Here is a 288,358-nt window from a genome sequence, read left to right on the forward strand (position 1 = left end):
TGGGCACTGAAAACAGAACAGCAATGCTGCATCAAGAGCACAAAGCACCCCCCTTCAGAACAGAGATCAGATTACACTACATCGAATATACATGTAAGTACTACCAATTTCATTCAAACTAACCATGTCAACTCATAACACAGGATGTTACAAAGAGCATGTTCTCCTTACCGACTATCCAGGACCGTAGCCAGCCTTGTTGAAGATGTGGTTCTTTTTCTCAAAAAGTGGACCTCCTGCCACATTTATTATTTAATTATGAGGTTCAAATACTTGTATGTTCCAACTCCACTGTTTATGTTAAAATGATTCTTGGGTATAGAGCGATGTATGGCTTAATACAGTATATGAACAATGACATTGACTTTATAATTTTGAAATAAAAAAAACAGTGTAACTGTCACAGTATATATCAATTTTGTTTGCGTCAAAAGCTGTGATGTCAAATGTTTGCAACCTAAACCTGTTCTCTTTCGCAACAGCGAAGCACACACGTTTTCCACATATAACAGTAAAATACTGTATGACACATAAAACATGAAAAATATATATACACAGGGACAGTAGGTGGCAGTATGTCCACTTGACACAAGCCAGCCTGCCTGCCAGTAAAGAACGCCGCGTTCAGTATCAGTAAGCGTCTGTTCAAGGTCAGCGTGCATTAAATCTTTCAACATTATGAGAATATACTGATAAACACAATAATAAGATTCTTGCGGTTTGGTTATTTATTCTGTATTAGAGCACAAGTGAATTTTAGCCCCCATCAGATAATGACTGAGGGAGAGAAGACAATAACGTGATAAATCAGCAACAAAAATTCAAAATCTGGATAAAATGTGCATCCACCAAAGGTTTGCAGTACATGGAGGTAATGTGAACTCTATGATGAGTAGGCATCTCCTCATTCAGAGTAGGCAGAAGCCATCCCATTTGAACATCAGTTTCAGCCTGAAGAATGTTGAGGGCTTTGGCAAGGGGGCTCATGGTTCTGGCATACTCCTCCAGAAAGGCAACTTCAATTGGACTTAACCTATCACACATTGAAACAACAACAGTTGATCATTTCATGCCACTATTAAATGTGAAAGTGTGTGTGTGTGTGTAAGGGGCAGTATCATTTTACTGTATGTTTTCTACTGTTTTACTGTATCTGATGCTATCATATCCCTACTGAGCACAACGTAGTTAAGCAATTAGTCAAATAACGTTTTTAAAGCAGTTTTAATATTAAGACTATGTGGCAAAGCGGGAATGACAGCTGTCGTCATAAGGGCGTGTCCAATTAGCCACTGTGTCATTGGGTATAAATACCTGCTGGTTGTGTCTCCTGAGATACGTCATGGTCAGGGACCCGCTCCGTTGTATCGGTGTGAATCACACAGGTATGTGTTTGTAGCTTTCCTCGTTAGCCTAGCTATTTGATATCTTAAGTAACTCTCGTTTGTTCAGTATCTTGGGCTGCTGAGATGTGGTGTGCGTAAGACAATCATCAGCTTGCGTTTTATGCGGTTTAAGTGGACAAAAGACGGACTGTGCGTATTAGGTGGCTCATTCCCAGGTAAGCGCTGGATGCATGGAGAAATGTGGGGGAGGGGACTATTTTGGTTTCTATGTGGCTTATTTTAGTATGGTTTGCCCTTAGGGCTACTAGTTTTGTCTCCCGGTCTGCCTGGATGGCGGAGCATAGGCTGGGCTAAAGCTGTAGCGGCTAAAGAACTAGCGTTAGTTTACGGTGGATTTCTGGGCAATAATTCCTTGAATCATTGGGTAGGTAAATCGTACGGGTCGAATTATTTTATGGTTCTTAAATAAAATTATTAATTAGTTTCTTTTTTTTCTTATTAGAGCAAGTTGGGCTGTGCTATTGTGACGCTTTCACGCTGCTGCTTTTTGGAGAAAAAAGCTTTTGCTGTGTTCCTTATTTTTGTTTTCTCTCATTGTTGTATTTTACCACCCCAAGTGTGGTCCTCCTGATCTGTGTGGCCACATTGTCACTTAATCTATTCATTGCAGTTTCTCTCCTGTGTATCTCGGTGTCATCTTATGAGGAGTTACCCTTTATCTTGAGTGTTCTCATATTGTAATAGCGGAGTCGACCCTTTTATAATACTTAGACCTTTTGCCTTCTATACATGATCTTGTATGCTATGTGGGTAGAATTGTAGTTGTAGTTATTTCATTTAATTTCTTTCCTGTTTTGGTTTCCTTGGTTAACATTTAATTGTTTAAAAGGTTATTTTGTTTCGAAGTGTTTTTGTGTGATATTTGCTTGAAATTAATATTTCTTTCATTGCAGGAGCTGAGTGTGTCCTGAGGCGGGCTGACTCTGTCGCACCCTATGGTGTATAAGTTTGCTGTGCCATTATTATGGCTCGAAGTGGTGTATGCAGTGTGTAAACTGGTAACCTTGTTCCAGCCCGCCTCTTACACAGGTCGCCTCAGCCCCCTGCTTTTCATTTGAGTTTGTTTGTTTACCGTATTATATTCATGCTCTGTATTTTGATTTAATTGATTCTTTTTGATTATCTTTTCTTTGACTGTAATACAACAATTTTTGTACCTTTACCCGTGCCTCTTGCCTTGTCCTCTTGAAGGGAGTGGACGTGTGTGCTTTAGTTATTTTCCCTGTTTATTCAGGGTGGCGTAGTCACTTTAGGTTGGCCGCTTGGCTACAACTACATTACTAGATCATGAATTTGAAGGAATAAAAAACAGCACTTACATTGGCAACTTGAGTGAAGCGCAGACAGTTCTGAGCCCCCTCTCCCTGAGCTTTAATGATACGTAGAATTCTCTCAACGGCGAGAAATAAGGAATTCTACCTTGTGTTTGGAGGGATCAGATTAATTTTCTTGTTCTATAATCTCTGCAGCAGCCGATCTGCCACATTTATCCCGAAGTACTTGGCACTTTGAGAATGCTGATAGGGACAGCTTCTTGTAGGTTTCATTTGAACAGGCTTAGGCTGCATCCACTGTGGAAACCAAGTTTAATAAGTGACAGGCACAACGATGATGTAACTATCTTTATTTCTCTCAACTTCAGCTTTTTGGAATTTGAAGGAGCCTCCTCGCCCTCCATTCTTTTCCTTGGTGCTGTTAGGGCAGTTTACCTCTGCATGTGGCTCCCATACTTTCTCTGCAAAACAAAAACATTCAATACAATAACTACATATCTAGAGATCAAATGTTTTTCTGTCAAATTTCATGTGCTTTTAGCGTGTCATATACTGTATGTACAATATTTTCAGCTTTAGCTTAGATCACAGTCTTTGTCCACTTACATCCACATTTACATTTAGTCATTTAGCAGACACTTTTATCCAAAGTGAATTACAAAGATTTTGGGGAGCAATCAGCGATATGTCATACAAAGAGCAATAGTACAACATGTGCTAATAGAAAGTAACTAATTTCAACAAAAGCTAGACCACTACCTGTTGAGAGAAAAGGGTTAGAGTACTTTTTATTTTTCATTTGTCAAGTATTCGCCGAAGAGGTGTGTTTTTAAGTAGTTTTTCGGAGGTTGTCAGAGATGTGGTTTAAGCAGACCGCATTGGGAAGAATGTTCCACCAGGAAGGAGTTGTGAAGGAGAATGAGCGGGAAAGGGTTTTAGTGCCCTTATGAGAAGGCATTACGAGGCGCCGCTCGTTTGCTGAACGCAGGGTACTTGATGGGGTGTAGGAGTGTAGTAGGGTGTGAAAGTATGCCGGCGCAGATCCAGTGATAGTCCTGTATGCAAACATCAGTGACTTGAATCTGATCCGGGCTTCAACCGGTAGCCAGTGGAGAGAGATGAAAAGGGATGTCACATGAGCCCTTTTGGGCTGTTGGAAGATGATGAGTGCTGCTGCGTTTTGAACCAGCTGAAGTGGTTTGATAGCCTTTGCAGGAAGACCAGCAAGGAGAGCATTGGAGTAGTCCAACCTTGAGATTACCAGGGCCTGGACAAGGAGTTGTGCCGCATGCTCAGTGAGGTAGGGTCTAACCTTGCGAATGTTAAATAAGGCATATCGGCATGATCGCATTGTCTTTGCAATGTGAAGGACAGCTGTTCATCAAATATGACTCAGAGGTTCCTGGCTGATTCAGAGGGAGTGATAGGGGAATTGCCAAGCTGGATGGTGATATCGTGCTGGACCGTGGGGGGTGCTGGAAACACGAGTAGTTCTGTCTTAGCCCGGTTCAGCTGCAGGTGATGCTCTGTCATCCACACTGAGATGTAATCTAGGCAGGCTGTTACAGGCTGTTATGCGAGCTGCTACAGTGGTATCGTCTGGGTGAAACGAGATGTAGATCTGGGTGTCATCAGCATAACAGTGAAACGAGAAGCCGTGTGCCTGTATGATATGTCCTAAGGATGTCATATAGATGGAAAAAAGCAGCGGTCCAAGCAGCGATCCCTGAGCGACCCCAGTGATCATATGGTGAACAGTGCACAGCGAGCCCCTCAATGACACCTTGAATGATCTGCCGGAGAGGCAGGATTGAAACCAGTGGAAAGGGGAGCCAGAGATTCCTAAGGATGACACAGTTGCTAGCAGTATCTGGTGATTTACCGTGTCAAATGCTGCAGATAGGTCTAGCAGAATCAGGACCGAGGATTTGGATTCCGCCTTGGCTAGCAGCAGTGCTTCTGGGTCCGATAGCAGTGCAGTCTCAGTGTAGTGGTTTGTTTTGAAGCCAGACTGCTTGTCATCCAGTAGATTGTTCTGGGATAGGTATGAGGAAACTTGGTTAAACTGCCCTTTCAAGAGTTTTCGCAATAAAAGGGAGGAGAGAGACAGGTCTGTAACTGTCGGTAATAGTAGGGTCCAATGTGGGTTTCTTGAGTAGTGCATGCATAAGATGTTTTGTCTTTCTTTCTCCGGGCTTTTTCCATTATTTAAATTTCAGTGTAACATTATAAAATGTATAGTAGACATGTCTAATGCCATAGGAATTTAATTTAATAAGATCTACATTTATGCATTTGGAAGATGTTTTATTAATCCAAAGCAATTTACATTGCTTTATATTATACATCTTTTGTGATTATGCTTCAAACAATGATATAAAGTTATTCAAACATCAATGATCAATGTAATTAATAATCACAATTACAATTACATTTTGCCGTGTTCCTTATACCACCCATAGAAAATGAACTAGGCACTCAAGACCGTGAATGCGTGCCGTGAATGGCCCCTTTATCAATCAGTCTAGCTGCTAGCCTGGTAATGTAACATATTGTATTTTACCAACATAGACAATTAAACCATTTCTGCAAGCTACGGTTAGACTATTCTTAAAAGAGAATGAAAATGGCTTACCTCTACGTGTTTCCTTAGGTTGGAAGGAGAATACTTGTAAGAAGAAATTGTACAGTTATGAGGCAGGTAGAGAAGGCACTTGAAAATGAAGGACTCGCGCAAAGAAAAATTGCGCAAATAAGGTCACAGGTGTTGTGGCAAGTTAGAATCAGAAGTGTCTTCCATCATTTATGCAGGCACTAGCACTTCTTGTGAAATGTTATGCTCTGGTTGTTGCTGGCACTGACATTGAACTGTGTGATCGCGCTAAACAGACACTGCCAAGCTGCATCCGAAAAAGAGCGCATGCTGTTCCCTGATTGGTGGTTTCCACATGCTTCTTAGTTTAACCAGATAAATGTTTTTGTGTACCCACAAAAAAGTAAGGACTGGTTTCGCAAAATGTAGTTGAGTAAAAAGTAAGAAATTATTTTGAAATGTACTAGAGTAAAAGTCTCCACATAGTAAAGTACAGATACGTAAAAAAGCTACTTAAGTACAGTAAAGAATTACATTTTCTTAGTTACTGTCCTCTACTGGGTATACACCACACCTCCTACCACAGGAGGAAGGACCACTTTGCGACGAAAGATGGATGAGGCAGTGCTTGAAATGAAGATAAATATGAAAAAAAGCAATGTCAGAGATAGATTTCTTAGCAACAACAACAGATTGTTGGAGTTCAAAAAGAAGATGTTTCATTGGTGTCACTGCCCACTGGGTTGATCCTAACAGCCTGGAGGGGTGCTCAGTAGCGCTAGCATGCAGGCAACTCAAAATCCATCACACTTGTGATGTTTTGGCTTGTGCACTGAATGATATGCATGCTGAATTTGGCATACAGAACAAAGTTGTTCGAACTACTACAGACAACGGGTCACATTTTTTAAAGGCATTTCGTATATATGGAGAGCAAGATGAAAACAACAATTCCCTTTCTGTTGGTCTCTCGACGTTGTGTCGAACCGACAAATAAGATTTGATCTTGAAAACCTATCAAGTACTTTTTAAAAGGCCAATGAATTGGGCGAAAATTCACCTTTTGTTCTTTGGAACCTACGAAGCATCATCTTTATGCTAAGCAATGTATCGCTCTGTACTTACCCACTGCACATACAACACAGATCCGCGGAATCGCCTCCTGTATACGACTCCCCTAAGGCGTTTCGGTGGAAGACATAGGTGTCTTAAAGAGCACTTTTTTTCTGGGCTGTCTGCAGTGGTGGCTTCCGAGCTGTCTGCAGTGCCGAGCAGTGGTGGTGATGTGACACACACACATACAAACATAGGCCGCATTCGAGGGCGGTCTCCCATCCCCAGATCCATCGCCTCCGTAGCTTTGACCCGCCAGCCTGACAAGCGGGTCTGTTTACGGCGTCACCATGGCAGCAGGATCAGATGGCTGCTTGTCGGAACTGGATTACTTATCCCTGTTGCAAGTCTTGTCTATGGTGTATTGTGTACATGTTTTTCTCCTCACCTTCCCCATGTTATGCTTTATCTTCTTCTAAAAATACATTTCGTTGCACTGTACTTGTATGTGTGTAATGACAATAAATTGAATCCAATCCAATCCAATGTGGGGATTCTAGGAACGTTAATCCACCGCCAAAGTCGTGGACCGCTCATACCCAATGAGCACAGTGGCTTCCATCATCCATACATGGAAGAAGTTTGGAACCATCAGGATTCTTCATACAGCTGGCCGCCCGGCCAAACTGAGAGATCGGGGGAGAAGGGCCTTAGTCAGGGAGGTGACCAAGAACCCGATGTCTCTGTGGAGAGAGGAGAACCTTTCAGAAGAACAACCATCTCTGCAGTACTCCACCAATCAGGCCTATATGGCAAAGTTGCCAGATGGAAGCCACTCCTTAGTAAAAGGCACATGACAGCCCGCATGATGGACTATTAGACCATGAGAAACAAAATTCTCTGGTCTGATGAAACAAAGATTGATCTTTTTGGCCTGAATGGCAAGCGTCATGTCTGCAGGAAACCAAGCACCGCTCATCACCTGGCCAATACCATCCCTACAGTGAAGCAGTGAAGCATCTTCATGCTGTCGCTAAGTTTTTCAGCAGCAGGAAGTGGGAGACTCGTCAGGATCAAGGGAAAGATGAATATAGCAAAGTACAGAAACATCCTTGATGAAAACCTGCTCCAGAGCGCTCTGGACCTCAGCTTGGGGAGACTTGTCATCTTCCAACAGGACAATGACCCTAAGCACACAGCCAGGATAACAAAGGAGTGGCTACAGGACAACTCTGTGAATGTCCTTGAGTGGCCCAGCCAGAGCCCAGACTTGAACACGATTGAACATCTCTGGAGAGATCTGAAAATGGCTGTTCACCAACGCTCCCCATCCAACCTGATGGAGTTTGAGAGATCTTGCAAAGAAGTATGGGAGAAACTGCCCCAAAATAGGTGTGACAAGCTTGTAGCCTCATACTCCAAAAGACTTGAGGCTGTAATTGGTGTCAAAGGTACTTCAACAAAGATTTACCAAAGGCTGTACTTATGTACATGTGCTTTTTTCGTTTTTCTATTTTTAATAAATTTGCAAAGATTTCAAACAAACTATTTTCACATTGTCATGATAGGGTATTGTTTTTAGAATTTTGAGGAAAATAATGAATTGAATCCATTTTGGAATAAGGCTGTAACATGACAAAATGTGGAAAAAGTGAAGCGCTCTGAATACTTTCTGGATTCACTGTATTAGGTCAGGGGCCCCACATTTGTATTTGTTTTATTATTATTAAGCTTGTTCTGTGTTGTGTTAATGTTAATGTTTTTATATCAATTATCCAAAGAAGAAATAGAGAAATTCCATTCTTAAGGCTAAAACTGTATATGTGACACGGCCATACCCTTGATTAAGTTTTATCGATGGGTCTGTCCATTAGGAATGTAATTATACCAGACAACTGTATACTGTTTTGTATGCACCAATTTATCGTCCTTCCAAATATGACAAGGACTTTTCAGACTTTATTTATTTTATTATATCGTCAACTGACAATCTCTTAAATGCTGCCCATCGAAACCACTAGCACTAAGTTTAGTAATAAGAAATTGTTACTCATCCACTTCTTTATATCGACTATGCATTCCACTATTCGATGGAATTGCTGTGTTTCATGAGGCTGTGTTTCAACTCTGTGTCGCTTTATTATATCTACTAGAGGTAGCATGTATAATGCGATCATCATAGGCCCTAAGACTGAGCCCTATGGTACACTGTACTGGACTTGCGATTTGTGTGACACCTCATTGTTTATTGCTACATATTGAAAATGGTTGGATAAATTAGATCTAAGCCATTTCAAAGCTATTCCCTTAATACGACATAATTTTCGAGGATTTTAAATTTGTGAAGCACTTTGGGCAAAAACGTTGCATTTTGAAACGTGCTATATAAAGAAATTAAGTTGAAGTATTAACAATATTATGTTAAATAAAATTGGAATAAATAATGGTCTATTAAATATGGAATAAACAATTGTGGATGCAAATTACTTTTGTCCGTTCGAAGTAATTTGAGCAAGTCGAGTCAGCTTTATTTTTATAGCGCTTTTTACAATTTTCATTGTTACAAAGCAGCTGTACAAGAAAACATTGACAATAAGTAAAACATATAAGGTTATGCATGTCAAAACACAGGTCAAATATCAGACAGACTATACATTCGTATATGCAGTGTTAATTAAATTAAACTATAAAATTCTAGCAGCCCCCCAGGCCAGGCAAAAAGTGCAAAACAGTATGCAAACAAGAGGCGAGGAACCCTAAACTCCATTGGAGGAGAAAGAAACCTCAGAGGGAAACCAGGCCTAACCAGGGGCACAAGCTCGACAGTGCTTGCACAACAAGGCAAAATAAAAAAATTATTAGAGTTAAGATTATCATTCATAATTTTGTAGAGTCGCCACGTCCATTGTCCAGCTCTATCATCACAGCATTTATCAGTTCTGGGCATGGACTGCGTCCTGCCTGCTCTGTCTGTATACAGTATATATATAACCTGCCCCGAATATTTTAACTCCTGCTCAAAATATATGAACTTCTCCAACTTTACCTTGAGTCCCTCTCTCCAAATGACACAAGACCACTTCCAATCTCTCCAAGTGCTGAGTTATATTAGAGAACATAGCATTACCAAGTCATAAAATAATCCTCCTCTACACCATTGGACTGTGCTGAGGCATCTGCTGACTTGACTTAAACGACCCCTGGTTGAAGACTAAGTAGACCTCATTCAGATGACCCATTACTGTGGTAGGGCACCACTGTGCCAACACTTACCTAGCATTCCCTTGCGGGTGGTAGGGAGTCGTTCTGGAACTAAGGACACCACAGTTTTTGATGTTGTAGGGTAAAGTGGTTGACTACCACTATAATATATTTACCCTCCCTTACATTTATATAAATAAATAAAAGTCTACAGGTACAAGTTCGAAGGGCTGTGATGTGATAATATTGGTTAGGGGGGTCCTAGACTCTTTACTAGGCTTATTCTGCTTAAGGCAGGAGCAACCGATGGCACTGGGGACGGTTGGGACATGACCCCCTCAGAATCCGTTCCGTCCCCTTACTCTTCCTACGACAAAAAAAACTGTAAATCTAAGGATTAATCTGGGTTTCCGCTATGTGCTACTAGCGGTGGCGGAATCGGGAATCTTTAGCCACAGATAGGGGCGGGTATTATTAACCCAGTGTAGAATAAGTAAAATTAAAATATCTCTCAAAGCAGGGTCAACAACAAATCTCCACCAACATCTAAGAACCTCCCACCCATCTAAGCTGAGGCATCTAACATTTCTAAATGCCAACCTGCAGTAAGGAAGTTCACACAAAAATGAAAATTCTGTCATCATTTACTCACCCTCAGGTTGTTTCAAACCTATATACATTTATTTGTTCTGTTAAACACAAAAAAATATATTTGTAAGAATGTAAATATATTTATTTGTTCTGTTGAACACAAAGTGAGATATTTTGAAGAATTTAGGAACAGAAACGGATCTGGGGCACACCACAATTACATTTGACCTATGGCAGTCAAGATGTCGCATAATTGAAAATAGCTAACATTCTTCCAAATATCTTTTTCTGTGTTCATCAGAATTTGACATGGGGGTGAGCAAATGATGAAACTTCATTTTTGGGTGAACTATCAGTTAAATGTTAAGACTTTAGCATTTATTAGATTTTTTTACTGGGGTTCTATGTTCATTTGCTCATTTAAAGTTTTATCAAAAAAATTAAACTAGGAATTGTGTATTTTTTGTAACAAAAAACATTATAAAACATTATAAAAATATAATAAAAATGCACAAAGCATTCACAATTGCTAAATTTCCTTAAAAAGAAGGTTATACTAAATAAAGAGCCATCTGGAAGCCGTAAGATCCGGCTCTTCTAAGGGAGCCCAGCCAAAAGAGCTGAATGTTTGAAAAGAGCCGAACTTCCCATCTCTCTGCTAGGACTCCTATGACGAGCTGTTAGCTGCCTCAGTTGTGCCTGTGGTAGCAGTAACCATAGGGATCAAATACTGCATAGATGCCACATAAGGCAATGAAGGCATAAGTTGCCCAAATTTGATATGAAGGATACAGATCTGAAGGGTACAGAGTAGCTTAAGAGACCCATCACAGTTTGCAGACAGTACTTGTTCTCTTTTCTTGCCAAACTCGTACAGCCTCTTTATCAACTGGGTCCATATTGCTTCCTTCAGCAGAAACAATTCTTCCGAGATAGCGGATTTAATTTCTGAACAGTGCACATTTGCCTGGTTTCAATATAACTCCGTAGTGTCAAAGCTGCTACAATACCTCTTGTATATGGTGAACATGGTCTTCGAAGGACTTACTGTAGACTAAGCCATCATCCAAATACGGCACACTAATCTGGTCTCTTAAACCCTCCGAGCATTCCTCCATAGACCTTTGAAATGCAGCAGGAGCTTTCATCAAGCCAAATGGGATTCATATCCACTCATACAACCCCCACGGAATTACAAATGGGGGCTACTCTCTTCGCCATAAACCTTGATTGTATGCTTTGCCCTGATCTAATAGTGAGAACCACAAATTACCGCCTAGGTTGTCGAGGATATCTTGTACTCTGGGAATTGGCTGATGATCAGGATGGGTCTTCTTATTCATCTCCCTATAATCCACACAAAGGCGTAGTCTCCCATCTTTCTTCCTCACACAGACAACAGGTGATGCATAGGATGATGTTGTTTTTATATTCAGCCCAGAGCAAAATCATGAAGAAATCTTTTACTTCACGATATAGTGGCTTCAGCACAGATGCAAATGCATAAGCTACTAATAGACTATATGCTTACCAATACATTAATCAATTAAACGATGTCCACCAAAGTGCTTTTAGCCAGCTAATATAAAAATACCTGGTGCTCTTCTGAAAACGACTAGCTGGTGGCGCCTGAGACCGCTTGAGGCACTGCATTTTATTCCGGAAATGCATTGGTTGCTGTGATTTAGCAAAAGTTTTGATACTATATTATTTTGACTACTTAATATGAAAATGCAATGACCATTACAATTAACGTGTGTATGATAGTTCATTGATATCTATGTGATGGTTGGTCAATGTAGTGTTTGTCCCGCCTCTTCTTTACTGTGATTGGACAGCTGTGTAAAAAAGGACGGAGTGACGAGCTCTGCATTTTTCCCAAAGTTATAATATAGAATATGATAAAAGATGTGGCAAAATAACTCATTAAATATAATTTATGAAACATAGTGCATCAAAGTTCATCAGTTTGTCTAAAATAATACAGAACGTTGTGTGCGGTTTTAAGCACTATTTACACTTGTTATGGAGCAGGTGTACATTTCTTTCTTATCAACTAAAATTTTTAAATTATGAACATTTTCATGAATACGAAAATGTACGTTAAAATGACTTTACTAACAATAGACACAACAATTTTTTCTGCTCATGTTTCATGAATGAGACCCATTTTGTGTACTTCTTTTTCAGGCTGACTTAGATGATTCAAGTCCACTGGGGGATCCCAAACACTGTCAGACTCAATGTCACTTGTTTGGATGTAAGTCACTGATGCAGGTATAGACTGACTTATCACACAAGTCAATGTCATGATCTGCTGGGTTTCGAGCCTCAAGTATAATGTGCGTTGGGGCACCCCTCTTTACCTACACAAGTGGCTCGTGGAACTCCTCTTCTCCTTCTGTCCAAAGTGCCCCCCCCCCTCTTTAAATTACTCTCACTTCCTGTCCCGTGGAAGCAATCCTCACTCATTTAAATTATTATCTCTGCCTAAGTTTTTTGTTCTTGCTCTGAAGCCTGCCTAGAAATGCTCACTGCTTCCACATTTGTAAACGTGTGTACGGTAAGTATCAATTTCACTCTGTTGGCATTTTAAACACCTCCAAGGACAACCACTTGGCTGCATGAAATGATGCTGAGGCGCAAATCCTTGTTGAAATTGAGCTGTTTGTCCCAGTCTGTATTTTGGCCAAAACGCAGGAGATGAATGCTCAAACTGATTTGCCGGTATGCTATTCTGTAAGCAGGACAAAGACAAATTCTGTTCTGCACCAGTGCGAGGCAGTAGAATTGACTTTGATCTGATTTGTGACACTTCAGCACAAAGGTTTTTTAATAGCGCCATTTCTGATTTAATTTATTTAAGTTCATTTAGCAAGTCAGCACTGTGTTTACTACAGCTTTCCCTTACCTTCCTTGCAGGTGCTGAAACATCAGTGTGTTCAACAGAGTGCTCCGTTGGCCGATGTTGGACTGCAGTTTTCTCTATCTCGGTCATGCATGCTATATTCAATTTCTCTAACTGTCTCAAGTCTGTCATGATAACTCTCGAAGGGTTTAGCATGGTTGTGTGCATGACATTTAAATGTATTTGATATTGGCTAGATCTGCTACGCTGCTGCTGCGGTGGAGCAAGTAAGGAGACTTGCTACAGCCCAAACATCCACAACATGCTGCTCTGTGCATATAAGAAATGCTGCTGCTGCACATATAACATAAATAAACCCCCATCAAAGCAGGAGACACAGATTTATCAATGCAATCCAAGGACAGGAACAGCCCCCAACAGATCTATCGCCAAGACATGTGTAGTACTGCTGTCCCGAAGGACTTTGTGACCGCATGTATTACTATCTATGTGTGCCTGAGCTTTCATGCCGACCGGCTAATGCTAATGACCTATGGGTTATGTGTGACTGGGCTATTATCCCGACTGGCTTAACGACAATGGCCTATGACTATGTGAGCCTGTGAGAATTCTAATAGACGCGCACTAAGTGCATTGTTAATTAACAAAGATACATTGTAGTCCAAAAATGAGACCCCAGAATCCACCCGAGCAAATTATCAAGATTTTTTAATATAATGTCATTATACTTATTGTCGAGCCATCAAAAATGTATGAAGCACATGCTTCTGCCGTTGCCCACACTCACCACACCTAATAAAAACAATAAAAACGTTATATAAACATGAGATTACTTGCTGAGTATGGTGACACTAGCAGTAGCGGGGCCAATGTGGACAGGATTAAGGTAAGAGAAGCAGTGATCGAATAGAGATTCTTTGCAAAAAGATGCATTTATAGATGTCTTGGTCGACATCTGCACCACTTATTCTTGACAATGATATCTGTATTAACAATAAAGAGTATGATACCAACCATATGTACAGAGAACCATTTGCACACTGACAGTATACACATATATATACAAAAAACATCAGACAATCAATCTGCATCATTACAGAAATAGCACCTAATCAAATGCAAATAGGCATGGTGTATTTGACAATAACCAGTTATAAATGAATCACTTACATATGTTCGTTGTGGGTATGGCTTGAGGTCACATTGGATGAAGTCTAGAGAAACTAAGTTTATTTTTTGTCCCGGTTTTCCAATTTGGCCAACTATTTTGAAATCTCTCTCCCACACAAATGTAGTGTCTCTTGTGGGACTACTGTTCTGATTTATTTGACTCACTGACCTTACTTCTTAGTTTAATTTTGTGTTGGCTTAAGCGATAATTATAAATCTAACTGAAGTGCTTCAATCTGCTTTTTTAGTCTTTCCTGTTCTGACACCTGAGCTACTGGTTGCGGCTCTACAGAATGATGGATTGCAATACTGGTTGCAGTCTCACATGACGATTTAACTTCAACAATGTCTTTCAGGTTAAGAAGGAAAGACATACATCGGTCCTCAAGTTCCTCTACCTCATCTTTTTCAATATACTTCACAATGTGAGCAATTAGAAATGACAGACTTTTCCTCAAAACAGTCACATGTTCAGTAACAACAATAAATAGAGAGTCACACACTGCAACTAACTGATCCCTATACCCTCTGTTTTTAAAGTGTCCCAAATACTTTGAGATTTACGTCCTTTAGTGTGTCCAGTGTAAAACATAAAGTCTACTTAGCTGGGAAAAACTTGCAGCTTCTCCTGGTCAGAGTAAGGAACCTCAGATTACATGCACTTCTGCCTGACCGGTGGTGAGACTACTGCACACTTCTATCATCGTGGTTGTGGTTGTAAGGTGGGGTATCATCATATGGCGCTACACTGATCGGCTAGGGCTGCAATGATTAGTCGACATTATCGATTAGGTCAACAATAAAAAAAATTGTTGTCGAGTAGTCGTTTCATTTCACATGATGTATTTTAAGGGCCCGCAATTACGTGATTTGACCTGTGGGGAGTTGTAGCGCGACTACACTTCAAGAGGCAATGCAATAGAAGAACATGTCCCTTTCAAATTCAAGCTGAACTAGCAAACATACTGTTTGCCTGGCCGGGGGGGCTGCTAGAATTTTAAGGATTTATTTAATTAACACTGCATATAGGAATTTATAGTCTGTTTGATATTTAACCTGTGTTCCCTCTCCTTATCTTGGGTGTGTGGTTCTAGGTGATGTGTATGTAGAGTCTTGTGTGTGGGTGTGGCTGAATCTGTGTCTGTGTCTGTCTTCTGTGTTTTCACCTTTTTTGTTTTGACTTACACAACCTTATATGTTTTGCTTATAGTCAATATGTTTTCTTGTACAGCTACTTTGTAACAGTGAAAATTGTAAAAAGCGCTATATAAATAAAGTTGACTTGGCTAGACTTGACTATTACAGATGTTATTGTTAGTTACAGACAACAATAATCATAACATTGTAATGTAAATAGTTTTTTATAACAGTTGAAATTTGTATGGATTCTTCCACTTCATGAACTATTCTATGACTTATTTGACACTGAAATCCAATGAAATAACTATTTAAGGGTAGGCCTACCGTTCAAATTGAATGTTATTTCAGTAGTCCATAACCAATTAACAAATTTATCATAAAATACAAAATAAGCATGGATTACATTATACATAACATTTGGTCATAACCATTTCAGTTGATAGGTACGCTTTTACATTACAGTTAGACAGCAACATAAGATACATCTAGCTTATCCACACTTTCCTTGTGGTTAGCATGTTGAAAGCTAAAAACTTCACATTGTCACATTCAGTCCAAAACAACCAGATTTACAGCTGCTATGTAGTCTTAACTCGTGACAGAAATGCATGAATACATATTTCATACCTGAGGAAGGGGGGAAAAGACATCAATAAATGAGCAGACAAGCTCAGCATAGTTCGTGTTGGCTACCCCCTACTGGACACTTTTTGAATTACTCTGTCATTTTCCCAGTTAATCGACAGATCAACAAAAAACTCACATACAATATTGTATGGCATTGCATTAATCAATTTGTTCTGTTTAACCTGAATATTGAAACGTGTATTCAAGAAACGTGACTCGGCACATCCAGATATATTCACATCTCATCAACAGCAATATAATGAACCCATCAATCGTCACTGGAGTAAAATAACAATAGAATCAGCTCAATATCATTCTCTTTCAACTGTTTTTGAACAGTCTTAAGACAAATTTTTAAGTTATACTCAAGTTCTGTATCTCCTATTGGGAGCGAAAGCTGGTGAATCTCTCTAAATCTTCACTCTCCTTTGGTATTCCGCAATCTGCTGAGTCAGCAAGTGGGCGGTCTACACCAGCAGTACTCTGATTGATATTTATATATTTCATATTTATATTAATCTAGTATATAGATATTTAAATATATTAAATGATCAGTTTGGGTAACACAGTGCTTCATTTTGCAGTTACATTTATCTGTTTGGGTAAGATTGCTGTGTAATTGTTTTGACAGCAAATACATTTCTTTGGAGAAAAGTGTCCGATTGCCAGAGAAAACTGTAACATACTGTAATCCAGAGGTTCCCAACCCTGGTCCTTCGATGCCATAGAAGAACCTTTTAAATAATAAACAAATAACCTTTAAGATCTGAAGAATCTTTTTGTTTCACAAAAAAAGGTTCTTCTTAAAAAAGTAAGAAAGAGATGGTTCTTTGTGGAACCAAAAATGGTTCTTCTGTGGCATAGCGGTGAAGAACCTTTATAGCAATTTTATTTATTTATTCATAGACTGTAAGGAGATAAATTATCACACTTACCAACATTTGGAGCGGGTCTGACGAGTAGAATGATGTGTTAGGGAGACATCTAAAACATTCTGGGAGGGGGGCCTGAGAACCAATGCAGTGATCGATAGTGCATGGATAAATACTAAAATCATTTAAATTCATTTTAAATAAATATGCATTTTGTCTTGTATTATAAAAATTGTAATAATACATTTAGTTTTCTGTACAACACAGCTGTAATCCCTCATTCCAATGCAAATCAGAAGTTGTAAAGCTAATGTTTTTTCCCCATGGTAGTCTATATTGTACACATAAAAACATAAATTTCTGTTCCTTAATATAAAACATATTTACTTAAGAGCTAAATAATTAGCGATGTTAGCTTGCTAATCGTAATAAATGCAGCAACTTTAGAAGCATTATGAATCATTTGAAGTGGGTTGATAGTACATAGTACAGTGTTGCAAAAGTCGAGTCTAGAAGTTACAAGGACGGTAACAATTAGATAAGGCAGAATACTCCTGATTTAATATACTCCAAAGTTGCATGACCATGGTATCCTTGCAATGTTATCAGTGAAGGTCATCAAATGTTAAAGTGCTATGTGGAGGGATGAAGTAATGATGTGTGTGAGCAATGGTGGAGTTCATAAGAGATGTAAAGAGATTGAGTTAAGAGGGCAGGTAGGGTGGTAGGAGAAATGTTTGAAGACTTCAGAAAACCAGCCTCATACTAGTGTGAGAACTTCTGCGATATATGGGAGTTTTTGCGAAATTTACGTTTTTCCATTAGGCTTATTTTCAATGCGCATTTCAAGTTGTGCATTTTGAAGGGTAATGGAAACCTGACTAGTGATGAAGAGTTCACACTGATGATTAGATTAGATTAGATTAAACTTGACCTATAGATGACCTATAGAGGGGTTAACAAGAACAAAAAACAACAAAAAATGACATGAACAAGGACTTGAGCTGTGCTCCCTTGCTCGCGAGATCGTGAATCAGTATATCATCAGATCAGGCTCCTTTCTCATTGGGTCGTTCACTTATTTTCCTGTGACGTGACTGCTAAAGCGCGGTTTTATACTTCAAAGCTGGAATTAATCATCAACCGGCAAAACCGACAGCACTTCATTATTATGTTACATATTAGTTACATATTATTGATTGATCAATACATGATTTCCTGTATGGGAACATAGGAAATATCGACGCTCCCTGTTTTTTGCGGTGCATTGTGGGATTTTTTTAGAGATTGAGTTTCAGTGCACTGGAAGGATTTTGCGAATGAGACAGCCCTTAAAATGACTGACTCCTGGTCAGTAACCTGACTACTGAAAACGGAAGCTGATCGAACACAGCCATGGTTCATTTTTGTAAGGGTGCATTGAATTTAGAAGTTGCTCAGAGTCGACTGTCATATGGCATCTGACAGCCGCATTCCTGCTGTCATCCCTTAAATAAAAAAAATCATTACCATTATTAACCTTTTTTTATGTTGCATTTGTTTTGCACAGTATGTATAATTTATGATGTTTAACAAGTTTACTGTAAAAATCTGATGTTCTGATGTAATTGTCAGGCTGGGGGAGGGACTATACCTTGGCATAAATTGCTTCCCCCTTTATTTTGCCACACTAAAAGTGGCAAGTTAAAAGAGCCCATATATCACCCTATGCCATATCATTTTATTTCTGTTCAGTTTTGTTAAATAGACAGGAGAGATAATACAATGCAATGAGGTGCATGCAAAGGGGGAATGTGTATAGTTTAATTCCTAAACACTGCACGATATAACGTGTAACGTGGGACATACGAATAAAGAGAGAGAAAGAGAGAGAGAGAGAAAGAGAGAGAGAGAGAGTGCGCAGTGCTGCAGCAGTATCCCTCTTAATGAAGGGTTCTCAGGTCTGCCTGCCTGACTAGTGCTGCAGCGGAGGGGAGACTGAGACGGGGCAAGACTCCAGTGCTGCAGGACCGCATCGGAAGCACGTTGTTCCAAACGCAATATTTCTACCAGTATCTCTGGAGCTATACAGCCATCTCACCCATCCCGTCACTCGTAGGCTGGTAAAGGCACTATGGCACAAGCCGCCAAACATCTGCGCAAGAATAAGGACCTAGAGGCTCTCGCCGAACAAGAGAGAAAGGAAAAAGAAGAGGAAAAGGCTAAGAAAAGAAGCCGCTCACGGGATAAAAAGCGCAAGGTAGGAACGAGAGATAAATTGACAGCGGGAGTAAGTAACATAAAGGAATGTTGAACATGCAGCAGTATAAAAGGCAGGATGCATTGACAGCAGAATAACACACGGCATGCAGCTGCTGGTGGTGTTAATACGTAAACAAGTGAGATAATTCCACAGAGAAGTACATCATTATAAAGGTGCTATGTGAAGACTGAAAAAAGACAACCGGAGTTTGTAATAATCACATATCTAAAGTACGTTTCAATAGCCTACGTGTATTACAATTATTCGATTTAAATGTTTTGTTAATACACCTTTCTTAAAATAATTATTTTATGTATAATGTGATGTTCATCCTTATGTAACATAGGTTAAAAGGGGAATTTTATCATATTTCAATCTTTATATATTTTTAATTATTACTTTAAGCTCGTATAAATGAACACAGTGTTCTATAAAAACATATAACATATGCAATCATATACAATAAATCAAAAAGCCTTAATTTAAATATATTTACACAAGCTATAACGGCAACGGTAGGTGATACATCTTATGTAGGCCAGGTGCTGCATATGTTCTGTATGTAGGATAGCTTTAACACTTCCAAATGATTTCTGCTGCAGAGTTTCAAATTACAGCAGATCATACTGTGCTCTGATCTGTGGTGGGATGCACAACAGTAACGCTCTCTCCCCCCCCCCCCCTCTCTCTCTCTCTCTCTCTCTCTCTCTCTCTCTCTCTCTCTTTTCTCTCCCATTCTCTCTCTCTCTGTTATGTTCTCCTCAATATGTTCAATCCTTGATTGACAATTTTATTATGAGGCTATGGAAAAAAACCTTGACACATAACATTTAAACACACACAACAATCTGGACTTTGTGTCATATACACTTGTGTGACTGATTTCTTAAAATTATTTTGTAAAACTTGTACAATAGCTTTAAAGCAGCTTTGGCTCTACCACATGCATGATTTGCTATAAAAGGTTATTTTGGGAAACAGCCGTTAAATTACTATTAAGACATAATTGTGTGTTTTCACCACCTAAGTGAAGTTTTCATGGAAGAAAAAATGGAAAGTTCATGATATGGCAAAAGGGTGTGCTGGGGTCTGTGCAAATATTAGAAATGTATGGTTTTAAGGATAAAATTGTAACTAAGATTCATAGAACTGATTGTGGACTGTGTTACATTTAGTATACTTTATGAAGGTTTACCGAATCAGTTCAAATGTTGATTCAATTCAGTTCAATGTTGTTCAACTTTGTTGAGAAGAACAATGGTGTCATCATCCAGCTCAATTCAGTTCAAGTTTTTCTCTCATATATTTTTATTGAATATTAAGACAAAAGTGACAGTGACAAGGAACTCAAACTTTTCTGGTAACCGAAAAAAATTATTCTCTGGTCAAACGAATGTACATGATATGATTTGTGATTCCAGGTTGCATCACATGTCATATTTTGGATTTATATTATATGTTTTTCATCAAGCTCTGTTTGGGGACCAGAATATTTTATGTCGGCATCTGGTGGAAGTAATATTTTTGACCAGCAGAGGTTGGGTTCTGCCAATAGTGAATTTAGGGCTTATTTGTGTCCATTGCAATTACATTATGCATTAGATCTGCGTGGAAATCTACACTTGTACACTCTCTGACAAAAAACACATGTTCATATCCATGTAATCAGTTAGCCTATATCTAAAGCCAACCTGGCTATTGTCCATTTATGTCTTATTTTAAAGGTGCAGATTCAGCTCAATCCCATTTATTTTCATTATTCTTAAGAAAATGTTTTATGTGCTGTGAAGAAGAATTAATGCTTTTTGCTCACCTTGGAAAATATGTCCTGTGTATTTTACAGATTATACCATATATGTCTTGTTCAGGATCATATGTCCCAAAATGTTGATGCAATTGATTACTTTTACATTTTTATATCTATAAGTTTTACCTGAAGTTTGGGGATACAAATTTGCAGGTTTTAAATCATGACATTGGTTGAGCCAAAATGTGAAACTAAGCAAGACAAAGGTGACAGTGGCAAGGAACTCAAAGAAAAGTTGTGATCAACATGATATGATTTATGATTCCAGGCTGCATCACATGTCATATTTTGGATTTATATGATATGCTTTTCATCAAGCTCTGTTTGGGGACCAGGATATTTTATGTCGGCATCTGCTGGAAGGTAGTGGAAGTAATATTTTGACCAGCAGAGGCTGGGTTCTGCCAATAGTGAATTTAGGGCTAATTTGTGTCCATTGCAATTACATAATACTTTAGATCTGTGTGGAAATCTACTCTTGTACACTCTCTGACAAATACACATATCCTGAGCAAGGGAATCAGGGTTTGGATGGTGTATTGTAATTTTTTTTATTCATTTTTGTCAAAGACAGATTGCATTCAGAATGATGATTAAAGCATAGATCAAATCCATCAACACAGTCAAAGCTTGTGCAGTTGTGCAACTCTTTGTGGGTTCAACATTTTATTAGGGCAAAGTTAGACCGTATTGATTAACAGGCTGTTTAATGTTGGATGGTCACATTAGCTTATGCATAAATATCTTCTCTCTGCTTCTTGTTTATGCTGTATATTCGCTTGATATTTTAATCCGATCATTGTACACATAAGATGCCTCAACTCATCAATGTTAGGGAAGTTTGTTGTCATGAATTGCAGAAAATATTGTTAAAGGTAGTTAGGGAGCGTCGATGTTTCCTATGGTCCCATACAGGAAATCACGTATTGCCCACTCAACTACCTTTAGCCACTTCTATTCCCCAACATGATTCTTTTCCCCAACATTACACTGTGAACAAAACGTGTTGTATCAGCCAAGCAATTGTTGTTGAGATAAATGTTACCAAAAAACATACTCTTTGTTCTTTAGAATCACTTGGATCAAAGATACAAAGCAGTTTTGATAGCACAACTGAGCCACATGATTGAACTGTCCATGACATCAATGGTTTTAAATTTTTACCAGTCAGAGAGACAAATTTAAAATAAAAGAACTTAACTTCTGCAATATTTTCTCCTCAGAATAAGTAGTGCAATCTAAATCACTGACCTCAGCAGCACAGACACATTTCAGGAAACCTTCCTGCTGAGCTAAGCACTAAGCTCTTAGAATCCTGCAGCAGAAAATGCTTACTATGGCTGATTGACTTGTCGATAATATGTGTAGCTTAATTAAACATGCAATCTTATATCACATGCTGCGTATTTAGATGGATGCGTGGATGATTGGATGACTGAATCCTCGAAATGATGACAGATTTTGTTTATGTTTGGGTAAAATATCCCTTTAAAAGGGTAAAGATAGCAACTAAATGGAGATAGCCCAGATGAAAATGGTATTGTCCAGTGGTTCATAGCTCAATAGATTTGAGCTCTCTGTTTTGTTGCATTTAAGCATCAACTTATTCTCAGATGCTACTCCTAAAATTGCCTAGGAGAAATGAAGACAGAAATAAAGCCATTCAATAAACAACTTTAATCAAAATAAATTACTTGTAAACTCCATGTAAAGTATCTTGCATTTTTTGTACACTAAAACATGATTAAAAAAAATCACTCTTTTAACAGTTCACCTTAACAGTTCATTGTATTCCTTTCCACCAACAGTGGTTGTTTTTGACCCATGCTGGGTAAATATTGGACAGAACGCACTGCTTTACTGTAAAAAAAAATCACACCCCTCCAACTAAATTTATTTTTCTAGTGACTGGTAACTTCTAAAATTTTCAAATTGCCTGTTAAGTTAATTTTATCAAAGGTGTCAATAGTCTGTTAACATTAGCTCAATGAGAAATAGGTTTAGCAGATGGTAAAATTATTTGGTAAAGCCACCTCACTAAATTGTTTATTCCCCATTATCACAAAGAAAAACATTAAATCACTATACACTAAACACTCAAGCTACACATATTAATATATAGGACATTATTGTGAAAATACTAATCAAAAATAGATCCAAGTTTTGTGCACAGTATAGCTTTTTAGGTAAAGGTATCATTTTTGTTTCATTCTGTGATGTACTAACAACATTTCTGCCAAATTTCAATTAAACAATTTTTATTTTCAGAAAATGGAAAAGCAGTTAAAAAAACTGAAAAGATATTATGAGAACTCAATTACTGCAAAGAAAACAAGCTAATATTCATTTGAAAACAACACAAAACAAAGGTTTTTGAAAAGTTCAAGAATGTATATTTTCTGGAATAATCCATATTTTTATATCACAGTTTTCATGTGTTTTGTCATGCTCTCAAGTCTTTTACATTGGTGTTGGATGACTTTAGATGTCACTTCTGTCCTTGTACTACATGTTCAATGTGTACAGCAAGCCAAAGTGGACAATACATGCAGTCTTTCAGGTTTTCCAGCAGACCTAGATAACTTAATATCATTGCCACGTCGTGTTCACAAGTCCCCCACATGTTAGGACTATTTTGCAGACTCATGGATAATTGATAACTCTGCGCAAGGTACATCATAAGAGCTAACAGTATCACACAAATATGCAATAAATACTTACGAAATACTCACTAGCTGTATGTCTAAAACCGCTCCCTATACACTGCACTATACCGGGTGTCCGCCATTTTGTAGTGGTGTCCTAAACCTGAGTGAACTTCTTCATTCCATACATTCGTTCACCTTTTTTACCCACAAAGCACTCTGATTTTGAGTGTACATCCGATATATAGCATTCACTATATAGGAAATAGTGAACGAGTGAGCAAATTCAGACGCAGCTACTGTAAAAGTCGCAGAGTTCCCTTTACTAAATGATGCCTCATAAGTTCAGACCTAAATATTGTCTGTAACATTGAGAAAAACAGAAAAATATAAACTTTTGCTAACGTGGAAGTTTGGGCTAAACCAGGTTATAAAATGTAAACTTGTCTGTGGTAAAATGACGAACTACATTCTAACTACATTTAACTTACATTACTTAATAAATATAGAGTTAATACTCATATTTTTTTATTTATTTATCCTTTATTTAACCAGGAAAAGCCCATTGAGATTAAAAATCTCTTATGCAAGGGAGACCTGGCCAAGATAGGCAGCAGAATTTACAACACATCATTACATACTTACAAGACACACAAAAAAAAACATGAAAATAAAACAAATAAATTAATAGAACAATTTGAAAGCCAGTTTTGCACTTACAAAAAATCTTAATTAAAACATTTACATGTGAGGGAGTCCAACTCAAAACATCTCATTCTTAACTTAAAAACAATCAAAGAAATCAACTTACTAAGTTTTAAGTTGTTCTGCAGCAAATTCCATGTAATGGGAGCAGAATAAACAAAGGCCTTTTTACCCAGCTCAGTACTGACATGTGCGACAGAAAGCAATACAACAGCCTGAGAACGAAGAGAATAATGACCAGCAATTCTTTTCATAATAAGTGAACATAAATATGATGGAAGCACACCAAGAATAGGCTTATATATAAATGTATACCAATGACAAAGCCTCGGTGTGGCCAGAGCAGACCACCCTACACGAGAGTAAAGCTCACAGTGATGGCTGCGAGCTTTACAATTAGTAATAAATCTCAGTGATGCATGATAGGCTGCGTCAATCATATGAAGGCATTGAGCAGATGAATGCATATATCATCACCATAGTCCAGCACAGATAAAAAAGTGGATGCCACTAACCGTTTTTTAACATTAAAAGAAAAGCACAGCTTATTTCGAAAATAAAAACCCAATTTTAGCCTCAACTTTCTCACTAGACAGTGAACATGAGGCTTAAATGATAGGCAATCATCAATAACGATACCAAGATACTTATAAGTTGTAACAGTCTGTATTTCACGTCCGTCAAGAGTAATCACTGAGGGAACATTCAGTGGTCTATTTCGAGGGCCCGTGAAAAGCATACATTTGGTTTTGTCTGCATTGAGCACAAGTTTCAGCTGTAGCAAGGTGTTTTGGACCACAGTGAAGGCATTCTGTAAATGCGCAATGGCTTGTTTAAGATAGGGTGCACAGCAGTAAATAACTGTGTCATCTGCATAAAAATGAAAGTTTGCATCATACACATGCCGATTAACATTATTTATATAAATAGTAAATAAAAGAGGGCCTAACACAGAGCCTTGTGGAACCCCTTTAAGGATTGGTAAAATACCAGATTGAACACCATCATGCTTAGTGCACTGGGTTCTGTCTCTAAGATAGTTTGAGAACCAAGAGACAGTATTCTCTGAAAACCCCGAATTAAGAAGCCTAATCTTTAAAACATCACGATCAACTGTGTCAAAAGCTTTTGACAAATCAATAAAAACCTGGCTGAACTGGGGATAAAATGTCCTGTACATGCAAGAAGTCTTTCATCTGATCACTCACCAGGGATTCAAGCATTTTGGCCACAACAGACAAATTAGAAATTGGCCTGTAATTATTTAAATTTGACGGGTCACCCCCTTTCAATAATGGACAAACAAATGCAGATTTCCATATTTTGGGAATAGTTTTGCTCTCTATATACTGTGAGGGAATGAGGGAAACACATGCATTGGAATCTATTAAACCATAAAACACATGCATTTGAATCCATTAAACCATTAAATTAAAGTTTTTTTCTCCGGCACATACGTAAAGGCTTCAAGGTTTGTTTAGCCAACATATGTTCTTCACTTCTGCTGATAGATTGGCTAAGCATAATAGAGGGTATGCATTGATGTAACTTTGGCAAGTGAACATGCCGGGAAACGCTCCCTTGAGTGGTAAAACACTCAGCAAAATGGCTGCTTTCAATGGGGGAAACAAGAAACCAGGGACTAAAACACACAATTAGTTGCTAAAATTACAAGCTGCTGGACTCGACGGTGACCTTTACGACTAAAGTCATCCAACCCAAGTTCAGGTCCCAGTTTTAGGCCCTTTTCCGGCTCTTCTCTTTCTCACTTCACTTCCTGTCATCTCTTACAATGCACTGTAAAAAGGCCAAAAAGAAATCTTTAAACCAATGCTATTTCAGCCCAACTGCTGGGTTGTTTCCACTCGTGGTAGTATAAGGACAACCCCAACATTAGGTTAAAAATAGCACAGTAATTAATTCTGGGTAATTTTATCCTAGCAGTGCATCTGCCAATTGAGGATGACTTTTGTATATAAAGCCTTATAATTCTAAAGTGATTTTTCAGAATTAGAAGGTTCTATCTGTGTTTGACCGGTTTCAAAATGTTGATATTGTACATTTAGAATAAATTAAGGGTTTCTGTCTTTTTCACATAGAAATTGATTTGTTCCTCATCCTTTTTTGCTATATGAAACGCAGAACTTGTTTAGTGCGATATCTCAAAACTACTCAGAACACAGAACTCCTAAAAAAAAGAGCAATCTGGATAATATCTTACTATCTAAATACAGACCAATTTCAAATATTCCCTTCATAGGCAAGAGTATTGAAAATGTTGTCTTCAATCTGCTAAACAAATAATAAATGATATTCACGTCTGATTCAGGCAACATATCAGTTCTTGTATTACTCAGTGCTGACACGGTAGATCACACCATACTCCTACACATGCTGTAGAAGTGGGTAGGGCTTTCTTGGTTGGTCCTTAACCCTCTGGGACCCTTCAGTAATTTTTGACAGAAAACATTTTGAAATGTTGAAAATCGTAGCTTCATCAGAATGAAATGAAACTTGGTGACCTTTGTCGCATTAGCTATGTGAAAACTGTCATAAAATAATAACTGTTAATGTTTGTTTTCAATGAGGAGAAAAATGTATAATAATTATTCCTTAAAAATGAATTAGTACCATCAAATTCTACAAGTGGCCCAGTAAAATGAATGAAATAGCAATTAATTGCAAAATGTTAAGTAACAGGACTGAGTAGTATAATGAGTAGTAAAGCGTGAGAGAGCTGACACAATATATACTTCTAAAAAGTGTGATTTATTCATTATTATTTTTTGAAAGGTCATAAAAGTTTTGTAACACAGATCAAACATGTCTGGTTTCATCTTTGAAACACAAGCGCAGGTCATCACATAAATAGACAGCTTTAAAGGGAACCCAGTGTATGGAGAGATGTATGGCTTGATGCGTTGTAATAGCCTTACACTAATTGCATTTGTCATTAGAAACACATAAAATATTTTCAATTCTTTAAGAAAAACCTAAATGTAATACTCATTTTAACCTAAGGAGCCCGCCATGTTCTTGGTGGTTGCACGCACATCTAGGCAGCCAAACTAAAAACAGACACACTAATCAGTTCTTCAGTAAATATAAGGTTCTGTGGGATAATTTATATATATATATATATATATATATATATATATATATATATATAAATTATATATATATATATATATATAATGCTAAAATAAGAAAGAAAGAAAATAAAGAAGCTATTTGGTGTATTTTAATAAATTTTAATATTGTTTGTCAGAAACTATACAAACATGCATATTAATAACCAAAATAATTTCGTATTTATTATATACACCATGTTTATCAGTATATTCTCATAATGTATAAAGTATACCATTATGAAACTTACATAGTAAATTTGAAACTATAGTGTTTACTAGTTTATAAATATTTTTTTTCATCTGGTTGAAATTAACTGGACTTTTATTTTGGCGGGCGTCGTGAAGACGCTTAAGTTTCAGTGTGTGCCCTATTCGGACAGGACTAGTTTTCCAGAGGGTCGTTAGAGAAATTTGTTTTTCTCAGACGTACTTTGCAATTTTAACCCTGTCGAATCAGTCAAGTCACTTTGTCTCACACCATCTCTATAAAAATTCAAGAGCAATTTACCTATTGTTCTCCACCCAACTCTGTGGTCCTCTGAGAAATCTAATCCCATTCAAATGCAAATGTATGTAATTGCTGACAATGTATTTTCAAACCGTGTTTCTTTACGTGACGTTTTACACCAATGTGAACTGCCATAAGCTCTTACTATCGAGCTATTCCTATTGAATAGATATCGAACTATGGCAACTGTAATATCAGTTTACTGATATCAATCAGAAAGTCCACTTTTAGATTTACAAAGATTTTCCACTTAAGATTTATTTGTCCACTTAATAACGTAATGGTAATGTTAATTAATAAACATGAGAAATTATTATATCAAAAATTAATGTTTACTTCATTTCTGTGGGGGTTTATTATAAGCAGGCTGCTGTTGTTGGGTCATATGACTACACGCAATGCACGTATCCAGAGCATGTGATCTTCTGCAGTGCCCAAGCTTACCAAAAAGACACTCCTATCTCTGTAATATCTAGTCCCATTCGAATCGGTACATAAAATCACACACATCATTCTAATTTTTTTTTACTTCAGACGTCGTTTAGAAAACTAGTCCCATCGTAATAGGGTAACTCAAACAGTGAAATGCTGTTATCATCCTAACAGCCTAGTAGTCAAGCCACCTCACCTCCATTCTCCAGCGACGTTTCGCAACATCCCTCCTCCACACCACTAGCCTGTTTTTACCTCGGAACCGGGGCGGGATATGATCCCGGTACGGGCACACACTGTCCCCGGTCAAGGCGCATGTGTTCTGAGTTTGAGGAAGATTACCGGGCTTGGAGCCCTCGCTCCAGGACAGCATACCAAACATGCATACTATCCGTCCCAGTTCATTAGCTGCAAGACGCACTTGTGAACTACTCTTTAGAGGGCTTTACTTGAACTTAATGGTTACTCCATTACACATGCAACTACACATGTTTTTTTTACAACCAGAAGGCTCTAATAAAAAAATTCCGGCTCGAGAGAGATTGACATTGAATTCACGGGTTCTCTTGCGCTGCTTTATCTCAATATGATATTGCAGTGCATGGCGAATCTTTGATATCTGTCACAACTTTTAATTCTAGCCTCTTCAAATTTAGAAAGTTAAGTTTATTCTACATTTAAAACAATGTAGTGTATTTTTTACCACAACGTTTATATCTTCCCCCAATATTATTAAGAATTATTGACACAGAGATGGCAGTGATGACAAAATTCTTTATTCTGTAAAATATTGCATGTGTTTTTTACGTGATCTTGTACATGTGATGTGTTAAAAAGATTTGATGCATTGTAAAAATATTGTATTGTACAGTACTGGCATTGACCTGTTTTTCAATCAGTTTCCACCAACTTAGTTTTTTAAATTTCTATAACTTCATATTCAAAGCATAAGTGAAGAATTATGTATAAATATTTAACTGAAATAATTGTCACTAGGAATGTCACTAGGAAAACAAACACATCGACCCCTATCTTTAGGCCATTCGAGTTGGGTAATGGCTGTTTAGTATAGTAAAGCACTTGTTTTGTTAGGTCTACACCACTGGTCTACACCCTGAATTTATAGGGGCGTGATATGTAAATTACGATTTATTTCATCCACCGCATTCATCAAGGTATGATGAAATTGGCCGCATACGAATGTTTGATGAATCACACCTGAAGACTGTTGTAACATGATTTCTGTGCACGGATCTACGTTCAATTGATAAATGAGGCCCCTGGTGTGTAGGCCTACATATGAGAAGGGAATGAGTCTGGTGGCTTTCTGATATTATTCACCACAGTAAAAGGGTTCTTGTATTGCCTTTATTAGAACTAGTTAATTTTGGCTGAACAGAAAGTGATTTATGGAACAGCCCTCTGATTCAACTAATCAAGATCTTCAGGGTTACCAGAAACTGCTAAACTCTGATGGACACTGGCCCTGAAGAAATTGACTTGATCTAAACCCCCTGTGATCTAGGTCAGCAGTTCTCAATCTTGGTGCTCATTCAACTAAAACCAAATGATCAGAGTTGTATTATTTTAATCATGTCCTCCTACTGTCAAAAAGAATGCCATTTGTTTATATTTATTTGTGTTCAACTTAAATATAAGATAACTATAACTATGAAAATCAAACTCCCATTGGTTTTGTTTGTGCCTTTCTGTGTTCTTTTTTCCATGTTCGTTTTCATTCTCTCATTTTTCTTTTCTATGATCTGACTCATTTACAAGTGAAAGTGTTAAAAAATGGTCTCTTTTCTTCTCTCATTCTCTCTCTCTTACGTGTGCGTAAATTTCATTTAACAGTAGGGGCAATTTTTGAAGGGGACACAAATAATACAGTCAAAATTGTAATTATAAAGATATGTGAACAAAGATGAAAGCCTTGCTACTATAATTATTGTCAGTAACAGTAATCGTTGATGAGTCCCTTGAGTTTCAGTCAACTGAATCTTTAGCTTATCCGCCGCATACACACTGCACAAAATAGATAGTGAGAAAACAACATTTTCCAGAAGAATGAAAGTTGTGCACCTGTTGTGGATAAAAAGGGTCTGAAATTCACTAAATTTAGTTCACTAAATTGTCACTGGTATGTGCGCGACTGTGTGTGATACAGGATCTGAATGGCAAGGACGGTGGCTAATTGTGGCCATTAATGTTAACATTGTGCCAGGTTGCCACAAATAAAACAATGTATGGGAAACGGCTTCGGCATTTCAGTAGCAGTGTGTGACGCACTATGCAACAAGCTATTGTAAACATGCTAACGTTAACTAGATAAGTAAGGTTATAATCGCTAACATACAGACATGCTCAAATGTGTTGGTACCCTTACAGCTCAGTGAAATAATACTTCATTCCTCGTGACTAGTTATGAAATTAAAAGCTATTGTAACATGTATTGGCCTACTTGCATGCCTTTGGTGTGTCATCGAATAAAGCAAAGAAGCCGTGGACAGAGATTAATTATTGCTTATTCTACAAAGATATTCTAATATGGCCTGGGAACATTTGTTGGAACTCCTTAGAAAATATACTACATAATTGGATTATAGGGATATTTCTAACTAATTTGTTTCTTTAATTAGTATCTTAATTAGTAATAGTATATAGACAACCAATCTTGTCATCAGTCATTCAGCCTATTTAAACAGAGAAAAGTAGTCACTGTGCTGTTTGGTATCATTGTGTGCCCCACACTGAACATGAACCAGAGAAAGCAAGTTGTCTGATGAGTAAAGAAAGAAAATAATAGACAAGCATGATAAAGGTAAAGGCTACAATACCATCTCCAAGCAGCTTGATGTTCCTGTGGCAACAGTTGCAAATATTATTAACAAGTTTAAGGTCCATGGAATTGTAGCCAACCTCCCTGGGCGCGGCCGCAAGAGGAAAATCGACCCCAGATTGAACAGAAGGATAATGTGAATGGTTGAAAAAGAATCAAGGATAACTTCCAAACAGATACAAGCTGAACTCTAAGGTGAAGGTACGTCTGTTTCTGATCACACCACCGTCACGTTTTTGAGCAAAAGTGGGTTCCATGGAAGACCCAGGAGGACTACACATTTGAAAGAAAAAACATCAAAAAAGCCAGACTGGAATTTGCTAAAAATCCTATTGACAAGCCACAATCCTTCTGGGAGAATGTACTTTGGACAGATGAGTCAAAACTGGAGCTTTTTGGCAGTGACGAAAAAAACTAACTTTCAAAGTGAACCTACAGTGAAACATGGAGGAGGCTCGGTTATGTTTTGGGGCTGCTTTGCTACATCTGGCACAGGGTGGCTAGAATCTGTGTAGGGCACAATAAAATCTCAAGACTATCAAGGCATTCTGGAGCGACACGTACAGTGTCAGAAAGCTCAGTCGCAGGTCATGGGTCCGCCAACAGGATAATGACCGAAAACACAGCTAATATCAGAATGGCTAAGAACAAAACATTGGACTATGAAGTGGCCTTCTGTGAGTCCTGATCTGAATACTATCGAACATCTATAGGAAGAGCTGAAACTTGCAGCTTGGAGAAGGCACCCATCAAACCTGAGACAGCTGGAGCAGTTTGCTCAGAAAGAGTGGGCCAAACTATCTGTTAACAGGTGCAGAGTTCTCATTGAGAGCTACAGAAAACGTTTGCTTGCAGTAATTGCCTCTAAAGGTTGTACAACAAAATGTAAGGTCCCATCATTTTTGTCCATGACATTTTTATTTGTTATTATGTTAAAGCAAAGTCTGATTTATATTAAATATTAAATAAACAATGGTGCATGCAAATTACATTTGTCAGTTTCAAGTTATTTCACAGAAAATTGTGCATTAGTTTTTTGTGGAGGGGTACCAACAAATTTGAGGATGTCTGTAGCAGTAGACCTAATTTATTATTGAATCCGCATCAACTACATTAAAGGGTATTATTTCATTTGAAGTGAATAAAATAGCCTAACGTTACTTACTGGAGTTCAACAACGGGGTAACTGACATTTTTTTTCTACTTACACAATTATTTTAGGGATACATAAATATATTTTTCACAAAAGACACAAAAGGCGGGACAACCCTTGGATGGGGGGGATGTCTCCTCCGTACCCCCGGGGATTTACGCCCATGCTCTCTCTCTGTCTCCTTATCCCTTTTCTCTTTTTTCCTTCTCTTCTGTATATTTTTATCTCTAAGGTGTGAAGATTTAATGGCCTCTTGTGTTTATGTGGTGTGTCTTTTTAGGCCCACGTCGTTCATCGCTGGCTAATCGATCAGGAAAATAGTGTGAGCTCTGAGCTGCTGGATGGCCAGGGAGTGTGGCACTATGATGATACAGTAAATATCTGCAATATATCTCTAAATTTTTATCATAATTTACATACATATACCTATTGTATATGGACACAGTCTGTCAGTTGACATGCTTGACATAGTTGTTGGTGTGGTTCTAATTTCATCTGCACTTTTTACTGTGCATTTGTGTTTCACCATATACGTATACCATTTAGTTATAGAAAGTTTAAGTTTCATTTTAGTATTTTATAACTGTTTGGTGTTTGGCTTGCTTCTTTAGCACTGGTAGTTGTGGTTGTGGTCAAGGCTGGACAAGTGTTTTGATTTTTATCTATATGGGCGTTGGACAAAATAATATGAATGTTTATTGTTATAGGGATTACTATTATTTGGGTAGTCAAAAAATATTGTGGTTATTTTTTGTTTCTTTATATTGTCCAGGTTACATTCCAAAACATGTCATGTTAGAACAAGTTAAGCAGTGGCTAGAACAAGAAATTGGTTAAATGGAGGACTAAATACAAACACTCTGAAGCAAGTAGATAGACATCATACAACATTCACCTATTCAGAATTTGTATGAATCTACTGCAGTAAGTCCAGTGATGGCCACCAGCACCTTATTAACCTATAGAGGGTATGCACGTGACGTCACCGCACATGAAAGTCAAGCGAGTCACGCCCACAGAGTGGCGGAAAGACTGAATGCAGCATACCATAAGTGTTACCTTCCTAACTGTAACATTCTGTGCTGATTTATTTCATACAAACGTTAAGACACTGTAAACATTCAGAAGGGCAATGTAACTCTTGTAAGATTCAGTTTGTTTAATGTGTTTTGCTTGAGTAGAAAAGGTTTACATAAGGCTTTGGTTTGTGTATTTCCCCCGGTGTTGAAATCAGGTACAAAATAAATACCAGGAAACGCAGTTCTGCGCAATATTTCAGTGTCCAAGGACACCTGGTTCCTATGTGTTCACGTGGGAAAGTGACATCAATGCATAACCTCTATTTCTACCGGAAAGACTCAGGGGTGGGGGCAGGTAAACATTGAAGCAATATTTATTTCACAAGTGTATTGGCAAGATGCCCCCAAGTAGATAGTTAAAAGTTTTAATGATTAACATTTTTAGGTATATAAAGTTTTTTGGCATAGGTCCAGTCCATAGTTAGAATTCAAAGGGAAGCAGATTCTTGCTGCTCTTACCAAGGTTGAAGGCAGGAGCGGAGCCTATGCAATAGATGTATGGTTGTGGTTAGTGGTTGTGGTGGGCAGGATGGGGCATCAGTATATGCAAATGCAATAATAAGTCAGTTCAGGTCTTATCGTCTCAAGTATAATTGGCAATGTTTGTAAGGAATTACATAGCATAAAGTCTTCCTGGTAGAACATGCTTTAAAGCTTCTATTTACTTGGTGTTAACAACATTTTGTCCAACCCCATATTATATATTTATTTGGGTTATTCTGTCAGTCCCACGTGGTCGTTTTGTGAGATTGTTTGGTTGATGTTAGGATTTTATTTCCATTTTTGTGATGTGGATTCCTTTCCTGTGTTTATAAACTCATGCAACACAACCATGGACTAATGTGATATCACAATAGTAATGCTAATATAACAGTCAAATGAACATATTTTACCAGTGGGTATAATTTTCACAATTAAAAAATACATTGTTTTAATGTGTTACAAATGCATCATATGAATACATTTGTATTTATCCACCAATGCATGCACCGATTGATGTCTGAAAAGTATCCACATCTTTTCGTCAAGTGCAGTCAGAGCTGAATCTAAATAGTGAGTTAGGTCAAGTATGTTGTTTCATATCTGTTTTGGTGTTGTATCTATTAATGTTGACATTTCAGAGCATACATGTGTTGTGGATGGGATGTTTGGTGTAATGTTAGTGTTTCTTTGTAAATCATGTTTTAACTAGCAGTGATTCAGGTAAGTTCCTGTTTTTCTTTGTGTGTTTTTTCATTTTTTTCAACATGATATTTATTATTTGGGAAGAGTTGATGCAATACGTTAACTTAAGGCCACAAGCCCAATAATAAATATATAGCCCAAACAATATATACATCAGACTATTAAAGTTTTGACATGCATTTTTAGATCTTTATATAATGTTTCTGAATGTAAGCCAATGAAGTTAGAAATGTTTTATCATCCATGTTTCCAAATTTCACACTGTTTTAAATGCCATTATCCTATCCTATGTTGTCCTTTACCATCAAGCAATTTTGCATCTAATAGCCGTCCAAACATAGCCCTGACGTCTAGGCTAAAAAGAGGCAAAATTTGCTTTTAAACGACTACATCTGAAGAGTTTGGTTCCAAAATGAGAACTCATTTAAAAGTTGTCATGTTTTTTTTACAGTGCATTCCAATCAAACTGCAGTTGGTTGGTTTTGATTTAGGCCATAATAACAACAACTAACTGACACATTAAAACACTACAAAACATACCGTAATACAAAACATGATTTTTTTAAATTCTTCAAAATTGAGTTATCTCATTTTGGAACCAAATGTACACAGTGAAAATGGGTCTAGGCTAAAACTAGGTTGAATTTAAGCTGTCAAAATCGAATAGACGTCTAACCATAGCCCAAGAATAGACCGAATAGTCATCAAACAGTCAAAATATAAAGCTTTTAAAGGAAAAGATCAATTTAACAACGTAGACAATTTGAGATAATAAAAAATTATAAAGTGTAAAAATGTATTAAGAAAATTCAATAAAGAAAATGGAAAATGACATAACATAATACATTTATAAATATAAATAATAAATTCAATAAACAAATATCACCATAAAAAGAAATTTAACAAATAGTGTTTCCTGTAGCTCAGTGGTAAGAGCATTGTTGTGGGTTTGATCCCAGGGGATTGCAGATACCTATGTAAAATGTATAGGATAATGCTATGTAAGTCGCTTTGGATAAAAGCGTCTACCAAATGCCTAAATGTAATGTGAAATATTTTTTCATTTGTTTTCTATATTAAGATATTGGCATTTTGCCTGACCTATTGCGTTTATGAGGTAAAACTCTTTTGCCGTCGGATCATTTGTCTTCACAGCATCTGTCAAATACGAAATAAATTAGAGAAACTTTGACATCATAAGCTATAATTTACAATAAACAATAATTATGACAAAGTCATTGTACACTGTACTTCCTTTGTAGCGAAGTATGCACAATGTGCTGTGACTGTAAGTGTTCTGTGTATCTGTTGTTGTGCTTTGTTAAGAGTATTCTGGTCATTTGCAGTAAACTAAGACCCGGTTTCAAAGACAAGGCTTAGCTTAAATCCAGGACCATGCCTTAGATAAATTAGTATATTTAAGTCGCTTTTATAAAAAATACATTAGAAAAAACATTACTGATGTTCATCATAAGACAAAACAATGGCACTGGGATATCTTAAGATATTTCAGGGCAAGTTATTTTATTTGATGACAGCTCAAACATTCCTTTTAGTCGGTGACTACCCTTAAAGGGATAGTTCCCCCAAAAATGAAAGTTCTGTCATCATCTACTCACCCTCAGGTTGTTCCAAACCTGTATACATTTTGTTCTGTTAAACACAAAGTGAAATATTTAGAAGAATTTAGGAAATCAAACAGTTCTTTAGGGCACCTTTGATCAAAAATTGCTAACATTCTTCCAAATACATAATTTATACATTTGGCGGACAGGTTATCGTGAGATCTGGCAGCGGTGTCGCGTTAACTGAGGATTGACAACCTTGTACAATGTCTCAACAAAATGCATTTAAATAAAAAATTGAATGTTAATTTTGTGAATGACAAAACATGTAAACACTTAAACACATTTAACACATTGGCTACACTAGTCTAAATAGGTCTGAATCAGGATTATAGCCAAGACGTTATTATTAGACCATACAGTGCATCCGGAAAGTATTCACAGCGCCTTATTAAAAAATGGATTCAATTCATAATTTTCCTCGAAATCCTACTAACAATACCCCATAATGACAACTGTTAAGAAGTTTGTTTGAAATCTTTGCAAATTTATTAAAAATAAAAAACAAAAAAGCACCTAAGTATACATAAGTATTCACTGTAAATGGCCTCGAATTCGCTGGGTGGACTAAAAGCAGACTACACATAGCCCATCTGATTTAGGGCTAAATGACTACAGTGACAACAGATCGACCATGATTAAATGACACTTGCAGTACATCTCGCTGATATTTTTTAAATATAAAACATGATGGGATACATCAACAATCTCTACTGCTATTTGGCCAAAGAATGACAATGAACCAGTCTTGACTTTACATGGGCTACAAATAGCCGGCCTGAATTGAAGCTAAATTGTGGCTACGCACAAAACTTGTCAAAGAAATTAAACCAAACACTTGGTTTTGTTTACCAAGTGGAATTTCATACATCATACATTTTTTAGGCAAAAACAACATTCAAGGTTATTTGGGTTAGAAGTGAGTTACTAATAGCCGGACTATTGTCTATACTTAACAGAGATGGTGAAATGACAGCTATTGCTTGCTGGGTTATAGCCACAATGTCTGACACATTGATAAGCTGGAGTGCTTCTACAGAATCCAGTCTGAGAAAATGAAACCAGAGAGGAAAGGGTGATAGATTTGTGCTATCAAATGTGCATCCATCCTCTGAAGGGCGAAAATGGCTACAGACATTTTTGCATAAAGGCTCAAATAAACAATATATTTTGTTTGCAATTTTAATTGCAAAGCATTTTACTTCAGTATAAACCAAAAAAAGATTCACAAAAAAGAACAATTCACATCTACCAAACCAGATTTGTAACTACAATTCATAAATACACAGGTGAAAGTAAAAATATGTCCCCAAATTCTCAAATACGTCTTATCTAAATCAATTAAAAATGTTTTCACTATTGTGAATATGTTTCAAGTTATTTAATCAATTAGAGCATTAGTGAATTTTGTTATTGTATTTCTGAGCTAAATTCACATCTCCAAATGGTCACACGTGTGTTGCTTTGAGTTTGTGTGTGATATTTTTAAGTCAGGTTTCAATTTACAAATGTCTTGTAAATTTGGAGATGTCCTGTTTAGCATATTCATAAAATAAGCATAAAGGTCAAATATGTAGGCTTTTGTTAGTAAAGTGGAGTGTTTTTACAGTGTTACAAAATTGATGTTAGTCTACCCCAGATTAATTTTAATTAAAGGATATAATCTGTACTGATCACTTGAGCATTTGAAAATAGAGTTGCAAACAAAGTCCTATGACTGTTTAAATGTTTCAGGATTTTGTGTGTTCTGTTTTTGGATATAGAATAATAAATGAAACAATAAAAATACTGTAGTTTTACCAGGGGTAAAATTGCGGCAAAACTGATCTGAACAGCTTTCCGGCAAAGTTAGAGGATGGGAAAGAAAACCCATCTATAAAAAATAATATGTAATTTGCCCCCCATCTTTTTTTTCCCCTTGTCCTAACTGTATTTGCTTATACTGTCAACTCAAGAGCCAATTAATGCGAAAGACATTCACAAATGTATTAAGGTAAATTTACCGTGTCCACCTAACCAACCTTTTTATAATACGAATACATTCAAAGCAGTGTGGTGATATCATACACTTTACTCTTATAATGTTCAAATTATACTAGTTATAGATAGCTGGTTGATTTGCATGGTGTAAGATTATTAGGGCCATGATGTGGAATGCTTGGAAATCACAGAATTCAGGCAAATTGCTAAATAGAAGCTGCTAAATTTCTGAATTAGAAAGTAGTGCTATACAGCTTAAAATAAAAAAAGCATTAAATTGTGCTATAAATAAGGAAAGAATATCGCTTATTGTGTGTGTTTCTGAGTGACTGCAGTTTCGGGTACTGCACGCACAATGCTCGTGAAGTTTACATCACCAGCGTGCGTCTCATTATAAGGGGACATGGACACATTCACGAACTGCATCTCCAAAGATGCGCTTGAGAGTTTACTTCACAAGCATATCACTCATTTGAAAAAAGTGACTGTCAAACAATCTAAAAAAGGAAATAAAAAAAATTGGGGGATAGGGACCTACATGCGAGTAACTAGTGAACTAGTGAATTTTAATAATAAAGATGGAAATCCTCTCTTTATCTTGCACACTGTACCATTATATTAACAAACAAATTCAAATTATCAATATATCTTACTGAGATAGACAAAAGCGAAGCTTTGCTGCTGACTGATTATGTATCTGGGGAATTTCATCATGGATTTTCCTATACTACCAATTACCAACTGTGGTGAGGAAGGCGGGACGAGAGCCGTCTTCCTCACCACACCAACCTATTTGACTATATAACCAATTTCATTTATTTACTAAAAATCAAGAATGTCAAGATATGTTCAACAGACATAAGCATGTACTGCAATTTTTAAGCTGTAGTACTGTCTAACGTCTAATATAAACTTTGCATTTGCTTTTAGAATGCACAGATGCTCAAAATCTAAGATTATGGAAGTGTCAGGGCAGTGCCACAATCAAGAACAGCCGCCAAGGCTACAAGTTATTGCTCAGTTATTAGAGCATTTCTTAATATGATTATTTTAAGAAAACCTATCACTGTATGTACAGTATGCATCAAACCAGGGGTTGGGGGGCTCTGTTTGCAATGAGGCATCTTGTCATGGTGCTAAAAGAAAAAGTGTTGGGTGCATCCTTCCACAAGATGAAGCCATTTCTTCATCTAAATGTGTCTTTAAAACAGCTTATTGCATTGCCAAAAACAGACGGCCTTATACTGACCAAACGGATTTACCAAAACGTCAACATTTAATTCACAAACCTGAGTAAACGATCAATTGTAATATACAGTAATCATAAGGGCTTTTAATATCTCAATATGTTGCCATCATTTTTATCATTTTTATAAATATAATGATTTACACTGTTATTATCGCATAATGTTTAATGCACAACGATACTGATGTGCAAAAAGTAACGTTATCTGCCAATATTTATAAGTATCAATAGCATCTAACTAGTTAATCCAAAGAAAATACTGTTATTTTCGGTTAGTGTAAAAAGCATTGCTGCCTTGGGGAGGCTATTTGTACTAAGTGTAAATTGACACGGCGTAAATGAAAATGTTTATCAAAAATAAATTGTAATTCTTAATGTCTTTTCACTAATATCCATTGAAAACATTAATAACGTTACTGTTTTTGTTTTAATAACCTTACTGTTACAATGACAACACAAGTGTCTCATGACGTCACAGCGTTACTGAAGGTCAAGTGTCACATGCAGTATAGTCCAAATGGTTTAAAAACTAATTTCTGACTTTTTAGTACCATACAAGGCTACTTTCTGAGTTTTGCATGCAGGTTGTCGCATTACAAAACTTGGTATGGGTTGTAAGGACAGTACCCTGATAGAGCCTTTGAAGTTTCAGGACAGCGCCACTTAATGGTGAACAAATATGTTTTCAGGCCTATAACTATGTCTGCGGTTGACAGATTTTCATGGTAATCAATTCCTTACATTCGTGAATTGCCCTATGATACCAAACATGCCAGGTTTTGCATTATGGTTTGCCTAGTATCAGGTTTTAGCGCTAAAAATACAATCATGAATATCTTTGCAACCGTTACTCCGATCGAGACAATGGTTTATTATATGTCACAGGCCACATGTCAAAATGTCCATGGGAAGTGGGCAAGAAAATGCAAAAAAAAAGGTTTGGTGACATAAAATGTTTATGCTTTTGTGAGTATATATGCTTAAAACTTCTAAACGAATTAAGATATTTTCATCATATTTGACACGATGGTTTATGGGACCAACACTGCCAAAGTTGTGATTTACACAAAAGTTTGTACGTATCATCATTTGCACATCTTATCCTCGCATTGAAATTTGGTCATACTGTAAATGTCCACATTTTGTCCCTTTGTGCCTTTTAGGGCTTGACCTAGTAATACTGCTTGCTTGCAGTTTAATTATTTAAAGTAACCCAAAGTGTCTGCGGCTTGTATAATATGGTGTAAATGCCTGTTCTCAAAAGGTTAAAGCAATAGTTGGGGGGCTCTGTTTGCAATGAGGCATCTTGTCATAGTGCTAAAAGAAAAAGTGTTGGGTGCATCCTTCCACAAGATGAAGCCATTTCTTCATCTAAATGTGTCTTTAAAACAGCTTATTGCATTGCCAAAAACAGACGGCCTTATACTGACCAAACGGATTTACCAAAACGTCAACATTTAATTCACAAACCTGAGTAAACGATCAATTGTAATATACAGTAATCATAAGGGCTTTTAATATCTCAATATGTTGCCATCATTTTTATCATTTTTATAAATATAATGATTTACACTGTTATTATCGCATAATGTTTAATGCACAACGATACTGATGTGCAAAAAGTAACGTTATCTGCCAATATTTATAAGTATCAATAGCATCTAACTAGTTAATCCAAAGAAAATACTGTTATTTTCGGTTAGTGTAAAAAGCATTGCTGCCTTGGGGAGGCTATTTGTACTAAGTGTAAATTGACACGGCGTAAATGAAAATGTTTATCAAAAATAAATTGTAATTCTTAATGTCTTTTCACTAATATCCATTGAAAACATTAATAACCTTACTGTTTTTGTTTTAATAACCTTACTGTTACAATGACAACACAAGTGTCTCATGACGTCACAGCGTTACTGAAGGTCAAGTGTCACATGCAGTATAGTCCAAATGGTTTAAAAACTAATTTCTGACTTTTTAGGACCATACAAGGCTACTTTCTGAGTTTTGCATGCAGGTTGTCGCCGTGCAGCCAGCAGTTGTGTTTAATCACGTGACTGGTTTGCCCATGGTTTGTTATAGGTTGATGTTTGGGTGTTAAAGCTGCCGCCGCGCAGCTGGATTTTTACAAAAATTGTGCTTTGGCTATAGGAATACCTGGGTTTATGTGTTTTGTTTTAATGCTGTACCATATAATAACACTGGCATCCTTCTTTATTCTTGGCAGAAACAAATTTTTGCCTCCGCTATTTATTTACATCAAACTTAGCGGCTCAACCATGGCCAAGTCATAACTTTTGCACTGGCAAAAAAAATCACAACACCTCCTGCTCAAAATAAGTTCCCGTGGCTATGAAAACAACAATATTATTTGTAAATATTTAAATTACATCTCTTTTAAATTAATTCTTGCACTTTAATTCTGTTTCTATATTATTAGGTGTCAACCCCTGAACAGGTGGAGACCCATATTTAATCTGTTTTCTTATTATTCTTCCTCAATTGTGTCTATGGCAACCCATAGAGCCGTATGGTACTAAGTTGTACAATTTTTACACTGATAAATTACAGTCCCAACATAACCCACGGCAAATTTGGAGTCTTTAACTCAATCCCTCTAGCACCACCAACAGTCCAAAATTTCCTATACATTTTTTGTTATAACTTCTGAACCGTAACTGCTAGAAACCAAAAAATAAATCTTCTGAATCCCTGGCTCATGGATTTGATGCTGTATCTTTAATGTATCGACACAAAACTTGTTATGTTTCATCACAAGGCTGACTTGCGGTAACATGCTGTGTTTCGGCGTAGCACCACATAGTGGTCCGGAGTTATGAAAATGGCTATTTTTGCTTATAACTTCTTAACGGTTAGGCCACAAATCATAAAGTTGGTCTCATTAGATTCAGGGTGGCATGCGGAGTCAAACGATATTCATTTTTCTCACGTCGTCCATTTTGAATAATGTTAAAAAAAAAAGTAGAATAATATTGAATAATGTAGTAAAATGCTGTATTTTATAAATGCATATCATTACAAAACTTGGTATGGGTTGTAAGGACAGTACCCTGATAGAGCCTTTGAAGTTTCAGGACAGCGCCACTTAATGGTGAACAAATATGTTTTCAGGCCTATAACTATGTCTGCGGTTGACAGATTTTCATGGTAATCAATTCCTTACATTCCTGAATTGCCCTATGATACCAAACATGCCAGGTTTTGCATTATGGTTTGCCTAGTATCATGTTTTAGCGCTAAAAATACAATCATGAATATCTTTGCAACCGTTACTCCGATCGAGACAATGGTTTATTATATGTCACAGGCCACATGTCAAAATGTCCATGGGAAGTGGGCAAGAAAATGCAAAAAAAAAGGTTTGGTGACATAAAATGTTTATGCTTTTGTGAGTATATATGCTTAAAACTTCTAAACGAATTAAGATATTTTCATCATATTTGACACGATGGTTTATGGGACCAACACTGCCAAAGTTGTGATTTACACAAAAGTTTGTACGTATCATCATTTGCACATCTTATCCTCGCATTGAAATTTGGTCATACTGTAAATGTCCACATTTTGTCCCTTTGTGCCTTTTAGGGCTTGACCTAGTAATACTGCTTGCTTGCAGTTTAATTATTTAAAGTAACCCAAAGTGTCTGCGGCTTGTATAATATGGTGTAAATGCCTGTTCTCAAAAGGTTAAAGCAATAGTTCATTCAAAAATTAAAATTATCTTATCACTTGTCATTCCAAATCCAAATGGTCTTTCATTAAAGATAGATTGTATCCCAATCTGACAATATTTTATAAAAATATAAATTAACCATGTTTTAATTTTCTTCACTGACAACGGACAAACATAAAAAGGCAGACATGGTTTTAGTTGTTGTTATCTAATTGCACTCCAAACGTCTTGAAATGCAAATATGTAGATCGAAAAAGTGAAATGTTCTTCTATGATCCTGAATACGGCCCTGGATGATATGTGCCTTTTATGTCTTTGAATTGTGGTCATGCTTTGGAGATCACCGAAAGACCAAGCAATAGTGAATCAAGAGATTTATTTAGAGATGCATTTCGAGTGAGAGAAAATTGTCCCTCTTAATCAGTGGTCACCAACCCTGCTCCTGGAGATCGACCGTCCTGCAGACTCCAGCTCCAACCTTGCTTCAGCACACCTGTCTGTAATTATCAAGCATACCTGAAGACCTTGATTAGATAGTTCAGGTGTGTTTATTGAGGTTAGTGCTGAAATCTTCCGACCATTTTTCTCTAAATCGCAAACATTCTGACAAATTTGTTTATCTGTGGGGCACATATGAGTCTTTGGGGAACACTGTGGGGAAGAAAGGAAACACTGATTAGTCATATAAAAAGACAGAAAGAAGACAGCAAATTTTTATTTTAAATCAATCTTAAACATGTTATTTACAATAACATTAGGTCTCTGTACCAGCTAATTTATTCTGTTTGTTTTTATATGTTTCATATATGTGTAGCTTTATTTGAGAAAAGTCGTTATGCAGATTTACTGGTCGTTCTGTATATTTACCAACTCTGCAATAATTATGCACATTCACTGTAATTCGGCAAAATAATGTCATTTCCCCAAACGACGGTAAGTATATTACAGCATTTTATGTTATATGCCGCTGTGCCAATCTAGTAATATTTATTTATTAGGTATGCATATGTGTCACAGTCCCGTCTGTTTCCCTGCCTGTTTCTCCTGAGTCTTCCCCACAGACTCCACTTTCCACCATCCTATACGCTCCCTCACCAGTCTTTCGTCAGTAATCACCCTCACCTGCCAGTCATCACCATAATCATCAGAACTGTATATATTCGGTCCTGTTTTCCCCTGTCTTTTGTCTAGTCTCTGTTGCGCTTTTCTTTTATTGTACCCGCTGATTATAGTGTTTATATTAAAGTTACTCGTGTTGGATTTCTCCCTGTCTGTGGCTACACGCGTTACAGAAGACTAGACCAAAATATGGATGCCGACAGCTACTCTCCAGAGGCACACCTGATGTATCTGATACAAGATGGCCATCCTCCAGAGTGTTACGTGGAGGATTTTGTGGAGTTATATGATCGGGTGAGTTGACGCGATTCCTTGTTAAACCACATGTTCCTGAATGGGCTGGATGATGATCTGCTGGTTATCCTCATACTCCCCGAGCCGGATAGATTCTCATGTGGACTTCATCAACAGTGCTTTAGAAATAATGGGTGCCAGTGTCCGTGTGGGTTTCACCATCATTGAGCACATTCACTGTAATTCAGCATATTACTGTAATCTAACCAAAATAGTATATTACAGCAATTTATTTTGTATCGCACTGTGCCGAATCTAGTAATATTATTTATTATGATATATATATATATATATATATGTGTCACAGTCCCGTCTGTTTCTCCTGAGTTTTCCCCACGGACTCCACTTCACATCATCCTCCACGCTCCCTCACCAGTCTTTCATCAGTAATCACCCTCACCTGACAGTCATCACCATAAACTGTATATATTCGCAGAATATTCCTACACACCAAGCCACTCCGCACCAGAGCCTACGGGCCAATCTGAATCAGAGCTCCTTTTATGATCAGCTTCTCATGGAGTTCGACCGATCTACAGCCACAACTACCCCTCTAAACTCACAATGAACCAACCACAGAATTCGAGCCCTCTCCAGTGTTCCCCTTCAGAGATCCCCTTCCAGCCTTTCCCACTTAACCCTGATCCGCCTTAGAAACTCAAGCTCCCCGAGCATAAGGGGAGCTCAGCCCCGAGACCTTAGGAATCCTTGGGTGCCACAGTGGCCGTGGCAACATTGTTCTTTTAATTCCCTGTGAAAATTTTGCGTAGGGTGGGGGGATTTTGACCAGCTCCTCTGCCCTAGGCACCAACAGCCACACCGTCTCCATGGCTCCTTTCTTCACTGTTAAAGCCACAATGGCCGTCTCTGTTCCAATCGCTCCTGTCTCCAACGTCAAGGCATCGGTCTACATCTCCTGGGCCCCTTCACCTCCATGGACTCCCAGTGCCGGTAGCAAAGTCCTGGACACTTTCCATCCTGTCCTTCATGAGCCTCCAGGACTGCCAACCCTCCCTCCCTGGTTGTTACATCTTAGGCACAAGGTTGTGCCTTCCAGAAGGGGGGAATGCTGTCAGAGTCCCGTCTGTTCCCCTGCCTGTTATTTCTGAGTTTTACTCAAGGACTCCACTTCCCATCATCCTCCAGGCTACCTCACATGTCTCTCGTCACTAATCACCCTCCTCTGTCAGTCATCACCATAATCATAAGAACTGTATATTTTTCCTGTTTTCCGCTGTCTTTTGTCTTTGTTGTGATACTCTGTTCTTTTGTTGTATTGATTCTAGTGTTCCAAAATACAGAGTTACACAGTTTGGTGCGTTACCATGGCAAACACCATTCAACATAACAAAAATCTGTTCACAATTCAATGTTTTGCCATCAATCACATGAACCTTCTAGGAGAAGTATTTAAAAATTAATCACATGCAATTGTAGATAAAACCTTTTGTTAGTGACACACTTCCTTTGCCAATTGGTGATGCTTTGACCAGGAAAGACTATAGCCACATCAATGTGATCAAACATCATGACTTAACATACTGCTGAAGTTTGATCGCAATCACTCGATGTATGCTTTAGCTATGAGATAATTCCTGTTTCTCAGATTTTACCATAAATGTATTGCCTCGCCATGGTAACACAGTTTGCAATTTAGCATCTCCAATATCTTGGCATCATGTTCACCAATTTCGGTGGCAATCGTGTGAATCTCCTAGGAGGAGAATTTTGAAAATTTACCGCATGTAGCCTACTTTTTACAAAATCCAAATTGTCGGACATCCTGTTGGGCGGAGCTAATGGGTGTTGATGCAAAATTCTATGCTCATTCTATGGGGCATTACAGAGCCCCCCTGCCACGCGGTATCCTAATGGCTGACAACACAAATTGTTGATTTTTGTGCCAATTTTCAAGACTTTTTGAGCATGTTAACTCGTTCCCCGCCAGCCTTTTTTTTAAGGTGCCAGCCAGCACGGGCATTTTTGAACATTTTCACTTAACATTGATCTCTCACAGTACATGTTCTGTAATGAATATAAGGACAAACAATATATCAGATGAAAGAACAGAATCTCTGCTATTAAACAAAATAAACCATATTCTTCTATCTTCATTGGTTCTTTTTTATCACCTCTCAAATGTGGATAGGTTCCTTAAAAATTGCATAATTTTTTTATTAAAAAGCTGAGATATTTACCCAAAAACAGATAAAATATAGATTCAGAGATTATGTATTTTTTCCAAAGGTGTGTAACAGCGCCACCAACTGTACAACATTACAAATACTGATTGCCATAATAAATCGTCTTTGGCAGGGAACCATTGCAATTTAAATAACGAGATAAATCGTCGATGGCGCTGAAAGAATTAAGGCCCCCAAAATGCCAAACAATAATGAGTTGCCCCCTGTCCCAGAGGATCAAGATGCCCTCGCACAACCATGCAAGATTAACTGTGCAATAGCAGTGCTATTGCATTGTTATTCTAATTTCTCTTCTTTTAGTATAATTAAATAGTGATTCTATTATTTCTACTTGAGTTGAATAAAAACAAACTATTCAACTACGCTACATTTATTTTTCACCAAAAGTAAAAGTACAACATAGACAAAGTCGCCAACGAAGAAACGGGGATCTTGCGTTTGACAGGCACTTTTCAAACTACTGCATCTGTGGAGCACAGCGCTCGACTGTACAGCACAGCACAGCACAGCACAGCACAGCACAATAACTGACAGGTCTTATTTTGGGGCAAAACCAATCAAAACCTACTGCTGGGGGGTGGGGCACTTTAACCGTGCATTGACATTCAACCACTGGCGCTCTGAATTAGCATTGCTAACGTTTCAATATTTAGTTCATGTATGCAAGCTTTGTTCATATTCGTGTATTGTGATTTAGTCAGCTCCTGAAATGGGTCATACCATTGATATTACCAGAGCACTGAGCAGCTGAGGTAAATAGAAAACTCGGTTCATATAAGCATGCAATTATTGCATTGACAGAGCGAGCGAGGACAATTTAAGAGTCTTACATGCATGCAACATCAACATTAACAACAAAGAGCCCTTGACTTAGCTGTCATTTGGGGTGACAACGACATAACTAGCTGCTTAATCAACCTTTTTGGCGTGCCATTTATATTTTTTCTTGGTAATCACTGTGCCATATCAACAAATGTATCTCAATATTATGATCCAGTGTATGGGATCTGCTTACCGTAACATTAGCATAATTTAAAAGAACAATTCTATGTTTGAAGAAAAAGCATAATAATATTGAATAGGGCCTTTACATGTAGGCTAATAGAAAAGGTGATTGAAGACATTTTTACAAATTTGTTTAAAAACAGTCGTACTATCTTTACTAAGATGAGTCAATGTTGTGAAAGTATTTTTAGTCATGAAAATAAAGACAAATAAATTATTTAACAAATAAAACCTTATTGTTAATACAATGTGTTTTTGGTTGCCACTTGTTTAACTAAAATATTTGTTTATTTTACAAATCTACTTCATTCGCGAAAAAGGAAATGGAAACAGCGTGAATTTCACTATGGTAAGCAGCAGGTGTCCAACTTCATGTCTCCGTTTTCAGCTCCTCCTCGACTGCACATGGCTACTCTCACCGATCGGTTGCATCCAGCCGATGGGAACACACCTTTTATTTTGACATGACGAGCCACACACATGACGTCCAAACACATATTTTGCATTCCTGTGCCCCTGGAAGAAAAGTCATGGACCGCCCCTGATCCTTCAGAGGTTTGTTGAATATGACTGTAAGTGCCCTGCGAAGTGAACATTACTGGATATTTTAATATCCATGATTCCAGTTCGAAAGGAGCAAATGTAAGATTCGAAGGGAATTCAAGTGCACAAGACCTAGTGCACAAGGTGGTAATTATCAATGCGGTAATTCATATTGCCTGATTTAAGGTTTAGATGATCTTTAATAGTTTTTTCATTAATTCATGCCTTCACTAATCAGTAATGTAAAAACCTATTAAACAGTAATTAGCACATTATTTGCACATTATATGTGTTAAGTTTTACCTAAAAGAGTAGAATAATACTTTTCTCCATGGAGTTTGCATGTTCTCCCTGTGTCATGCGTGGGTTGGCTCCGGTTTCCTCCCACAGCCCAAAGACATGCAGGTTAGGTTGATTAAGGATTCTAAATTGTCCCTCCCCTGACTTTTCTATAGATCGCGTATAGAACAGACTTATGTATAGATTGACTAGTTCTCGCCAAGAATATAGCCTTAGATGCTGGTATGGTGTTAAGAATGAAACGATAAGTAAAGAAATTAATCTTTACACATATTTATTGCATTTTTTGGGTGCATACTGTTGGCAGGGGTGTGCTTTTAACAGCATGGATCTAGGAGAGAAAAAGAAAAGGGGCCCTTTTCAGCCTGGGAGTGACAGCTCTTTTATTAAACGAAACTGGGCCCCTTTATATGCACACACACACACACACACACACAGTGATCATGGCCACTGTGTCTGGGCCATTGTCACTAGACTTGGTACTCCTGAAGTACTCCCCAAATATCCAAGGGGCTTTGTTACTGTCCCTTTGCAAACACACACACACACACACACACACACACACACACACACACACACACACACACACACACACACAAAAGCCTCTTTGCGTTGTAGCAGACCTGCTCATATCGAGGTCAAGAGACTTATAGCATTATCTAGTTTTGGTTAAAAGTGTGTGAGTGTCGATATAGCCTGCATTTCTCTGAAGATAAACCATGTGGCCTCTTAGACCAAGTCCCACCCATCCACTCACAGTCTGTGAGTGTGTCGGGGAAAAGAGGCAGTGCCCAGACCCTTACACACAGATAGCATTACACGGAAAACCAGAGAGGCAAAGACAAGAGAAGACAGCGTGGTAGAGAGAGAGAGAGAGAGAGAGAGAGAGAGAGGGAAAGTTGAAAGGTGTGTGCTAGAATGCCAACCAAGAGCAACATTTGTGGAGTAAGTAAAACTAGCCTGAAGACTTTTTTACTTATCTTGCTGATTAATAATAATAGTAATCCATTGTTTCCATTGTTTCCATTTAGTCATGTTTCCTAATAAGCCTAAATCAAAATTGGAGTCATATTGTCATATAATCGTTTCAAATATGTTTTTAAAGATGACAAAGCGTAACCTACTCTGTCAAAAGTATTATTTTACAAAATAATACTTACTAACTAGATGCTGTAGAAAAACATCTTTGAATATGATAAGTGTTAAGGTAAACCATATATAGTAGCCTACTATAGGATGTTGAGAACATCACTAATAGGATGGACAAGATCGGAGGGAAATTCATAAGTGGTAATGGACACGTTTGAATTGTTTATACTGTACATCTTTTTAAATAATATTTAATAGTTGTTTAAAAAGCTGAATAGATGTTTTTGTCTGTGGCATGAGTACCCAACTTGTCTACACTACTTTGTAAGGTGATTTCAGCGTTATGGATGTGGAATTTGTAGTCAATACTGGAAATATAAACCTTTAGTGAATGTATTTATAACCAATATATTGAATCATATGTTGATAGTTTTGAATCTGGTGTGGACCTTATTATAATACTCTGTTTTATTTTTATTATTTTGCTGATAGAGGAATAGGACATCACTGTAGGGAAATTCTAATAGAAAGAAATAAGACATACTAGAAAACAGGAAAAATACTTATAAAAATTTGGAAAAAAAACCCATTTATTCTATGATGTTTATTAGCGATGCTAACTGTAACTGTTTGAACTAACTCAGATATTTGCATAGCATTTGGATCTCAAATGAAACTCCCTGGGCTGCTAATGTTTATATTTTTTACTAATATTACTAATAACATTTCATAAACATGTTAACATTATTGCTAGAGTGTTATTTATAGGAAGTCTGTCCAGTCAGTTGTGCCAACCTGACATTAAACCATACAACATTATATCATACTGACAAGGACACTTAAACTTCAGTTGTCAAATACTCTTTAATGGATTCTATTTGGACTAGATCATTTAGGCCTAAAAGTTCAATATTTTATGTTAGTGTTTAGTAGTACACAGACAGGCTTTTGATTAAGATTAATTTTGAAGCCTGTCTGCAAATAATTAGGTGTGGTCTACATTGCTGCCATTGCTTTATCTCTTGTAACCATACACATACATTGATGTTAAAGGGTTCACGCAGAAAGGAAATTATGAGTGAATTTCTCATAAATTATATTGTTTTGTTGAACGATGTTTAGAAGAATTTTCAACTGACATTTCTTAACAATTATTGACTACCATAGTAGGAAAAATTGGCTTTCTGGTTTGGTTTGCTTTCCTAAATTATTGAAAATATATATTTTTTGTGTTAAATTGAACAACAATAATTATAAATGTTTTTCTACTATTCAATGATGTCCAAGAAATGTCAGTTGCTAACATGCATCCTATATATTTCTATGTAGTATAGGACCTTTTTTCAGTTTAACTGCTTTAGTTTTGTGAATGCTCAACATGTGTTGTTACAATAATGCATATTGTCTCAAATATTTTCTGTTTCCTGATTATAGCTTTTTTATTAGAATACATGATACGTTTTGAGGTGTTTTCCTTAAACTTACTCACAAATGTGTAAAAATGTGTAAAAATTTGTCAGATAAAATGCTCCCAGGATGTCCAGCTTTCTAAAACTACCTGGGCTGGGTTTCCCAAAACCTTCGTATCACTACGTCGTTCTTAAGAATATGTTGCTACCCCTCTTAAGGTAAATCTTAAGAATGACGTAGCGTTAAGAAGGTTTCGGGAGACCCAGCCTTGCGTGAACTTGTTTCTGTAGTAAATTATGTCAGCACAGGAAAGGAAAACTATGTTGATTAAAGCATTTCATATTGGCTTTAATTATGTTGTTTTATTACTGTGCACGTGTTTGTGTAACTGGGTGTGGAAGCAAAGGAATATGTAAAGAAGTATAACAGACATAACAATAATAATACTAAAAAATTTAAATAAAATAGCAAGAGTATAAATAGTAATAAAAAACAGAGGATGGGGAGGGTAATGAATAATGATTATAATAGAGGTAGAAATAATAATAAGAATAATAGTAATGATGATCTCAATTAATCATTAATAAGGGGGAGTGGGAGGAAGGGGAAGGTTTCTTATAGTAACAATAGTAATATTATTAATAATGGTAATAATATTTACAATATAAACAATAAACTGAATTATATGAGGAATCAGGCAGGTTGGATGATTAGGAATAGGGCAGATAGTAATAGTAGTAGTAGCATTAATGATTATAATACCAACAATAAAAATAAAAGTGATAATACAGCTATTAATGATCCGGTTTTATAGGGCTCACTCTAAACCTTTCTTTGGCCATGGCATGTTTTATTGTCCCTAAAATGCCAACAATATGCTACAACTGACCATCAAGCAGATGTGCCACAGGGCCCAGGAATTTGGGCCCCAAAGAGCCGTCCCCGAGACACTCCCTACCTGAGCCACCACATACATGCCACGCTTATCCTAATTTAAAAATGTTTCCCTTTTCTTGTAGCATTCATTGTTAAACATATGACAGACGAGTATGTCACCTAGTGTGTGATGCATTAAAAGAGGGCAGTGTAAAGTGTGGATCTAGCCCAGTGGAAAGCCCAGGCCACAATGCCCACATCGCACTTACCCTATGTGTGTCCGATATGAATATTTTGTGTTTTTCTTGTGATTGGCGTCAAGCCCTGAATCTGTTTTTTGATTTTTCTTCCGTCCTTGCATTGCAGACCAAATTGGGCACACTGTTAGAGGACAGTTTCATGTGTAACTGTAGCAATTTGGAGTATCTAACTTCAACTCTCCAGGGCAACCACTAGTTAAAAAAAATTCTTACATCTTTGCTCATACATTTTGAACAATATGCTTGCAGAAACATTTTTTCCTCTGAATCCTTGGCTAATGACGATGAATAAAAAATATACTATTCTGAACTCGTTCTAGAGCGTTTGTTTGATTTGCATGTAGCATTTAGGGCCAATTCTTGATTCCTCAAACCGTTTTCTTATACCGTCTCCGGAGAGCACGCAAAGAGGCCCGACCTGAGGAAACAGAGCACCCTACAGGTCAGGAGTTACAAAAAAAGGCTATAAACGTCTATAACTTCTAAACAATGTATTGTCACCAAATTTGAAATGTGGATGGCACAGTCCGAGGACACAGAAGAAAGGTGGTCGGACATTGCCACTTTTTAGCCTTATAATTGCACATCTTGTTTGCCTCATAGAAATGTGGACAGTGCTACCTATCAGTAAAATGTTATGAGCAATTTTATGGTGTTTTAAGTGCTAAGTATTAAGTGATCTATTTATAATTATTATTACTTACAGTTTGTTTCTGCTTTTACAAAATATTTAATAGAAAGATGTGTTTTGAAAAAGTTATTTTCAAGAAAAAAATCAAATTCCTAAAAAATCTGTTTTCCTATATTGCTTCCTTTCTCAGACTGATGCAGCCACCAGTTTTCTACGTGCAGCTCGCTCAGGTAATCTGGAAAAGGCTCTAGACCACATCAAGAATGGGATTGACATAAACATAGCCAATCAGGTACAACAACATCCATTTAGCCAAGTCTTAAAACAAATTGCTTGTATGTAGCAGTTCATGTATACAATATGATTGGGTTACAAGAAGAGCATGGTCCTATTTGATTGCCTAGATTTACACAATATCACATGAGCATAATTGGGACTAAATAACAAAACAGGAGGCAAGTACACATTCCAAAGGACGTTGAAAACCCAAAGAACAGGAAATAGTGACTTACATATTTGGACAGAGGCACTTTATTTTTGTTATTTTAGCTGTTTACCAAACTGTAATCAAGTTACAGTTATATAATGAATATTGTCTTAAAGTGCACATTCTCAGCTTTATTCAGAGTGCATTCACATCAATTGGTTGAAGAGTTTAGGAAAGGGTCACCAACCTTTTTTACACCATGTGACGGTTTCGGGTTTAAAAGGTACGACAGGCAGTGCAAGTGGGTCTCATGTCGCGTTTTACTGGATGTAAGCGCTACTAGATGTTTAATTCTGTTTGTTTTCCAGAAGCCTAAAACATCAGTTTCAATCTTTTGCGATGTAATATCAAAATTGATATTCTGCATACAGTGTCACTTTTGATTCATTAGGTACATTAGTAAATAAGAAATGGAGCTATGCCTGCGAAGACGCACTGGAAAAGAGAGAGTCAATGTATAAAAGTGCTAATATGCTTCATGTGGTGGTTACAGCTCTGTGGTGTGTGTGGTTTACACTCTGTTCCTCAGTCTCCCCAGAGTTTGCTGCAGCCCATGAACCTGAACCAAGTTTAGTCCATGAATATTTCCGTAAACCAAGTCCAGTTCCAGACACAAATCTGTTCCTAAGCCCAGTCAAGCCCAAGAGTCCGTTCCTGAGCCCAGTCAAGCCCAAGGGTCCATTCCTGAGCCCATTCTAGCCCAAGAGTCCGTTCCTTAACCCAGTCAAGCTCAAGAGTCTGTTCCTGAACCTAGTCAAGTTCAAGAGACCGTTCCTGAATCAAGTTCGCTCCATGAACTCATTCCTGATCCCAATCCAGACCCAGGCCCACTCTGGCCACCGATCCAGCCAGAACCACCTAAACCTGCCTCTGCTCTGATCGCCACCCTCTGCTTTGCCACTGCCACCATGGGCACCACCTTCAGCTCAGTCAGATCTGCCTATGGCCCTGCTCCAGTCCTCGCCTTCAGCTCTGCTGACTCCATCCTGGCTGCCGCCTCCACTCCTATCAGCTCTGCCTCTGCTCTGGTCCCCGCCTTCAGCTCTGCTGAGTCCTCCTTGTCCGTATTATGTAATATTGCTATTTGTTTCTCCAGTGTCTAAGTTATGCTTTTGTTTCATTGTTGAATGGATTATTTGGATTTGCCCTTTTATTAAAGACTGATTCTAGTTGTGGTGTTTGCCTTTGGAAGCGGTTGCAAGTGAAACAGGCCATAGTTAGGTTAAAAAAACAAAACCATCAGACAGATAGCATAAACATTAGGAGTAGCCAAATCAACAATTGGTACATTCAGAGAGGAAAAACAACAACACAAGGGTGACCTCCACAACAACAAAAATGGATGTCCAAATAAGAAAACTTGTAGATGATGACATTATTCTCTACATGATAAAGAAAAATCTCTTCACAGGTAGTGTCACAACATCAGTCTCCGATCACCAGAGAGCACTTTCACCTAGTTTTGACATTGGGACTTTATCTCCCAGAATACTTTGCACCATGATTACCGCTGCACCTGATCACAATTACCGGGACTATATATTCAGTGACTCTGCAATCATTCCTTGCGAAGTCTTGTTTTGCTACAACTCAATTTCTAAGTGTTTAGCCGTGTACCGTGTAAGAGCTTCTCGGGAACTACCTACAACAGCGTTTGAACAGCGTCTCAGATCTGTATTTGAAAATCCTGAAGGGGGCAAATCTACAGGAGAACAGCTATTGTCTCTACGCCAGGGCAGAGAAACACTTTTGCTGAGTTCGCCTTGACATTTCGTACACTTACTGCACAAACCGTTTGGGGGAGGACACTTTAAAAACCCTGTTCCATCGAGTTCTGAACCACGACATCCAGTCTGAGTTGGCATGTAGAGATGAGGGATTGAATCTGGATAAACTTGTTGAACTCGCCATACGTCTGGATAACCTGATAAGTGCCAGAAGATCCACTCGCTCAGATCACTTCACTTTCCATTCACCTCCTGAGAATACAGAACCCCTGCAGATCGGCTGCACTCATCTAAACATTGAGGAGAGGGATCGCAGATTCAGGGGACATATATGTCTGTACTGCGGTGAGAATGGGGTCACACGAGGATCAATTGCCCAACACGTCCTAACCAATCCTCCTTCGGGAGGGTGAGTACCACTATAACCCCTATGAGATCTACAAGTTGCTTAATTATCCCTATAAAACTGAGCTTTAACGTATGTACCGTGCTAACTGAGGCTTTAATCGATTCGGGGGCAGCAGAAAACTTAATCGACTCTGAAGTAGCTCGCTCTCACAGCATCCTATTAATCCCCAATAAATCTCTCTTGACAGTTTCCGTGCTAGAACAACGACCTCTGGGCACTGGACGCATCACACTGATCACAGAAAGGGTAACTTTGCAGGTTGGCGTACTTCATTCCCAGCGTACTCCATTCTTTGTTATTGAATCACTGTGTAATCAGTTCATCCTGGCACATTCCTGGTTAGAATTTCACCATCCACAAATTTGCTGGCAAGACAATAAGATCTTAAAATGGGGCACATCCTGCGCTACAACATATCTCACAACCAACAATCCTGCTCAGGTCCGTTCAGCAGAGATTACGGAATCTCCTCAGGTACTTGACAACGTTCCTGAAGAATATCTTGATTTAGCCATCGCTTTTCAGTAAAAGGAAGGCTACTCAACTACCACCTCATCGACTCAGTGATTGCACCATTGATCTAACACCCGGATCATCACCACCCAGAAGTATAATTTTTCCTTTGTCAGAACCTGAGATCCGTGCAATGAACCCTTACATATAAGAGGAATTGGCCAAGGGCTTCATCCAACTTTCCACATCTCCTGCATCGGCAGGGTTCTTTGTGGGCAAGAAAGATGGCAGCCTACGTCCTTGCATTGATTACAGGGTAATTAACGAGATGACCGTCAAGTCCCGATATCCTCTACCAATAGTACACTCAGCTCTTGAACAATTAAAGGACGCTAAAGTTTACATCAAACTGGATTTATGCCACACCTATAATCTTATTTGCATCAGAGAGGGCAACGAGTTGGAGACGGCGTTTTCCACCAGTACTGGTCACTTTGTGATGCCATTTGGTCTTGCTAACAGTCCTTCAGTCTTTCATGAACGATGTGTTCAGAGACATGCTCAACATGTTTGTCAATGTCTACATAGATGACATCCTGATCTACTTAAAGACCCATGACATGTACAGGCTGTTCTTGAACTTCTCATCCAAAATCAACTCTTCGTCAAGACTGAAAAATGTGAATTTCACCAGACTACCGTGTCTATTCTTGGATACATGATCAGTCCTAAAGGAAACACCATGGACAACAAAGAAGGGACAAGGAGTTCTCAACTGGCCCAAACTTAAAACGCTTAAGGAACTTCATAGCTTCCTTGGTTTTGCTCATTTTTACAGAAGATTTATTAAGAACTTCAGCATTGTAGCAGCACCAATTACTTCAATGACCAAAAGAACACACTCCAAACTCACCTGGTTACCAGAAGTGGAAAAAGCTTCCAAAAATTTAAAGCAGTGCTTTACCACTGCTCCCATCCTTCATCATCCAGACCCAGAACAACTATTCGTGATTGAAGTGGATGTATCTAATTTGGGCATCAGAGCAAATTCTTTCCCCGAAACAAGGTACACCACCCAAACCTTACCCATGCACTTTCATCTCCAGTAAACTATATGCTGCTGAACGCAACTTTGATGTGGGAAATCGCAAATTACTTTCGATTAAGGTCACACTCGAGGAGTCACTGGCTGGAAGGGGCTTGATATCCTTTTGTGGTTCTCACAGATCACAGAAACCATGAATACCTCTAGGACCACGAATACCTCTAACAGCTAGGAGACTAAATCCAAGACAAGCTAGGTGGGCATTGTTTTTTACCCGATTTAACTCCAAGCTGACACCTTATCAAGACAGTTTAACTCCAATCCCACTAACCACCCACCCGAATTCATCATCTCTCAAGATCTGATTGTAGGTCCCATCCAGTGGGACATCATAAACGAGATCAACCTAATCAATGCCAACCACCCTCCCCCACCAACCTGTCCACCCGATGGTACCTTCATTCCGCTCAATCTCCGTGAGAGGGTCATCCAGTGGGTTCATTCATTTTATTAAGGGATTCCTTATTTAGGGATACGCCCAAATTTATTAAGAACTGTCACCTTTGTGCCACTGCTAAACCTTACAAACAAGCTCATGCAAGTCTTCTTCGGCCTCTACCCATTCCCCAGCGACCCTGGTCACACATCACCCTGGACTTTGTGACCGACCTACCCAAGTCATTAGGCAATACTACAGCCCTCACCGTCGTTGACAGCTTTTCTAAGGTATGCAGATTTGTTTCTTTGCCCAAACTGCCCTCGGCTCTTGAAACTGCCAAACAATTAGGACATCGTTTCCGATAGAGCTCCACAATTTACTTCTAGGGTTTGGGCAGCTTTCTTCAAGATGTTGGACATCACATCATCTTAACTGTCAAACTGAACGCTTAAACCAAGAATTAACCAAATATTTTAGGATATACTTTCAACAGAATCAATCAGACTGGTGTCATTTCTTACCATGGGCCAAATACTCAATTAACTCCATCCATAACTGGATTAACCCCGTTTCAGTATGTGCTTGGATTCCAACCTCCTATGTTCCCATGGGGCAACAATCCTTCAGATGTGCCGCCCATTGATCATTGGTTCCAGAGAAGCAAGGAGGCTCACGTTCACCTCTCCCAAGCACCATGCTCCTACCTACAAGCCCGTTCAATGTGTCTGGTTCTCAACCAGGAACATCCGTCTCAAACTCCCCTGCAAGAAACTGAATCCCAGCTACGTCGGTCCTTTCAAAATTATAAAACAGATAATCCGGTATTTTATCATTTGCAACTCCCCTCTAACTATCGAATTTCTCCTACTTTCCATGTGTCATTGCTCAAACATGCTGGAGTACCAGGTAGGAGGCTTTCTGAGTTCAAGAATTGCTTTACTCCAGAGGTTGGGGTTCTACTCTGCAGTACCTAGTGGACTGGGAGGGGTACGGTCCAGAGGAGATGTCATGGGTTGATGGGGGCATCCTTGACCCGAAATTGGTCGATTACTACCACAGATCTAATCGGGGAAAACCGGCCCTCAGACCACGAGGAAAACCCCGACAGAACAGACATCACTTCAGGAGCTGCTTGGAGGGGGGGGAGGCTCTGTCACGATATCACTCTCCGGTCACCAGAGAGCACGTTCACCTAGTTTTTACATTGGGACTTCATCTCCCAGAATCCTTTGCACCATGATTACTGCTGCACCTGATCACAATTACCGGGACCATATATTCAGTGACTCTACTCTCATTCCTTGCGAAGTCTTCTTGTGCTACGGCTACATTTCTAAGCGCTTATCTGTGTACTCTTGTGCCTCCGTGTATTACCTTTCGATTGTCTTACCGAATCGGATTACTGCCACCTGCCCTGACCTATGCCTGGTATCACGGTTATGATTGTTTGCTGTCATGATTCTGCCGCATCATGTCATGTTTCTCTTGGTTTAGTGGCAGGATCATGACAGAATCTCATCTTTTGTGTGGAGAGAGGTATTTTTGGCCCTTTTGGACTTCCAAACACTCTCCGGTCTCGTCTCTGTTCCCTTCCTCTCGTTTCCTCGTTATTGCTTGTTAATTAGTTCATGCCCACACCTTTCCGTATCTTGATAATTCCCTTATTTAATGCCCTTGTGTCTTCTGTCTTGTGCTGGTTCATTGTGGTTTGTGTGGTGAGTTCACGTGTCTTGTTAGTCTAGTCTAGTCTAGTTTTGATGTTCATGTTTTTAGTTTATTTTAGTCCTGCTTAAGTGTAGGTAGTTTTAGTCCTGTCTTGTTAGAGTACCCATGTTATGTTACCCCACGTGGGTCTTTGTTTTATTATTTATTAAATATATATTAACCCCTTACCCGCTGTCTGCACCTGGGTCCTCTGTCCTTGTCTCACCCCTCGAGAATCATGACAGTTTGCTGCCTGCCTCAACCTCTTGCCATATCTTTGTGTTCTAACATTAAAGAGAGAATTTCGAATGGATCAGACTCGCCCTGAACATTCATTACAGGTAGAATGTACAGTACATATCTAGCTATGAGTGTAGACACGAGTCAAAGGATAAGTAACTACTAGCTGAACATGCACAGTGCTGAGAAGATTATGGATAAATGATTCGCACATTCTCACAGTTAAAGAATCCAGCCTGTTGTGGGGCAAAGGTGGGCCCTACAAAGTATTAAAGAGGTGTGGTTACTCTATATTATTATTATTATTACACATATATACATACTATTGTTATAAAGATTGTAATAGGTTAATGTGTCCAAACCTTTGGATTGTAATAATTCAGCAATAGTAAAATGCTGTAAAATTGCCAGAAACAGTTGTTTACATATAGTGTAGACAATTTTAATCATAGGGTGTTCTTTTAATACAGTTTCATGTATATTCAAAAGTTTCGTTATCGACTCTCTTTCTTATCTGTTCCTACTTACATTGAGATGGGAAGAGTGGTCTCTAAAGTCACAGGGGATAATATCAGCAATGAAAGAAAGGTCCAACCTCACATGTCCTGTAAGGCTGAAGGAAGGCTGTGTAAGGTTAGACCTATCCCACATGGCTTGTATTCTTCCCAGCACATAGACCACCAGACTACCATCTAAATCATCACCATCATCATCACTGGCTGATGTCTTTTGAAAGTGTGCTTTGTGTTTCATTAGCAGTGATCTATAAATTAAACCACCATTTACTGTAGTTATTCTAAAGTCTATTTTTGGTACTCTTTGGGATGTAAGTCTACTATTTCTCTTCCTTCGCAGAATGGGCTTAATGGGCTGCATTTGGCCTCAAAGGAAGGCCATGTTAAAATGGTGCTGGAGCTTCTGCATCACGGTATTGTACTTGAGACAACTACAAAGGTAAGTGATAGTCCTACAGTTTCCCCACATATGTTTTGTATATTCAAGCCATGCTTAAAAAATATAATTGTACTCGATTAAATAACAAAATACTTAACCAGGTGGCAATTTTTGCAGACACTAAGTGTTATGGCAATATTTTCACAATAGTGACAGCCACACAAACACTTTCTTGGCTTAATCTGTTTTAAATTGGGCCCTTCTGGCTTAATCCAGGCAATTTTTTTACAGTCTTGTGTCCAACAGCATAAAGCTTGGTAATGGTGTGAGTCTGGTCAGCCAAAATAAATAAAAAGTCATGCATCAGTCTTGTTAAATCCTGGCTTGAGTTAGGCTTGCAACAAGAAGCACATAGTTTGGTTCAGATCTGGGTGGGTAATGTTGTTGTTATAATGCTGTTACAAAGTCATTTTTAAGATGACAAATAATAAAATACAGTATATAATATAATATAATAAAAAAACTATTGTGGATTATCTTTTTATATAATTTTTATTGGGGTTTAAGGTTTGTGAATGAATGATGTTCTTTGAAAAGCAGATAAAGCAGTGCTCAGGATCAAGCTTGAAAAAATAAAATAGGTTAGGTTAATATAACTCCAAATCGCTGGTTGGAGTATGGTTTTGTTTAAATTAAAGTTTAATTTTCACTTTCGATAACTTTTGATTACATTTCTATCGAAAAAAGCTTTTAAAAAGCTAGTTTTTAGTAGAATTGTAGTTTTTAAATAGAATTGTAGCTTTTAAATACGTGATTGGTTATTGCAAAAACGGTTTAGGACCAAAAACGGGTAATTGGTCTGACAGAACAAAAAACTCTGATGGTGTGCTTGTTGCACAAATTCATGTGTATTTGCTAGTAACTTTGGGGATTGGTTGCCAGCCAAAAGTTGCCAAACATGTGAAGTTACATTAATTTATTTAATAGTCGTATTCATGACCTGTTTTGAATGACAGTGAATGGAGTCGAAGTGTCGATTCCATCGTCTCCAAAAGTGGGAGTTGAGAATCCGAGGCGACTCCCAAAAACCCGGAATCGAACACCCCTACTATGAAACCTGTCTGACTCTGGTTCTCTGAGCTGCCTTCATGTACAAATACTGCCTCTGAAGTCATTGCTGGCTGCTATTTATAACCACAACACCAATGTAAATTTCTCGTGTCAAAAAAAGCCAAGAGAGAACATAGCGTAAAATGCACCCTAGGAAAAGGACTTCGTTTCCCAGAATGCTCCTAGTCCTCAACAGACCTGGAAGTCGCAAGGAATTTAAAAGCTGCCTGAACTCCACCACTCACACGTCCTTTGTTCTGTTTTATGAAACTGAAATACAATAAGGTAAGTAGAAACTTTTATTTAAATCTAAACTAACACATAGATTTAAACTTTTACTCGGTTAGCTTTTTTCTTCATTTGCAATTTGTCTTTATGCTAAAAGTGCTATACTTTTTTAGGTTTAGCGGTGCCGCCATTACAGTCCTGGCAAAAGCACATTATTAACACATACGAGTGAATAACAGAGATGTGCCTTTTCTGGATTAAAAACACAAAGTTTCCTTTCTCATTTATTTAAACACTTTACGATTTCTGTGGAGTAAAGAAACATTTCAGCTCTAGTTATCGATGGTAACACTTTAAAACTTTACATGAGGTATTGTTAAAACTCAAGCTTTTAAAGCATTAATTTTCGCTTAATAATGCTTATTTATTATGCAGAGATTCCTAATATGATATAAGATGAAAAGCACATATAAAATTAAAACACAGCTCATTCACTTTGAAATACAAGGAAATATACATATAATGCATCTGTATGATATTACAATATACTGCTATTTCACACAGTATATAGTATAATACATTCTCTTTCCTGGATATTTCATCGTTAAGAACTGTGTCCAAATGGACCAGGGGAAGATGTTCGCCATCAATAACTGGCCACAACCTACTTTAGTCAGTGCGCTTCATAGTTTTCTAGGTTTTGCTTTTATTGTAGATTTCATATCTAAATTCAGTTCCATTAACTATCCACTCAGCTCCATGCTCAGCAAACAGCCCAAATCTGTCCTGGAATTCCGAAGCCCTCATCTTTGCAGCGAATTTTGCGCTGCACCCGCCTTATGTCTCCCTGATCCAGATCTGCCATTTATTGTAGAAGTGGAAGCCTGTGCTAGGAGCAGTGCCTTACCAGCGGCAGGGGAATCATCCACGCCTTCATCCATGTGCCTACTTCTCACTTAACTTGTAATGCAGAGCAAAATTATGACATTGTAAACCTGGAGTTGTTGGTCATCAAACTGCCCCTAGTAGAGTGGTGTCACTGGAGGAAGCAAACTAGGAACCTAGAGTGTCTGAGGCATACTAAATGTCTAAACTCCAGGTAGGCTAGATGGGCTCTGTTTTTACACATTTCAATTTCTCAGTCACTTACTGCCCAGAAACTCAAAATGTGCAAGCATGCGCACTATCACAAGTTTATACCAACAAGTCTGGCTCTTCCAACCCTGAACCCATGCTCCCTCCAGCCATGATCGTCGAACCCATTCAGTGGGCTATTGAGGAGGAAGAAGTAGAATCCACTCGTCATCAGCCCGCTGCGCCGAGAGGTTCTGAGGGACAAAATATTTGTTCCTCACTTGCTCTGCGTTTCCCTTATGGAGTCGATTGATTCTACAAAGCCTGTAAATTGGTAACCCTATCTTGTCTACCCACTGCCTTCTAAACTGCACAGATTCTCTTCAACCTGGTTTTTCGTCACTTCGGAATCCCAGAAGATCAAATGTCAGACAGGGGTCCACAATTCATTTCTCAAGTGTGGAAGACATTTTTCAATCTTCTGGGAGTTGCAGTCACCTTCGGGTTATCACCCCTAAGCCAACCGCCAGGCTGAGTGCAAGATCCATGACATATGGAGAGACCTTAAATCATACTGCCATAACCATCCACACAGGTAGCACTGGTTCCTTGCCTGGGCCAAGTATGCACACAACTCTCTACGGAACTCCTAGAACATGGTTCCTTCCAGGATGAAATGTGTGGTTATCCATTCGAGTCCCAAATTCATTGGACCATTCACCATGGAACGACTGGTCAACCCAGTCACCTACCCGCTCCAATTAGCCCCACACTTTCACATATCCCCTTCATTGCACGTCACCCACCTCAAACCAAACATTAACCCTGTTTCTCCAACCACAGAAATTGGGTGCAACAGCAGAAGCCCCCACTTCTCCTCCACCCATTGGAAATTCTAGACCTCCTCCGGTGTCTTCCTGTAACAATATCACAATTCTTTGACAAAAAATTATGTCTTAAGTCTAACTATCAAGATATTATGTTTTTGTCTTCCATGTAGACTGAAAACCATTGAAATGTGTTAAGAACGTAAAAATGATTGTGCTTTTAATCCTGAAAAAGCCCTGCTCCCCCATTCACATTTTTGGTTCTGTAGACAAGGCTCCCAGGACTGTAATGAAGTTGACTTATCGCAGCAGAGCAAATCGGCCAATGCGCAGTCTAGGTATTTAGTTAACGCTTTAGATTACCGCATTATTAAACAGAATTTACAGCGTAACTAATTGTAATGTTGTACCTCTAAAGTACATATCTGTAGGTACAGGGGAACAATATGCAAAGTTTAGGGAATAAAGAATATATTTATACTGTATTTTAAAACTAAGGGGTTACTATTTTAATATAACGTGGTATGCATGACCTGCAGTATGCTATACAACAATCATGGAGTGAACATACACCAATGTGAGGGAAAACGCAGGAATCAGATGCAGGGTACAAAAAGAGATTTTATTGCAGCATAACAAAGCACCAAGTGACACAACAGAGTCAAGACAGATTTGGCAACAAGCAACAGGCTTGAGTGCTCAGCCAGGAAGAGGTGGGGGAGTGGCCCAGGGGAAAACCGGGTAGTCCTGACAGTCTTTGAGTTCCTCAGTGAGAGAGAGCGTCTATGAGAGATATATATGTAGCTCCGATTAGAATACCCCGTAGGGAGAGATGACCGTTTCTCCAAACCAGAAAACCCCGTAGGGAGAGATGATAATCCAATTGGAAGGGAGGCTGCCCCAATGAGGGTGGAGAGCCGCTGCCGAATTCCTGAGGTGAGATGATGGCGGAGAGGCTGGGAGTACCAATACGTGGCAATGGAATCCTTCACACTTGAGGCAGGAACGAGAGCCGAGGTAACCGGGGCAGCAATCTACAGGTGCAGCAGAAAACCATGCAGGGTGCGAATAGTTCTGGACAAGACAAGAGTTTAGCCAACCAAATCGTAACAAGACTAGACAAGAATTGCAAGACTGGAAGTCAGGGTGGTTAGAAAAGCTAATGGTCTGACACAGGACAAAAAAACATGGGGAGTTAAAAAGAGAGAAAAGAGCCAGCAGGAGTGAAAACAGGTGTGAAGTGATAGGGCGAGAGTGAAGCCCGGTGTAAGGTGGTGAGAGGGTAACAAGGAGGGCAGGGCACATGGAGTGCTGTCAAAACAACCCCATGTGCTAGAAAAAACCTAAACATAAAGACGAAATGAACAAAACAAGCAGCCCCGGGAACTGACGCACTACATTTTAAGCCAAACTTGTCCTGGCATTAGTTACGCTGTGAATCCTGTGTAATTAGGTGGTATATTGCAGACCGTAATCTAAAGCGTTAAGATAGGTATTATCTCTGGGTGGAGTGAGCTGTTGTTTGCTTTTTACAATTTCATCGATAGGTGCTAAAAGTGGCACACAGCACCTTTGATACCCAGGCGCTTTTGTAAAGTAGTTATAATATATTTACAGTTTCTGCCTCTATTTTACTTTTTGTATTTTACAACATCAATATATATTGACTTTTGTTTGCTGAAAACATTGTCAGCTTTTTCAACACTAAATAAGTTTATGTTGTGCCTGCAATCAGGGTAAAACATTATGTTTGTTAAATACATTTAATTTTGTGGGTATTTGTTTTTATTTTTGAAATGATGTCTTTGACAGATGAGTATGAAAAAATAACAGCAGCTACGTCTTGCGGAACAACAGCCTCATCTCCAGTCAAAGACAGACTCCCTGAGGCCACCAAAATGGAAAATAATCTAGGATTGTATATTATTTAATTCTTTAACATCTATCCAACAGGTCAGTGTGCCTTTGTGTAATTTAAGTTTAACCTTGAACAATTTGAACACAATATGATTTTAATAAGTCATGTATGTAGTATAATTAGCCTCATTTCAATAATAAATACAAAAACATCTTGCAATGTTTTGGCTTAATAGTGACAGCATGTTTTAAAAACATTTCAGGTACTGGAAGTTGGATTAATTGGTGGAGTGGATGTGAGGACACAGTCTGGCGATTAATGAAGCTAGCAATAATAGATTCCTGGCTAAAACTGTGAACTGTAGAGGCCGTAAATGGGAAAGCGGTATTCCAGATCTTGTTATGATGTTAAGCTGTCTTAAATGGAAAACTTGAGGCCTTGGACTGATGGTGTTTTGTATGTGTGTAAATTGTCTTCATTGTTTGTTTATTAAGCATTTTATTTAACCTTCTGGGATTATTCATTAAGGGGTCACACTTGGCTCCTTCATGGTCAAAAGTGGACAAAGCCTTAAAAATGTAAATACTTTATTTCTCGAAAATGTATGTAATACATTTTTGTTCACTAATGTTTCTTCTTCTTTCTTTCAATTTTTTTTAATTTGATGGTACTAATGAATGTTTATGAAATAAAAATAACCCGTTTTTACCCACTGAAAACAATAAACACATTTTTAAATATTGTTTTAAAAGTATTTAATTTTATTTTGAACAAGAGAACAAACATACATTTTTAGAACATTTTTGATAAGAGCTTTCTTGATTGAAAAAAAGCTAAAGCATGTGTAGTGGCATGTGTAATGGAATAATCACTACATCAAATTCAAATCACTTTTATTATCACCAACAGCATGTGGGCCGTGGTGAGTGATTTAACATTTAACAAATAACATACACCTTTACAATACACGTTTAACAAATAACATACTGTAATACACATTAGACATTTTATAAATAACAGTATACTTTCTATACTATACGCAATAATATACAACAGAATACACAATGCACAGAGTACGTGTAGATGTAATGGTTGGTAACTAGATGTTGTCAGAGTATTATTGTCTGCAAGTGCAGTACATGCTACATTGAAGTCCAGTTGGTATAAATTGTGTTGGTGGTGGAGTTAAAGTGCATGGTGAATGGTATAGACAGAGAGGTTTTCTGTGCGATGGTCAGTTAAATTTACATTTAGACATTTTACATTCGGTCTATTAGCAGATGCGTTTATCCAAAGCGGTTTACGGAGTAATAAGTGATATGTCATACAGTAGCAATAATACAATAGGTGCTAATCCAAAGTTACTAGTTTCAACAAAAGCCAGACCAATACCTGTGGAAAAAAATCATTTGTCTGTCAAGTATTCACAGAAGATTCACAGAAGTTCTAAGTGTTCTGCAGCCTGGTATTCTGAGGGAAAATGCTTGTCCCTCAGTCAGCTTGTGCGTGATCGGATACTGCGTAACCGTCTGCCTTAGGGCAGCAGAGAGAACAGTCCATGGCTTGGGTGGCTGCAGTCACTGATGATTCTCGACGGCTTTCCTCATGCACTGCCTGGTGTAGATGTCCTGGATGTTAGGACTCTGTCCTTCCTGTCTCGAGCTTCTAGCTCCCTGGGCAGAGTCATGACATTGCCACGTCTTTCGTGTTTCTGTTGTGTTATGTGTGGAGACATGTGGCTTTATGTTGTTACTTAATGCCACGTGTCTTCCTGTTATGTCTCTCAGCCCCACCCTCCTATCTCCTGTAATTTCATTAGGGTTTCATTCCCATCGTCTGTTTTGTAATTCACCTTGTTAGGGTTTCATTCCCATCAGCTGTCACCACTCTCCCCATGTAATCACTCCTCGTTAGTGTCTCCCTTTATATGGTCTCAGTTTCTCTCTGTTCAGTGTTGGTGCATTGTCTTTATCTTTTGTCTTATGGCTATTGTCTCACGGTAGTATCACAGTTTCTTGTCGTGTTGGACTACCCTGTTTCCTGTTTCGGTTTTGTGAAGTGTTTTGTTTCTAGTGTTTGTTTTCTAGTGTGTTTTTGTTCTTGTTTTTCCCCATTGCGGGTGTTTGATTTAATAAACATTTATATTTAACCCCTCGTCTGCCTGCATCTGGGTTCTGTCAAAACCATTTCGTGACAGAATGCACCAACCCATAAGAACCCAGCAGGCGGTGATTTTCCCTGCAAGGCCTCGCCAGCCTGGTCCCCTCTCCAGCATTCGCCAAGGGAACTTGAACCGGGACGAGTACCTGGACAGGTTCCTGGAAGCCGCAGTGGAGGAGCTCTTCGGGGAGGAAGAGGTGACGGCGGCGTTCAACAGCGGACTGAGGGTCCCCCTATCGCCCGCGGAGATGAGGAGGCTGAGACCGCTTGGCTTCGAGGGTGTGCTCCAGTTCGCCATGAGCCGACCGGAGCCCAGTGTCTCCGTCTGTCCGAGGTTGTCTTCTCCGTTGGGCCCCATCCCCGAGGATCACACCCTGGAGCTTGGGGTGGTGACCACCACCGCACCATCAGCCTCGGACCCTGCAACCTCTTCACCACCTACCAGTCTTCAGGGCAAGCGTGGAAGGAGAGAGTCCTGGGGGTCCTCTTCGGAGGCCTCCAACGCGGAGCCAGCCCCGTCCTTCACCTCATTCCTCCAGCCGACTACCAGGAAATTGGCTCGGCAGAAGAGGAAGAGGCAACGGAGGGGGGCACGTAAACCAGCCCAGCCGGTTCTCCTGCCGGTTCTTCACCCGGTTTCACAGCCGGCCTTCCAGTGGGCGATCCAGCAGGCTTCCAGTCCTGCCCTTCAGCAGGCATCCGGACCTGCCCATCCGCAGGCGGCCGGACCTGTCCTTCAGCAGGCGGCCGGACCTGTCCTTCAGCAGGCTTCCGGACCTGCCTTTCAGCAGGCTTCCGGACCTGCCTCTCCGCAGGCGTCAGGACCTGCCTCTCCGCAGGCGTCAGGACCTGCCTCTCAGCAGGCGTCAGGACCTGCCTCTCAGCAGGCGTCAGGACCTGCCTCTCAGCAGGCGTCAGGACCTGCCTCTCAGCAGGCGTCAGGACCTGCCTCTCAGCAGGCGTCAGGACCTGCCCTTCAGCAGGCGTCAGGACCTGCCCTTCAGCAGGCGGCCGGACCTGCCTTTCAGCAGGCTTCAGGACCTGCCTTCCCGCAGGCGTCAGGACCTGCCCCTCCGCAGGCGGCCTTCCAGCCGGTGCCTCAGCCAGTTCTCCGGCCGGCATCACCTCAAGCTTTTTTCCCCCTTGGACACACACCTCTCCCTAGCCCCTTCAAGTCCCCGCCGGTCTCGTCCGGTTGCTTCAAGTCCCCGCCGGTCTCGTCCGGTTGCTTCAAGTCCCCGCCGGTCTCGTCCGGTTGCTTCAAGTCCCCGCCGGTCTCGTCCGGTTGCTTCAAGTCCCCGCCGGTCTCGTCCGGTTGCTTCAAGTCCCCGCCGGTCTCGTCCGGTTGCTTCAAGTCCCCGCCGGTCTCGTCCGGTTGCTTCAAGTCCCCTCAACCTGTCCCGTCCGGTTGCTTCAAGTCCCCTCAACCTGTCCCGTCCGGTTGTTTCAAGTCTCCTCAACCTGTCCCGTCCGGTTGTTTCAAGTCTCCTCAACCTGTCCCGTCCGGTTGTTTCAAGTCTCCTCAACCTGTCCCACCCTTTTCTGGTGTCCCCAAGGTTTGGCCTCCCATTCCCCCACCCCCCCTCCCATGTTTGTTGTTTTTGTTGACCCACCCGAACCCCTTCATAGCCTCCCTTATGTTCCCCTTAGTTTGTTCTGTGTTGTGCTTGTGGTGTTTGTCTTTGTGTTTTGGTGTTTTGGCCCGCTGAAGTTTCTCCCTTGAGACGCCATGGGGCGTTTCTGGGGGCGGGGGTAATGTTAGGACTCTGTCCTTCCTGTCTCGAGCTTCTAGCTCCCTGGGCAGAGTCATGACATTGCCACGTCTTTCGTGTTTCTGTTGTGTTATGTGTGGAGACATGTGGCTTTATGTTGTTACTTAATGCCACGTGTCTTCCTGTTATGTCTCTCAGCCCCACCCTCCTATCTCCTTTAATTTCATTAGGGTTTCATTCCCATCGTCTGTTTTGTAATTCACCTCGTTAGGGTTTCATTCCCATCAGCTGTCACCACTCTCCCCATGTAATCACTCCTCGTTAGTGTCTCCCTTTATATGGTCTCAGTTTCTCTCTGTTCAGTGTTGGTGCATTGTCTTTATCTTTTGTCTTATGGCTATTGTCTCACGGTAGTATCACAGTTTCTTGTCGTGTTGGACTACCCTGTTTCCTGTTTCGGTTTTGTGAAGTGTTTTGTTTCTAGTGTTTGTTTTCTAGTGTGTTTTTGTTCTTGTTTTTCCCCATTGCGGGTGTTTGATTTAATAAACATCTATATTTAACCCCTCGTCTGCCTGCATCTGGGTTCTGTCAAAACCATTTCGTGACACTGGAGGGAGGGAAGATCATCTCCTACAGTGTGGCAGGCAGTTTGCAATACCCTTTGTAGATCTTTTCTATTTCTACTCTTGCTGTTTCCGTACAAGGCAGTGATGCAGCTCGACAGGATGCTTTCCACAGTGCAGGTGTAGAATGAGTGGAGGATGTGGGGACTCATTCCAAATTTCCTCAGGCGCATGAGGAAAAAGAGGCATTTGTCGTGCCTTCTTCAGCACTGCATCTGTGTGAGGAGACCATGTGAGGTCTTCCTAGAAACTTAAATCTGCTGACCCGCTCCACAGGTGTCCCGTCGATGATGATGGGGGTGTGTTCTGTCTTCTGTCTCATGAAATCCACCACCAACTCCTTGGTTTTGTTGATGTTGATTGAGAGGTTGTTTTCTTGGCACCAGCGTGTCAGAGTATGCACCTCTTCTCTGTAGGCCAGCCCTCTTCTCTGGCAGGAACACGGTTGGTGTGCCCTGGGTAGGAACCAGCGAGCTCGGAGCCTGCTCTCCCAACAGCACGCAAAATACGCATTCCATTCTCTACCCTTGCTCTATTGTTGTTATCTGCATAGGCGAACTCGTAAATTGTTGTTTGGCCGCTTTAATGGTATTCCGGAGGTGGTGGTTGGCTTTTTTTTGTTCTTCCTGATGAAACACGTGACGGTGTCCGAGAACCTTGATGTCATCATCAGAAGCTGCCTGGAACATCTGCCTGTCTTCTCCGTTGGGCCCCATCCCCGAGGATCACACCCTGGAGCTTGGGGTGGTGACCACCACCGCACCATCAGCCTCGGACCCTGCAACCTCTTCACCACCTACCAGTCTTCAGGGCAAGCGTGGAAGGAGAGAGTCCTGGGGGTCCTCTTCGGAGGCCTCCAACGCGGAGCCAGCCCCGTCCTTCACCTCATTCCTCCAGCCGACTACCAGGAAATTGGCTCGGCAGAAGAGGAAGAGGCAACGGAGGGGGGCACGTAAACCAGCCCAGCCGGTTCTCCTGCCGGTTCTTCACCCGGTTTCACAGCCGGCCTTCCAGTGGGCGATCCAGCAGGCTTCCAGTCCTGCCCTTCAGCAGGCATCCGGACCTGCCCATCCGCAGGCGGCCGGACCTGTCCTTCAGCAGGCGGCCGGACCTGTCCTTCAGCAGGCTTCCGGACCTGCCTTTCAGCAGGCTTCCGGACCTGCCTCTCCGCAGGCGTCAGGACCTGCCTCTCCGCAGGCGTCAGGACCTGCCTCTCAGCAGGCGTCAGGACCTGCCTCTCAGCAGGCGTCAGGACCTGCCTCTCAGCAGGCGTCAGGACCTGCCTCTCAGCAGGCGTCAGGACCTGCCTCTCAGCAGGCGTCAGGACCTGCCCTTCAGCAGGCGTCAGGACCTGCCCTTCAGCAGGCGGCCGGACCTGCCTTTCAGCAGGCTTCAGGACCTGCCTTCCCGCAGGCGTCAGGACCTGCCCCTCCGCAGGCGGCCTTCCAGCCGGTGCCTCAGCCAGTTCTCCGGCCGGCATCACCTCAAGCTTTTTTCCCCCTTGGACACACACCTCTCCCTAGCCCCTTCAAGTCCCCGCCGGTCTCGTCCGGTTGCTTCAAGTCCCCGCCGGTCTCGTCCGGTTGCTTCAAGTCCCCGCCGGTCTCGTCCGGTTGCTTCAAGTCCCCGCCGGTCTCGTCCGGTTGCTTCAAGTCCCCGCCGGTCTCGTCCGGTTGCTTCAAGTCCCCGCCGGTCTCGTCCGGTTGCTTCAAGTCCCCGCCGGTCTCGTCCGGTTGCTTCAAGTCCCCTCAACCTGTCCCGTCCGGTTGCTTCAAGTCCCCTCAACCTGTCCCGTCCGGTTGTTTCAAGTCTCCTCAACCTGTCCCGTCCGGTTGTTTCAAGTCTCCTCAACCTGTCCCGTCCGGTTGTTTCAAGTCTCCTCAACCTGTCCCACCCTTTTCTGGTGTCCCCAAGGTTTGGCCTCCCATTCCCCCACCCCCCCTCCCATGTTTGTTGTTTTTGTTGACCCACCCGAACCCCTTCATAGCCTCCCTTATGTTCCCCTTAGTTTGTTCTGTGTTGTGCTTGTGGTGTTTGTCTTTGTGTTTTGGTGTTTTGGCCCGCTGAAGTTTCTCCCTTGAGACGCCATGGGGCGTTTCTGGGGGCGGGGGTAATGTTAGGACTCTGTCCTTCCTGTCTCGAGCTTCTAGCTCCCTGGGCAGAGTCATGACATTGCCACGTCTTTCGTGTTTCTGTTGTGTTATGTGTGGAGACATGTGGCTTTATGTTGTTACTTAATGCCACGTGTCTTCCTGTTATGTCTCTCAGCCCCACCCTCCTATCTCCTTTAATTTCATTAGGGTTTCATTCCCATCGTCTGTTTTGTAATTCACCTCGTTAGGGTTTCATTCCCATCAGCTGTCACCACTCTCCCCATGTAATCACTCCTCGTTAGTGTCTCCCTTTATATGGTCTCAGTTTCTCTCTGTTCAGTGTTGGTGCATTGTCTTTATCTTTTGTCTTATGGCTATTGTCTCACGGTAGTATCACAGTTTCTTGTCGTGTTGGACTACCCTGTTTCCTGTTTCGGTTTTGTGAAGTGTTTTGTTTCTAGTGTTTGTTTTCTAGTGTGTTTTTGTTCTTGTTTTTCCCCATTGCGGGTGTTTGATTTAATAAACATCTATATTTAACCCCTCGTCTGCCTGCATCTGGGTTCTGTCAAAACCATTTCGTGACACTGGAGGGAGGGAAGATCATCTCCTACAGTGTGGCAGGCAGTTTGCAATACCCTTTGTAGATCTTTTCTATTTCTACTCTTGCTGTTTCCGTACAAGACAGTGATGCAGCTCGACAGGATGCTTTCCACAGTGCAGGTGTAGAATGAGTGGAGGATGTGGGGACTCATTCCAAATTTCCTCAGGCGCATGAGGAAAAAGAGGCATTTGTCGTGCCTTCTTCAGCACTGCATCTGTGTGAGGAGACCATGTGAGGTCTTCCTAGAAACTTAAATCTGCTGACCCGCTCCACAGGTGTCCCGTCGATGATGATGGGGGTGTGTTCTGTCTTCTGTCTCATGAAATCCACCACCAACTCCTTGGTTTTGTTGATGTTGATTGAGAGGTTGTTTTCTTGGCACCAGCGTGTCAGAGTATGCACCTCTTCTCTGTAGGCCAGCCCTCTTCTCTGGCAGGAACACGGTTGGTGTGCCCTGGGTAGGAACCAGCGAGCTCGGAGCCTGCTCTCCCAACAGCACGCAAAATACGCATTCCATTCTCTACCCTTGCTCTATTGTTGTTATCTGCATAGGCGAACTCGTAAATTGTTGTTTGGCCGCTTTAATGGTATTCCGGAGGTGGTGGTTGGCTTTTTTTTGTTCTTCCTGATGAAACACGTGACGGTGTCCGAGAACCTTGATGTCATCATCAGAAGCTGCCTGGAACATCTGCCTGGACGGGGATCACAAACGCTCTTTTCTTCCTGATTTTGCAAAGAATCAATCAGAGGCAAAATCTTCACTGGAGGAAAAGCTATACCATGTGGCGCATCGTCAGCGTATTTCCTGGGAGAGGGGCTTGGGATACTGAGAAGAATATCCGGTTGTGTGCGTTCTCGCTCGTGGCGAAAAAGTCCACTTCTGTTTCACCAAAGTGACTCAATATCCATCTGACAGAGCTCTGATATTTTTATCCAATATTTTTAAAGTTGGACTCGAACCTGTACAGTCTCAAGAAATATACTACCTGAACCTGACCTGATTATTATTTAAAAGCTGGACCCGAACAGAACAATTAGCTATTAACGAGTCGAAAAAATAACTTTTTGTCTTACCTTCTGTTAGTAGACTTCTTCCTAGTTCCTGACTGTGATGCATACATTTCTCCTTGCTAATGTTCCATCCTTGCCGATTAAACCAACACGGTCAATCCACTCATTAGTACAGCTTCAAACGTTTGCCTGCTGTCACAACACAACCATATAAAAACTATAACAATTGCTCGTTCAGTGCCATGACTGGAAACATAAGAAGCAGCATTATTTGTTTGCTATCATTTCTGTGCTCTCTGAGCCTTTTCTGACCAAAAATGTAGACATAACAAGACGATTCATTCATATTATCATAAGCATGGGAGCTAGTGCAATGCACGCTGAATCAAACTTAAAAAACGCGCCTCACGAAGTAGCCTACACTTAATGGCGCTAACTTTTCTGTCGTCTTTGTCCACAATTTGCACGAAGGAGGCCCTGACAGAAGAAGTGCCAGTAGTTTCATCTTTTTTCACATCAGCTGCATCTGTTTGTGTTACTACAAGCTGTTGCGACCTCAGTCCAGAGGAATTTGAATTGAGAACCCGGTTATGAAGGCATCTTGCAGTAACACATTGTAACGGAGTTCTGCTTCTGACTGCTTAGATCGCTTGTGTTTTTTTAGCTTATTGTTCCAGGCTTAAATTTTTTCATCCTAATTTCACAAGGTGCAGGCTTCAAAACAAGCAGAGTGCTGACAGGTGTTCTCTGATCTACTCTGGTTTTACACAGACCCGAGGAAACAGGATTGGGATCCTACCCGACCCTGAAATTATTTGATCTAGTGACTTAAAAATCTTTTATTATACATACTGTAACTGAATATGTTGGAATTAAAAAACAAATTCGGCAAGATATTCATTATTATGGCATTAATTAAAAAAATAAAACGTTTAATTTATAAGCTGAGATATAACTCAATTGCTCTAAAGTATTCAAAACATGGGGAAAACAGGCTTTTGGATTTGATCCATATAATTCCACATCGTCAGCATTAAGGGAAATGTTCTGTTCTTTTCAGTTCCAGCCCTAAGAATACCAATTATTTTACGATTATTACGAAAAGAGATTGCAGGAGGCTCAATGGCTATAGCCAACAAAAGTCGGGACAGGGGAAAACCCTGACTGAACATAGTGGGGACGGGGGAAACCCTGTCTTGTCCCACGTTGGAGAGAAAAATATTCACCATTAATACAATTTTTATGCATTTTCTTGCCACTGTTTATGATGTTTAATGTTACAGAAAATTCATGATTGCTGGTAGAAATTTTTGATATACTGTAGACTAAATAAGTGTACAAAATACATAAATGACTGAGAGTGCAGTTAGGGGTTGCTTTTTCAAAGAATGTCATAATTTGCTTGTTGAACCATTGCATGTTTATTCATTTTTGTTGTTGACCAACTACCAATGATGCGAAGATTAATTGTTTTACGCATCAGGAAAGATGCTAGTTTTTTGTTTAAGCTCTTTAAACAAAAAGGTTACCACAAATCAAGTCACATATTGCTTAATACAATTGCTACAAAATTAGTTGAATAGAAAAAAGGTGTGGTTGTAATTGTTTGTCTTGTTATTAAATAAAATGTTATTATATCTATTATAGAAAGGGAATACTGCACTTCACATTGCTGCATTAGCTGGACAGGAACAGGTGGTCACAGAGCTGGTTAACTATGGAGCCAATGTCAATGCTCAGTCCCAGGTTTGCAAATAACAGGAATGCTACAACCTTTTATTTTTGTTAGACGTCTTGATATGGTACATTGTCACAACAATAGCACACTATTTGTAAACAAGCTCACAGTGAAGCTTTATAGCTAAATGATTTTGACTGCATGCAGTGTTGCTCTCCAAACTAAAATGTTTTTTAATTTGTATACTTGTGTTATTTTTGATGTTGTACCGACATATGTTGGATTTTCCAGACTATTTATAAAACGAATTGTAAATTGTATTTGCCATTACATTTTCTAATTTTGAATGTAAACATGTTGACATAATTTCATTATATACACATAAAATGTCTGCCTGATTTCAAATGGAAAAGAAAATCCATTTGCAATTGTATTTCCCATGTCTTACAAGTTATGGCAATGTCATATGTGACCTTGCACAACAAAACCAGTCATAAGTAGCACAAGTATGTAGCAGCAGCCAATCATAAAGTGTATGTATTTTATGACAAAAATCATTAGGATATTAAGTAAAGATTGTGTTCAATGAAGATATTTTGTAGTACATTTCCTACTGTAAATATAGAAACATTCTTTTTGTTGAGTGACAAAAATGGCGAACAAAAATGAGCGGAAACACATCTGCAAACCTGCAACTGGCTCTCAAAGGGAATGATAGACGAGACTCTGATTGGTTTACTGCACATTAAGCCCCAAAAATACCCATTACTCATTTAGAGAATCGGGACAACCCGTTTTGACCAGGGGTGCCGACCATTTTCCCATCGCTAAACTAGCAAAAGTGGATTCGGACACACCCTGAGTGCACCGGCGCAATTCTTAGAATTTTCGCTTTTGGGTTTATATACTCTCCACAACGTCATTATAGCGGTAAGCAAATGGATAGCGTCTCTTTTTAGCAACGATTCCAGATTTTCTAATAGTTGTATCTCGCGCAAATATTGTCCTATCCCAACAATCCATGCATCAATAAAAAGCTTATTTATTCAGATTATGTATAAATCTCAATTTAAAAAATAGACCATTATGACTGGTTTTGTAGTACAGTGTCACTTATATCACATTCATAATTACCCATCCATATTTTAACCTCATCTGCATCACCTATGGATTAAAATTCTAATTAATTGTAATTTCTGTTTCCAAATCATTGCATGTAAATCTGTCATTAGTGTTGGGGTGATATTATACTATGGGGCTCTGTGAGGTCACTCACAATCGATTAGATTTTGTGATAACAGAATTAAAAATTTAGCAGACAATGATTGTACGGTCATGCTGCAACAAAACTGCAAAGTTGCATTTGCATTTAAATTGTCACAATTTTACATCCACAGACAGAAAACTAAATCACAAATACAATTAGCAAAGCAATATTGAATTGTATTAAAAACATAATTCTAAAAATGGTAAAAGTCTGGAAAATCCCTCTATAAATATGGTGTTAATGTCTATATTTAACAGAAGGGGTTTACACCACTCTACATGGCTGCACAAGAGAATCACCTGGAAGTTGTGAAGTTTCTACTGGACAACGGAGCCAATCAGATGATTCCAACCGAGGTAATACATTAAACATGGGGTGTAAAACTAAATTCCCAGAGAGCCGCAGCTCTGCAGAGTTTAGCTTAAACCTTAATCAAACACACTTTTGCTGATCAAGCTTTTCTGTAATATTAGAAAATTCTGAGCTGGTGTGGTTGGAATTAAACTCTGCTGGACACTCGCCCTCCAGTAACTGAGTTTGACACCCGTGCAAATCTGTGCATTAAAAGATATTCACTTGTTCATTGTTTCTAATGCACCTCACTCAGCTGACAGGCTAGAGTTGAGAGATTCAGGTGTAAAAAGATAAACTCTGTTTACAATATCAAAGTTAAAATAATTTAAATCCCCAGGCACACGTAATTAGGGCCCGAGCACCAAGTTGCAGGCCGTAGGTCTCGCACCACTGATACAGTGCCCTATTGTTTTACGTTCGTACGGATTCTTCTAAGGATTATTAGGGCCCAGGTCCCATTTGTTGCCCTCTTGTTCTTTTATGGCTTCATCTTCTTCAATTGTTCAGGGTTTTTGGGTCATTAACATGCTCAAAAACATGGCACAAACATTTGGTTTCCACAGGGTGTCTGATATTTGACCTGTGTTTTGAATTCCATAACCTCTTATGTTTTACTTATAGTCATTTTTTTCTTGTACAGCTGCTTTGTAACAATGAAAATTGTAAAAAGCGCTATATAAATAAAGCTGACTTGACTTGACAGGGGCTGGAGTTCAGGCCAGGCTTATCCCATGTTGTCCTGGGATCCCGGCTTGGCTACGTGCCCAAAGTTCCCACCACTCCCTTCAGGGACCATATGGTGAAATTGCAGCGCTCCCCTCTGGGGAGGAAGACCCAACCCTTACTGTGTTGTGTCCAGTATGAGCCCTGCGCCTCTACTTGGAATGCACGCAGAGTGTCATGGAGCTCTGAGCAATTCTTTGTCTGTTTTGGAGAGCAGCAGAAGAGGAGAGCTGTCTCTAAACAGAGATTGGCGCACTGGGTTGTGGACGCCATCACTTTGGTATACCGATCCCAATCTCAGGGCACCTCTCTGGCAGACATCTGCAGAGCTGTCCAGTACATTCGCAAGATTCTACAACCTCCGTGGAAGAACCGGTGTCTGACCGCGTCTTGAGGTAAGACCGACGGTTGGATGTGTGTATGCCTGCAAAGCACCTTCTCCCCTAATCAGGCGAGTAAGCGCACTATTCCAGCTTCCCTACCCCCTCCACTGGACGAAGTAAAGGCACTCCATCCATCACTAAGCCCTTCGAGTTTATGAGCCCGGCGGAGCGGCTTGTATTCCAAGCCCAGTATAAGTGAGTTTCCCTCACAAGGTGAACCCGGATACCTGAGCACGTGCCCCACACGTAATTACTCCCCCTCCCTGAAGGTCCCGTCTGACATCTCCTCACTCTTGGTTCCCCTGTTGGTGAACCTGTGACCTCCCCTCTGTGAACTCCACCGCTTCTGTGCCCCCCTGGTTGGAGCCCCGCACTACTACTCCCATGAGATCTCCCCACTAGTGAGACCGTGTAGGTATTCCACGTATTCTTTCTCAGGCAAGGGGGTTGCGCTTCTCTGTGTTCCTTACAGTGTTGGGCGGCTATTTCGCCTCTAGAGTAGCAAGGCCACCGCCTGTACGGCTGTTAGTAAGAGCTTCTAATGATCACACATGATTGATTCGCCAAGTTCATTGGCCTTTTAAAAGTCCAATCAGAGATGATAGGTTCTCAAGTCAAAACCCATTCTGTCAGTCTCGACACAACGTCTCGTTGCCTCCATCAGGGAACTGAGGTTACATCCGTAACCAAGACGTTTTCTTTGCTGTAGCGGTCACACGAGGTGTCGCTTTTAAACTGGTACTGTGTACTTTAGTCTGTGTTGGTTTTATGATCAAACTGGGAGGAAGTGTCTGTCATGTATTTGCAATCTGGTCCATTATTAATACTCAGTTAGTTCACCCAAAAGTTAAATTACTCACTCTCTAGTTGTTCCAAACCTGTTAAAATGTATTTGTTTGGTTGAACACAGAGAAAGATATTTGGACGAATGCTTGTAACCAAACAGTTCTTGGACCCCATTGATTTCCATAATAGCATTAGTTTGTTCTGTAAGTTGTCACCTCTAGTGGTGCAGAACCTATTAGTATTTAAACCAGTTAAAATCAAGTTATTTTTGAATACCTTTGTCTATTAATTAAACTTTGTAAAATGTTATTTTGAAGGTCTAAAATTCTGTCACATATGTATTTTATCGTCAGGATGGCTTTACCCCTCTTGCTGTGGCTCTTCAGCAGGGCCATGAGAATGTAGTGGCCCTGCTCATCAACCACGGTACTAAGGGCAAGGTCCGCCTTCCTGCGCTGCATATCGCTGCTCGAAATGATGACACGCGAACTGCCGCCGTACTTTTACAGAATGACCCAAATCCTGATGTCTTAAGCAAGGTTTGTGTATGAGCAAGGTTTGTGCAATTGATGAATAACTTTTTTTTTCTTTTCATTTAAAGGCAATATGGCTGGTTGTTAAATCTATTTCTTACAATCTCCTACAGACAGGCTTCACACCACTTCACATTGCAGCCCACTATGAGAACTTGAATGTTTCCCAATTACTTCTAAACCGAGGAGCTGATGTGAACTTCACGCCCAAGGTCTGTCTTTTCAACATTTGCCACATTGTGCCTCTGTGTGCCTTACAATCAATATGCAAACTAAAGTGGCTTTCTTTCAGAATGGGATCACACCTTTACATATTGCATCCAGAAGAGGAAATGTTATCATGGTTAGACTTTTGCTGGACCGTGGAGCAAAGATTGACGCTAAGACTAAAGTATGTTATAACAAAAAACTGTTTACTTTAACCACATTGAAAATTAAATATACAGCCTACATACATGTGTACACATTTGTCCTTCTTACTTTCTTGCTCCAGGATGAGTTGACTCCTCTTCACTGTGCAGCCAGAAATGGCCATGTAAGAATAATCGAGATCCTTTTGGACCAAGGAGCCCCAATACAGGCCAAGACTAAAGTAGGCATCTGCCATAGTGCATTGGGTTTAAAAATGAACAAATGGTCAGAAATACTTCCAGTGATATGAAGTTAAAAACTTATTGTAATCTAATTTTATTTTCTCAAACAATAAAGTATTTATGATGCGTACCCTATTTACTTCTGTAGAAAAAGGAAGCCAATATAGCCCAGATATGCCTACTGAAATGTGGTTGACTGGACTGAGTTAGGATGAATTGTTAAGTTGTGAAGGAGAACTAACAGGAAAGCGATTTACTGCCCCTTTGAGAAGGCAATACAAGACACCATTCGTTTGCTGAATGCAGGGTTCTTGATGGGGTGTACGAGTGTTTGAGTGTGTGAAAGTATGCCGGTGCAGATCCAGTGATAGTCCTTTAGGCAAGTATTAGTGACTTGAATCTGATAGAGGCTTCAACTGGTAGCCAGTGAAGAGAGATGAAAAGGGCTTAACATGAGCCCTTTGCACTCTTGAGAGACGAGGCATGCTGCTGCATTCTGAACCAGCTGAAGTGGTTTGATAGATTTAGCAGGAAGACCAGCAAGGAGAGAATCTCAGTAGTCCAGCCTTGAGATACCAGTCAGAAGCATAGGGTTTCTCCAGGTGGATGTAGAAGTCCCCAAAGACTACAATAGGGCCGCCATCCTCCGGAAATGATGAGAGCGGCACATCTAACTCTTCAATGAAGTTGTAAAGAGGACCTGGGGGCGGTAAACTACAACAACACTAAGATTTTCAAATGAATAGTTGTTGCATTGTGAAGATAGACAATTATTGTTGATAAGCAAACCTGTGCCTCCTGCTCTTCCAGTTTGTGGAGAGAGCAGCAGGTTTAGCTTCTTTAGGAGTCCTCAGCATGAATCCATGTCTCAGCAAGACCTAAAATGTGAATGTCAGACTCACTAGCTAAAGCATGGATGAAGTCAGTCCTGTTCACAGCTGACTGTCAGTTCCAAAGACCCACAGATAGAGAGAGAGGTGTAGAAGGGGAGGTGTGAATGGGAAGCATGTTAGATTGAATATTAAATATACTAAAGTGCCTTGCCAGTGTTTTTGCTCGGTGGAGTAGCCTTGTCGAGTTGCAGGTCTTTTCCCTCGTCAGTATTCACACAAGCAGGGCTTCACATGAGGGCTAACACTACCGCGGTGAGGCAGCACATAAGGATGTTTTGGGATTAGCGCAAACATAATACAGCTGAAGACGCCTTTTCGATTATCAAAACATAGCATGAACGACTTGAAGGGGCCTCGGATCAAACAGCGATCAACAAGCTCCATGCTTTTAAGTGCAAAACTATAATGTCTAGCAACTACGAGGGGCTAACGGCACTTTAATATGACTTCAGTAACACAGTACCCAACATATGAAAACGCTAACACCTTAGCGCCCAGTCAACAGGTAGATTAATTAAACTAGCAAAAATAAACTTACCTAACAACAGGCAACAGTGTAGGCAACATTAAAACAGGGTAAAGATAAGACTTATGCACTACTGCAGTCTATTGCTGAATAATCGCTTAATGAATAACTGCTGTTTAAAAAATTAATTATAATTTCCTTACAATCCATCTGCTTTTAAATCATCATTTGAAAATCCTGACATTGATGTCAGTCAGAAAATAATGTGCATAATATGTTGTATCGTACAAAATTATTATACAATGTATATTTGTAAATAGAAAGCATTTACGAATTGCAGAGGTCCAGGGAGTACACACGATTCCTGGATTACTTCATTCCTGGATATCTTGATCACTCTTGTTGTCACGATAATATCTTACGATACTCTGCAATATTGTGGTAATTAAAATCAGTCAGAGCCCCAGGCCCCTATGCAAACATTTCATGCCTGTATCCAGCCTAGTGAGGGGATCTTTTTGCCGTTTCTCCCCTCATTTTGATTTGAATCATGAGGTTTATGTCCATCATTTTGGGGCATTTTTATGCACTCATTTTCTGCTTGTCTTTTGGTATCTTAAATCATCAGTGTGTAGTTATTTGGAGGATCTATTTAGAGAAATGCAATATAAACAAATACAACAGTATTTGTATTTAGACAAATACAACAGGATGGCGCCGCGAATGGCTGCCTCGGTGTGGAGCTCTCCAGTAGTCTTGCTGTTTTTGTTAGTTTGTCCTGTTTTATGTCTGTCAAACACTATCAGTTTTACAAGGAACGAACTGCTGAACATTTGGCAGTGGACACCAACTAATCTGCAACCAGTTTTCGATTTTTCTGACGTTTTGCTGGATATTTTAGTCAGTGCAGTGGCGTGGAGAGGACGCCAGAAGAAACGCAAGCACGGGAAGCGAGCCGGCGCGCTCGTCAAGCTCAGACAGCGCGGCCTAAGAACGCCGTTGCCAAGCATTCATCTTGCGAATCTCCGCTCTCTACCTAACAAAATGGACGAACTTCGCCTGCTTTCAAGCAAAAACGAGGTTTTTACAAACTCTGCTGCTCTGTGCTTTACGGAAACCTGGCTGAACGAAACCATTCCGGACAGCGCGTTACATCTGCCGGACTTTCTGTTGTTCAGAGCGGATCGCGATACGGAGACAACGGGGAAAACGCGCGGTGGTGGGACATGCTTTTACATCAACAGAAGGTGGTGTACGGATGTAACTGTGTTAAAGAAGATGTGCTGTCCTGATGTGGAAGCGCTTTTCATTAACTGTAAACCGTTCTACTCGCCGCGGGAGTTTTCATCAGTCATCCTCGTAAGTGTTTACATTCCACCACAAGCACACGTGCGGACTGCGCTGCAACAGCTGGCTGATCTGATCACAGACACAGAACAACAACACCCGGATTCTGTCTTTATCATTCTAGGAGACTTTAATCAGGCAAAACTCACACGTGAGCTGCCTAAATTTAAACAACATATCACATGCCCCACAAGAGACAATAATATTTTAGACCATTGCTACACTACTATAAAAGGTGCATATCGCTCTGTCGCCCGAGCAGCTCTAGGACTCTCTGATCACTGCCTGGTTCATCTGCTACCAACTTACAGACAAAAACTTAAAACTGCTAAGCCAGAAATAAGGATTGTAAAGAGATGGACCAACGACACAGAGCCGGTCTTACAAGCCTGTTTTGAATGCACTGACTGGAGTGTTTTTGAAGCTGCTGCCACCGATCTGGACGAGCTCACAGAAACTGTTACATCATACATCAGTTTCTGTGAGGATTTATGCATCCCTACAAAGACTTATTTATCATTCAACAATGATAAACCATGGTTCACACTAAAACTCAGACAGCTGCGTCAGGCCAAAGAGGATGCCTACAGGAGCGGGGACAGGATCTGGTATAATCAGGCCAGAAACACTCTGACAAAGGAGATTGGGGTGGCTAAAAAGAGCTACGCCAAAAAGCTGGAAAACCAGTTTTCTGCCAACGACCCTGCATCAGTGTGGAAAGGCCTGAAAGACATTACCAACTACAAGACACCATCCCCTAGCATCGAGAGCAATAAACAGCTTGTTGAAGATTTAAATCACTTCTATTGTAGATTTGAGACCCTAGACCAGACACTTTACACCCACCATGACCATCTCTATACACAGCCATCAACACCTCCAGCCATCCCCCTCTCCTCCCACCCTGCACTTCAGATCAGTGAGGATAACGTACGCCAGATCTTTAGAAAACAAAAGAGAAGGAAAGCACCAGGCCCAGACGGTGTTTCACCAGCCTGTCTGAAGACCTGCGCTGACCAGCTGGCCTCCATCTTCTCACTGATCTTCAACAGATCACTGGAGCTGTGCAAAGTCCCTTCGTGCTTTAAACGCTCCATCATCATCCCAATCCCAAAGAAACCAAAGATCACTGGACTCAATGACTACAGACCTGTGGCTTTAACATCTGTTGCCATGAAGTCATTTGAAAGACTGGTGTTGGCTTATTTGAAGGTCATCACTGACCCTTTGCTGGACCCCCTGCAGTTTGCCTAAAGAGCAAACCGGTCTGTGGATGATGCAGTTAACATGGGACTGCATTACACCCTACAACATCTGGACAAACCAGGGACTTATGCGAGGATCTTGTTCGTGGACTTCAGTTCTGCCTTCAATACAATCATCCCATCACTGCTCCAGACCAAACTGACCCAGCTCTCTGTCCCTAGCTCTGTCTGTCAATGGATCACCAGCTTTCTGACAGACAGACAACAGTTAGTCAGAATGGGCAAAATCATGTCAGACAGCCGCGCCATCAGCACTGGTGCCCCACAGGGATGTGTTCTCTCCCCACTGCTCTTCTCCCTGTACACCAACGACTGCACCTCTAAAGACCCCTCCGTCAAGCTCCTGAAGTTTGCAGACGACACTACTGTTATCGGTCTCATCCGGAACGGTGACGAGTCTGCATACAGACAGGAGGTGGAGCAGCTGGCTCTATGGTGCAGGTACAACAACCTGGAGCTGAACACGCTCAAAACAGTGGAGATCATAGTGGACTTTAGGAGAAACCCCCCTGCACTTCCCCCACTCACCATCATGAACAGCACTGTGATTGCAGTAGAGTCATTCAGGTTCGTGGGCACCACCATCTCTCAGGATCTGAAGTGGGACGCTCACATCGACTCTATTGTAAAAAAAGCCCAGCAGAGACTTTACTTCCTCCGGCAGCTGAGGAAGTTCAACCTGCCACAGGAGCTGCTCGTACAGTTCTACTCAGCTGTCATCGAATCCATCATCTGCACCTCCATCACCGTCTGGTTCGGCTCAGCCTCCAAAACTGACCTCGGAAGACTACAGCGGATAGTCCGGACTGCAGAGCGAATCATTTGCACTACTCTTCCTACACTTAAAGAACTGTACTCATCCAGAGTGGGTAAAAGGGCTCACAAAATTACCCTGGACCCCTCACACCCAGCACACTCTCTGTTTGAACTCTTACCATCTGGTCGACGCTACAGAGCACCGAGCACTAAAACATCCAGACACAGGAAGAGCTTCTTTCCTCAAGCCATCTACCTCATGAACAGTTAAATGTTCACCTTTTGCAATAAATGTGTGCAATATTTTTGTGCCAGATTTTTCGTATATAGCACCTTAAAATGTGTATATTTTAAACACCTGTAGATATCTCATAGAATCTGTATATACATGTCATACACCCTACAGTGCAATAAATGTGTGCAATACTTTCCCTCAGACATTTCACAGATAAACTCATAACTTGTATATTTTAATATGTCACACTGCACTTTCACCTTTGTGTGCTTAACTTTTATTTTTATTCTGTACTTTCGTTGCCTTTGTTGATTGTTACTTGTCTTGTAACCTTACTTGTGTACTGGAAGCTTCTGTAACCAAGACAAATTCCTCGTGTGTGTAAGCACACCTGGCAATAAAGCTTGTTCCGAGTTTCCGAGTAATATACATAACTATGTATTCAGAGGTGTATAAAGACCTAACATGCCAAAGCACTGTTTTTCTTACCTTCAAATTTGCCATTTTTATCTACATACAGCGCAGGTTCCCTTGCACGGAATGTTGTTGACATGTTATGTTATCGGAATGTTATCGTGTCACGTTTGGTTAGGATGTGGTCTATTAATTTAGCATAGGCCTCCATCTTCTCTTAACCCTACAAGAGAATAAGCAGGGTTGAAAAAATAGACGGACGCATTAAACTTCATAATATAATTAATATAATGAAATTATACTGAATTGCTTTAATAATGCATACTTTTGGTGGCTCTTATATGGACATTGTCATATTATCTTTGCACAGAATGGCCTGTCACCCATACACATGGCAGCTCAGGGCGATCATTTGGACTGTGTCAAACAGCTATTACAGTACAATGCTGAAATTGATGACATCACCCTAGATCACCTTACACCACTGCATGTGGCAGCACACTGTGGACATCATCGTGTAGCCAAGGTGCTCGTGGATAAAGGAGCCAAACCTAATACCCGTGCTCTGGTTAGTTAACACACAGTTTTTAAAAACTAGAAATAAAATCATGCATCCTCACATATCACATACATTAAGTAATTTACTTTGAAAATATATAGCTATATTTACATATGTATTGTTTGCATTTATTAATATCTATTCATTTTTGTAACATTCTTAGAATGGCTTTACGCCGCTCCATATTGCCTGTAAGAAGAACCACATGCGTGTAATGGACCTACTCTTAAAGCACTCTGCATCACTGGAAGCTGTAACAGAGGTGAGGAACAGGAAGATGGGACCTGATTTTTAAATACAGTTTATTTACAGACACAATTTACAGCTTTGTGCAATCTTATCCTATATAAATAATTACATACCACGTGGTCTCTTTGTGTGTTTGCATTCTATCTAACAGTCAGGGCTGACACCACTGCATGTGTCCTCCTTTATGGGTCATCTGAATATAGTGAAGTTTCTGATGCAAAAAGGAGCTTCACCAGATGCCTCAAATGTGGTAAGAAACTAAACTAAATGTAACAGTTATGAGTGTGGTATTTTATTTTCACAGTAAACAATACCATTATACAATTTCTCTGCATGGCTCCCGCTGATTTCAGTGGGTTGATTCAGGATATAACCAAAGATCTATTTGGGCAGCGATCTTTAACTTGAGGACATCCCATTGATTATAGAGGGGGCACTGAAAAGGTGAAATTCGGAGCAGGAGGAAGGTCCTTTAGTTTTTTTAGTCAGGTTGAGTTTTTAAATGAAATGAAATGAATGAAATGGGGTTACCATAAGAGTGTAAATCTCAGACATCTGGAAGAAAGGGGTCAAGCCACTGTTTCTCTGAATTGAAAGGAAACGGTTGGAAGGGTTTAGCCATCTGGTCAGGATGCCTCCCATGGACAGAGTTCCAAGGGCAGCCCTAGGACACACACAAAGGGCTATATCTAAAGGCAAGTCTGGGTCACGTGGACTGCTCTTCTCTGAATGTTGTCTGCAGGACCCAGTTCCAAATAACCTCAGCGTTGTGTCCCTCTTAAGAAGTTACAGGAGAGAACACAGCGAGAAACAATATAGTCAGCAGAAAGATTATTTTACACAGCAGTTAAACATGTGTGGCGGTTTGCTTCACATAATCTTAAACATATCCTCAACACTTTAACCACATTGTATTGCAAACACAGATTACCGTTTATATAGAACAGATTAAGTTATATTTATATAGTTTTTTTTCTTTTATAAATTCTACCCATGTGGAGCATGTCTGTTTGTTCAGAAAGTCTTTCAGTGACTTCTACTTAAGTAGACGATGATCCTATGTCTCTGAAAAACCTACACGCCGGAGACCCAGACACTTAAGGCAGATGTTGTGTCCGTCCCCCTCCTCGATGAGTGCATTGCACCCTGTGGCAAGCAGAGTAACGACACGTACACGAGAAGTGCTAAACACAACCCTGGAGGGCAATTTTTATTATATTTGCTGAGGGAGCAGGAAAAAGAAGACAGGAAATGGCACTCCCGCTAGCCCCGGCGAACTGGTCCTGGATTCCGGAACTTGGAGTGGGCAGTTTGTTATGCTGCTTGTTTACGTGGCGGCGTCCTGCCGAACGTTCATTCGTCGGAGCACACCACGTGCTATTCTAGAATCCTTTCTATTTCCGGTTGTACAGGGGGAAGAACATTCCATAGTTGCTCCAATCAGACACCTTAACATAACTGTGAACCAATAACATGTTTAAGTCTGATAATTTACATAAATTCCTTGGTTACAATATTATTTTATTCTTGGTGTACGACACCACACTCAGAAAGGATAGATGGGTAGTGTTAATTGTATCCTGTAATAGTATACAGTTCCCATATTGTCAGCTATTGAAATCGTTAAATAGTAGTAGATAGAAATAATACAGTGCACGTTTTTAAGGTGGCTTACAATATTTCACTCTGTTGTTGTAGAAAGTGGAAACACCTCTACACATGGCATCTCGAGCTGGTCACTGTGAAGTTGCCGAGTTTCTACTACAAAATGGAGCCCCAGTGGATGCCAAAGCAAAGGTATTGACACTAACGAGTTAGTACTGGGCACAAATATGTTTGTCAAAGAATCGTAAAAATTAAAAAAAATCTTAACCCATCTGTCGAATAAGTCACTCTTTTGGTCAAACCTTAAACAAGTTTAGGCAGTTAGACACATTTGAAATTCTCACGCTGTCTTTTTTTTCACAATGTAGCAAACACAGTTTAAAATAAACACAGTACAGTCTAAATAACCTTAATACATTAACCCACAAAGAGAGAACGAAAAAGAGAAAGATGGGGGATAATGATAATCAGATAATAAACCGGACATAACCAGAGGTTCTATGCATCCAATTATTACAGAGAAAACAAGAGTACTATATTATTCAGGTTCAAGAAGGTCCAGGAAGGGCTGCAATACTCATGCTGTCGTTTTACAAAACTCTGAGCACAACTCGCTCAGTAAGAAACGTTTCACTCTGTGATCCCCTTGTGTATATGCTTAAGGAAAAAGACAAGCAAACAAATGTTGCTTTCATAACAGTGATACCTTTACCTCCACAGGATGACCAGACACCGCTACACTGTGCAGCCCGAATGGGCAACAACGACATGGTAAAGCTACTCTTGGAGCACAAGGCCAATGCCAACTCCACCACAACAGCTGGGCATACCCCACTGCACATTGCTGTTCGTGAGGGACACACACAAACTGCCAGTATCTTAATTGATATGAAGGCTCAGCTAACCAAAATGACCAAGGTACAATGTGGTCTTCAACCCGATCACAGATCTAATTTTTAAAAAGCTTTTGAAATCTTAGAGATTTATTTTTTTCTATCTTGCAGAAAGGCTTCACTCCCCTTCATGTAGCAGCCAAATATGGAAAGGTAGATGCAGAAGCATTGCTTTTAGAGAGAGGGGCCAACCCAAATGCTGCAGGCAAGGTATGTCTTAACGTTTAGGCTTTTGAAATCAATTTTATGGTTTAGCAAAGTTCATTAGTTTTTTTTTATAAATCTTCAACCAAAAGGGGTTACCAGTAACAAATAACCATGGAATTTTCAAGACCAAGGTTTATGCACACAATGCACAAATTAATGCCAGGCAGAGTTGTGTTTGAGACATAAAAGTATGTTTATAAATATTTTTAATTGCCGAAACCATTTTATTTATGTGTAAATTACATTAATTATTTGGGGAACCTCTTGATACAGTTATTTATTGGTTTATCAGGGAGCAAAAAAAGCTAATATTTAAAGGGTACTGGCGCAGTGAAAGTTGGGGTAACTTCTTTTGACCATTTTTTTTCTGACAGTGTATGCAATCTGGTAACGTAAACACATGGGCAATATTAGTGTGATGGGTGTAAGTTCCCTTTTGTGGGAACTCGCATAGCGTCACCATGTGACGGTTTGAGAAATGTATCTGCTTGACTGTGTCTGAAGCACGTTTGTTAAAAACGTAGAATATAGTGAAACGATACATCATAGGCGGGATGACATATGGACTAGGATCTATATTAAGCATGGTTTGCTCTTGTACCTGAGCAAGCTGCTCTCTGTGTGGGTGTTGTGTGTATGGTGAGCCAGTTTGCTAACATGTCAGGGGAAAGGCAGAAAGTTAAACAGTTCAGATAGTGTGTTGCTGTCATGATTCTGCTCCATCATGTCATGTTTTCTTAGTGTAGTGGCAGGATCATGACAGAACCTCATGTTAAATGTGGAGAGAGATAATTATTGTTCTTATGGCCTTCCATAATCTCTCTCCGGTCTCGTCTTTGTTCCCATCCTCTCGTTACCCTCTTTATTGATTAATGCCTTTCACCTGTTTCCCTCTTGATTTGCTCCCTTATTTAATGCCCTTGTGTCTTCTGTCTTGTGCTGGTTCATTGTGGTTTGTGTGGTGAGTTCCTGTTGTGTTAGTTTAGTTATTTGTAGTTTATGTCAACAGTTTATTCAAGTCTTGTTTATGTGCAGTTAGTTTTAGTCCTGTTCTGTCTTGTCATTATATTCCCATGTTTTGTTATGTTACTCCCAAGTGGGTCTTTGTTTTATTATTTATTAAATATATGTTAACCTTAACCGCTGTCTGCACCTGGGTCCTCTCTCCGTGTCTCACCACCCGAGAACCATGACAGTTGCTCCGTGTCCGCCTTTCATCGTGAACAAGGACAGACATGTTCTTTGTGTTTATTGTCTGGGAACGGAGCTTGCAAGGTTGGCACTCAGGGGTGCTGTGTGCCTTGTGGGACCCGCCACAGTGCATGCTCCACATGCCTGGCTTTCTTCAATGAGAGCGACAAAATTGAATGCACCTTGGGGTGCATTTCCGGGGATGCATGAATGCAAAATATGTTTTTGGCACAACATGTGAAACTATGTGCATTGCACTGGGGACAGGGACATCTGGTCACCTCATTATGATGTCTTGGAGTTGTGACAGGTGTGTTTGATTAGAAAGATATGGAAATGTGCAATGTAAGGGGTTCTCTAGAACAAGGACACTCCAGAACACTGCACATCAGACATCGCTTTAATCTAACATAGCACAGGGAGCTAGAAATACGGGAAATGCCCAAAATAGAGCATACATTAGCGAGCTACTTGTTTCCTCCTTTGGCGGCTGGGCAGGTGAAGTATGGACGTGCTTAAAACCCTGGACGATATAAGCGAGGCTGTTGATCAGATCCTATTCGATTTTTTACGTCTGGCCGTGGATGTTTCTCTCCGTGCCACACGAGGCACGCAGGATCTTGGTCTCTCAATGCATGCAATGTAGAGACATTTGTCGTTAACATAATGGACTCCCCTCTGGCTATTGCAGGCCTCATATTGAAGTTAAATCTTAAAACCAAGCACCTTATGTGAGTAAAATGAGTGCCAAACCAGTTATTCCATGGACTGGGCTATACTCAGCAAGTAATTGATGTATTTAAGCATGCAGATGTCCTGGAGTTGCAAGCAAACCATAGCTGCATCCATGCACTACAATACATGAAAGTGTGAGGTTATCAGGCTAGCCTGAAAGGGAGAACTTGATCCTTTGCATTTTCACCCTTAAATGCAAACTTGAGAAACGTCCTGTGTTTGGGATAAAATCTTTATGTAAAAATGAGGGCTGTGAAGCGATTACAGTGTTTAAACAAATTAGTTTATATAATAATACGTTTAATAACTCTAATAAGATTATTTGTCATATGTACAGATTTCAGTGACACTATACACTGAAATGCTTTTGTGAGGGCATAGGCAGTCTACAGCAATACACTAGTAATATAATTATAATAATATTATATAAAAAAATATACAGAGAGAGGGGAAAAGTGAACACAGTCACAGATAGGAGACAAGAGAAGGATATATATATATACTGTATAATTGTTGCTATTTGTTAATTGTTAACATTTTGGTTCATTCATATCTACTGCATGCTAATCAGTTTTTTTATCTGACACGTTTTTCCTCATTAGGCCGGACTTACACCACTGCATGTAGCTGTCCACCATAACAACCTAGATGTAGTGAATCTTTTGCTCAGGAAAGGAGGATCACCTCACAGCGCAGCTCGGGTATGGCAGAGATGTCTGGAATATTTTTTTTGTCAAAAAATACATCAAATGATTACAGAATCAGATTATTAGAGCTGTATGCTTTTTATTAGGTCTGGATACATCAACACCAAAGGGTGAATAAAGGTTAATTGGGCAGCTTTTGACCTTCACCTCTATGTCAAAATGGTCCAAATGAACCAAAAAGTACCTTTCAAAAGAACAATTCTGAACTTAGTATGTCTAAAATATGCCTTGAATCTTTTTTTAATAGCCCTTTATAATGTGCCACATTCAACTTTATATCTACAGTACTGTATATATATACACACACACACACAGTGCATATGGAAAGTATTCACAGCACTTCACTTTTTCCACATTTTGTCATGTTACAGCATGTCATCTTTTCCTCGAAAATTCTACAAACAATACCCCATAATGACAATGTGAAAGAAATTCTTTGCAAATGTATTAAAAATAAAAAAGCACATGCACATAAGTATTGACAGCCTTTGCTCAATACTTTGCTGAAGCACCTTTGACACCAGTTACAGCCTCAAGTATTTTTGAGTATGATGCTACAAGCTTGTCACACCTATTTTGGGGCAGTGTCTCCCATTCGTCTTTGCAAGATCTCTCAAACTCGCTCAGGTTAGATGGGGATCATCGGTGCACAGCCCTTTCCAGATCTCTCCAGAGATGTTCAATCGGGTTCAAGTCTGGGCACTGGCTGGGCCACTCAAGGACATTCACAGAGTTGTCCTGTAGCCACTCCTTTGTTATCTTGGCTGTGTGCTTGGGGTCATTGTCCTGTTGGAAGATGAACTTTCGCCCCAGTCTAAGGATCAGAGCGCTCTGGAGCAGGTTTTCATCGAGAATGTCTCAGTACATTGCTGCATTAATCTTTCCCTCAATCCTGACTAGTCTCCCAGTTCCTTGCATTTGCTAGATGCTCGCTTTGTCTTATGTGTCATCAGAAATTAGTGTTAAGTGAGTGTCTTAATTGCGAATTTCTGAATGTGAGCGTGCATCTCTTTTATCATGAATGTATTTTGAAATGCATGTATTTTGACATGACGTGCCGAACACAATTTTCCATTCCTGCATCTTTTTAAATGCGACCTCAGGAGGTAGCAAAAATACTGTGCAGGCAGCATTCCTGCTGCTGAAAAACATCCCGACAGCATGAAGTTGCCACCACAATGCTTCACTGTAGGCATGGTGTTGGCCAGGTGATGAGCGGTGCTTGGTTTCCTCCAGACATGATGCTTGCCATTCAGGCCAAAGAGTTCAATGTATGTTTCATCAGACCAGAGAATTTTGTTTCTCATGGTCTGAGAGTCCTTCAGGCGGGCTGTCATTTACCACAGGTGGACTCCAATCAAATTGTAAAAACATCTCAAGGAAAATCAGTGGAAACAGGATGCACCTGAGCTCAATTTAGAGTGTCATGGCAAAGGCTGTGAATTCTTATGTACATGTGCTTTTTTCGTGTTTTATTTGTAATAAATTTGCAAAAATTTAAAACAAACTTCTTTCACGTTGTCATTATGGGGTATTGTTTATAGAATTTTGAGGAAAATAATGAATTGAATCCATTTTGGAATAAGGCTGTAACATGACAAAATGTGGAAAAAGTGAATCGCTGTGAATACTTTCCGGATGGACTATATATATGGATACATATATATTGGCATTTATCTTGGCAGTCCAATGAGCAGTATAGTGTGTTTAGTAGGTTTAAAAGTGAATAGAGCACAACAGTATGCTTATAATAATGACTTATAATTTGTTGGGTCAGATTTTGTGGAAATTATCGGATTGAATTGGTGGTTAAATTACACAAAGGGTCCTCAACTCTGGACCTCAAGATCCACTTTCCTGCAGAGTTTAGCTCCAGCTTTAATTAAACATGCTTGAGCTAATCTCTTCAGGAAAGTGGATCTCGACCCCCATTGTAGGCCACAAGTATGAGAAAATATGCCTTTTGTCATTTTTTTTTACTTCTTGTTAACCACAAATGCTGTAACCTAGTCTGTTGTCTCATCAGAATGGCTATACGCCACTTCATATTGCTTCTAAGCAGAACCAGGTGGAGGTGGCCAGCAGTCTTCTGCAGCATGGAGCCTCTTCCAATGCAGAGTCACTACAAGGGGTCACACCCTTGCACCTTGCCTCCCAGGAGGGTCAGCCAGACATGGTGTTCTTACTCATCTCTAAACAGGCAAATGTAAATTTGGGCAACAAGGCAAGTAAACTGCGTGTCTGTATAAAAGGTGTTTTATTGTATATAAACTGATTTTGAGGACTGCGTACTTGGAATTACTTGCGAGTGCCTGTCTGTAGACAGCGTGACATGGCATTGTCTGGTGTATCTTTGACTTCAGGTGGTAAAGGAAAGGCAGAAAGCATTGCATTGAATTATCCTATACATGTTACATAGGTATCTGCAATCCCCTGGGATCGAACCCACAACCTTGCATTGTTAACGCAATGCTCTCACCACTGAGCTACAGGAAAGCTTCAATTCACATGTTGTGAATTAGGCGAAAATCTATGCAATTTTTAGTGAATGAGACCCAATGACTGGTGTGATTTATACCGGGTATTTTGTGAACATATCAAGTGGAAACATAGTTTTTATAGCAAATTTGCAGTGGTTAAAGTAACATGTATAGTATAAATATGAATTTTAATAACATATTACTTGAACATAACCACTGCTTTTGCCAGAATACTGTAAAAGTGTTTAATATAATATTTCATATTCTGTTCCTGGTCTGTCTGAACTAAAATTATAATAACTCCTCAGAGTGGTCTGACCCCGCTTCATCTTGCGGCTCAGGAGGGCCATGTTGGCATTGCTGACTTACTAGTGAAGCATGGAGCATCTGTCTACGCTGCCACACGGGTAATAACTCAACTCTTTAAACAATACAATATAAAATACTTAGCCGTTGCTAGGATTAATGAAGCTAATTTTCCATTCAATTCCCATATTCAGAAATGATTCATAGAAATTTCATTAATTGTCTTATTGTATTCTTTTAGATGGGGTACACTCCACTTCATGTGGCTTGTCATTATGGCAATATCAAGATGGTTAAGTTTCTCTTACAGCAACAGGCCAATGTGAACAGCAAAACCAGGGTAAACTGTTTCATCCATTTTTGTAAGAACTATTTGTAATGAATATATCAGTTTGCATTTATGTTATGGCGCAGTTCTTTTTGAATTGTTACATTCCAAAATAGAGTTACATTTTTTTTCTTTAGTAGAACAAAATAATTCACACATACTGTATATAAAAAATTCTAAAGCACATTGATTTCAGTCTATTTAAATTAATAGAATAGATGTTTTTTTGTCATTGTTTGAACAATGATAATAACATTTACATTTGTACATTTATTCATTTGGCAGACGCTTTTATCCAAAGCGACTTACAAGTAGTTTTATACAGTGGCACATTACTGCAGAGCAATCAGGGTAAGGTGTCTTGCTCAAGGGCCCTTCAGTCATTGTTTGAACAATGTACATTTATTCATTTGGCAGACGCTTTTATCCAAAGCGACTTACAAGTAGTTTTATACAGTGGCACATTACTGCAGAGCAATCAGGGTAAGGTGCCTTGCTTCAGTCATGACCTGCTGGCACTGAGATTAGAACCGGCGACCTTCTGATCACAAGCCCAACGCTCTAACCATTAGGCCACAGCTGACCCCTAACAGACCAGAAATACAGATACAGAAAAAAATACGGGGACGATTAAAATAAAGGAATAATGTTTACACTCGAAATAAATAGCTTTCTGTCACCTACTAATAGCACAAACAAAACATATCCTCGAGTATACATCTTGTTATATCAGCGCTCATTTTCAGAAGACTGCATCTTCTTGCAGTTCCCTACGGGATTTCATGACAGGGGATTAATAACAGAATTTAAGACTCACAAATGAAAAACTCATGTATTTTGTTAATATAAAAATGTCCTTTCCATCTATAATTTTGTGTATAACACAAATTATCAACCTTTTGAGTTCACCGTTTGTACACATTACAAGTATACAAAATATCTAAAGACTTGAATGAAGACACTTTACCGAAAAGTTTCTGGGTGCAACATTTAAGTGCAGTGGTTCTCAACTCTGGCCCATGAGATCCATCTTCCTGTTTAGACCCAACTCTGATGAAACACACCTCAACAAGCTAATCAGAGTCTTTAGAAATCGATGTGTTCAACCTAATGTGGCACTGCGCAAATCTATCAGTGACACAACAGTTGAGATGTTGTGTGGATTGGTTGGTCTCAACGGAATACTTCACATCAAAGCAAAAATGTTGTCATCATTTACTTACTCTCAAGTTGTTCCAAATCTACAGTATAAAAATGCATATATTCAGTTAAAAATAAGATATTTTGAAGAAGAATATGGGCAAACAAACAAGGCACCACTGATTCCATTGTAGTTTTTTCCGTACTACAGTGTATTAGTCAGTGGTACCCCAGAAAGGTTTGGTTAAAAACATTCTTGAAAATATTGTTCTTTGTGTTCAGCATTACAAAGAAATGAATGCAAGTTTGGAACAGCTTGAGGGTGAGCAAATGATACATTTTAGGTAAACTATTCCTAATATTGCACCCATCTGAAGTTACCAACGACCAATGGTAAACATTTTTTTTACAAAAAAACTTGGTTGGAAACCTGGTTATTGATAGGCAGAAATAACTACATGGATAAAAATACTTATTTGCAAATAACAAACAATTTGTAATGGTGTGGAGTCTGAGGCTGGATCTAAATGCAAGCAGTAAATTTATGAAATCAGCGAAACACAAGGAAATCAAACATAAGACATAACAAACACAGCAACAATACCGGACAACTAACACAAGACACAATGGGGTGTAGAAAAACAAGGAACAGCTGAGGACACAATCAACAAAGGACCCATCAACAAAAGAACTACAAAACACTTGTTAGGGACACACAAGACACGGAGATCAAAATATACAAAATGGAGGATTTATTGACAAGATACTTAAATTGGAGAAACCACTGGAGACGATGGAGACGGAAGATAAACTTGCTTCAGGTAGGGAGATCGTGAGAGTCCTTGATGTCTGTGAAGTATTAACGAGACCGGACAGTGACTGAGTGTTTGCTTGGGGTATAAGTAGAGGTGGTGACGAGGTGATGATGATCTGCAGGTGTGGATGATTAATACTCCGGTGAAGTGGTGCGTGGTGCTTGTGAGTGGGTGGAGACTGGCGTGCTTGTGACATTACCCCCTCCTCCAGGGCCCGCTCGGGGTGTGGGTCGATCCGGATGCACAGCATGGAATTCCTCCAGCAGATTGGGGTCAAATATGTCATCTCTAGGTACCCATGAGCGCTCTTCAGGACCGTAACCCTCCCAATCCACCAAGTACTCTAGTCGGCCACCACGTCGCCGGGAGTCCAAGAGGTCCTTGACCAGATAGGCAGTGCCGTCTTCTTGGATGAGTGGAAGGGGGGGCGCCTGGGTTGTGTCACACTCTGGGGAAACAGAAACAGAATGATGGTGAGGTTTTAATAAAGACAAAAGTTGGGTGAATCCGGTAGTGTGGTGGGAGTTGTAGTTTGTAGGTAACAGGATTGATCTGCTGGACGATGGGAAACGGGCCAATGAACCTGGGACTCAGCTTTTTACAGGGCTGACGCAAGCGGATGTCCCGGGTGGACAGCCAGACCTTCTGTCCTACTTGGAAAGATGGGGATTCTGATCGGCGAAGGTCCGTTGTCGTCTTCCGTCGGCGAAGTGCACGTTGTAGTTGTTGGTGAGCTGAGTCCCAGACCCTCTCACTCTCCCGGAACCAGTAATCGACAGCTGGTACATCAGATGTCTCTCTATACCAGGGGAATAATGGAGGTTGGTACCCGAGTACGAACTGGAATGGAGTAAGCCCAGTGGTAGGTTGACGAAGGGAATTTTGTGCGTACTGGGCCCATCTTAGAAACAGGTTCCAGGACTTCTGGTGGCCATGACAGAATGTGCGAAGGAAACGACTGATTTCTTGGATCTTTCTTTCCGTCTGCCCGTTCGATTGGGGATGATACCCAGATGATAGGCTGACGGTCACACCTAGGAGTTGAAGAAAGGCCTTCCAAACTCTAGAAATGAATTGAGGACCCCGATCCAAGACGATGTCTTTCGGGATCCCGAAGTACCGGAAGACGTGGTTGAACATGATCTCTGCTGATTCCATGGCTGTGGGTAAGCCCTTTAAAGGGATAAGACGGCATGACTTTGAGAATCGATCGACCACTACCAGGGTGTATGTGTGACCATCGGAGATTGGGAGGTTCGTTATGAAGTCTACTCCTAGGTGTGACCAGGGTCGGTTGGGAACGGGCAGAGGATGGAGTTTGCTGGAGGGAAGATGGCAAGGGCTCTTAGATACGGCACATTCCTTTCATCCTTGCACATACCTGCGTACGTCGGATGATATACGTGGCCACCTTTCAGCAGCGAGAGGGTTTCATTGACCCCCTGGGTGGCCAGTGCCCAAGGAGGAATGTGAAGAGTGGATGAGATTCTTGCGATGGGTGCGGGTGACATATTGTAATCCTTCGGGGCAGCCCGGCGGGGTTCTGATGGAGTCATTGGATGATGGTAGGGTCTCTTCTGACCAGACGATGGGGCTTACGGACACTCGGTTGGGAAGGATAGATTCTGCTTCCTCTGTTCTCTCCTCTGGACTGTGGATCCTAGATAAAGCGTCTGCCTTGATGTTTTTAGGCCCTGGACGATAGGAGATTGAGAAGTGAAATCGGTTGAAGAATAGTGCCCATCGAGCCTGGCGTGTATTTAACCGTCTTGCTTCCCGGAGATAGCCCAGATTCTTGTGGTCAGTCAGTACGAGGAAAGGATGTTTGGCACCCTCTAACCAATGTCTCCATTCCTCCAGTGCCAACTTGATAGCCAGAAGTTCTCGGTTTCCGATGTCATAGTTTACCTCCGCCGGGCTGAGTTTGCGAGAGAAGAAGGCGCATGGTTGGAGTCTACTAGGGTTCCCCTGCTGCTGTGAAAGCACTGCTCCCACTCCGGTGGTCGAGGCATCGACCTCCACTATGAAAGGAACCTCTGGGTTGGGGTAAATGAGGAGGGGAGCAGTTGTAAAGGTGGTCTTGAGTGTTTCGAAGGCCTTTGTGGCTTCTGGGGACCAGGACAGAGATTTAGGTTGTTTTTGAAGTAGATGAGTGAGTGAGGATGAACCTACGATAAAAATTTGCGAAACCGAGGAATCTTTGTAGCTGCTTAATGTTTGTGGGAACGGGCCAGGACCTAATGGCTTCCACCTTCCTCTCGTCCATCCGGATGCCACTGTGGTCGATGACGTATCCTAGAAATTGCACCGAGGGTTGATGGAACGAACATTTTTCCGCCTTGAGGAAGAGATGAAAACTCCTTAGGCGTTGGAGAACCTCCGCAACGTGATGCTGATGATCGGCCAGGTTCCGGAAGTAAATGAGGATGTTGTCGATGTACACTAATACAGACTTGTGAAGAAACTCCCGGAGTACCTCATGAATGAAGTCCTGAAATACGGAGGGGGCGTTGGCCAATCCGTATGGCATCACCAGGTATTCGTAGTGGCCAGTAGGTGTCACGAATGCAGTGTTACATTTGTCCCCCTCACGTATCCGGATGAGGTTATACACGCAGCGGAGGTCCAGCTTGGTGAACACAGTGGCACCACGGAGATGTTCCAATGCTGCAGGGATGAGTGGAAGGGGATAACGGAACTTCACTGTGATGTTGTTGAGGGCTCGGTAGTCTATGCAGTGTCTTAAACCTCCGTCCTTTTTGGCCACAAAGAAAAAACTGGATGCAGCAGGAGAAGTAGATGGACGGATGTACCCTTGGTCTAGCGCCTCCTTGATATATTCCACCATGGCCTTCTCCTCTGGACGGGATAGTGGATATATTATTCCCCGGGGCACTGGCTCACCTGGCAGCAGATCAATGGCACAGTCCCATGGCCGGTGTGGAGGCAGCTTGGAGGCACGTGTGGGGCAGAAGACGTCACTGAAGGGGGCGTAGCATGCTGGAATGTCCACTGAGCGTTTCTCAATGGGGCTTTCGATGGACGTGGAGTTGAGGGACAGGTTCGCAGGAGATGGGGTCTTGGGAACAGGAAGTATGGGAAAACAGTCCGGAAAGCAATCGTCGCCCCACTTCAAGATTTCTCCTGTCTTCCAGGAAATGATGGGATTGTGCTGCTCCAACCACGGGCGCCCTAAAACTATGTCAGCGTTGGACTCCTCCAGAACCAACAGATGTTGCTCCTCTTCATGCAGAAGACCCAGTAGTAGTAAGGGACCCACTGATTTGCACACTTGACGGCGACTGAGAGGTTTTCCGGTTATGGAGTGGACCTGGTAGATTGACGGAGTGGCGGTCGCTTTGAGCTTGAGCTGGCGGCAGAGGGTACCCGAGATGAAGTTCCCGGCTGACCCAGAGTCGAGGAGGGTGTTAACTGGAAGAGAAACACCAGCCGCAGTAAGAATGATTGTGGTAGTGAGTGGTTTCATCTGGTTAAGAGATGGGATGATGGTACTCACCAATGTATGAGGAGGACGGATGGGGCATTCTGAAATGACATGCCCTGGTGTTCCACAGTACAAACACAGATGTTGGGTCAGCCTTCTTTGCCGCTCTGCCATGGTTAATCGTGAACTGTCCACTTGCATGGGTTCGTGAGCTGGTTCTGGAGGGCTGACATTCTCTGGTTGGCGGGGAAACGGATAGTTGAAATGGCTGTCCCTGGTGTTCTTCCATACACGACTGCATACGAGTGGCGAAGCGGATGGAAAGTTGGATAAAGCGTTCTAGCCCAATGGAGTCCGAGATGCAACCGCACCCGAGGATCCAAACCCTGTCGGTGATGGACTTGGTACCTTGTTTCAGGTGATACAGTTGCTCTCCGATTGCTGAATCCCATGAAGGTTTTCCGAACACGTCTTTGAAGTGGGTGATGAAGTTAGAGAGAGAGTGAGTAAGCGGGTTATCTTGGGACCAGAGGGGTTCCGCCCACCGGAGAGCCTTGTCAGACAGCTGAGATATAATAAAGGCCACCTTGGATCGCTCTGTGGGATATAGGTGCGGTTGCATCTCCAGGACCAGCGAGCATTGAAGCAAGAATCCATTGCAGTCCTCCGCCGAACCAGAGAAGGGCGCCTGCTTGGCCATGGGACTGGCGTTCACCGGAGGTGACGGAGACGTAGCAGAGTTGCTTGCGGTGCTCGATGGTGCTGGTGCAGGAGGAGTGGTGGTTAGGGTCCGACGGAGGGCATCTACCAACTCCTGGAAAGGATCCGGAGCACTCATGTCGGAACTTCTGTTTTTACGGTCCGGTCTTCTGTTACGGACAGTGAAGTGGTGCGTGGTGCTTGTGAGTGGGTGGAGACTGGCGTGCTTGTGACAACACTACACAGGAAAATTGCACATTAGACCTTTAAATTAAGAAGAACCCCTGGTGCATTTATATGAATAGATCATCATAAAAATTACACATTGGACCTTTAAATTAAGAAGAACTCCTGGTGACCATCCTCCTGCTGTATCCTAACTTTATTGTCTTCTCTCCCTCTGTCATTAGCTGACGGGGGCTAATATTCACATGTGCTCCAATACAGAATAAATAAGCAGAAAGCATCTTATTATTCTGTTTGTCAGCATTATCTCATAATGTATAAAGTATACGATTATGGTGGATGCTTATTTCTTAAATAGTCTTAAATGTCTTAAAGGCGGTAGTTTAAAGCTATGATTTAATGCATGCTTACCTTGAACAGACGCTTACTGATACTGAACGTGTTCTTCTTTTATGGCAAGCAGGCTGGCTTGTGTCAAGAGGACATACCGCCACTTATTGTCCCTGTGTGTTTGTATATCTGATCTTATGTTTTACGTGTCATATAAATGTGTGGCTCCTTGTCAGAGGTTTCTTGATGAGCTGGACAGACATAAATTCTGTTTTGAGTGTTTGGGGGTTGATCATAATACCCTGGGGCTAGAAGGAGAGTGCAAACTCTGCGATGTGTTTGAGATTCGATTTCTCCATGCTCGGTGTTCTTTCTTTAAGAGCGGCCGAGCCGCCTCTCTCCCAACCATGGTTCGATCTAGCCGAGGCACGGGAGACGGAAGCCGTTTCTTCTGTGCACTTGCCAAGCCGCGACGTCCTCGCGTCCGCTTTTTTTAGGATCTCCACGCCGAGGTATCTCGGTCATGGCAAAAACCTCACTCCTCTCATGTTTTCGTGCCGTCAACCTCGATTTATTTGACTGTTGTTACCGAGATTATTTAAAGGCAAAAAAGTTTGCCGTGTTTGACATCCGTGCTTCACAACCGGTCAAACAAAGACGTTCTCCCATAGCATTTGAAACGCAGCATCTAGTTCCCGCTTTTTCAGGGAACAGGGTTATAGCCAAGTAACCCAAGACGTGATATATGGAAAATGTGTGTGCTTCACTGTTGCGAAAGAGAACAGGTTTAGGGTGCAACCATTTGACCATGTCGGCCTCCAAGTAAAAATATTTTTCAAAGTTAATAAATACTGTGACAGTTTACACTATTTTTTTTATTTCACAATTATAAAGTCAATGCCATTGTTCATATATTAAGCCATACATCGCTCTATACCCAAGGATCCTTTTAAATTCCGACATGAAGGGTACTCCAGTTTATCAGATCAGGACACAATTCTTTAAAAATGAAGAAATTAATTTTTATTATTTAATATTTTAACATCGAGCAAGTTCCTAAAGAAAGGAGTCAGGATTCTTGAAAGGGAGACCAAAACGAGACGAATCTTTTTGCAAATTGTTGTACATGCTAACAGCGGTGTCACAGTATCAGGTGTCAATAATTCCCGAACAAATTTTTCTATAGTGCATAATAGAAAAATAACAAAATAATTTCCTGTCCGGTAAGCGCTCCAAAACGAAACTGAAACATTTACGCTCACCCCCTCTTAACACCTCCCACACACACATTAAACTTTTTTTGGAGCTCATTATCAGACCCTACCCTAAAGCTAACCTCTTCTGAACAAAACAAAACACAACACGAAAAATAACATGCAAATAAAAAGTGCAGTCACAGGTATTTGTATTCAGAACGGAGTTTGAACTTGATCATCTCTGATTGTACTTTTTAAAAGCCAATGAACTTGGAATGCCAGTCTTCGCCCCGTGCTTACGGGTATAAAAGGGAGATGGCGTGCCCATTAATTCACCTTTTGGGCTGAGGAACCTGAGAGGCACTCTCGGTCACTGCAGGAAATGGTGAAGATTTGGTAAGGCCTCAGTTTGAGTGTGTCAATGACAAGAGGCTGTACAGGTGGTGGCCTTACTGGTTTAGAGACGAGATAGCCGCCTGCCACCGTAAGGAACACTGTAGACCACATCCTGTCATAGGGAGGTAATACGTGGAATACCTATACGGCCTCACCAGTCAGGTGATCTCATGGGAGTAGTAGTGTGGGGCCGGAACTAGGCACAGAAGCGGTGGAGTCCACTGAGGGTAGTTCACAGGTTCACCAACAGGGGAACCAAGAGTTTAAAAAAAAAATTCGGACAGGACAACCCAAGGGGCGAGTAACTACGTGTGGAGCACTAGCCCAGGTATAGGGGTTCACCTTGTGAGGCATAACTCTACCTATCCTAGGCTTGATATACAGGCCGCTCCGCCCAGCACGTTAAACAAGAAGTACTTAGTGATGGTTTGGATGCTTGTACTGTACGGTGGGGGAAGTAGGGAAGCTGAAATAGCACACTGACTCGCCCGATGAAGGGGATAAGGTGCTTTGCAGTGCTTCAATCTCTGTTTGAAGACAGCTCTCCTCCAAAGCAGCCAAAGAGCTGCTCAGAACTTCAAGCTCAGAAACCTTGGAGGACTTTGTACTTGTATGCTCGACCCTCAGAGTCAAACTGAAGGTATGGTCTGTGGCGAGGGAGAATCGAGACATGAAAGTACGAGGCCATAAGATCGATAGCCACAAACCAATCCTGGTTTCGGACCGACGTCAGGATGCGCTTCCGTGTCAACATTCTGAACGGGAGCCTGTGAAGGGCCTTGTCCAGAATATCTAGATCCAGGATGGGGTGCAGCCCCCCGCTTTTCTTCTGGACGATGAAGTAGGGGCTGTAGAACCCCAAAGACATATTGGCTGAAGGGACGGGTTGGATCGCACCGGTGTTCATTTTTGTTTGTCACAATGGCCAGATTTGACAGACATAGCCAGGTGGTCATTGATTTTTCAATGTGTTCTGTTTTAATGATAATACAGCATGTCGAGTTATGTATAAGGTATCTTTGGTAGGTGGTTGATTTTGACACGTGAACACCAGAAGTGTGATTCTATGCCATATTGTATGAAATACATGCATTTGAAAAAAGACTTTTTGGTTAAACATTTAAGCAGGCTGGGTTGAACAAAAGTGCTAATTTTGGTCATAATCTATTTAATATTGCCAAAATTATTCAATCAAAGACTGAGGTGACTAATCTCATATTAACTAAGACTACAATTAATCAGTTCGAAAAATAAACACAAAACCAGTCCTAAATAAAAGAAAACAAGTAGAAAAAATTATTCAATCCAATATTTGGTGATAATATTGCAAAACGAATGATTTATAAGCTATCTTCTGTAGCCGGGTCATTTTTACCCGGGAACACCACAAGTGTTTTAGGGGTTTGAACACGGCACAAGGGTTAAGTAATGATTTAAAGCACAAATCTTAAGATATAATACAATTTAAACAGTGAATTAAGAATAAGTTTGCACTCACTCAAACGACACGCGGCTTTTAGTAAACAGGAAGTTTGGCATCACTGACGCTTAGCATGCGTTTTCAATAAAACACATTCTATCTGATTTTGTGTGTGTCTTTAATGTACTTGAGGGGCTTTTGTGAACTTGTGCTTTACCTTCACATTGCTTTCTAAGAGTTAATGAACATTGGACAAAAACATTAAGTATGATTTATCCAGAACACTTCATTCCCTACATTAGTTCACTCTTTCATCCACATTGCACATTAATTTTGAGTGTACATCTGATGCAAATTCATCATTTAAAACCATTGCAGAATATTTTTTCTTTACTGCAGTTTACCAAAGACACATTTGTATAATTATAGGGCAGTTGTCTCCACATACTGCAGAGACCTCTTTGAGATCAGCTTTGTCTCATAATTTACTCTGAAACTCAATGTCATCATTGTCTAATAATGATTATGTAATTTTTGTCCTATATCATATTTTGTAAAACTGTTAGATGGAGTATACACCGCTACATCAAGCTGCTCAGCAGGGCCATACAGATATTGTGACACTTCTTCTAAAACATGGTGCAGAACCAAATGAAACCACATCTGTAAGAGATTATGTTTTTTAATTGTTTCTCTCCTTGACATAAAATATGCTGGATATTTACTATATATTTTGACAATACATTTTCTTTCCCCTGCAGAATGGCACATCTGCTCTTGCTATTGCAAAGCGCCTCGGATACATCTCAGTCATTGATGTTCTCAAACTGGTCACCGAAGAAACAGTTACAATGGTAAGATACCTTGCTCACATGTCCAATATACATTGGTGTTTCTGCAATTATGGGCACTTTTGAATCTCCTAAATTAAAACAACAACCCTTATGGATTTTTTTGGGAACACAATTGCCATCATTACAATATGTAATATAAATCTTAGGGATCCATGGAAGGAGTTTTAGCTGAAAATATACCACAGATCATTTTATGCATGCTCAAACTGTCCAATTTAGGATGGGATGAAAACAGGCTCTTTTGGTGTGTGTCTCTTTAAATGCAAATTAGTTACTGGTTTAGCTTTTTTTGTGAAGCAGTCCAGTGTATGAAGTGTGTAAGTGATTTGCACAAATATATCAGACTTTTACTAATTTCTTTGTCACATTCCCTTGATAAATTAAATTAATTCACTGTGATCTCAGGTGGCATGACTCTTTGGCGGCTCTAATGTTTATTTCTGAATTCCAAAACAGTGCAGCAGTAATGTGTATGTTGAGCATTACATTAGATGCCCAAGCCAGGATATAAACATGGTGGACTGTATGTGGCTCAGTCATGCTGCATGTAGATAAGTTAGACTTTCAGAATACAAAATTTCTATATTTCACACTGAGCTCTGTATAAATGAGCAGCAATCAGTTTTTGGTATTATTTACACATGGATTCTGACATATTCCACATTTCAGACACTGGTTCTTATTTACTCACAGCCAAAGCCTTGTCTTTGTAAATAGTGAAACTCTTAAGATTTCAAATTACAACATTGCACTAGAAAGCACAGAGTTGTTTATACACAAAGGTTGACAGAAAGGTAAACCATTCTAACCTTGTATTTAGACCACAGGTGTCAAACACAGTTCCTGTTGGGTCAGGATGCAGCAGAGTTTAGCTCCAGCCACACCTTCCTTAACGTTTTGAAATTCTTAAGACCTTGATTAAATGGATCAGATTTGGTTGATGCTTAACTCTCCAGGAGAGTGGCACTCCAGAAACTTAGTAATGTTGGAGATGTTGTTGGAGGCTTGGTGGTGGTGGTGATGATGATATCGATTAACTGTAGTGTACAGTAGTCTGTTCATAGCCTCATGTTAGCTTTTTACTTCTGCAGATTGTATTTCGGCTTTAAAAGTAAAAATAAATTGTCATGAAAAATCGTGAATCTTTGTTAACTACAGAGCTTATTTTTTGCAATCTTCAAAAAGCCTATGGAAAAAATCCATAGTCGAGAGAAAAAGTGTGGTGCTAACTCCATAAATTGATCTTGAAATGATATTTACCTTAATTTTCTGGATCTTACAAGTGAGGGTGGGGGGTTCTGTAACAAGTATGTTTCTAGCCAATCAGCCCCCAACCAGAGGGAGCCCGCTGCGGAATACTAGCTGGGACTCTCATGCAACACTACACCCAAATTGGCAAGATGCTTTTTTTAAAGCTTTTTCAGAAAGCAGCAGCATCAAAAAAGCACATTTGTTTGTAGCCCTTTAATATTTTTCCCTGATAAGCGTAGGCTGCTTGCAGCTGGGAAACTTAAGCTGGATTCAATGTAGGAAAAGTATTCTGTAAGGGATTTGATGGTAATCCAAATAAACGTAAATCCAAGAAAACAAGCACAATGGTTATAACGGGTAAACAGACATAGGTGAATGATTGGTAAGGTAGTGAGAATACACCTGGCAGTATCTTGCAAAGTACGTTGGGCATGACATGGTTAAATAGGGCTGAAAACTCCTCAGTGGCTAGCAGCCCACTTGTTAAATGAATGCCTTATTTTCCATTAAATCATATTAATCAGTAATTATAGTTTATGATGAGGTTTGTAATGTCACTGTGTTTATATTTGATGTGTATCATATAACGAATTTTAACATACATCCGAAATTTAAATGATGAGATTTAAAAAGGAAAGTAATTGGAGAAACACCCTCATACTCTCAATAATACAAATATTTATGGTAATAATATTTAAAGCTAAATAAATACTATACATATTTATGTTTTAAAATAAATGTTTTTAAGACCACCACAGAAAAACATCGCATGAGTTTTCCAGAGACCGTCGATGAGATCTTAGATGTTTCTGAAGATGAAGGTAAAAGACTGATTCATTTATCATCTATTTTTTAAGTTGCTGTAATTTTGTGTTTTGTATTTAAACGCTTTCAACATGACATGATTATGAAAAACTGAGTGGGCATTCTTAAGTGCACTACTTTTGGTTTTCTAGGAATTGCACAGCTAATGTTAGGTATGAATTTCTCTTTTCTTTCTGCATTTTCAGTGAATATATTTTTTTTCCGCGTGCACGCACAAGCACACACACAATGGATGTGCGTTAAGCATGTGAGCTGATGTTATTAAGCTTGCTCTTATTCCTGACATTTTATTCCTAAACATACTGTACATTCCTAAACATTGACAGTTTATTCTTCTTTGCGTGGTTATGTCATGCCTGTGCCGAACATTCTCCTTCACAACTCCTTCCAGGTGGAACATTCTTCCTAACTCGGTCCGGTCAACCACAAGTTCTCACAAGCTTAAAAAAAAACTATGTAAAACCCATCTCTTCTGTGAATACTTGACAGACAAATAAAACAATTAACTAACCATCTTTCTCTCACCAAGTAGTGGTCTAGCTTTTGTTGAAACTAGTAACTTTGTATGAGCACCTATTGCATTATTGCTCCTGAATGACTTATCGCTTATTTCTCCCTGAACTCTTTCTAAATCGCTTTGGATAAAAGCGTCTGCTAAATGATTAAATGTAAATGTAAAGACGATGAGTCTACCTCTTAGTGTTATTTTCAGTGGCTAGAATTATTGAGTTCACAGTTATAGACCGGACTAATTATAATTTTTTGACTAAATATTAGACTTTAATAATAATATTATGAATAAAGGGTGTGTATACATAATGTGCTGAAAAGTAGGTAACACTTTATAATAACTGCATGCTTCATAAATTATCAATTAGCTTAACTAATGATTCATAGCATGCAGTTATTATAAAGTGTTACCCATTTAGGTAGTAAATGTGCTTCGATCATTTGATTTTGGATGTATTTGCACCTTGAATAGAAACATCAGTTACTATAAGTGTTAATCCAAGAACTTTTTTTATTTTCGTCATGACCAGGAAATTGGGTACTATTTTCTCTAATCCATTAGAAGCTGTTGCACCTACGAAGTCAAAAAAGATTAATGAGAAAAATATTGCACCATGGTACAATAGCACCACTCGCGCCCTTAAAAGAGAAACTCACAAACTAGAGCGCAAATGGATAAAATCGCAATTAGAGGTCTTTAAAATGGTGTGGAAAGAGAGTGCAAATTGTTATAAAAAGGCACTAAAAGCAGCAAAGGCTGAGCACCTTCGTAACCTCATAGAAACCAACAAAAATAATCCAAGGTTTCTATTTAGCACAGTCGCTAAATTAACAAATAAACAGACACCACCTGACCTGGCTATTCCACCGCACCTCGGTAGCAATGAATTCATGAAATTTTGTACAGAGAAAATCGAAAACATTCGTGACAAAATTGTAAAAACTCAACCTCCAAACTGTCCTATGAATTAGCACCAACCATCGCTCCAAAACAAAGGGTCCAGCGTTTTTCACCGATAAAACAGGAAGATTTAATTCAATTTATCGCAACTTCTAAACCAACAACTTGCTTATTAGACCCCATACCAACTAAATTTTTTAAAAGTGTTACTACCTGTTGCAATTGAGCCCATCTATAACATTATCAACTCGTCAATTAATCTAGGCCATGTCCCAGGACCCTTAAAGATGGCCGTCATTAAGCCTCTAATCAAGAAACCAAACTTAGATCCAAATGAACTTGGAAACTATTGACCGATTTCAAATCTCCCATACCTGTCTAAAATACTAGGAAAAGTAGTGTGCACTCAGTTGTGCTCTTTCTTACAAAATAACAACATGCACGAAAAATTTCAGTCAGGCTTTAGACCGCATCATAGCACTGAAACTGCGCTTGTTAAAATTACAAACGACCTGCTTATAGCATCAGATAAAGGTGACATCTCACTCCTAGTCCTGCTGGACCTTAGTGCTGCGTTCGATACCGTAGACCATAACATACTTCTAGATCGCTTACACAATGATACCGGTATTGAGGGACAGGCACTACAGTGGTTTAGATCGTACTTGTCAGACAGACATCAATTTGTCCATTTAAATGGGGAATCATCCAATCTAATGCAAGTAAATTATGGATTACCTCAGGGATCGGTTCTGGGACCCGTGCTGTTCTCCATATACATGCTTCCCCTCGGAAACATTATTAAAAAACATGGAATTAGCTTCCATTGCTATGCAGATGAAACTCAGCTATATATCTCATCAAGACCAGATGATTCCTCCCAGCTATCCAAGTTGGCAGAGTGCATTGAATATATACAACATTGGATGACCTGTAATTTCCTTCTTTTAAATTCTAATAAAACAGAAATATTACTTATCGGACCAAAGACACGCAAACCAAATATTTCTGATTATAAACTGCAAGTTGAAGGATGTACTGTTACTCCAACAAATACAGTAAAAGATCTAGGCATTATATTAGACAGCAACCTGTCATTTCAAAATCACATCTCAAATGTCACAAAAACAGCCTTTTTCCACCTAAGAAATGTTGCCAAGTTACAAAATATTCTGTGTGTTGCTGACGCGGAGAAGCTTATTCATGCATTTATGGCCTCAAGACTTGACTACTGTAATGCGCTACTTAGTGGTTGTCCTGCATCATCAATAAACAAACTACAGTTAGTTCAGAATGCAGCTGCCAGAGTTCTAACCAGATCCAGAAAATACGATCACATCACCCCAATTTTATCAACCCTTCACTGGCTACCCATTAAGTATCGTATTGACTTTAAAGTTCTTTTAATCACTTATAAAGCCTTAAAGGGTTTAGCCCATACCTACCTACCTAACAGAGCTTCTATCACACTACAACCCATCATGCTCTCTAAGATCTCAAAACGCAGGACTTTTGATAATACCTAGAATAACTAAATCCACCAAAGGGGGTCGAGCTTTCTCATACGTAGCACCTAAACTCTGGAATAGCCTTCCTGATACTATTCGAGGATTAGACACACTCGCCCAATTAAAATCTAGATTAAAAACGCATCTTTTCAGCCAAGCATTCACTTAATGCAAATATGCTAAATAAACCACCAGGAGATGCTGACATTAGATATTATTTACTAGAATAATTGGATTTATTATATAAAACACCATGTAGTGTGTTTTACCCTTTCTTGGGTTTTTCCTTTTTCCCCTGTAAAGCTGCTTTGGAACAATGCAAATTGTGAAAAGCGCTATATAAATAAAATTGAATTGAATTGAATTGAACTCATTCTAGTCTTCGTAGTCTTGCACAGCCCTTTTTGAGCCTATACATGAAACCGCACAATTGGCACTAAAATGCCTGTAACTCAAGAATTAATTGGAATACAGACCCATGGTTGTTCTGTCTTAATTTGCAGATTATAGCTAAAAAAGAAAAACTATAGAACTCTACCGAACATAAGATAAAATGGTTAATAGCCCGTAGTCTCATGAATGGTACAGGTATACAAGAACGTCAAAGACTGCAGCTGTCTTGGCCACGCTTTGCTTCCGGAGCCAATGTACGGATCATACTCCCAAAGGTCTGATTAAATCGTTCCATGCTACCATTGCCCATAGGATGGTAGGGAGTTGTATGCGATTTCTGTACACCAGACACGAAAAAGAAACTCACTAATTAGCTGGCCTTTAAAAAAAAGTACTACTTAGCTCTGAATACTGTGTAAGGTTATATGAGACCAGTTTTTGATTGCATTTATGCTTTTTGTTGTCCTGTCAAGCATGCCATCCAGGACCACTTTATCGGCCACCAAGACATGAGCAAAAATAACTGTCACTGCTGCAGACGACCTTTGTGTTTTTAACGTTTTCAGCATTTGCAATATCAACATCATTTTGGGAGTTGTTGTCCAAACCTGTACAGCCTCCCACCATATACAGGTCAGTTAGTTTCCCAACTGAGGCTGTAGAAAACACAATCTGTCTGTAAGGCAGTGTGATGTTGTGGAATTTTCTTATTCCTTAAACTAGGTGAGTCAGCCCAGACAAACGCAACGCACAGACAGGCATGAGGTTTCTTTGCAAATAATTTTGTTGTCGTTTAATCTGCATCATAAGCAATGAGCATGATGCAGAAAAAGGCGCTCCTTCCTCCTGCACACAAGCATTATATAGTATTCATACGTGACACCTCCTCCCTTTGCCCTCCAGCAAGAATCCTGAGCTGGTTTACGAGAAGTGATGCCCGTTATCCCAAACAGAACATATTGGCCTTTGCCCGAGAGTGGTATGACGCGTATAGAGAAAAACATTATAAACACTTCAAAAACATAAAGACCAACACGTCATGAAGCAAGGTTAGACAATTTCCATTACAGTGACATAGTGGAATATGTTGTATTACCGCAAACCCCACAGCCTCTTGCCCTTCTTCGGAACCTGTGGTTTACCTATCCGCCTGTACTTTGTCACCTTGCTGTACTTTTCCACCACCCACTCCAACTAACCAATCTTTCAGTTCAGGGTATTTTCTGATCTCTACCACAACTACTGTGCGACCAGTAAATATTTTAGGAGAATAGAGCTGATTATGTCAGGGTCATTCCTAACATCAAGAGAAGTGTCACTTTTTAGACTAATTCTAACAATGTCCTTCATCCAACGTGACTGTAACAAGGTTCAATTAAAGTAAGGCAGAATGCGGGAACTCGGGAACGTCAAACAAGCTTTTAATAAACAAATAAACAAAATGAAAGTAAAATGCCGGCAGCTCCCTCACAGTCGACTGCCGGCCACACAAAAACACTAAATAATTTTATCTCAATCCATTGATGTACCAGAACTCACAGGTTCTCTGTCAGTAGTGACATGTACAATGCCAAAGCATCTTGCTCAGAAAAAATATCTGAATTTGGCTCCCTGTTGCAATGAGAATCGTGGGTCGCATTCATTGCTTTTTTAACCATTAATTTCATAGCAACAGAATCCCTAATTTGTTCGCCAAGACGGCCAAACATATCTGTTAACTTTGTGTGCTTGAACACAGACAGGTCAGCGGACTCAATATTGGTCGAACTCGCATGAGCATCTTTCATGTTATATGGTTTACTTTGATAGGTAAACTGTCTGTGTAGTGTTAAGAGAGTTATGAGTGAGAAGTTATGAGTGATTTTTTGCAGCTCCGCCCGGCATGTCCTTAAACATCAGCAATAGTCCTTATTAATCGCTATTTTTCAGCAATAAACAAGTACATTTTGCCACGATATTTTCAGAGATGATAGACAATTGGTTATAAAGTAATATTTTATTTAGAATTATATTCACAACACATTGCAACTGCTTTGTTGCGTCATCCGCCATCAGAGGTACCATTTTTGTGGTTGCTCTGCATTCAACGGCTACTCCTGCTCTCCATCCAGGGGAATTCACAATAAAACTATATACAATTCTAACGTTGTTACACAAGCTTAGAAAGAACATGACGTTATTATCCGCTGGTGTTATGATTATGTACAACAAACAATATCACATGCCAATGCATAATCATGATTACAATGACTATAAACATGCATGTTCACATAATTTTGAAGCAATATAATATATATTGGAATTATATACTAAATATATATATATATATATATACTGTATATTGGATATGTATTTGAGTTTGGGGATTTCTTATGCTTTATTAACCCTCTGGTACTCTTCTGTAATTTTTGACCGAAATATTGTAGTTTTATCCGAATGAGATCAATTACTTCATCAGGTTCATCACTTTGTGACATTCGTTGCATTAGCTATGTGAACACACACACAAAATATATGGACATGAAGTATGTTAAACTGTCACAAAAAAGTCACACATGGCTCCTTTGCGGTAGAAACACTTGACATAGGAATTGAATGGGAAACAAATAGGAAAATATAAGAATAATATTTTATTTGTACATAATACAATAATACAAATCATAATACAAATCAGCCACTGTGCAGTAAAAAAAAGTACACAGAAATCAAGGGGTGATAACAAAAGTGCAAACTATTCAGACACACACACACGCAGACAGAAATAAATGAATTGGTTATTGTCATGTGATTAGCTTTTTGAGAATACATTTGAGAAAACGTTAAGTACAGTAAATGATGGAAATAAAACACACACGTACACACCAGACCTGCAAACTCATAAGAGGTGTGACAAGATCGGAGGGAGAACCCAATTGCAGGCAGCGGTGAAGGGATTTAACAATAACTTTAATATAAATACAAATAATACACCCACGATGGGGGAAAACTAAACTAAGGTAAGATACAAAAACAAAGGCTTCCCACGAGGGGGCATAAAACAATAGACAAATACTTAAAGCTATAAATACTAGTACACATCAAAAAATCCAAACAATGGGCAAGGTAATCTACAGCAAGACAGGACACGATTAAACAGCAAGGCATATGAACACACGCAAGCCAGGAAAAAGGTACAACGAACAAGCCCAAGACAATAGACATGAGGGCATTAAATAGGGAAACTAAGAAGGATAATAACAAGGAACAGGTGTGGGTATTGAAACACTCAGTGGAAGCTAACGAGGAAACGAGAGGGGCGGGGCCAGAGACGAGACTGGAGAGAACGCATATTATGTCATGACTGACAATAATATGTTTCTCTCCACACACTTCTCCCAAACTCATTTTCCCGCAAGAACCCCTGGGGATGTGCTCCCGGGCTCAAACCGTTTCCGAGCTCGGTACACTCACCCTGATCAAGGTGTAGAGTGTTTCGGCTTCGGATAGATCTGGCGAGCTCGGAGCAGGCTTCCCTGACAGCACACAAAATATGCATAACCTTCATGCCCTAGCTCTATCTTTATTATCCCTATCAACATCACTGTTATCTGCGCAGGTGAACTCGCAAGTATAAATATATTATGAAGCGAATTGAATAGTCTCTAAAATAATTATTAAATATCATGTGTAAACATGTTATACAAACAATAGCTAGGTAGTAATTGAAAGTGTAGGTGTTATTGCTAACATTAATGAATTACCTGCCATAAACCAATAATAAACACTATTTCTACAGAATTTATAATTCTCAGTTCATGTTAATTTCAGCATTTACTAACTGTCATAAATGGTGCAAGGTAAACACAAGGGCAAGAAACACAAGTTACTGCACAGTAAATTAACATGAACAGTTGTGTTTGTTTTAATTAAGCAGAACATCATGAAAACTGTATTGCTCATTGATAGTTTATGTTAGCAAATGTATTAACTAATGTTAACAATATCACCTTATTGTAAAGTGTTACCAATAATTTGTAATGGAGATACTGGAAATAGAGCATCCTACATTACGTAAGATTAAAAGTCATCTGATTACAGCAATAATTTAATTTTCAAATATTATAGTAATACCATGGTACTTAGGGTAGTACTTTACAGTACTGTTCTACATGTTACTGTGTAATTACTAGGTACTAGCCCTGAAACCATACACTTATACACATTAAGTGCATGCAGCTACCAGTATTTTATTTAATAAGTATGCTGTATGTGTATAATACTGTACAATAATGGGAAACTGTACTTTATTATATACTGTGGTACTAAATGGATGTCATATGTTCTTTATGTTACGTGCTGATTACATAGTACTTCAAAAAGAACCAAGGTAGTACCCGTGTACAGTAGCATATCAAATGCTGATCTCAGTGTCTATATTATAAAAATATCAATACATTTTCTATTTTTCTCCGCCATTTTATTCTTACATTAGGTGAAGAGCTGCTGGGGAATGAGAGGACCAGGTATATGAAGATGGAGGACAGAAAGGACCATGATGAGGATTTTCTCTCCCCCAAAAAAGTTATTGAGTACGATGGAGGGCTCGGGTGATAATGTCAAATATGATTAAAATTAATAGAGAAATTAACAGATTAGAAGATGGCAAAACCTAAAAGATGTGTGGACAACCTCAAGTAGGATTTATAGGGCTTTGTAGGGATACAATTTCCTGTTCTAGGAAGTCAGAGTTGATGATTCTTGCATTTTTACCCTTAGGAATCAATCCCCTGCTATTCCAAGGATCCCATGTGTGTCCCCTGAAACAGTCATGCTGAAAGAACAGGAAATGGATCTGGTAAACACTATGCAAACTTCACAGTTAGAGAGAAAATCATAGCTACAAAATGTTAAACCACATAACCTCATGGCAATACAATGTATTTTGGACATTTACCATGGCATTGAACCTCTCTTTTGGTTGTACATTTAGGCCATGTTTACACGATGAAAAACTGAAAAGTTTTTCTTTTGCGGTTTTGAAAAGTTTTACGTACACACGACAATGTTATTAAAACAATCCGCATTTACACGGATCCGCAAACAATTACTAAAACGCTGTATTACGACATCACTTTGTAAAGAAAAAAAGCCCATGCAATCCGCCATTGATGTATTTATTTCTCCTTCGTTGTGTTTGGATGTACATGCGCACAATGTCGTTTTCTCATTCTTGCGTACTTCGGGATTTACATGGAAATGAGAACACCGTGGTTTTCTAAAACTTGCACTTTGTAACCCGTTTAAAAAGTTTTGCGTTATCAATCCCCTAAAATGCTGTTTGCGTGTAAACGGACAGGCAAATCGCATAAATTGTTTTGCGCTTTCACTTGAAAATGGTCTTGTGTAAACGGCCCCTTAGGGTAAAGTTTTCCTTGCAGAATATGTTAATAATAAAAAAGAGCTGGAGATGGTTGACATAGTCCTCATCTATAAATAATGTTGGAACATGGGCTCCGGAAGCATGAAAAATGTGGGTGGGCCCACAGAAAATATTTTGAGTGTAAAAACGATGACTCTTGCAGTAGCCTCAGTGGTATATTGAGAAGGACATGTGATAAATAGTAAATACCGACGCAGGTTCAAATTCACCATTTGCCGTACAATAATTGATTTTCAACAAAGAAAATATTTGAAAAATAGCTTAGAGGTCAAGTAATGTGTTCAACAGCATTAACGAATATAATAAGTATACTTCTTTAGCCTATAAATTACAACATCATTATATTTGCCTGTATGTAAACATTTAACAATGTATGTAAAAGCACTGTGGATTATCTAATAATAAATATTGGTAATGTAAGGCAATTAGACATGATCATCATTATCTCAATATAAAATACATAATTGGAAAAGAAACGCCACTAAATACATGTAGAATACCTTTTGATATTTGACAACCGTGAGGATATTCTAATAGATAGATTATATTTACAATGATGAGGCCGTTCTCATTGACATATTTTCAATTTCTATTGTCAGTTCTGACTTATAACGCAACGTCATCTAACTAATCACTATAACAGTGGTGATTTTGGCTATATTATTCACACAGCCTCTGTCTTGGTCAGTGGCAGACTGGGAGTAAAAATTTGTCCCGGACTTTTTCAGCAGGAGTGGCCCACAAAACCCATCTAGCAACATAACACAACATCGCACAGATGTAAAAACAATTCTATAGCACTATAATTCATAAATGTAAATGTTTTTAAGACCTTTCATGCCACCTTGCAAAGTCAAAAAAACATTAAACAGTAGAGGCCAGTGCAGTCCAAGCAACAAGTAATCAAAATTACATAAAAGCCTGACTAAACATTTCCATATAATGGAAAGTATTTATTGTAATAAAGGAAATGTATTTAAGATGACCTTGACATGGTATGACTAGACTTTGCTAAAAAAAATTATTTTACAGCTATAAAGTCCAAAATCACAACACTTACAAAGTTAGTATTTAAGATTTATAAATCGAGAAGAGAGAAAACATTCACTCTTTGGGCTTAATAAGTAAGTAGATTACGTATAAGCTTAATTAAAATAGCTTAATAAGCTTTTTTAAACTATACATTGAATACAAAAAAATATATACATGTACACACATATCTTATGCATAATAAGCTATAATTGTATCTGTATAATATTACCTTCAATTTGATTGGCTGTCTTCAGGGTGGTCTCTGTAATTTGATTGGGTGGAATTATGTGAACCTGTTCCTTATTTCATTTGATTAGTCAATGTTTTGACACCGACGAGCACTTGTTCCGCTGCTGCATTAAACCACTGGGACAGAAATCATAACAGCCAGGGAGGGGGAGGGCCGTCGCCTGTTCTCTTGTGTTGGGGAAAGCACTTGGACACTGCCACCCCCCCAAAATGTACTTGGTGAAAGTCCAGGGATGCGGTGGCTGCCCAGGCGCAAGCCAGCGCCAAAGCCACAACAGCCACTACAGTGGAATCCTTCGGGGAACACTCGAGCAGGGGGCTTAGGGAACTCTGGAGCAGCAGGCTTTGGGAACTCTGGATCAGAGGGCAAGGGTAATTCTGGAGCAGCTGGATTGGGGAACTCTGGAGCAGGGGGCTCTGGGAACTCTGGAGCAGTGGGCTCAGTGAATTCTAGAGCAGTGGAGACTTGGCAGTGGGCTCTGGAGACAGAGCAGAGCAATACGCTCGGAGGATTCAATTTATGAAGTCGTCCAGCGGATACCCATCCGCGTCAGGGAGCATTATGAGGAAACAGATTGTTGTCCAGACCAGTCAAAATACATGGTTGAGTATGGGATAATTTCAACTCACCCAGTAACACTCCTCAACAAATTCCTCCATGTAGCTCTCCAGAGGTCGGGCTGGAGAGGATCTGTAGTAATCCATTTCTGGAGTTCTGCTTTGGGGACTCAAGCCACGAATGTTTTTTCCAAAGTCCTGAATCTTTTCAGGTTTCTAAAATGAATTCATACAGTAGCCTATGCTAGGTGGCAGCATTTAGCTTCAAACTCAGAAGTCCTCCATTCTAGAAATGTTAACCTAACCAATGAAGACGTTCAGATTCAGTGTTGTAATGTAACGAAGTACAAATACTTTGTTACTTTACTTAAGTCCAATTTTCACATATCTGTACTTTACTTTGTTATTTATATTTGTGACAACTTTCACTTTTACTCCACATTATTTCGTAAATAAAGCATGTATTTTTACTCCGATATATTTCTCAAACCATCAACGTTACTCTTTACTACACATTAAAATCAGAAAAAAATTGTGTTGGTGACGTAATGCCTGTTTTTCGTCATGTCAACCGCCAAGCACGAAGAAGAAGTCCTGCTTGTCCGGGCGTGTCATGTTATTGATGCCTTGTCATCATGGAAGCACCTGCTGCAGGTTCTGCCTCTAACGTTACCACTCCGGTAGCAGATGACGGGCATCTCGACTACAGTGGCGAACTTGGTGGTGGTGACGAAGATAATGTTACACACCCTTGGCCGTATTTGCCAGAAATATTTTCGTACATTCAAGAGAAAATTTCTTCCTACTGGATTAAGTGCCTGTTATGCGTATCAAGAGTCACTGAAATATTGGCATTCAAAAACTCTCCGTCCAAAATGAAGGACCTTATAGCTTAAATTAGGTAGGTTAAATACATTTTCATTCAATGAAGCCATAATGTCACATTATTTAACATGAATTAGTTATCATATAAGCCTGTTCAGATATCAGTTAAGTTTTCTGATTAGCCAATGTGCAGATATTTAACAACACCTATGATTTCCACTCCAAATTAATTCCACACAAAACTCTTGAAGACATGTCCATAATACTGAAATGGTTAATAGCCGTTTCTGGTATAGTGGCCAAATATTTCGTTACACCGGTGGAGGGATTTTTTTAAGAGCACATTAGGCTAATTAATGCCATGGCAAGAGGAGTGTTCAGGATTACTCGCGTCTTCAAAAGCACCATGCATTTTCTGGTAAGATACTTGTACTTTTACTCAAGTATCGCTTTCAAGTACTTTATACAAGACTGTTCAGATTAAAACAAAGGTAAATTAAATGTGTGCTAATTAAAATGCTGAATATACTGACAGTAAACAAATGCTTTTCAAAACGGTCATTATTACAGTGGCTTCGTTATTACTGTGAAAGGGTCATGTGATGTGAATACTGTCATGATCGCGGGTGGTGAGACAAGGACAGAAGACCCAGGTGCAGACAGTGGGTAAGGGGTTAACATATATTTAATAAATAATAAAACAAAGACCCAGGTGGGGTAACATAACAAAACATGACATGGGTACAATAACAAGGCAGGACTAAAACTACCTACACTTAAACAAGACTAAAATAAACTATAAACATCAACATCGAAACTACACTAGACGAAACTACACTAGACGAAACTACACTAGACGAAACTACACTAGACGAAACAACACTAGACGAAACTACACTAGACGAAACTACACTAGACGAAACTACACTAGACGAAACTACACTAGACGAAACTACACTAGACGAAACTACACTAGACGAAACATGTGAACTCACCACACAAGCACAATGAACCAGCACAAGACAGAAGACACAATGGTGTTAAATAAGGGAATAATCAAGATGGGGACAGGTGTGGGGCATGAACTAATTAACAAGCAATAACGAGGTAACGAGAGGATGGGAACAGAGACGAGACAGGAGAGAGCGTATGGAAGTCCAAAAGGGCCAAAAATACCTCTCTCCACACAAAACATGAGATTGCATTTGTGAGATAACTCGATTTAAAAGTTTTGTTGTGTAGTAGACTAATACAGTCGACCTCAGTTGGCTAAAAGAGGAGTATAGATGGTTTCAAAGCGACAACATAAACAAACGTTACTGCACCGGCACGTGTTTGTGGACTGGCCATCACTTCCAGCACACAGTCGCAAGTAATACAGTGCCTATACAACTATACAACGTCTACACAACGTTTCGGTCCCTCCATCAGGGAACAGAGGTTAAAAACGTAACCAAGACCCAAGACGTTCACTTTCTGTCGGTCTCTCGACGTTGTATCGAACCGAAAGATGGGGTTCCGATGGAAAACGCCACAGCATTGTGCCGTGTCACAATCTCTAGCGAAGTGACGCTGACTGGCCTGGGTGTGTCAGACAAATTTTAACCATCTAGTGGAAAGGCAGGGGGTCCAGAGCTTTGGCAAAGATGAGAAGCCCCTGCCCTCGGCCACCACAGACGGAGGCCTTGTTTCTCTAATGGCGAGAATCATTGATTTTACATGTTAAATCAATGCAAAGATGTGATAGACCTACTTGCGTTGCGAATGAGGCAGCGCAAATGACGCCAGATATGACGCCGAACGAGTCTATGTCTTCAGCCTTCCATAGCACATAATGCGCAGCTACCCTCTCAACAACATCCATGTCCGCCATTTCGCAATTAGACGGGAGCTGCCTGGCAAAAGCCCCTCGCATGCCGCGAATTTCACACGTGAATGAAGCGAGTAAAATCCAAATGTTCAAGCGTCCAACTACTCGCGAACAGCACGTTTTATTCGCAAATGTCGCGCTTGGTGTGAACACACAATAAGTCTTTTACCTTGGGATTCAATGAACTATTCTTTGGGGAACATGAACATCTAACTAGAAAAAACACTATATTAAAAATATATATATATATATATATATATATCTACAAGAGCTTTAGAAACATCGTACAAGTACTTTGGAAAACATTTAATTAAAATATTTGTGAACAATTATTCTTTTTTCTACAATTTTGTTTTGGTGCAGAAAATATGCGTTGCTGATTTATTATCACTTACTATATCTTAATACACTGGGATACAGCACTGAAAAAATATAAATTCAACTGTTTATATTGTATATTATACCTGCAGAATACTCCGCTCTCCTTTCCCAAGGAATATGATGATGATTCACTCATCCCTAGCAGTCCTGCCACAGAAACATCAGACAATGTCAGTCCAGTAGCAAGCCCGATCCACACTGGGTTAGTTTTCTTCACCTTGTGGAAATATGGTTGAAAGCATATGAATTTTGTGTGCATATAACTTGCTTTGTGTGTTTTGCAGTTTTCTGGTAAGTTTCATGGTAGATGCTCGTGGTGGCTCCATGAGAGGTAGCAGACATAACGGCTTGCGTGTCATCATCCCTCCACGCACCTGTGCTGCTCCAACACGCATCACCTGCCGACTGGTGAAGCCTCAAAAACTTTCTACACCTCCTCCTCTGGTGGAGGGTGAGGGTCTCGCCAGCCGTATAATCTCCCTTGGTCCAGCTGGAATGCAATTTTTAGGGTAAGAAACAAATTTAGCTTATTTTAAACAAAATTAACGTTTAACACTATGTATCATGTTTTTCTCTAAGGCCAGTGATTGTAGAGATTCCTCATTTTGCTGCACTTGGCCGAGGAGATCGTGAGCTTGTCGTATTGAGAAGTGAAAATGGATCAGTCTGGAAGGAACATCGGAATCGCTATGGTGATGACGTCCTGGAGACCATCCTTAATGGCATGGATGAAGGTGTTGTACTAACTTTCTGGTGGTCAAAGTACATAGCAGTATCTTTTCCAACACACAATTCACTGTTCTAGTTCACTAGATTTTCTTTTCTTTAAGTTTCAAAACAGTTCACTACAGTAGGGAGTGGATCCAAATTCATAAATGATGCTTTATTAAGATCTAAAGAATAACAAAAAAATCCACGAGAAACACAAAAGGTAACGCTACACAAACAAATGACAATCGTCTACTGAACTCAAGCAGGTGACACAGATGAAACAGATGGTGGCCTGGGTGGATCAGACTGGGCTGGTATTGGCTCAGGATTGAGTTTACTAACTTAACTCAGGAATGGGGTCTTGGACTGAATTTAACTCAGGAACAGAATCATCGACTGGACTGGACTCAGGAAATGGTCTTGGACTTGACGCCCAGAGACATTACAATACTGCAATATCGGGAAACACTGTAGACAGAGGAACCACCTCGATAATTCCACTGCTGACAGCCTTGGGATGCCAGCTGCTCTTACCGACCTCATAGGTGTGCGGCCAAACTTGAGGCCAGAACATGGACCGCGGAACGCATCTGAACAAGGGGGGGCCATAATTTCAAGTCACGCGGAGGGGGTGGGGCGCAAATGCATTGAAACAGACAATATTACTGATATATTAAATAACGTTGCGGAGCACTTTATTTTATTCCGACACCACACAGTCACATCTATAGTACACACATGATGAACACGCACACATGTTTCCTCAGATTAACCCCTCTGATCCCACTTACATTCACACACAACAGGCCAAGCCTATTTACACATAAACGCACAGATGAAACTATAGCAAACACATAAAGTACATCCAGTCCACAACCACAACTCATCTTGCTTCCTTGAATCTAAATCAACATCATAGTCATTATCATCACAAGTCAAGACATTATTATCAGATTGATGTGCAGAGCCGCACAGACACACACTCACACCCACAAAACAAGTAAAGTTTTCCGCTCGTGTCACAAAATGTCAGATCTTTGAACCACTGATATTGAACTGATCTTGCTTGTTGTGAAGACCCAGTCCCCTGTACCTTTTTGGTCTTCATAAGAACAGCAGGGTTTTGTGAGATCCCCCGCAGCACTCACTTGTACAGTGGCTGTCGGTAGCTTGGCTTGAAGCCGGAGGAGAGCAGCTAGCGGGCTCGTCTGAGTCTGTGGTGGAGATGGACGCTCCGGGTCTGTTGTTGAGGCTACAGTGGAAGCTGGAGTAGTTTGCTCATTTTGTTTTGCCAGTTTATTTGTTAAAAATCTGACATTGACTTCTGTCCCTTCATTGTCGCAGCCTGGTAATGCCGCCAGCGGTTAAACAGGTGCCCGCTGTTAGCTCGCGACGATGCTCTCACATGACAGACCTAGTAACTACGTCAACGTAACGTCGTAGTTGATAAACAATGCACACTAATTTCAAATCAAAATGCAGTAGTCAGTGTGAGTTTTTTTTATCGCAGCAGTTGGTGAGAGTGAGTGAAGCTGTGTGGTGACTAGTATTGTTTGGCTCGTAAAAACACGGATACAACTTAGGCTTTTATTCATATCAGATAGTTTGTCAGAGTACAAAAGTTGCCCGGGCCGTGGCCCCCCTGGCCCCCCCCAGTTCCGCAGTCTATGGGCCAGAATAATCCTTTGTCTTGTTACACTCATGACTCATAAGTCTGGTTTGGTGTCCCTGGTGACCGGAAACTTCAAATTCAAATATTTCACAATTTAATTCAAAAACAAATGAAACAAAGGTAAACAATTAAAACAGTTCATACCCATTAAACCATCTTCACGTTTTCTCTGACATCAGTTAAAAAAAATCCAATACCTGTGGAACAGATGTCATGGATGTTAATGTCACAATTTAATTATTTGTAATTAAAAATGTAAATGAACTTATTGACCTTAATTAATTGAACATTAAACAATTTTTTTTAATTTTATTGCAAATTAGTTCAAGATCCGACATTCTGTCTGTTCCAACAATGTCAGTGCAGCACATGGCCAAGATAACATTAGCTAAGGGTAACACTTATATAAAGTACTGCAAATGCATTATTTTATTGGTTATATACAGAGAATAAACTTGGTTTGAGTTGAGGAATATGTATTACATGGTTAAGTCATTTGTCTATCCAACGTTAGACATGCAAACTTTAATACTACACTATGGTTAGTAAACGCTGGCAATGTATCAATAGCTTAACCTAGTAATACATTATGTTATCCATGTGCATAACGCTGCACAATGTTACTATATTAATAAATTAGAATGTAATGTCCGAAGTTTGCATGCACAGCTAATATATGGCTGTGTGAAATATATTTGACTTCCCTTCATCAGTTTTATACATTGATTCATTTAAAGACGAAGTCGTTCAGAACAATGAAACTATTTAAATTTTATAATTTTGTTCATCTTAGCACCTTTAAATTAATGTTAAATTTAATTGCAAAATTACCTAAAAAATTTATATTTATTAAAATTTGGATCTCAATTATAATGATAAATAAATTATATTTCATTATAAATTATATATTTTTTGATTGCTTCATGCTATGATGTTGTATACCTATCTCATGGATTCCAGGGACCCGTTTCAGAAAGCAGGGTAAGTGCAAACTCAGTGTAAGTTAACCCCGGAAAACGGGATACTCTGGGTTTTCAGTTTCAGAACGCGAGGTATATCAAACCCGCGACCGCGGGGTAAGTCAAGCCTGTTTCAGAAATCAAGGTATCTTATACTTAGAGTGAGTAACCATAGTAACCTACTCTGTGAACCTAACCTGGTCAGGAGCAGGTTTTATTCCACTAACCCGAGGTTTGTTACAATCTCCGCCCCTTTTAGAAGCGCGAGCGGTGTTGAACTTGCCTACGCCGTTTGTTTTTTCAATCGTTTTCCTTAATCGCGCACAAGTTTATAACACAGACATTAAATGTCCGTTTATTCAGTACCCGTAGATGAGGAAGCTGCATTCATTCAGAGAGAGTTAAATTTACGTCGGTAGAGAATATATGGTGAAGCCCCGTTTGGATGTTTTATCATATGCGGAGGATTCTTTATTTGAGCGGCACAGTTTTTCTTTACAGTCCATTAAATATATCCACAATCTGCTTCATCCTTACATCACAAACCTCACTCGTCGGGGTCGCGCTCTTACATCTGAGCAGATTCTCTGTATGGCTTTACGTTTCTTTACTAATGGAAGCTTTCTTTATAACACCGGGGATGCAGAACACGTTAGCAAGGCAACTGTATGCAGAGCAGTAAGAAAAGTGTGCATCGCTCTCAAGCACTTTATATACATTTGTGTTAAGTTTCCTGTGAGAACCATCAAAGAGGAGTTTCTTAGGATTGCAGGTGAATTGTGAACGTCTTTCTGAATAAGCTGATCAAATAAATGTGGTCTCGCTGCAAACTCTAATAATTCAAATACCCTTTAGGGTTTCCCATTGTGATTGGGTGCAAATTTAAAAGGTCCAACTCGCCCCGCGCGGGCTTCGAACTGCCGTCGGTCAGAATGAGACGCGGGCGCTCTAACAACGAGCCTAACGATCCGCAGTCCCTATAACGTCCGTCGCCAGAGCATCTCTGTTGGTCGGGGAGTGACTCTAGCTGGCCTCCGTTACACATAGCTGGAGCAGGGGCGAGCATGGCCAGTTTTTTGTCTTCTATAGCCACAGTGCTCGGTTCTCATATCCTCATAACTTTCAAGGCCAGTTTATTAAATATATCAAACATTTCCCAGTCAGGCATCCTACTAGCAAGAGCATTTAAACTCACCGGACTGAATGATGTTTTTATATTTCATTTCCAGCTGCTGCCATGTTCTTTTTATTGCAGAAGGATTGCACCTACATGACAAAAGTCGTAGGTATATATGTTTATATGTGTGTATATATATATATATATATAGATAGATATATAGTGCCTACAATTCGACTGGCGAGAAATAAACGGAGCGCTTTTTGTCACGTGCCGTTGCCATGGTGAATCGTGTTATCTTCGCTCAATTGATGATGGCTTTTTAAAGCCGCGGTGAACACGAGTAACCTCGGGTGAACTTACTCAGAGTGGATTGAACTGATTGAAACCAGCTGTTCTGAAACAGAAAACTCAGAGTAGCGGTTATCTGAGTAAATCAACTCAGAGTTCATATTTTAACTCAGGGTTGCTTGAACCTCCTTATTGAAACGGGTCCCTGGTTAATTGAATTACTGTTTTTTTTCAAATCCTGTAAGGATGAGGCTCTGAGTTTGGTAGAATCCATGTGATGACATTTATTTAGCAGAATGGCAAAAACATAATCAACAAACACAACAGTGAAACTGTTGAGTCAATAACCAAAATAATGCAACAATCCAAAGGGGTAATACAAAAGACAAGGCAGAAAAACAGGCAAGGTCATACACAACAGAATAACAATAGCAATGAATCAAAAGCTCCAAAAGGCACAGTGTTCATGGCAGCCAGGTTTATTTAAGTGTAACCAGTCAGTTTATACTATAACCCGTCAGTACTCAGGCGATGGACCCCTCTGCTGGTGTAGTGTTTGTTTTTTGACCATTGCTTTGCTGTTGATTGGGGTTGGTTGCTTCAATACATTTCTGTAAATTGATTCGAACTCAACATAAAGTCTTATGTCCATTATAGCGATACAATGACACAATTCACTGATGCCAATGTCTCAGAGAAGTTGGTTAGTGATCTTTGCATTAAATTTGCATTTAGTTATTTAGCAGATGCTTTTATTCAAAGCGACTTCCCGAAGCTACAGTATATGAATACATAATTTGAATACCATATATGAATACCAGATGATCAGGTCATGCAAAAGGGTCAATCGAGTCTCTTTCAAGGGGGCACAACACTGACTGACCGCACATCTTTTTGGGTCTTTCCATGGGAAGAAGACCAAGATGAGAAGAGACACCACTTAAATGCATAAACGCGCCTCGTGGCGAGAGGCTGCAATGTGCCCTTTCGCTGAGACAGAAGGTCCTTCAGCAGGGGAATCCGTCAAGGGGAATTGTCATGCTCAACCCTGGGAAACAAGTCTGGTAAGGCCAAGAAGGACAAGACTTGATGATTCTCTTCTCTTCCCTAACCTCACACAGGACCTTCTCACTCAAGCCACATATTGATGTTAGCTCAATTCCAATCTAGCAAACTTTTCTGCACAATGCGCGTTAAAAAGAGGCCCTGAGGTGCCTTTTTTATCTGCGGTTCGCTAAACTTTTAATTCTGTGGGAAAATGTCCAGGATATGTTTTTAACTTAAGTTTTAACCATACTTAAGGTTTTGTAAAATGAATATAAAAATTTGATTTTATTCATTATTTATTTGTTATGTGTTTTGACTAATGTCCTCATTCTTTTCTATGTTTATTTAACATTTAAGATCTTGAGAACCAAGAGGAGCTTGGAAAGAAGAGGATAAGGCGCATTATCTCCACTGACTTCCCTCTTTACTTTGCCGTGGTTTCCCGTATTCAGCAGGATAATGATCTAATTGGTCCAGAAGGAGGTAACCTAACCAGCAAGCTGGTGCCTTTGGTCCAGGCCAGTTTTCCTGAAACTGCTGTCACCAAGCGGGTCCGTCTTGGACTGCAGGTGAGATGGGACGATGAGGAAGATGTGATAGGAGAAAGATGTCCTACATATTTTCCAAATACAGTCAGCATATCTTAGATTTGTGTGATAGTGTCTTATTTAGTGATTGTGTTGACTGAAAGATTAAAATGAGATATTAAATTATCCAATTTACTTTGTTCTTGTGGAATGTGGATGAAAGGAATTTTGCAAGCTTCGGACTTAGTTTGAAGATGGTAATAAAACATGATGTGCATAATGCTATGTTTTACCTCTTACTTTGATCAAAACAGGATAACGTTTATTGGCTGTTTAAATGTAGATATTAACCTTTCAAAAATGTATTCGGATTGTGCAAATTATGTAACCTTAAGTTCCAATGTAATCTTAAAACAGCTACTTTCATAACCTAAAATGTTAGTTCTAAAACCTGAGGTAAGTTTCAGGGTATTCAAGTAACCATTGCAGCTTTATTTATTGAAGATAACTTGCACTGTAGCAGAGTACAGTATGTGCATGCAAAGTGAATACATAATAAGATTCCCCCTTTAAGTAAAATATTATTTAAATAATTGTAAAGTTTTAGTTAGCAACTTGAAGACAATAGAAAAAGTTATGGTTACTCACGCAACACCGGTTCCCTGAGATAAAGGTAACGAGCAATGCGTTTAGCAAATGCTATGGGAAAAACTCCTTTTTTATCCGTTATTGAAGCCTATTGGTTCACATCTGTGAAAATCATAGACCAATGGCATTCGGTCCCGCCATTATAGGCGGCGGCGCTTGCCTATATAAGTCCGGGCTGAACGCCGTTCAGTACCATTATTAAACTGAAGTGCGATGTAAAAACTTGCTGCGAAGCAATGCTTGTACTCATTATTATTGCTCCATTTCGATACGGTTCACTTCGCATTGCGTTTAGAAAATGCTACGAGAGTCATGTCCCAGCACGCCATGCTCTGAAAGACTTGAAGTTGTCAAAATAATCTTATGCGTTCAAATAAACTTCATCATAGAGACTGCAAGACATATTTCTGTTTGGGAATAACAGCATTCTTACAAAAAGCTGTATTTGTTACTCAATTCTACTACATTAATAGCAGACACAAAACAACGATAATGGATGTAACAATGTGATATAGAGGCTATTGATGGAATGACGTTAAGTTGCACTTATCAAAATAACGTAAAAATAAGTTAAAATTGGTCTGTAAGCGGTGTAAAATTACATACTATCATGGGCAAACGAAATACAGTGGATTGCAGTGGTATAGCTGTGTAAGGCAGCTGGCAAAGTAATCAACATTAGGTATAGTTGTGGACTTTCCTTGCTAGATACTGAGGAATGATTTTTCGCCCTATCCCCAGGGGTTGCTGATACCTAGGAACTGAACCCCCTCTTCTTATCACACCTCAGCCCTCCATTCATCTCTTCAAGCCCTGATCACTGGAAATGTGCTTACACATTTAATGCGGTGTATATAATTAATTGTCATTTTGTGAAGACGTGAACATCATGTTTGGTACCGTTTTGAAGGTCATGGAGTGATAGGTAAAAGGGTCTTATATCTTCAAACCTAACAAAGAGTGTTTGAGAGCTTTTTAACTTTAGGACATAAACTGCAGTCCTCTAAGAGGTGTGGCTTTCTCAGGGAATCTTGTTTACAGATAGATTGAGATCCCATTTGATTTCCTCTACAGCCACGAGAAACCAAACAAACCAAATTCCACAATGACCATTGAATTTATGACTATTTAATTAAATGGGTATATAAGGTGCATTGGCAAAAGACTCAGGGAAGCACTCTTTAGCCAGAACTTCCCACACAGTTACTTTGTGTGTATTTATTGCCAGGTATGACTCTGTTTTGTTTTCTAACCCATTGGGATTTTGTCAGAATCCATTTATATTATAATCGGAGTCAGATAAAAATTAACTACAGCGCTGTTTCCGTTAAGAGCACCTTGAAAAGGCAGAACATTCAGGATGCCTTCACCCATGCCATTGGATTCTGTCATTGTGGGATGGGCTCTTTTCACCTGAGACTCACAGGAACACTGTACAGTTGATTTTTTAACTGTAAATTCCTTACCTCATGTCGTGTATATCATATAGTCTTGTCTCCGTCATTTAATTAGCAAGTTTTAGTCACCCTGTTTTCTTGTTTTTTTTCTTGTGGGAAGTCTTTGTTTCAAGTTTATATTTTAGTTATATATTTTTTTTACCCCCATCGTGGGCTTTTGTTTTGAATTAATAAGGTAAAGTTTTTTAGTGTACCGCTGCCTGCAATTGGATTCTTTCTCTTAGACGCTTTCTCAGTCGTGAATTAACTGGCCTTAAACTGAACCCAGCAGGTGATTCAGCAACCAGTCCATTGCAAGTTGTCCTCCAGCTAGCCTTCCAGCCCGGTGCAGCCTGTCCTCCAGGCGGCCTTCCAGCCACCATTGCAGCCAGTATTACAGCCAGCAGTGCCCCCGTTCACCCCTGAACCCTTGACACTCCCACCCCTGGACCTGTCCCATTGTCCTCTGCCAACCTTGCCTCACCCAAGCCAGTTTTCCCTGTCAAGACCCCCCGGACTACACGCCCTCCTCCCTCATGTCCCATTAGTGTGTCGTTTAGCTTCCCCACACCTGCCCAGTGTTAATTTACCACTTGTTTTTCTGTGTTGCCTTGTTGTTACCTTGCCATGTCGGATTACCTTGTCTGGTTGACTTCCTTACCTCTTGTCATGTATATTATATAGTCTTGTCTCCGTCATTTAATTAGTACGTTTACGTTACCCAGTTTTCTTGTTTTTTGCACCCTAGTGGGAAGTCACTAGGAAGTTTATATTTAAGTAATGTTCTTGTTCCCTTTCTGTCAGTCTCTCGACAGAATGGGGTTTCACTTGAGAAACGGCCAATGAGAATTGGCAAATTAAATTTGCATGCCGGTTTCCGCCCCGGACACCGGCATGCAATCGGGGGTCTAGCCTCCATTCCCCAAGTGGTGGAGCGTTGCAAGATAGCATATTGTGTGTAAATTTGTTGACGGCACCTCGGCTGCAGAAACCGCTCGTCCAGATGGCTGTGTTTGGCTCAGAGAGGACCAAACAATGCGAGCTCCACAACTGTTCTGGTGAGGATTCTGACAAGCTCAGAGTCAGATTGAGGACGGGTGTCACTGGATTCATCTGCCGGTGGGCAGCTTATACATCCAAAGCGGCCCAGTCGTCACCCCCCGAAATGGGGGACATTATTTCTTCCAACTCGTCTGAACCACCAAACGGGACCAGGCCACAAGCACTGGGTGGTAAAACCTGGGTGGCAAAACCGCCAGGAAAATGTATGAGGAGAATAGGAGAAACAATGAATCCAGGACTAAAAAAACAATTTTTTTGTGGAAATTACAAGCAGCTGGACTCGTCAGTAATCCTTATGACTTCCCTGAGACTTTCAAAGTGTTTTGCTATCCAAGGGGGCGCTTTCCAGCATGCTCACATGGTGTTCAGGTAGTAAAGTGATGACACGTCCATACCAAGCTTTAGTAACAGATAAAACAGGAGTTTTTCCCATAGCCTTTGCTAAACGCAATGCGAAGTGAACAGTATCGAAAGGGAGTGTATTTTACATTGATGATGGGCCCTTTTTCTGTATTATTAAATAATCAATGGAGTTACGATAACAAACTTTTATAAGGTTGGCTTTTAAAAAAATATACTTTTAAATCTCCACTGGAAGATAAAAAACGTTAAAATGTTATTTCTAACATTTATTTTCTCTGTCATTTTATATTCTTTTTCAGTTATTCATGTTTTTCTACCATCTGTTGAAGATTTGCTGCAGGAAGTTTAAGTGGTGTAATCCACGTTTGGACGTTTTTATTTTAAATATTCTGTTTTAAACGTTCCGAAGCAAAAAAATCTTAGTAAGCATTTTTGTCTTGTTTTCTATTATACATATAAAACAATGTGGTATTACATATCTTGAATAGGTACTTTAGAAAAAGGTAAAAAAAATTGCTTGTTGTCAATATAAATTTACTTAAGTCCTATATTTTCTTTCATAAAACAATAAAACGAATTAGTTTGCGTAACTTTCCTTGTCAAGTAATGTATTTCAATTTACATATTTTTTATTTATGGAAAACAAAACAAAAATGCTCAGTAATTTTTTTGCAGTAAGCATTTAGGCAAGTGATCATTGTGGCAACATGTTTCGGGGGAAAAGGCCCAAATACTGGGAATTATGGATAAGACTATTGTCATATTGCAGTTGAACTAATTGTTCATTCAAAATGTGAGTGGTTAGCAAAACTTGAGAATCAGACCTCACAATTTCATAAACATTTATGGTTTGTAAACAAATAATTTACATGCTTGAATATATGTTATTTTACTGAAGGTAACTTTTTAATCACATTTGGTTAAATAATATCTGTAACACCTTTTTGTCTATTAATAAATACCACTGATTTACAAACTAAAGTGTCACAACTCTTTCTGTTTTTCCTTTCTGCTTTTCTGTCATGAAATTGCTTTGACGCTTTTTATTGCAACTTTTAAATTTCCATACTATCTTATTTATCCATCCATACACGCGCAAATACATTGCCCACACTACTAAATGTATTTCTTCTTTTCCATTGTGTTCTCTATTATGTTTACTCTTCCCCTCCCTTATCTTTTTGTACTACATTGCTTTTTTTTCCCCACATTCATTTCTGGCACTCAGGCCCAACCGGTTCCTGATGAACTGGTGGCGAAGCTCCTAGGAAACCAAGCCACTTTCAGCCCTGTGGTTACAGTAGAGCCACGTCGTCGCAAGTTTCATCGCCCTATTGGCCTAAGGATTCCTTTGCCTCCATCCTGGAGGGAGAGCCCACGGGATGCTGGTGAGGGTGACACCACCAGTCTTCGCCTGCTCTGCAGTGTCACTGGTATGTCAAAATAGTTTTAATACACAGAAGCATATTAATGTGTTTTAATACGTTTTAGCAGAAGGAAATTACAAAGATATTGTATTTTTGAAACATTAAATATACTTTTATTCCTCTCTCTGAAGGCTCCAATGCTTTAAAAATAATTTCCTAAGTGTAACACCATGTCCTAACCAAACGCAATGTGATGCTGTGACACGCGATAAAAGGTATCTTTTCCATGTTAATCAAAGGTTTTGTCCTAACCAGCCACGACAGGGCTGTGCGTCGAGCAACGGCCTTTTCTATTTTAGAAACTGTTTCTATTTCTGCGACATTACGGCTGACAGCTCCACCCACACAACGATCTCATTCGATGTAAATTCAGCAACTCATGAATATGAATCGGCAAACATGGATGATGACAGGCTATATACATTTGATTACATACGTTTAGATTCTGAAATTCTAGCATAGCGTCCGGTGAGGCATAACTGAAGTCATGAGAACAGGATGCATTTCTCTGCATGTGCAATCTTCAGCTGCAGCGTGAGCGGGTGCGTTGACACACAAAAACTGTTCTGATTGGCTGTTTTTTGTGATTGATTGTCGCGTCCAATCCATGTTTTGCATTCGGTATGGACAAACAAATTGCGTATCACTGGAATCTCATCACGTTTGGTTAGGATGCGGTATTATATATTTTTTGGCAGCTAGATGGTTTCAGGGCATTACTTTTGGCCAGGACTGATCAGGGTTTAAGCTAAGCTAAGCTTTGCATGGCAGTGGCTCTTCAGGACCCATTTGAAGAGCCCTGCTTTAGTTAAAAAAATGTAACTGTCAATCAAAATGTGGATTTAATTTGACCTAATTGTTGTTATTGGCAGTTTATAGTTTTTTTGTCTTTCAGTCTTCATTAATTTAAGTGTTCATTGATTTATTATAGTTTAGTAGTTAATTACTAACAGTGATTACTAGTTTAGTAAATTATGTTTTTATCTACTTTTAACTACTATGACAGGGGCCCCCAACTAAGGTTTGCTTATGGCCCCCAGACATCCAAGACCGCAACTGGTTGCACAGTAATTGATATGAAATTGAGTTTGGCATAGCAAAAATAAACAACCTTAAAGTCCGGTCAATCGGTAAAATAAATAAATAGCTAATCACACTTTTTTTATTAATCGCATAAAATCATTTTTTTAATGTACTTTTAGATTCAAATTTTTTTCACATTTAATCTCTAAATTAAGGTAGAAAAAACATACAGACTTTTGATTAACATTAGTCAATCATTAGTGAAATTAGCTGCAGGGCGGGATTTCTGCTCAACTGTTTTGGGCCCCTTGTTTATTTTTTATAGAAATATAAAAAATACGGGAGAAATACGGGAAATTATTTTATCGGGATGATAGCGGGATAGCAAGGTAAAATACGGGACTTTCCCGGCCAAAACTGGATACTTGACAGGTATGAATGGTAGGTATGGTACAGGGTAATTAACAAAGGTACAGGGTAATTATTAACCATATATGCTATTTAGATGTCTTGGGATGAAGTAAACATTGTTTAATTATTTGAAGTGTTTGATTGTGTTTAATTAAAAACCCAACGGCAGCAGGTCCATTAGATCCACCAGCACTAGCTGAGTAATAAAAAATAAGAACACCACACAAGGTTTAAATGATGAGCAGAACCACATGTTTGTCACCTGCAGTTAAACACATAAACAGGCTGCATTTTAAGACTATTTTAACACATTAACATTTGCATATGATATCTTCTCAAGGGTTATACAATTACATTTATGCATTTGGCTGACACTTTTATCCAAAGCGACTTACGGTACATTGAATCATAAAATACATTTGATTCTAAGTATGTGCAATCTCTGGGATCGAACCCATGACCTTGGCACTGCTAATACCATGCTCTAACCACTGAGCCACAGGAAAGCAGTTAATAAAGTTAAATATATTTACATATGCTTTGACAGTTTATTGTAATAATTTTTTTTATTCTAAAACATGTGCATTATAGCTGACACCCACATAAACACTGTACAGCTGGTTTTGTGACATTCCCTTTAAATGTTAATTAATTGAGAAACCTTTTTTTTTAATGTGTATGTAACTTCGGAGACTGTCCATAAATGCACGACTGTCGAACCGCCAACATCAAACCAACTTCATGTGTAGATAAAAACTGAATTTTTATGTCTGTACATTCATAATTTTGCGAACACGGGAAGATATTTGGAAGAATGTCAGATCTAATGCCCCATTTACTGCCTTATTAGGGAAAATAAATACTATGAGAGTCAATAGGGCATGAGATCTGACATTCTTCCAAATATATTCCTTTGTGTTCAGCAGAACAAAGACATTTATATAGATTTGGGAACAATCTGAGGGTGAATAAATGAGGACAGAACTTTCATTTTTGGGTGAAATCCCTTTAAATTTCCTCCCTGGACAATCACGCTTATAGTTTAGGGCAACCGTGCCTATTGTGAGCACATAGTTAGAGTAGGGATATTTTCATGACCCACTGATGTGATTTAACATTTGGCCATATTAAAGCTCTACATTACATTACCAACTTAATGATGTTAAGTTAACAACTTCAGGAGGAGCAAGAGCAGATAATCAGCTCGGCTGACCCGCAATCACAGCATCTACCCTCTCAGCTCAAGCGAGCTCTCCTATACATAGACAAGCTGTCTTACCTTTGTTCTCACTACAGTTTTCAGCATCCCTCCACCACCCCGGTTTATCTCCTTGAGCATGCTTCTTCCGCAGGAAAACAGGAGGTGTGATCTGGTTTCGGGCCACTTCCGGGCTCGGTGCACTTGCCCCGGACATGCCAAATATGCACACCATTTCTACCATCGATCTATTGTTATTATCAGTGGCAGATTTAGCAAATTTGGGGCCCAAGGCAAAGGTGTGTATGGGGTCCCAAAGTCAGTCAAGGCAAGGCAAGTTTATTTATATAGCACATTTCATACACAATGGTAATTCAAAGTGCTTTACATAGAAGACATTAAAAATATCCATTTGATAGAACAGTGAAGAAATAAGAAAAAACAAATTAACCAGTTAAGAATAAAAAATAAAATACAGTTTAGAATATAAAATACATAAAATAAAGTACAGCACAAACAGTCGGACGGTCAGAGGCACAGTGCACATTCATTAAATGCAAAGTTAAACAGATGTGTTTTGAGTCTGGATTTCAATGTGACTACTATGGGAGCACATCTGATCTCTTCTGGAAGCTGGTTCCAGCTGCGACTGGCATAATAGCTAAATGCAGACTCTCCTTGCTTGGAGAGAACCCTTGGTATTTCTAGCTGATGCGATCCTGATGACCTGAGTGTTCTTTTGGGTCTGTATTCAATGAGCATATCTGCAATGTATTGAGGTCCTAGGCCATTGAACGATTTATATACCAGTAATAAAACTTTAAAATCTATCCTATATGTAACTGGTAGCCAGTTTAAAAACCTGAGGACTGGTGTGATATGATCATATTTTCTGGTTCTGCTCGGAGTCCTTGCCCCAGCATTCTGTATAAGCTGCAACTGTTTTATGGTCTTTTTGGGGAGGCTAGTTAGGAGTCCATTACAATAATCCACCCTGCTGGTGATGAAGGCATGCACAAGTCTTGACTGGAAACAAAGCATCTAATTCTTGCAATATTTTCAGATGATAGTATGCGGATTTAGTTATTGCTTTGACATGACTACTGAAGCTAAGGAGAGATTGAAAAATGTTTACTTCAAAATGAAGATTGAAAGCAGAGAACACTCAAAGTGTAACCTTACAAACAAATTGTCACGATGGAACCCAACAGAGAATAAGGTTTCAGATAACACGTCTTTGTCAAAATGCCAGGAAAACTAGAACTGTTTATTATTTTTTAAGATAAAATCAATATAACATTTAGAAAATCTTCAAACAACCCCGTGTACAAGATACAGGATATTCTCAGTGAATTGACATTACATTTGAGATTGAACATTTCAAACATTCTACAAACAAACCTATGTACATGATAGGGAGAAATAAAATGTATCTGATGCTGCACAAAAACTAACAATGCATCAAAGCCAATGTTGTTACAAAAAATGTCCAAGACTGTGATAAAAGGTTTAAAAAATCCAGTCCACCATCTGTCATGAGGTATGGACAGAACCCAAGCACAGGCAGCAGTTTGCTAAATAATAAAACTTTATTTAAACAAAGACCCTCGATGGGGAAAACATGAACAAAACTAGACAAGACTGAAAACTAAAACTTCCCACAAGGGGAACAAAACAAACAAGGTAATAAGAATTATAAATAAACTAAGTCCACAAACTTGAGTCCAGGGAACAGCAACACGGTTACTCCAATAGAAGGCAAGGTATCAGGACAGACTAAGGTGGGTAAACGTGAGGAATGAACCGACAAGGGACAGAGGGAAACTGGGGCTTGATAAAGGGGAACGCTAACTGGACTGCTCACACAGGGAGAGTGGCGGCAGGTGACATGAATGAAACACTAAAGGAAAGCTAACAGGAGGATTGCACGAGGCAGGTGAGGGGAATAAAACACTAAGGGAAAGAGTGACCAGGGCTGGTGACAAGACTAACACTAATGGGCCGCTAACAGGGAAACAAAGGGGCGGGGCTAAAGGACGCGACACCGGAGAGAGAGCATGGCGTGACAAACCAAAACAATGCTCTTTCTCCACACAAAACACATGGGACTGACATGATCCTGCCATAACACTAGAAAACCAAGACAAGGAGAGGCAGGATCATGACACCATCACTTTTTATATTGAAAATAAGTCATTTTGTGTGTGTTTGTTTCAGTTTTTGAAAACAATTCATTGGCAATAAAAAAGTAAAAATCCAGGATTTTTCCTTAAACATTTAGCAGTTCGATCAGGACTGAGGTTGTTTAACAGATTTATGCAAAAAAAAATTATCCAAATATTAATCAGATTTTTACAGAAATTTAATTGAGTGGATGTTTTAATCCCGAACAAAACGAAAGGGTTGTGAATTTGCTCACAGTGTATTGTTGGGTCTTTGAAAATTTTTCAAAGCATTTTCCCAAAATATGTGTCAAAGTAAGATTTGTCACCAAAGATCATAACATTTGCTGTGACACAGAGAAAGTTGCGGCCAAATTAAGACTCAACAGCAACACATAGTGGACGAAAACATCCCCAACATAACATAAGGGTTAAATGAGCTTTTTCTGTAGTAACGTTTTTTACTTCACCACAAAATATTTTTTATCAGTGTAGGGCTGTGGCTATTACCAGCTAAACTAGGCGGTTGACACACCAAAGCCCCATCATCGTCATCATCAGTGTCAAAGTGGCCATCACTGGACAACTATTCCACCTCATCTGTGTCAACGTCTCATCTGTGTCAACGTTAACACTGTCGCCGGTGACAGCGGGCGGCAACAACGTGAAGTCCTCTTCAATTTCTTCTTGGTTAACGTTATTTAGCGCCACTTCACTGCTAGCTGCTGCTGCTGTACAGGCCTTTTCAACACTTTGGACGTCGTTGTTGTTCCTGTCAGTATTGTTCCTGTCAGTTTCCTCAACAACAGTACTAAAAAAATGTGTCATCTTTGGCAGATTTGCCAATAATTTATTACTGTCTTTTCGCTTTTTTTTTTTTTCGCGTTTATATTTGTCTTGATTCGTCTCTGTTTGTGTACATTCCCAGTCCTCCTGTCACTCTGTGTTTATCTTTCGCAAAACGCGCACGGTTACGGACTAGTCCATTTCATTGTGAAAGAAGGGGGTGTATGTGTGTAGTGACAGATAAACATGAACGGGACATTTTAACTACTACTTCAAAGTTTCAACGTATTTCTTAAGAATATTAATACAATTTACCATGCTTTTGAAGTGTTAAGGCTGACAAGGGTTTTAATTAGTTTTATTTTTTTAGGTTGGTTGGGGGCCCCCCTATTATGACCACTGGTAGGGAGCCTCAAGCAGAAGACTACCTATGCCTCTATGTTAAGACCGCCTCTCGTGAGCGAGTGGCAGAAGCCCCTCCCATGACGCGAATTCGCGTCTGTAATGAATCAAATTTCATGCGCAAAGGATGCGAGTAAACTCAAAATGTTCAAGCGTCCAACTACATGCGAATAGCGCGATTTACCGCGTTTGGTGTGAACACTCTGAGACATTTAAAAAAAAAATTAAATATACAGTTTCACTTATATCATGTCTATATTTGATAATACATTTTGGCTTTCAGACTCAAATTTCGCTAAGTTACTCACATAGCCTAATTATTTGTTAAATTCATACAAACCATTGCGATAGAACAGCTGATGCGCGAACCAGCGAAATTTCAAAGAGACGACAAAATGGCCAAGCGGTTTGGAAAGGGAGAGGTTAATTAATATGCATAAGTAAATGTTTTGAATTTGAGTAGCACTCAATATGAAAAAAATTCATTATGAAAGTAATAACAATGCTCTTTAAATAGGCTATATCTCTTGAAAAGTAATAATTTGTCGGTACATTGCATAACAAAATAAACTATTCTACCATTAGGAGGCATGATAAATACATTTCAAATCATAATTAAATCTCCACAATTATTCAAGTAGTACTTCCGGCCTATGTAATTTTCTGTTACAAACCGACCCGGCCCCCCATTAAAGATAGGGAGAATTATGTGGCCCTTGCAGAAAAAAGTTTGGGGACCCCTGGCTTAGGCAAACTCGTGAATCATTGTTTTAAGAATTTAAATTTTCATCAAAATATTTAAATTCTACATGTCATAGGTGGCACAGCTCCTGCTCAATGGGAAGATATAACTGGAACCACCAAACTCCAATATGCCAATGAGTGTTCGAGTTTCACCACGAATGTGTCTGCTCGGTAAGAAGATGATTTTGGTTTGACAATGGCTTATTCTGTAAATGTATGATTGACTCAAAATGTTTTGTTTTTGATATACATTTTTTGTCCTTATTATTTGTCTCTTCACAAATCCTACTTGAAATATGTTGTGCTTTCTCACTTCATAGGTTTTGGTTGACAGATTGCCCTCGGACTGCTGAAGCTGTGACCTTTGCCAACCTTCTTTACCGCGAGTTGTCAGCTGTACCGTACATGGCCAAGTTTGTGGTTTTTGCAAAGATGAATGAATCACGAGATGGTCGACTCCGATGTTACTGCATGACTGATGACAAAATGGACAAAACGCTGGAGCAGCATGAAAACTTCACTGAAGTTGCCCGTAGCAGAGACATTGAGGTTATATGCTATAATTTGTGTGATTTCATATTCTGCAGATGCAATAGCTTATATATCAACATATCTTATAGGATGTTTCATATTGACGTTTACATTTTACGCTACTTATAAATTGTGTTAAATGTTAAAACCATCTGCTGTAACTTCTTGGTTGGCATATGTTCTGTAGGTTATGGAGGGTATGCCGCTGTACCTGGAGTGTTCAGGAAACTTGGTCCCTGTCAGAAAAGCTGCCCAGCAGTCACGCTGTTTTGCTTTCCAAGCCTTCAAAGACAACAGACTACCTGTGTCTGTAAAGGTTGTCACACCCATTTAAGAAAATCCACATACAGTACACTTACTGATGACACACTTATCTCTATATTAACTTTTCCATATAAGATAATTGGTTACACCTTATTTTAAGGTGCCTTTGTTGCAGTGTAATTATACATTTAAGTTCATAAAAATAAGAATTAACTACATGTACTTACTATAGGGTTAGGATTAGGGTGTGGTTTAGGGTTAGTTACATGTCATTTTGCATAGCCATTGACATCAATACACAAAGAAACATTATTTCACCAATTTCCTCACAACTGAGAACAAAGGAAAACATGGCTTATTTAAATTAGATGGGTCTTCTCACCTTTACATTACGTCATTTAGCAGACGCTTTTATCCAAAGCTGTTGAGAGAAAGAGAGAGGGTTAATGTACATAACCTTTTAAATTTTTATTTATTTATTATATTTTGTAAGTCACTTTGGATAAAGGCGTCTGCTAAATGACTAAATGTCAATGTAAATGTAAGAGGAGGCAAAACAAGGCATCGCTTGTTTGCTGAACGCAGGGTTCTTGATGGAGTGTAGGAAGGTGTGAAAATATGCCGGTGCAAGCATCCAGTGACTTGAATCTGAAACGTGCTTCAACCGGTAGCCAGTGGAGAGAGATGAAAAGGGGTGTCACATGAGCCCTTTTGGTAGTTTGATAGTGGTTTGATAGCCTTTGCAGGAAGACCAGCAAGGAGAGCATTTCAGTAGTCCAACCTTGAGTTGTGCCGCATGCTCGGTGAGATAGGGTCTAACCTTTCTAATGTTGAATAAGGCATATCGGCATGATCATGTGGTGAGCAGTGGATATCGCGCCCCTCCATGACACCCTGAATGATCTGCCGGAGAGATAGGATTGGAACCAGCGGAGAGGGGAGCCTGAGATTCCTTAAGATGACAGGGTTTATAGCAGTATCTGGTGATTGGCAGTGTCAAACGCTACAGATAGGTCTAGCAGAATCAGGACTGAGGATTTAGATTCCTCCTTGACTCGCCGCAGTGCTTCTATGACCAATAGCAGTGCAGTCTCAGTGAAGTGGTTTGTTTTGAAGCCAGATTGCTTGTTATCCAGTAGTTTGTTCTGGAATAGGTAGGAAGACACCTGGTTGAAAACTGCCCTTTCAAGAGTTTTTGCAATAGATGGGAGGAGAGAGACAGGTTTCGGGATTAAGAATAGTGCATGATCTATATAAAATGTATTTAGGATATTAGCCTGTTGCTAATCGCTATTTTTAAGCATGTTTACCATACAACAGTATTTTCACAATACTAACCTTTATCTCCATAATGAAATCCTAGATTTTCAGAGAGCTCTTCATTTTTTATATATTATTAAAATATTGATGGTATAGATTCTGTGAGCCTGGAGAGTGTAGTGTACCCTGTGAGTTTATAAATGTTCACCTTAAATGTGTGATATATATATAAAAAGTGCTTTCATACAGCTGTTTATGCTGTAGCTGTACGCGGAAGAAGTGGAGACTGTTGTGGTTATTTCTAGTGCTATGAAGAATAAAAGCACAGTTCCCTGCACAACAACTGACTTCTCTCCCATTCAGCCTAACTTAAGTATACGCCTTCTCACGCACATGCCACTGTTATAACATGAACTAAGGATACTGTCCAGTTTGTATAGATAGCAACGAATACAAGAGTGTTCTTACAACAGGCTAATTTTATGCACAAAAATTACTATTATCTCAAAACAAGGTGCTAAATCTCTTCTAATTCAAATAAAACATTTACTCTGACTTTTTGAAATTAGTGAAATGATAATTTTTGTGTTTTGATTGCATCCCAGTACAAATCAATGCAGTTTAATGCAACGCTCTGGACATTTATACCTAGTGATGTATAATTTACATGGTGGCAAACTGAATATGGGGTATAACCACAAACTTCATAAGTGAAACCTGAAGTGTCAAAGGTCACAAGGTGTCAAAGTGTCAAAGGTCATTTTCTTGAATTGCAGTTTATGAGAAAGTGGTGTGTTTTTAACTGCCCCTCTCTTTGCCAATGGGCAAGAGTAACATTTTAAGCCATGAGAATAAGAAACCCTGCATTAATCCAATATGGGATGTTTAATGCTAAAGCACATAATAGAAAGTAGACTAGTGTGAAGTTTGTTCAAAAAGTTGGCATAACGTAAAAGAAATAAGTAAAGTCCTAGTAACCCAGTTTTAAATTCCATAACTGAATCCCTCACATACGTTTTTATTGAAGTTGAAGCAGGAAAAGGCAGCTGTCAACTGAGTTTCACATTGTGTGCAGTACTGTATATTATTGATAATATGTGCTAATAGGAAGTCTAGTGAGTGCACTATTTAGAGTGCAAACCTTTGTAGAAAACAAAACACTTAACAAAATAAAAATCATGTCACAATATCAGTTTGCATTTTGCACAACGACTGTCTCTTTGCAGCTGACACAGTTGATGACAACAGTACTGTGCACTCTTTTGAAATGTTATCTGTGTGTTCCATCCATTTGTGCTAAATCATGGAAATATTCACTTAAAGTGATACTCCAACCAAAAATAATAAAATCGGCCAATAATTACACACCCTCAAGTTGTTCCAAATCTGCATAAATGTTTTTGTTCTGTTGAACACAAAAGCAGACATTTGGAAGAATGTTAGCAACTGACAGATTGTTTGTTTGTTTGTTGTCTTTATTTATATAGCACATTAGAAAACAACCATAGGCTGACCAAAGTGCTGTACATGGCAGATAAAACTAAACTAAATAACCCCGGATAACAGACTGGTAATTAAGAAAAGGGATTAAAAGACATAAAATATTACCTAAAAATAGTACAAATGGGAAAAGGGGATTAAATAATGTAACAAGGGCAACTTTCACATCACAATTTGATCAAGTAAATGTGATTTGAGCTTGAATTTAAAATCAGACAAAAAGGATGGGCCGGCAAAACACAAAGTTGCTGTGTGGTGGTGTTCTGCATCTCTGATAAGTTAACAGATGTACAGACAAACAAACTAAAGTAATGGAGTGCCCTGCATCAAAATGGGCTCTGAACTCCCCCGCTTGCCTGCGCTAACACTGTATATTATCATCTGCATCCGAGCATGCTATCATCATTATGATGTGACTTCTTTTAACATCTCTCAGCACAGTTGGATCCATAACTTCATACGCCCAGAGCACTTCGCTCATTACAGTCATACGCAATGATATGAGAGTTAGCGGCTTTTAGTATGCTTTAAAATTTCTGTGGCTCAGTGGTTAGATCGTGGCGCTAGCAACACCAAGGTCATGGGTCCAATCCTAGGGGATTGCAGATTGTCGAAAACAAATGTATAATGCAATGCACGTTTTTTTTTTAACAAAATGCGTCTGCCAAATGCACAAATAAATAAATAAATCACCTACGCTTACTTCATTATCATAAAGTAAATTGTTATATGAAGCAATGTACTATGTAATGAAAGCTTGTTTTAAATGATGCGGGTATTTCAAAAATATATAATACGCACAGCACTATAACGTGCAGGCATGTGTCACCGCGCAAAAAATTATTAGTACTAATTTCAGTGTCTGTATTTCAGTTGTTTTAATGAATTGCTTCATTTTTAGCTTTCGACAGTGTGTAAAAAGAAATCTCTGATTTCTTGCCCAGTTTATTTGTCCAATCAACTGCACAACTTATCTCTAACCATTTTAAATAGAACACAGCTTCCAGCAAAGCTGCTGCAATCAGTCTTTCTGCCACACCATCTGCTTGTTAGGTCTGACGTCAAACGCTCTATCAGACCCCATGCAAACAACAAAAAATGCTAATATACACACATGCCGTGCTGTAAAACTATAGAAAATCACAATACTAACCTTTATCTCCATAATGAAATCCTAGATTTTCAGAGAGCTCTTCATTTTTTATATATTATTAAAATATTGATGGTATAGATTCTGTGAGCCTGGAGAGTGTAGTGTACCCTGTGAGTTTATAAATGTTCACCTTAAATGTGTGATATATATATAAAAAGTGCTTTCATACAGCTGTTTATGCTGTAGCTGTACGCGGAAGAAGTGGAGACTGTTGTGGTTATTTCTAGTGCTATGAAGAATAAAAGCACAGTTCCCTGCACAACAACTGACTTCTCTCCCATTCAGCCTAACTTAAGTATACGCCTTCTCACGCACATGCCACTGTTATTAATTATCATAGGAACAAGAAGTCCTATCATAGCCTAATTCGATTATAAACATGTGATTTTAAACATGCAAGCAAGCAGACCCTCTCTCCCATGTGAGTGAGCTGTCCTCTCCGATCCTACATGTGTTGAGTTTTATTAAGTGTGAAGTGTGTTAATGAATGCTTCATTGGCCAGCTGCACAAGAGAATAATATTTACTTATATGGCTCTATCTACCTTAACTATCATATCTGATTATAAATTCAAGCCCTCCATCCTCACATCTTTGAGTCCTTCTCTAGTATCCTAAAGGGGTGGAGCTAAGACGACTTGAGGATGCAGGAATAAGAACTGAGTAGCACCCGGTGGCTTTCTCCCATTCATAGTAGCTAATACAAATGAACCTTTCTTGGTTTTTATAGTCTTTGATGTGATCCAGTGTATCTACCTCATTTTCTTTTAGGTGAGAGATAGCAGTAAAGAGCCCTCTGGCTTTGTGTCTTTCTTCCGCAAATCAACCAAATATGAGGACAATCAACATGTGCTGTGCAACCTTAACGTTACCATGCCGCCATGCATTAAGGTAGTGCATATCCACAAAAAATTAACCATTACACTATAATTACGTACAATTATATTCTCCAATAATGTATTTTCCCCTTTTTTGTAACAGAACATAGGGATTGATGATCGAATCAAGACTTTGACTCCTTTGGCACTAAGAGAAAGATACAGCGTTCTTAATGAGCCAGCTGTAGGTAAGACATCTTCTGCATGTTATGCCCCCAAATATCACACAACCTTTGCCTGACCTGGCTTTGAATATGATGTGAGCTGCAGCGTCAGATTTTTGAAATCTTGAGCCAATGGTGGTCTGGTTTCTGCAGCATTACTGAGTGCCATGGAAAAGACGGATCTAAAGATGGCTTTAGTAGCTGAACAGCTAGGCCTGAGCTGGGCTGGTGAGTGTGTGGGTTTGAATGCTCTTCTTTGACTTAACATGCGTAATGCTCAACTGGCTACGTCTTTTCAACACATCATATCTGTTTGGCTATATCTCTTATGCAGACTATAACATTTTGGAAGAAGTAATTGATGTACATTTAGGCCCACATTTATTTTTCAAATGTACCTTTTAAACAATCCAGAATCTGCTGATTACATTAATGGTGTGCTATGCAGAATAAAAAAGGACCCATACAAAAATAATAATTAACCTATTAGAAATGTGTGGTGGTATTTGTGTCTACAGAAACACTGTCTTATACATGTCATCTTTTAAAATCAAATTACTATAATCTTTCTGTGAGGTGACCTTTGGTTCCCTTTCTGTCTCTCTCGACATTGTGTCGACAGAATGGAGCTTTTAACTTGAGAACCTATCATCTCTGGTCATACTTTTAAAAGGCCAATTAACTTCTCAAATGGCATGTGTTTGCCAATCTCTGCCTCATACCTAGGGGTATAAAGGAAGATAGCGTGCCCATTCATTCAGTGGTGTATTTATGCCCACAGACCACCACCACCTGGAGGGGTCAACCAAGGCATATATTTTGGCAACCAAGGCTTATGCTGCTGCTGGTCAGGCTGCCTCCACTCTCTATGTCAAAGCTATCCTGCAGGTCCACAAAGCCAAGGTGCTGAAACAACTGAACGAGGGAAGACATGACCAAGCTTTGATGTAGGAACTCCGCACTGCCACTGACTTTGCTCTCTGAGTGACCAAGGTGACAATGTGTGCGCTGGGTTGTACGATGTTCACACTCATTGTCCAAAAAAAGACACCTCTGGTTGAACCTTTTGCAGATGAGAGACTGCGAGAAGATCCATTTCTCTGCATTTGGGGATACCGTCGAGGACTTCTCACAGCAGTTCTCGGTGGTGTAGAAGCAGGCAGAGGCCTATTAACACATCTTGCCCCGCCATGATCCTACCGCCTTCGGGCTCCCCAGCAGCTCTGCCCCTCCGTGGCACCTGCCCCTGCGCTCCCTGCTCAGGTGTCCCCCTGAGGACATAGAGCACCGTGGTTTCACCCCTTGTCAGCTACCCGCCAAGAAGACATTGAAGCGACCTAGACAGGGCGGGCGAAGGGAGACATTGGGCATGACCCTAGCCATTACATTGCTGGGGAGTCGCACAGGGACTCTCGAGGCCATGCACTCACTCTGTCATGAAAAAAGCTTCCCTGGATGTTTTTCTCAGTCCACCTGTCTTCCTGGGGTCTTTCTTCAGCCACAAGACCTCCTCCTCAGGGGACGGTGATACAGAATGCTCTGCTAGTCCTTCTGTCGTGGATTTTGGGGGCCTGGTTAGAGCTTCCCAACCCTTCGGGTTAGCTAGTGAGGACGGTGTATTTGCAAGGAATTTGCTGTCCTTCCTTCAGGAGAAACTCAAGAGCAACCTCTCCCCTTCCACCCTCAAGAAGTATGTTGCTGCCATTGCTGCACATCACAAACTTGTGGGGGTAAGCCTCTCAGACAGCATGACCTGGTCATCAGGTTCTTGAGGGGCATTAGGAGGCTTAATCCACCTCAACCTTGCTCTGTACCCTCTTGGGATCTCACAGGGGTCTTCGAGGGCCTAGGATCTACCTCATCGGACTATGAAGGCAGCTCTCCTGGTGTCCAACAAGTGCCTCGAGTTTGGGATGGGTGACTCACACATGATCTCGAGTCCCCGGCATGGCTATGTGCCTAGAGTTCCCACCACTCCTTTCACGGCCCAAGTGGTGAACCTGCAGGTGCTCCTTCCTTGGAAGACCCAATCTCTCCCGTGTTGTGTCCAGTATGCGCCCTGCACCTCTACTTGGACATCACGCAGAGCTTCAGAAGCTCCAAGAAGCTCTTTGTCTGCTTTGGAGGTCAGCAAAAGGGGGGCACTGACTCCAAACAGAGACTGGTGCACTGGATCATGGATGCCATTACTATGGCTCATCGATCGCAAGATTGTGGGTACTGGCAGACAACTGCAGAACTAAAGGCTGGGATATGCTTAACACCTTTGCGAGGGTCTATAATCTTCATGTTCAGCTGGAGTCAGTCCATGCTGAACAGTGTACAAACAGTAAGACCAGCAGCCAGTTGGGCGTACGCCTGCAAAGCGCTTCTCCCCTCTGCCAGATGAGTCAGTGCGCTATTTCAGCTTCACTGCTTCCCTCCACTGGGCATTCCATCAAACTCTAAGCACTCCTTCTGGTTAATGAGCCAGGCGGAGCGAATCGTCCACCAAGCCTGGTACAGGTAGATTTATTCCTCAGGAAGGGGAACCCCTGTAGCTGAGCTAGTGCTCCATACGTAGTTATTCCCCTATGACGTATTTCTTACTTTACAGTCCCCCTGTTGGTAATCCTGTGACCTCTGCCTGTGAAAGCCGATGGTAGGAGCCTCTCATCGTTTGACATACTCAAGGTGACGCCTTACTACACCCACTGGAAGTTTACGCTATCCAAAAAAAGCTCAGCTGTGACACACCTTGTGATGCGGCTAAGTGCTGTGGTGTTTCTTATAAGGACCCCATTCTGTCAACAACACCTTCAGGAGATTGGCAGGATGAGAAAGTCCCATGCCACAACGCTTCGCTGTCTGCTGCAACGACCAGAAAATATCTCCCAGGTTCCCCAGCACAAAGCTGAATGACTGGGCAAGTCATCTTAATTTATACCCATATTTATAGGGTAGAGATTGGCATGCACATGCAGTTCTCCAAGATCATTGGCCTTTTAAAAGTACGATTGGAGATGATAGGTTCCAAGTTCAAACACCATTCCATCAACACAACATCTCGTTCCCTCCATCAGGGGAAAGAGGTTACAGTCGTAACCGAGATGTTATTGGCTGATGGGTGTGTAGAGCCCAGCCAATAGTGAACTGCAGATTGGTGGGCGGCAGCCGTTAAGCAGTACTGAAAAATGCTAATATACAGAAACAAAACATCACGAAAAAGCTTGTTCCCAGTAAAGCGGGGGCTCACATATATCTGCTATATGCATACAGGTATGTCTGCTAGCGGCATGTGTCTTGCAGTGTATGTAGCAGCAGTTTATGTATACACAAAGTCCTACTACTACTACTACTGAGAAAAAAAACCGTTGAGGTCTATAGAACTGACTTATATGTACTGTATATATGTATATATATATATATATATATATATATATATATATATATATATGTATGTATATATATATTTGTCTAAAACAAAAGCTTTGCAAGATAGATTTGTACATCCATGTTTGTAAATTCAGTGCTGAAAGTATACTTTTTTGCAAGCTTGTGCACTTGGCTGCCATTCACAAGCCTGTAAGTATTTAGCTGATGATAGGGGATGTTCACTTTTGGTGGTATTCCGCCGAGAGGAGGGGCTTAGTTCAAATGTTGTGCTCACAAACAGTAGCTGAACAAAATCCTGCATAATGCACCTTAAAATGATAAGTGTTGTAAAGTAATTGGCAGGAATTTCTTAAGTGGAATCTATTAATGCAATAAATCAATCAAATTTAAAATCAATTGAGAAATCAGTAGGCTTAATTAGATAATTAATAAACATACATAAGCTAAACAAATAATCAGTCTGATAAAAAAGCCAATACATACAGTGAAAAAAAAGTCTTAAAACTATGTTCACAAAGTAAAAAAATCATATGTTCAATCTCTGAATATTTTGTGAATACTGTAAAAAAACAGTAGAACTGCAAACGCTGAATAAAAAAACAAAATGACAAGCATGTAACAGTATACACAGTATATACTGTATATGAGCTAAACAAAGTGCAACTGCAAACTTTTAATAATTAGAGAATAGTTCCAGTTTTACAAGGGTCTGACCAGAGGACTGTAAGGTCTTGTTCTTGCTTATACCATTTCCCCTTACAACACATGTACTCTCCTTAGGTAATAGAGCTTCTTGATTATTGATTATAATTTGTTATATTTCACAATTATTTAACACTATTGTCTTTGGAAACAGCATGCACTTGTTCAAGAACTAAATATTACAATTAATGTTAGTGTTATGTTCTCAAGAACTAAAAAACTCCTAAACATTTATTTATATGACTAACATGCCACAGCCTAGGTGGGAGTTTTTAGGACAAAAGAGCATTGCTGCAAAGGGAATAGGTGCACAGTGCTTCTATTTACGTTTATGCATCTGGCAGACTTTTATGCAAAGTGACTTACAGTGCATTCAGCTGAACCTTTTTTTTCATATGTGTGTTTTCCTGGGATCGAATTGGAAACCATCATTTAATTTGAAAAACAATTGCAAATAATTGCACAGCCCTACTAAACATGCAACACACCTCTACCTCCTATACATTCTCAAATGACTAAATTATAAACAACTTTTGAGTTATGTGAAACTGTGTGAAACTTTTGATGTGTATAGCAGCTGCTTCTTTCATAGTTCCCTTCTTATTTTGTTCCAAGGGCATGTTCTCATTATTCAAATGACAGAAGTTTGACTAATTCAAAAAACTAAGAAGTTTGTGGGGCCTGCAGACATTTGTGTTGTCAACACAAGGAAGACACATATGTTTAAATAGAAGACATATGCAAAAGATAGATTGGAAATCAACAACTTAAATGATTAAAGATAGTATGGTTGGAAATTAAAGTACAAAGAATAGAAAATAAAAGTGGTTGATGAATGTTCTCTGTATTTAGGTGGAAACCTTATGTTTAAGTTTAACAAATTATTAACCATCTAGTTGTTGCACATCTCATAACCAAGTACAGGTATGCACTATCAAAGGCAACTAAGATAAAGTTTAACTAAGATAAACTGATCGAACACACTAATGCCAAGGTCTCTGGAAAGAGGTCTGGTAAGTGACAGTCATCATGAGAAGTCTCGTGGTGGCAACGTTTTCCACTGGTCAGGCTGGGCTGCAGTGAGGAAGGAAGCGGATTCCATTTAACAACCTTGAACACAAAGCACTGTGGGATGGTGATCTCCTGAGGCACCATAGGGTCTTACCAATCTGGAACACGCAGATGAGGCCTAGAGGCTGGTGCAGAAAGGTCCCAATAATCTAGAACATGCCAATGAAGGTACCTCAGAGTAAAGGTTTGTGCTCCTGAGCTCAACCTTGTTGCAGACATTTGTTGCTGTCTCACTGGACTATAGACTTGGGACATAGTTGATCTTGCAGTCTCTGGGTGCATTGGCTGGAGACCCAGAACTTTGGTGATCTGTTTCAGTCTCTAGCGGAAACTTAGAGTTTCTGCTGAAAAGGTACCTTTAAGCCCTTTCAGATAAGAAGGAGATTGTATTTGGCGTTTCTCCATTCCAGTGCTGTGATTAGCTGCTGATGTCCAAGGGGGCTCACTCACCATTTCTCATCTGTATGTAACTCATTTACGTAGGATAAAGTAGGACATTAAAATATGGCTTTTGTGGTTTACCTAACCCAATTTGACTTCCCAAACCACTTTCATTTGGCATTGACCTAAAAGTATGAACTACAAACATGACATCTTGCATGCATTTATTCATTCATATTTTAATTATTGAATGATGGTGTAAACAATTAACAAAACACATAGCTGTTATTCAGAATGCATATGTCTCTAACAAGTATCTAACAAGAATATGTGATAGATTATCCATGCTGTGTATAAAAGAATGCAAAGATGTGTTCTTTTGTCTTAGCCAATGCTGCCGCATGGCAAGTTTATTAAATGCCTCCTCTGGCGTTCCTGAGGATAGCACACATACATCTATATGACATCCGCATTTACATTTGCAAGATGTATTTTTTGAATGTTTGCTCATCTGCCGTATGTCTGAGATGCCTCCTGTCAGATGCTATATAGACATCTTGAAGATGTCTGTAAGATGTTTATGCTTTAGAAAAGGCAGTTTTACATACATTCTAAGATGATATTTTTACACGGTAGATGTTTTCCAGATCTCTAGATCTTTAACAGACATCCTACAGACATACCTTTGCTAACTGGGTTATCATTTTCATAAGCATATTGTTGAAACATTTTATGAATGTGTAAAGGTGTGCTAACATCATTCTGCTACTTTAAAATAAACAACATAATAAATGGTGAAGTAAAATATTTACAACATGTTAAAACATGCTAGTTGTATGATGACAAGTATATTAGAAATATGTTTCAACATGTTACCATAATGTTATAACATTGTCATGTTATAACTTTTCAATCATGTTGCTTATAACATGCCAACAATATGTTGACAGTGGCAAGAAACTAAAACTTGTGTATACTGTACATGTGGAGAACAAAAGTTGGGAGAAACCAGACTTGACCAAAAGGGCAAGTTCCCTGATGGAGGGAACGAGACGTTGTGTTGAACTGACAGATGGGGTTCGCCCTTGAGAACCTATCATCTTCTGACTATTTTGAAAAGGCGAATGAAATTTGCATGCCGGGCTCCGGGTATAAAAGGGGAGCCGGCGTGCTCATTCATTCACCTTTTGTTCTTCGGAGCCTTCGCAGCGAATTACTTCCAAAGCTGATAATTTGACGTGGTGCTGCGTATTGTCACTTCCAGTGATCATTCCCCCGGCGTTTCAGCAGTTCCAGAGGTGTTCGAAAAAGAGATAATTTCTAAAAGAGCAAATTTCTTCAGCGTGGCATGTCCTGCTGCTCTCGTGGTTGCGACTCCCTCATCGAGGAGGGGGACGGACACGATGTCTGCGTCAGGTGTTTGGGGATCCAACACGCTGAGGCAGCTTTCGTGGAGTCAACCTGCCCGCACTGCCAGCCACTCTCGAGAGCCAGCCACCACCTCGTCTGCTTGCCGCTTTGCGACCGCAGTGGCCAGGGCCCTGCCGTCAGTGGCGGCGAGCAGCTTGGGTGGCATGGGGATTACCGTGAGTGTAAAACCGTCAGCCGATGGCTCACGGACCGTTCACGCCCCGTCTCGCTCGTCTGGCCGTTCCCGGGAAGGCGGTACCACACAGTCTTACTCCTCCGTCACGCAATCGGACACGATGCGTGACGAAGATGAGATGTCCCTCGCAGCATCGGAGGGCGACTTATTGGCATCCGACCCTGACGATTCCTTCCGGGAGATAGAGTTCAGGTGAAGGCAGACGTCGAGATGTTAGCCATGCTCTCTCGGGCCGCCGCAAGCATCGGGCTGCAGTGCACTGCACTGCCCACGCCCCAGCGCTTGCGGCTGGATAATTGGTACATCGGGTCTGAGCGCGACTCCAAGCCGCGCATGGCCCCTTTACCATTTTTTCCCGAGGTCCATGAGGAGATCAGCAAGACCTGGAGTGTCCCCTTTTCGGCTCGCTCCCGTCAAGCTGACTCTTTCACCCTCTCTTCCCTCGATGGTGGGGCAGCTAGAGGCTATGTCACTGTCCCCCTGGTCGAACGTGCAGTCGCGGTGCACCTGTGCCCGCCTTTCGGCCGTCGAGATCGGGCCCGATCCCAGCCGTTCCATCGTTGGCCGGTCGGAAAGGGATGGTCCCTGCCCCGTCCCAACATCTGCTGGGCCCCTTTCGGGAGGAGTTGGCAACCCTTCTGGCGAAGGGAGTGATCGAGCCCGTCCCCTCAGCTGAGATGTCCAGCGGGTTTTACAGCCCGTACTTCATCGTCCCCAAGAAAGGTGGAGGGTTGCGCCCCATTCTGGATCTGCGTACCCTGAACAAGCACCTTCAAAAGCTGCCGTTCAGGATGCTCACGCAGCGGCGCATCTTGACATCCGTCAGGTGTCAGGATTGGTTCGTGGCTATCGACCTGAAGGACGCGTACTTTCATGTCTCAATTCTCCCTCGTCACCGACCGTACCAACGGTTCGCTTTCGAGGGACGGGCATATCAGTACAGGGTCCTCCCATTCGGTCTGTCCCTGTCCCCATGGGCCTTTACGAAGGTCGTGGAAGCCGCCCTCACTCCCCTCAGGGAGAGAGGTGTGCGGGTACTCAACTATCTCGACGACTGGCTTATCTTGGCTCACTCGCGAGATCTGTTGTGTACGCACAGGGATATGGTGCTCCGGCACCTGGACCGTTTGGGGTTACGGGTAGAGGTCTTCACGGGTCCACTTAGATCCAAAAACCCGAGGCCCGGCCCGAGACCCGAGCGGGTTCGGGTCTAAAAGATTCACGGGAGCTTCGGACATGGGTCGGGTATATTATTAGTGTCTTCGGGTCTCGGGTAATATAAATTAAAAATTTTTTTTTGCTGAATTGACCCGAGGAAGACCCGAACTATCCTATACAATAACAGCGTGTCGCTCGTCTGTGTGCGTGTAGTTACCAACTCTCCTCTTGCGACATCTTGAGGTTGGATGGTAGGCTAATTAACATTGAGCCAGATCTGTCAATCGATTTTGAATGTACACAGTACAAAGCCTCGATTGCCTTGGTCCTAATTGTGTCGTCAGATTAGCATAACATGGAGGCAATATCTGACATCGCTAAAAAGCTGAAAGATGACGAATATACAGAAATAAAACATCCAGGGTCATCATCGGTATGGACAACATTTGTTGTAATTGTTGACAAGGATGGAAAAAAGATCGGTGCAGCTAAATGTGTAGACTGTGATACCTTATTTAGATTTGATTCAGCTAAAACTGGCACATCCCATTTGCTGAAGCACCAGAGATCATGTCAGCAGAAGAAAACAACGCAAATCTCCATTCGTTCTTTTGTAAAAAGAGGAGCACCTGCCAACTGTAAAAAGAAAATTCTCAACAGTTGCGTTCGTGTCTGTGCCAAAGATCTCAGACCATATCGAATGTTTGAATCAAATGCATTTCGCCAACTAGCACAGAACTTGATCGAAATTGGAGCTACGCACGGCCACTGTGACGTGAAAGACCTTCTTCCCTCCGGTGTTACGGTTTCTCTGGCTACTTTGGATAGGTGCGTTAGTTTGAAAGAAGAGCTTTTACCAAAGTCAGACAGTCTATTGATAAAGGCTTTTCTTGCGGAGCATCTACTGATTTGTGGACTGATGATTTTCGAAAGGTCAGCTACATGTGCATCACTTTGCACTTCATAGACGAAGACTGGGTGTTTCAGAGCCGGGTAATATGCACATGTGCTTTCCCGTTCGAATCAAAAATGGCCGCAAACATAAAAATAGAACTGTTGAAACAATTGAATGAATTCGGACTGTCACCCGCTGAAATACAAAAACTAGTGTTTGTGAGGGATCAAGGAGCAAATGTACAGGCTGCTCTAAGCAGCTGGAAACACAGAAGCTGCGACACTCATGTTCTCAACACTGTACTGAAACACACTTTTAAGAAGGGAAATGATGATGAGGAGGAAGATTCACTACAGCCTGTAAGAGCGTGCATCAATCAGTGTAAGTCGCTGACAACATATTTTAAGCATTCTGGTTTGCAGCTCCATCTGACACGCACCTTCAAACAGGAATGCGAGACGCGCTGGAACACTAAACTCGCAATGGTGGAATCCATACTTGATGCTTATGGTGATGTTCAAAGAATTCTCATGACAAGAGGAGAGATACACAAGATAAGCCACATCTCAAAAGAAATCCTCCAAATGCTTGTTCAGTTTTTAACCCCGTTCAAAAAGGCAAGCGACGAACTGATCGCATCGAACTCAATCCATCTTCTGGCTCTATGGAAATCTACACTGCTTCAGCACTGTGTGGTTACACCGACCGACCCTAAAGCACTGGAGATCCTCAAACGCAGAGCCGAAAACTTTCTGAGTGATCGCATTGTACTTGACAATTATGCGAAGCTTGGTGTACTCTTGTGGCCAAAGTTTAAGCAACTCCGTATGTTTACTAACGGGGAGAGAGAAGAAATATACAGAAATGCCAGAAGCGAGCTGCAAAGCTACCCCCATCCCAGTATACTAGAAACAAACTCTGAGTGTGTGACCGTGGCTGGTCCATCGGGGAAATTCAGCCAATGGGAGGATGTTGTGGACGACCAGCACATCACATCGGATGAGTTGGATATTTACTTGAATAAAAAGACTCCCATGCACGATAGTGACAAAAACGTTTTAGGTGTATGAGAACACTTCTATCCAAAGATGGCAACCCTTGCACGGAAGATTCTGTGTGTTCCAGCCTCCAGCATTAGTTGCGAGTGTGCTTTTAGTGTGTCTGGGCGTGCACTTGAAAACCGACGGCCCTCTCTTGGTACATCAAGTGTGATGTACCTAGCGCACAGCTGGCCACAGGACAAATGGAAGTACGCCTTCCCCCCAGTGAGCCTCATTGCACAGGTCCTGTGCAAGATCAGGGAAGAGGAGCATCAAGCGGTACTAGTTGCGCCTTACTGGCCCAACCAGACTTGGTTCTCAGAGCTAATGCTTCTGACGACAACTTCCCCCTGGCCAATTCCCCTGACGAAGGACCTTCTCTCGCAGGGGAAGGGCATGTTGTGGCACCCGAGACCAGACCTCTGGAACCTCCACGTCTGGCTCCTGGATGGGACGATGAGATCCTGAGTGGTCTACCCCCCGCGGCGGTGGAGACCATCACTCAGGCTAGTGCACCTGCCACAAGGCGGCTGTACGCCTTTAGGTGGCGCCTCTTCTCGTCTTGGTGTTCTTCTCGCAGAGAAGACCCACGGAATTGCTCGGTCAGGCACGTACTGTCCTTCCTGCAGGAGATTTTGGAGAGTAATCTCTCCCCTTCCACACTGAAAGTGTGTGCAGCCGCTATCGCCACTCATCACAAGCCAGTTGCTGGAAAACCTCTAGGGCAGCATCATCAGGTTCCTCAGGGGCGCGAGGAGGCTTAACCCACCTCGCCCGCACTCCGTACCCTCTTGGGACCTCAATGTGGTCCTGGCGGGCCTTCAGAGGCCTCCCTTCGAGCCCCTTGGAGAGACTGCTCGTTCTCATCTTACGATGAAGACGGCTCTCCTGGTGGCGCTCGCATCCATCAAGAGGGTGGGGGATCTGTAAGCATTTTCCATGTCCACGGATTGGCTAAATTTCAGGCCCGGTGATTCTCACGTGATCCTGAGACAGGATCCCGGCTACGTGCCCAAAGTTCACACCACTCCCTTCCGGGACCAGGTGGTGTACTTGCACGTGCTCCCCACCGGGGAGGAAGACCCAACCCAATCCGCGTTGTGTCCAGTACGCGCCTTGCGCCTCTACGTGGACCGCACGCAGAGCTTCAGATGCTCTGAGCAGCTCTTTGTTTGTTTCGGAGGTCAGCAGAAGGGGAGGGCTGTCTCCAAACAGAGACTGGCGCACTGGATCGTGGACGCCGTCACGATGGCATACCGATCTCAGGACTGTCCGTGCCCGCTGGCAGTGAGGGCACACTCCACTAGGGGTGTTGCCTCCTCGTGGGCACTGGCTCAGGGCGCCTCTCTGGCAGACATATGCAGAGCTGCGGGTTGGGCTACGCCCAACACCTTTGCGAGGTTCTACAACATCCGCGTGGAACCGGTGTCAGGTCGAGTCTTACATGGTAACACCAGGTGAGACCGGCGGCCGGTAGGGCGTACGCCTGTGAGGAGCGCCATCCCTCTCTTTAGGTGGGTCAGTGCGCAATCATCTACCTCCCTTCTTTCCCCTCGGGCGAAGAATAGGCAGTCCATCCATCACTAAGCACTCAAGGCAGCGGGTTGAGCGGAGCAGCCTGCCACCTTTGGCGGGCCCAAGCTGAGTTATCCACGTGTAGCTCTAACCGACCTCAGTGCTCCAGACGTAGTAACCCCCCAGCAGAGTGGTTCCGTCTGAGATTCCGTCATGAGTTGGTTCCCCTCCTGGAACCCATGACCTTCCCCAGGTGGACAGCCACCTTGCGGCATCCCGCACATACCTCCCATGAGCTCTTCCCTACCGGTAAGACCATGTTGATGTTTCCACTGTATTCCCCCCCGAGGGTGGGAAGTGGTTTCCGTAGCGCACCTCCCCATTGAGGGAATAGCGCTTACCCAGGGGTCCTACGGTACCGGACGGCTCTCGCCAATGGAGCCGTCTGAGATGGCCGAGGGCAGGGGCTACCCATCTTTGCTAAAGCTCTGGGACCCCTGCCTACCTACTGGAAGGTTACAATCTTGCGACAGCGCTTACGTCTGACTCGCCTAGGCCAGTCAACGTCGCTTCGCTATAGATTGTGACGTGGCTAGTACTGTGGCGTTTTCAATAGGAACCCCATCTGTCGGTTCGACACATCGTCGAGAGACCGACAGAAAGGGAACGTCTCGGTTATGTATGTAACCTCTGTTCCCTGATAGAGGGAACGGGACGTTGTGTCTTTCATGCCACAACAATAGCCGTCCGCTGCAGCAGTCTCGAGATGCTCTAAGGCGCCTCAGCACAAAAGGTGAATGAATGAGCACACCGGCTCCCCTTTTATATGCAAATTTAATTCGCCAATTTCATTGGCTTATTCAAAATAGTCAGAAGATGATAGGTTCTCAAGGGCGAACCCCATCTGTCGGTTCGAAACAACTTTTGGCACACTGACAACACTGCTGTGACTAGAAAGAGGATGAATACTGTTTGAGTTGTGAGATTTTGTCCACAGTTTCCATGGTGGCCCCACATGTGTTGGCCCTTAATGGACACCATATAGGCCCCATTTGGGTTAACCAGCTAACTCCCATTTGGTGTCTACAGGAGTCTGCCTAGGTGGGTTAATGATGGGACCCAGCTAGGTCTTATAGTGGTTTCTTATGGGCCACAATAAGTATACATATGGGCTAATTTATTTGTTTATACTGTATACTTTGTATGGGTTACATTATTTTACGCTAAATCCCTAAATTAACATATGTACATTTACAACTTTATAATAGACATGAATCTTTTTCGAAGCTACTGAAAACATTTGGCATAACATGTATATCTGGGCTGTTAAATGATTAATCGCATTCAGAATAACAGTTTGTATTTACATAATATATGTATGTATATGTTATGAGTATCAAAAATTGAGTCACTGGAGTAACAAAAAGATTCCTTTCTTTTTCCAACTGGGGTTTACTACTCTCTTGATGTCAGCCTGGAAGACAGAATCCGTATGTTAGTGAGAGAAAGAGCAAACCGCCATCTTTATTTCCAAATCTCAACGTGAGAGAAGAGGAAGGCGTTCGCCTCTTAGGTGGTGGGGTGCAACAATACCCGCACTTTGGTTCCGCTTTCTTTGGTTCCCCCCTAACTTATATGGTACAACACAATAGCAGTCGCAATTCTAATGAACGTTACATGTTACCAGATTAGCGCATATCCTTTAATCATTAAATTGTACCGTCACTTAAAGGTGTATCACATATACTGTGTATCATTGTATTCTTAAACAGACATGCATGTGTATTTTTAAGAAAAATATGAACATTAATAAATGCTTGTATAATTTCAGTTACTTTTAAATATAAGTACATAAAAACATGCATATATATATATATATATATATTAGGAAATACTAATATACTAATAGCCCACTTAGAAATCCCCTTACTGATAAAAATGCTGATGTGTCAAATACTTTTCCCCGCTGTATATTATGTAGAAACAAACTTATTGTTCTGCATGTGATTAATCACAATTAAACACTTAACAGCCCTGAACCTTTAACTAAAAAACTGTGCAGCTACTTGGTCCTCTCTCTCCCAACAGCCCTGTGAAAAGACAATAATTACACAACCATGATACCACTTTTCACAGTTAAAACAAGAGTTGTCAGGTTAGCATTTTGGTGCCAAACATCAAGATTTAAAAACAAAGAGTACCTTAAGACTTTTACCTATCTTGTTCATCCACGTGCCCTTGCAGCACGGTTTCCTTCCCTGTCCCTGGTATCGATTAGCCACTTTGAGACAGTCTTTTCTGCATGTTTTCATGTAATTTGGTTTGTAAGTGAATATTTTGTCAAGCTTCCTGTAAAACACATCGAACATTAAAATATAAAATTTCAAAATTACGCCTGCAAAGGTTTATTAACCAAACAAACACAGAACCGAGGGCACAGGGCAACATTTAAAGGCATAGTTCACCCAAAAATGAATTTCGTCTCACAAATAATGTTAAAATCTATCCATCTAAAATTGTCATTATTTTCCCGTACCAGTAAAAAACGCTCATATTTGTTTGCCAAAAATCTTTATTTTCACATACAGTGTTATACGAACGGAAATAAGCCTAACCACACTCGCTGATTGGAAATATAATATGGTGGATTTGTGCAACTAGCTCATTAAGGCTACTGGTCAGATTTCTATAAGGGACATGCTAAAACACGTTAACAATGGTCATCTATCTATCTGTCTGGCTTATAGTTTATCTGATTGTCAAACTATTAAAATGTCCAATTTAAATGTTTTAACATTGGTTCACGTCACCATTTGTCTACAAACGTACTTGTCTAGGTAAAGGTCATTGTATTAAGTTTATTAAAAGTCCACTTTTTCCATATAACTAAATAAAAAAAAATATTAAAATAAGCCAACTTTATGGCAACATATTAAAACGAAAAATCATTATGCAAGAGTTAAAAAACAAATAATTAACGACCCATTACCAACAATGCAAAAACTAGTTTAGAGCATGTTTAAATATGCCAAGATCATATTAGAACATATTTAAAACTGAATTAGATAATTAATTACAAAAAATATATCGGAAACATTGAGAATATAATAAGAATGAAGGACTGAATGTCAAACTTCTATGATTTTAAATGATTTGATTTAAAAAAATAATATTTTTGGCTCAAAATTTTGGAGTCAGAGAGAAGTAGCCAGGAAAGCCTTTATTGCACTCAGTCAGTTGTTGATGCTATGTATGCTAATCTGCATGTCCAATTTGTTGTAAAGAATAATAAGAATGGATAAGTGCTACAATAAAAACAAAGAATGCTTAATAGCACTCAGCCCATAATGTTCTATATGTAATTCCTATGCAGAGTTGGGACGTGAACTGCAGTTCAATGTTGATGAAATAAATAAGATCCGTGTGGAGAATCCCAACTCCCTTTTAGAACAGAGCTCAACACTGCTCAACCTGTGGGCCACTCGAGAGGGGAAGAGAGCCAAAAGTGAGTGTCAAAATGTCTATTTATTATTAATTTAATAAAAAATAATTTGTAGAATTTTACCTTTTTAAAGACCTCAATACAATGATTTGATGACCACAATATTCTTTGCTCATGACTAGACGGTAACCCTCATTCTACAAAACTCTACCTTCAGCACCAAATGCACACATACTTTAGGTTTTGTTTTGTCAAAACCAGAGTTACTATAGAAACGTTCCTATTTTCTTTCCTGTTTTTTTCATCATGTTTTTTATTTTCTCATCATGTTTTCTCACTGTCAGATGATTGAGCCTCTCTTTTCTCTAGAGTGGAATCACTTGACTTGTAAGCACTTTTATATTAAGTACAATCATAATTTATGCTTATACAGGTGGTACTAAACAAGAATAACACTTACACAGTTATACAGCAGTGGTGGTTTTTATTTAGCATTTGCTATTTTTTACCACTGCGGTTTCCTTAGATTGTATCAGCTGTGCATAGTTCCGTGTCCAAACCTTACATTGAAATTGAAAAAAAAACCTGGATTGCATTTTAAAAATAGATATTACATTGAGAATGGGGGGGTATGCCAATGTTGGGTATAAAGTGGTTTAATAGTTTCAATATAATATTGCAACTAATAAGTCAGAAGACAGTAATTATAATTTTAAATATTATCAGTGTTTGCTATGACTGTCAGGCGTAGGAGGTGGGTCTAATGGGGAATATTCACCAGATTGTAATTTCATGAGCACATGTCATATTTAAAAAAAATTTAGGCATTCTGGATGAATACCTACTTTTTGTTCACAATGAAAATACTATTTTTTTAAGTTCTTTGAACTTTGAAAATAGATGTCACATATAACATTGCATGCGGTAAAATGTTGTTCCCTTTTGTCGGTCTTTCCACGTTGTGTCAAACCGACAGATGGGTTTGATCTTGAGAACTTGATTGACGGTGATTCAATGTCAATTTCATTGGCCTTTCAAAAAGTACCAAGCGGCCCTGACGGGGACAGCCCAGGGGGACTCAGGCCCCTACATTGCTGTCGAGCCGTACCACGACGGTACTGGCAACGTTCACTCTCAAAAAAAGTTTTCCATCTCGTTGCGTCATGCCGATTCCGTTCCCCTCATCACTGTCCACTCAAGGGTGAGTCGGGCAGCAGAGCCTGCAGGCAGGTGAATTCACGGAGCAGCTCGCCACCCCAGGGCTCTGCCCTCTGCAAATTAGCCATTCTGCCAGCCACAGAACCTCCCCCTACGGGGACGATGTTGCAGATCGCTACCCTAGTTCCTCTGTCACGGTGTCTCGGGGCCTGGTTACAGCTCCCCAGTCCGTCCAGTTGGCTAATGAGGATGATCCGTCTGTCAGACGTCAGGATTGGTTCGTGGCTCTCAACCTGAAGGACGCTTCCTTTCATTGGTCCTATGGGTCAACTGGGACAGGAGCAAGCTCTGCCCCAAGCAGAGCATCTCTTATCTCGTATGGAACTAGATGGTCACCATGTTGGCGTGCCTCACCAGCGTACACGCCCAGTCAGTGCTGCGCTGCCTGTCACTCCTCAGGCAGCGGCCCCCTTGAAAGTTTTTTAGAGGCTCCTGGGCAGTGGTGCCGCTCAGGGTTGATACATATGAGACCGCTTCAGCATTGGCTTCAGAGTCGAGTTCCTTGGTGAGCGTGGCACACCGGCACGAAGCATATTTCCATCACACCTTGCTACCTTCACACCCTAGACCCGTATACAGATGTGTCCTCCCTGTGTGCCGGAATCCAACTCAGGCAGGTCTCAAGGCTCATTGCTTGGCTGGTGTGCCGTGTGTAATACAGGCATGCAGCATCGGGTCCCTGGACGGGCCCCCGCCTGCAGTTGCATATCAACTGTCCGGAGTTACTGGCTGCTTGTCTTGCCCTGAAGAGGTTGTCCCCTCGTTCAGGACAGGCATGTGCTGCTCCGCCTGAACCGCACAGCTCCCGTGGCCTACATCAACCGCCAGGGTGGCGTTCAGTCACGGCAGATGTTGCAACTCACCCGACGCCTCCCCCTTTGGAGTCAGCAGAGAGTACTATCCCTGCGTGTAACTGAAATCCTGGGCGATCTCAACCGGACATCCGACGGGCTTTCTCGGCAGGTTATGCTCCACGGAGAAAGGCTCCACCCTGCGCTGTTCAGCTGATTTGGGCGCAGTTCGGGAAGGCGCAGGTCGACCTATTTGCCTTCCTTGCCGCCCATTACCCGCTTTGGTACTCCCTGACGAGGGCCCCCTCAGCATGGATACCTTACCGCACAGCTGGCCACGGGACAAGCAGAAGTATGCCTTCTCCCCAGTGAGCCTACTTTAGCAGGGAAGGGGAGAATCAGTGCTGCTAGTTGCACCCTATTGGCCCAACAAGACTGACGCTTCTGACGGCAACTTCCCCCTGGACGATTCCCCTGATGAAGGACCTGCTTTCTCAGGGGAAGGGTGTGGTCTGGCACCCGAGGCCAGACCTCTGTAACCTTTATGCGTATAAGTGGCGCCTCTTCTCATCCTGGTGTGCCTCCCACAGGGTTGTGTGGTCAGTGTTGTACTGTCCTTTCTCAAGGAAAGGCTAGAGAGTAGTCTCTCACCTTCCACCCTTAAAATGTATGTTGCCTTACATCAAAAACGGGTTGACCTGATCATCAGATTCCTTAGGGGCGCGAGGAAGATTCAGTGCTCTGAACCCTCTTTGGACCTTAACGTGTTCCTTGTGGGCCTTGCTAGGGCCCGGTTTGAGCCCCTGGGGGAGGCCTCTCTGCCTCATCTGATGATGAAGACAGCTATCCTAGAGGGTAGGGGATCTACATGCACTCTCTGTGTCCAACGAGTGCCTACAGTTTGGGCCAGGTGACTCCCACGTGGTGCCACTCCCATCCACCCAGGGTATAGCCTCATTGTTGGTGCTCTATTCTACCTCCCTACTTCCCACACTGGGTGAAGTACAGGGATTTCATCCATTTCTAAGCATCTCTTCTGGTTACAAGCCGGGCGGAGTGCCCGGGGCGTATACCTAGCTCGGAATAGGGCAGTTTCTCTCTCGAGGTGAACCCCTTTTACTTGAGCTGATGCTCCACAGGTAGTGACTCCCCCATTGGGTTGTCCCATCTGATGTATTTCCTCACTGTGACCTCCCCACGGTTGACTCCACTGCCCTGTGCACCCCTGGTTGGGGCCTTGCACAATTCTCCCATGAGTTCTCCCCATTTGGCGAGACCATGTGTGTAATTTCCTCATTTCACCTCCCGATGGTAGGATGTGGTCTTCGAGACATTGTGTCGGAGTAGCGCATGTTCCTCTATCTAGGTTCCTCTATCTAGTGCATGTTCCTCTATCTAGGATGTTGTAGCGCATGATCCTCTATCTAGGTTTCTGTACTTCCCAGTGTCCCTCACGGTGCCAGGCTGCCATCTCGTATCTAGAGTAGAGAGGCTTCCGCCTGTGATGGCCATTGGTAAAAGCTCTCTTACTTTTTCACTGGAAGATCATGATTCATGGCAGCACTCTCCTGTGACTTGCCCAAGGCCACTTGAAGTTGCAATACGGCGAAGCTTAGTAGCGTTTCGTATAGGAACCCCATCTGTCGGTTCGACACAACGTTGAGAAGGGAGCGTCTTGGTTACGTATGTAACCTCAGTTCCCTGATGGAGGGAACGAGATGTTGTGTCCTTTATGCCGCAACGCGTCGCCCGCTGCAGCAACCGGGATATGCTTCGAAGTTTCCTCTGCCCAAAATGTGAATGAATGGGCATGCCATCTTGCTAAAATACCCGTATGTACGGGGCGGAGACTGGCGCGTCATACCATTCGCCAATTTTATTGGCCTTTTAAAAAGTACAATCAGAGTTGATAGGTTCACAAAATCAAACCCCATCTGTTGGTTGGACACAACGTCGCGTTCCCTCCATCAGGGAACTGGGGTTACATACGTGAATCATTTTAAATATACGCATGTTACTTCCAACATGAGCAATTGAGAGGTTTTGGTAATCAATAAAGTAAATAAAAAACATAAGTTATTTTACATTTTAAAAATGTCTGTTGAATATGTGAATATTTCACAAGAAACATGTTACTGTATTCTTTACTTGAAAGTTTACAATTTAAATTGTTGGTATTTATTTCATTAAATGTCGTTCCTAATAGTGTCTTGATATCCTTTGATTCTGTCAGTGTTGTATCTGTGTTCATGTCCTTTCAGTCCAACAGCCGTGTCTTCCCCTTCTTCATTTCACCATCATGTGTTTGTCTACCACTATAGTGGACAGCCTGTACCTAGCCTTGAAGAGCATTGACCGAGTAGACATTGTGAACATGTTGGAGGGTCATAGAACAGCAACAGGTCAGCAGGGGGGCTGGGAACAAGAGACTTACATGTCTAAACATCATGACCGAGACCATCTATCTTCTGGCATAACAAATGGTAAGAGATATCATTTAAAATTCCCTCTCTGATATTTTTTATACTCATCAAATAATCCCAAAAAGCTGCAATCTGAAAAGAGCTGGGTTAAAAATATCCGAACATTAACCCAACTGCTGGGTCACTATTTAAAAGAACACACTATCTATCGACTTTTGCATAAAAATCTATCAATCGATCGTGTCCTAACCTGACATTGGAAAAAACGTTTCTAATATACAATCCACCATTGCACATCCCCGTCCTGACTGGTTAGGTGAAATGAATACCATGGAAAATATACTATAATGTTATACAGCAGCATTTTCAAATTAAATTTCTCCAGCAGTGTTTAGCTCCAACCACACCTGCTTGGAAATGTATAGTTATCTTGAAGATCTTGATTAGCTGAATCCAGTGAGTTTGATAAGGGTTGGAGTTGTCAAAGGCCAATTAAATGGACCCTTTTTACGCTTCTGCATTTGCCAAGCAAAAGTCGTCATAGTTGGGTAAGATTTGGGTAAGAGTTGGGTCATTGTTGGGTAAACACAAAATAATGTATGTTTTGGGTTTGAATTGCTGTATTTTTATGAGATGATGAACATGTGTAATTACATATAACAAAGCAAAAAAGATTTGTTAAAGTCTTTGATAATTTATATAGTAACTTACAAATTCTATAGGAAGTTCAAAGTTTTTTAATGTCTGTGTGAAATGCCCTGACAAAAACTATAACTCTAAACATTAAACTTGATACTGACAAGATATTAAAAACATTAAACCTCACAAATCTCAAATTTAACTATTGAAAAGGTATTTAATCAACATTTACTCACAACAAAAAGATGATCCTTAGCATTGTTTTAACTCTTAACTTCTCTCTCCAATTTCCCTTCCTGTCCTCTCTTCCACTGTACTATCTAAATAAAGGCAAAACATGGCAAAAAATAAATATACAAAAAACTATTTTAAATACAACAAATCCTTAAGAAATACTATAATTATTAAAAATATTTACAACCCAACCAGCTGTTAATTTGTGACTAATTCATATGATCCAGCATCAGCAACCCAACAGTAACCCAAACATCTTAGAATTTTAACCTAAAATGGTTCCTGTTGTTTCCCTCCCTTCGATTCAATCTGATTGGCTAGCTGCCCCTGTCTCCATTCTCATGAAAACAGCTGGATATTTCTTGCCGTTTCCCACTCTCCAATATGCTCTGATTGGTCAAGCTGTTGTGATTGTCACCCACTTAGAGCGTATGTCAGAAATGTCCCACCCCTTACCATTTTCACGAGTTTCCACTTCTTTTGTGATTGGTGAAATGTTCAGAGCTTCTGTCTATATTTCTTGTCTCCATCAGCTACCTAGCTGACCTAGAGTATGAGGTGCCGTGTAGGGTTTAAATCAAACTTTTCTTATGAATACATATAAAAAATGTGCATACATATATAAATTACTCACAAATATAGGTGTACTTTTGGATGTTCAAGCAGATACATGTGAAATACATGTGTATACTAATATGAAATCCATACCAAAACATCTTGTTATTCAGCATGCATATAAACTTGTCAATAACTTGCATATGCATGTAATGTTCATGCAAACATACAGTATACCCATAGAAACGTGCGTATACATATAAACTTGATTTGAATAAACTTGACATTCTCAGGTTTACATATAAAATTGTTCCATGCATACGCGCATGTAAATTACTTGCATATAGATTCACATTATGCATGTATGTACACATTTAAATCACTCAGCGTCACTTAACAAAAACGCGTCCTTTGTTTATACAAATCTGCAAAGGATTCTTATGTGTACGGTTTATGAATTTGTAGTAAGAAATTCCAAAAATTGGAGTACAGTTTACAAGCACAGGGCACAGATTTGGGTACAGTTTTTTAATCCTTTAGCATGATTTGGAAATGAGGGCACACTTTCAACATCTGTGAGTAATTGATTCACTCAAGAAACGTATTCATTTGCAAACTACACCACGCTGTGTGTTCCTCAGAGATTCGCAACACCTCTCCTCAAGCTTTCTAGGCCTCTGACATATTGTATAAATACTTATTTACAATATTGATGCTCCCTGGTTGTTCCATTGCAATGTGAGAATTTTAAGGGACCGAACTAGGGCTTAATTTGTGCCGGAATTCGATCCCTTGAGCTGTCATTTATAACAGCAGAATCAACTTAAACTCTGTGATGGATTATGGTCAAACAGATATGACTATGCGTACGTCATTGGACGCAAACTGCAAAGTCATGTACACACTTGCCCTAAAAGCAGTATTATGTGCTTTTGCAAAATAAAGAAAACTTACAGGATGCGCTCTGTCATTTCCTTTCTTGAACTTTTTTGTGGAGCACTTCACAAACTGAACTAAACTCATCAGCATATTGTCAAAGTTTTTTCCCTTTCATTTTGTTCATCTGTTAATTGTCAAATATTCCTCGTCGCATGTTTTGCATTATATATTGAAGGGAACTTGTCATGATGGAGACTTCAGAGAGAGATATTTGTTGTTGGACAGATGAAATACCGTTAACGGATGATTAAATGCTTAATATGCCTAAACTAAGGTTATACACGGCAGAATTCACCTGTACCCGCAGGTGTAATTTACGTTTAACGTTAAACTTCTGAATTCTACACAAGTGTTGAGGGCTGTGTTTTATTTGTTTACATGCACAAATATTCACAACATCATCATTATGACAAAAAACGGTTTCCATCACCTTAACATGCATTTGAACTAAAGTAAACTCAAGATAAATTCCCGTTAAATTTCTTTGATAATTCTTAGATTATTTTTGCCTGTCCGTTTACATTTAGGATTTGTATGCGCATTTTCAAATCACAAATTTAACACTGGAACGAACGTTGCAATGGACTGAAAGACTTTTGTGAATGAGCCCTTTAATGGCCGATTTATCACTTATATGCAATGAGAAAACGATAAAAAAGGGGAAAAGCAGATTGCTCTTAAAGGGAACCAAGTGTATAGAGAGATGTATGGCTTAATGGATTGTAATAGCCTTTACACCTAAATGTAAACTCATTAAAACCTAAGGAGGTCGCCATGTTTTTTTTGATGAAGTAAAATGGTTTCACGCACAACTAGGTAGCCAAACTAAACATTCATACATTTTAATATTGTTTGTCAGGAACAATACAAACATGCATATTAATAACCAAAATAATTTCGAATGTATTATATACACAATGTTTTAGCCATTATACAATTCATTGTATCCATATTGTAACTTTTTCAGTAGTCTAACAATATTGTCTTCTCTCCCTCTGTCATTTGCTGACGGGGTTTAGGTTGCAACCATTTGACCTCGATTTTGACACAAAAAAGGCGAACTCCAAGTTAAACATTTTTTCAAAGTTTAAGAATACTGTGACAGTTACACTGTTTTTTTTATTTCACAATTAAAGTCAATGCTATTGTTCATATATTAAGCCAAACATCGCTCTATACCCAAGGATCCTTTTAAATGGGCCACACCTTACACAACTTGTTAGAACTTGTGACACGGATCTTAATACCAGTTATAAACATGGCCTTACACACTCAGCTTTCCTTTATCACATTAGCATATATTGCTTGATCATCTCTTGAGTTCAGGTAGTGAGATTTACAGAGTATTCCCAAAACAATAATGGCAGCCTCCATGCTTTATGTTTGTACTGTGTGAAATGCGTGTTATCATTTCTCCAGAAGATTTCCTGCACCCCTACGACATAGGTATTTACATAGACAAACTATAAACACATAAACACACTGACAATAGCACTTTTGGCTTAAAATGGGGTATGCGTATGTGCGCAGGCACAGTTTTTCTTAACAGGACAACTGGCAACCCAACAAAACCTGCCATGCATAATGCAATTCAAAAACGCAAAGGAAAAACTTTTCCATATTTCATTGTGTAAACGTATTCTTACACACTTCACAGCTTTTCTCTGTTCCAACATCAAGTCTGCCTAGGCCTAAAGGTTGTAGAAGCTTTCAACATGGTGCAGATTTCACAACCTCACCCTCAACGTGGACAAAACAAACATATTGTGATTTGATTTTGTTTGGGTTGGCAATGACCATCACTTACCTCTAATAGCATCCAGTTTCTTGATGTTTATTTGTCTGATGACTTTACCACTACCATTAACACCACAGCAGCCATCATAGAAACACAGCAGAAGTTACACCCCTTTAGGACACTTTGAAAAGCAGGCCTCCCCATTCATTTCCCTAACACCTTTCATGGGTAACTGAAAACTCATGAAAAACAGCAGCTTTACAGGAAAATAAAGACCCTCCCCCTTTCACCAAATTAAGTGAATAAAAACAATCCCACGACGAAGCAGGTATAATACAAATAGAGTTCTTTAATAAATCCACATAAGAAGCAGGAGCAAACACACAAAGTGACCCCAAAAAAAACGCACAATGAACACAGGCAAGCACAGGGCTTGCATACAATATGGAACATAATTAGGTAGAAAAGACCCAGGTGTGGGACTAATTAACTAATGAAGAACGCTTTACATCCTTCTCATAGAATGTTTGGGTATCCAAGAAATGGTACAGGATGATGTGCTGCAGATCTAGTAAGCTGGACATCTTCTTCCCATAAGAATTGCACTTTAAAGGCTTGAAATTAAACGTATATACACATATACATATACACATACATACTTTTCTCTAAACCTCTAAATAGCTTTAAGTCAGGAACCGGATGTTTCAGACAGTTTGCTACAATGAACCGGTTCAAAAGACTTTTTTCTTTTACACCCTTACGTAATGACGTCGACAGCTTTCGGTTCAGAGTGTACTGGTGATCTGAAAGCTCAGTATCAGCTGGTCATGCACATTAGTTCTCTCTTCCCACCATTCTGTTCAGTACTGTTGGAGTAACAGAATAATGAAATGGTTTATTTCAATTGAGAGGCACTGTCAGACACGCCAAAAGTAATTTGCGGTCAAGTGCTTAGTGGAGACGAGAACTGTTTAGAACGATTTCAGTCCAGTTTGGTGAACCGGATCGACCATTATAATCTTAATCAAAACCATGAAATCTTCACTAATACACTGCAAAATGGAAAGGTCAACCATGTATTCTGACAAAGAATTAAACCTGTCCCTTTTTCCCAAGCTTTGTGTTTTTCCCCGATATGTCACATGCAGCCCAGCCTTCTTCTCCTTTTTGTCCTCCTGTGCACCTCCACCTTAACCTTTGGCCTCATAGAGACATCATGTTGACCTCTGGCCCTCATTTTTCTCTCTGTCCACAAATTTTTTTTTCCCTTTCCCCAAGTCTTTCCCTTTCCAAAAGGAAAGCTGTTGCTCATTTCTATGAACAGCCCCTCCATTACCAGCTGTATGCATAGTTCCCCTACAGAAAGGTGGGGTTTTACCCACTTGTGCTCTGTCTCCTACCCTAAAACGTTATCAGCCTTTTTTTTGTCCGAGTTCTGTTTACATGCTAGTACAGTAGTTGTTTTTTATACATACCTCATTCCAAAGTTTTTGCATGCAGGGTCCAAAAGTTATTTTTAGCCACACATGCCAATCGTAGGTGAATTGACCATTCTGGAAATAAATATTTCTAACTGGCCATGAAACTATAAACATAATTTTTTAATCAAAACATTTATTAATAACATAATTATCTATTTACCCTTTGCTCAACAGACAATTGGGGACGAACTACACAAATTATTGGGTCACCATATACAAGATAAATCTGGCTGAATCTGTCGGAGAAAAAACACCTGTCAAAAACTGTTTAAGTTTATTTTTACTCAGTACACTTTCTTTTTGGCGTCTTAGTGCTAGCAAAATTCTACATGTATTTCCCTATGCATTTCTGGAAAAGTAACAGAGAAATTACGTTAATTTTTTTTTATCTAGAAGCAGTCAGAGAATGTGCAAATCACAGTCAGTCTGTCTTTTCCATGTCACTTAATATTATAGTTCTTAACATTTAAACCATGTGAACTGTCTAGCTAGCAACTAGCATCTTGGTTATATTTACTGACCAAAGGCCATTTTTATTTCCATTTGGTGCCTGACAAGTATACATTTTGGACCCTGTCTGCATGTATTAGGAGGGCATAAGGCACGAATGCTATATCCATGGAGTTTTTTACATAGACGTGACTTGAAGGGCTCTGGAATAATATATATTTACATGGTTTATTAAAAAAATATGCTGATTTATTACACTATTCTTTTTCATATTCATTATATATTTAGTGAAAATGAAGATGGTATTTGTTTAAAGGGAACCTTATCTTGTACATTTAACTTCTTAAAAGTATTGGCTATAACCAAATTGTTATTTAGTCTTAATGCTGTGTTATTATCTTCCTTGTGTTATGCCCTTTATAATACACACACACACACAAACATATATATATATATATATATATATATATATATATATATATATATATATATATATATATATATATATATATATATATATATTAGCATGATTTGGCAGTGGAAACTGCATGGCATGTGACAGGAAAACTGCATGTGAAGAGCACAGAAAAACCATTTTTATGTTTTTAACTTTCTTTATATTGATTATTTGGTCACAGAAAAATATATTAAAACTAATAATATTACTATTATTACTGATATTTTTCTCATGTTTGTATATTACATGTGAATTTAACAATTTTGTTTTGTTTAATTATTTCAAATAGATTAGCTCCAAGTATGCATTTTATTTGTTAGTGAATGTATTCTGGTGTGTCTATGTCTGTGTCTCACTCTTCCTCAGTTTCATTAAAAGCCCTTAAACAAACAAAAGATATACAATAGCTTTTCAGTAGTACTTAAAGACTATGTCATCTCATTTTCCATTTCAATATACATTGATTCATTTAGCAAAGTTTTCAAAGTTATCCAAGCATTTAGCATCGTGTCTAAGGTCCCGATAATAATAATAATAATAATAATAAAGCCAAGTCAAGGTTTATTATAGCAGAAATAAATCACATTGTAGGGAAAACAAGAAAAATAAAAACAGTGTAGGTGTGTTGAGGTAAGAGTATGAAGTGTCAGCTTTTGTCCTAAAGGTCGTGTCAGTGACCGATGCAGTGAGAGCAGGAGGGGTGTCACATAGTTTTTTTTGGACTCCGATCTGTGTAGAATGCATTTTATTAATCCATGCATATGCATGCATATTTTCAGCCTGTTCATTGTCAGGTTTGTCTACAATTTCTGAGAGAGAGAAGAAAACAGTTGGTTAAATACAACCCTTTCGAGAGACCTTGATAATTGTAATAGTTAGACTGTTCTTTACTCATTGAGGGATTGAGTGTTGGTTTGCAGGTGCAATCTTTCACTAGTTAAATACTGTTTTCCAGCTAAAGTAGTGGTGTAGTGCAAACAAAAGCTAGATTGAAGAACATGCAATGCATTAAAGCAGCAGTGTCTTCTTTTAGAACACAAACTGAAATTGTACTCAACAACTCTGTTGTAATGTCACACGTCTTGCAGCTTTATGGTTCACTGAGAATAAATTATCTGGGGATTTCATATAGGACATACTGTATACGAGTTGATGTTGTAAGTTTGACATATCTGTCTTATTGGGTACTGCTTGTATCTTTGTATTATTGTTCTGTTTTACATTTTAAACTCCACATTCCTTCACAACATTTACCATTACCACAAATTCAGTTATTTGTAATAGCCAACATGAAATGATTATGGCTCCAATCCTAATAAAACACACCTGAGAAATCTAACCAAAGTCTTCAGGACAACTTAGCCAATCCCTGCTTTAGTGTTTACTAGTAAACGGTTGTACATTTTAGTGTACTGAAAACTATATGGAACTGGTCAACTCTAGTAAATAATGTAGTATACTTGAATATTTAGCCTGGTAATGTTTAAAAACACATTTACTGCAGTTTACTATAGTGAATACAAAAGTCCTATACTACAGTATTTTTTCACGTGGCGCTGATTGCTTATGGCTGCCACTTTGTCAGTGACAAAAATGGCAAAGTTTGCAGAGATCAGAGAAAAATGACAGTTTCATAAGTACTATGGACAGCAGGGTGTTATTACTTGAAATATCGCAAGCCTGTGCCTGGTTTGATGGTCACAAAGAGTCTAAGAAATACAATTGCATGTGTCACTGATGTGCAATGAATTTAAAGATAAAGGGTAATTTTTGTATCACTAAGTATCATTGAACATTACTAAAATAATGACAAAAATAATGCTTCTGACAGATTTTTCCACCTGCCATTAGCTCAATGCATGAGTTTAGGGTTGTCTTCTGTGGGCTGTTGGCTGATTAGGATGTTCATATTAAGACAAGCAATGTTCTTGATAGTGCCATAGAACCAAAGGGTCTAAATGTTTTTTGCCAATTAAAAGAGAATAAAGCTAGGCAAAAATCCTACTCTTTAAAAACAACAAACACTTACATTAGACATGTTATTTATATGTTGAGTAGAATGTGTTTTTTGCACATAATGTATAAGATTTAAAAAAGTATATATATTTAATTATTAACTTTACAATAATGCAATTAGTTAAAGGAGCAGTTTAAAAATTCCACATTTACTTACCCTCATGTTATCACTTTCTTTCTTCAGCTGAACACAAACAAAGACTTTAATTAACAATTAACATTTACAATTTCCTGTTCAATCCTGTTTATGTAAAAAACGTTTGTGATCTGATAAATAAATTAAGTAATATAGATCTGGAACACCATGAGGGCAAGTAAACAATGAGAAATTTTCCTATAAATGCATTTTCTACTGTTGACAATTGTGTATGTACTATAAAAATGGTTTTTGTTATTTTTGATGACAACAGTGTTTTTTGATATTGATGGATGTCTTTGCTAGCTGCATGCATTTTCAGCCTGTTGGAAGCCAACATGCTATAACTCTAAGAATGAGAGCATTGAGGAGAAAGCATGTATATATGTACAGGGTGCTCTGCCCCAAATCATCAGCTCTGTAGAGGTTATTTACCTCCTAGTTGGGGTTAGTGTTTCATCTGATAACCAGTGGGGCAGCAACAGTCCTTTACAACTGCATACTTGCTGCCCGTGCTCTTGCTGCTGGCTTAAAACTACTGTAAACCATTCTGTTAACTTTCTTCAGATTAAGCCAAAAAGACAAACATTTCAACCAATTTTCTCAAAAGAGGGACCTTCAGATAAGCAGCTTGACTTAAAAAAAGGTGCTAAACAATGCCATAGTATAATCTATGTTGTATTACTTGAGAACGGTCTTGGAAAATCTAAGATATGATTGCAAAAAAAGTATGTATCCTGCAGAAAGTTTTATTAGGGGTTAAGTCGAATCGAAATCGATTTAGTGTGTTTTGAGGCAAAATTATTTAAGTAATAATTTCTATAGTCTAAGTGTGAAAAGCATTCACTCAACATTGGTATCATTTTTGACGGCGGTGGCGTTTAGAGGGTTATTATATAACTTTTGACATACTACATAATACTTTTTCTGTTTTACATTTTTGACAGTTTACTTGCACTAACATTGTCATATGTTAAGTAGACGTTTATTATTATTTAATTACTTTATAGAGTTATGTGGGTCTTTTGGATTAATTTAAGGAGTAGTGGTCTTGGTCTTAACTGTTTCTCACCTTGGTCTTTGTTTATGTTGTCTTGACTGCAACACCGATGTCACGTTCACACTGACGATTTTTAGGATTGACAAGTATTGATGCTTCTGCCATCTACTGTTGAACAGTTAAACTGCAACAACTGTGTTGATATGTGATGTGACATACAACTAGTTGTCCAATGTGGTTCTGTTCACACAGCAGAGCTAGTCCATAAATGTGGTTGTGACTACTGAAAATGTACAGGTGATCAGTTATAGAATACTGTTGTCACTCCCATAAATAACACTACCACGTATGAAAACAACCATATTAAAGGCCCTTAAATGAAAATTCTGATATCATTAACTTAGCCTCAGATTGTTCCAAACTTATATAAACTTCTTTGTTTTGCAGAACACACAGGAAGATTTTTGGAAGAATGCCATATCTCATTTCCATTTACTACCATAGTAGTGAAAATAAATACTATGGGAGTCAGTGGGGCATGATATCTGACATTCTTCCAGATATCTTTCTGTGCTTTCGGAAGAACAAATACATTTATACAAGTTTTGAACAATCTGAGGGTGAGTAAATCATGACAGAATTTCCTTTTTGGGTGAAGTATCCCTTTAAGGACTCAAATACAGGACTGACAACTGAATTCTGGTGCTGTGTGAACGTGGCCTAGTAGAACCATTATTGTCTTAATTGTTTTATTAAGAGCATTTATCATCCACATAAACTATATGTTGCACAAAATATTATTTGTCCTGGAAAAGGTTATACAAGGTAACAAAGCATTGGTTCTTTTAAAAACAAAGAAAATGGTTATTTTATGGCATTGCTGGTTAGAACCCTTTTAGAACCTTTATGTTTAAGGGTTTTTACTGAAAAAGCCACACTACAATATGTTTAAAACATCTAAGCTGCTTACTACTGACACTATTGAAAAATATAACAGTTAAGATACTATCTTATTCAGATTCTATGTTGCTGGGACTTATTTTCTTTAGGTCTTTTATTGGCTATATCACAGAGGTAGACCTTTTCAGTTTTGTATGGTATAACAAAGAATGGCTTACATCAGTTTTAGTTGTCTTGCACCTATAATATGTTGTTTTAATTTTTTTATTTACCATTTTCTTTACACTAAGTCAGCTGGGTTTGCTCACCTGTTTCCCTTACTTTATCCCCTCATGGAGTACAACTTCTCGGGGGTCACCTGTGTGCAGGGCTGATTTAGAGGGGCGCAGTGGGGGGCCTGTATCAGTGTGCCTCTCTCTGTGTCCCTTCAGGTTACGGACTGGTGGTTCAGGAGGAACTAGTCTCGCCGGCCTCAATGCAGTACAGTCTGCCTTCACCATTGGGCAATGACCCATACTGGCAGGAGGTATCAAGCATGGATTGTGCACCCATCGCCACCACTGAAGAAGACACTCTAATGGATATGTCAGGAGTACAGATTTGTCCCTCAGGCAATAGTCATTCTGTTGTAGCTGTGGAGGACTCTTCGCTTGAATGCAGCAATGCTGATGACACTTCTGAGGCACTTCTGAACAGAAGCCCAGACCACTCCAGGAGTGAGACACCTTGTGGAAATGGACCTTTGGGGCTTTCTGGTCAGGAAGCATTAAGTGATTCCAATGAGTTTCTTGAGGATCTATCTATTGGGGCAGACTTGAATTACAGTGGTGCAGGACTGAGTGGAGGGGTCAACATCAATGCTATGGAAAGAGGTCAGGGGTTGGAGAGGAAGGAAGGGGCTGTAGGTGACAAAGTCAACAACATTAAAGACAATTCCAGTGGAGGGTTGCAAGAAGGAGCAGAAGTAGTCAGCACAAGCTTAGAAGGTAGCATATCTCTCATTTCAGGTCAACAGCGAATGTTTCCTCGAGTGAGTGACTCCCCTGTGCTAAGAAGACGAGCAGATCTTACTGATGACAGGTGAGTTTCTTATTATGCTCAGACTCGTTGTTTTACCAATAGAGGCTGTTATGTATTTTTTTAAAGGATCTTTGGTTAGTATTTTTTCTATTTGTACAATGTCTGTTAGCTTTGAGACCTATATTCTGGATTATTCCTTTACAAAAAAGAAGTGTGCTATTAGTATTATTCTTTATACTCTCAATCCACTTTTTAAGGACTTCTAAAAAATATATAGTAATTAGGCTACTTACTTAATTCTGTCATCAATTACTCATCCTTAAGTCAGTCCAGAGCCGTAAAACCTCTCAGAGCGTTAGTCTTCGGAACACAAATTAAGATTCCAGAGCTTTCTGACTCCCCCAATGACAGCAGCACAACATACAACCAAAGTGCAGAAAGTAAAGACAAATTAAAATAGTGACTTCTTCATTTTATGAAGCGACAAGTGTACTTTTTGTGCACAACTAAATTAAAAAATGACCTTATTCAACAATTTCAACATGCGTGTGGTGCATATGTAGAATGGTAGATCCTGCGTCTGCTCAAGACATATGTGGTGAATGTGGCTCCTGCTTCAGCTCCACAACACATGCATCATGAATGCTGGCTCTGGTGTAAACGGAGGTGAAAGGGTTGTGGAACGACTTAAAGGGATAGTTCAGAGGAAGATGAAAATTACCCCATGTTTTATCTAGCAAATACGAAACATTTTTACAACAAAGAGGCATTTGCTCTACCGCAAGCTGTTAGTAAATCTGGCCCTTAGTGTCTTGAAACTAGGGCTGTGCAAATATATTGATAGAGCAAACTATTGCAATATTTTTTTCACGATAGTGTATCGATAGTCTAAGCTCTACTATTTATTTTGATTTCACGAATGCACAATGTGGAGCAAAGGCAGAGAGTTTTTTTAATCAACAGAAAATGAGGATGTTGCTGCGGGTAACACAAGACTATGAAGTTGCAAAACTATACCTGTGCTCCACTATCAAACAATTACTGCGAGTAATTAAATGCTGAAAAAACAATACAACCCTGCCCAAAACACAATAGAAAATGTAATGGATTTAATGGTTATAATGAGAATTGTATTGGTTTAAATTTAAACTATAATCGTTCCCACTGGTATGTGATGGATTCTATTGGTGGAAATTAAATAATACCCGAGGTAGTCCACACCAAGTAGTACTTTTTACATTTTTTATTTGAAATAGTATTTCTATATATTGCAAAAAGGTTGTATTGAAATATATTGCTATTATTTTTCGTAGCGCTTGGAAGCTTGGGCTATTGTGCTGTCTGCCATTGTTAAGCAACCATGAGCCGCGCTCAGCGTAAAGATAAGAAGGTTCCGGAAAAAGAAATATAAGGATTTTCAGCACTGACACGTCAGGAAAAAAAGAATGTGTTACTATTGAGTGTGCTTGCCACTTCTCTACATTTAAAATAAAAATGTTTGTGCATGCAAAAGACGCAAAATGTAAACGCCCCCTCGTACAGGACATGGTGATAAAAACATCAGTAGCTTTCTTGAAAACATTCGGGGGCTTCAGCCCCCTTAGGTACTCTGCACGTTGAAAAGAGGCGCCGAGAGGCGCTGTCAAGCGTCGATATGTGACGAGTCGGGAGTGAGAACGTGTAGCATGTTTTTATAGGTCTTGGTCAGAATAATTATGTAGCAATTCTGATGTATAATTCAATCTGTGTTCCAGTGACCCAACAATCGGTTGCAAGCAATTTTACATTGAAAGTGTCATTCTGTCCTTTCCTCCATGATTCTATATGTTATTGGCTATATAAATACAAACATGAGCCATTTTGTATGATCCTCCCTAGATTTTAGTTGGGAACTGTTAACACAGGAAAACATGTATTCATCCAACCATTTTAAGTGGTCTTTTAAGTGAAAAAAAAAAATTGATTTCTACATATTTTTCACTATACCTTTACAATACCTAATAAGGAGGCTTTTTATTAATTTGATCAATTTGACCACTTTTAATTCTTTAAATTGTGTCATATTTCTCAGGTTAGGTGGCGGGTCCCTCTTGTCTTACCTCCAGGATCAAGAGGTTCCTGGTTGGCAAATGGCGCCAGAACCAACTCAGAACAGGATGGGGTCTTCACACTGCAATCCTAGACAAGCCATAGAATCTGTGATATCATCAGTACGAGCTGCAGTGGATTGCGATTCCAAACACCTAGCCAAGAAAGCCTTAATTGAACCGGTGCGGGACACAGGGCATTCTGAGATCATTCACATGCATTATCAGGGAACACAACTGTTTGAAAAAGGACTAGGCTTCCCAAGCAGAACAGTTCGTGGATGGGAGGACATGCATCTAAGAGAACAGGTAAGAACAGGGAATTTGGGAAGACAGTTTAAACTTGTTGTGACATTTTAATCATTTCACATCACACATTCAGCTGTAAAAAAAATTCACAAATCCCCCCAGATTTTACATGAGTCGTTCCAAAAAATACATATTATTGGTATTTAAAAAAAATAACAATAAATTTTTTTTGCATGCAATGTACTACGATATTGCCAAATTCATTCATTCGTTTTTTATAACAGAGGATGGATTTATGATTTTTACTGACTGTTTGAGGATCCAGTGGAGTTTCACAGTTTTGTCAAAAGCTCTTTTAATTTTTCATTAACATTTGCAAAACCCACAGACAGGCGTAGAAACATTCGCAAAATCCACAGACAGGAGTAAAAGGTGACTAAAATTGTGACTTTTGTCCAAAAACAACTCAAATTTTTGTAGAGGGGATGGTTTTTGTCATTTTCTTTGTTCTCCCCTCGCATCCCGATTCAAAACAAAAGCCTGAAAGATGTGAATGACCCTCATATTGAAACAGCGATCTACAAGCTCCGCGCTTTTAGGTGCAAAAACTACAATTTGCAACAATAACGAGCATAAAAAATTTGCTTTATAAAAATTACTCTTAAACAACACAAGGTAATAATCCAGGCAACAGGAAAACAAGGTAAACAAACTATTGAGCAGACTTGCGCACTAGTGCAGTCTTCTGCTGACTAATCACTTCTCCTGTATAAATGCATCTTAGAATGTTAAGTGAAATAGAGAATCTATTTAAGTAGGGCTGTGCAAAAAAACTATCACAATATTTAGTTTAGTCACAATTTTATCTTTTTTTATGTCTGACAACAGATAATATGTAAAAATATCATTCAGTGGTGTTAAAAGACAGTATAATGTGATCAGAGCGTAGAAGAGATACAGATTTGAAGTGCCAAAACTAGACCAAACGCAAACATGGCGTGATGACGTCACAAATATGCTAATTAGTGTGTGACATCATCGGCGCCACAGTCTTTCAAAATGCTGTGGGAAAGACTGATGTTGTATCGTGACCCATCTATTGTGATATGTATAGCATGGTGAGCCACTTGCCAAAACAGTCCTAGGCAGACGTATTTCATATACAACTTTAAGATCAACAGATAGCAAGAAGCTTGAACACAGAAAACACTGTACATTTTTTATTCAATTTAATGTTGAAGCTTTACAGGAAAAAGCACAAAAAGGGGGAAATTAAGTTTATAGAATAGGGAAGATCATAGAGAAGAGAAGACCATCCTAATAAATGTCACAAAATGGCTTGGACAGAACCCAGATGCAGGCAGACGAAGGTTTAACAAAAAATATTTATTAAATAAAACACCCACAATGGGGAAAATCAAGCACAAAAAACACTAGCAAAACAAACACTCCCACGAGGGGGACAGAACAAGGTCTATATAAAAGAGAAATAATAAGTTCACAAACTGTAGCAGGAACCAGGTAATCCAATAACAGGGACATCAGTGTTGGGCATAGAGACAATAGATAATGCACCGACACTGAACAGAGGGAAACTAAGACTATATAAAGGGAGACACTAACGAGGAGTGATTACATGGGGAGAGTGGTGACAGCTGATGGGAATAAAACCCTAACGAGGTGAAACAACTACCCAGGTGATGGGAATTAAACCCTAACGAAAGTGAAACACAAAACAGACGATGGGAATGAAACCCTAATGAAATTACAGGATATAGGAGGCAGGGGCTGAGAGACATAACAGGAAGACACGAGGCGCCAAGTAACAACATAAGGCCACATGTCTCCACACATAACACAACAGAAACCCGAAAAACGTGGCAATGTCATGACTCTGCCCAGGGAGCTAGAAAGAGACAGGAAGGACAGAGTCCTAACATTACCCCCGCCCCCAGAAATGCCCCATGGCGTCTCAAGGGAGAAACTTCAGCGGGCCAAAACACAAAAGCACAAAGACAAACACCACAAGCACAACACAGAACAAACTAAAGGGAACATAAGGGAGGCTATGAAGGGGTTCGGGTGGGTCAACAAAAACAACAAACATGGGAGGGGGGGTGGGGGAATGGGAGGCCAAACCTTGGGGACACCAGAAGGGTGGGACAGGTTGAGGACTTGAAACAACCGGACGAGACCGGCGGGGACTTGAAACAACCGGACGAGACCGGCGGGGACTTGAAAGGGCTAGGGAGAGGTGCGTGTCCAAGGGGGAAAAAAGCTTGAGATGATGCCGGCCGGAGAACTGGCTGAGGCACCGGCTGGAAGGCCGCCTGCAGAAGGGCAGGTCCGGACGCCTGCGGAACGTCTGGTCCGGCCTCCTGCGGAACGTCTGGTCCGGCCTCCTGCGGAACGTCTGGTCCGGCCTCCTGCGGAACGTCTGGTCCGGCCTCCTGCGGAACGTCTGGTCCGGCCGCCTGCGGAACGTCTGGTCCGGCCGCCTGCGGAACGTCTGGTCCGGACGCCTGCGGAACGTCTGGTCCGGACGCCTGCGGAAGGTCTGGTCCGGCCGCCTGCGGAAGGGCTGGTCCGCCCCCTGCGGAAGGGCTGGTCCGGCCGCCTGCGGAAGGGCTGGTCCGGCCGCCTGCGGAACGTCTGGTCCGGCCGCCTGCGGAACGTCTGGTCCGGCCGCCTGCGGAAAGTCTGGTCCGGCCGCCTGCGGAAAGTCTGGTCCGGCCGCCTGCGGAAGGGCTGTTCCGGACGCCTGCTGAAGGGCGGGCCCGGACGCCTGCTGAAGGGCAGGACTGGAAGCCTGCTGAAGGGCAGGACTGGAAGCCTGCTGGATCGCCCACTGGAAGGCCAGCTGTGAAACCCGGCAGGAGAGCCGGCTGGGCTGGTTTACGTGCCCCCCTCCGTTGCCTCTTCCTCTTCTGCCAAGCCATTTGCCTGGTAGTCGGCTGGAGGAAGGAGGTGAAGGACGGGTCTGACTCCGCGTTGGAGGCCTCCAAAGAGGACCCCTAGGACTCTCTCCTTCCACGCTTGCCCTGAAGACTGGTAGGTGGTGCAGCGGTAGCAGGGTCCGAGGCAGATGGTCCGGTGGTGGTCACGACCCCAAGCTCCAGGGTGTGATCATCATGGATGGGGCCCAACGGAGAAGACAACCTCAGACGAACGGAGAACCTGGGCAGCTCATGGCGAACTGGAGTACACCCTCGAAGCCAAGCGGTCTCAGCCTCCTCATCTCCGCAGGCGATAGGGGGACCGTGAGGCCGCTGTTGAACGCTGCCATCATCTCTCTTCACCTTCCCTGAAGAGCTACTCCACTGTGGCTTCCAGGAACCTGTCCAGGTAATCATCCCGGTCCAAGTTCCCCTGGCGAATGCTGCAGAGGGGACCAGGCTAGCGAGACCTTGCAGGAAAATTCGCCGCCTGCTGGGTTCTTACGGTTCGGTGCATTCTGACACAAAATGGCTTGGACAGAACCCAGATGCAGGCAGACGAAGGTTTAACAAGAAATATTTATTAAATAAAACACCCACAATGGGGAAAATCAAGCACAAAAAACACTAGCAAAACAAACACTTCCCAGGAGGGGAACAGAACAAGGTCTATTTAAAAGAGAAATAATAAGTTCACAAACTGTAACAGGAACCAGGTAATCCAATAACAGGGGATAATACCGTGCACGCAAGACATCAGTGTTGGGCATAGAGACAATAGATAATGCACCGACACTGAACAGAGGGAAACTAAGACTATATAAAGGGAGACACTAACGAGGAGTGATTACATGGGGAGAGTGGTGACAGCTGATGGGAATAAAACCCTAACGAGGTGAAACAACTACCCAGGTGATGGGAATAAAACCCTAACGAAAGTGAAACACAAAACAGACGATGGGAATGAAACCCTAATGAAATTACAGGAGATAGGAGGGTGGGGCTGAGAGACATAACAGGAAGACACGAGGCGCCAAGTAACAACATAAGGCCACATGTCTCCACACATAACACAACAGAAACCCGAAGAACGTGGCAATGTCATGACTCTGCCCTGGGAGCTAGAAAGAGACAGGAAGGCCAGAATCCTAACAATAAAAGCAATGTTAATAGAATTTGCAGAACCTTAAGCTAATTAAATAACAGCAGTATACCTGTGAGCAAGCCAACATAGCATAGTGGCAAGGAACCAAAACTCCAATGATGGATTAGAGAAAAAACCTAGAGAGAAACCAGACTCCACTGGGAGTGTCAGTTCTCCTCTTACGTGTCACAACTGCACTAAATAACTTTGATTACGAGTTACTGAGTAAATGTTTTTTATTAATATTTGTAGTGATTACATAAAATATATATAAAATAGCAGAGGTAAAACAGACCATTGAGGCAATCCATATATTACTGGCATTTGATTTGATGATTAACCATTTAAATTAATATATATATATATATATATATATATATATATATATAGTCAGATTGGTAGGATCTGAACATTTGTAATGCATGTCCCTGCATACCGATATAATTATGTAAGCAATCTAAAAGAATGGCATGGTATTGTGCGCAGTGCTATAAGGTCAAGCAAGACTAGGAGTGAGCCTTGGTCTGATGCTGGAAGCAAGTAATTTGTCATTTCAACTAGCGCTGTTTCTGTACTGTGGCCTCAAGCCGGACTGAAATTTCCTGTGTATGTTATTATTTTGTAAAAAATAACACAACTGTGTGGCAGATATGAGTGGTTTGAGTTGGTCTATAATTACCTAGTTCACTGGGATCAGAGTTTGGATTCTTAGGAGGCTTAATGGCGGCCAGCTTGAAGGGTCCTGGGACATGGTCTAGGCTGATTTAATAATGTTATGAATGGGCTGGTAGTAAATTAGTAAATATTTTAGTCATTTGGTGGAGGGGCCAGCTGACCCAGGGCCGATGGACTGACAGGCGGAGACAGAGGAGGAGGGAGTTGGAGGCTGGGCAGGAACATCTTAGGTGCTGGAGATGAGGAGCCGACTGATAAAGAAGAGCTGTGCATGACCAGCAGAGACAAAGGAGAGCTGTGCGGGACCAACATACCAACCTTTTTGAAAGCTCTTGCCAGGGTGAAGATTTTGAAATTTGACTTATTTCGTTGGAATGCGTGCCGCAATCTCCTTTGTTTGACGTAAGATTCCAGGCTTCTGATTGGCCAACACATCTTTATGGTTAGGGTTCATCGCCACCTGTTGGTTTAGCATGCTTTTGACAGCACTACATATCGTGTTTTTTCGTTTTACATTTACATTTACATCTATTCATTTGGAAGATGCTTTTATCCAAAGCGACTTACAAGTAGTTTTTTACAGTGGCACATTAGGCATTATCAAAAGTCCTGCGTTTTGAGATCTTAGAGAGCGTGATGGGTTGTAGTGTGATAGAAGCTCTGTTAGGTAGGTAGGGGCTAAACCCTTTAAGGCTTTATAAGTGATTAAAAGAACTTTAAAGTCAATACGATACTTAATGGGTAGCCAGTGAAGGGTTGATAAAATTGGGGTGATGTGATCGTATTTTCTGGACCTGGTTAGAACTCTGGCAGCTGCATTCTGAACTAACTGTAGTTTGTTTATTGATGATGCAGGACGGCCACTAAGTAGCGCATTACAGTAGTCAAGTCTTGAGGCCATAAATGCATGAATAAGCTTCTCCGCATCAGCAACACACAGAATATTTTGTAACTTGGCAACATTTCTTAGGTGGAAAAAGGCTGTTTTTGTGACATTTGAGATGTGATTTCGAAATGACAGGTTGCTGTCTAATATAACGCCTAGATCTTTTACAGTAGTAGTTGGAGTAACAGTACATCCTTCAACTTCCAGTTTATAATCAGAAATATTCGGTTTACGTGTCTTTGGTCAGATAAGTAATATTTCTGTTTTATTAGAATTTAAAAGAAGGAAATTACATCTATATCTTCAATGCGCTCTGCCAATTTGGATAGCTGGGAGGAATCATCTGGTCTTGATGAGATAATATATTATATTATATTATATTATTTTGTAAGAAAGAGCACAACTGAGTGCACACTACTTTTTCTAGAATTTTAGACAGGTATGGGAGATTTGAAATCGGTCCATAGTTTCCTAGTTCATTTGGATCTAAGTTTGGTTTCTTGATTAGAGGCTTAATGAAGGACATCTTAAAGGGTCCTGGGACATGGCCTAGATTAATTGACGAGTTGATAATGTTATAAATGGGCTCAATTGCAACAGGTAGTAAATCTTTTAATAATTTAGTTGGTATGGGGTCTAATAAGTAAGTTGTTGGTTTAGATGTTGCAATAAGTTTAATTAAATCTTCCTGTTTTATAGGTGAAAAACGCTGTAGCCTTTCTTTTGGAGCGATGGTTGGTGCTAATTCATGGGACAGATTTGGAGGTTGAGTTTTTCTATTTTGTCACGAATGTTTTCGATTTTCTCTGTAAAAAATATTATGAATTCATTGCTACCGAGGTGCGGCGGAATAGCCAGGTCAGGTGGAGTCTGTTTATTTGTTAATTTAGCGACTGTGCTAAATAAAAACCTTGGGTTGTTTTTGTTGGTTTCTATGAGGTTACGAAGGTGCTCAGCCTTTGCTGCTTTTAGTGCCTTTTTATAACAATTTGCACTCTCTTTCCACACCATTTTAAAGACCTCTAATTGCGATTTTATCCATTTGTGCTCTAGTTTGCGAGTTTCTCTTTTAAGGGTGTGGGTGGTGCTATTGTATCATGGTGCAATATTTTTCTCATTAATCTTTTTTGACTTCGTAGGTGCGACAGCTTATAATGTATTAGAGAAAATAGTGCCCAATTTGCTGGTCATGTCATCGAGCGAACCTTCTGATCACAAGCCCAACGCTCTAACCATTAGCTGACCGCAATTTTGTGAAAAGAAATGCTTACCCTTGCATGCTGCAGTTAGTGTCACCAGGGATTCGCTGTGATGTAATTTCCCATCACATGTCTTCTTGCAAAAGATTAACAAATTTGCTACTTAAATGGTGGTTACACCACCTTGACAATTCATAAATGTAGTTCCCCTTCAGTCGGTCTCTCGACGTTGTGTTGAGAGACTGACTGGAGTTTGATCTTGAGAACCTACCTTCTCCGAGATAATTAATTATAAAACGCCAATGGGCTTGGCGAATGGCACACGCATGCCAGTCTCCGCCCGTACATACAGGTATAAAAGAAGATGGCGGCGGTCATTCACTCATCCTTTGTTCTTCGGAACCTGTGTTTGGCACATGCTATCATGTACTATACTCGACTCTTTTTAACTGCTGGATTTACGACGCAGAGCAGCGGAGTTCTCCCTCTCGGTGGACTTCCCCTGGGCATTTTGGCAGAGAGCTACAGGCCTTAAGAGGTAAGTTCCCGCGGCTGCGAGCATGTCTCGTAGCTGTGTCCTTGGATGAGGCAGACTTATCCCGGAGTCTGACGGCCATGATACCTGTGTCACTTGCTTGGGGTTCAAGCATGCTGAGGCAGGTTTCACTGATTCGGCATGTCCCGTGTGTGCGGACATGGCAATCAGGGTGTTGCGGCAGCGGCAGGGGTGATTTGGGGACTCCTATGGATGTCGTTGCGTCAGTTTCACACTTGCGGACCACCCATACCCCTTCACGCTCACCTGGTTCGTCCCCTACGAGCTGCAGACAGCTGTCTCATAGTGTCTTGCCCGAAACGCTCATGGCTGGATGCGTGGTTCCTGGGGTCGGGAAGTGGCCAAAAGCCACGCCCCGCTCCGGTACCATTCTTCCCGGAGGTGCACGACGAGCTTACCAAGTACTGGAATGCGCCCTTTTCAGCGCGTTCCAGGCCGGAGGGCTTGTTGGCTGTAACTTCCTTGGATGGTGGGGCGGCTAGAGGCTATGTTGATGTCCCCCAAGTGGAGCATGCAGTCGCGGGCCACTTGTGCCCGCAGACAGCTGCCACTTGGAGGGATCGACCTAGACTTCCATCCAGGGCATGTAAGCTTTCTTCAACACTCGTGCCGCTTACAGTGCCGCTGGACGAGCCGCCTCCTTTTCAGGGCCCGGCGCCCACTTACTCACAAAGAGACAAATTTTCCCTGGGTTTTCCTCCACTGCACTCTCATCTCGACGGTGTCTTGGATGGATCGAGCCGCCGACCGCAATCTCCGCCGGACGTTGCGTTGAGCAGCCGAAAGCAGGTAAACCAACAGAGCCGTCAACTTCCCGGGGGGTCCCCCCTGTGTGAGGTGAGCACACTGTTAGCCACCGAACCAGCCTCCCCCGGCATGGTAAAGCAGATTGTCCATCTGGTTCCGCTGTCGCGGTTCTTGGGCGCTTGGCAGCGCACCAGCCCGTCACGCTGGCTAGAGAGGACAATCTGTCTCGGTTACGCAATCCAGTTTGCCAGGAGCCCCTCCCAAGTTTCGGGGCATTCTGTACACCTCGGTGCGAGGAGAGCATGCCCCCGTGCTTCGGGAGGAGGTTGCCGCCCTCCTGGCGAAGGGTGCGGTCGAACCCGTCCCTATAACCGAGATGTCGGCTGGGTTTTACAGTCCATACTTCATCGTGCCCAAAAAAGACGGGGGGCTGCGCCCCATTTTGTATCTGTGCCTCCTGAACAAGCTCCTGCACAAGCTGCCGTTCAGGATGTTGACGCAGAGGCGCATCCTGGTCTCAGTACATCACCAGGATCGGTTCGTGGCAATCGACTTGAAGGACGCGTACTTTCACGTCTCTATTCTCACTCGACCCCGGCCGTTCGCGTACGGTTCGCGTTCGAGGGAAGGGCGTATCAGTACAGAGTCCTGCCCTTCGATCTGGCCCTGTCTCCACGGGTTTTTACCAAACTAGTGGAGGCTGCCTTAGCTCCCGTCAGGGAGCAAGGCTTGTGAGTTCTAAACTATCTCTACTACTGGCTTATTTTAGCACACTCGCGAGATGTGTTGTGCACGCACAGGGACCTTGTGCTTCGGCACCTAGACCGTTTGGGCCTTCGGGTCAACCGAGATAAGAGCAAGCTCTCCCCCGTGCAGAGCTCCTCTTACCTCGGTATGGAACTAGACTCTGTCCGTATGTAACAGTCGATGCTGAACTGTCTGAGGTTGATCAGGCGGAATCCCTTGACTCCGCTAAAGAACTTTCAGAGGCTCCTGGGGCACATGGCGTCCTCGACAGGGGTAATCCCTCTCGGGTACTTTACCTAACAATTAAATGGGTCATTTGACATGGCTAAAATGAATATTATCATTTGTTTTAGATGTAATGCAATGTGTATAGACGATTTAAGGTTAAAAACGCTGTATTTTCCACATGCAGTGCATGTTTGTACCTCCTCTTTGCCCCGTCCCTCTGAAATGTGCAGATGTTTTACAAAGCTCATCGATCTGAAAAGCGAGGTGTGGTATGGTTGGCCAGTTAACCAGTGCATAATGATTGGCGAATACTGCAAGTGTGTGACAGAAATGTAACGTCTCTTACCATATTTGGAGCATCATTGAGCTGCTCTCCTTGACAAGAGTATTAATAAAACAGTCATTGCACCGTTTTCTCAAATTTCCCCCTCTTATTGAGGAGCCTGGCCACATGTAAAAAAAGCTGATGCTGGACCTAATTGGTCCTCTTGTGTGCATTATGAGGGGGGGATCCAGAGGCCCCTGGGCACAAGTCAGGGGCCTCTGAATTCTTAATCCGGGCCTGCTTCCTGTCTGCCATATATTGAATTATAAAGATAACATCCTTTTTAAACTTCTACAAAAACTGTCTGGTTTGCACTGAATTTGCTATATGGCTTCTAGTGACATCCCTGAATAAAAGTAATTAAAAGCTTTTTTATTGGTCAAACGATTCTTGTATACGTGTACAGCGTCAAATAATTATAAGGCGAGCGCACCAAAGGATCATGTGGCTGTATCTTCACAAAACTTTTGTGTTTTGACATGAAACTTGGTATGTATAATAAATGGCATATCTTGACTGCCTCATAAAAACTTGGTCACAGCGCCACCAAGTGGTTTGCATTCAAAATTGCCTCTCCCCCTTTTTAAACTTGGTTTTCAAAATTTGATCATCTGACATGGCCAAAATATTTCCCTTCGTTCCATTGCAAGGCTTGACCCCGTAAGCGCCCTTTTTACTTATTTGAACTTGAAAAAGGACAAATTTAGCATATACCTTCTTATAATGTTTCCTGCTTATAATTATAGGCCACCTGGTCACAAAACGTTAAATTGGTTCTGATTGACTTCAAACTGGAAAATACCTAAATTTGTGTTTTGGACGAAAGTCTGTGCATATCATCTTGTTCGCCACATAGAAATGTGGATGCGGCGCCACCTATGGGTCAAAAGTTATAAAAAAGCTTTTAGCTATCGTTTCAAATTGCTTTGAGGTTTCTTATCTACAAAAGTTGGTAAGGGTCATAGTGAATATTCTAGGTTTATAACGTACGAAAATATTACCATATTGGTCTGTTAATTATAAAATTAAAAAATTAAAAAACTGGCTCATGATGAGTCATTTGACATAAAACTTGTCATAGTGCAAGCTACCTCCTGTCCGGCATTTTGAAATATATTTCAAATCGACTTTATCAAACTCCTACTACAGCATTTGTCTGATTTGCACGAAATTAAGAATGTAGCATCTAGAAAAAAATTAATAATTATGGAATTATGGAATTAATTATAAACAATTATGGAATTGGACTTGATTTGTCAAACCATTTTCGTATATCACGTAAACAAATTAGATGCTGTCAAGTATATGTATGTATACTGTATATATAATAAGATGCTGCCAAGTATATGTATATACATACTGTATATATATATAGTCCAGTGAGATTTTTCTATGCACAAGAATCAACAGACTTTGCTCCACATAGAGATCTGAAATCTATCCCTCTCTGCGTTCCATTACGAAGGGCTCAGCCCTATGCGCTAAGCCCTTCAAATGGTTTACCCTCTGGAGTGAGAGCTTCAAAGGGTGTAGAGGACCAAACCACTTAAAGTGCCCTTCTGTGTCATCATCTCCTGCCCATTTAAAATGGCCAGTTATTATAACTTCCAGAGTCGTTTGGAACGCCATTATTGGTTTCATTCCAAAATGTCCTTCGTAGGGCGATTAAATCCCTTTTGGAATGCACTGCCTGGCTATGACTGGCCAGTGGGCTGCATTTTGGAGACCCCTGCCATAGATGGACACAACCTTATGGTTTCCATATATAGATTGAGTCATCTAAACAGCTGCTGCAATAACAACTGTGTGGGAGGGGTGTGTATGGATTGTGAAGAAAGGAATAATAGCAAGTTCATTGTTTATAATTTCTCTATTCAAATTATTGAAAATATTGTTTACATGTTTAAATTAAAATCACTGATTCACTGAAATGCAGTGAGATAAATGAATATTTCACATGACAGTAAATATAGCAACATACTTGTCTTAGTTTGTGACAGGAAATACACTTGGATACATGATACATCCTTAGACATGTTATTATTAATACTGCTATAAAGATTAAAAAAATAGTATGATTTGAGAAATGTAAAACAAAAATACTGCTTGCAGCCCATAGAGGTCCATTGTGCCAATTGCTGATGCAACTTTTCTTCTCAGTAAAAATCTCTAATATTTATCTCATGAAGACACTTGTTTGATAATGTTGTCAAATTTGTCAGCTGCATGTGAGCACTTTCAAGCTCAGAGTCAGAATAATAGTGTAGTCCTCACATTGCTGGTATTTAAAGCATACAGATCACATGTGCAACTTGACACTTGCATAAGATGATAAATTAGGAAGCAGGTCAGAGAAAGAGAGTGTTGTCCAAAACGGAAGCTAAAGCTGACTACATTCGCAACACAGCTGAAAGAGGGAAGAAATGAGAGCAAAGGGATTGTGCTTTGGTTAAAAATCACCTGCTTTCTTAAATTGAAAGCTGTGGAAGAGTGGATTGCAAGCCGGGGAAAATAACATCCTCCCTCAAATTTCTGTACCTGAGGTTTTTTTTGTAGTGCGTGTATCTTTTTGCACTCGTTACACACAATCACCACACTATGTGGGCAGTAGTGACTGAGTTGCTTTTCAGCTTTGTGCTGTTAGCGTTTTTGGTGATCAGCTGCCAAAATGTCCTGCATATAGCCAGCAACTCTGTCCGATCTGTGCTGGCTTGCATTCACACTCAACTGGATCGTGAACTCGGTGAGGATGAAGGTGTAGCTGATGAAGAGGAAAATGTTACTACCCGTGTGGTGCGACGCAGGGTTATTCTGAAGGTACAAAGGGGGGGGGGTGGCAAACAATAGTAAAATCTTTGACCAAAAGTAGAAAGAAAAATCTAATTTGGTAATTACCACTACAACTAAAATATAAAGACATGTCAATAGAGGCAGTAGTGATCTCTGCGTTGTAATATGTGGAGTTTGGAGAATGGTTGAAGTGACATTGTCCTGTTTTGAAAATGCATTTGTTTCTTTATTGCAGTTGGAAATTGTTGGATGTAAATTTTCAGCACATTAGAGAATTTGAAAGTACTTATTACTCATTTATTCATTTGGATTGGGTAGGATTTATACAGTAAATCTGAAGTAGGCCTACTTCTCATGCTTCAGATACACAGGCCTATTTATTTTCTTTTTCATCATTTTCATTCTTCATTTCTAGATGCGGGGTACATAATGGACTGTGTCACTCATTAAGCTTGCTTTTGTCATATTTCACCTAGGGTGAGAAGGCAGAAGATCTCGCAGGAGATAAAGTAAGCGAGGAGCAGTTTACAGACGAGCATGGCAACATTGTCACCAAAAAGGTCAGCTATCACATAATCCATTTCCCAATCATTAGTATGTAAAATCCATTTTAAAGGCCCACAAAAAGATGTTAAAGTAACCTTGTCTTAGATTGGCAAATAAATGTGATTCATGAAACACACTTTACGAAATTGTGAATGTAATCTGTTCCAAAACCTGTCGATCTGCTGAGGTATAGACAGAATTTACCATCAGTGTTGCTCTCCTGTAAATGAGCAGCCTTTGGATTGAGTGGAGAGTAAACTATAAATATACTTATCTGTAAATAAAAATGGTGTTTATTTTACACTAAGGTATTTGTATTTGTTACCATAGATTAACTAACATGCAGATACATATTCCTACATTAATTATTCATCTTAGTTAATGCTAATTTAAAAATGTGTTTTAAACAACTATTGTAACTGTTTAGGTGATATTAGGTAATGCACAATGAACCAAAATGAACAACTAAATACTATATATACAACTGGCATTAACATTACACAAGAATAATAAATAAAACCCATATTGTTCATTGTTAGCTCGTATTAGCTCAAATAAAACCAATTGTAATGTGTTACCCTTCACCATTTATCAACTTACTAATAATGCCAACTATTATATTTTGTTTACTTGTGTATTTACATTATCCTAAATGTTTAAATTCATAGAAATTGGCACTTTTAACCAGTGTCATATCCCTCTTCTTTGTACGAAGAGGGACACCATTTGCTTTTACTGATAATAGGTCCTACCTACAAATCTTCCACTTCATGCAGTATTTTGCAGATCAATCTGTGAATGTCTAAGTATTGCCAACGCGTTTTCGAAGCAGTACGGTCTCACAATACTTTAATGTGATTGATTGATCCGCACAGCGCGCCATGCACAACTACCTACCTGGTTATAATACTTCATTTCATTACATTGATACCTTAGTGGAGGTAAAGACACAACTTCCATTATTCCATGCTCCTTCACAGCATCATTAACCTACGCTTTATTGTTTTGCAACCTTTAGCAGCAAAAAAGTACAAGTATTGTGCCTTTTATACTAACTTGCTTTAAAGTCTGCAAAAATCACTGCTTTCCACTTGCTAGGGCTGGGTATTGAGTTCAATACTTTAGGCACCGACCAAATTGCCTCGATACCATTGAGTATCAAAAAAAGTCTTGTTGTTCGATACCAATAACACACAATGCAATATTCGTGGCAAGATAATTGCTGCCAAAACGGGCAACACAGCAAATCTGATTAAGCACTGCAAAGAGGCTGAGCCGGTACTCCTCTCTGCCACAACTCCTGCCACAGAGCGTTCTTCAACATGCCAACCACACGATGAAGGCAACTGCACTGTGACTGGGACTTCTACAGGTGAGGTTAACTTTTAGCAAACAAAATCATATTTTTAAAGTACTCCAGGCATGTAGTTAAGTTATTGTTTCTTAACTTAAGTCAACGTTTCTGTGCTCTGTGATTGAGTCATATGAACTGGGACCCACAGTACATAACTGTATGGCTATAAATAGTTAGCTTGCTAAAATGCTAAAAATAGGATTAATGTTTAGCAAACAAACAAACGTTGACTATTGTATTGGAAAATGGATGTGTATTAGTTAAGCTGTCTGATGTTCCAGCACCATCCACACTTACATTTTCTCCTGCTGGAGACATTATCAGTCAGAAGCGTTCTGATTTGTCACCTAAACCAGCAGACTTGCTGTGTGATTTTAAGATTTCAAGCAGTGAGCCTCACACACTGACTAGAAACTTTCCATTTCTCACTGTTTGAACTTTATAAAAAACATTTACACTAATTTTTTGTGTTGGTTACATTTTGTTCCTTTTTGCTTTAATGAAAGGAAAAATTGGTATCGAAAAATAAAGGTATCGTTCAGGAACCAAGTCAAGGTATCGGTATCAGTATTGATATTGAAAATCTTTAGCAATACCCAGCTCTGCACTTGCATGATCATTAAAGGTTTATAATGATTATAATTGTGTTTTAAAGTGGTAAAGTGTTATATCACAACATTATAAATAATAAAATTCAATCCATGTTGTCGGTCCATGTCAAATCAACAAAATTTTGATTATTTTCCAGGCATAAAGATTTTTTATTTGTTTTATATTTTGACCGAAGCAAGACCAACGTCAGTAGTGATGAAATCCAAAATATTAAACATCACGGATGAATAGTAATTGAGTAATCCACTAATTTGTAAAAGGAGGTAAAAGTAAGTTTCTCCTGTAATTTGGAGCCATATTAGTGGGGATAAAAAATGACATGAGAAAATGCTGTCATTTTATTAAATTTTTATACAGAAATTGGCATATCTGTTAGTAAAATATGTTAATTTTAGCAATCCTTGCTGCATTTTATGCCAAAGCACTTTGTGTGTTAGTTTGTGTATTGTATGCCTTTCACTCTTGAAATGTTTGAACCCGATTGTCCCTTTAGATTCTTGTACTTGACCAACTTGTCTTTTGGGAAGTTCATTTTGAAGGCCCTATATAGTTCAGTACTAGAGATATGGGATCTAAATGTTGCTTCTTGAGAAAACACATTTTCAGTCAAAAATGCACATCTGATATGGGTTTCAGAATGAAATGTGGTAAAATGGCTCCATAGTGCCACCTAAAAAAATTCTGTAAAGCAGTCATGTAGTCCAGAGAAGAAACTGTTCTGATTGTTTTGTGATTGATTGTCGCATCATCATCCCTTTTCCATCATGTATGCATAAGTCAGGGTGCAATTCTTCCAGTTGCCATACATTGTAAAATGTTACACTATTATACTATACAGCCTCTATACTTTATAACTTTAACCCCCCCATCATTTCTTTTCAATTTTCAGTTCTTTTTTTAATTAAAATGTTAAAATGGAATCATAGTAAAACACATGCACATTAGAGCAAAAACTAAAACAATTACTAATAATACTGAAACTCAAAAACAAAGCTCATCTAATGTCACTAATGCCTGTGTGCTCAACTAATACCAATACAAAACACGGACATCGACAAACAACAGCGCAACACATAACAAGTTTTTAAAAGTTATCTTTTACAGAACTTTACCACTGACACAGGCAATAAATGCACTTAAGACCACTACGGTAGCAAACAATAGCAATGTTTTGTCAGAAGGGAAAATGGATAAAAATCAGAATGCATATAGGTTGAAATTAAAGTTTACCTGCTAGATGCAGTAAGATGAGGAGGAGTTGACGTTTAAGCGTGGCATGATTAAAAAGCTGAAGAAGAGCTATAAAATGGCAACTTAGGCCATTACATTTTTTTTTAAATATGCTCTAAAGTGCTGTCAAAAGCATGCCAAACCAACGGGTGGCGATATAACCTTAACCATAAAGCTGCGTTGGCCACTCAGAAGCCTGGAATCTGATGTCAAACAAAGGAAAAAGTGGCGCGCATTGCAAGGTCATATTCCAAATCTCCGGTTTCACCGTCTAGACTTATCTGCAGCATTTGACACTGTCAATCACCAGATACTGCTGTCAACTGTCACCTTTAGTAATCTCAGGCACTGCGCTCCACTGGTTCAATCATACCCCTCTGGCAAATCCTTCAAGGTGTCATGGAGGGGCTCGCTGTCCACTGTCCACCACATGATCACTGGGGTCCCTCAGGGATCGGTGCTCGGACCGCTGCTTTTTTCCACCTTGGGAGCCATCATATGGGCACACGGCTTCTCCTATCACTGTTATGCTGACGACACCCAGATTTACATCTCATTTCATCCAGACGATACCATTTACATTAAACAACATTAAGGCATTTGGCAGATGCTTTTATCCAAAGCGACTTACATAGCATTATCCTATACATTTTACATAGGTATCTGCAATACCCTGGGATAGAACCCACAACCTGCGTTGTTAACGCAATGCTCTTACCACTGAGCTACAGTAAGCTGTGATACCACTGTAGCAGCTCGCATTACAGCCTACCTAGAAGACAGCTTGGATGACAGTCCATCAACTCCAGCTGAACCCTGCCAAGACAGAACTACTATTATTTCCGGCACACCCCACGGTGCGATATGATCTCACCATCCAGCTTGGCAATTCCACAATCACACCTTCCAAAAAACCTCAGAGTCATATTTGATGAACACCTGTCCTTCAATTATCACATTGCAAAGACAACGCAGTCATGCCGATATGCCTTATTAAACATTAGAAAGTTTAGACCCTATCTCACTGAGCATGTGGCGCAACTCCTTGTCCAGGCCCTGGTGATCTCAATGTTGGACTACTGCAGTGCTCTCCTTGCTAGTCTTCCTGCAAAGGCTATCAAAGCACTCCACTTGGTTCAGAATGCAGCAGCACGCCTCATCTTCCAACAGCCTAAAAGGGCTCATGTGACACCCCTTTTCATCTCTCTCCACTGGCTACCGGTTGAAGCCTGCATTAGATTCAAGTCACTAATGCTTGCCTACAGGACTATCACTGGATCTGCCCCATCATTCTTTCACAATCTCCTACACCCCATCAAGAACCCTGTGTTCAGACACCAGTGGCGTCTTGTATTGCCTTCTCAAAAGGGCAGTAAATCGCTTTCCCGCTCTTTCTCCTTCAAAACTCCTTCCTGGTGGAACATTCTTCCTAACTCAGTCCGGTCAACCACATCTCTCACAACATTAAAAAAAACTACTTATAACCCATCTCTTCTGTGAATAACTGACAGACAAAAAGAAAACACTAGCCCTCTCTGACTTTCGTTGAAACCATTATTAGCACCTATTGTATTATTGCTCTCTTCATCCTGGCAGGAGTTTTCAAAACATGTTGGTTTCAGTTTGGCCCAACAGCCAAACCACATAGAAAAAAATGTGTTTTTTTAAATACCTGTGTTTGTGTGGACAGGGCCTTAAATAGGACACAGTCTAGTAGGCTTTGTTTCACTATTGGTTGACAATGATTAGATGCACCTGATGACATCAGCTGATCAAGTTTGAATAAAATGCCTGCTAGAACGGACGCTATACACTTGATATTTATAGTTTGCCTGCGTGTCCCACAAAGATTTACATTTGACTTCACGACACGCAGCATATGACATCAACGTAATGCAAAAGGGATTCAAGATCAGACTGCTTCTATAGGCTTTGAATCGCTCTCTTTACAAACAGCAAATAAAGTCAGTGCAACAATGCACAAATCAAAGGTTTTAATAACATAATCAAAATGTCAATAAAATAAGATTAAAGAAGAGGTTTTGCTCAAACATAATGCGAACTTGCAAACAACAGCTGCGGTGCAAATGCTCCAAACTCTGCCGAGTAGAAGCCAAATCAGTTGCAGGTCCGATCCTGAATCAATATCTTACAGTACATAAAAGACTGTTTTGATGTAGTCACCAGTACACATCCATATAGTGTTAAAAGCAAACTGCATATTCTTTTTTATAGACAAATTACTCTGATTTCCCTGAAAACAGGCAGGTTGTTTGTAGGAACAAATTAAATACCATCCAGAAATGAATGTCAATCTGTTTACGTTTCTGAAACACATCAATAACTTGTAGAAAATACAATAATCAACAATTAACAAAGCAAAGAAAAACTTTCATTGCATTTTTATGTCCTCTGTTTTTTCTTTATTTTTTTCACACTGATTATCATTTGTTTCACCTTCATTATCTCTTTATTTCTTCTCATGCTCCCTTCATATGCTTGCCTGCCCTTGGACATTGGTGATGTAGATTGTAAGGAAGGTGGTCCGAAGAGGAAAGGAGGAGGAAGGTGGTCAGGAGCTCATCACAGAAGGGATGCTACAGGAGCACATTGAGCAAGATGTTGACGGAGAGCAGTATATGAGCTATGCCATCCTAGGTCGTGACAGCAAGGTGGGCTTTTAATTTAGCAGTACTTGGCTGAATTGGGAAATTTAGGAGATTCTCAAAAATAGTTTTCCAATCATTTTTGCTGTTTTAACTAGTCCAAAAAATAGTGATATATTAGACTCATGAAAGACTCAGTTTCACATTCTACAGATTTTGAATGATGCGAATCTGGGTGTCATCTGCAAAAAAATAAAAATTAAGACAAAGTGACCAAGAGTTGGCCAAGAAGGAAAATGTACATACTAAAAAGTATGAACTAGTAGTTTCTATTTCTGTTGAATTGTCAATTCAATTCAATTTTATGTATATAGCGCTTTTTGCAATGTGCATTGTTCCAAAGCAGCTTTACAGGAGAAAATAAGAAAAACACAAAAAAGGTAAAGCTCAGCGCATGGTGTATATAGCACAAGCAAGATTATTCTAGTAAATAGTACCTAATACATGCAGTCTCCCTGTGGTTTATTTAGCATAGTATGCATTAAGTGAATGCTTGGCTGAGAAGAAGTGTCTGTAATCTGAGTTAAATTGGGAGATTGTGTCTGACCCTCGAATAGTATCAGGAAGGCTATTCCAGAGTTTCGGTGCTACGTATGAGAAAGCTCGACCCCCTTTGGTGGATTATTCTAGGTGTTATCAAAAGTCCTGAGTTTTGAGATCTTAGAGAGCGTGGGTTGTAGTGTGATAGAAGCTCTGTTATGTAGTAAGGGATTAAACCGTTTAAGGCTTTATAAGTGATTAAAAGAACTTTAAAATCAATACTTAATGGGTAGCCAGTTAAGTGTAGACAACATTAGGGTTATGTGATCATATTTTCTGGCCCTCTTTAGAACTCTGGCAGCTGCATTTTAAACTAACTGTAGTTTGTTTGCATTACAGTAGTCAAGTCTTGAGGTCACAAATGTATGAAAACATTTTTTTAACTGTATTTGTTGCAGTAATAGTGCAGCCTTCGATTTGCAGGTTATAATCCGAAATCCGTTCTCTTTACGTGTCTTTGGTCCGATAAGTAATATTTCTGTTTTATTCGAATTTTTAAAGTCAACCAATGTATTATATCTTCCATGCACTCGGCCAATTTGGATAGCTGGAAGGAATCATCTGGTCTTGATGAGATGTATAGCAGAGTATCATTTGCAAAACATTGGAAGCTAATTCCATTTTTCTAATAATGTTTCTAAGTGACAGCATGTATATGGAGAATAGCAAGGGTCCTTAAACCGATCCCTGAGGTAATCCATAATTTTGCTTGTGTTAGAACTTGCGTTTGTATACAGGGTAACCATGTGCATATTTACAGACAAACTGTGTTCATGTTTACACATCCAAGCAGTCAGTAACAGTGACATGTGTTTGGAAATGCTGTTTTGTCCTCATTCATTCACAAGTCATTTGTCATTGGTTCAATTGAATGTGCTGCTGCTTCTTGCTACTTCTGCACCGAGTAGAGACAACAAAATGTGATCCTGAGCTGAGAAAGACCTCACCCTCACGGGCCATGAGGGAGATTGTTCCACTAAATTCATGGCCCACTACAAATTAGACTATGGTGGGCCATGAATGGGAAACACTGTACCATCAGAATTGGCCATGCTGTAAATATGTAGTACTTTTAACTTTAGAGACGAGCACCTTCCAGGAATATACATAGTTTGAATGTGAATAAGATCCTGTCAAACTAACATTGTCTGAATAATTCAATATCGCTTGTGTAGGAGTGTGACATGGCTCTATATCAGCATGGCTGTGTTTAGGCCAGAGACATGCCATGCTGGCATAGAGTCATGTCACACGACTACAAGAGTGATATTGCATTTAAACAACAGTTTGACTGCACAAGTATGTGGATAAATCAGAAACAACATCCAAGTGTCTTTAAAACCATCCAGTTATTAAAGGAACTGGGGAACTAAACTACAATTTTTATTATCTAAAGCGCATCTCAAAACTTGCACCCCTCACTGTAATTTTAAACCATTCCTGAGTGCTGTGAATTGCTCTAAGAAACACTGCCAAATGTGCATGTGTTTTACTTTCAGTTTCATAAATCCGATTTAGCTTGGCGGAGTGAAACAAACGGTTAAGCGGTTCCCAAAATGATACTTGTGGAATATTGCCTGGCTCTCAGCTTATCAGATTCGAGAAACAGAAAGAACTGTTGTATAGTATACAATATCACACAATATGTTTCATAGTAATACTGGTTAATGAAAGACTGGTGAATGGCCCGTAAATAAGCCCTACCTGTCACAGAATTCCCTACTCTGCTTGCCTTTTAAACACCTAATCTTACTTAAACCTACAAAGAGTTCAAACAAAATTATTGTTTTCTTTAAAACACGAGGTTTAGGGAAACAAATTCATACAGGCTATCAATTAATTAAATGATACATTATTTAATCACAAAAGCAGTTGCATGATTAAGCCTCTCCTCCATTGACACCCATACAAAAAAACTGCCTCTGATCTCCCTGTGAACTGGACCATTACACATTTATTAGCCAGAACTGTCAACAGTTTATAACATCAGTTAACGTCTTTAAACATAAAGGTCAGCAAATCTTTCAGGAAGCATTAAAACGTACACCTTAGAGGCAGCCATAGTTGCATTTACCCAACAATGACGACTTTCACTTCACAATTGCGGAAGCTTGGAAAGGACCATTATGTAGTGCGCTAGAGCTGGTGACATCTTGATTTTGGTTCGTGTATGATTCTTGTATATTTGTTAACCCCATTTAATCCATATTAATTTACTTGATATTCATTCATTTTTTTTATTTTTTTATTCAGTTTTATTTGTATTAAGTGCCATTTTATTTAATTTGCTTTATAAACGTATTTAAATAAGATGTAATATATATAATGTTTTTGTCTTTTATATTGTTCTGGGCATTGCTTTATGCTTTTTTATTTGATCTCTTTTTTTTCACTATACAAAAAAACGGTCACAATCTCTTATGGATGCTGTCTACTGTTTTATGTTATTGTACATTCTGCTTATTTCCACTTTGTCTTTTCTATCTATTAACACCACATATTTTCCTCACTTTGCCCTCCACATCTGTCTCATTGCCCTCTGCTTTCATTTCACCCCCACATTCACCACTCACTCCCGGATGCTACTCTTTCCTCTCCTGCCTCCATTCTGCTCTCCACCTTAGCCGGATGTTGTGGATGTGAAGAGGGGGGGTGCTCAAATAGTGAAATGTGCCAGTCTGCGGAGAGTAAAGCAGTGAGTCTAACTCACTTTTCCTTTCAGGTACAGGACATTGAATTTCTTCACTAATAAGTCATGGGACAAAAAGTTCCAAAAATGATTTGCTGTAAACTATCCATTTGTTAAGTTATGATGTCATAATTGCCTGATAATTCTGTTCTGGGTCTGAGCGACTCCTGCATCCAAATAGTTCTTAATCACAAAACAATACTGAGGTGTCATTCTGCTGCCTCCCTTGTGAGGAGAAGGATAAAAATGACTACGACATGTTAGATTATGTAAGATTAATCATAATTATTCAATAAATTGTGATGAAAACAAAGTTTGCCAGTCTTTCTACTCTAGTTAAATTTGTTTTGTTTTGACTAAGGAAAGAAGTGATGGTAAAACATTCCCAGGTTCCGCTATACAGATATCAAATGAGGTTTTTGTATGAACAAGGAGTTCTACAGACAGTAAGGCCCACACAGGGTCTAATCTCACCATCACATTCAGCCTGGGACAGCCTAAAAAAGACAGTCTAGATCTACAGAACATTTCCAAATGCTTTGAATATCAAAACTACAGTGAAAAATATGTGTGAGATTTTTCCAATGTGTTTCTGTCGAACTGATAAATATGTTATCTGAAGATGTCATTTCCTGGTGTTTTTCTATTTTGATGGGTTTTCTTCTGTTGCTTGTCAGCCACCATATTTGACATAGCATTGTGTCAGTTCTAAGAAATCTATTGTTGTATACTCATCAAAACTACTGTTACTAACATTCTTTAGCAATAATTATTGTAGAAATTCCAGTCGGATTATGCACATATTCTTTTAGGTTAAGAAATCTGACTAAAGATGTGGTTGTGTCACTCTAATGTCATACCTTTTAGAGAAGCATTTGGCAATTTAATGTGACAAATATCAACATGGATAATCCTATAACAATGGTTTATCTCATTAAAAGTATAATAACAGAGATTTAGTTCTAAAGCAGTCATCCTCAGCAGGTGGAATGCGGTCCGGATACGGACCTTTGCTTCGTTCCATCCGGACCATGAGACAATTAAAACCATTTAAAACTTTGGACTATTTAGTTTTTTTTAATTGATCCGCTGGTCTTCACAACGGATGATCACATCACACTCGCTCTCATGAACATTATGTACTTTTGCCGCTATATCCTCTAATATCTTTATTTTGCGCCAAACGTGCTTAATTTTAGTAACTCTGTTTTCTGTTTATGATTTAAATTGTTATAGCATGTTACATAAAATTTGCTGTTTGCATGTTGTCAGTAGTCTTTTATTTATTTACAAATATTTATTATCAGACTTCTATTAAGAGGGCATTCCCCTGAAGCCTCAGAGCCTATACATACATATATATATCAAAATATTAAATAAATGACCTGATAAAAGATCATATATTTAAAACAGTGTATCCAACTGGGCTAAATTGATAAAATATTTATTTATTTTCAAAAACATATTGTCCGGACCTCCGTTTGGAAGAAAATATAAAGACCGGACCTCTTGGAACTTAAATTGAATACCCCTAAAAGTTCTAAAGGTTAGGCTTTCAGCTCTGTCTACCCACCTGTTAAACATGGTTATGGTCATTCCTTTCTGGCATCCGCATCTACCAAACCTAAACCTAACCTTATCCCATGTAGTTCATTTAAATTACCCAGTACCTTCTTAGGTAAGTACACTGTAAATACACTATAGGTTCAGGTAGTGTAAAATAAAGTGCAACCATTATTTTAATGTCAATGTCAACAAGCTCTGTGAGGAAAGATGCCACAAAAAATATTCAGGCTGGTACTTTTTCTATGGTTCCTTCTTCCAGATGTCCGGCATTTGGTGCCAGCTGGGTTGGGTTGACTTCTACAAGAAAAAAAACATTATTTATTGAATTAGTTTTTCTCCATGATGGAAATAAAAGAGAAATGTACTGTATACCTATTGTAAAGGACTCAGCATGGAACCAGAGGTTGAATGTGAATGCTGAAAGTTTATTAAACTCAGCAAACAAACACCCAGATAGTATCTGGCAGATACATAAATGAAAAGTTAAGCAATCAAATCAAGCAAGAAAGCAATGACACAGGTAATGGAAAATGCTCTTTAAGCCAGTGAATAATCAACTTGTAGTACTTCACAAAAAAAGGGTACCGAAGAAAGAAGCCTAGTGAATAGTTGAGGGATCCCACTGGTAGTGGGCTGAATGGATACCAGGCTAATTCTTTATGTACTTAACACGTAAATGTATTTGAATATGTCTCATTTTTCTACACAAAATAATTATAGAAATATTACTAAGCATTTTGTCTGACCAGCGAGGGGGATTTCTCTTTTTTTTCAGTACTAAATGGATTTTGAAGAAGAATTGCAGTTGTGAGCATATTTCACCTGAATCATATGTCAGCTTGTGATGCTGTATTTCGTCCCTTTTCAGAGAGTGGTGGTAAATTTATTTGAACCTGGTTTGAATTGGCAAACCAAAACCCAGTCTAATCACCTCAGGCTGATATGTCCTGCTTTTCACTGTACTATAATTCAGCTTTAAATGTAAATGTATGATTACACTGTGCCGTATCGTAACCTTTATTTTCTTTTCCCTAACCTAGGTCACCTACACCCAAACCGTCCCTCACTGACACATGATGGACATCATATAAAGAAAACAGAACTACAGTGCTGGAAATAAGCAATGGATATTAACTATTAAAAAGTAACCATGTTACTTTAGCAAGCAACACATACACTAGAGACTAGAGGCATGATTTATTATTAAATGAAACCAAAAGCATTTGAGAGGTGCTTCCTGTAATCTCAATATCAGCATCAGAAAGTGCTGTCGCATGGCCTGCCTTTATATATTGCACTAAATGCAAAAAATTATGAGACTCCAGTCCTAAAATATTGTCATACTGCACGGACTGTAACAGAAGACCAGAAGTATATCTTTAAAATCTGGAGTTATTAGAGGTTTTGGGAATCACAAAAACAGGTTTCATTGAAATCCAGCAACAATTTGCTGTCTTACTCTCATTCTAATTGAACCCTAGTGATTGCAAACCAATTCACCATATGATTCACTGGTAGAGATATCCCTCTTGTCCTGCTTCTACTGTATATGTGTAATATGCACTCAGATGTGAAACATGATGCTAATATTGGAAGAGTGGCCAATAATAATGCCGCTTTCCAATACTTTCTCCTAAATTCTTGTTCATTTCTAAATTATTGAATGTATTGTAAAGGTATAATTGTGTAGCAATTCTTATTTTTAAAGCAGCTCTTTTAAAAAATAAGCTCCATTGATGCCTAAAATGGGCTTAAGATTTACAGTTTGCCTTATTACATCGTACATACATGTGTGTCAAATTAACAACGCAGTCTCAAGGAAGTTTGTGGCGTAGGCACGAAATTTGGAATCTATTCATTTGTGTCAATGACATTTTCTATATTTTTTCGCATCACTCAGTATTAACTTTTTGTGTGTTAGTAAACATGACTTTTTTGCTTGTCACCAGCACGACTTTCAATAAACAGACCGCATGTGTATGTACATGTATATATATTTAACCTGATATCAAAATAAGTTGTAAATATTTGAGGAGTTGGCTAACCAACACCTCTCCTCACCCAAAATCCCAAAATCACAGCCGCAAAGGTTAATTTAAAAAAAGCAACGATAAATAGCTACCCTTACCCGGGCCCTAAACCTAACGTCACAGCTGCAAAGTCAAATCATAACAAAACAGCTGAGTGAGATCGTAGGAAACAGAAATTCACACGTAATAGGTATGAATTCCCATTAGATTGTGTTGATATATACTGTTTTTATACATATGTATATACATGTATATGTTTCATATGTTGCATATTAAAATACTATATATTGAATGTCGTGCTGACTGCAGTGGCGGCGCTAGGGGGGTTTGCTATAGCCTGGTCAGAAAACCGCAAAGAAACCCAATGGATTTTCTAATATCTTTTAAGGAGTGTCAAATATCCCGTCTTGTAAGCAGAGGTTGTATACACTAACTCTGCAAACCAAATTTGCAACTAGCTTCTGCAGTGCCGTTGAGAGTAAAGCCTGTGTTAACTACTTCCCATTGTCGCAGGTTCTAAGTTGAAACGACGTAACTCAACAGACCTGACGTGCATATTGTCCCACTTTTATTTTATATTTCTTAAAATATGATTACTTTATTGATTTGAATAAAATTACAAACAAGCTGATAACATCTGAAAGGCAATATCAAATTTATTATTTTCATGCCTGCCGTGGAAAATCAGATTTTGTGTTGTTTTTGTACGTGGAGCGCGAGTGCTACCTGAGTTTACTCAAACTGTTAAGCCCCCCTTTAGCACCCCCGAGAAAAACGTGCTGGCGCCGCCCCTGGCTGAGAGACACAAAAATTGTGTGATATTTGTGTTGGTGAACACGAATGAATAGATTACAGTTCACGATTCGCGATTTCCCTTGAGACTGTGTTGCAAATGTTTTATGGTTCAATTAATGATCATACAATGGTTAGAGCTATGCAAGTACAAAAGAGACTGTAGTCTAGGACACAAAATATGCCTTGTCATTCTACAGAAGTGGTGCAAAATGCTGTCCAACCAAGTTCATTACATTTTTCTTTATTATTTGGTTAATTTGAATCCAATTGTTTTTATTTGATAAACTTCACTATTACCCTAATTATTTACTGACTGTGACTACTGAAGGTGTGTAGACCCTGTGGCATATGCTAGCCTACTTCTTATTAATATTAAAGGTACATTCAAAAAAGTGATTAGGTAACTGACTGTGTTTGGAAGCCCTTAGATGCTTTACAGTTTGACCATGTATATTCTGCCGAAGTCATTCTACAGAAGTGGTGCAAAATGCTGTCCCCCATACATGTTTTAAAAAGACATATAGTCACACCTAAACTAAAAACTTCACACATTTAAGGTAATTTGCCATAAGAGGCAAACATAAAGAATTAATTTTATAACTTTACATATAATTAACTATAGTTGTTTATATGTTCTTCTCTATCGAATGGAATGTGTCCCCCGTCTAACCATCTAAATTTGACCTAGAATTTGAATTCTTATGGGATTTAACTGACATGTTTTTTACTGCTCTTTTACTTTTTTAGTAATTTGTTTAGATTGCTTTCCCCCAGTAGTTCTGCGCTACTACAGGAACGATCGTCTCTTAAACAGCCAAAAACAGCCACAGCTAATTTTGTTGAGGCTTGTTTGCTTTATATAGATGTATGAATTTATGTTTACTTAATGTTATAATTATATTTAAACTTACGAAAGTATAATTTCAAATACAGTAGAACAGCCCTTATACCACTGCAATGTGTAGAGCATCTGATCATTTTACAATTTTTTCAGTATCCCATTTCTCTCGCTTTAAGTCTCCCCAACCAAAACTAAAGAGGGTTTTTGTGTTAAATGCGGAAGTCTCTCTGAATTGATGAAATACTTGGCCAAACCACAAACCGTATGACCAGTAAAACAGATTAGGGATTTTTATTACACTGCATCTCATGGTAAGTAGATAACCTTTAACATGTTTTGGGGGAAATGCTATAAAGCCAGACTGACCAGTGTTACAATTTTCAGTGTAGCCATAGTAAATGTATAGATTTAAGATACTAAGCAATGCAAATATATAATAAATAAGGAAAGACAATGTAAACAAATGTCTACCTCAATTCTGTAAAATGACCCACATATAAACTCTCATTTAAAAGATTAGGGTCACTTACTCAAACTTTATTGAAATATATTTATATTTTAAATAACAGTAAACTCCTGGAACAAATGTAATGACTTGACGTCTGTATTATGACAAAAAATTGAATTAAACGAAAGCTCTATTATATTCTAGCAAGGGACATAAAAATAAAGGTCCTAAGGTATTATCACGTGAACCTGTGTGAAGAGCATGAAATGGGTTTCCAGCTATTGTGAGCTCTTTTTTTCTTTTTCTTTTTTATTTGGTCATAGTATCCATTATTGTTTTTATTTTATAAACTTCACTATTACTTTTATTTAATTATTCACTGGCTGTGACTACTGAAGGTGTGTAGCCCCTGAAGCATATGCTAGCCTAATTCTTGTTAGTTGTCAATAAAAGTCACATGAACAAGACCCATGATGTGAGGACCCTAATGGAGCTGCTCTGCTTATTAGCAGGAAAACACCTTTGTTGCCATGCAGTGTTATTAATTCCTTTGAGAAGCACATCATATCACTTGAATGCAGTCAACTTTTATAGCATCACTTTTAACTCTTGGTATCACACAAACATTAGAATGTTTTAATATAAAATTGCAAAATAATCCCAAATTTATTGGGAAAACTATTTCCTAAACATGCAATAGAATGGATAATCTAAAAGATGCCAGCAAGCTACAAAATGCAAGCAATTTTGTAAATATGACATCAGGATAAACAGTACATGAGGATGTGCATGCATCAAGTTTTTTTATAAAGGTTAAAATTACCATTACATGTTCTGCTTGAATGTCCTGTTAGTATTTGTTTATACGTGATGTTTTGACTTTGTTTTGCTTTTATGTGGTCTTTTTTTAACACTTTGGAATGTTTGGCAACGTGTAGCAAGAAATATAGCAACAATGTATCCATTATCTGTTTGCATTTGATCTTGTCCATATCTGTACTTCATGGATACTATAACAGTACTCCATTGCTTGTATAGCAGCAGGAATTTGCAATACAGTTTATTGATCTTTAAGCTATGGTTTGAACTGCAAAAGGAAACTATTTATACTCCTGTTTACTACATAATTATTTAAATGCAGTAGTAAGGCAGTAAATAATGCCTATAGGAATGCAAACTGCACACTTGCACAGAATGTTTTTAGTACATCTTATAAAAAATTATATTAGAATGCTTTGAACTTGCAAGTTTAAATTTTGACCTGCTGTTTGGGTATATGGTAAAACATTACTGTTATTGATATACTAACAGCATCTTAAAGGCTAAATGGTGACAATATAGGAGCTTTTAAAAATTAATTTATTTTTATTTATTTTTATGGCTAGGTTTTTTCGATTTTAAACCTCTATTAAGAAACATTCTACAATGTACACCAGCTCAAGATACATGTACATAATAGTAAATAAAAACTCAAAATGCCTTAGTGTGGTCATTTTCTGATCTTATACTAGTCTGTACACTTAACAAAATGTTAAGGGTTCTGTGTGTAATTGTTTGAACTGATATCAATAAATCATCTAAAAAGCAGGAAAAAAATAAGTAAATATTTTGTAAATTTTTCATATTTATTTCGGAAACTAACCAAATAGGCCTATTCATTCATGAATAGAGCAAATTAAGTTTTTATATTGCAAATAATTGTGCTCCTTGTCACAAGCTCAGTTCTCTGATCGACCTCGCACCCTGTATCAGGCCACACCGCCAGTTTCCCACGCACTCACTCACCGATCTATCAAACTTTTCTGACTTCTATAATTTAATTAAATTGCAAACCTTGAATGTGTTAATGTATTTTTTAGTCTTAAAACCAACTGTATGATAAATTTTTAAGTTAATTCTGTACAAATGTCTTTACATATACTGTAATGACAAGGTTATTGACACAATCTACTCTAGATTCATTTATATGGTTGTATGCTAATATCTTACATCTGAACAAACTCATGGGTGCATGCTGGGTCTTCCTGATACTTGAGGTTGAAACTATAGAATAAGGCAAACAACTCTGCAAGGGCGGAAGTTGGGTTGCTGTCCTTGACACATAGCTTGACCTTTCATGGTTAAATAAATATTTCACTCCACTATATATTTTAAGCAATAATTCACTCACCCTCATACCATCCTAGATGTACAGTATATGCCATCCCGGACACAATTTGTGTCATTTTTAATTCTTCTCAGCTTGATGTCATTGGATAGTGTCCCATTTTTTAGAAGCTGAAAAAGCACATAAATCATAAATGTTATCCATAAGACTCCAGGGTTCGATCTGAATGAGATTATGTGTGTAGTTTTTCATCTATACATGTTCAAAATATTAATTGTTACTAATCTCAAACATGTTGTTTCGCTTCTAAAGACATTTATTAACCACATTGAGCTGGATGGATTAGTTTTGTGATTTATATTTGCCTTTTTTTTTGTTTCACAAAATGGGTTACTGGGTGTTTAGAGACTGACTGGGGTTTGATCTTGAGAACCTATCATCTCCGAGATAAATGTAAAATGCCAATGGGCTTGGCGAATGGCACGCACACGCCAGTCTCCACCCCGTACATACGGGTATAAAAGGAAAATGGCAGCGGTCATTCACCCTTTGGGCTGAGGAACCTGAGAGGTCACTCCGGTCGCTGCAGGGGTTCAGCGAAGCGTTGTAGCATGAAGAAACAACATCTTGTTCCCTCCGTCAGGCAACAGAGGTTACAGTCGTAACAGAGACGTTCCCCTTCAGTCAGTCTCTCTTGACGTTGTGTGAGACTGACTGGGCTAGCGATTCACAAGAGTGCTTACCGCGAGACGCAATCTTCCAGTTACATAGTAGTGGTCATACTGAGAAGCATGTACTGATGGTCATTACGAACAGTGGCGTACGCTTTTAGTAGCAATCGTTGGGAAACGTCTCGGTTACGTATGTAACCTCCGTTCCCTGATGGAGGGAACGAGACGTTGTGTCGAACCGATAGATGGGTTTGACTTGAGAACCTATCATCTTCTGACTATTTTGAAAAGGCCAATGAAATTGGCGAATTAAATTTGCATGCCGGACTCCGCCCCGGATATCCGGGTATAAAAGGGAAACGGCGTGCTGCATTCATTCACCTTTTGTGCTGAGGAGCCTGAGAGCATCTCTTGACTGCTGCAGCGGGCGGCAAGTGTTGTGGCATGAGGGACATACGTTACATACGTAACCGAGACGTTCCCTTTCTGTCGGTCTCTCGACGTTGTGTCGAACCGACAGATGGGGTTCCTGTGGAAAACGCCACAGCACTATGCCGCGTCACAATCTCTGGCAAAGCGACGGTGACTGGCCTAGGCGTGTCAGACGTGAGCGCTAGCGCGAAATTGTAACCATCCAGTGGGTTTGGCAGGGCGTCCCAGAGCTTTGGCAAAGATGAGAGGCACTTGCCCTCGGCCACCACAGACGGAGGCCTTGTATCTCTAATGGCGAGAAGCCGTCCAGTACCGTAGGGCCACTGGGGAAGCGCTGTTCCCTGAAGGGGGATATGGGCTACGGAGACCACTTCCCACTGCAGGGAGAAGTATAGTGGAAACACCAACATGGTCTCGCCCGCAGGGGAGAACTCATGGGAGGTAAGCGCGGACCAAGGTACCGCTAGATGGATGTCCACCTGGAGGAGGTCATGGGTCACCACGAGGGGGACCATCTCATGAGGAAAACGTCAGACGGAACCACCCTGTTGGGGGGTTACTACGTGTGGGGCACTAGGTCCGGTTAGAGCTATCTGATAACTCAGCTGATACCCGGCCATAGGAGGCAGGGCTGCTCTGCACAGTCCGCCGCCATGGAGTGCTTAGTGATGGATGGAATGCCTGTTCTTCGCCCGAGGGGAAAGAAGTGATGCTGAATTAGCGCACTGACCCGCCCGGAAAGGGGGAGAAGGCGCTTTCGCAGGCGTACACCCTACCGGCCGCAGGTCTCACGTGCTGGCAACATGCAAGACTCGGACTGACACCGGTTCTACACGGAGGTTATAGAACCTCGCGAAGGCGTAGCCCAACCCGCAGCTCTTCAAATATCTGCCAGAGAGGCGCCCTAAGCCAGTGCCCACGAGGAGGCCACACCCCGAGTGGAGTGTGCCCTCACTGCCAGTGGGCACGGGCAGTCCTGTGATCGGTATGCCTTCGTAACGGTGTCCACGATCCAGTGCGCCAACCTCTGTTTGGAGACAGCCCTCCTTATGCTGACCTCCGAAACAGATAAAGAGCTGCTCAGAGCTCTGAAGCTCTGTGTGCGGCTTAGGTAGAGGCCAACGCGCGTACCGGCCACAACACGGACAGGGTTGGGTCTTCCTCCCATTTCATTGCCTGCAAGTTCACCACCTGGTCCAGAAAGGGAGTGGTGGGAACTTTGGGCACGTAGCCAGGCCGGGGTCTCAGGATCACGTGAGAGTTACCGGGCCCAAATTTAAGGCAATCCGGGGATTCGGAAAATGCTTGTAGGTCCCCTACCCTCTTGATGGAAGCGAGCGCCAGCAGGAGGACCGTCTTCATCGAGAGGTGAGGAAGAGCGGCCTCTTAGAGGCTCGAAGGGGGGCCTCTGAAGGCCTGCCAGGACCACATTGAGGTCCCAAGAGGGAACGGAGCGTGGACGGGCCGGATTCAGCCTTCTCGCGCCCCTCAGGAACCTCATGACCAGGTCATGCTGCCCCAGGGGCTTGCCAGCAACTGGTTCGTGATGAGCGGCAATTGCGGCTACATACACTTTCAGTGTGGACGGGGAGAGTTTCCTCTCCAGCCTCTCCTGAAGGAAGGACAGCACGTACCCGATCGAGCATTTCCGTGGGTCCTCTCCACGAGAAGAACACCAAGACGAGAAGAGGTGCCACTTAAAGGCGTAAAGCCGCCTCGTGGCCGGGGCCCTTGCCTGTGTAATGGTCTCTACCACCGCAGGGGGCCAGTAAGGCGCAACTACTCAGACTTGATGCTCCTCTTCCCTGACCTTGCACAGGACCTGTGCAATGAGACTCACTGGGGGGAAGGCGTACTTCCGCTTGTCCCGCAGCCAGCTGTGCGCTAGGGTATCCGTGCCGAGGAGGCCCTCGGTCAGGGAGTACCAAAGCAGGCAATGGGTGGTGTCCAGGGAGGCAAACAGGTCCACCTGCGCCTGCCCGAACTGCACCCAAATGAGCTGAACTGCGCAGGGTTGGAGTCGCCACTCTCTCCGAGGCATCGACTGACGAGAGAGTGCATCGGCTGTCTGGTTCAAGTCGCCCGGGATGTGTGTGGCACGCAGGGTCCTCGTCACCTGTTGACTCCACAGGAGGAGGCGTCGGGCGAGTTGCGTTAACTGCTGTGAGCGAACGCCACCCTGGCGGTCGCTACGGCAGTAGTACTGTCCGACCTGCCAGCACCTACTGCCAGGGGTGCAAGTAGAACAGCTAACAACTCCACCATCCACAGACCTGATACTGCGTGCCCGTTGCACACCGCACCCCAACCCTGCGAGGAGGCGTCTGTTGACACCATGACTCGCCTCGAGACCTGCCCGAGAGGGACTCCGGCCCGTAAAAAAAGGTAATTGAAGACCAGGAGGTTAGGATGCAACGGCAGAGAGGCGTGATGAAGATACGCCTGCTGCCTGTGTGCCACGCTCTCCAGGGAACTCGTCTCTGTAGCCAGTGCTGGAGCGGTCTCATGTGCATCAACCCGAGGGGCACCACATACACACAGAGTCGAGTTCCATACCGAGAAAAAAGGGAGCTCTGCGCCCGGGAGAGCTGGCTCTTCTCTCGGTTGACCCGTAATCCCATCGGTCGAGGTGCCGGAGCACCATGTCCCAGTGTGTACACAACAGATCTGACGAGTGTGCCAAGATAAGCCAGTCGAAATTTGAGTACCCGCACACCGCTCTCCCTGAGGGGAGCGAGGGCGGCTTCCACGACCTTCGTTAAGTTCCGTGGAGACAGGCCGAATGGGAGGACCCTGTACTGATATGCCCGTCCCTCGAAAGCGAACCATAGGAACGGCCGATGACAAGCGAGAATCGAGACATGAAAGTATGCGTCCTTCAGGTCGATGGCTACGAACCAATCCTGACGTCTGCCAGACGTCAAGATGCGCCTCTGCGTGAGCATCCTGAATGGCAGCTTCTGCAGGTGCTTGTTCAGGGTACGCAGATCAAGAATAGGGCGCAACCATCTGCCTTTCTTGGGGACGACGAAGTACGGGCTGTAAAGCCCGCTGGACATCTCGGCCGGGGGGACGGGCAATCTCGGCCCGTAGTACAGGAGCATCTCTGCCTCTGCTGAGGTGAAGAGGATGCCCCGAAACCTGGGCGGAGGCCTGGCGAATTGGATCGCATAGCCGAGACGGACCGTATTCTGTAGCCACCGTGACGGCTTGGAAAGTGCTACCCAAGCACCCAAAGACCAAAACAAGGGGACTAGAGGTACGATCTGCTTCATCGCCCCCGCAATGGGGTGGTTTGACAGCCGGCAGTGTCGGTCCCCCGCCGGGGGAGACCCCCACGGGAAGGGACCAGCTCCCCTGTGTTTCCTGCCTGGCGATGGCGCAGCTCAACGCACCGTCGAGGTGAGAGTGCTGAGGGCTGGCTATGTTTATACTCTGCACTGCGCGTCACCGTGACGCAATGTCGAGTCGCCGAACTCCGTCCGCCGAGGGTGAGAGCGGCTGTGAGAAAGACCCAGGGGGAACGAAAGCTCTTGTGAACATGGGGCCAGGCAGATGTTGGGATGGGGAAGGAACTATCCCAGTCCAACCCGTCAGCGATGGAATGGCTGGTGTCAGGCCCAATCTTGTTCTCCTTGCGTTCACCTCATCAGGAGCGCTTGTGCTTCCGCAGCGGCTGCTGATGAGACGGCGGGACCTCTCCTTGACGTCTTCCTCCGGGGGACCGCCTGAGGAGGGGGCGCCGAACAGGACCTCGACAGCCGGAAGATAGCCGGCCCGCGGCGGGGCTCACCAAACAGCCCACCCTGCGAGATGGGAGCATCGAGAAAGCGGACCTTCTCGGCGTCCAGCAACTGGGCAAGGTTGAGCCAGAGGTGCCTCTCCTGGACCACCATCGTGGACATCGTCCGACCCAGGGACCGCGCCACCATCTTCGTTGCCCCGGAGGGCGAGGTCAGTGGTGGCGCAGAGTTCCTGCATTACCTTTGGGTCGGTCATCCCTCGTGTAACTCTTTCACTAATGGACCTGCAGGACGGCCATGGCGTGAAGAGCGGGGGCAGCCTGGTCCGCGGCACTGCAAAGCTCCCGACACCGGGTGCCGAGAACCCACAAGCCGCGGACGGGAGGCTAGATCGGCCCCACAGGTGGCCGGCGTCTGCAGCACAAGTGCACCGCAACGTCACGCGCCACCCGGGGTACGTCGACGTAACCCCTAGCTGCCCCCCCATCGAGGGAAGAGAAAGTGACAGAGTCAGTCTGGCGGAAAACTTGCCGAAAAGGGGGTGTTCCCAATCTTACCGAGCTCCTCATGCACCTCGGGGACAAAAAGGCACCGGTGCTGTGCATCGCCTCCGAATGCTCGCGGCAGCCCGAGAGGGCACAGCCGACTTTTCGACGAGTTTTCAGAGGGAAACTGGGACTTGATAAAGGGAAACACTGACGAGGACTGATCACACAGGGAGAGTGGCGGCAGGTGACATGAATGAAACACTAAAGGAAAGCTAACATGAGGATTGCACGAGGCAGGTGAGGGGAATGAAACACTAAGGGAAAGATGGACCAGGGCCGGTGACAAGACTAACACTAATGGGCCGCTAACAGGGAAACAAGGGGGCTGGGCTAAAGGATGCGACACCGGAGAGAGAGCATGGCGTGACCAACCAAAACAATGCTCTTTGTCCACATAAAACACATGGGACTGACATGATCCTGCCACAAGACTCGAAAACCAAGACAAGGAGAGGCAGAATCATGACACCCTTAGCACCCACGAGAAAAACCTCCTGGCGCCGACCCTGGCTGACTGACATGAAAAAGGGGGAAATTTGTTTTAGTGAACGTGAATGAATAGATTACAGTTTGTGACAATGTCACAACTTCCCTTGAGACTGTGTTGCAAATGTTTAATGGTTCACTTAATGTTCAGACAATGGTTGCAGGTCTGCAAGTACAAAAGACACTAAGTGTAGGACAAAAAATATGGCAGTCTAATCTTTGAGTAAATATATAGGCTGTATACTTTATATTCTACAGGAGTCATTCTACAGAAGTGGGGCAAGATTCTGTCCAACCAAGTTCATTATATTTGTCTTTATTATTTGGTCATAGTATCCCTAGTTGTTTTTATTTGATAAATGTCCCAACTATTTTTATTTGATTATTTACTGACTGTGACTACTAAAGGTGTGTAGACCCTGTAGCATATGCTAGCCTACTTCTTGTTAGTTACAATTTTCAAAAATTGTAGTGTGTTAAAAAAAAGTGTAGCCATAGTAAATGTATACATTTATACGGAGCCCCTTTAGTGACATGGTGGTGGAAAAATATGAGAGGAAAGAAAAAAACATTTTTTAAAGCTTTTGCGTTATGTCGCAAAACTTTTGCGTTCTCTCGAGAAACATTGCGTTCTCTCGCAAAACTTTTGCGTTCTCTCGCAAATATTTTTGCGTTCCCTCGCAAAACTTTAGCGTTCTCTCGCAAATATTTTTGCATTCCCTCGCAAACCTTTTTGCGTTCCCTCGCAAAGAAAACCTTATGAATTATCTCGCGAAACGCGTGTTCTCGCGAGATACACCTGCACGGTCACTCGCCGACTTTTTCGCGCTTGTACAGCATCACTTGAGTGATTTTGGATCAGACAAAACTGTAACAATTACCTATAGCACAACGATGGAGGACGATCTGCGGGAGTTTTTACGGTCTTGGGATGTTCCAGAAGAGAGCATTATCCGCATGAATAGGGACAAGGTAGGCAGGCCTAATGTTTGACGACGTGTGTAAACATTTAGGCTAATAGGCATATTACCTTATGTCTACATAAGATTAGAATTACGTCATTTATTACAACATGTTGTTATAATGCATAAATAGTCATCTGAAACATAATGCAATAAAAGGGCAGTAGCCTACTAAATAAAATCGAATTATTTTTTTAGCAATTTGTTGTATAGAGTCAGTTACTACACATAGTACTAAGAGATAGATATTATGACAATAAGATAGACCTTCTCTGCATTTTCAGATTGACAAGTCTGTGCTCTCTGTCATGACTGATGAACAAATGGCAAAATATATATTCATTCGAATGGGGATCGACTGTCTGTCTACTCCTTCTGTCAACAAACAGCGACTTGTTCTGATAAAGAATCTTTGTTACAAAAAGTAAGAGATAAAATTGAAGCAAGGAAACTGGGATCAAAGTCGGCTAAAACTTTACATGGTAAAGCATGTGTCTTCCATGAGGAGAAGAATTTAATGGCACGACACAAAAATCTTTCTGCAGAAAGAAATACGAGACGAATTGAAATTGGATGGCTTCACTTCGGCCGTAATGGATACCAACAAGTGAGGACCAGTAACGGTGGTTGCGCTAGACATGTAACAGTTCAAAAAAAGTCAACTGTTAATGAAATAATGGAAACGGGAAAGAACCTTTTTTTCCCAAATGGGGAGTCACCAAAAGGTCCAGAAACCGATTTCCGTTTTCAGGTTTGCGATTTTAAAAGAAATCAAATTCCATTGGAAACCACTGTTGGAAAACTGTATGAAGAAACCAAACTAAAGTTGTTGAGATTTTACATTTGCACTAAACAAGAGGTGTGTTTATCTGATGAAGAGAAAAGTAATGGACGCTCATTACTAATGGATGGATTAGACTGTGATATTGAGGGACCTGCTGCAAAACGGTCATTGCATGGATGTGACAGTGATTCTGAGGATTCGAGCAAACAATTATTGAATGACATGCTTTCTTTTAACAGAGGCAACAAGTGGAAGGTAAGTAAAATTTGGAAAACTTTGAGCTTAACACTCTAAAATCATTGTTTAAACACATTTTGTGTTCACTTAAGAATAACACATTAAAGTCATGAATTACTCACTTTCTAGTTGTTTTAAACCTGTGTACATTTATTTGTTTGGTTAAACACTGAGAAAAATATTTGGAAAAAAGTGTATACAGGTTTAGAACAACTAGAGTGAGTGATTCATGACAGAATTTCTATATCTTTAATGTCAATTATAATCTAATTTAAAATGACTTTGGAGTTAATCTTTAAATGTTATATTGGATGTTTTTTAGAAAAAAAGCTCAAGTGACGTTGAGACTAATGAATCGTGGAATCAAAGCATGCAGCAAACGATGAGTCCACAGCCTTCACACTGTGATATACCAAGAGACTATGCATATATTGACTTGACGAACCATATTCCTCCACAACAAGACTTATTGGAAAATGTTGAATATAATGATATGGAAGACACAGTTGAGTGGAATGAAGGGGATGAACTTGGACAAACAGATGAAGACCAAGCAGTTGTCATAACATGGAATCTAAATGAGGATGTCATACTGGTATTGGTGTCCTAATGGGCTAAATATATTTTCTTATTTTTTTACACCAGAAGGATTAAATGGGAATTATAAAATAATATTAAAATTGCAATGTACATGCTAATTATAATATACATTTTTATGGTCAACTTTTAGGGTCATTGTGCATCCAATGCCCCACTTTGTACTTCTTAATATTTACTTTAGGAAACTGTTAGATTATCAAAAGTGTGCTAAATTTTCCATGTTTTTGTGACAATGATTCTAACTTTTATTTTTTGCATATATATTAATCCTCCAGAATACAGAGATAATTGCCGCCGGAACTGTGGTGCCATCACCACCTTCAAGTGATCCTATACACCTGGTAAGAGAGTAAAAAATGTGTTTTACATTTTACATTTATTAATTTGGCAGATCCTTTTAAATACTCTCAAACAAAACAAGGCACAGGTGCAAACGATGATCAAAATCAAGCGTGAAATACTCTAGCGACCTCTGGTGGTCAAGAACCGGCCAACGGGTGACAGTAAATCATATAAGAAATCTAATGTACATAAGAAAAAAAATGTTTGCTTAATCAGGTGAAGTTATAATTAACAAAGTTCTTGATCAGGGGCCTTAAAATTGATCCTAACTGCCAGACAGTTCTTAATAAAAAGTATGCTTAATTAAACTTGTTGTTCAACACCTGAAAGTCTTTTGTTGTAAAATACAAAAGGGGCACTTGTAAAATATTTGGCTCTGCGATTAAAAAAGTGTGTACTGAAACTGTATCTTACTGCATCATAAGTCAATACTCCATTATTTACTCCATTTGGAAACAACAAAAAAAGTAAAATAAATTAAACAAAACTAGAAATTGTTATTGCAATGTGACTGTTTATTTTGTAATTTAGTTGATTCATTTGTAATTTGCATAATTAAACATAAATGTGCTATTTTAGAGTAACACAATTAAACTTTGTATGATTATAAACAACAGTTTGAGGGTGGGACATTTTTCTATTAAACATAAAGAAATCTTTAAATAATTGTTGTAAATTATATTACTTTTTCTAGATGGATGGTGAATTACCTTTACCACCAGAACATATGCCAGATTCAAGAAACCACCTTCCTCCTCCAATGTCATCTGGAAACTTTTAATCCAAAAGCTGTGCATGCTTTTATACACAGAGTAAAAGTTGTAGAAGATCTTTTAGCTGTGTTCAAGGATAACAACATAATTCAATCATCTCTGAAGATGGAATTTATCGATGAGAGTACTGTAGATGACGCTGGAGTGTCCAGAGAAGTTTATTCTGCATTCTGGGATCAGTTCCTCGAACAGTGTGAAGGAGAAGATGAACGGATTCCTAGACTGAGGCCAGACTTCTCTGAAACTGAGTGGGAAGCAGTAGGAAGGATCTGGGTGAAAGGATTACTTGACCTCGGTGTACTACCAGTTAGACTTTCAAGTGCTTTCATTTTAGCATGCATGCATGGAATTGACTCACTCAGTGACAATGTCCTGATTTCATCTTTTCACAATTTCCTTTCTGTGACTGAGCGATCTGCTGTTGAAAAGGCTTGTAAAGGCACACTGGAGGAATATTTACATTTACATTTACATTTAGTCATTTAGCAGACGCTTTTATCCAAAGCGACTTACAGATGAGGAAACATTGGAAGCAATTATAACAACATAGGCAACGAAAATACATAAGTGCATCAAACTAGTCCATTAAAGCCTAGCACAGTATAGAGCTAAGAATAGTGAGGTTAGTAATGTTTTTTTTTTTTTTAAGAAGGAAAGGGAAGAGAATTAGGAAAAACTCAATCAGCAACGTGTTGACGGAAGAGATGCGTTTTTAGGTGTTTTTTAAAGATGGCAACCGAGTCTGCTGATCTTGTAGCAGCTGGTAGATCATTCCACCAATGTGGAACAGATCCAGTGAAGGTACAGGAGAGTGACTTTTTTCCTTTTTGGGATGGTACCACTAGTCGTTGTTCCTTTGCAGACCGCAGTGATCTGGCAGGAACATAGATCTGCATTAGCGAGTGGAGATACGATGGTGCAGATCCGGTGTTGGTCTTGTAGGCCAGGAGCAAAGCCTTGAACTTTATGCGGGCGGCAACAGGGAGCCAGTGTAACCTGATGAAGAGCGGAGTTACATGCGCTCTCTTCGGTTCATTGAAGACCACTCTTGCCGCCGCATTCTGGATCATCTGGAGAGGTTTGATTGTGCAAGCAGGAAGTCCAGCCAGAAGCGCATTGCAATAATCCAGTTTGGACAGGACAAGAGCCTGGACTAGGACTTGCGTAGAGTGCTCCGATAGGAATGGTCTAATTTTCCTAATGTTGTAGAGGATGAATCTACAGGACCGGGTGGTGCTGGCAACATGACTTGTGAGGTTAAGCCGATCATCGATTACCACTCCCAGGTTTCTGGCTGTGCTGGACGGTGTAATCGTTGATGAGCCTAGTTGAATGGCAAGGTTGTGGTGAATCTTTGGGTTGCCCGGGATCACAAGCAGTTCCGTTTTTGCAAGGTTTAGCTGCAGGTGATGATCCTTCATCCAAAGCGAGATGTCACTAAGGCATGCCGCGATGCGAGCAGCGACCGTCGGATCGTCCGGTTGAAATGACAAGTAGAGTTGTGTGTCGTCCGCATAGCAGTGATAGGAGAAGCCATGCTTCTGAATGACCGAGCCGAGGGATGTCATGTAAATGGAGAAGAGTAGCGGTCCAAGCACTGAGCCCTGTGGCACCCCCGTGTTGAGCTGTTGGGACGGGGAGACCTCATCTCTCCAGGATACTCTGAATGACCTACCCGAGAGGTAGGACTCAAACCATTGCAACGCCATTCCAGAGACACCCATAGCACTGAGAGAAGCCAGGAGGATGGGATGATTGACAGTGTCAAAGGCAGCAGACAGATCCAGTAGGATGAGCACAGAAGACATGGATGATGCTTTTGCCAGTCTCAGGGCTTCGATGACTGAGAGCAGTGCAGTCTCTGTGGAATGACCGGTCTTGAACCCAGACTGATTGCTGTCCGGGAGGTTGTTTTGCATGAGAAAGGAGGAGAGCTGATTGAACACAACTCGCTCCAGGGCTTTGGCGATGAAGGGAAGAAGGGAGACAGGCCTGTAGTTTTCTAGCAGTGTAGGGTCCAGGGTGGGTTTCTTTAGAAGCGGTGTGATGCGGGCCTCTTTGAAAGCTGTGGGAAATGTCCCAGTGGTGAGCGAAGAGTTGATGATGTGGGTCAGAGCAGGCACAACCGTTGGAGAGATGGCCTGGAGGAGATGGGTGGGGATGGGATCCAGTGGGCAGGTGGTAGGGTGGTTGGAGCCAATGATCTTTGAGACATCAGCTTCAGACAGAAGAGAAAAGGCAGGGAGCACACACGTGTCAGGGATGTGGGCGGGTTCGACAGATGGTGGCGTAGAGAACTGGCTGCTGATGGCAGTAGTTTTCTTTACGAAGAACGATGCAAAATCAGCAGCTGTTAACTCCGATGAAGGTGCGGGAGCAGGCGGACAGAGGAGAGCAGAGAAGGTTTTGAAGAGCATTCGAGAGTCCGGAGAGTTGCAGATCCTAGAGTGGTAGTAATCTGTTTTTGCAGAGGTGACATCTACAGAGAAAGAAGAGAGAAGAGATTGGTAGAGAGAGAGGTCTGCAGGGTCTTTTGACTTGCGCCATTTTCTCTCAGCTGACCGGAGGCTGGCGCGATGCTCACGCAGTACATCCGATAACCAGGGAGCCGACGGGGATGGACGGGCTGGTCCAGATGCAAGAGGGCATAGGTTGTCCAAGCAGGATGAAAGCGTGGAACACAGAGTGGCTGTGGCATTGTCTGTATTCAAAAGAGAGAGCTCATCAGAGGGGGGGAGTGCAGAGAGGACAGCAGAGGAAAAACAAGAGGGAGGGAGAGACCGCAGGTTGCGCCGGAAGGTGACCATCGGTGAGACATCTGCGATATCCGGAGCAGTGAGGTCGAGGTCAAGGGTGACGAAGAAGTGATCAGACGTGTGCAGCGGGGTGACCTGAGGGTGATGAGTGGAGCAGTACCTTGTGAAGATCAAATCTAGATGGTTTCCAGACTTGTGGGTTGCTGATGTGGAAACCTGCTCGAGGAGAAATGATGCGGTCAGGTTGACGAAGTCAGCAGCCTGTGGCTTTCCAATGTGGATGTTGAAGTCGCCTAGTACCACCAGGGGAGTACCATCCTCGGGGAAGGATGAAAGAAGCACATCCAGTTCCTCCAAGAAATGTCCAAGCTGACCTGGGGGACGATATATAACTACAAAATGACTTTTAACAGGGTGGGTGATAGTAACAGCATGAAACTCGAAGGAGCTGTTGTCACACAAGGGTGTTAGCTGATTGAATTTCCAGTCTTTGGGGATGAGTAGACCGGTGCCTCCACCCCTTCCTGTGATGCGAGGGCTGTGGGAGAAAGTGTGGTTATGGGAGAGGGCAGCGGGAGTGGCAGAGTCCTCTGGTGTGATCCATGTTTCTGTAAGTGCTGCAATGGAAAGACCAGAATGTTTAACGAAAGCTGTAATGAAATCAGCTTTGTTCACAGCAGATTGGCAGTTCCACAATCCTATTGGGAAAGTAGAAGGGGCAGTTGCTAGCAGTGATACATTGTGAAGGTTATTAGCATTGCGTCGCCTTCGGCATGCGGCAGATGATTTACGTGTTGTGATAACAGAAAGGATTTTAAAACACATATTTAAGAGAAGCAGAAAGAAAATAGGGAGAAACATTAAAGATAACAATAAAGGAATAAGTGTTAGTGCAAACAGTAAGACAAAAAGTGCAGGGGTTGATACAAAACACCAAAATAATTATACAAAAGAAGTGCAATACTCAAGTGCCGTGTCGGTGTCCCGGGCTCGGTGGAGTCGATGTCTTTACTCTCTTCGGTCTTCACGCGATGAGGGCTGCACGCGACCGCTGCCGCGGTGGGTAGACGCTTTGTAAATACGCGTCTAATTACGTAAATTCAACAGGCCCCGCCCTCAGATAACACGCGCACACAAAGCAAACAAATGAAACTAGCCCAATAACGAACGAAGGACCGATACTACCCGCGGTTTCACCACGTGACAGAGCGGAAGTAAATACAAAGCGATTTCTCAGTTTAACACAGTACTAAAACTCAACAAGACACAATTTAAATACACTTACACAGTTCTGTACGCTTCTGCTGCTAAATTGCTTCTCCAAGCAATTGATGAAGAGGATTTGCTTGATCTTTTTACAAGAATGGGCTCTCATTGCATCCCTGCCAAAAACAACATGGAAGTTGCCATCCAAACAATTGCCCATAAGGTAATTCTGAAAGAGCCCAAATATATAATAGATTGCTTCTTCAAAACCATGCAATTTGCACTGCTTAAAGTACCAGACCAGGAAAGTCTACTGTCTCTGTATGACACAAAGAAGGCGACTGGCAAAAAGGTAGTACAGCTACTTCAAACAACACAGATGATTCGCTCTCAGAAAGCACAGATGGTATTTAATTATCTGCAACGTTATGTAAAAAATGCTGACCAAATCAAAGCAGAAAAGTTTCTACGCTTCTGTACAGGATCTTCTGTAATATGTGTTAATCAAATTAAGGTAAGCTTCAATGCAGAATCGGGCCTCAGCAGAAGACCAGTGGCTCACACTTGTGGAGCTACTCTTGATTTACCATATACTTACAGTTCTTATCCAGACTTCCGCACAGAGTTTGATAACATTCTGTCCAGTGATTACTTTCAAATGGACATCCTGTAAATTGTATGCTGCTAAGGAATTTCATAGTTATCACTTTTCTGTATATTGACAGTTTGTAGTTATTATAAACTTGTTGGTAAGTCTATCTAAAGATTATTTTTGTGTTCCATGGGGAAAAGAACAGCTTGTTACAGCAGTTTTGGAGAATTCATTTAAATGGTTTTATATTTGATTGTCATAATTTGAAATTCACTTTTCAAATATGTTTTTTTTTCAATTAGCGTTTTAATTGTCTTATGATGGATTAGGTTCCCTTTCTGTCGGTCTCTCGACGTTGTGTCGAAGCCGACAGATGGGGTTCGCCCTTGAGAACCAGTCATCTCTGACTATTTTGAAAAGGCCAATGAAATTTGGCGAATGAAATTTGCATGCCGGGCCCCGCCCCCGGAAATCCGGGTATAAAAGGGGAGCCGGCGTGCTCATTCATTTACCTTTTGTTCTTCGGAGCCTATGCATCGAATGACTACGACAGCTGATTTCCTGACGTGGTGCAGCGGATTGTCCCTTCCGAGCGATCATCCCCCCGGCGTTTCAGCAGTTCCAGAGGTGTTTCTGAAAGAGATATATTCTAAAAGAGCAAATTTCTCAGCGTGGCATGTCCCGCTGCTCTCGTGGTTGCGGTTCCCTCATTGAGGAGGGGGACGGACACGATGTTTGCGTCAGGTGTTTGGGGGTCCAACACGCTGAGGCAGCATTCGTGGAGTCATCCTGCCCGCACTGCGGGCAGATGGCGATACAGAAGTTGCGGTCACGGGTGGCTGCGCTCTTTCGAGAGCCAGCCACCACCTCGTCTGCTTCCCGCTCTGCGACCGCAGTGGCCACAGCCCCGCCGTCAGCAGCGGCGAGCAGCTTGGGTGGCATGGGGATTTCCGTGAGCGTAAACCCGTCAGCCGATGGCTCGCGGACCGTTCACGCCCCGACTCGCTCGTCTGGCCGTTCCCAGGAAGGCGGTTCCACACCGTCTTACTCCTTCGTCACGCAATCGGACTCGATGCGTGACGACGATGAGATGTCCCTCGCAGCATCGGAGGGCGACCTCCTGGCATCCGACCCTGACGATTCCTTCGAGCCGTCTCCGCCCGGAGATAGAGTTCAGGAAAAGGCAGACGTCGAGATGTCAGCCATGCTCTATCGGGCCGCCGCGAGCATCGGGCTGCAGTGCACCGCACCGCCCACGCCCCAACGCTCGCGGCTGGATAATTGGTACATCGGGTCCGAGCACGGCTCCAAGCCGCGCACGCCCCCTGTACCTTTTTTCCCCGAGGTGCATGAGGAGCTCAGCAAGACTTGGAACGCCCCCTTTTCGGCTCGTTCCCGTCATGCTGACTCTGTCGCCCTTTCTTCCCTCGATGGCGGGGCAGCTAGAGGCTACGTTGATGTCCCCCAGGCTGAACGTGCAGTCGCGGTGCACCTGTGCCCGCAGACGGCGGCCACCTGGAGGTCTCGACCTAGACTCCCGTCCAAGCCGTGTAGGGTTTCGGCATCGCTGGTGTCGAAATCCTATAACGCTGCTGGACAGGCTGCCTCAGCTCTTCATGCCATGGCCATCCTGCAGGTCCATCAGGCCAAGGCACTGAAAGAGCTCCACGAGGGTAAGACCGACCCGAAGATTATGCAGGAGCTCCGCGCTGCCACCGACCTTGCCCTCCGGGCAACGAAGGTGACAGCGCGAGCTTTGGGTCGAGCGATGTCCACACTAGTGGTCCACGAGAGACACCTCTGGCTAAACCTTGCGCAGATGCGTGAAGCCGAGAAAGTTCGCTTCCTCGATGCTCCCATCTCGCAAGGAGGGCTGTTTGGTGACACTGTCGAGGACTTCTCCCAGCAGTTCTCGGCAGTGCAGAAGCAGACGGAGGCCATTAAGCACATCCTGCCCCGCCGCGACCCGACCGCCTTTCGGCCGTCGAGGTCCCGTGGAACGTCTGCCTCCCAGCAGCCCCGGCCTTCCTCTTCGTCAGCTCCGGCTACGGTGCCCCCTCCTCAGGCGGCCCCCCGGAAGAGGACGGACAGGAAGCGACCACCGTCTCGTCAGCAGCCGCCGCGGAAGCAGAAGCGTTCCTGACGAGCCGGACCCGGCGAGATCGAGATCGGGTCCCTGCCCCGTCCCAACATCTGCTAGGCCCTTTTCAGGGCCTAGCGCCCACTTCCTCACAAAAAGAGCAGTCTCTCTCTCTGGGTCCCCCTTTCAGCCGCACTCACCCTCCGCAGGACGGTGTTCGGCAACTCGACGTTGCGTTGTGGCGACACGCAAGGCCGAGTATAAAATTGCGCAGCCCTCAGCACTCTCACCTCGACGGTGCGTTGAGCTGCGCCGCCAGGCAGGCAAATCAGCGGAGCCGGCCCCCCCACGAGGCGGGGCCGGCACCGCTAGCCCGCGAACCGCCCTCCCCAGGGGCGATGAAGCAGATCGTACCTCTAGTGCCCCTGTCGCAGTCTTTGAGTGCTTGGTTAGCACTCACCAGACCGTCAAGGTGGCTGGAGAACACGATCCGTCTCGGCTACTCGATCCAGTTTGCCAGACCTCCGCCCAGGTTTCGGGGCATCCTCTTTACCTCGGTCAGAGGCAGAGATGCTCCCGTGCTGCGGGAGGAGGTGGCAACCCTTCTGGCGAAGGGAGCGATCGAGTCCGTCCCCTCGGCCGAGATGTCCAGCGGGTTCTACAGCCCGTACTTCATCGTCCCCAAGAAAGGTGGAGGGTTGCGCCCCATTCTAGATCTGCGTGCCCTGAACAGGCACCTCCAGAAGCTGCCGTTCAGGATGCTCACGCAGAGGCGCATCTTGACGTCCGTCAGGCGTCAAGATTGGTTCGTGGCTATCGACCTGAAGGACGCGTACTTTCATGTCTCGATTCTCCCTCGTCACCGGCCGTACCTACGGTTCGCTTTCGAGGGGCGAGCATATCAGTACAGGGTCCTCCCATTCGGTCTGTCCCTGTCCCCACGTGCCTTTACGAAGGTCGTGGAAGCCGCCCTCACTCCCCTCAGGGAGAGAGGTGTGCGGGTACTCAACTATCTCGACGACTGGCTTATCTTAGCGCACTCGCGAGAACTGTTGTGTACACACAGGGATCTGGTGCTCCGGCACCTAGACCGTTTGGGGTTACGGGTCAACCGAGAGAAGAGCCAACTCTCCCCTGCGCAGAGTTCCTTTTTTCTCGGTATGGAACTCGACTCTGTCTCCATGACGGCGCGGCTTACGACAGAGCGTGCACAGTCAGTGCTGAACTGCCTGAAACTCTTCAAGCAGCGACCAGCGGTCCCCCTGAAACTTTTTCAGAGGCTCCTGGGCCACATGTCGTCCTCGGCGGGGGTAATTCCCCTCGGGTTGATGCACATGAGACCGCTGCAGCACTGGCTACAGAGACGAGTTCCCTGGAGAGCGTGGCACACAGGCAGGAGGTTGATCGTCATTACACCTCTCTGCCGTCGTATCCTAACCCCGTGGTCATCAGTGACCTTTCTACGGACTGGCGTCCCCATGGGGCAGGTCCCGAGGCGCGTCGTGGTAACGACCGACGCCTCCTTACGGGGTTGGGGTGCGGTGTGCAAGGGGCACACAGTGTCGGGTCTCTGGACGGAGTCCCAGCTGTGTTGGCATATCAACCGCCTAGAGTTGTTGGCTGTTCTGTTGGCACTGAGGGGACTACGGTCCCTCGTGCAGGGCCAGCACGTACTGGTCCGATCAGACAGCACGACTGCCGTAGCGTATATCAACCATCAGGGGGGTATACGCTCACGACAGTTAACGCAACTTGCCCGACGCCTCCTCCTGTGGAGTCAACAGGTGACGAAGTCCCTGCATGCCACTCACATACCGGGCGACCTGAACCAGACAGCCGATGCGCTCTCTCGTCAGTCGACGCCCCGTGGAGAGTGGCGACTCCACCCCCGTGCGGTCCAGCTTATTTGGGTGCAGTTCGGGCGGGCACAGGTGGACCTGTTTGCCTCCCTGGACACCACCCATTGCCCGCTTTGGTACTCCCTGACCGAGGGCCCCCTCGGCACGGATGCCCTAGCGCACAGCTGGCCACGGGACAAGTGGAAGTACGCCTTCCCCCCAGTGAGCCTCATTGCACAGGTCCTGTGCAAGGTCAGGGAAGAGGAGCATCAAGTGGTACTAGTTGCGCCGTACTGGCCCAACCGGACTTGGTTCTCGGAGCTAATGCTCCTGACGACAACTCCCCCCTGGCCGATTCCCCTGACGAAGGACCTTCTTTCTCAGGGGAAGGGCATGTTGCGGCACCCGAGACCAGACCTCTGGAACCTCCACGTCTGGCTCCTGGATGGGACGAGGAGATCCTGAGTGGTCTACCCCCCGCGGTGGTGGAGACCATCACTCAGGCTAGGGCACCTGCCACGAGGCGGCTGTACGCCTTTAAGTGGCGCCTCTTCTCGTCTTGGTGTTCTTCTCGCAGAGAAGACCCACGGATTTGCTCGGTCAGGCACGTGCTGTCCTTCCTGCAGGAGAGGTTGGAGAGTAAACTCTCTCCGTCCACGCTGAAAGTGTATGTAGCCGCTATCGCCGCTCATCACGAACCAGTTGCTGGAAAACCTCTAGGGCAGCATGACCTGGTCATCAGGTTCCTCAGGGGCGCGAGGAGGCTTAACCCACCTCGATCGCGCTCCGTACCCTCTTGGGACCTCAATGTGGTCCTGGCGGGCCTCCAGAGGCCTCCCTTCGAGCCCCTCGGAGAGACCGATCTTTCTCATCTCTCGATGAAGACGGCTCTCCTGACGGCGCTCGCCTCCATCAAGAGGGTGGGGGATCTGCAAGCATTTTCCGTGTCCACAGAGTGCCTAAATTTCGGGCCCGGTGATTCTCACGTGATCCTGAGACCTCGGCCCGGCTACGTGCCCAAGGTTCCCACCACTCCCTTCCGGGACCAGGTGGTGACCTTGCAGGCGCTCCCCACCGGGGAGGAAGACCCAACCCCGTCCGTGTTGTGTCCAGTACGCGCCTTGCGCCTCTACGTGGACCGCACGCAGAGCTTCAGAGGCTCTGAGCAGCTCTTTGTTTGTTTTGGAGGTCAGCAGAAGGGGAAAGCTGTCTCCAAACAGAGACTGGCGCACTGGATCGTGGACGCCGTCATGGCGGCGTACCGATCTCAAGATTGCCCGTGCCCGCTGGCAGTGAGGGCGCACTCCACCAGGGGTGTTGCCTCCTCGTGGCCACTGGCTCGGGGCGCCTCTCTGGCAGACATATGCAGAGCTGCGGGTTGGGCTACGCCCCACACCTTCGCGAGGTTCTACAACCTCCGCGTGGATCCGGTGTCAGCTCGAGTCTTGCAGGATAACACCAGGTAAGACCGGCGGCCGGCAGGGCGTACGCCTGCGACAAGCGCCAGCCCCCCTCTTGGGGGGGGTCAGTGCGCAATCATCTGCCTCCCTTCTTTCCCCTCGGGCGAAGAATAGGCATTCCATCCATCACTAAGCACTCAAGGCAGCGGGCTGGGCGGAGCAGCCTGCCACCTTTGGCGGGCACAAGTTGAGTTATCTACGTGTGACTCTAACCGACCTCAGTGCTCCAGACGTGGTAACCCCCCAGCAGGGTGGTTCCGTCTGAGATTCCGTCATGAGCTGTTCCCCCGGAACTCGTGACCTTCCCCGGGTGAGCATCCACCCTGCGGATTCTCGCACATACCTCCCATGAGTTCTTCCCTGCCGGTAAGACCATGCTGTTTCTCCACTGTATTCCCCCCGAGGGTGGGAAGTGGTCTCCGTAGCGCACCTCCCACTTGAGGGAATAGCGCTTACCCAGTGGTCCTAAGGCCGGACGGCTCTCGCCATTGGGGCCGTCTGAGTTGACAGAGGACAGGGGCTACCCATCTTTCTTGGAAGCTCTGGGTCCCCCTGTCTACCTACTGGAAGGTTACAATCTCGCGAGAGCGCTTCGTCTGACTCGCCTAGGCTGGCCAACGTCGCTTCGCTGGAGATTGTGACGCGACTATTGCCGTGGCGTTTTCCATAGGAACCCCATCTGTCGGCTTCGACACAACGTCGAGAGACCGACAGAAAGGGAACGTCTCGGTTACGTATGTAACCTCTGTTCCCTGATGGAGGGAACAAGACGTTGTGTCCTTCTTGCCACGACAATAGCCGTCCGCTGCAGCAGTCACGAGATGCTTTTAGGCTCCTCAGCACACAAGGTAAATGAATGAGCACGCCGGCTCCCCTTTTATACCCGGATTTCCGGGGGCGGGGCCCGGCATGCAAATTTCATTCGCCAAATTTCATTGGCCTTTTCAAAATAGTCAGAGATGACTGGTTCTCAAGGGCGAACCCCATCTGTCGGCTTCGACACAACGTCTTGTTCCCTCCATCAGGGAACAGAGGTTACATACGTAACCGAGACGTTTTGTTTGCACAAAAGAGAATACATTTCAGTTCATTTTGAAATATTAACTGCAACTGCACATGTTTAATTGAACAACAGATGGATTTTTTTCTGGTATCTTGTGCAATATCACATTGTGCTGTTAAAATTACTACATTATATTATATTATTGGTCCTTATAGTAATGCCATAATCACATCTCTTAAATGCATGTACAAGTTCACAACTTGATATGGGTCTTTTGGAGGGTCCAAACTAGACTCATAAATTATATTATTGCATAGTTCATTTATATCTGGATCACATGGAATTGGGCGTCGGAAGGTGCACTCATTCTTGCAAGACTGAACACTTTCAGTGTCAACGAATGTGAGCAAGTCTCTGGTATGGTAGAGTTCAGGCAGTGCATACATCACATTGGGTCGGCCACTGGGGCTACTTATGTTTTTTGATGGCCTGATGTTATGTGCATTCCAAACCATTGCAGTGTCATCCAGTTCATCCTGTAAAACATTACAATAATAATATAAGAAATTAGGCAAAACGTAATAAAATGTTTTTGCTCGGATGTAAAGTATGACCTTGGCTTGATTAAATCGTGTCTCATTACTTAAAAAATCTAAGGAAATCAAATAAGTTAAATTCTGCACTGAATTTCTAACTTAAGCCCCACCTAAAACACTTTTATGTAATTGCAAGGTTGCATGCTGTTAATACCAGAACATCTCACACATACGCAAACAGCATCATTTTTACTGAACTCACTTGGACGAGTCCCATGCAGCAGAACTGGAGCAAACCTTTGTCTAGGAATCCTCCATTGAAGAGTCCGTTGTCTCTGAGCTCACCAAACAGGGAAATCCAAAATTCCATGCATTCCTTTCGCAAAAAACCCCACCAGTACTCTATCCTTTGGTTGGCAGTACTTGCACCATCCAAATAGCTATCAAGAATTTCATTTACCTGATTTATATGAAAAAAACGCTGAAAGTCTTTAACATGACCATTTTCAGTACCAAAATCCCCCCTAACAACTCTTGGACATCCTCCTAAACGCTCAACCGCTTCAATATAATAACCGCCTATTATCTTGGGATCGCTACTTGTTGTGTAGGCATTAAGCCAGATTATCTTCCTTGAAAAGCCATCAATGCAACCATTAATACAAAATCCATATGGTTTTAACTTGTCGTATGAGTCCAAATGCCAAATAAAGTTGGGGCCCTTTGCAAAGTAGTTGCGCCGTCTGAGACGTCTGGCTCTCCTTGCTGAAACTCCTCTCGGGTCAAGTTCCCTCAATACCAAGCGCATATCCTCTTTTCTTACACGCAGACCGTTCTCTCTGCATTTCGCGTACATCCATCGGTAGCCATGAAGTTGTCCAGAGTAATGTAACTGATTACGAATAAAATCCACTAGGTCAACTAAGCCGGTATAATTTATCCGTCGAGTCAATCCTCTTGCACGTAATATCCTTTTATAGTCTTATTTAATTAACACTGCATATAGGAATTTATTGTGTGTCTGATATTTGACCTGTGTTTTGAATTCCATAACCTTTTATGTTTTACTTATAGTCATTTTTTCTTGTACAGCTGCTTTGTAACAATGAAAATTGTAAAAAGCGCTATATAAATAAAGCTGACTTGACTTGACTTGACTTTTAAGGTGTCTTTCACTTACATCAAAATCGTGCCTTAAACTAAGCACTGATCGGATTTCTTTATATTTGAGTCCAAGATTAAAGTAAAACTCTATGAACTGCTCCATTGCAGCCTGTCTGAACCACTACCAGAGAAATCAGGCAGTGTTTGTTCAAACTCGCTACATTTCTCGAGAGAACGCAAAAGTTTTGCGAGATAACGCAAAAGCTTTAAAAAATAAGTTTTGCGAGAGAACGCGATGTTTCTCGAGAGAACGCAAAAGTTTTGCGAGATAACGCAAAAGCTTTAAAAAATATTTTTTTCTTTCCTCTCATATTTTTCCACCACCATGTCACTAAAGGGGCTCCGTACATTTAAGATACTAAGCAATGCAGATGTATAATAAATAGGGAAAGAAAATGTAAATAAAATTAACATCTTCGATTAATATAAATTCTCTAGAATGACCCATATACTGTATAAACTGATGTATGTGTATCTAAATAAATGAAAGCTATATTATGTTCTAGCAAGACATTTAATTCCTTAGTTATTATCATGTGTGTTAAAGAGTTTTAAAACTTTTTAAATAATTTCTTTATTATTTGGTCATAGTATCCATGATTGTTTTTATTTTACAAACTTGACTATTACTTTTATTTAATTATTTACTGACTGATTTTTGCCCCTGTAGCATATACTACAATATTAAAGGGACATTCAATAAAAGTCACATGACCAAGGCCCATGATGTGAGGACCCTAATGGAGATGCTCTGCTTATTAGCAGGAAAATACCTTTGTTGCCATGCAGTGTTATTATTTCCTTTGAGAAGCACATCATATCACTTGAATGCAATCATCTTTGAACTCTTGGTATCATGCAAACATTAGAATTTTTTAATATTCAATTGCAAAATCCCAAGATCTTGCTGTGGTATTTGATGGTATCTAATTTTGTGTATGTGCAACATATGTTTGCAATTTACAATATATAACATAACATGATGGGTCAAAAACAACGATAACAACAATTGAAAATGTCAGGAGAGCAAGTAAAATTTTTAATCACTGCCTGTGTTGTACCAACAAGGATATCATCCTCGATAGTGTTTGATTGCACGTGCACATGTTCGGGATTCCAGTAGGATCAAATATAGACCGGATTATTTTTAAACAAGGTTTACAGTTTAATGCAACATATTTATTAATTATTGATTTGAACTAGTTTTAAACATAATCCTCGTAGGTGCAAACAATCTCTGTTTATCATCAATAAACCTGCATCATTCTCTAAATCATCTCCAGTGTTCAGAAGTGCCAGCAGCAATTGAAAAAGAACTGCGCACTATACTTGGTCCCTCTCTGTAAATTGTCTGTATCTGTAAAACATCTACCCTGCTTTAAAAAAATCCTAGATCCGCTACTGGGCAAAATCCATTATTAAATTAACGTTATCACATTACTAAATAAAACGTTTCCTTGTATAATATAAAACCATTATATAAAACATATTGACAACTTTGTTTTTAAGTTTTGTGCTTGAAAAGGGGTTTTAAAATGCATGTTGTCCACCACATTGTCTAAAAATTCAGAATCAGAAAGAGCTTTATTGCAAGTATATCTGCATATACTGTACAAGGAATTTGTTTTGGCAAAAGAAGCATCCAGTACATAAAAATAGCAGTACAAAGAGTCATAAAAAAGAATAGAATAAAATAAGAGAAAGAGTTTACAACTATGCGTGTTTATATTGTATGTACAAAATATGTGCTATATACAGCAAAATAGAAAGGGTATTATCAGGTGGATATAATTTACACAAAAATTATATAAAAATATATCGGGTATTAGGGTGGATATAATTAGTATGACACGTGGTTATTATTGCACAAGGCTATTCATTGCAAAGTGGGTAGAACATGTTGGAACTGTTCATGACGTAGATTATGTGTGGGAAAGCATTTTTGTGTGTCTGGTTGTTTTGGTGTTTATTGCTTTGTAGTGCCGACCAGACAGTAACAGTTCAAAGAGACAATGGCTTGGATGTGAGGGATCCAGAGTAATTTTCTCAGTCCTTTTCTTACTCTTGATCAGGGGTGGGAAACTGGAAGGCCACTGTCCTGCAGAGTTTAGCTCCAACCAGTTCAAAAACACGCCTGTTGTGAAGTTTCTAGTAATCCTGAACACACAAATGAGCTGGTTCAGGTGTGTTTGATAGGTTGGAGATAAACACTGCAGGACAGTGGTCCTTCAGGATCAAGTTTCCCCACCCCTGCTCTAGATGTATACAGTTATTGGAGGGAGGACAAAGGCAGCACCAAAGTGTCCTGCATAAATGTAAAAACAAATATCAGTGGCTCTACGAGAGTGTCCTCTATGAACTCTGGACTGAAGAACCATTCAAGGGCCTCAGCAGCAGCTTCTTCGTCCATCAACAATTGGTGAAGCCCCTCTAACACCACCTGCTTCTCCTGTGGAAACTCAAGGGTGAAAAGACTGGTTACAGCTACCTACAAAAGGACATATGAAGTTTAAGCCTGTTACCTTGAGTACTACCTATTTTTAAGGTAACTGGTACTTTTCCTGAGGAGCTGCTACAAAGTAACGTATACAAGTGACCTGTACGTGGAAAAGTTCTTCCCGTTAGTAGAAAAAATACATCACAAATTTACCTAGTTTGTCATTGAAACATAACATTATAGTTTGGTAGTGTGTTCATGAATGATCTTAGTAGTATGTGCAACAGAGATTGGTAGTGTGTGTGTGAAAGCTTTTATAGTGTGTGAGATACGGTATATTAGTGAAGGATATATCTTCAGGATTACTAGAAACTTCAGTTACACTACATTTTAGTGCCAAGTTAATAATAATTAACTACATATCCTCAATATAGATTAGGGTCTTTGCTTAATTTGAGCCGAATCTTGTTCGGGAAAATGTCAAATTATTACGTTCCGACGTTTTTTTTTAAAGGATCTAGCATTAACATGTGCATGGTGAAGTGACTGTGTGTATTTGCAAGGTGTATTTTGAGGTTGTTAGCTATTGGCCAACATATGTTTTTGACCAATCCGCTTTCTTAAATTGAAACTCACCCTCATTGGTTGGTGGTGCCTAAGTTACGCGCCAGCAAATCGACCCTCCCAGAGCTGCTCATACAGATAGTGTAAGGACCAGGGTTCGAATTACGGGGGAGCTAAGGGGAGCTCGGCTCCCCTGAAAAGGACCTGGGCTCCCCTGAAAGCCTACTTTGAGACATTTAGGGGGAGCTCTAAAATACTGTCCATTTTTCGCATATAGATTTCGATTTTCTGTAAATTAAGGTTCCTGAAATAAATGATGATATTAAAAATGTGTCAATGTTGTGTGTTTATTCGCTCATTACATTACTATTTCCGAACATCTGTCTCCACTAATAAATGCAATGCTGTGTCTCCTGCTGTGAGCATCCATGCGTGGCGGCGCTGCACTGAAATTACTACGTTTACGTCACCACTTGAACTTCTCACTGAGTTGGTATTTGAATGTTAGCTTAACTTCAAGTTCAAAACATACTTTCGTTATTTGGAACACTCTGTGGATACTAATAAGAATGTCAAAAAGAAAGCAGCCAAACCTCAGTCAATTTGGATTTACAAAACGAAGAGGAGTGATGACATCGCACCAGCTACAACTAGCTTGCCGGTGTTACCGCCGCCGCCGCTAAAAGTTTTTGCTAGTGACAGCACCAGCACCGAGGATAGCGAGACTTTGGCGCCAGAAACCGACCAGGCGATCATGCAACACCTTTCAACTGGACAACAAAGCAATGGAGTTTAATATTTAAATATGATGTATTTTTTTATAATTGTTATGTGAGTTATTCTGTTTTTATCATGATTTGCATGATGTGGGCCTAAGCGCGGTTGATTCAGAACCGTGGACAGAGCTGTTTGCCCTAACACTGACAACACTGACTGACGCTTGGCTTTTTGAAGTAAACGGTTTACTAAGTAAACAATAGGTTTACTGTAAACCTATCGTTTTAAATGCCCGAACATACATCAAAAGCGTTAAAGTCGGTCAGGGTCAGGGAGGATCGGAAAACAGGGCTCCCCGAAAGCCACTTTGTAATTCGAACCCTGGTAAGGACCGTAATGGACAAGAGGTCTCAAATGAACTTTTCAAGTGCATCAATACAATTCCCATCTCCAGCGCAGAATGCGAACGAGGCATCTCTCATATGAATTTGACATGCACATCAAACCCGCGAAGATTTTCAGATCATTATGAAAAAATGTCATGAATTGAAACACATTTACAAGGCAGGAGTAAACACAGCTGCATTGAAAGTTTGAGAAGGCAGCTACTGACTGTATAAATACAGAATCAACTGAATTTAAAAAACTTTATATAGGTTTACAATAATATCAAAGGTACTTCATGATCAACTCATAATTATGAGTGTGTTTTGAATTCGAATAAATGTAAATATTCAATACAAATAAACACTAAGCAGCAAAATACTTTCCCTCTAACATCTTATTACTTAAAACTTTTTTTAATTTGGAGAGAGAGTTACCAGGGGGTTCACTGCATCAGATATACGTCACTTTCTAACAGCTGATTGGTCCAGTTTTGGTTTGCGATCTTTGACCCAGAATAAAACCTGCCCCCGAGCAAGTTAGCCATGTAGCCTGAGTTACCATGGCGACGAAACCCGCTCAAAACCAATCCACCTTCTTGAGCCAGAAAACTCGGAGTATGCTCAAACTAAACGCAAACTTTCCTTGGTAAAAAACTAAAACAGGCCACAGGTGTCATACTTTAACAAACTCCTCCTAAAGTTGTATTGAGATCAACATCATATTTGTTGATTCAGATTCTGACTTTTCACCATGGGCCGTGTCCGTGGCAGTCTTGCAAAGTTCGGCGTTTCGCCAGGAACCACAAAGTAGTTGTAACGGCATACAATGTCCGATCACCCCCAAACAAGTTTGAAAAGAGCCCTGACCTGACATCATCTATGTGGCAATATTGAGTTACAGTCATAGCGCCACCTGCAGGCAACAGGAAATGGCATGATTTACACTGTGAATAACTATACATATAGATTTAATCAATTCATATTACGTAAAACTAATCTGAAGACCTTTGCGATGATAAATTGTGAAAATTCTGTTAAAGGGTGGGTCTTTGGCAGCCTGACAAATTTTATGTTTCACCATGTTACAGAAATCTTTTGTAACTCGAAATGGCATACTCAATGAGTAGGTACTTAATTTCAGTAAGTACTTACTTTAAAAGGGTATGTGCCGTTTTGCATGAATGGGTGTAGTATGAATGCAATCCGGCCATTGTCCGCTGTTTGTTATACGGAATTCTTCTATTTTCCTTTTTAATGGCCGGTGGCGACTTAAGTCATATCCCCCACCTACTGTACTGGAGTGTGGGCCAGAGATTAGCCAAAATTAAGAGACAGTTTGCATTAACGCCTTCAGTAACACTTTAACCTTACATAATATGGGTTTTGCACAAGTAAACAACACATGAAACAATTGAATTCAATTGTCTTCAAGTACAGCACATTCAGAGCTTTTTATCTTCATGTGTTCTCTTGTAGGTCTTATATTTGATAAAAGAAAATCTATTAGAATACAGCAGCTTTGTGCGTATGCCATGTGTTTTCTTAGTTTAATATATTTTTGTACCATAAAAAAGCTTATTGACTGTAAACTGCTGCCAATTATTCTTTGGTCTGTATTCTGCCTATTGATGGATGTCTCTCACGTAGCCTAGATACACCCATGTTGCACTAATCTGCATTTATTGTAGCATTAAAAACAACATGAGAAAATATTTTCTGTGTTGTATTTTTTGTGTGCCAAGTATGTTTTAACATGTATCCAAATGTTAGACCACACTCTGGTATAACTTTCCCTTTCCCAAAAGTGTATCCGTTAAAATCAGCAGATTAAAGTGATTTTGAGAATAATCCCTCTTTCATTATTATGTATTTGTTATATTTGTGAGTTAAAAACATATAAGCAATGTTTTTATATAGTATTGTAGGCCTAAAGGGACAATATATACAGTGGGGGAAAAAGTATTTAGTCAGCCACCAATTGTGCAAGTTCTCCCACGTAAAAAATGAGAGAGGCCTGTAATTTTCATCATAGGTACACTTCAACTATGAGAGACAGAATGAGAAAAAATCTTATTATCCACCATAATTTGCAAATAAATTCTTTAAAAATCAGACAATGTGATTTTCAAAGAATTTATTTGCAAATTATGGTGGAAAATAAGTATTTGGTCAATAACAAAAGTTAATCTCAATACTTTGTTATATACCCTTTGCTGGCAATGACAGAGGTCAAACGTTTTATGCAAAATCTCATGATACATGGCCCCATTCATTCTTTCCTTTACACGGATCAGTCGTCCTGGTCCCTTTGCAGAAACCCCCACCTTTTCCATATTAATAATATTAAGAAATGAATCTGTTGGTATCAAGTTGGTATCAAGCTCCCTCTACACTTCCACCTAATGTTAGACCTACCTGTTGCTTTCCCCTGTCTTTCCTGATCCACCATCCTCACACCTGAATAAAATGAACTCGCTGTTAAATATAGCAGCCTAAATAAAATGTTTAAATCAGCCTAGGGATGGCATCAGATAAGACAACTATTATGCAGTAAGGTTGTGCTGCTGTTGAAATTACATTAACATTTGGGATTTAAAAAAGTACAAATATGACACAAACACATACACACATACATATAGAAAAGTAATTACAGGGTCACATCTCTCTCTGTTTAAAGGTCTGTGCTGATATATATATATACATATATACATACATACATACACATATAGCACAGATCTTTAAAGAAGGAGAAATATGGCCCTTGCAGCATCCATGTCACCCAGCAGATGTAAAGTAGCCTGTATGTCTGACAGCACAGCTGAGCTAAACATGAAGCTAATGATAAAAAAAATCCATGATAAACCAGCTTTATTGCATAAGGAATGTTTTCCAGCTTCTAGTCATTTATTGTGCATGCTACCTTATATTTACCGGTTCTTATTTTACTTTAATAAAATTTAGATATGTCATGCATGGCATTGGTACAATAGGGTTTAACCAAAATATAAATGTAGATATCAGCAGCAACACTATTTTGCATTAAGTTAGCAAACACTTGCCAGTCAACATTTATATTTGCAAGTCTCCAAGTTTGGTAGCAAATCTATTCATGATTCCGACGCTCAGCAAGCTAACTAGCTAACGTTAGTCTGTTAACGTGAATATTGTATTTGCAAGAATAGACGTCACATTTTAAATCCTAACTGTTGCCTTTCACCATCCACGTATTTAGCTGCTGTCGCATTCCTTGACAGGACGTCTCCTTTTTCCATCTTTCTTTTTCTATTTTAGCCCCCGAAGGTTTTTTTGGTTTTATCCATCTTTTTCTAATTCAAATTTCAACGACAACTCACTAACGTTACTGCGCACTTAACGTAACTCACAGCGCCCCGCCCACTCGCGATATTACCCTTCTATGTCTAAATAAATTATATGATGGAATCTTATGAGGGCACCGGTGCCGCCTAGCCTGTTACTCCTCTTAAATGTATATAACTTTTTATATATACAATAACTTATAATTACATTTTTAAGTTCCGGGCCCGGACATGTACTATCTTAAGCAGGGGGACACGTCTGGCACTGCAGGATTTGAGTCCTTGGCGGCATAGTGTGTTACTGATGGTAGCCTTTGTTACTTTGGTCCCAGCTCTCTGCAGGTCATTCACTAGGTCCCCCGTGTGGTTCTGGGATTTTTGTTCACCATCCTTGTGGTCATTTTGACCCCACGGGGTGAGATCTTGCGTGGAGCCTCAGATCGAGGGAGATTATCAGTGGTCTTGTATGTCTTCCATTTTCAAATAATTGCTCCCAAAGTTGATTTCTTCACACCAAGCTGCTAACCTAATGCAGATTCAGTCTTCCCAGCCTGGTGCAGGTCTACAATTTTGTGTCTTGCATCCTTTGACAGCTCTTTAGTATAGGCCATAGTGAAGTTTGGAGTCTGACTGTTTGAGGTTGTGGACAGGTGTCTTTTATACTGATAAGGAGTTCAAACGGGTGCCATTAATACGGGTAACGAGTGCAGGACAGATGAGCCTCTTAATGAAGAAGTTACAGGTCTGTGAGAGCCAGAAATCTAGATTTTTTTTGTAGGTGATCAAATACTTTTTTTCCACCATAATTTGCAAATAAAAATCAGACAATGTGATTTTCTGGATTTAGGCGTGACCACTAAGCCATGAAGGAATTTCTCACGTGCTCTTTTATAAATACTGACCGTTCGGGCATTCTGCTCTGTTCACATATTGTTTTCTCCTATATATAAATACTGTAAGTAGGAGTATTCGGATGCAACATTAGTATACGCACGTTCAAATCCCACGAGACATAGTCCTACACCCCGATTATTCTTGCCTACTGTTTTATGAATACTAACGAGATTCGGACATCTACTATATACTAAGGAAGTACGCGATTCCAAACGCAGCCAAAGTCAGATCTAACCCAAACTTCACGTTTGATAAGAGTCCTGAGGGCTGTTCCCTAAAACAGTCAGACTTATTGTCGTTCAATTCGGTTTCATAAAGCAAATTTAAAGTTCTAGTAAGAACTCAGTTACTATGGCAACTTATGCTGGGAAACTAGCCTGGCCTTGGTCGTTGCTTAACTAGAGATTGGTTAACATTGACCGCCGGTAATGTGACGATATTACCACTGATTCTCTGTCATGATGTAATATTATATCACTTTATTGAACATTATAAATAAAAATGTAAAGAAATCAATTAAATAAATTCTAGACCACAAAAATACATGGTTGTCTGTTGTTAGATTATATAGATTTGATATAAATGTTTAAACTAATGTCAATGAAGTTTAAACATTCCCCAATAATTTGATGATAGAAACAATTTCAAACAATTATACTGTCCAAAAAGATCTTGTATCTAAATCCAAATAGAAACACTTTGCCCGTTTTTCTTGTCAAAAAACTAAATTGTACCGTTTACTTTTACAGATTTATATATGGTAAAAACTGTAAGATTACAGAAAAGACTGCAAATTTACATTTAACATGACTTTTTTTAAGCTTGAATTTTTCCACTTTTTTCAATATTATTTTAGGTTGAAGCTGCTTGCTGGGAGATAACGAATATAATTAAATAGTGGTGAATCAAAACAGTGACACAGGACATGCTTTGATGTTTTTGTCTTTTTCTAGTTACTGGATTATCAGCTTTAACATTGCAACGTTCAATGTCCGATATGACCCAAAATACAGATTTTTAGTACGAGCACTTGCCTGTAGACATCTACAAGGCAATAATATTCACTTAGATTCCTTCTGCCAGCTGGTGGCGCTATGACTATGGCACATATAAATAAATCTAAGTCTTCCTATGATTTACCTTCCTATATGCAGATTGTCCACTGTTTACGGTTCCTAAAGCCATCAGGCAGTGGTGTCACTTGCGTGAAGGGCTCGATCATCACTGCTCGCAGCATTAATTATTAGGGCCAGAGCACCAATGTGTGGAGCCCTAGTGTTTTTCTAGCGTTTATTGTTAGGTCACTAATGCCACAGGGCTGTATTTTAGTTTTTAAGCATTTATATTATAAGGGGTCTTTTTCTTACGCCCATTTCACATCTATTTGGCAATATTGGGTTACATTCATAATATTACCTCCAGGTAACATGAACATTTTCTTTCCGATTGGCACAAAATTTTATACATAGCATCTAGACACAGTGCCGACAAAATATTTTTAAATGATTTTCAATTAGCCAATCCTCATACAGCGCGTATTTAATATATCGACATGAAACTTGGTGGTTCATCACAAGCCTGACATGTGAAAACATACAATTCCAGTACAGCAATTAATTTTGGCTTGTAACTTCTTAATGGTTTGGCAAAAAAATCTAAGTTAGTAATGCTAGATTCGGGGTGGCATGCAGAGTCAAGCGATAACCAGTTTACCCATGTCATCCATTTTGTGCATGAGCCATATTTAATATTGTTGTGAAATACAGTATCGTTAAGAGCCCAAGTACTACTGTCATTTATTTTGTCAATGTTAAAAGAGCGGGTCATCTATCTATACCCTTTCCTCTCTGATGTATTGATTGCAAAAACAAGTCGAGTCCATGAATTCTGGGTGCTGCAGCTTTCAAATGAAGCATAGTTTATGACAGTTGATTGCAGATAATTGTTAAACAAAGGTAATAAAAACACAAACACGCTGACTTCTTGCCTGTTTTGAGGTTAAAGTTCACCTTTAAACTGAAAATTCTGTCATCATTTAAACGCCCTCTTGTCATTTCAAACCAGTATTACTGTCTTTCTTCTGCAAGTTGGTAAGAGAACAGCACAGCCCCCATTCACTTTTATTTTAACCACTGCAAGTGAATTGGGGGTTCTTAAAAACATTCTTCAAAATATCTTCTTTTGTGTTCTGCATTCAAAAGAAGTCATTCAAGTTTAACGTGAGGGTGTGTAATTAATGACAGAATTTTCCTTTTTAAGGTGAACTACTGCTTTAAATGACTATTTATTTAATATACCTCACCCCTTTCCAGTCATGTCAAATGTAACCTTTATTTCAAAAATCTGACTATACATTTAGAAAAAATCTTGGCGTCAAGCTTTTTAAAATAACAATTCCTCTGTGGAGAGCTAAATTATAGTATATAGTCTACAAGTGTATTAAAAAGTTTCTTATTACAAAGAAGAAATCCGAAAGATTACCTAAAAAAAAAACAGGCATGCTTTACGGTTTACATTACAGATATCTCAGCACTCAATGACATGAAAAATATTAAATTAGATCATTAAATCAGCCATTACTGCAATTTTTACATGTCCTTTAAAGCAAAGTTGAGTTCTGTTGAAAAGCATAACAAGATCAGGACTAAATACAGCACAGGAACAACACGTCATACATGTAATGCTGAATTTTTGCAACTCCTATGCCCCTGTATGGCTTTCTGAAGAATCTTTATCTTGTCTTTTCCAAACCTGGGGAAAGAAAAAGTTGGTTAGTCATGTTTCAAATAAGAGTAAAAATCCCATAATTAAGCAAATTGCTCTGCCACCAATGACACATGCATGCATGCACACCCGCACGCAGACACATTGAGTCATGATGTAATTTCATGTTTTCCTGTATCTTTGGTCTGTTACAAGTTGTTCATGCATTTATTAGACAAGTAAAAAGGCAAACATTAAAGTCTCAAACTAACAGAGTATTTAAAAGCAGAGGCTCGTCCAAACCTGCTTAAAACGCTTTATTTAAACACGGCCCCAAAGAACACCTCCCAAAATGTGCATTACAAGTGAAAAACTACTTAGTTGGGTCTTCCAAACGAGGACACAATTACAAGTTTACCGGGCGATGTAATCTAATGGCTGTTTCCAAGCACATTTAGGCTGAAATAAAGTCTGTGCCTAATATGTCTGTTTAAGTGTTTTACGGGTTGTAAAAATAGATACAGTGGTGTGGGCGGGCTAAATAATTTCATAAAGGCAGGACCCGCAGGTTGGAAAAAACCCTGATCCGCGCATTACTATGAGGGGTGACACATTTCCACCACATGCTTGAGGTATTTGGCCAATCACCATGCACTGGGTAGCTGGCCAATCAGAGCGCACAGCGTTTATCACAACAATGATAAAAATGATTTTTGATAAAAAACAAGTTGTTTCAGAAAGGCGGGGCACAGATGATCAATAGTAATGCATGTTATATGAAAACTAATGTTTTTTTTAACCGTAAACCGTGTAAACACCAAATACTCTTCATTTTAGCCATCCAATAGGGCACCTTTAACACAAGTTTTAAAAAGTGATTTTCACTTATTTAGAACGGTTTTATAAGTTTAGATAAAAAAACTGTAGGAGAAAATATATGAATATAAACTTCAAAAGCTCATAGAACATTTTTAAACATTTCGAAAAATTTATAATTGCTCCTCATAAGGAGATAACTATGTTCATGTAAAAAATAATAAAACAAGTTGCAAACCTGTATGTATGCTTCTGAAAGCGTAATCATCTGCGGCAAGATATCAGTGACCTGCAAATCCTGAAGTTCATACCACTTTCCTGTTCCCTGTTAAACATCAACCACATTAACTATCAAAACATACCAATGATGCTGCTGCCATGTTTCAAACTGAAAGAAATGTAACACACTCACATGATGCAAAACATGGATTCTGTATGAGCCCTCAGATGGCTTTCCATCATGAACTATGTTTGCCACCAGATCATAGGTTGTAATCTTCTCAGTAGCCTGGGCCTCTTCCGTGAGGTACTCGCGCAAATCAACATTCCTATCAGGGATCACAATAAGAACATGAAATTCCATACGCAGAATTAACATAACTAAAACGTAAGTTACTTATAAAAAAGTTTTTTTTAAAGAACATTTCAGTTTTGTTGTGCATTTCAAAGCCAAGATAAAAATGATTTCAATTATGTCATTAATGAATAATTATGTTGATAAAAATAATAAGTGTTATTAATACTGTATATTTTACCATTGTTACAACAGAAAAGATGCAATATAAACAGCAAATACAAAATGAAACCATTTCAAACATACGTGATTGGAAAGTTGACAATTGTGGGGTTCTTTTCAACAAAAAAGTTGTTCTTCGTGAATCGTTTGATACAAAAGATAAGGTATGGGGGAAGCTTGGTTAGCTGAAACCTCTTCAGAAAGTTTTCTTTGTATGTCTTGTACTCCTGTGAAAAAAAAAACAATTAAAACCCAAATTAATTGCTTGAAAATTTAAGCACTTAAAGGTCCAGAGTGGGATTTTTGTCAAATCCACTGACAAAATGCTATATACACCTCGAAAGACATGGTTTTGTATTTTATAAAGACCTTATGTTTGTATTACCTTAGAATAAGCTATTTCTTTCTTGTTTACATACAGACCATGGCCATGTTGTGCCGCCATGTTTTGAATAGCAGCTCTAAACAGACAAAAGGCTCTACAAAGCATGTTTGTGGTTTTCTTCCTGTGGGTCTTTTTTTAAAGGCAGCTTGCATCGTCACTAAAGATGCACAGAAAAGAAGTAGGAGAAGAAGTACTAGTTAATTTGCATGAGACGCAACATCTCAATGGCACATCTTTTATCAGTATTGGATTTTACAGGTATAACGATGGGCAAATTCTGAATGCATTAATCATAAAATCAACTCACTGTTTTAGTGCCAGCTATGCAAAATGATATGTACATTTTGAAATATTTTACAATTTCACCTAAAGAATTTTGACTGGTAGTGTAGTTTACAATACAGTTATGTTATAATAATCGTAAACTCATCAAAACCTTGGAATTATTCAGTTGTAACTAAAAGCATTCAAAATGAATGTCTAAAAATAAATACAACTATTTTAGCATCTTCAAAGAAGTCAACCTCTGACTAGAATTTATTGAATCGTTCTCTTGGCCTTTTATGAGCCAGCTTCTTGATGTCTCAACCTGGGACGCTTTTTTAAAGTGTATTGAAGGAATTTCTATCTATACTGGACTCTTTTTATTCATTCATTTGTCTAAGTAATCAATTTCAAAAATATTAATATAAAAATGTTTTCTAGAAAGAAATTAATCTGTTGGCACAATTATATTTTTGTCCACACAAGTAATTTCAGACATTTGATAAAAATGTTTCTCATGCTCTTAAACAATTTTCAGTGATCCCAAACCTTTGACCAGTAGTGTATACAATTTTTTTTTAAAGAACTTCAGACAAATGGCCTGATGAACAAAGCATTCTTGATATCTCAAAGAACATAGAAGCTAATTTAGATGATGCAGAGCAAATATGGCAAAGCCCGACATAATGTGGACATTTTAACCGGTCTGAGGGGCTCCGCCCAAAGCACAGATGCATGATCAGTTACCTTTATTGTACTACTACCAGCAATTTACAGATTTCTATAAACCTTGCTGTAAAATTAACCTTACAGCAACAAAAAGAAAAAATTATTCATGTGACATCACATAACAGTAAAAGAAAGTAAGTAGAGCATGTCTACTATTCCACAAATGATAACACCAACCTGGCAAATAGTTTAAAATGAAGGTCAGACGTATTCATACCCTAGGTAAATAAGATCAAATACCAACAGAAAAAAATAGGCCAAGTTTGGATCTTCCAACAGGACAATGATCTAAAAACAAACATTCAAATTTAAAAATAATGGCTCACTGAGGACAAGACAAAGCTTCTGCAATGGTCATCCCAGTTCCCTGACCTAAACCCTACAGAAAATGAGTGGGGAGAACTGAAGAGGAGAAGCACCAACATAGAAATGGAAATCTAGAGGGACCGGAGTGATTCTGGATGAAAGAATTGTCTCTGATCTCTTGTCAGGTGTACCGTGAGGATGAGTTGCAAATGTTATTCGCCGATCTGACTCCAAAGGGGAATATTTTGCCTTTTGGAAATTACGATAGTCGTCTAATGATTGCGCGTCATTAGATAGTGCAAGGCGTGAGTGTTCACGAAGCAGAAAACAAGTGATCATTTCAACCCTTTGAGGGAGAGGGAGCAGGGGTAGGAGAAATATGGCTGGAATTAGCATTAGCTCTTTGGATCCAGCGCCCCAAACTGATGGAAGTAATATTGTAATAATTTAGCCTTTACTTAAACACAAACCTGACACATAACACAAGCCTTCTCACTGTTCCCTTTCCCTTTAAACTAATTCCCTTGACAACTAAAGAAAAAGAGATGACAAACAGATTCCTTTGTGTTTAGATTCTGGCCGATAGTTAACTGCTAGTTGTAGAACTAAAATAGTTAGCTAGCATTCCCTGTGCGTTCAAAAGTAACGCTACATGAAAAATAACCTTGTTCCACAGTTTCTGATTTCGGCATATGTCACGGCTCCAGAATGCGTCTAAAAATATTAATTTGCGAGTGATATTTTTGATGAGATCACCACTGGCCGCACCACTAAGCGGAAACGCATCACAAAAAAAAGAAGCCAGGCCTGCAAGAGCGCTGTGCAGGTCTCAGGGAATGTGACCTCAAGTGCTCTAGCGGCAACAATGCCAGACCAAAAAAACACTATACACACAACGCGGTTTGCCGCAACAAAATGTGAACTCACACAAATGCTCCCAAATACATTTTGAGGTTGCACAGGTCTAATCCCAGCACTCCATCATGTCAACTACGTTAGGATATTATGACGTGTCGGATCTCACAAGATCTCACCACACCCCTAATGGAAATACATGTTAAACTAAGCTTATAAGCTATTAAAAGTACCTGTGCTAAATTAAATGCTTCATTCTGACTGGCTGACAAAACTTCTAATGGTGTGCATTCTTTTTCAGGAAACGCACACTCATCACATCAGCTTGTCGGTGTGTTCATTAGGGAGACATTTTAAACATTCTGAGGGGAGGCTGAAATAAATCAGGTGTTTTATATAGAGAGATATCTAAGGGCCAGGTTTGAGAAACACTGCTCTATACAACAAGTAAATAATTGATGTTGCTTATGTTTGATTCCTTTTTCATATTGTACTAAGCAATAGATGTCAAAAACGTATATAAAAAAATGTCCTCTGCATTTTATAGGGTGTCGTTTCCATAAATTTCGCACCTTCTCTGTGTTTCCGTTAAACTTGGCTAGGATGCTGAAGAGAGGAACTTGAGGAATGATGAGCTGTTCCTTCTCATCTTTGTAGAGGGGTGCAGTAGGCAGGTCCAGGGTCAGGTACAAGAAGGTAGACTCTGACATCTCCTCTTGATATTCATCCTTCAGGAGAAGAGCTTCTTTTTCTTCTGCAGGCTTAAGAAACGTTAAGTTTAAATAAAGTAAATCACGTTTATTTTATAGCAAATCATCATGCATTTTTTTATTTTGAAAAAAATACAGAGATTAGAAAACTGTGAAAATGCTTCAACAAGCAACTTATGAAGTGTTGCATCAAGAGAAGATAAAATTCCGACGGATTTAACAAGCGAATTATAGTAATAATTTTTAGAACACACATTCTCTTGTCCTGTCCTTAGTTAAAATTACACTGCATATATGTCGTGTAGGCGACATGCTGCTAATGCACACTCTGAGGTAGACAAAATACCCATTAACAGGTAAAGTGCAACATTTGTCTCTAAGTGAAAACTTATGTTGGTAATATTTTATTAATTTAACTACTGAGTACCATTAAGTAAATTTTTAAGCATTTTATGCATTATTAATAGCTTATCTTTGTGAACTGACACATTTAACTGACACACTTCACCCAAACATTCAGACATATTTACCCCCCATTGACTACCACAGTAGGAAAAAATTTAATGGTAGTCAAAAGCTCCCCAGAATTATTTGCTGCCCTATATTCTTCCAAATGTCTTCTTTTGTTTTCAACCGACCAAAACATATGTAAAGTAATTGTTCCTACTATGGAATCAATAGGGGGCAAAATCTGTCTGGTTATAAGCATTCTTCCAAAAATCTTTCTGTGTTCACCAGATTTGGATCAACTCCAAGGTGAGTAAATGATGAGAGAATTTTCTTTTTTGGGTGAAGTATCCCTTTAAAGAAATTGTATAAACCGGGTACATTTATACATTTAACAGCATGGGAACATCTTCAAATAAACTTGAACATCTCAGATGGGAACCAGCTTAAATAAAATAAACCTGAAAACATCTCAGTGCAGCAACTTTCGTTAAACCCAAGCACATTAACTTCCATTCTCATATATGCAGAGAGCATCTGTTATTTTACAAGCACTATTTGCCATGCTAAACTCTTCAATTGTTCAGGTTTTCCTCATTTATGTGTTAAGCGCCACCCAGAGGAGCCATGACATAATAAAGCTTGGTAATATATTTAAAGTGTCTTGTTTTAATAATAATTATAAATATTGATGTTTGGCACCAGCGCATCGATTCTCGTATCGCACGGATGACAATGACGACGTCGCCATATTGATATATTGTCCCACCCCTAGTATCAATCCAAGTAAATTTGCATTCCATGTTGAAGAGTTTGCTTCAATGGACTTCTAGCTAACTTTTCAACTACATGGAATGCAAACTGCAGCAACTCGAAAACCCTCTGCATTTTTATGGTCAGCGGTGTTCGCACTTCCATCAAGCTTTTTCACATGTGAAATGTTTAGCATGCCTCTTACACAACATAGTGAGGGAAATAATAATTTGATCCCCTGCTGATTTTTTAAGTGTGGCTGCTTACAAAGATATTATGGGTCTATAATTTGTATAGTAGGTTTATTTGAACTGATAGAAAACTATCCATCCATCCATCCATTTTCTTCCGCTTATCCGGGGCCGGGTCGCGGGGGCAGCAGTCTAAGTAGAGATGCCCAGACATCCCTCACCCTAGACACTTCCTCTAGCTCTTCCGGGGGGATACCGAGGCGTTCCCAGGCCAGCCGGGAGACATAGTCCCACCAGCGTGTCCTAGGTCTTCCCCGGGGTCTCCTCCCGGTCGGACGGGCCTGGAATACCTTCCGGGGAAGGCGTCCGGTAGGCATCCGGAACAGATGCCCAAGCCACCTCAATTGACCCCTCTCGATGTGGAGGAGCAGCGGCTCTACTCCGAGCTCCTCCCAGGTGCCCGAGCTTCTCACCCTCTCTAAGGGATCGCCCAGACACCCTGTGGAGGAAGCTCATTTCGACCGCCTGTCTCCGGGATCTTGTCCTATCGGTCATGACCCAAAGCTCATGGCCATAGGTGAGAGTAGGAACGTAGATTGACCGGTAAATTGAGAGCTTTGCCTTGCGGCTTAGCTCTTTCTTCACCACGACAGACCGGTACATCGACCGCATTACTGCAGAAGCTGCACCGATCCGTCTGTCAATCTCCCGTTCCATCCTTCCCTCACTCGTGAACAAGACCCCGAGATACTTAAACTCCTCCACTTGAGGCAGGAACTCTCCACCAACCTGAAGTGGGCAAGCCACCCTTTTCCGACTGAGGATAATGGCCTCGGATTTGGAGGTACTGATTTTCATTCCAGCCGCTTCACACTCGGCTGTAAACCGTCCCAGGGCATGCTGAAGGGTCCTGGTTTGAAGGGGCCAACAAGACAACATCATCCGCAAATAGCAGAGACGAAATCGTGTGGTCCCCAAACCTGACACCCTCCGGCCCCGCCTAGAAATTCTGTCCATAAAAATTAAGAACAGAACCGGTGACAAAGGGCAGCCCTGCCGGAGTCCGACATGCTCTGGGAACAAGCCCGACTTACTGCCGGCAATGCGAACCAAGCTCCTGCTTCGGTCGTACAGGGACCTGACAGCCCTTAGCAAAGGACCACAGACCCCATACTCCCGAAGCACCCTCCACAGGATGCTGCGAGGGACACAGTCGAATGCCTTCTCGAAATACACAAAACACATGTGGATTGGTTGGGCAAACTCCCATGAACCCTCCAGCACTCTGTAGAGGGTATAGAGCTGGTCCAGCGTTCCATGGCCCGGACGAAAACCACACTGTTCCTCCTGAATCCGAGGTTCTACTATCTGCCGTATTCTCCCTTCCAGTACCCTGGCATAGACTTTCCCGGGAAGGCTGAGAAGTGTGATCCCCTATAGTTGGAACACACCCTCCGGTACCCCTTCTTAAAAAGAGGGACCACCACCCCGGTCTGTCATCCCAGAGGCACTGTCCCCGACCGCCACGCGATGCTGCAGAGGCGTGTCAGCAAAGATAGCCCAATTATATCAGAAAGGTGCAACTATAAACAAGATATATTATCATGCAGTCCTATAATTTAAATTTGAAACGGCATTGCAACTATAACTTAGACCATCATTACAAGTCAGAAAATGTCCATCAGTCACCTACCAGATCTGGATGGGGAAGCTTCTTGGAGAATATTCTCATGGACCCCTGAAACACCTGTGTGACGATGGCTGTAGAAGATTAAAATATAGAATGAGCATTTTCAGACTGCACTTTGCACAGTTGTCTAGTTACAATGGTAAACCGCATAAAGTAGATATCATAAAATAAATTCCCCAATAAATCTCGATTCAATCTTCTAGAAATTCTGAATCATTTAACTAATGTCTATTTTATTGATAGGTAATATAATAATACCAATGTAATGTTATCGGAGCAACAAGGCAAGAGAGTATACACAAGCAATGGTGGAAGAGCAAAATATAATCTCTGCATCTGATTTGAGCAGTTCTCGCAGTTATTAATTCTAAAATAATATGTATTTACTGTAATGCTTATAAAAATTACAAAAGAAATGCATAAATAAATGTAATTAGTTTAATCAAACAAACATAAACAAAATATTTCAAGATCTACAAATCCCTAACATAAATATATCACAAAAATTAAACTCACTTGATTTTTTCTTTGTACCACCAAGGGCACCATGCAATGCGTTAAGGAACCAGGAAAGAAAGTCCACAGCATCCCCTAAAGGGCAAAAAGCATAGGAAGTTAAATAGTTTTATTTTGAAAAATTAAACAGAAAATAATAAATGATTTTCAAAAACCAGTAATAAAGACGAGACTTTTTTTATAAATTGATTAAAAGATTAATTTTGTTTAGTACAGTTTTAGAATACAAAAGAGCAGCAACAAGAACAACAGTTATATTGTTTAAAATATGAACGTGTCCATTTTTGTTTCTTAGAAACAACAGGTTAATTTATGACCTACGACTTTTGCTAAACTGCACACAGTACGGCCAGAACAGACTGTGAAAAGCAATGCAATGTACTCTAATGTGACTTTAATTGCTGTCTTTCTCCAAATGGATGGTTAAGTCATACATCCTCTACATTTGTCAAAATTCTAAATTAAGGCTAAAAATGAACAAGTCTTCCAACATTTTTTTTTGGGTAGGGTCGCACCAGCGATTCGTAAGTTCTTTCTTAAATGAGAATGTACAGTCCAAACTAGAGTCTAAGTTAATACTAGCTAGTTTGTAATAAACTCTGTGTGTTATTCGGTTGCACCATTTGGTCTTAAGAGTGTAGCTAGCAGTTCGTAATCTCTCTGTTAAGTAAAGCGTAGTTGCATAAGATGTCTACCTTCATTAGTCCTATATCAGCCATTACTTGGTTACACTACTTAGATAAAGTTGTCGAAATTTTGTGAATTCAAATTTCAAATGTGACCCTGGATCACAAAACCAGTCTTAAGTAGCACAGGAACATTTTTAGTAATAGCCAAACATGCATTGTATGGATCAAAATGCCAGAAATGTTCCTATCCTGACTAACCATAGATAAATAGAAAGCTTATTTATTCCACTATCAAAATTTCGATTCATTAAATATATTACTACCCAATCATGAATAAGATAGGCATTTCATCAAATATTTTAGATAAATCTAGATTAATAAACAAATGCTGATTAAAAATAATACAACATAATACAATCATAATTTAATTTTACTGCCCACCACCACTAAAATAAAATAAAGGTCATTTTATTTTGACATGCACAACGCAGGCAGATACACAAGAGGGAGGCGCGCTAGTCAGAGCCGCTAATAATGTTATGTTATCACATAATATGTGATTTACAGCTTCCGTAAATATATTTAGTTTATACGTAACGTTACGTTTCAACTAGGTTGATTGATGCAACTCAAAAATATTTAGTAGTGCGAAGTTGCCCATTTAAGTCAAAATTAGGTTAACTTGTGCACAACTGGTGCAGCCAAGCAGCCCTTAATAAGTGAAGGAAAACCATAAATTAAATGTACTTACTCTGAATACCACTGTCCCAGATGGTTATTGGTCTATACTACATACTCGATACAAAAGATAAGGACAAATCCATTGGATTTTTACCTTGCTTAGTGATCTGAAACTTCTTTTTACTGCATAACACCACAGCCTGCAACATTTCATGCGGTGACACATGGGCTTTAAAGTTGCGTGGGTTCCAAAGCTTGCGCATTAGTTCCCCAAAGCGTTGAACCAGCAGGAACATGATATCACCTGGTGGCCGACGAATATTACGATAGTTTTCCTCTTCAAGGAAATAGTTCCGTAGCGGGGGCACATTTGACAGGGCCTTAAGGATAAAAAAAGATGGCACTCAATGCACTGCATATAACAGGAGTTACAAAACACTTGTGCCTATATTTGCTCTTCGATTAATCTTAAATGGTAAAACAAGGTTTTATTTTAATTATTGAATTTACCTAAAGCAAAACGTTTTCACTTTTTTGATCCATAGGCATGTTAGCGTAAAATGTGTTTGTGATGCCAGTTGTTTTAATATTAACACTTAGCATAACTGTTTATCTTACCTGTAGGACAACATTAGCATAGTCATTGGCCTTGATATTATTGAGACCCACAATTCCAGGCAGATATGTTGTGCCATCGTAGGCTCTGTATAGCTTTCCTTGCTTATCCAAACCAAAGATATGCTGTTTGGTAAATGTAGGCTTCAAGACGTACTAAAATAAGGAAACATATCAAAATTTAAAGAGGTATAAGAAAAACAAGCAGGCTGACATATGCAAATTATTAGTCAAGAATTTACACTGTTATGATTATATATTTCAAAATGCATAAGAAAACCACGCTCACTGTAATATCTTCTAATGATGAGTCAATAATCTCATAATTGTCTGGCAAACAGTAGAACTTGAGTGTGTGGAGATTCAGGAACACATGGTGAGTCAACTGAACACTGTGGGTGTATGCATGAGACTTCTGCCCACGACCTGAAATGCAGACAAAAGCAGTATAAAACATCTGGATAAATAACATGCAAAAATATTTATTTCCATTTCACAGCATAGACCATTTTGTAAACAGCACAGGCCCAGAAGTAATTTTTGCTTTAGTTTTTTAGTTCACTTAAAATGACCGACTACAGGGGGACTTTATTTAAAAATATCACTTAAAAATTAACCACAAGTACAGTATAGCAACTAGGGATGCACCAATACCACTTTTTTACATTTGGGTACTTGCCAATACAGAGTACCGATACGAGTACTTAATAATGACTCGTGCATTCTTTCATGTTTAAACATTCTTTCCAACATTTCTTATTTGTAAAAATATTTAAAACAATCTCATAACATTGTTTAATGTAGTTGTAATTTGTCGGTGTTGTAAATTATTTAATTTGATTGGTAACAGCCCTAGTGTCTTATTCTCATTTATTGATCAAATTTAAGAATGTAGGCTTTGCTTCAGCTTTCAGTTTATATTTCATAAGATAAAAGGTAGAAAATATCACAAATATGCAGATTTAAATATGTCAAAGCTGATTGATCTTCAGAATAAATTATATTTACAACAATTGTGTTTCCTTATTTGAAGTAAACAAGCACGTGAAGGAAGGACAAGCACGTGAACAGGCTTAAAGTTGAGCCTCTGTCATTTTTACTGACCGGGGTTGTCTCTTGACTTGTCTCTCGCTTCTCCAGCGTTTGCTGCAAAGTTGGTTATTGCAGTTTCCTGGTGCTAGCATTAGCAAAGTCCTAGACCCCGGCTTTATTTTGGTGCTTTAGATGTTTAATCAAATTGCTTGTGTTAAAGGAGCTATTTCTCAACCCTCCTCTTGACAATTTAGCAGAGCACAGTTTGCAGTCTGCTCTACTTTTATCATCATTGCTTATCTTAAAATATCTCCGCAGTTGGTGTGCGCAGGGAAATTTATGACTTTCCGCACGACTCCACATCAGAAGTTGCCATAAGGTAGTATCGGGTGCGGTTGTATTGGGGAAGTTTTACGAGTACATGAGCACAGTATCGGACCGAGACCCGAGTACTGGTATCAGTGCATCCCTAATAGCAACTGCAAGTTCACATGACGTTATTTTAAATCATTACGTTATTTTAAATACATTCACAGGCAAACCTCTTCAAAAACAGATCCTCTGTCTCTTATATATGTGCAATGTAAGCAAAACATAATGGGTATATTAAGTTTTAACGGTTTCTCTGAAGACTGAGGGTTCAGTCAGTGGAGAAAGAAGGTTTGAGAGTGTGATATGAAGGCCTGCTAACACCAGCACTAAGCAAAAAGCGTATAGAAAAAACAACCACAGCTCTTTACTAAAAGCTTTGCCTGTTAAGAAAACAAAGCATACATTTGGTGCAATTACTGCCTGTCATCGAGTTTGTGAGAAAACATTTTGCAAACTTGAAGCTTGAGTGCTGGTGAGTCACCCCGAAACGTTTATATAAAGATATTCTGTCCCCACAGCATGACAAACACCTTGTTCTTAAGGTTTTTTTATTGTCTTTTGTCGTGTCACATCATACCGCTCGAATGCGGTGTAGACAAGGTGTTAAAGTGTGAGGGAGACTTACTTGTGCAGTAATATTGAAAACTGATGATCCAACGATCACGATGCAATGTCATATTGAATCGAAGACATGTTAATCGTAATTGAATAGAATCATGAGACCAGTGACAATTCACACCCCTATCAAAGCATTTTCACCACCGGCGGACGGATTTTTTCACAGTTGTGTTGTTAAAATAAAAGTGCTTCAGGACCAGTGTTGTTGCAAAATGGTCAATAAGACTTCATTTCAAACGCATGTGATTTTAAATATAGGTAAAGAAGTTAAAACACTTTTGTCACACAAACCTTGGAAATATTTCCCACAGATCAGACAGGCGTAGGCATTAATGTGTGAAAGCGAGACCGAACAAAGCTTCTCAAAATCAAAATCCAAAACACTCCTAATGACAGAAGAGATACTGGTAAAGCAATATTTAATAGAGTAACAATCTGTGATCGAATTAAGGAATTAAATCATTTTAACCTGTTGATTGTGTCCAGATACGGACAATGTCGGCTTCTCTTATCTTCAACACCTTGAAAACGCCCAATTTTCAGCGGCACCTCTAAAATAAAAGACACAAGACAATAATGAACAAATATGTAAAATTACATTTATTTCACAGATACTATAAAGAAGCAAATTCACTAAACATGGTTTTCACATGAATCTATGATGATATCTATGATGTGTCCCTGAAAGTGTGTCCATGTATGGTTACCCATACTTCAAATGCGCCCTCTGCATTTAACCCATCCCTGGTGAATAGTGAACACACTTTCTGCAAGTCGTCCAGAGCATTGGGGAGCTATCATTGCAACGCCCAGGAAACCGGTTTTATTAATTTACACTGCCAGTGATTTTCTGGAATCTGTGCATGCGTTCACACACATACCGTAAATATCCCATAAACACACGTGACATAATATACTGTAACGTAATGTGATGTGATTTTTTTTGTCGTCAAAATTGGGCTGATAGGGATATTTCCTTGCAGTATTTTTAGGTGGCTAAATAGCGCAATTTTGTTATTACATTCATTTATTTACTGCCAAATAGACCTAAATAATCTTTTTAGGATATTATGAAATGACAAATACGTCAGTTGTAAAAAAACTTTCTTATTGGTAAATGCAGAACAATGAAAAACATTGAGGCACAAGAACGAAAGGCAGACTATAGCCCAACGAGATTGAGCTTAACGTATGATCAATATAAAATGTTGTATGAAAATAAATAAAAGCAAATTGTTCAGGCTTGTTCGGTGCAAATTTACAGCCTAAATGAAAAATATAATGGAACACCACGAAGCAAAATATATAGGCTGTGAATACTTATGCACATTTCAAACAAACTTCTTTCACGTTGTCATTATGGGGTATTGTTTGTAGAATTTTTAGGAAAATAATTAATTGAATCCATTTTGTAATAAGGCTGTAACATGAAAAAATGTGGAAAAAGTGAAGCGCTGTGAATACTTTTCCGGATGCATTGTATACTCTGGCAATTAGGCTGGTTAGGGACCGTCTGCAAACTTACAATGGTTTTCCATTCGATTTAAGAAAGTCAGGCTTTTTGTCTTTGGTAATTATAGGACAGTGTAGAGAGAGACAGGAAGTGATTTAGGAGTAGAAAGTGGAGCAGGATCTTGAAAAGACGCCAAGCCGGGACTCAGGGCACAGACACACCTCATGTCTGGAGAAGACACTGGGAGAGTATTTAAAAAACTACAACAAAGTAATAGTAATGGTATAATAGTGTCTATATTATTATTTATAAAATATAGTGCATATCTATGTTTTAACAAAAACAATTTTTGAAAATCAATCTGCCAAAGTATATTTTTATTAAATAACTAGTGGATAAACGCTTACGCGTCTTCTCTCCTTCCTGACTTGTTTGGCATGAGTGCAGCGTGGCTGCGTGCACGTCCTCATCTTCCGCACAAACACACTCTCTCTCTCTTCCAATGATCACCATGAGTGTGCGCGAGCCCTCAACCTCTCGTATTTAACTGATTTTAAATGCAAGTGATAAAGCAGCATTCGTAATACAGCAACACATTGTCGAGAAACAGCATATAGCCCCTCTTCAATGTAGATGTACTGCATTGTTTTTTTTCTCCGATGATGTTGCGTTTATAAATCAGAATTTTATCAGCGGTTGGTGACGGCTGTTACAACGGCAGTCACCAGCAAAGTTCAGATTTGACTTATTTTTAACTGCTAACGTGTGTTTTACATTATAATCCTATGGAGTATACAGTGTTTTCAAAAAATGCCCTGAGCACTTTTTTAAAATCCATCCCCGGCGTCTTTTTCTGCAGCTCAGAGGGTCTTTTGAGGTTGAAAAGAAGTTCAACTTTTCTGAAAAAAACTCCCTACGTCATATGTGTTTCGTTATAGCAAAGACACTCTCTGTTTATAATTCAAATAGACTTCCGTTACACTGCCTATGTTTCTCTGGCCTGCCTTCGTGCACAAAGTTGTGGCATTCAGCTGCAATTTGTAACCAAACATTTTATTATAAAAACTTTTCCTTGTTTCCCTGTTTGCCAAAACAGTCCTAACACGACATGAATTTATCTGCTTTACACGCAATTTGAAATTATAAAACCAAGATTTATTAAAACACTAAACACAGTTCGCGTTATCAGGCACGTGATTCAAAGCTAAAAGCTCCTATGTTTTATTGGGAAAATTCTAAATAAAATGCTTTTCTTTTGTGGAAACATCAAGATTTCTGTGTCATTGTAATCAATAATTGTTTTTCTTAGAGGATGATGAAGCTGAATGCTACAATCATAAATTCTTAACTTTGGACGCATGCAACAACATTAAAGTAGTCTAATTTTAGGTCTGCATTCACCATGCCAGAAGTTTTTGTTGTCCAAGATATATAGATAATAAAAATATCCAGTTAGGTATATTGTTAGAATATCCACAGTTAAATTTGGTGTCTTGTTACCCTTTTCAAGAAGAACATTTTGGCACTGGTTTCATTATTGAGCTATTGATACAACAATAAAAAGTCTGTTCCCATAGTTCAACTAGTACAGCATTGCATTAGCAACACAAGGTTATGGGTTCGATCCCAGACAATGCACATGATAAAAGACATGTGTAGACTAACTGCACTGCAAGTTGCTTTGGATAATGAGTAACGTAGGCAAAACACTCATAACAGTGTTGTATTATAAGTATACAGTTGTTTTGAGTTTTCTAATCAGATATTAGAATAAATTATTTCTAAAAAGCACAGAGTTCGACTTTAGAGAGTTTCTGTTACTGTTTTACAGAACATCTAGATGCTGGTTCTGTGAACAGAACTGTAACACAATGCATTATATTGAAATGGGTTAACAAATACATTTATTAATTCAAATAAGTATGCTTTTCTAGCCAACTTCCAAAGGTTGTGTCTTGTCCCTGGGTCCTAGACGAAAATGTAGATGTTGGTTTAATTGACAACAGTGTAACATAACAAAAGCTATTAAATGTGAAAACTGAGAGAGAGCTTTGGAAGTTTTGCAAAGAGTGTGCACTGCACAGCCCAGAAACTGAGGTTGACATGTCAGAGTCTGTGTATTTTTTATTCATTTATTCCCAATGCTGAATATCAAACTACGAGCAACTGCACAGTGTTCCTCTAGGGGGCAGTGGCACATTCTTGGAAAGCTTCCCAAACTTATCCATGAATAATATTATAATACATTTTTAGATCATTTGTTGTGTTATAATTGTGTAAATAAAACCAACATTTAAATATTCTATGAACCGGTAATAAGACACACTCTTCAAAGTTGAGATAAAACATACAGTATTCTCTAAGAATACTGATACATTTCGTTGCACTGTACTTGTATGTGTGTAATGACAATAAATTGAATCAAATCAAACCAAATAAGAAAATGTTTCATCAGATTTAAATTTAAAGCCACAATATGGAAGAATTTTGTTGTGAAATATCTAAAAATCTTGCACCATGTGATATTTCATGGAGTTGTCCTATAATTCCACTCTCCATCCAGCGGTCCAAATTTATCCAATAGTGTGTATACTAATTTACATAATGTCTGGACATGTTGTTCTTTGAACAAGTAACAAGGCACACACCTTGAACTTGACATATCAAACTGTATGCATTTTAAATTAATTTGTTCAAACTGGTCAAAATAACAGCAATAATCACCCACTAGGGCACGGTCAACTGCAAAATCTTTGCCAGCATTTTCTTATTTGTTCCATTGCAATAGCTTTACTTCTGCTATAGTTTTGTAAATAAAGCCAACAGCAACATGTTCTTGTTTGAACCAGTAACAATTTAAATTCATTTATAAAATGACGCATTTAGATAAAATCGCAGATTTTTTGCTCCTCGTTTTTTGATTTGCAGACGGTGCCTATCCTAATACATTTCATTATAAGGCATTTCAGTTATAATACCTTAAGGCAGAAAAAAACTAATTAAAAGGCACTGTGTTTTCTCTTGAACATTTGAAAGCAATTCGAACTAAACATGTCTCTTATCATTGTGTCAAATCGTTAAAGAACTATTGTTTTTTTCCGAGGCTGAATCTCTGACAAATCTCAAACGTCGAACTAACTTTACATCGGTCTCCTGTGATCCTTCTCTAAGGACTGCAACTATAGCAAAATAGTACATTAACATATATAAAGAACGTTCGAAGAACGATTGGCTATCAAACAACTCGGCGGTAAACAAACGTTAAGGAAACGTTCGGTGTTTGCTGGAATATACTCTTTATTGTAAGCATATAATAAATGAATAAATGAGTAAATAAAGCATACCTTCATCTTCGTGTTCATCGATATCTTTCTCTCGTTTTACGCCTGCGATCATTGTACCTTTTTATATGTAACTAAAATTGAACTGTGTATGCACGTTGCGCCTACTGAAACGTTTTCCTGTACGCTTTAAAACTTCCGTTGTCACTTCCGGTTAAAACAGGGTGGCCAAAAGCCGAATAACTCGGAGTGGAGGCAGAGCGAAGAGGGAAAATAGCAGATATGGTCAGTGTTTAACTTTCGCGATCATCAAGTGTACAGACATGAAAAATGTGTAAACAAAGATAATATATTTCAGAATTTGGAATTATTCTCCCATTGTTCATTAATAGAAAATAACTCGGAGTGCGGTTTGTAGTGGCCATCAGTGTCTAGCGCCTATAACGTTTGCTAAAATGAATTGACTGTTGTCAGCGTTATATTTACAGAGAAAACTATGGACGACGTTTCGCATGATGCAGAGAACTGTGTCAAATATAAGCATGGTGGTCGCTTGGATATGAGCCACGGGTTCCTTCGGCACATCAGGAGAAATCAAATAGCCAGGTGTCGCACAATCTTTCATCAGCATAGTGCATTTTAGTTTTAGCCCTGAAGTATATGGAAATAATAAAAAAAGATAATTAAAGATTCACTCAAGAATAAAATCCTACAGATAAACATAAATTGAAAGTTATTTTAATAGTAGGTTCCTATGGATAATGTGCATTATCAGAACTGGAATATTGGAATATTGTCTCAGGGGAGCTAACGTTATAGGAATTAAAACATAATTACAGGAATATTTTCGTTGTTTCCTTTGCACTTTTATACAGGGGCATTTTGAAATGTTGTTCATATTATCGTTATAATCGTATGGTTGACATGCAAATGTTTTATTATTTTATACAGGGATGATTATGACAGAGAGGTAAAACAGGCCAAAGAAAAACAGAGGCGTAGACCCACCACCACCCCCCGCCATCCAAGAAGACCTGACCAACAAGTGTATCACCCACGCCATCAGAGTAAGTTACATAGGCGGACATTATTTTATTCACTATTTCACAATATAAAAAGATGCAGTTTGTTTCAGTTAAAATTATGCAAATCAATTAAGTAACATGCCAAAATATTACTTAGTATAACTTAGTGATACTTCGCCAAAAATGTTGATCGTCGAGTTGTTAAAAATCTGAATAAATGTCTTCGTTATGATGAACACAGAGACAAATATTTGGAAGAATGCTTATAAACAAACAAACAGATATCGCCCCAATTGACTCCCATATTAGGAAAAATTATTTAATCAGTTCTGCTGAACACAAAAGAAGACATTTTGAAGAATGTTTGACAGCAAACAGTTCTGGGGCACTTTTGACTACCATTGTATTTTTTCCTACTTTGGGAGTCGATGGAGGGCAAAATCTGTCTGCCTACAAGCATTCTTCCAAATATCTTTCTCTGTGTTCATCAGAAAATAGACATTTATACAGATTTGGAACAACTCGAAGGTGAATAAATTTTCCTTTTCGGGCAAAGCATCACTTTAAGGCAGCTGTGTCAAGATGTGAAAAATTCCATAAGGCAGCTCAGACTATATTTTTTAAAGGGGTATCTCGTCAAGATTTTTAAATTGTGCCATATTACACAGTACAAAACATTGTCGAGACCAGTTACCCTATAAGATTATTAATGGTGCCATAGAGTCTGTAGCCATATATTATATTTTAATACCACACCTTCGGCACAGGAGTCACGCTGTCTAACAAGGAGTGAAGTTTACAAATGCACACTTTAACACAGTTTAGACTTGCAAAAGGGCTTCTGATCGATCCACGTGTTAAACTGATGAGGCAAAATGTATGGCATTTTTACTCTTTATACTTTAGAGCTAACGCTTATGATAGGGAGTAGTACATGTTTTACATGTGTAACGAAGGCCAGCTAGTGTTAGAGCTGCAGAGGCTCCCAACCTCAAGAGGTGTTCTAGCTACAGATGCTAGGAGCAGTGGCCTTTAGCCTCCTCGTTAGAGTGCCTGCCTCCAATGCTGGACCGATTGCTGGTCCGAGTGCTGCTCAGAGTGGGCTCGGGTTGGACCATTTACAGTGGTGCACTGAGGTTATGATGCTACTGTGTTTCTTTTTGGTTGTTTATTCTGATGTCCCGCACTATCATATAAAGAAGGTCATATACTGTTTCCAGGTCCAAACACTCAATAAGATGCTATAGGCAAACAACAAAGATGCTAATAAAGTTCAAGGCGAGCTGTAAAACTACGATCCTTTACCTTTATCTTGATCATAACGAAATCCCACATGGCCAGTCAGTTAATATTTCATAATTTATTCAAATATTGATGTCGGAGATTCCGTAAGCCTGGAGACTGTAGTGTATAATGTGAGTAAATTATCCAGGACCAATTACACATGCTCTAAGGGGGTGATCAATCAGCCTCAGATGTCACATCCACAGACCGTTGGCTGAAAGTCTGATGCCTACGGCACACTGAACTGGAAACACTTCAGCAGATTCAGAGTTCTCGAAGTTGAAGGATTTCCGCCAGACCTGTGTGTTGTGTTCTTTAACGGTCTGCCTGTAAACAACATAAAGCCACCTGTTAGACAGACATTTGTTGTGTTTACAATCATAGTTATTTTTAAGATATAATTTGATCCAGTTATTCATTAGACATTGATCTGAATTCCTTTTAATCCAGTTGCTCTATTATTTTAAACTATGATTTATCTCTAAATGAGGAATTCATTAAAAACTTGCTACTGATGAGGTTTAAAATAAAAACAACTCATACCTCTAGTAAAATTGCGGGAAAATGATAAAAAACAGACACATAAGCGTCATGGCATGCTTCATAGATGAGTTTATTATCAATAAAAAAAATAAAACACCTTTATGATCTCTGCTCTCCTTTCTTATCCAATACATACAAGGACAACGAAATCGAACCCATGACCTTGGCATTGCACAATATGGGTCAATGGAAATATTACCGCTGGGTTTGTTATATTGACAGTGTGTTGTTATATTTCAGATGGCTCTGAGTGTTGTGTGCATGTGGGGACAGAAGACTGGAATGAGAGCAGCTCTGGCACAGATCAGGAAAACACTGGCACAGAGCTATTCTGGCTTGATTACCAGGCTGACAGCGGGCAAATTACATCATTCATTGTTCACAAGGTTTCTGATGAGCTTTATTGAAGTAATGGTTAAAACTAGTCATAGAACATTTGAAAATGAACAATTTGTCAACATTGTTTCTTTTATTTAAATCAAATTTATTAATTTGTAAATTCTTTTGAGACAGGAGGACAAGCCAGAAACGATAGTGGAAAGAGTAGCAGAGATGAACTTTTTGGACTCAGCCATGAGGACAGCATTGGTGGCTCGTGTGGGAAAAGAAATGGACAAACGATGTGATAAATATTAAGATGCTGAAAATAACGTGTTTGTTTTATGTTTTTATTAAGAGTGTAGGTTTAATATTGTGTTTTATATGTTGTGAAATATAAAAATATTGTGGACCCAGAATGGAGCATGATATATTTCTATCTTAACTTACTAGGCATGCCAAGTTTATAAGGATTTTACACAATACATCATTGCATTATTATTGCATATCTGTTGATTCACTATAAGTATGTGTTGTTGACCGTATGACAGACATTTGACTCAGTTTCGCTTACCGTGTGCGGATTATGACAGGCATCCATCTATCAGTTTCAAACGATCTGCAAATCCAGAGTTATAACCACTGTTTATATAACATCCATCACCGTTATGCGTTAAACAAACACTTAAGAAAAGTGGTTACATAATGGTATTTCTGGAAAAAACGTTCAGAAACCTATACAAACCTTGGGGGAGTGTTTCGAGCACAGAAATACTATGTCATAAGTCCAACTCGTCTTTGAAAAGTTGACCATGTCAAGCATGAGAAGCCAGCGTGTTTACATTGTAAATGCATCAGAATGCATGAAACCGTGCTGAACTCCCCCCCCCCCCCCCCCTTTAAAGTGTGTGTACAGCTGCGGAACAAATTAAAAGACCATTTCAGGGATCGTTTGTCTGATTTAAGTATTTAATATTCAAAGGTTTATGTTTAGATTTAGATTACGTTACTAAAATCCGTCCGTTGGTTCCCTCAGAGTTCTGTGGACTTTATCAGGCGACCAACCTGACGTAATGAGGGAAATTTTCGTAGGCAATACTGGCCAGAAAAAATCAACTAATTGCTTTAACTTAAGTTCAGCTTGTTGATTTGACATCTGTTTTCATCATTTACCCAAAATTGAAGATACAACTTTTATTGAAACTTCTATTCAATGACATCTGCCACATGGTTAAATGCTGCAGTTCAAATTTATTGCATTTTGTGTGAGTAAAGCTATCAATATGCACCCACATACACTGAACAAAATACTTTTGTTATTACCCCCATTTTTCATGAGCTGAACTCAAAGATCTAATACTTTTTCTATGTACACAAAAGGCCTATTACACAGCATGATTATTGGACAGGTGTGCCTTCGGCTGGCCACAATAGAAGGCCTCTCGAAAATGTTCAGTTTTACTGTAGTGGGGGGGTCCGAGAGGTCCGACATTTTGAGCTGAACTCAATATTATGCACAGGTGTGCCTTAGGCTGGCCACAATAAAAGGCCACTCTAAAATTTAAAGTTTTATCACACAATACAATGACACAGATGTCATAAGTTTTGAGTGAGCCTGCAATTGGCATGCTGACTGCAGGAAATGTCCACCAGAGCTGTTGCCCGAGAATTGAATGTTCATTTCTCTACCATAAGCCATCTCCAAAGGCGTTTCAGAGAATTTGGCAGTACATCCAACTGCCCTCACAACCACAGACCATTTTGTATATAGAGTGAACCAGAAGGATCATGCCTAGGGACGATCATTCCAATGGTTTATTTTTGTCTTTATTATTTTATTTTATAATTTTTTTAGGTAATCCGGGGGAAGTTTGCCTTCCAACTGGTACCCTCTGAAGACTAGTAGAAGTCTAGTTATATTTTGGAAAGGTATGTTTAGGCATGGAGTCGTTTGTTTATTACTTAATTTGTTAATGGATGATGGTGACTTTTAATTAAGTGTGTTCATAAAGCAGCCGAGTGTTGTGCAAATCAAGACATAGAAAAAATAACAAATATCACCAATTTGTAATCAATGGTACGGATATACTTCAAACTCAACACATAAATTTGGAATATTCAATCTGCAGAAGTTTGTTTAAACAGGTTTCAACGGGTGATGGTGGTGTAGAAAATTGGCTGTTGATGGCGGTAGTTTTCTTTACGAAGAACGATGCAAAATCATCAGCCGTTAACTCAGATGAAGGTGTGGGATCAGGCAGACGGAGGAGAGCAGAGAAGGTTTTTAAGAGCGTGCGAGAGTCAGGAGAGTTGCTGATCTTCGAGTGATTATAATCAGTTTTTGCAGAGGTGACGTCAACGGAGAAAGTAGAGATGAGAGACTGGTAGAAGGAGGTCAGTATGGTCTTTTGACTTGTGCCATTTTCTCTCAGCTGACCGGAGGCTGGTGCGATGTTCACATAGTACATCCGATAACCAGGGGGCAGACAGGGATGCACGGGCTGGTCCAGATGTGAGAGGGCATAGGTGTCCAAGCAGGATGTAAGCGTGGAACACAGAGTGTCTGTGGCACTGTTGGTATTCAAAAGAGAGAGCTCCTCAGAGGGGGGGAGTCCAGACAAGACAGCAGAGGAAAAGCATTAGGGAGGGACCGCAGGTTGCGCCGGAAAGTGACCAGCGGTCAGACATCTGCGTTGTCTGAAGCGGTGAGGTCGAGGGTGACGAAGAAGTTATCAGACGTGTGAAGCGGAGTGACCTGAGAGTGATGATTGGAGCATTTCTTGAATCATCCTTGACATTTGCAAAACAATAAGTGCATTTCTGATTTTGATTGTTTGATTGCAAGAGACGGCACATGATTCACGTTTACGCTTTTACTGTTTGTAAAATAATTTATTGACAGACCGTGTCATTGCCATGCAGACAGGAAAAGACAGCACTGCATAGCACAAACAAATTTAGAAATCTGAACATAAGACAAGCTCATTAGGGAAACATGTACATGCAGTGCAGTGGAATTACAGTGCAGTCTTCCTACACCTCCTGACGTTCCTGTCTTTTGGGCAACGAATTCTCATCCACATCACAACGAACATCTTCTCTTGCGATACAGCGTGAAAATCATCTTTCAGAGTGTCTAATCAAGCCAATGCAGGCATCCGCTGTGATGTTATCACACGCTACATCCATGGCAGCCAGAAGGGTCATCTGTGTATGCAGCTGGCGATCATATACTTTTAATCTTCATGCTGAGAAAAAATCCTCAATGGGGTTAAGGAATGGAGAGTAGGGTGAGAGGAACTCCACCAGCATCCTGTTGTGGCCCGCAAACCATTGCCTGATGATGTTGGAGCGATGGAAACTGATATTGTCCCAAACTAACACGTACTTTGGCAGGTCATCTTCAATCTGACCCCTCTGTTGTTCAGGGATGAGATCCCTGTAGAGAGTGTCAAAAGACTGTTTAGGTGTGAAAAGGGGCCGTCTACAACCCAGTGAAGTTGTCTTGCAGTCCTATGTGGAAAAAATATAGTAATGCAAAACACTAAATTGAGTAAAATGAAATGCCACTGTTTACTTAAAGTATGCTTACTGTATATTGTAAAACTAGTGCTTAAATGTCGTGGGGGATTATACTATTCAACAGAGACCCATTATAATGCATTTTGATCAACATGACATAAGCAATTGATAATGTAGGAAACTGCAGAGAATTGTGTCATAATCATTTGCATGGATGTACCAAAGCATTTGCAACTTGTTCAAAGAAATGAGAAAATGCTTGTTTGATGTGCACAAGTGACACAATGATGTAAGGATTGAACAAGAAGTTTTGAGAATTTCAAATCGGATCTGAGAAATGTACCAAATTGACTTAGAAAAAACTGTATTTAAAGTGGGTGGGGGTACTTTTGGGGCAGTTTTGTTTCACCTAAGTGTCCCATTTCCACCCCTCTCAAACTGATGCATGGATGCATATAGCCAGAAACAATACGTTTGATGCATGCAAAGATGCAACACTGTGTGTCGAAGGATATTTATTGTGGTTTAAACATGCCTTTACATTTAATATGCTTTATGATTTCATTATTGATTACTAACCGTGCATAATATGTTGAAAATATAACCAGTGTGTGAGTTGGGTTAACCAAGAGTTAGGGGGGTGATATTGATAGTGTTTTTCCACAGGAAACGGTATGTGTGTGTGTAAAGATCAGATTACACACGGAGCCCCATGGAATGTGGTGGGGTGTGGGGTGTTTCCATATGATGTTTTACAGAGGCCAAGAGAGCAAAGCAGTGTGAGCTGGTTGGCTGAGGCAGAACAAAGGAGAGAAAGCGGATTGGACGAGTCCCAGGCTTCCCCAACCCCCCATCTGTAACCAGAGACACGTCGTGAAAGATTATAAATACCATGTAAAATTGTTTTTCTGGGTCGGTCCTTTGTGAGACGTTTGCGTCTGAGGACCCACCCAGCAGCTGTATTGTTTGAGACCTCTGATCAATAAACTTCAACATTTTCTTAACTGGCCTCTCTCCAGTTTTGAACACGCAGAACATAGCACGAATGTTCAACAGATGGTGACATCCGACGTGATTGGAGAAAAGGGGCATTTAGAAGAATTGTAAAAGTCGGAGATTGACCGAGAACTGGGACGAGACAACTTTGACTTCAACACACACGCGACAATATAAGAAAAGGTAAGCAGAAACCTGTTTAAACTAACTTCTGCAAATTGAATATTCCAAATTCATGTGTTGAATTAAAAGAATCCAGGCCTATTGCACGCCAAAATATACTTTTAAAACGCCCGTGGGTATCAGTCCCAAGGCACGCTAAAAGTCGATTAAATTGTATATATTGAGGGTTTATTGTGTACTGAATATTATTTTAAAAGTATAGTAAAAGATAAGTAAACTGTGTATATTGAGAGTGTATTGTGTATTGAATATTATTTTAAAAGTATAGTGAAAGATAATTAAATTGTATATATTGAGAGTTTATTGTGTACTGAATATCAGTTTGTAGAATGTCTGAGTTTGAGAGAGAATGTGAGGAATATGGGTGTCCCCCGGTAATTACACAATGGGGAAGAGTAGTGGATATGTTGATGGCTCAGACGGAGCCGAAAAATCATAAAAAAGAAAATAAGATTTGGGAAAGTAAATGGAGTCAGATATGTATGGAAAATTTATGGCAGGAATCAGAGAAGGTATTGATTAAGTTAGCACCAAAAATCAGCGAAATGGAGGAAAAAAACGCATGCAAGGTTAAACAAACATGTAGAAGGAGGAAAAGATGTGAAGTGGTTAGAGAAGAATAAGCATAAAAAGGAGGAAGAGAAATTGCGTGAAGAACTACGACTGTGGACACGCATTGCGCTGACTGCCACTGCTTTGAGTCCCCCTAAGAAGAGCACAGAACATGTGCAGTCGGAGAAGTCAGAGAAAGAGCTGATGTTAGACAGGAAGTGAAGGACGGAAACAGTGAGCCTGAGTCATCAGCACCGCCCCTGAACAGTACCGCCCATTGTATCCAACCCTCACTCAGCCCCCACCATACACTTCACCAAAATCGACTCTCAGCAAACAACTTGAGTCATGGTACTGTTCTGGCTGTGGGTGACATAAGGTGTCTGTTGGGTCAGATTTTGACAGCCTCTCAGATGGGGAGTTTTGAACTCGAAACCCAAACCCTTAAAGCGCCAAATGACACACCTTTGTCGAAAGTAAGCACAATGGTGGGCAGGGCACTCGGTCGATTGTACCCATTGCCACCCACTGTATACCGAAACATCAAGTTTCGCATAAAACCAGGTGAGACAGGTGCAGCATATTATTTCAGGTGCGGCTGAGTGGGAACAGATGGTGGAAGAAAATAGTTTAAACAACCCAATTACACGAGACATATTCAGAGCAGCAGTCATGGCAGGTGCCCCCAATGGTGTTAAACAAATAATGGAAAATAACCCTGACATTCCAATTGCTAGTAACGAAGTATTGGAAAGGCATTTAGTTCACCACACAGATAGGGCTGTAGAGAAAGCAGGAAAAGATGAAGAACAATTAGAAAAGATAAAAACAGAGTTGCTAAAATTTCAGTTAGAACAAGCAAAGAATGAGGGAGGGACAAAAAAAGAGTTAGCAGATGCCACAACAATCCCATCAGCCACCCCCTTACCAATATGATGGCCCACCCTATGAAGAAGGTCATTTTGAGGGACACTGGGAAGCACCCAAAAGGTATACACAAGCTCATGCAGCAGTGGGGAGGGGAAATAGACAAAGGGGCAATTGGAGGGGTAATAATAGAGGGAGGGGGTCTTATGGAGGGAGGCAGCAGGGCGGGGGAAATTGTTTCGTGTGTGGTGAGGCAGGCCACTGGATGAGAGAGTGTCCACAGATTCTAGGTCAAAATAACAGACCACCTGCGGGGGGATGGGGTCCTCGAGGAGGTGGTGCCGGTGGTCGTGGCAGGGAACCATAAACCCCATACAACCCGGGGCAACACCCTCCACCACCCTCCAACCTCTAGGCGCCTATGCACCCAACATGGGGCCCGGGGGGTGGCGCAGGGGATTGTTGAAGGGGCCCAAAGGGAACTGACAAAACGGTGGGGGTTGTCACGTTCTCTGTGGGGGTAGAAAAATGGCCTAGGACAAAACCATTTAAAGTAGAAGTGGCAAATCAATGCTTATCACACTCGTTCCTTTTCTCAAGCAATGCTCCCATTCCTCTTTTGGGGAGAGATTTATTGATAAAATTAGGGGCTAGCATTCTGTGCTCAGCAGAAGGGGTTATAGTTACATTTCCAGATGGTACAACCACTTACTGTTCCCTATCAGGTAATATGACAGGAATGACATAACCACTTATGAAGAAATATTTCTGGAAGTGGAGGGGGACAGATGGGTGTTGGAGGGAGCTGGAATTTTTGTAAGTAAAGAAGGAGTGATGGCTCCAGTGAAGCTGACAGAAGAGCAGTTGAAATGGTATGAGATGGCAGACACAGCAGCACCTCACATATCGTTAGCCTTACACCCAAGCCATGAAGCCAGGGAGCTTGGTAAGATTACAAAAACACTGTTGGCCACCCAGGATTGGGAGTCCACGGAGAAGACAGATGTTAAATATTCACCTAAACACAAAGCCAATTGGATAGAAGGTGCCACACGAGACACTGGAGCTCTAGAGCATGTGCAGGTTTCTAGATTCCATGGCAGGGAGCTGTCAGATAGTGTGGGAGCACCAGATGTCATAAAAAATTTACCTGAGGATCTTTGGTCTCAGGGCCCCACAGATGTAGGTTTTTGTAACATGTCTCCAGTTTACTTTCAGTTAAACACACCCGACCCCATCTGGATTCCACAATACCGTAACAAACCTGAGGCGGACTTGGGTGTGGCTGCAACAGTAAAAGGACTCCTAGAGAGGGGTGTTATTACACCATACAAATCTAGGTGGAACACACCTATTTTTCTGGTGCCGAAACCAGGCACGAATAAGTACAGGTTGGTACATGATTTAAGAGCAATCAATGCTGTTGTGGCTACATCATCGTTAACAGTGCCTAATCTGTATACTGGACTCTCTGTGAAAACACCTGAGCACAATTGGTTTACATGTATTGATTTGGCTAACGCATTTTTCTGTATCCCTTTAGCAGAGGAATGCAAGGCGTGTGTGGCTTTCACGTACAAAGGTTGTCAATATTCTTACAACAGATTACCCCAGGGGTTTGTTTTATCACCAGGAATTTTTAACCCTGCACTGAAGCAACAATTACAGGACTGTAGTTTGCTTGCGCCAGCGACGCATTGCAGCAATTTTGCTTGCCGACCACATCATATACAGAAATGAGGGCATTAACATGGCAGATTTGGTGGAGGAGGGAGAACTACACGACTGTGCACCGATCACAGAGAGGGCGTCAGTGGTCAAACCAGGTTTGTTCGCAAAACCACTGACTGGCCCTGGGCCAGTCATGACTTTGTTCACTGACGGGTGCTGTCTCAGGGCTGAAGACGGAAGTTTGAAAGCGGCTTATGCAGTGGTAGAGCAGGTAGGGCATGCGATGATTACTAGGGATGCAGCAAGGTTAGATGGGAAGCAGTCAGCACAGAGGGCATGGTAGCAGTGATCAAAGCCTTGCGACATGCTGGTAGACACCTATCAGCTGTCACTTTCGCACTAATGTCTATCAGCTCATCTGTTAATAGAATCACTGGTTTAACTAATTTTGAATTGATTACCCTGATAGAGGGTAGTACGTGGGTATTGAGGGGATCTGGTATTATGGTAGGAAAGGAAGGAGTCGTAGCACCAATCCTATTGACAGAAGAACAAATTAAATGGTATGAAATGTCAGACACGGCAGCACCACACATTTCTTTAGCGTTACATCCAAACCACGAGGCTAGGGAATTAGGCTAAATGACCAAAAGATTGTTGGCAGCCCATGACTGGGAACCCACTGAAAACCAGGGGATCTCATATTCAAAGACACAAAAAGCATACTGGGTAAAAGAACACACAGAAGACACTGGGGTGTTACTTCATGAACAAATTTCTAGATTCCATGGCAGAGAGAAATCAGATAGTGAAGGGGCAGCTGACATCATTGAAAACTTACCAAAGGATCTGTGGTCCCAAGGACCAACAGACGTGGGTTTTTGTAACATACCACCAGTTACTTTCCAGTTGAAAACTAACGAAGCCATCTGGGTCCCTCAGTATCGAAATAAACCTGAAGCCGATGAGGGTGTGGCTGCAACCGTGCAGGGACTCCTTGAAAAAGGGGTGATAACCCCATATAAGTCCAGATGGAACACACCCATTTTTCCAGTTCCGAAACCTGGCACCAGTAAATACAGGTTAGTAAATGATTTAAGAGCCATTAACACTGTTGTGGCTACACCCTCTTTAACAGTACCAACCCCATATACTGCTCTATCTCCAAACCATAAATGGTTCACGTGTATTGATCTAGCTAATGCATTTTTCTGTATACCCATTGCAGAGGAATGTAAGGCTTGCGTGGCATCTACATACAGGGCTTGTCAAAATTCTTACAACAGGCTACCCCAGGGGGTTGTTTTGTCCCATGGGATTTTCAATCACGCACTGAAGCAACAGTTACAGGATTGTAGTCTGCCGGAAGACTGTGTGCTGATCATGTACGTTGATGACCTACTCCTTGCAGCCACCACAGAACAGGCATGTCTGGAGGGGAGCCGGCTTGTGTTGCAACAGTTGCACAGGTGTGGGTTCAAAGTGAGCAAGGAAAAGCTGCAGCTATGCATGCCTTGTGTTACATTTTTAGGTCGCATGATCACCCCACAGGGGTCAACGCTTACTGCATCACAAAGGAAAGGTATTCTGAGTCATCCAAGGCCAACTACGGTTAAAGAAATGTTGTCATTCTTGGGCCTCATGGGCTATAGTAGACACTATATCCCAATGTATGTTTCACTGACGGCCCTCTTAAGAGATCTAATCAGGGAACATGGAATGAAAAACCTCAGGGCAGAAATAGAATGGACACAAGAGGCGAGACGCACATTCATAAAACTTAAAACCCAGTTAGCCCATGCAGCCAACCTAAACTGTGCGAATTACACTTTACCATTCTTCCTAGATGTGTCGGAAACAGGATCGAGTGCACACGGTAAGTGCTGATGTATGTGAGTATATTGCTGGACAGCATTGAACAAAGGCAGCCTCCGTGTAGTAGGTTCATCGCAGGATTGGCAAAGATTGTGAAGAAAACCTCACACATTGTTATGAGACATCACCTTGTTGTACTAACCACACACTCAATTGCTTCTTTTGTCAATTCAAAGTCATTTACATTTTCTCCCTTGCGCCAGAGGCGAACCGCGGCAGTCTTACTCGCTGACCACATAGTGTACACACACGAGGGCATCAACATGGCGGATTTGATGGAAGACAGTCAGCCACATGACTGTGCGCCCATCACAGAGAGGGCAACAAAGGTTAGATTTGATCTTTCTGCAAAACCACTGACAACCCCACCACCGGTTATGACTCTGTACATAGATGGTTGTTATTTCAGGGCAGAGGATGGGAGCCTGAAGGCAGCGTATGCGGTAGTGGAACAGGTGGTGGATGCACTGGTAACTAGGGATGCAGGAAAATTGGAAGGAAAGCAGTCAGTTTAAAAGCCCAGAAGAAAAATCAGTATGGGTTCAACACGGGGCGGTGTGTGCCTCGGATGGGCTGTGTCAAGCACCAGACGGACACCCTGCGCTTCCCATCACATTGTCCCCATCAATCATTACACAAGCCCATGGGGTGAGTCATGTCAGTGATAAACAAATGATGAGGGCCCTTGAACACTGGTGGCACCCTTTCTTGAAGGCCATGGTCACAGAGCATGTGACAACCTGTAACATATGTCAAGAACATAATGTGAAACCCACCATTAAGCCTAAAAGGGGTTCATTCCCTCTGACCTGTGGACCAGGAGAGGAGATTGTCATTGATTTCACTGACATGATTATGAGAGTGGTAAGTGCTATGTGTTGGTGATTGTTGACTATTTCACCGGATGGCCGGAAGCTTATCCTGTTGGCCGAGAGGACAGTACGGCCGTGGTTAAGTGTTTGATCAACCAATACATACCACATTACGGGTTCCCCCGCCGTATAAGATCTGACAATGGGAGCCATTTCAAGAACAAGCACCTAAAAATAGTGGAACAAGCTTTGGGTCTTACACATGCGTACGGTACCGTCCATCATCCTGCGAGCCAGAGTAAAGTGGAACGCATGAACCTCACATTAAAACTAAAATTGCCAAAATCTGTGCACAGACAAAACTTAATTGGCTAGCCGCTCTCCGTATCGCAGTAATGTCTATCCGCTCATCTGTTAATAGAATCATAGGGTTTCACTCCTTTGGAATTGCTTACAGGTCGCGAGTTTCCAGCACCCACTACAGCGCTGACGGAGGAACCTGCACGCCCATTGTCTCACACTGTATATTTTGACAAACTAACCGCTCTGATTCAAACCTTTTCCCACAAGGTCAACCCTGCTCCAGCTGAACGGCTCACCCCAGTCACGGCAGACTGGGTAAGGATTAGAACATTCCGCAGGAAATGGAATGAACCTCGCTGGTCACGACCCCACCGAGTGACAGCACGTACCTCACATTGTGTTCAACTCCAGGGAAAAGTAGGCACCTGTTTTCACCTAACCTTTTGTGTAGCTTGTGCACTCTCTTGTAGGAATCTTGCTGAAACACGGGTGGACCTGAGGAGTCAGGTCCAAGAGAGGGAAGGTGCTGACGTGTTTGAGACAGCAGGCACCGAACCATCTTCAGAACAAGAACAGCACCCAACACTCCAACAGCTATAAATCATTTACAAAACAGGTGACATGTTCACAAGTCCAAAGACAGAACCATTGGCTCACTGTGTAAGTGCTGACTGTGCATACAGTGCAGTTCAAAGAAAGGTACGGTACTGAAAAGGTGATTGCACAGACAACCAGGTGAATGTGTGATTAATGAAAAGATATATGGTTAAAATCACACAAAATTTACTTAATTATAAGGAATAAATGGTTATACATTAATCGATATGAAAATGTGAAAATCACATAGCAATAATGAATATAAATAATATGAAAAATCACAATAGCAATGATGAATATTGATTATATGGAAAAAATGGTTATAACAATTTCCACATCCGTTGTACTTTCTCAAAGTCCAGTGAGTTAGAAGAAGAAGAGGAATGTGATGTGTGACCTCTTACGAGGTCAAGAGGGGGAATTGTGGGAATTAAGATCAATATAGATCGATATAGAAATGGATGATTAATTTTGTTTTAATCAATGTATTTTCCTGCATGACATGATTCAAGTTTAATAGATATGTTTTGATCATATAACCATTTGTCTGCCAAATAACCATTGAGATGATGCTGAGAGATATTGCGTAAGATGTTGTTTTGCAGAGAATGGAATGGAGTCAGCAAGAGGTTGCAGAACCTGATTGGTTGCTGAGGGAAAATACTGCCCGGAGACAGAGGAGGAGTCAGAACAACATCACATACTCTATAAATATGTGTTAGAAAAAAGTATCCGAGTTGTTGGCTCGTTGTGGAGAGGCAGCCCAGTGCTGTGAAACTTTTTACATCTGATAATAAACTTCACTTCTTGTTGTGAAAAATTGTTTCTTCGATTCTTCAAGTTTTGAACATGCAGGACTAAATTGCAAAGTCCAACAATTGTCAGCTGTTCACAGGGACGTGCACAAATATTTTAAGGGGCAGGGGCTCAAGTGGAAAAAGCAAACTGCTTATATTTAATTTTTTTTTACTAACAACATACTAATAGAATGGATAGTTCTATGCATTATTATAAGTTTATATTTACTGTTGTTTTACTGTCAAATATAATGATATGAGTATGTTTATGCTGTGCGGGTGTTTTAAACTTGAAAACTAGTTTGCAGGAGTGTGAAACAAGAGCTTTGAGGAATGCAGGAGCTGAGTTTAAGATAAACGAGTGTGTGTGTGTGCGAAAGAATGTTCCTGTGGTAAATCACATTCTGTTTGCAAGACAGGCTGTTTTCAAATCATGTTTTGCAGAAAACCAACAGTTTGGTGGGAAATGGAGTCAGATTAACGTGTCCCGAGAAGATTGGTTTCAGAGGAATGAACGCCCGCCCCAGGGCAGGGGAGGAGCCTGAAGAGAGAAACGACGTCACATATGTTTTAAATGTCTGTTACACACAAGGCTGGGGGTTGTTTTTCTTACTCATGTATGTGAGAAGCAACCCCAGCTGGAAAGAAGCTTTTACATCTGATAATAAATTTTACTTAAACTTTTTGGGAAAAACTGTCTCTTCGACTTTCCTCAAATTTTGAACATGCAGGACTGAAGTGAAAAGTCCGTCACATTGCCTTTAGCATTAGTTAAGACAAATTAACTATTCTCCGTTGTTATTTGAATAATATTACCTCACACCAAGACATACACAAATGGAAAGGCAGGGCTTAACTTCTGGGCGCGCCTGCGCAGAGACATGAGGTGAGAAAGGCATCGGAACATTTTTTTATGAATGTGGAAGAATGTTTTTTTAAGGCATCGGAACTTGACAGTCTGTTAACATTTCTCAACCTGATTTTAAGATTTTTTTTACAGCTGTGCGATAACACGCTCAGCACGCACGCCTGACGCCCGATGCCCAATTAACTTCAGGTTTGTGTTTGGTTAGTGCCTGATAATATAACACATTAAATAAAATTTAAATAATGTAAATTTTTGTTTTTAATATTGTTTTATTGTATTTGTGTTAAATAAACAATTTGTTGAATTTTGTTCCTTATTTAGTTATTTATTAATTTGTCATTAAACAATTTTATATAAACTTTTTATTAACATTCCTCAGCTAAGACAACAAATCCTTCTAAGACATTTTTTCAAAGTGCATAAACAACAATTCATTTTATGATATTTAAAAAAATATATTTAATACATATTATATTTATATTTAATAAGATAATATTGATCATTTTATTAAATAAACAATTTGTTGAATGGGTCCTGTAGTTTGGTCACATTTAAACAAACCGTATGGTACATTGAGTGAGTGACGCGGTACCGGAAGGTATAAATAGTAAGCAGATGAAGTACAAATCAGCTTCTGCCATTTCAGCAGAGCGCTCTGTGTGTGCGAGAAGTGTATTGTCTGTTTGTTGACGACGTTGTCTAAGTTGTTTATAGTAAACTAAGTTAGAAATGAGTAGACAAAAGACCTTTAAGCCGTGTGCACCCCCTTGCCATCGTTAATTTCGGGATACACACGAACTCTGTGTTGAGTATTTGGGATCTGAGCATGCTAAGGCAGCTCTTAAGGGGGATCCCTGTGAACAATGTTTGTGGCTATCACTGAGAACACTCCACTCCCGTGCTGCTTTGTTTGAGGAGTCAGGCGCCAGCCTCACGGATCAGAACCCGCCACTGTCGAGGCGACGTGGCGTTTCCGTTCGTGGGGCTCGCAGATGGATGTTAATGAGGTTGCTCAGACGGCTTCGGCCTTTTCTCAGTCCCCCAGTTCCATCGCCTCTGGAAGGGATACGGGAGCCCGCATGGTGGCTTCTCCCGCCCCATGCAGAAACCCAATGCACTGCTCTATCTCTGATGAATAAGGGAGGGCTCGTTTTCATAAAGGGAACATAGATTAGCCCAATGAAACTCTCCTTTCCCCTGGATATGAGGAGCTGTTAGAGGTTGTTGACCGGGCGGTAGCCAGACTTGGCAATGACTGGACCAAGAAGTTTTGTCAGTAAATTAGATTAGATTAGAAGAAAAAAAAACAGGTACAGCCTCAGTGTTGGGGGTTGCCATTTTTTTCCCGATTTACATTCAGAGGTGTCCAAATCATGGAAAAAACCTTACTCATCTTTTCAAAAACAAATTCTAATCTGTTAGGTGGTAGAGATAAGGGCTATGGCATGATGCCAAAGGTAGACGATACGTTGGCTGTTAATCTTTTCTCAACAAATCTCTGAGGAGATACAAGTTTAAGATGCTCACTGTCCCTATTATTGTTGCCGGAATCAGATCAGAAGACCACAATAGATTCACCACAATAGATCTGAAAGATGCATACTTCCACATCTCTATCCTTCTTCAACATCGTAAGTTTCTCAGGTTCGCTTTCGGGGGCAAAGCTTACCAATATCGAGTTCTTCCATTCGGCCTTGCTCTTTCCCCACGCACCTTCACAAAACGCATGAATTTACCCCACGCTATTGAGACTTCAAGGGATCTGCATACTAAATTACATAGACGACTGGTTAATATTAGCTCAGTCTCACAAGATGCCATTTCGACATCGAGATCTCGTTCTCGACCATATGAAGCGGCTGGGGTTACGGCTCAATGCCAAAAAGAGCAACTTTACTCCTCAACAGAGAACTGCATTTCTTGGGGTAGTATGGGATTCGATCACAATGCAGGCACAATTGTCCCCTGCATGTGTCGAATCGATCCTGACAGCGGTGTCCAGGATCAAGTTAGGTCATACCGACACTGTCAAACATTTAAAACAATATTGGGTCTAATGGCGGCAGCGTCCAACGTGATTCCTTTTGGCCTCCTGCATATGAGACCTCTAGAGGCAAAAGGGTTTTCCCCGAGAGGCAACCCTGGTTATATGAAAGAAACCTTGGTTTCTCAATCAAGGACTGAAATTGGGGGCGCAATGTTACAGGAGGATAGTGATGATGGATGCATCCCTCACAGGCTGGGGGGCAATAGTGAAAGGTCGCTCAGCCAGTGGGCTGTGGAGAGAGCAGCATCACCAATTGCCTGGAGATGCTAGCTGTACTACAAGCACTGAGATACTTCCTCAGAGGCCATCATTTTCTAGTCAGAAGAGACAATACGAAAGTGGTCTCTTACATAAATCATCAAGGGGGCCTGAGATCACGCCCTCTCTGCAGACTGGCTCACCAGGTTCTCCTATGGGCCCAGGAGAAGTTTGCATCACTCAGGGCGATGTACATCGCTGGAGTCCAGAATGTAGGAGCAGACATGCTGTCAAGGCAGGGGCTGAGGCCCGAGGAATGGAGACTCCACCCCGAAGTGGTGGAGCAGATCTGGCAAAGGTTTGGTCGAGCCGAAATCAATCTGTTTGCATCCCAAGAGATGTCTCATTGCCCTCTGTGGTTTTCACCTACTCGCCCAGCTCCATTGGGACTGGACGCCATGGTACAGACATGGCCATGACACCTTCTGTATGCTTTCCCCCTGATCGCTCTGCTCCCAGGAGTTCTAGAGGGCACTATATATCACCCCCACCAAGAAACTGTGGACTTTGCCACTGAGGGGGGTGAGCTGTTAAATCGGGGTATCTCAACTGAGGTTGTTGAGACAATCCATAATTCTAGTGCTCCCTCCACAAGAAAACTTTTATGCCTTTAAGTGGATTTTGTTCAACTTGTGGCGTAATGAAAGGCATCTAGACTCAGTTAATTGCCCGGTGGCTTCAGTACTGGACTTTTTGCAGGACCGTTTTCTACAGGTCTTATACTTTAATGGTAGATGGTGCATGTGGCAGCTATTATAGTCTTTCACTCCCCTCTACATGAGGGTTCTCTGGGGAGACATCCCTTAGTTGCTCGGTTCCTGCATGGAACCTTGAGGATGAGGCCTCCATCTCAGGTGAGAGTTCCTGCATGAGACCTGACTGTGGTTCTAGAAGGGCTTTCCCAGATGCCTTTTGAGCCCATTGAGTCTAGCTCAGACAAACATTTATCCCTCAAGCTAGCCTTCTTGGTAGTCATTACCTCTCTAAGGAGGATAGGCGACCTTCAAGCTTTATCAGCTTCTCCATCTTGTTTGGAGTTCGCTCCAGGCAGGATTAATGTACCTTGGAATGTGGCCAGGACCTAAGTTCTGCAGACTTTTCATCTTCCACCTCACAATACATGAGATAACCGAAGTTTACATTTGTCATGCCCAATAAGGAGGAATATGTACGTAGGTCTTCATTATGGTGAAAATCTGACCAACTGTTGGTTGTCTAAGCAGACCATTAGTAAATGGATTGAAGAGGCAATTTCTTTAGCTTACTAGGTGCGTGGAATACCTTCACCTCTGCTAGTTAGAGCACATTCAACTCGGAGTATGGTTTCCTCACGGGCCCTTCTGTCGAGGTGTTTATGCAAGATGTTTGTAATGCTGCGGGATGGTCTTCCCCACATACCTTATAAGGTACTAAAGACTGGACCTCTCTTGCTTACCTGGATCCCAGGCTCTTTTGTCCTGAGATGTGCGTGGGCACCTTCACACTTGGACAGACACAATTCATTATGGCGTAGTGGTCATTCTGTTCCCCATTGTGTCAACCTTGACGCAGTGTAGAGTTCCTGTCATGATTCTTCTGCATCATGTCATGTTTCTCTTGGTTTAGTGGCAGGATCATGACAGAACCTCATGTTAAATGTGGAGAGAGACATTATTGTTCTTATGGCCTTCCATACTCTCTCCGGTCTCGTCATTGTTCCCATCCTCTTGTTACCTCGTTATTGATTAATGCCTACACCTGTTTCCCTCTTGATTTGCTCCCTTATTTAATGCCCTTGTGTCTTCTGTCTTGTGCTGGTTCATTGTGGTTTGTGTGGTGAGTGCACGTGTCTTGTTAGTTTAGTTTAGTCTGGTGTAGTTTTGATGTACATAGTTTATTTTAGTCTTGTTAAAGTGTAGGTAGTTTTAGTCCTGTTTTGTTATTGTACCCATGTCATGTTCTGTTCTTTTACCCCCACGTGGGTCTTTGTTTTATTATTTATTAAATATATGTTAACCCCTTACCCGCTGTCTGCACCTGGGTCCTGTCCTTGTCTCACCACTCGAGAATCGTGACAGAATGAACCAGCCATAATCGGACCCAGCAGACAGAGGGATCGTTGTGGCAGCAGTTGAGACTGCCGGATTCCCCTCCAGGGTTAGAGGTTGCCGGACTCCCTTCCTGGGTCGAGAACGCCGGACTCCCTCCTGAGTCGGGGCCGCCGGACTCCCTACCAGGGTTGAGACTGCCGGATTCCTGCTCAGGGCCGAGACCGCCGGACTGCCTTACAGGGTTGAGACCGCCGGTCTTCCCTCCAGGGTCGAAGCCGCCGGAATCCTGTGGCCACTGTAATGGAAATTTTCTAGTCTAGCTTCTTGATGTGTCTATCTATATGTTTATGAAGTTTCTATCTATGTTTTCTTCTCTATGTTATCATGTTTTTCTCTATACGCGTCATACCACTCTGCCTTTGCCCTCGAGCAGAGGCCAAGATGTTCTGTTTGGAATAACGGGCATCACTTCTCGGAAACCAGCTCGGGATTCTGGCTAGGGGGCAAAGGGAGGGGGTTTTCACGTTTTAATATATAAACTCTGGGTGCAGAAGGAAAGAGTGCCTTTTCTCTGCACATGCTCATTGCTTATGATGCAGATTAAACGACAATAAAATACTTTGCAAAGTACCTGATGTCTCTGTATATTGCGTTTGTCAAAATTGACTCACCTTGATTAAGGAATAAGAAAATTCCACAACAATTTGGCGACGAGGTATGGAATCACAAGGCTGACGGAGAACGGACTAGAGTTGACTGATCATCCTGGACATAGCAAATCCAGCTCTAACCCCATACAGGGATGAGAGAACTTTACTCCGGACTCCAAGCTGAAGTGATCCCAAAAGAACTCAGTGCAAGGCACAAAAGTGAAAAACGGTGAGTCAAAAAGATTCTAAACAGCCTGATTAAGGGGAGACTACTTAGCGCTAAACAGTCTGATTTAAGAAGGGGGGACTACTCTGAATCGTGTTAGATTCTAAACAGTCTGATTTAAGAAGGGGGGACTACTCTGAATCGTGTTAGATTCTAAACAGCCTGATTTAAGAAGGGGGGACTACTCTGAATCGTGTTAGATTCTAAACAGCCTGATTAGAGGGGGGACTACTCAGAATCGTGAATATGGATAAACCAACATACAGAGAAATGAGGAAAAGGTGGGGAACGGGAAGTTTACAAGGTGTACCCTATTTAATAGAAAAAGCTAACTTTCCAGAAAACGGTACATTTAGTACCACAAAATTAGGGAAAATAAGAGAACACATGGGGAAAAAAGACATATTTAAAATGTCTACAAAAGAAAGGGAAAAATATGATGAAGCGTGTAAATGTTTAGAATTATGGGAAAAGGAAGCAAATAGACGTGACTATGTTTTTAAAGGAATGGCATTGGAAGAACTGCCACCACCGAAAACTCCATTGTACCCTGTTTTGCTTGAATATAATGATTTAACCCCTCTGTCTTCTTTACCCCCATCTATGACTGAGTACAAACACCAACCGGAGGATGATTGTGTCCCTCCTCACCGACATCTGAACCCGATCGAGGCAGCTCCAGTGCCCCCACCAGTATCTCCACCAGCACCAGTGCCGCACATGCCACAGCCTGTGGTGCGTCAAAAGCAAGAAAGAGCGCAACCAGCACCGACGTATAAAGAACTTTTGACCTTTTGCAAAGAATTCTCACCCTCAATGAAAGAATTAGAGAGACTGTTGAAAGTCAAACTGAAACCATCTGACCTAAGAAAGCTACAGTGTAAATGGCCTGTGGAGGAAGTATTTAAAGAACATTCTGGACTTCAACCTGATTCAGACGGACCGGACATTGGTCCGTTCGAAGGACATCTCAGATCCGCTTTTCTGCGGAACCTCAGAGAAGAGCTGAGACGAGAAGTGGAAAAATCATGCATCGAGCCAGATCGCGCGAGAATGAGTGGGATTGTCCGTCATGCTGTACACGCCGAAGACAAACAGGCAAGAAACAGTTTCAGAAGAAAAACACCCAAGATAAAGAACTCCACATGGCTCTAATGAATATCGGAGGAGAACACAGAAGAATAGGAAGATGGCGAGGAGGTTTTAAACCCTCTAGTAATTATGATCCAGAGAAGTGTTTCAATTGTGGAAAAACGGGGCACTGGCGAAATGATTGTCCTGAGCCTCCAGGAGCACGGAGGTCGAAGAAAAGGTAGATGGAAGTGAGGAGGTGAGGCATCATTCCGAGGGTGGTGAGTATGATTTCACTTAGCATATGCAATGAAGAAATGCTTTTTCCTACTGTATGCAATGAAGATCTGCTTAGCTCACATTCCATGATGAATGAAACCGCTTTCTGAACTTTGCTAAAATGCACAATGCTTGTGTGCAACAAACCGCTTGAATTTTTGATAGATTCAGGGGCAACAAATAGCCTACTGTGATTCACAAGAAGTTTAAATTTGCCAGAGTCTAAACTAGCTGTTTTTTCCCTAAATGCTAGTGACTCTAATGTAAAATAATTGGATGTCAAAAGGGTGCAATGTGAGTTGGGGAGTGTCAAATTTCAACACAGGTCTCTCATGTCTGACTGCTGCCCGATTCATTTGCTGGGCAGAGTCATAATGTGTATGATGACAGATTGAGCATGATACCAACACGACCCGAGTGCAGCGCTCGTACAGCTGTACGATGTAGTTTTGAATTACGTAAGTACGATGTAGAATGTATTGCCTCACAGAGCCTCATGACGTTGATTACAATGGTGTGGGGAGCTGTGGGTGTTTTTTCTGACAAATATGCGCACGCCATAGAATGGGTTAAAAGGGATGACGTGCAATATTCAAATTTGTTGCACGCCCATCGTGAGAATCATGCCTGTCTGTCAGCAACAAGGGGACTTGAAGTGTTTTCACACACAAAAAGATTAATGATGAGTATTGCCATACCAGACATTTTGGTAAAGGTGCCCGTACGACTTTGATAACAGGAAAATATTATGTTTGGTTGATTAGGAACTGTGAACCTGTTGTGTGATAACGCCCAAGGGTAATTTCCATCCACGCAAACAGCAATACCCCCTCAAAACAGAAGCCTAAAATCAGAAGACCTTAATGGCATAAGGCCAATATTTAATGAGTTTAAAAAGATTAAAAAATAAAGGCATAGTTGTGCCATGCCCAAATTTACCGGTGCGCACACCTTTTGTTTCCAATTTAAAAGACAAGAGAGAAGGACACAAAGTGAATATCTCCGAAGTCCAGCTGACAAAACAATTTGTTCGGTTTTTGGGTCACGAAATTACTGACCGCGGCAGACAGCTGTCCGCAAAGCGTGTCTGCAATTACAGACATCGCAAGTCCAAAAGCAAAGAAGCAATTGATATCATTTTTAGGGACCATTTCTCTGCTCAGACAGCAGAGCTCATTGCACTCACACGCGCATGCGAATTAGCAAAGAATAAAAATGTAGACATTCACACAGATAGTAGAAATGCATTTGTTGTAACTCATGATTTTGGCACACTGTGTAAACACAGAAACTTTTTAAAAGCTGATGGTAAAAACATTCTTAATCAGACACCGGTTGCTGATATGCTATCTGCCATTCTTATCCCATCAGCCATTGTTGTGTGTGACTGCCACACACACTTTTATCAGAAACAATTTTTGCAGGAAGCCGACAAGCTGACCTTGCAGCAAAGCAAGCAACATCAGAGACAGACAGATTGTCTCCAGAAATCACTAACAAAACTTTTTCTCTTGCAGAGATGCAAACATTTTGCAGAACCAGCTGAGCGTGCACTCTGGAAGGAGTGCTCATGTAAATACACAGACAATGTTTGGGGGGGCCCAAATGGCCTCACCTGTTTGCCAAAACATTTTTTCCCTGCTTTTGCGATTTTGACGCATGGCCTAGACCACGCGTCAAAAGGGGGGATGTTACAAGGCAATGTGTTTTTGTGTTTTTGCTCTCAAAATGTTTGTGCAGGTCAAAAGAGCAGTAGCAAATGGAGCTGACAAATCATTACACAGCTTCCAGGAAGTCGTGGGAAAGACACACCTCCCACTGCAAAAAGGTCCAAGGAGGGGCAACTCCATCCACAATGGCTCTTCGCAATGGTCGTGCTGACCAAGGGAATCAACTGTTCCAGTCGGGGACGCATCGAACCCCGAGAAATTAGAGATTATAGAATTTTGTTTCTGTGCAACACTATATTCCAAGTTTAATAAAATGGTATGGGGAGGGACAGTGTTACCCTAATTCTGTTAGGTACTGGGGAACAAATATGTCTTTGTGTAGAGGTACGTGTACCTAAGTTTATGTTCTGGATAAGGCAACAAAATTTGAAAATGTGGGCCATTATGTCCCCTGGGACGGCCAAATAAAAAGGCAAAGGAGAAAGTTTTAGACTAGCTCTAACTCAGAAAATTTTAATTATGAGGGAACGGGAGCAATTTCACAAATGAGAGTAAGAATATGGCAAGTGACGAAGGTTTAAGCAAGTGATGAAGGTTTAAGCAAGTGATGAAGGTTTAAGCAAGTGATGAAGGTTTAAGCAAGTGATGAAGGTTTAAGCAAGTGATGAAGGTTTAAGCAGGTCAGTATTGGTGTATGAGATTGAGGAGATAAAGGACACAGGTCAGAAGGTTCAGATATCAGTGCAGCCAAGGAATTTTCAGGCCGCAGAGCAGGCAGAAGAAGAGGCACAAGGAGTAGAGGCTAGAACATGGATAGACCCAGGAGAGACAAACGTAGGTATGAGAAAGGCAATATTGGAGTGAATGACAGTTGTTAGTGGTGTATGCAACTCGAGCAGGCATGGAAAGTTAGTCTTCTGAAATTAGAGGACCGGAAGAGGCTAAAGGGTCACCCTGCGAAGTCACAACCCTGTTGACAGTTGCAAACTGTACCAACAAGGCCGAAGAAAAGACAGTGCAGAGAACCAGGTGGTAAGTAAAGTACAGAATTGAACAGTTTGGAAGTAGGGAATTAGGATTGCAGGGTAGGTTAGTTTTAGATGTGTTCACCGCAGAGAAAAGCAGCGTGTGTGTAAAAAGCTCAGGGTCAGTTGTTGTTTCTACATTCAGGAAGCTGGATGATATGACTGAACAGCCTGTTGAAGTGGTGGAATTGCTAAAGTTGGGGAATGGGGCTGAAGCAGGTGGTGTTACCAATTCTAGTGGGATTTTAAGAATTGTTTAGATAGAAGAATGAAACCTGTAAGAGAAAGGGCGTTGCTCATCTTACATGGTCAAAGTATAAAGATTTTGGTTATCATATATGATAAAAGGGGGGAATGTAATGGAAATTTTCTAGTCTAGCTTCTTGATGTGTCTATCTATATGTTTATGAAGTTTCTATCTATGTTTTCTTCTCTATGTTATCATGTTTTTCTCTATACGCGTCATACCACTCTGCCTTTGCCCTCGAGCAGAGGCCAAGATGTTCTGTTTGGAATAACGGGCATCACTTCTCGGAAACCAGCTCGGGATTCTGGCTAGGGGGCAAAGGGAGGGGGTTTTCACGTTTTAATATATAAACTCTGGGTGCAGAAGGAAAGAGTGCCTTTTCTCTGCACATGCTCATTGCTTATGATGCAGATTAAACGACAATAAAATACTTTGCAAAGTACCTGATGTCTCTGTATATTGCGTTTGTCAAAATTGACTCACCTTGATTAAGGAATAAGAAAATTCCACAACACCACCAAAGATCCCCAGCCGGGCATTCCAGGTCGGTGCAGCTGGGCATTCCAGGTCGGTGCAACCGGGCATCTAGGTCGGTTCAGCCGGGCATTTCCGCCCGGTGGAGCTGGGCACTCCCGCCCGGCGGAACCAGGCATTCCCGCCTGGTTGAGCCGGGCTTTCCTGCTTGGCGGAGCCGGGCATTCCAGCCCGTAGCATGCGGCCATTCCAGCCCGGTGTATGCGGCCATTCCAGCCCAGTGCATCCTGTTCGTGTCTGCCGGCTCTCCTGTTCGTGTCTGCCGGCTATCGTGTTCGTGTCTGCCGGCTATCCTGTTCGTGTCTGCCGGCCATCCTGTTCATGTCTGCCGGCTAGTGTTTTCATGTCTGCCGGAGCTACCCAGTCCGTGTCTGCCCATGTTTGGACTTCCCTTTGGACTCTTGTGTGCCCCTTCCCTTGGACTCTTGTGCTTGCCCGTTTTGATTTATTGTATTGTCATGTTGTATTGTTGCCATTGTCACAGTCTGTCTTGTCTTGTTTGTGCCTTGAGGAGCATCAGGTTGCTGCTCATTTAGGAGAGGCTTATGTCATGATTCTGCTGCATCATGTCATGTTTCTCTTGGTTTAGTGGCAGGATCATGACAGAACCTCATGTTAAATGTGGAGAGAGACATTATTGTTCTTATGGCCTTCCATACTCTCTCCGGTCTCGTCATTGTTCCCATCCTCTTGTTACCTCGTTATTGATTAATGCCTACACCTGTTTCCCTCTTGATTTGCTCCCTTATTTAATGCCCTTGTGTCTTCTGTCTTGTGCTGGTTCATTGTGGTTTGTGTGGTGAGTGCACGTGTCTTGTTAGTTTAGTTTAGTCTGGTGTAGTTTTGATGTTCATAGTTTATTTTAGTCTTGTTAAAGTGTAGGTAGTTTTAGTCCTGTTTTGTTATTGTACCCATGTCATGTTCTGTTCTTTTACCCCCACGTGGGTCTTTGTTTTATTATTTATTAAATATATGTTAACCCCTTACCCACTGTCTGCACCTGGGTCCTGTCCTTGTCTCACCACTCGAGAATCGTGACAGTTCCCTTGAAAGAGAACTTCTCAGGTTATGACTGTAACCCTAGTTCCCTGAGAAAGGGAACGAGACACTGTGGCGCATTGTCAGAACTCCCTGTGCCTGGAGTCCATACGTAAAAGGGCAGGTGCTCAAGCCCCCTTATAAGTCTATGTGTGCACGTGCCTGGCTGTTCACTTGAGTGAAATTTGTTATGACTTGATTCCAAAGCAAGCATCTCTCTATTAAAAATGTAGATAAGCAAATTAAAAACAAACCACAAAGGGAAATTTTCCAGTAGCAGGAGACACCACCACTTCGTCTGAGACGAAAATAAATAGTTGATAAAATGATTACTTTTTGTGTTATTATTTTTTGCCACTGTAGATTTCACTTACCTCTGTAAAATCAAAGGCTGCTGATGTCACAACGTAAAGCGAATACTGAAATAACGAACATACAAACACATTTTTACATATTTTGAACCCTTTTGTTGAAACTAGTAACTTTGTTTTAGCACCTAATGTACTATTGCTCTTTTATGACATATCGCTTATTGCTCCTCAAACTCTTTGTAAGTTTGTTTGGATAAAAGCATCTGCTAAATGACAAAATGTAAATGTAAAAGTATCTTTTAAGCACCACACCACGTTAATAAACTTACCATAAGGACAAAGATACCACAGCTGTTGCTGAGCTGTTGTTGTGGAATGCCCTGTGGATGTTGTTAATTTTCCAACGCTTTTACTGTTATTCATGTTAGTCAACTGAACAAGTACCTTAATATCATAGACCGCGGTATAATATCAATAAACTTTTTTACTCTGACAAACTATCTTATATGAATAAAAGCCAAACAATACTAGTCACCATACAGCTTCACCCACTCTCACCAACTGCTGCATTTTGATTTGAAATGAGTGTGCATTGTTTATTAAACTACGACATTACGTCGAGGTAGTTACTACATTTACATTTAGTCATTTAGCAGATGTTTTTATCCAAAGCGACTTACAAAGAGTTCGGGGAGCAATAAGTTACGTCTGTCATGTGTGAGCGTCATCGCGATCTGTTTAACAGGCACCTGTTTAACCGCTGGCGGCATAACCAGGCTGTGACAATGGAGAGACAGAAGTCAATATCAGATTTAAATACGCATAAACAGGCCAAACAAAATGAGCAAACTACTCCAGCTTCCACTGTGGCCTCAACAACAGACCCGGAGCGTAGATCTTCACCTGGCAGCATCAGATGAAAGATCTTTTCTCAACACTTCGCCGTATCAAAACATACCTGCATTCAACTATGACACAGAGAAGGCTTAATGATTTGATGTCCTGCCACATACACCAGGTTGTTCTGGCACAAGTGGACATGACTGCTGTTGCAAAGGAATTCATCCAGCAGAATGAGCGACGCAGACTGGTCTTCAGGAAGTTCAAGGACCACTAACGTAAGTCAGCTTTTTCCCATTTTCTGTAGTCACTTTCATGTCAAATTTCACGCCAAGGCCCATGTAACAGGATTTGAGCAATGCTTCTGTAAAGACAAAGATAAAGCAAAAGTCAAATTCTTAGACAATTAATAGTTAAAGTACTGCACAGTCTTTGTAAAATGTGGAGAAGAAATTACCACAGCCTTATAAAATGTGGAGAAGAAACAACCACAGCCTTATAAAATGTGGAGAAGAAATGACAACAGCCTTATAAAATGTGGAGACCTGGCTGTGGTTCTAGAAGGGCTTTCCCAGATGCCTTTTGAGCCCATTGAGTCTAGCTTGGACAAACATTTATCCCTCAAGCTAGCCTAGTTGGTAGTCATTACCTCTCTAAGGAGGATAGGCGACCTTCAAGCTTTATCAGCTTCTCCATCTTGTTTGGAGTTCTCTCCAAGCAGGATTAATATGTCCCTTAGGTACCTTTGAATGTGGCCAGGACCTAAGTTGTAAAGACAAAGGTAAAGCAAAAGTCAATTTCTTAGACAATTAATAGTTAAAGTACTGCACAGTCTTTGTAAAATGTGGAGAAGAAACGACCACAGCCTTATAAAATGTGGTAAGGAAACGACCACAGCCTTATTAAATGTAAAGCGAATACTGAAATAATGAACATACAAACACATTTTTACATATTTTGAACCCTTTTGTTGAAACTAGTAACTTTGTTTTAGCACCTAATGTACTATTGCTCTTTTATGACATATCGCTTATTGCTCCTCAAACTCTTTGTAAGTTTGTTTGGATAAAAGCATCTGCTAAATGACTAAATGACTAAATGTAAAAATGTAAATGTAAATGTATCTTTTGGTAAGGAACGACCACAGCCTTATTAAAATGTGGCAAGGAACAACCACAGTTTCTGAACTCCCAACAGTGAACTCTAAAACCTGTAGATGCTCATGTATTCTTCTTGGCGGAATGTATTGCAAGACAAAGGGTCAAGGAATAAAATGTAATGTTGTCTTGGCTTCATAATCTGTAGAGTACGTCACAATAAAAACAATCAAAGATGATTCCAGTTATATATATATATATATACAGTGGGTACGGAACGTATTCAGACCCCCTTAAAATTTTCACTCTTTGTTAAATTGCAGCCATTTGCTAAAATCATTTTTAAAGTTATTTTTTTACTCATTAATGTACACACAGCACCCCATATTGACAGAAAAACACAGAATTGTTGACATTTTTGCAGATTTATTAATAAAGAAAAACTGAAATACCACATGGTCCTAAGTATTCAGACCCTTTGCTGTAACACTCATATATTTAACTCAGGTGCTGTCTATTTCTTCTGATCATCCTTGAGATGGTTCTTGTGGGAATTAAGATCAATATATGGATCGATATAAAAATGGATGATTGATGTTGTTTAAATCAGATGTATTTTCCTACATGACATGATTGTGAACAAAAGCTTGAAGCTGAGAGTTCTACAGTTGCTAGATGTTGCCAGAGATCGGAATGTGGTCAGTAAGTGGGGGGTTGCATGATCTGCTTATGTGTGTGTGTGTGTAACAATAGCCACATCTTATTTTTGGGGAAGAAATGTGTACACTGAAGGATCTTATTGTGGTATTAAACGTGCCTTTACATTTAATATGCTTAGGATTTTATTATTGTTAACAAACTGTGCATAATATGTTGAAAATATAACCAAGTATGTGAGTTGAATTTAGCGCTGATACTGTGGGGTTTTTCCACAGGAAATTACTATGTATGTATGTGTG

The 288,358-nt window shown here is 40.7% G+C and overlaps 3 protein-coding genes across 3 annotated transcripts; 2 read left to right on the forward strand and 1 right to left on the reverse strand.

Moving 5' to 3' along the window:
- Positions 1–49,331: 49,331 nt before the first annotated feature.
- Positions 49,332–204,548, forward strand: ank1a (ankyrin 1, erythrocytic a). Its single transcript, XM_079481249.1, has 43 exons — positions 49,332–49,471; positions 52,983–53,084; positions 60,152–60,250; positions 75,135–75,233; positions 76,690–76,788; positions 79,032–79,217; positions 79,325–79,423; positions 79,504–79,602; positions 79,705–79,803; positions 85,551–85,748; positions 85,903–86,001; positions 86,140–86,238; positions 87,687–87,785; positions 88,314–88,511; positions 88,598–88,696; positions 91,222–91,320; positions 93,353–93,550; positions 94,115–94,213; positions 94,354–94,452; positions 104,634–104,732; positions 104,829–104,921; positions 106,921–106,993; positions 114,781–114,877; positions 115,065–115,143; positions 120,733–120,845; positions 120,928–121,152; positions 121,223–121,377; positions 126,798–127,009; positions 131,705–131,909; positions 138,704–138,800; positions 138,950–139,178; positions 139,348–139,476; positions 144,108–144,227; positions 144,318–144,402; positions 144,532–144,606; positions 159,495–159,626; positions 163,894–164,055; positions 174,972–175,620; positions 177,632–177,956; positions 190,606–190,689; positions 196,400–196,543; positions 199,702–199,799; positions 202,373–204,548. Exons 1-42 carry the CDS (start codon positions 49,445–49,447, stop codon positions 199,774–199,776), a joined length of 5,853 nt encoding a protein of 1,950 aa, XP_079337375.1. The 5' UTR covers positions 49,332–49,444; the 3' UTR covers positions 199,777–199,799; positions 202,373–204,548.
- A 34,982-nt stretch (positions 204,549–239,530) lies between these two features.
- On the reverse strand, positions 239,531–258,053 carry usp39 (ubiquitin specific peptidase 39). The gene is made up of 13 exons (XM_079451253.1): positions 257,927–258,053; positions 253,599–253,680; positions 253,421–253,515; positions 251,397–251,533; positions 251,111–251,263; positions 250,647–250,872; positions 249,183–249,257; positions 248,670–248,737; positions 245,448–245,636; positions 242,421–242,563; positions 242,013–242,148; positions 241,839–241,925; positions 239,531–240,832 (listed from the first exon to the last, which is right to left on the reverse strand). The coding sequence occupies exons 1-13, from the start codon at positions 257,976–257,978 to the stop codon at positions 240,782–240,784; spliced, it is 1,494 nt and encodes a 497-aa protein (XP_079307379.1). The 5' UTR covers positions 257,979–258,053; the 3' UTR covers positions 239,531–240,781.
- cUnh2orf68 (chromosome Un C2orf68 homolog) lies at positions 258,036–261,982 on the forward strand. The gene is made up of 5 exons (XM_079451254.1): positions 258,036–258,148; positions 258,352–258,469; positions 258,815–258,930; positions 260,956–261,101; positions 261,229–261,982. Exons 2-5 carry the CDS (start codon positions 258,360–258,362, stop codon positions 261,349–261,351), a joined length of 495 nt encoding a protein of 164 aa, XP_079307380.1. The 5' UTR covers positions 258,036–258,148; positions 258,352–258,359; the 3' UTR covers positions 261,352–261,982.
- Positions 261,983–288,358: the final 26,376 nt, after the last annotated feature.

This window comes from Barbatula barbatula (genome assembly GCF_947034865.1).
Source record: "Barbatula barbatula genome assembly, chromosome: 2".
Classification (NCBI taxonomy): Eukaryota; Metazoa; Chordata; class Actinopteri; order Cypriniformes; family Nemacheilidae; genus Barbatula; species Barbatula barbatula.

What these genes read in the sequence shown, in the direction of transcription:
- ank1a (XM_079481249.1), top strand. Translation starts at nt 49,445, where the DNA reads ATGCCAACCAAGAGCAACATTTGTGGA. An exon ending in CACCTCACAGCGCAGCTCGG is followed by an intron (nt 91,321 to 93,352) that starts GTATGGCAGAGA and finishes TTGTCTCATCAG; the next exon opens with AATGGCTATACGCCACTTCA. An exon ending in AAGAACAGGAAATGGATCTG is followed by an intron (nt 115,144 to 120,732) that starts GTAAACACTATG and finishes TTATACCTGCAG; the next exon opens with AATACTCCGCTCTCCTTTCC.
- usp39 (XM_079451253.1), bottom strand. Translation starts at nt 257,978, where the DNA reads ATGATCGCAGGCGTAAAACGAGAGAAAGATATCGATGAACACGAAGAT. An exon ending in GTTTCAGATCACTAAGCAAG is followed by an intron (nt 249,258 to 250,646) that starts GTAAAAATCCAA and finishes TTTGCCCTTTAG; the next exon opens with GGGATGCTGTGGACTTTCTT. An exon ending in GAATCCATGTTTTGCATCAT is followed by an intron (nt 241,926 to 242,012) that starts GTGAGTGTGTTA and finishes GATGTTTAACAG; the next exon opens with GGAACAGGAAAGTGGTATGA.
- cUnh2orf68 (XM_079451254.1), top strand. Translation starts at nt 258,360, where the DNA reads ATGGACGACGTTTCGCATGATGCAGAGAACTGTGTCAAATATAAGCAT. An exon ending in AGGAGAAATCAAATAGCCAG is followed by an intron (nt 258,470 to 258,814) that starts GTGTCGCACAAT and finishes TATTTTATACAG; the next exon opens with GGATGATTATGACAGAGAGG. An exon ending in CATCATTCATTGTTCACAAG is followed by an intron (nt 261,102 to 261,228) that starts GTTTCTGATGAG and finishes CTTTTGAGACAG; the next exon opens with GAGGACAAGCCAGAAACGAT.